Source organism: Stenella coeruleoalba (genome assembly GCF_951394435.1).
Source record: "Stenella coeruleoalba genome assembly, chromosome: 14".
NCBI lineage: Eukaryota > Metazoa > Chordata > Mammalia > Artiodactyla > Delphinidae > Stenella > Stenella coeruleoalba.
The window spans coordinates 13,837,184-14,125,541 of NC_137160.1; the positions used below are offsets into that span (position 1 = coordinate 13,837,184).

Genomic DNA, 288,358 nt, shown 5'->3' on the forward strand with positions numbered 1-288,358 from the left:
CCCCATTAAATTGTTTGGCTCCTTTCCTTCTCACAATGTGTAGATTACTTTTGTGTTTCCAAAAATCCTTATGAAAACACCCTCAGTCCTGGATAACAAAAAGGTCAACACAACTGGTCATTTTGGCAGATTCTATAGGCCTGCTTTTAACGTTCAAATACTCCTGACGAAAAGAGCATCCTTCAGTTGAGTAAATACACAAATTATTACTTTAAGAACCTAGGCATCACATCAAGAGCAATCTATTCATTTTTACATCAGCAGTTCTCAACTTTAGCAGACATCAACGTCACCTGGAGGCCTTGCCAAAACCCAGTCTCCACTAGGTCCCACGCACAGCGTTTCTGATTCAGTCCGTTTGGGGTGGGGGCAGGGAATTTGCATTGGTAGCAAGTTCCCAGGTGTTGCTTCTGCTGGTGTGGCTGGTATGGGGACCACACTTTGAAAATCACTGTTTCAGATTTTGCTGGCTATCAGCCACTTTGTGGTTTAGATGTCCTTTTAAAAAATGACCTCTTTTATTTCATCTCCTTGGAATTTAAATGCTGGTTTTAGGGTTAAGAACTGGTAGATCCTGCTGTTTGCAACCCACGTTCTGTCCTGTGAAAAGATATAATACTGTCCATATGGAATCCATCCATCACTTGCCTCCTTCTCCCTGGACCTTGAGAGTTGAGCTCATAGGATTTTGATGTCAGGTTGTTGAGATACAGAGTTACCAACAAAAGCCTCAAAGATTGCCACTGTATCTTTTTTAGCATCAAAGATTGCCACTGTATCTTTTTAGCATCAAAGATTGCTACTGTATCTTTTGAAGCAAAGATTGCTACTGTACCTTTTTTAGTGTAGAAGATTGCTACTTTATCTGTTTTCTGATCTGCAGTAGAGAATTTGGGCTTCTCCTTTGGACATGTGCCAAAGGTAATTTTAAAATTAAATATAGAAATTATTATGCACACGCATGCATACACACACACACAAACACTGACAATGGAAAAGAAAAACACTGCTCAGGGCTGGAATAGGGGTCCAGGGCATTAAATTGTAATTAACTGATTCTCTTGTCTGGTTTTATTTCTGACTTATTTAGGACTTTGCTCCATCAAATGGATGTTCTTATTCTAAGGTTTGCCTTATTTTAAAGTCAGTTTTTTCCTTTTCCTTTTTTTAGAATGGTGAATTAGAGTCATCATGTCAGTGGCAGGAGTAGCCACTGAACAATTCCTTTAATGGGGAAACACAAAAGAAAAGAGATACCAATATTTTCTTCAATTAGTTATTATTGAAATCTTTTTCTGATGTTTAACTCTCCTTCTAAAAGACTATATTAGGATTCAAATGGAATTAACCTGATATTCTTTTATGAAAATATCTAGACTAACAATACTTAGAGAAACCTGGAAGGAAGAAAATCCTGATATCTGCCTAAAACACTGGACTTTTGGATAAGTTCTCCTGAGGGCAGCAGAAGAAAAAGCATAAGTGACCTTTCAACCAGCCTTCTAAATCTCTTTGAGGAAATTTCTGTAGAGCCCTCTGGACAAAGATGGACCACTTACCAAAACTCCCTCTTCTCAATCTGTTTCCTGTGCTTCCAGCTCCACAAAGGAGTGCCTGCTAAGTGTTCTTCTATCCATCCCTTCTATCTTTGTTCTTCTTTCCCAAACTCTTCTCCTTTCTTATTTTCTTACCCACAGCCCTCTCTTCTGTTCTTAGCCCTCCAGAAAGCCCCTGGAGATAAGCTAACAATAATGCGTGTCTTCCCAAAGGAGAGATATACAGTAAGGAAAGGAGAAAGTTTGGGTATGTGGGGAGGTGGGTGGGGAGTGGGGGATAGAACTTAAGAAGGGAAGGAGCATAATAACCCCAAAGTGGAAATAACCCAAATGTCCACCACCAGATGGATGGATAAACAAATACTGGAATACATCAACACACAGTGGACTGTTACTCAGCCATAAAAAGAATGAAGTCCTGATACATACCTCCACATGGATGAACTCAAAAACCTTTGCTAAGTGAAAGAAGCCAGACACAAAAGTCACATATTTTATTATGCCGCTTACATGAAAAATCCGGAATAAATACATCCATCGAGACAGAATAAAGCTTGGTGGTTGCCAGAGACTGGAGGGAGAGGAGATAGGAGAGTGACAGTTTCCTGGGTGTGGGGATTTACTTTGAAGGGTTGGAAATGTTTTGGAACTAGATAGAGGTTATGGCTGTACAGCATTGAAAATGTTCTAAACGTCACTGTATTGTTAACTTTAAAATGGTAAATTTTGTTACATGAATTTCACCTCCATAAATTAAATTTTTTTAAAAGAGCATTATTCATCAACATTTCAAACTCTACTTCTCTTAGATTTTACATCTGCCTTCATTAGCCTTCATTAGCCTTCATTAGCCTTACATCTGCCTACATTAGCCTTCACATCTGCCTTTCTCCTTAACTGTATTCCAAAGAAAGTTCTACCTTTAATTTAGATACTAAAGCAAGGAGAGGTCCTGGATTGACCTCTAAATCTAAGTATTATGTCAATCTTCAATAAAATAGCCCTAATAACAATGGGAATAATAAAGTCACCCTGTGAGTCAGTGATAGAACTGGGAATGGATCCCAAGGAGCATTACCTTTTAGTCTCTTCTGAATTCTGTTGGTATCTCTCCATGTCCCTGAAACTCCTGACATAATTGAAGATGACTTGTCAATGATGTCATTCCCCCAACCAGAAGAGACAGCGCAAAGGAGCCTTGAACGTAGGCTGCACATCGCCATGTCCTCTGGAGGCTGCTGCTTTCAGATTCAATTTTGCCCTTGGCAAAATTGTGAAGCAACATAAAGTTTGTCTGGCCTGCTCTTAACTCACACCTTTCTATATGCTATGAGCCTCTCTGGGGCCCTCCTCTTTATCCTTTAGACATCTAGAGAGAACTTTCTACTCATTCACCCCTCCATTTCTTATTCTTCCATCTGCACCAGTATTTAGAAAAGGGGTTGACATCATTTCTTCCCTGTGAGTAAATTTTATATCTAAAGTTGCTGGAGATATCACTGGACATTTTTGCAGGGTTGCTGGTGTCCCCACGATCTTTTGTCAGTTGTTAGGTCCAACTGCATGGTGTGCTTCAGGAAGAAGAACACAGGGGTAATTCACTACTGCAGATCACTGTCAAGTGTGTTTGAAGTCTAGGTACCACAGAGGAGAAGTAGTGAAATATAGTCAGGGCAGCCTAGCAAGTAAACTGACTTTCAAAAGACTGTAGACAATTCTAAGTATGTAAAAGTGATTAGGATTCTAACTTGAGCTTTGCCCAGAGGCAAACTGCTGGGTTCCTACAGCTAAAAAAATCAAAGAGAACAGTTGACTCAGTGGTCCAGTTTGGACTAGATCCGTTTTAACTCAAAAATAGTTTACCCTCAGAGAGTTTATGAGTCATTTCTATATTCTCCTCCCCACACCACAGGGTATCCACCTGTAATAACATGAACCCACATTATCCCTGTTTATCCAGATCACAAAGATGGAGCACCAGTTGATGGGCAGCTAAACTATAATCAGAAAAATAATACATCTGTGCTTGCAAATAATTTGTTGTTAGCCCCTCACTTTGTTAGCACAACCTCTTTTTGCAGCTTCATTCATTTTTATCTAGTTTCAAGAAAGCATACCTCATTTTTTGATTGTTCGTTATCACCATGTTTCTAAGGGAGCCCCAACTTTCTAGGAACACAAGGTGCTGTTAGTGTTAGATGATCCAGTTAGTGAGTGTTGTGGACTGCTGGTCAACCAAGATGTCCGTGGGGGCTTGTCAGCTGTCGGGTATCTCTTGGGGACTTCAGCTTGCTCTGAGCACTGCCCATTGCTGTCTGTCAGGTCACAACCAGGCGCCAAAGAACTGGAAGTTTGAGCAAAACTATTTAGACCTACATGTTACTCCTAATTTTCATGAGTTTTAAATGAAGACTAATAAAATCTGCAAAAATCTTTTACAAAGTAGTGCAAAAAAAACCTTTTCAGAATCTTTATTCTTTCAACAAGACTTATAACATTCTTCTATACCTTTTCGTAACATTTTGGTTTTCTGGGCTTTCATAAAATATTTGGCATTAATTTTTTAAAATCCTCTTTGGGGGTGGGGACTACATTCCCCCCCGCCCCTGCTTATATTCAATATTTATTTTTCCATTTGGAGTTCAGTTCTTTTGGGGGAAGTTCCTTGATCTGTGTTTGGGAAAATTACTTTTGGGGCTGATGCCAAAACTCTGGGTGACTTTGAAATCCAGACAACACCAAACTAAACACAGTCATAGCCTTTCTGCTGCTGTTTGCGCAAGTGTCAGCTACATTCAGTGCCTCTGGACAGGCCCAGGGAATCTTTGGAAATTAGATTGATCCCAGTGAGTAAATTAACTCAATACTGTACAGATAAAATCAACATGCTTTTGATTATACTAGCATGGACATTTGTAAATACTCTTTAAAATTTTCAAAATAGCATGGGCTAAAGAGATGAAGTAAGTTATTATTTTAAAATCTTTTATCAGCACCATTTCAGGAGATGTTAGGGGTCACGCTGAGTGATAACAGTTTTGGATAGATAACTTCTGTAAATTTTTTTTGTTAGGCTGATTGCCTGATACAGCCAAGGGGTGCTGTGGGGATGGGGCTCAAAATGACTTACTTTGGAAAAGTTCAGCTCCTCTTCCAGTTCCTAAGATGTTATTTAGAGAACTGGTTGAGAAGATTTACCCATGACATTGGTAAATGGAAAAAAGATTGAATGGACCACCCTTTCTTCACCTGCTAAACCAGACCCTCTATTTACCTAATATTTGTCCCTACTTGCCTGCACTCTGTAATGTAGATGGTGCTGTTATTCTCCCCTAACACTCAAATCTTTAGCATAGTTAAATCCTGAGAAGGTAAAATAACTCCTGGATTCGGTGGGAGGCAATGACACAGTCAGGTTTTCAGGGCGTGTCTGTGTGTCTACAGTTTTCTCCACATTTCTGAGCTGTGGTCACCAGTGATTTTGTATTTAGTTATATGCCTGGTATATTAGTTATCTATTGCTGCATATCGAATGGTCCCCTACATTTAGCAGCTTAAAATAATAGCACACATTTATTATTTCACACAGTTTTTGTGGATTAGAAGCAGCTTAGCTGGTGGTTTTGGCTCAGGATCTCTCATGAAGTTGCAGTCAAGATATTGACCAGGGCTGCCGTTATCTGAAGGCTTGACTGAGATGAAGAATCAGAACATGGCAGAGTCAGAAAAGTTAACAATTACCTGATCCAGTTCCCTCCTTTTGTAACAAGGAGCTATTGTTCTTCACAAGACCAATCTAAGATAGTTCTTAGGCAAGTTCCCTATGTTAACCCATGACTCAAAGTGAGATCATGGGATCAAAGTAAGGGCCTTTGGAAATGTCTTTTAGTGACTTGGTTACTAAGATCCAGAAGGTCGAGAGTATAAGAGTCATCTTTACACTGCTTCCCTCCTTATTTTAGGGCTTTGCTATCTGCAGTATTACACATCCCCCTGTACACCTAGGCCCCTGTGGTTGTATGAATGAATGAACAGAATATCTGTTTTGAATAAGGAGATGGGAAAATTGCTTAGAGTCTTTGATGCCAGGAGTGCAGAGATGGTGAATGACTAGAGGGAGGTTGGGGACACTATTTCTCAGGTCAGCCCAGTGTATGTTCCTTCCTCTAATTTGGTGGGGTGTGGGTCATGTCAGGCATTGGAGGGGTAAATGGACCAAACCTCTCCTACTCAAATCCACCCTTCCTCAGGCCCTCGCTGTCAGATTTCCAAACCAGCTGTCTTCTCTCAAAAGGACCCACGGAATGCCCTGTTCCTTACTCCCATGGCTGATGCTGTGAGCATAACTTCCAGCAAGGTCAACCAAATGGAAACAGAAGTCATTGCTTTAGGCTTGAATCATTAGTGAGTGGAAAACTAAAAGATAAACAATTACATTTCTTGAGAAGATGGAGCAAGAGCAAAGAATCCAAACTAAAAGTTCCTTTGAGGCTTTCTTTTTTAGAAAGGTATTTATTTTAAAACTGCCTTTCCCCTCAGTCTCCATTCTGTAATTATACATATTAACACAGCACCAAACGCCAACATAGCTCACCTCATAGAAAAACAGCAGCTCTTCTCATCACAGTTCTAATCTACTGAATAATGAAGAACGTAGATAACTCACGTTCTAAGTTAATCCCAGAGAAGTTTAAGGCAGTGTTGTTCTAGGCAAGGAGAGATAAAATTGCTAGTATGGATGATGTATACCTGAAATTAATTAACCTGGTCTCCCCTTCAATATCTAAGCTCTACAGATATTTTCTACCATATTTTGTTGGTGTTTTCCCATCCATTTGGACATGAGCCAGAGGTAACCCCTCTCATAAAGAACATTGAAAATATGACTTGAAATAATGCAGACTTGCATCATTTATAGCTGTTTGGCAAAGTGGTTTGAAAAATGTGAGCACTTGAATATTTCAAACTGTTGGCAATAATAGGATCTTCTGTTTCCAGGAACACTGTCTGGTTTCCTATCTTGTTCTGCTTAAATTATACCAGATACTAGCAATATTTCTAAGAGTGTTTTCTAAAGTGGGGTCTGAGATGGTCATGTGTGCGTGTGAGAGAAAGAGAGAGACAGAGAGACAGCAAGAGAGACAGAGAGTGAACGTTGATTGCAGCCCCTGAGGGAACTCTTAGAGGCAATTGGCACTACTGCCAGAGCACCAAAGACTGGAGTGGCAGAATTAGGTGAGTGTTGGCTGAAAAGTCAGAAAATCTCTTAGGAACACAAAGCAGCCGTTGAACAGAGGTGAAGGAATATTGTCTAACAATAAAGGGAAGGAAACATTCTTACTAAAAACAATAGGGGTCCCAGACAATCTGCTTGGTGGTCAAGAGTTCATGCAGAAAGAAGTTGGAGAATGTCACTTCTCAGAAGACAGGCCATTGGCTCAGTGTGGAAGGTGACCCGGCAGGTGCTTCCCAAGGCTGTGGCCCTGCGCTGTGACACCCCCATCCTACACCCCCGCCCCAGCCAATTTCAGGAGAATGTCTAAGGAGTCCTTCATAGCAACGGGTGCAAACACCTTGTAGGTTTCCTCTAATCCAGCTGGACCAAAAGGAAGCCCTGAGAAACATAGATAAGCTGATTAAGTGCGGTCGCATTCCTGATAGGAATTTGCACTGAGGAATAAAAGCACAAAAGCTAAACGAAGTGAAAAGATCCAGGCGTGTGTTTCGGAACCAAGAGAGGGAGTGTATCAATGTAAGTTGTTGCTCGCCACCAACATACTAGTAAAAGATGAAGATGACAGTACTTACCTCATCCAGAAAAAGAAAAAAAAAAGACTCTGTACAAGATGATATTCCCTTTTGTATTATTATGGAACTGATTTGTGAATATCATTTTTATCTTTCCATGGGGTTTTTAAGGACTTTATAAAAGTAAACATGTCACAAAAAGATGTGTTTCCAAATATTTGATTTATAAGCCATCTATTGTACCAGAGGCCCTGATCCCCGTGACTTTTCTCACCATGGACAATGAGACTTGAAGAATATGAACAGTTATCTCTGTGCCAAAGTGCCAGTTCTTCGTGGACCGAATGCATCACACAAGAGAGGATGGTGCCAAAACCAAAGGTGGACTCCAACAGGCATTGTGAGCTGCCCTGTAGCTGAGGAGCCGATTCCCGATGACAGCTAAGCAGGTTTATAGTCTGCAGACGGACCTTGAGGGGTGAGAAAGGAAGCCTCAAAGCTCCTGAGAAGCTGGAAGGCGAAGAGAAACTGCCTCCTGAGCCTCCCAGGGGAGACGTGGAATGGGGAGGGGACCTCAGAGCAGCCCTCACAGGCCTCCCGGGGCAACACGAGGCACTGGGCCAAGACTCAGGTGAGCTGTGGGTGGAGTTCACCTGCATGCCCATGTGGATATGTGCAAGCTCACCATTTACAATATGTCAACAACAGAGAGTGAATATTTCTAGGCGGTGTGAGTGAAGATACAGTCGTCTCTCCGTATCTTAGGGGTTAGGTTCCAGGACCCCGCAGGAACCAAAATCCAAGGATGATCAAGTCCCTTGTATAACATGATGTAATATGTGCATATAAACTACACACATCCTCCCATATACTTTAAATCATCCCTAGGTTACTTATGATGCCTAATACAGTGTAAATCCATGTAAATAGTTACTGGGCGTGGAAAATTAAAATGTTTTGCTTTTTGGAATTTTCTGGAATTAAAAACAACTGCATTTCTGCTCCACAGTTGGTTTAATCTGCAGATTAGGAGCCTGTGGATACAAAGGCCAACTGTAATTACAGCCAGTCAGGCCATTCAACATGTAGGCAGGTTATTTCCACCCAATACCTCTCCCCTGGTACCAGCTGCCCCAAACTCTGACTGCTTTTCATTCCTCTAAACACTTTGAGTCTCTAAAAGCTCGAACACGTATTTATCTTTCTGTTCCATAATGGTTCTCGTGATGGTAGCAGTGGGCCAGAGCTGTCAACTTGCAAGAATAACAATTTTTTGGATCCAGGGCTGGTATCGTTTTGGAAGAGGACAGTGGGGATGCATTCTACATTTCTAACAATTGCTTTAAAATGAAGTTTTCAAAAGTGGAGAATTGTTTGTATTTAAGAGATAGCCTCGGGGCAGTAGAAGGAGCCTGGTTTTGCTGAGACTGGCAAGAAGGTGCAGCAGGGATGATTCATGGGGCCAGGGATGAAAATCCTGGCGACCTCCTGTGTCTGGTGAGCTCATGGTGACAAGGCTTCTAGCTCAGGAGTGAGATTTGCTTAAGCTCTTAGGAAAAGGTGAGGGAAAATCCCACGAGGCTGGGCTAGGTGGAGATGCAAATTGAGTTCTCTTACAGTGAACTGACTTAACCCCGGGTTATAAGCAGCCCACACTTTGATTTTTTTGTTTTGTTTTGTTTTGTTTTGTTTTTTTGCGGTATGTGGGCCTCTCACTGTTGCGGCCTCTCCCGTTGCGGAGCACAGGCTCCGGATGCACAGGCTCAGCGGCCATGGCTTACTGGCCCAGCCGCTCCGCGGCATGTGGGACCTTCCCGGACCGGGGCACGAACCCGTGTCCCCTGCATTGGCAGGTGGACTCTCAACCACTGCGCCACCAGGGAAGCCCCACACTTTGATTTTAATAAGCTTGAGGGTTGGTACATCTTAGTAGTGAGCAGAATTTAAAGAAAATGAAACCAACTCATAAGTTTTAGTTCATTTGTTGTATAGCAGAAAGCACCCCGATTAGTGATGGGAATAGCAGTAGGTAATGTCTTGGAACCAACTGACAAGTTAAAAAAAGGAATTGGGAATCAGACTAGTTCTCCAGCCTACATTTTAGCTGATAGCATTTTGGTCTCTCTCTTCACAGAGCAATGAGCGGGCTCTTCTCTGATCAAGAAAGAAGGTGACTGGACTTTCAAGGCAGTGCCACCCCCAAGCGGTGGAGTGCAGCCCTCCTTTATGAGATGGGCTAGCTCATCTTCAGAGCCGTTGAGGATATTATAATTAACACACCTGCAAAGACTTTCGGACCTTCACTATGAGAGAATGTCTTGGGGGAACTCGGCAGCCATTTTTTAGTAAAAATAAGTATTCATGTGTGTCCAAGAAATGCCCCCATGTCTACCATATTTAACCATACACAGCAGAAATGATAAATGTCCTGAGTCCTCACAGTTCCTTGCGTAACAGGTAAATGCGCAAAGAATTGACTTGTGGCATTGAAGGAGAACCCAAAGCACAGAACCATCGAGGGCTTTGGTGAATGCAACGTAACCAACGTCTGTGGAATGCCAGTGACAGGGCCGATCACCATAGAACTATCTAGAATGGGCATTGCCGAACCATTCCAGAGTGTTTATCTTCAGGTACCTTGAGGCCCACACTGAGGAATCCTGAGCTTCTGGTAGGATCAGCGCCCCTTCAGGCATCCTTGGAGTCACAGTATGTAATATTCCTAATAGTGCTTGACAGGGTGGGTGACAGGGAAGTCATGAGTATGAAGCCACAGTACTTGGTAAAACTTAAGAAATAATAACATGAATGGGAAATTCAAGCCCTGGAAATGCTTTCTCAGACACGAATTTACTAAATGTCCTTGGCTTTTGTTTTTTTCACCTGTGAAATGAGAATATAATTCTGCTCTGACTTTCAAAGATGCCATATGGGCTGACAAACTAATGCAAATCATGTTTGTAAATATAAAAGGTTGATATAAATAAGAAATAATATGCTTTACCCTGCATAGCCTGTGAACAAAATTAACGTGAATGCAGAAAGCTATTTTATTTAAGTGGTTAAAAATGAGTAGCATTTCTTTTATGTTTCGGTTTTAATTTAAACTTGGGGCTTTAAAAGAGCAAACCCCTGACTGAGCATAGACAAGGTTGATGATTTGGAGAGAAAAATATGATTTTGAAACTCAGGCTCAGTGTCAGAAGCTTGAAGGCACACATCAGGTTTCAGAGAAGATTGTATGGTTTCCAAAGAGTGAAAATGCAGAGATTTCCTTTGTTACTGGTCCATGGTATGAGACAAAAATAAAACATAGGTGATTATTTCTCTCAGGTCTCAAAGATGTTGCAAGGGATCTTGCCAATAGAAAGACACCGATGGAAAAATTCCTCTGCTCCCATTTAAAAATGTCACCCCACTATAGTGAAAATCTATAATGGTGCTTATCCTTCAATGTAGTTTTGCTTCTAAGCTTGGCAAAGAACATCTTCAAATTTACCTCTCTTCTGTTTAAGTATCCCAATCCCAATGCCTAATGGGCTCATAGCATCCCCGCACTGTGTGTTTGCATAGACTGAACTTCAATAACTGAAAATGCAAATCAAATTGTAGAACATGAGTCAGTGCCCTGGCTGGGTGGGCTTGATGGGGAGAAGCCGTTTTCTATCAGCACACCGGGGGCCAAGCTGGGGGAGCTGAGGTCTGGTTCTGGTCATGATTTGGCTCAAGGGGTTTGCACTCCTGTTCTGCTTCAGGTCCCAACGTGCTCATTGACTCATGAACTGGGCACCAGTAAGCACATGGGTATTAAGATTAACAAAAGAAATTGAATTGAATAAAACAGACAACAAAGTGGGTGGGGACGCTCCAGGGGACGCTGCAGAGTCAGAGATGTGAGTGGTCTGCAGGTCAGATTGCACCAGGCTGGTGCATTTGTTTCTAAATAAGAATGGTGAGAGGGACGGAGTTTGCGGGGAGATGCCAGACCAGGTCCATCATCTTGAGGGCAATCACACTGCAGTGTTTTGGTCACAAGGGGGAACAAATACTGTGCAGGTGGGTGAGCATACTGAGAATTGTGCACCCCGGCTGCATCCCAGCATTTCTATATAGGGGAAAATACGGGTGGTTGTTCATTAAAGAACAGCAGGACAACCACCCTACTGTGAGGGGCAACAAGAAACATTGGGTCATATTGGGCCTATTCAGTGAGAGGAGGAAAGGGGTCTGACAATTGCTCTCAGTGGTAGAGAGTGGTCTTAGCCCCAGCTTTAGAGCTCAAGTGTGTAGGTACAGGGTTTTTCCAAACTTTAAAAAAATTGAGGCATAATTTATATACAGTGTCTTAGTCCATTTGGGCTGCCACAACAAATACCACAGACTTGGTGGCTTATAAACGACAGAAATTTATGGTTTACAGTTCTGGATGCTGGGAAGTCCAAAATCAAGGTGCCATCATGGTCACGTTCTGGCGAAACCCTCTTCCTGGTTCATAGCCATCACCTTCTCCCTGTGTCCTTACGGTGTGGAAGGGGTGAGGCAACTCTGTGGGGTCTCTTTTATAAGGGCACCAATCCCATTCATGAGGGCTCCACCCTAAGGACCCAACCACCTCCCAAATGCCCCACCTCCTAATACCATCACCTTTGTGGGTTAGGATTTTAGCATAAGAATTTGAGGGGGACACAAATGTTCAGCCCATAGCAAACAGCAGAGTTACATGCAGTAAAATTGTTGCATTTTTGTATATGCACATCCCCCTGTAAACAAGCGCCATTTCTTTTACCCCAGGACCCCTGGCCAATAAGGCCACTGAGAGGCAGCCTCTTCCTGATTTCTATCATCATAGATTAATTTTGCCCGTTCTTGAGCTACATATAAATGGAATCTTAACAGTATAGACTCACTGTGTCTGCCTTTTTCACTCAACGTTAGTTATTTCAGATTCATCTTCATTGGAGGCATTGGTAGGTAGCAATTTGAAGAACATGCTTTTCCCTTCCTTCTGTACTTATTTCACTTCTACTGGGATTGCTGTTAAGTGAGAAGAGGGCAGGTGTCATAATATGTAAATTCTTTAAACTAAGAAAGAAGTTCTGTATAAAATATCTTGTACCCAGCATGGTACAAGGGACACCGCAATCCCATGCCATGGCGCAGCAGCTAAGCAAACGCTCTTGACTTCGCCTAGTTTTTATTGTGTGTGCTTCTCTGCTTCCCACTGCGGTATAAGCATTTCCTCCAGCCTTGCGAAGGTGGCCTTTTTTTCCCAAAGAGCCACAGAACTGCTATTGCCTAAATCACAAGGTGGTTAAGGCTGTGATTGAAATTTCGGAGACAGTGTTCAATGTCACCTTTGATGATCTAAAATTGCACGCAGGTAGACTGGAGATCCTCCATAATAGCGCACAGAGGCTCATTTGGGGATTATGGGCTCGCAGGGTCTTGCTGCAGTCGGCTGATGTTATTAAACTTTAAGGACCCCTCTGAGAAGGATGTTTGGCTCCGAATAACAGTGTTCTCAGGGAGATTGTGACCTGGTGACCTCACACAATTGAATCTTTCATTTTATAGAGAATCTGAAGCTCCTTGCCATTAAGCTGACCAAGAATAGCAGTGCAGTTTTTTCTTTTCTGCTTTAGCACATTCCTGGGGATTGGGGGCTGTGCTTTCTGAGCATAACTGGGACAAGAGCTTATGGAGATGTAGTGAGATGAGGGATGCACAGAGCGACGTTCACAGATGCTGCAGTGAGAAATGCTGGGTCCCTTAGCAAGTTGCACTAAGGGTCCCCTGACATTTGGTAACAGTAAAATAAACAGATCTCCTTTTGTGTAGTCCTTCCCCTGCAGACCAAAGAGCTAATTAACCCTCAGCTGAGGTGAGCTGTGTGCTGCCTTTGGAGTGACCACTCAAGCCTGTGGCTTCAGTGTCTCTGGGAGGTGAGAAGGAGGTAGGGGTCAAAGCAGCCCTTTCTTCTGATCAACATTTCGAGGCCTCATGAAAAAAATGCCCCAAATGAGAGAGAAACCGTCATCTATGGGGGCACCTGATTATGAAAATGTGGGGATTTTCCTCAAGTTTGGATAAACCAACAAACAAAAACATTTAGAAAGAAGAAATGAGAAAAAGTTAACTTGCAAAAAGGTAAAGGGAATCAGACATCAAAAAGACTGACCCTCCAAATAAAGACCCCAATAAAGGGGGAAAACCACAGGTTATAAATTGGTCAAACATATTCTTGTGTTCATGGTGGAAAGCAGTAACTTTCTCACACGATCATCATATCCACTGATCAATACATTGGTATTATGAAAGTCAGGCACTAAGCTATATTTTGCTTGGGGAGTTCAGGTTTGTAGGAGTGCCCCTATCATTTCTGGTTTGTGTCAAGGTGCAAATCCTCTTTTCTTCTTGTTTCCTGATTGTGGTATGTTGTATCCTTAATCATAATGGAAGCAGAGCAAACTATCAGTTTTGCTTCAGGAGTCCATGCTTTGTTCAACTTCCTGCCCCTAAGGTATGGATTAGACCGCATAAGATGCTCAGTGATTTTCTGTTTCCCTGTCATTAATATGATGTTTTATTTTAGTGGATGAGTTTTGTTTTCTTTTTTTTGGCTGTGCCTTGCGGCTTGTAGGATCTTAGTTTCCCAACGAGGGATTGAACCTGGGCCACGGCAGTGAGAGCACGGAGTCCTAACCGCTGGACCGCCAGGTAATTCCTAGGGATGTCTTATTTTCATAGGCGTAACTAATGTTTAATACACAAAGACCCTCTTGTTGTACATGCAAAAGAACAAGAGCAACATGATATTAAGGCTTAAGAGTTACTTCTATCTGGAGGCCTTGTAAAGCCCCTAGGGGTATAAATTTTATGTCTCAGAAGTATTTTAATTTCCTTGTCAGTTTGTCCACTGAGATCAGGACCCAAGAAGCCTCAAATTCATTTCTACTGGGCTTTATCTGCAGTATCTTTAAGTTTTGGATGTAAGGATAAGCCAGGGCTCTCCAGAGAAACAGAACCAATAGGAGATTGATAGATAGACATACAAATGATAAATAGATTGATGATAGATAAGATGATTGATAGATAGGTAAGATGATTGATAGATGATGCACACAGATTTATTATGAGGAATCAGCTCATGTCATTATGGAGGCTGGGAAGCCCCACAGTCTGCTGTCTGCAGTCTGAGGACCCAGGAAAGCTGATGGTGTCTGAGTCTGAAGGTCTGCGAACCAGGAGCACTGATGGTGTAACCCCCAGTCTGAGGGCAGGAGAAGACTGATCCCAACTCAAACAGTCAGGCAGAGAGGGAGAAGTTTCCCTTTCTCCATGGTTTTGCTTCATTCAGGCCCTCGACGGACTGGATGAGGCCCACCCACACTGGGGAGAGAGATCTGTTTTACTCAATCTAATCTCATCTGGAAACAGACACACCCAGAAATGATGTTTACCAACATCTGGGCATCCTGTGACTCAGACACACTGACATATAAAATTAGCCATCACTGTGTGTCAAGGTCTCCTCTTTCCCTGACATCCCCTTGTTTGTCAGTGTTTCACAGGACAGCTTGCAGACCAGGTTCGTGGGAGGACAGTGGCAGCCTTGTTCTGTATTGAAGGCGTAGTTCTTGGGTTTATGCTACTTAATTAGATGAGAATTCTGACATGATCATAGTATAGAATTTTCTTTTCCCCAGAAGATATTTATTTATTTATTCTCAGATAAATATATTTAGAATATTGAGAGCTCAGATTGGCGTGATTGACGCAAGTAGATAATACCCAAAACAAACCTGGGCTAAGGAAAATGGTTATCATAAGCAGTTTCGTGGTCCAGTTTTTTCCCTCTGTGAAACAGGTAAGAGAATGCACAAGATATCACACATGGTTATTTACATACAGTATCATCTTAGATCATAATATAGACTGGATTTGATTTATCCAATTGTACCCTGGTTGGAAAAAGAACACATTCTTAGTGAACCTGGGCAAATAATAACCACTGATACAGGGAGTAAAGAAACTTAGTAAAGGTACTTTGAAAAATATTTAACCATTGTTGCCATTGTTTTATCTTTTTTAAAAAAAGAATCATTCTTGTTTTCCCTCATGATTTATTAATTTGTTACCTATATTAAGACCTTTCATAAGATTCCCCTCACTCCCAATCCTCAGGGTCCAGTTGGAACAAGATTTCATTTAAAGAGGGTTTCATAACTAGTTTGAACAAGTGTAACCTGTCAAACTGAGGGTCAGGGCTGGATTAAGAAGAAAAGAGTTTCCCCCACAAGAGCATTTAAAATAGAACACTGGCCACAGTTAAGTCAGTTCATCCCATTCATTAAGTTCTAAGGAGTTAATTTGTGTTTTGTTGATCTCAAAGTAAACAGTTTATCTCCATGAAGTCATTTGCTTTTGGAGGGGAAAGTTCTGGGTGTCCTGATAACAGACTCTTGACAGTCTCACAGAGTGTGGTGAAGATATGTCTTTTAATGGAGCTGTGAGTCTAGTCCTTGTAGTTTCAACTGTCCTGAGTATCTGGCTCAGTCCTTTGCTGAAGCTCTTTTGATATAGTATTTTTTTCAGAAGATTCAATTTCTGATCTGTTCTTGTAGCAGAGACTTTTAGGCGAGTGTAAGGGAAAAGCAGAAAATGCTTGTGGATAATAAGACTCAAAAGTTCTGTTTAATTCATTATAATAAGCAACAATATCAGGATGCAGAAAAGTAGAATCCTCTATTGAGGTACAATAAGCAATCGGTTTATAAGGATTTAGTTAATACTTATCATGAGGGTAAGAACACATTATAAACAGTGAGGGCATTGTCAAATCTCCAGAGTATTTAATTTATCTCACTAAGTGTATTCTGATTATCATCAATTGACAAGAGTATTTATTTAGAAAATCAGAGGTCTTTTGAAAAATTAATCTATTTTTTGAAAATCATAGTGCCCATCTTTGTGCATGAACGTAAGTATGTTTCTGATGTAAAATTTCATAATTGCCAGAACATTTATGTCATTAAAATTTTATTTATATGTAAAGCTAAACAGAGAAGTTTAGCTTTTTGTCTTGCTGATTTTTCATATGGTGGACATAATAGTGTTGAGTACAGTAAAATCAGATTATTTCTATGATCTCTTATTTTAAAAGCTGAGAGATCAAATTTTTGTGATACCCAGTGGACATCTGGGAAACTCCAAAGGTGACGTAGGTATAATAGATATCTTTACAGCTTTGGAGTTCTGATTTTGGGTCCTGAATTTGGGAAAGGCAGTACCAAAAAGAGTTATCAGAGGAGCCATGGTAAGAGCCTCAGTCACGATGAGTGAAGACAAGAAACAGTTTCAGGTAATATTTAAAGGAAACACGGCAACACATAAAAATGATTATTAGGAATTCTATTTCAAAACTAAAGACATTTTGTTAATATTGATACAAAAGAGACAAAAACAAGTTACACAGCATTTTAGTAAGAAGAGAACCACTGATGTCTGGGCACAGAACATCTTTTAACTCTTCTCTTTTGTCTGTGTTTTTGTTAGTAGCTTTCTATGTAGACAAGGATCAATTTACCATTTTAACAGAAGGAGACCCAAATTCTATTTTACTTTTTTTGATTACCGTTTATGTAGCAGTTTGCAGTAAATGATACACAAGCCTCTTTCCACCTTATGAATAGATCGATTATCACTGAGTCAAATTTGCAAACATTTTAAATATATTTCTTTGCTCATTTCAAATTCACTACATGCAGTTATCATAAGCCCAGGCTCTTGATCTTACTTTTTCCTCTGTTCTATATTCATGGTGTATCCTGAAATTGTCTTCTATTTCCTTCTTCATATTTTGGCACAACCAGAAAATTTTAATTAAAGCAAAACAAAATACATCCATCATCTTACACATGCACCTCTCTACAGTCAAATACATCTTTAAGAAATTCTGAAAATAGTAAATTTTTACGTCCATTGTAACCAGCTAACTTATAGCAAGAGTATAGTAAAACTAGAGTTTTCAGGTGTATGAGATATGTACTAATAGCTTGATTTACTATTAGTTCAAAGTCTTAAAGTTAATTGGTAGGAATGTAAAATGATGTAACCATGTGGAAAACAATTTGATTGTTCCTGATAAAAAGTTAAACATAGAATTACCATAGGACCCAGCAATTCTGTTTCTGGGTATATACTCAAAAGAACTGAAAACAGGTATCAAATAAACACTTGTACATGAATGTTTATAGCAGCACTATTCACAATAGTCAAAAGGTGGAAACAACCCAAATATCCATCATGAATGAATGGATAAACAAAATGTGGTGTATATAAACACAATGAAGTATTATTCAGCTGTTAAAACGAATGAAGTACTGATGTATGCTCCAGCGTGGATGAACCACGAAAACATTATGCTAAGTGAAAGAAGTCAGACACAAAAGGTCACATACTGTATGATTCCATTTGTTTGAAATAGCTGGAACAAGTAAATCCATAGGTACAGAAAGCAGCTTGGTAGTTGCCAAGGGCTGGGGACAGGGAGGAATAGGGAGTAACTACTTAGTGGTTTGAGGTCTTCTTTTGGGGTGATGAAAACCCCCTCTGGTTTTGGAACTAGGTAGAGGCTATGGTTGTACAACATTGTCAGTGTACTAAATGCCACTGACTTAGACACTGCAAAATGGTTAATTTTATGTTAGATGAATTTTGCTTCAATTTAAACATGAGGGATTTCATATATTTATATGATTTCATATATATATGATATATAGAATTATAAACACTTAACAAGAGTAAACCCTTTTAAAGGACATTAATTATTATACTTTAGTTGGACAAATAGTTTTACTTTTTTATAATAATAAAAACTTCCTTGACTCATGAAACTTTAAAGCATTCAGATTAATTAGGCTTCCCATGATAAAATAAACCCAAGTTTTGTATAAACTAGAATATTATTTTCTGTATTGTGTTAAAATCAAAAAGAAATATAATTAATTGCTTTGAATTAGAATTTTCACCTTGAACAAGAATCTTAAGCTTTTCAAAAGCTTTATACTTTATGAATATCTGTAGTTATAAACCTAATATTGAAAATTCTTTAAATTGTGTTTGAAGTACCTTATCATTCTTTTACTTTTTGTCTTATTAACCTATAATCAAGGCTATTAATTTATCTGAGAGTTAAACTTTTTTATTCCTCTGAGGTATATATGCAGCAAGCTTCTGAAGTTTTTTCTTAAAGAGCCATCACTTTGAAAACATTAAAATTTGATTTTCCTCCCTTCTGGAATGTATTTATTCCAGATTTTCCTCCTTTTCAATTTATTTTAACCTTCAAAGTTATTATTTTGAATTTATATGAGTGCTTCTGTATGCCAGTGAAGAAAAGTACTCCCATAAGTACAAGTAACTTTGTAATGTTATGTGTTAATTTTTCCCTCCTTTGTCTGACTAGTTATCCATCAAGTGCACAATCATTTCAATAGATGAAAGATATTTATAACCAATTAATCTCTAAAAATTTGGGGGGGAGGGCAGAAAAAGGAAATGAAAAGTAGGAGAAGAGAAGAAGGGAGTGACCACAAATACAGAAGGTGATAAACAAAATATTTCATTACCTTCGTTTTATAAGGAAAGAAAAAGAAAAAAAAGGTATTTTTCACACACAAAAAGAGCTAGCAGCTTCAGTTTTACAACCTCAGCTAGAGATAAAAAATAAACAGAACACAAAAGCTCACTCATGGGTCCAGCCACTGTAGATCTCAAAGGTTGTTTGCCTTTCCAGAAGGTACAGAAAATTTTCTTGAGTGATGTGATCTCATTGATGGGGAGGTAATTCTGGCTGATGACTAGCCATAAACCCAGTTCACCCAGAGAATCTGGGAGGCAGAGGTGAATAGGTTTGGGTTCTCTTTGGGCCTCAGTTAGTCTTCAATTGGGGCCCAAGGAAAGTGGCACATTGCAAGTTAGGGACATCCTCTTCCAGGGCCTGATGGCACTGCTTTCGACATCCAATCACGTCGCCAGCCTAGGATGTTTCTAAAACACGTCTCTCCTCATGTTATAGAATGTTTGTATTAACATTTCAACAAAGATATCAGAATCCCCACGTCAAACAAATAAACAAAGATGACACATAAACCAGAGTCTCTGTTATTTACCGCCCGACAGAAATCGCCAGAAACCTAGATTCTCAACTTTTCAGTCATTAACAGGGAATAAATTATTGCCCGAGCTCAAACCACACCTGGAACCAGACTTGATCCAGAAACACAAATAGAAACAGCCAGAAAAGCACAGAGTTAGGAAGAAGAAGAAGAAGAAAAAAAAAGCAGTGATAGTATAGCTCTCTTGCTGCAGGAGATTTATTCTGTAAATGAAACAAGGCACGTATCTGTTCACACTGCACGTGAGATAAGTGTGTTCTGAGGTGAAGCCGTTCAGTCAGCTCCGGCAGGTGAAGGCCCTTCCTCACGTAAATCTCCTCCATGGAGCCTCCAGAACTGCAAAAAAGAATTAGGCACAACAGCACATGGAAAATAAAAACATTTTTTCTTCACTCTCAAAGTGCTAGATGTCAGACTTCAAAAGGACTGATGTGCCCAGTAAAAACCACAACAGGTGGGGACTTCACTGGTGGTGCAGTGGTTGAGACTCTGCGCTCCCGATGCTGGGGGCACGGGTTCAATCCCTAGTCAGGGAAAGAGATACCGCATGCCGCAACTAAGGAGCCTGCATACTGCCGCTGAGACCCAGCGCAACCAAATAAATAAATAAAATAAATATTTAAAAACAAAAAACAAAAATAACCCACAACAGGTGTTTAGTGGGAAAATACCACAAAGCTTAACAAAATGATCAAATTAGATGATTGGTTTATGTTAATATGATATTTGTATTTATAATATTTATTTATATTAGTTGTTACTTGTCTGTTCATGGGAGAAAAGAATAATTTTTTACATGATCATCACAGTCACAAAGTTTATGTTATATCTGTAAACACCACTATTATAAAAGTCAAAGATAAAGCATCCCTCCTCCTTTTTTTAAGGTCTGTGGGATGTGTTCAAATTTTTATTATCTTGGGGGCCATAACTAGGCAGAGTGACTTTGTTATTCTTGGTTTATTTCAAAGGGCAAAGATTTTCTTTTTCTCTATGTTCCGTCATGTGCTTAACTGCAACGGGAGCAGGAAAAAGTGGCAGTTTTGTGGACATGACAGTATACAGTGTTTCCTGGAGACTTTGGGGTCTCCTATCACACCTGTTATGGGGTGACATGTGTCTCCCCACAAATTCATAAGTTGAAACTCTAACCCCTGGCAGCTTAGAATGTGACTGTGTTTAGAGATAGGACCTTTAAAGAGGTGATTCATTTAAAATGAGGGGTTAGGTTGGGCCCTAATCCAATCTGGTGGAAATTTGGAAACACAGAGATGCCAGGGAGGCACACACAGAGGAAGGACCGCGTCAGGACACAGTGAGAAGGCGGCCATCTGCAAGCCAAGGAGAGAGAGGCCACAGGAGAAACCAACCCTGCCAGCGCCTTGATCTCGGACCTCCAGCCTCCACAACTGTGAGAAAATACATTTCTGTTGTTTGAATCCCCCAGCCTGTTGCACTTTGTTATGGCAGCTCGAGCAAATTAATATAACACTGCAAGTTCCCCCAAACTAGCAAGTCCTGAAAATGAGGCAGTGTGGCAGCCGGCTGTTGTGACGTACAGGTAGACCTTTTGGGCAGTGCTTCTCATTCCTGGCTGTACGTTAGAAATACCAGGGAGTTTTAAAAATAACAGTTCTCAGACCTCACCTCCAGAGAATCTGATTTAGTTCATCTGGGACAGGTCTGGATCCTGGTGTGTGTTTTTTTAAGCTCCCCAGGCGATTTCAATAAGCAGCTACGGCTAAGAACCCACATCTACAGCCCCAAGTTTTGCAGAGGCTGCTTTCATCTACCTAAAGCTAGTCTACCCAAGCTTCTGAGTTATGATGTATGCTTTTTAAGCTGCATCAACATATTTTCCAAATTCTGCTGGAGAAACAGGAAACCAAGCTTGTATTCCAATTTGTAAATTTAAAGTAGGTGCCCCTAAGGGCAGTACACAGAGTCTAGTCCTAGAAACTGGGAAAAATATCAATAGTTTGTCTACACATATTTGAACTAGGAAGAAAATATTAAAAAATCCACCATCCATCATTTCTTGATCTTTGAAATGGATTTATACCCTCCTGTAGGACCTTGATATTTGACCACTGAGATCAACATATATTGATTACCCACTCTGTACCGTGCTGGTATTCAGCCTGACGTCTCCCTCCTGGAAGAGGATATGGAGAGAATGGGCCTCAGGAAAGCTCGAGAACAGTTTCTTAGGATGTGTACAATGAGAAAAATGTCCCTTGAAAAAAGAAATCTGCATGTAGCTAACTCTGGGAAATATTGCGTACTGTATCCTCTCCTAGTGATTCATAATGCACACTAACATTTTAGGAATCTAAAAAAAAAGTTCTACATTAATTCAATCAGCAGTTTCTAGACTTCAGTGATCAGGAATTCCCCTCCCTTTTCTTCTTTTCCCGCTTTGGGTAACAGCCATTATCATCCTGCAAAACTAGTGGTTCTTGGAATACACTTCAGGCAACGTTGTATTACTGGATTTTTATCTCCAATTTTTGTGAGGGTGCAGGGAATATGTTCCTGAATTTTGGGGAAATAAATGCTTCATGCTAAAGCATTTTTGAAGTTTCTAAACTTGATTTAGAGAGTTTGGCCTGGGCTCAGGAAGGAGGTGCTTCCCCTGGCACTTGTCATGGAGCATGTTCCATGGTGCTGTGATGCTTATGCATCTTTGCCACTACATGAGATGTTAAGAGTGTGATGTGTGCCTGGCCATGTGGTAGCTAATGTTTGTTGAATGAATGAATAAATAAGTCATGTTTCTGTTGTGATTAGGTACTTGTAGCAGTGCCACACCTCACTCCACCCTCCTGAATTTCTATGTCCTAAAAATTAATATATCTCATTTGTTCTAACAGATTATTACATAGCAAGAGGTCTGGTTGAGGAGGTCTCTTTGTCCTCTTTGAGCCCCATTTAGTCTTCAACTGGGGCCCAAGAAAACTGGTTCATTACAAGTTAGGTACATCCTTGCCCAGGGCCTGACGGCACTGCTTTCGATGTCCAATCTTGTCGCCAGCCTAGGATATTTCTAAAACACGTCTCTCCTCATTTTATACAATGTTTGTACAAACATTTCAACAGCAGAACATTTTCAATGTATTACTGAAATTACTTTTATTTCCACATTGTTTCAGTGACAAATGGTTTGCAAGATTATAAATTTCATGCAACAGTAATGTCAAGATGACAGCAATCTTATGCAAAATTCATAAGCATTTTCTGGAAGAAGTTAGCCAGTAGAGACAAGGACTTAGAGTGTTGTCATTATTGCAGGTGATTATTATTAAACCATCATCTCTATACATTTGACAGTGGCCCCAATAATTAATTGCTGTGTGTTAACTAGTCATTTATTCAGAGTCAGGCCCTACACTAGAGGATAAAATAATAGACAAAACAATTTGTGTCCTTGAAGAGTTTCCAATCTAGTTAATCATGACTAATTATGAATAGAAGTAATAAATGTGTGCAGAAGCAACTTGCTACTAAGTGATTGAGGCTAAATGATACATTTGTGCTTAAAGTCTGTAGACCAAAGAACTGGGGAGTAGATGGTTTTTAAAGGATGAATGGAGGAACTGTGGTATTTACAGTTAAGAGAAATAAACCTCTCAGAGGAATAGGGATCAAATTTATAAAGATACAATAGATTTATTAAGTGAATTATTTATAATAGCACTTATACATCAAATAAGGAAAATATATTACTTTTCAAATACTTTCAAAGATTTTCTCATGTGTTTAATTTTGAAGTGGGAACGTAAGTGATAGGTGATGAGGTCTTATGAGTGTGACATCTGGTGTTGTCATATCTGATGTCTGACGAGGAATGACAATTGTCTTGCTGGAAGGATTAAACTCATTTAAGATCATGGTTTCTGTCCTATTGGCTGAGAGGAGGGGGAAAATTACTGACTTTTTTTTTTAAATTTTTTGCGGTATGTGGGCCTCTCACTGTTGTGGCCTCTCCCATTGCGGAGCACAGGCTCCGGACGCGCAGGCTCAGCGGCCATGGCTCACGGGCTCAGCCGCTCCGCAGCACGTGGGATCTTCCCGGACCGGGGCACGAAGCCGTGTCCCCTGCATCGGCAGGCGGACTCCCAACCACTGCGCCACCAGGGAAGCCCTACTGACTCTTATTTAAACAGTGATGTGCGGCCCAAACCTACATTTCTTACTAACACTTACATCAGAGGCAATTTCTTTTTCCAGGCCCAGGATTTAATGCACCAGAACTAGGAAACAGTTTAAAGCTTATAATGAGGAAGTTGAATCCGAGAACCCCCTAACCTTTTCAAGACGTTGATCACTTTCTAAATTCAATCTGTATATGGTGAAATTCTCATAGGAGAAAGCAGCACTCCTCTGCCCGGTGGCGGTTTGAGTTGTTTATAGTTGATAACGTTCAGGTGGAAATTTGATGTTTGAGTGAAGAAAAATAGTGGCAAACCATGAAGTGGACCTAGCATGGGGAAAGGGGAAGAAGAATTGGAAGAGAAGAATAAAAAGTTTTCCTAGTTGCATTTTTATGTCCTTGCAATTCTGTTCCATGCAGAAACCCAAAGGGCAAATTCAGGAAGAGTTGTGAGCTTTGAATATATTGGCTTTCCAAAATAGTTTTATATATTGTGAGATGCTAAAACAAATTCTATGCAATCCCCAGGAAAGAATGTTGGATTCAGAAAAAGAAAAGAATTATAGGGTACTTTTGATAGTTGTTGTAGGCAGGAGATTGGAGAGAGCAGGTTACTGATATTCAGAGGGTCTTTTTCTTTGAGGATGATCTCAAGAGTCACAGATGACAGGACATAATGGTATCTAAAGACTTATATTAGTGTCCAGACTACTAAATCCTTTGTCGAGGTCAAGGTTAATTCAAACCTTGGGACTACCCTAATCCCTTTCCCTGAGCTCTCTCTTTGAACATCCTCAGTGCTGGCAAATCTTTATCCTTTGAAGGACTATACTGAGGATTAAAAAGGATACTATTCCTAAAGCCCTTAGTGCAATTTCTAGCCCTGAATAAGTGGGAGACATGGCGACTTTTTATTTTGACAATTATTAATATTAGATTTGATTTTTGCAAGCAGTCAAAAGTAATTTAGAAGGGGAGTCTGATGTATAAGGAAAGGGGTCAAGCCAAGACCTGGCAACTGGAGTCCAAAATGCAGGCAAAAATGGTGAGGTTGTTTCATGTGGTTCATAAGCTGAAAGTGAAAGGCTGTATTTCATGAAAAATTACTGGAAAAGAGAAAGCTTCGAAAATATCCTGAGAGTAGATCTGTACATGCCCAAGGTGACAGTGTATATGCACATTCTGGTGTGCTCTCTGCAGGGCACTGTGGGCTGTTGAAAGAGGAATTAAAAAATAAAGCCAGAGGAGAGTTGGGAGTGAGGGGTGGGGTACAACCCAGAGAAAGCAAGAAATAGCATCCCAGCAGGAGGCCCCAGTGCTGAGGCTACTGTTGCCACAGGTGCAGTCCCCCTGCTGCTGGCTGCTGCCTTGGGGACTAAGCAGGAACCCAACCCTTTCCTTTATGGATGAGCCAGAGGAACAGCCTCTAGCGGTAGCTTGTCTTTTGACTTTGGAGCGCAAGGAGTTTGGGTGGCCGGACATACCTGGGTTTGGATTCTGGCTCCATCATGTATTAGCAATAGGGCAAGTTATTTAGTCATTCTTAATCCACTTATCTTTTTTTTAAAAATTGGGGCATTTGACATGTTCTTCAAAGAACTTTCTTCGAAGGGTTTTGATTTTTTATTGTGAAAACTTCCAAAGATTTCACAATTAAACAGAATACTGTACATGATAACCCGCCGTGTATTCATAACCCTAATTCAACACCTATTACTTTAAGTCAATCTTGGGTTTTTTTCTACTTTTACCCAACACCCCCCATTCTAGATTGTTGTAAAGTAAATCACAGGCATCCTGTCTTTTAATCCATAAATATTTCAGTATGAATCCATAAAAGATAAAGCCTCCTTTTAAAACTATAGCAATTCTATAATGACACCTAAAAATATGATCATTAATTTCATAATAGCAAATATCAGCTACCTAGTCAGTGTTCAAATTTCTCCATTAGTCTCACAATGTTTTTAAGAGTTGGTTCACATTCAGAGTAAAATATGGTTCATACTTTGCAATTAGTTGATTTGTTTCTTAAGACTCTTTTAAGCAAAGATTCTCTCTCCCTCTTATTTTATCCCCTTGCTATTTCTATTTTTTTAATTGAGGTAAATTCCCTTGCAATTTGTTTGTCATTTGTCTTGTAGAGTTTTCACACAGTCAAGGTGTTTTAAAATGTAGGTTTTATGGGAATTCCCTGGCGTGGTTAGGATCAGCACTTTCACTGCCGTGGGCCTGGGTTCAATCCCTGGTCGGGGAACTAAGATCCTGCAAGCCGTGCATTGTGACCAAAAAAAAAAAGTAAAAATTAAAAAAAAATAAAATGTAAGTTTATTATTGTTCAGGTATGGTGAGGCCAACAGATCAGGAGACAATTGCCACTGAAAAGAGAGTTTGTTACTCACAGTTCCCAACAGGAAGGGGCACACTGGGCCATGCCAGGCCATGCAAGGCCACATGAGGAAGCATTGAAGTCATCAGGGGACAGTAGTGGGAGGGAAGTGTGGGCAAGAGCTTTTATTGTGGTTTCCATGGAAAGGAAGGTACCAGTTGTCTGGATTGGTTACTTTGTATATGAAAGATGTGCTCGAAGGTGAATTCTTTGCTATTACTAGTAATTGGTTAGCCCTGGGAGGGCAGTCTCCCATGGTTTGTAACACCTCAGTTGTCAAAACATTAGAATAAAAAGACATGCTTATTATATAAGATTTGTCTATTGCATCCCCATGATGTCACTTTATATCTTTCTCTGTCCCCTATATTTGCTATAAACTGGTAATGAAATCGGGAGGCTTGATTGGATTCAAGTTTAATTTTTTTATGACTTCCATCACAAAGAACATAATATCCACTTATCTCTCTTTTTGTTATGCCAGAAACCATTCAAGGGCAATCGCTAAATTAATTATTTAATTAGGAATTACAAAAGAAGGATATCCTAATCTCTGAAATATACAAACAGCTCATGCAGCTCAATAACAAAAACAAACAAACAAACAACCCAATCAAAAAACGGACAGAAGATGTAAATAGACAGTTCTCCAAAGAAGGCATACAGATGGCCAAGAGGCACATGAAAAGATACTCAACATCTCTAAGTATTAGAGAAATGTAAATCAAAACTACAATGAGATATCACCTCACACTGATCAGAACGTCCATCATCAAAAAATCTACAAACAATAAATGCTGGAGAAGGTGTGGAGAAAAGGGAACACTTCTACACTGTTGGTGAGAATGTAAATTGGTACAGCCACCATGGAGAACAGTACGGAGGTTCCTTAAAAAACTAAAAATAGAGCTACCATATGATCTAGCAATCCCATTCCTGGACGTATACCCAGAGAAAACCGTAATTTGAAAAGATACATGCACCTCAAAGTTCATTGCAGTACTATTTACAATAGACAGGACATGGAAGCAACCTAAATGTTCAACGACAGAGGAATGGATAAAGAAGATGTGGGACAAATATACAATGGAATATTATTCAGCCATTAAAAAGAATGAAATAGGGCTTCCCTGGTGGCGCAGTGGTTGAGAGTCCACCTGCCAATGCAGAGGACACAGGTTCGTGTCCCGGTCCGGGGGGAAACCACGTGCCGCGGAGCGGCTGCGCCCGTGAGCCATGGCCGCTGGGCCTGCGCGTCCGGAGCCTGTTGCTCTGCAACAGGAGAGGCCACAACAGTGAGAGGCCCGCGTACCGCAAAAAAAAAAAAAAAAAAAGAATGAAATAATGCCACTTGCAGCAACACAGATGAACCTAGAGATGGTCATACTGAGTGAAGTAAGTCAGGCAAAGACAAATATCATGTAATATCGCTTATATGTGGAATCTAAAAAAAATGGTACGAATAAACTTAATTACAAAACAGAACTAGAGTCACAGATGTACAAAACAATCTTATGATTACCGGGGGGAAAAGTGGGGAGGGATAAATTGGGAGACTAGGATTGACATATACACACTACTGTATATAAAATAGATACCTAATAAGGACCTACTGTATAGCACAGGGAACTCTACTCAGTACTCTGTAATGACCTATATGGAAAAAGAATCTAAAAAAGAGTAGATACATGTAGATGTATAAACTGATTCACTTTGCTCTACAGCAGAAACTAACACAACATTGTAAATCACCTATACCCCAATAAACATTTTAAAAATAAATAATTAAATAAATAAAATGTCAGTGTTCCAAAGTGAAAAAGAAAAAAAAAAAAAAGAGGGGTATTCTAATTCTACCATTCCTTCTTTATTTATTAGTGTGATAATTTTTTGTAAAGAGAAATTTCTCCTCATCAACTATTTGGTAACCCAGAGATAGATTGTATCGGAAAGGTAGATTAAATGCTTGATTCTTTCCCTTTATTGACCTGTTTTCAAAAATAATGTGTTGGTATCAGCATCCTCTGAAAGTGACCAGTGAGTTTGTTTCATAGATTTAGACGTATTTAATTGGTTTCAATCCATTGTATTCTTATTGATGCTGAAGTTGTCGCATTCTGGGCCACTGGGAACTTCTTAGAGTTGGCCCCTCACTCATTCTGACCACCAGTGGTTTACCTGTCTTTTGGGATGAGAAGTGTTTCAGGCTTATATTGTTCATTTCCTGTCCCAGACATGGAATCAACCATATCTCCCAGAAGCCCTGTTCCTTTTAATAGGAGGCTGTATTTAGAGACGATAATCTCATTGCTTTTTGGTACTCATTGCTTCTGAGCTGGTCATTGTTTCTAGGTCTTATCAATGAATAGGGCAAGGGAATATGTGTATAAATAATTGATTGACATGTTTATTAATTCTCTTTTAAGTATTGGTTTTCCCTCTCATTTGTTTCTTCTTTGCTTAGGTATGCTCTCTTTTCAGTTTGGTTGTTGAGTCCGTACTGAGAGTTCCAACTCAAATTTACGTACTTAGGTTTGTTTGTTTGTTTTGCTAACTTTTTCAGTAATACATCTGCATCACTTTTTCTGTTGCTGGAATCCTGGTTCCCAACTGAAACCAGCATATTATTTATTCAGTTGCTTTATCTCAAAATATGTAGACAATAACAATCGCCAACACTACCACCAACAATGTGATAACTGAAAGCAGATTAATTTTTCAATAGTTCTTTTTGTCCTTAGGTTATATTTCACTAAAGGATGTTCATTTAAATTCTGTGTCTTGGAGTCATTGAAATAATCCCTCTCAGTGTGGTTATGCTGCCAGCTCAATTCTGCACTAGCCCATTCATTTGCTTCATTTTGCTTTAGACTTTTAAGGATTACACATTTTTAACTTTAAATTTTCTTTGTAGTCAAAGTATATTCAGAGAGGCCTAGCTTTTATCCCTGTATTCCCCACCTTGTTCCCCTTGCTTCCATTGCTTTATTTTTTGGTTTACATTTTCTTCTTCTTTTTTTTTTTTCTTATAAACAAGTTTTTAAAATATAAGCAAGTATCCATTCCCCCCGCCCCCCAAATAAAGGTAGCATACCATTCATGCTTTTTTCCACCTTGCTTTTTTCACCTAATACATGCTACACATCACTAAATAGGACTATATTAAATATTAAATAAAATACATTCTACAGACTCTTATCCACAATTCCGAAATTCTCAAAGCTCTGAAAACCCAGAATTTTATTATAAGTTTGCAGCAAACTCATTTGGAAAAAATCAGATCTGAACCCACATAAAGTTATTTATTGTCTTTATATTTTATACCTATGTGCATTTATACTTGATACATTTCTGATGCTGGAATATTTAATATTATGGGTTCAGCTTCATATAGCTTGATGAAGGTGATATATGCACTGTATTAGCTCCCTGAAACCTGAAAATTTTGAATTCTGAAACATTTAGGCTCCAAGGATCTCAGATAATGCATTCTGAAACTTTAATATATAAATCACTGAGTTACTTTTAGTCCCTTTTCTTCTCCCAACAGCTGTTTTTGAATGTTTTAAAAAAGAATGTGACTATAGGGCTCAGCCTCCCATTTCAGCATAACCAGGTAAATAATAATGATCCTCTTAGTACAAATTGAATGGGAACCAGAAACCCATGGGTTTTCCTTGCATACGCCAAGCCTGGGGTTCTAAGACTTCCTTCTAGGTAAAGTAACTTCAGGGGCAAAGATTTCTAGTGAGAGGCTTAGAAGACTTAGATTAGTATTTTGAAAAATTAAGTATAATTAAGAAGCAGATACATTTTAAAGAAAATCCTGGCTAGAGTGTTTTCATAGAATTCCCCTACTTTGTTGACCCCTTCTGTGTTAGAGTATCATAGAATTTTGGGTTGGAAAGAATACAGTAGTCCCCCTTATTCTCAGGAGATACTTCCCAAGACCCCCAGAGGATGCCTGAAACTGTGGATAGTATGAAACTCTATATATACTATGTTTTTTCCTATACATACATACCTATTATAAAGTTTAATTTGTAAATTAGGCACAATAAGAGATTAACAACAATAACAAATAAAATAAAGCAATTATAAAAATATATTGCAATAAAAATTATTACAATAATTTGAATGTGAATGTAGTCTCTCCCTCTCTCCCTCAAAATATTTTATTGTACAGATTTAATGCCTTTTCCACCTTAACTAAGCACTTACCATGCACTGTGGCCATAACTTTTGCAGTCTTAGATGTGACAGCAAAACTAGCGCACGTTTCTTTTTCCTTCTTCACAATTTTACAGATAGAGGATTCCTTCTTACTGTAGATGTTAGCCACCTCAGCACATAATTTTTTTTCTTTCTTATGAAGTGGAGAACTTTTACCTTTTCACTTAAAGGAAGCACTTTTTGGCTTCTCTTTAGCATATCCGAATTGCCAGCATCACTACTCTTGTGCTTTGGGGACATTATTAAGTAAAATGAGGGTTACTTGAACACAAGCCCTGCAATACTGAGACAGTCAATCTGCTACTCAGGGCGGCTACTAATGACTAACGGGTAGAATACACTGGACAAAGAGATGATTCCCGTCCTGGGTGGGATGGAGTGGGACAACCAGAACTCTCATCAGCTACTCAGAATGGCATGCAATTTAAAAGTTACAAATTGTTTATTTCTGGAATTTTCCATGTAACGTTTTTGGACCGTGGTTGACTGCAGGTAACTGAAACCAGGAAAAGTAAAACTGTGGATAAGTGGGGCCTACTGTATTGGTTGTTGCTGGGAAGAGTCTTCCAGAAAACCTGGACCAAGCACAACTCAACAAGACGTCTTTCCTAACTTTGCCCATTGCTTTTATGAGGAACCACTGCGTTTAGGGTGCTTGAGGTGGGCAGGTATGAACAATAATTATAATACTGCCCTGCTTTATTGTCAAATGGTATTCAGAACTACTACATCATAAACTTTATCTGTGAGGTAACTTAGGCTCAACTTTTTCACAAGTAAGAAAGCTGAGGCCTCTCACTGTGGTAGACTGTATAATGTTCACAGTACTTGCTGCCTCTCCTTGTGAGAGGATTATATGTCCCTGTCCCACTGATAGAGTCACTGGACTTGCTCTGGCCAGCGGACTGTGAATGGAAATGACGTGGGCCACTTCTGGGAGAAAGCTTTAGAAGCCAGCATGTTCTTTTCTGTGTGCTCTTTTCCCTCTATCACAAAGCCATGACCACCCTATGATGGATATGTGGTGTGAGTGGGAAATAAACCTGAGTTGTTATAAACCATTGAGGTTTGGGGCTTGTTTGTTACCACAGCATAACCTAACTTATACTGACTGATACTCTTGCCTTTGGTCATGCAGCCAATGATGAAATGTGATGGGGACCCCAGCGTCTGGATGAAATTCTCAAGTTTTTACTAGAGACAACAGTTATCCTTTTGATTTTCTAAAGCTTGATTTCCGTACGTATTCTAATTTCTGAAATAGATTGACATACCTAATTAATTAATGAAATTCTTTGAGCTCCTAGATATATGGCAAATATTAAGTGCTAAAGTACCAGCATCTATAGATATAAAAACTATTAAGTATTATACATATGCTTACCATCAGACAGGGAACAAAAACAAGGTGACTGAGAAATTAGTAATCTAGAAAGTAAAAGAAGGATGAAAAGGGAACAAGAGGCCTATCATGATGGATGAATTTGTCTGGTATTTTAATTTTCCTTGCTCTGAACAGACAGAGAGGACTTTTGAAAGAAAGGTGCTTTCATCAATCTTTCTCATTTTTTTTTTCACCAGAATAAGGAGATAGGAAGGTTTCATTTTATGAAAAAAAAAAAAAAACAACCTCTCCTAGGATGGAATTTTTCAAGTTTAATTTTGACATTGCATCCTTTTGGTCTTATATGCTTATATGAATATGCTGAGTTTGGGGGTTGGGAGACCCCCTCTCTCTCTCTTTTCTCCCCATCCCCCTCTTTTTTCTCCCTCTTCTTTTTCTTTCATTTTATTAAAAGAAAACCCCTAGGGTCAATCTATCATACTAATACTCGGGTCCATAAAAAGGTGTGTATTATAAAGGCCCTGGTAGCTCAGGTAGTGACAAGACTTGGGTAGATTACTGAATTCTATGTCCTCATGGACTAAACAACCCTAAGGCTCCAGCATATTTATTCTTATATCTGTGGAGCTTTGAGAAAATCAATTAAGAGTGGGAGATGACATGATAATAAGGAAGCTGAGAGAATGTGTCTCTTCCAGGAATTCTGTATAGTGCTCTCTCTTATCACAGAGACCTGAGTCAGTGTGTCACGTGCCAGGAACATCTTGCTTCTACTGCCTGTTGAAAGAAGATTTTGTCTCAGTTAAAAAAAAAAATGCCATGTATATATACCAGGATCCCATAAACATTTATTGAGTACCTACTGTGTGCCAGACTTTCTAATACTCATTCTCAAAGTAAGCAATTTGGAATAACTTCAGGATGGGCACACAATTCTGAGTTGCTTGGACCCAACTCATAGTTATAGAACAGTGGAAGAGATTAGAATAAACCCTTGAAATGCACCAATTTGGCTTGGCTTATAAAATCTCAATTTAAAGTATGAACTGAGAAGGCAAGAAGGACACAAAGGTAAGCAGATGGAAGAGACTCAAACTGGGCACTGGGATGGTGGTGTCTGGACTTTTGGGCAGCTGAGTGGCCAGGATCAGTTGTGCAAATCCACCAGCTGAGATACTCATGAACTCACTGACTCACCTTGGGACTTCTGATTACCAAGTAAAACATGCATTTCTTTTGAAGGATGATTACAGTACAGTGACTGTGATGAGCCACACTCTAATAGACTTGGAAGTTACAAATAATGCACACAGTTTTTTAAGAACATGGAGCACATATATTTATATCCACAACCAGCATTCTATTTCACTCTCTAGTTCTGACATAAGTGAAGGAAAAAATATCACTTATCCTGTCCTGGGGTCAATATGAACTCAATTCTTTTTTTTGTTTTTTGCAGTACGCGGGCCTCTCACTGTTGTGGCCTCTCCCGTTGCGGAGCACAGGCTCCAGACGCGCAGGCTCAGCGGCCATGGCTCACGGGCCTAGCCACTCCGCGGCATGTGGGATCTTCCCGGACCGGGGCACGAACCCGTGTCCCCTGCATCGGCAGGCAGATTCTCAACCACTGCGCCACCAGGGAAGCCCCTGAACTCAAATTCTTTAGTCACCTCTAATTTGAGGACAGCAAAGTGTTCTTTCCTTTTCATCAGCTTTTTGTCTCTCATAGAAGTTTGAATAGGTATGAGAAAAATAAGTTCTGGCAAGCAATAACTTGCAACTGCAGCTGTTTGGGGAAAAAAGAAAACAAGGTAAGTTCAATCCACCACAAAAAGAAGCCTGTTGGCAATTGTCAGAGAAGCAGGATCAAAGACAAAAGTCGAGTTCTTCACCCAGCCTTAACTTACTGTTTTATTACTTCCCCACAGCAGTCTGGAAGGCATAGAGAACCCTTGCCTTACGTAGAAATAATTCTCTGGGCTTCCCTGGTGGCGCAGTCGTTGAGAATCTGCCTGCCAATGCAGGGGACACAGGTTTGAGCCCTGGTCTGGGAGGATCCCACGTGCCGCGGAGCAACTAGGCCCGTGAGCCACAACTACTGAGCCTGCGCGTCTGGAGCCTGTGCTCCACAAAAAGAAAGGCCGCGATAGTGAGAGGCCCGCGCACTGGGATGGAGAGTGGCCCCCACTTGCCGCAACTAGAGAAAGCCCTCGCGCAGAAACGAAGACCCAACACAGCCAAAAATAAAATTAATTAATTAAAAAAAAAAAGAAAAGAAATACTTCTCTGATGAAACACTAATTGGCCAGAGTCAATGGGGCTCGCTGGGCTGTTTCTGACTGTTTTGCTCACAAGGCACCAAGTCAGGAAGGCATTTTTATGGGCAAGAGCCAAATCAGGTGGGTTTCACACATTGCTATTGTAAGATTTGGGAAAGAGACTAGGAAAGGAAAGATAAAAAGATAATTAATGACGCATATCAAAGTAAAGCCTCAGACTTACCGGCGCAGTGGTTGAGAATCCACCTACCAAGGCAGGGATGCGGGTTCGAGCCCTGGTCCGGGAAGATCCCACATGCCGTGGAGCAACTAAGCCCATGCACCGCAACTACTGAGCCTGCGCTCTAGAGCCTGTGAGCCACAACTACTGAGCCCACGTACCTAGAGCCCGTGCTCCGCAACAAGAGAAGCCCCCGCTCACCACAACTAGAGAAAGCCCGTGTGCAGCAACAAAGACCCAACGCAGCCAAAAAATAAATAAATAAATTTATTTAAAAAGAAAAAGAAAGAATCCGCCTGCCAGTGCAGGGCACACAGATTTGAGCCCTGGTCCGGGGAGATCCCACATGCTGCGGAGCAACTAAGCCCGTGCGCCACAACTACTGAGCCTGAGCTCTAGAGCCCACGAGCCACAACTGCTGAAGCCCGTGCTCTGCAACAAGAGAAGCCACCGCAATGAGAAGCCCACGCACCACAATGAAGAGTAGCCCCGGCTCACCGCAACTATAGAGAAAGCCCACGGGCAGCAATGAAGACCCAACGCAGCCAAAAAAAAAAAAGAAAAAAAATTAACCAGTTACAAAAATGGTTTAAACATTTCTTGATTGTAAAGGGAGAAAGTTATGTTGGTCTAGAGCAGGAATTAGCAAAATATGGCCCATATACCAAATCTGCTTCTGACTCATTTTGTAAATAAAGTTTTATTGAAATACAACTACACTTGCTTATTTACATAATCTCTGTAGCTTTTTTCATGCTACAACCTTAAAGTTGGTATGACAGAGATCATAGGGTCTGCATAGCTTAAAATATTATTATCTGGCCCTTTATAGAAAGTGTCTGCCAGCCTCTAGTCTAGAGGTAAACATTGGGCTGGACAAAATTACCCTCGGTGGAAGTTTGTAACATGGATATGTATAGGGGGAAAATTCTTTTTCTATTAAAAATTCACAATAAAAGCGATCTTAATTTTGTAACAGAAGAACTTTTAAAATTAAAAAATGTATATATTTTTGGCAGTGAAAGTTGTGAAGCTTCTCTATATTTGGGTCAGGTTATTAGTGATGCCTGCAGAAGAGAGGAAAGATCAGGTTTAAAAATAAGGCTCTAATGTTAATGGCATCAGATATTAGCCTCTACTAGCCTCTTTATTTAAACTGCAGTTAAGATAGAAAAAGCTTACTCGTATCCCACAGGGCTGGGGCTGTTTAAAATGCAGGACTGGTTATGTCTGAGGGTTCCTTCCCAGCCACCCTTCTAAGCTGCTCCTTCCCAAACGACATGTTCTGTGTGCCTTTTTAGTGAACACCTGAGCTCAGCTCCTCCCATCTACCTCTCCAGAGTTGTCAGCCAACACTGCCCTACGACCCCGTGTGCGTGCACATCTGTGCACATATACCTGGATGTGGGTGAACACGCATGCGTACACACCCACACGCACACACACAGAGTGCTCTGGCTGTATTAAGCTCATTGCTCTCTACATACTTCGTGAATTTCCGTGCCTCCTGTGTCTTTGCTTTAGTGATTTCCATGCCTCTTGTGCCTGTTGAAACCACTCATTTGCCTGAAAAATCCAGCTGTGAAGAACATGCTTGGGAAATGTGATCTTCTGTTTCAGTCTCCTGCTTCTGAGCTTTCATTACCAAGCCTTTTGGTGAATGAGAAGAAATTCACAGGGTCCAGTTAGTGGTCACTGCCCTTGGTCTTTTGAGCTACACTTTTATTCCTTAGAGGAAAAAATCCTAAATTCACTACAGGGCTAGAGTCCAGAAACCACAGGGAAGTTTTCGACTCCTTTTCAGGCAAGAACTAAAGTCTTTTTAACTTCAACCACAACTTCCCTCTAAGTTCTGTCAGGGCAAAGCTAGTGTTCTATTCTTTGAGTGGCCACGAAGGCCCTCAAGGGAATGGCAGTACGTTTATTGTAAGAAAGAATGAACGAACGCGGCCGAGTGGTTATGAAGGAATGCTTGGTAGGAAGGTGAACTAGTGTAGTCAGATCGCTATCCGATGTTATAGTGGCATATTAGCCTCTGCCATGTCTGGCAATTTCTCTTAGATGATTTGTTTGCAGTGGCTGCATTCCCATTGTCCAGAGCAGGGCTGCCATGTTGCGTAACTCCGGTGCATTCAGTGCACAGGCTGACCTGCCATTTGCAGCCGGTCCAAGGTAGTGCTAAGAGCATGGATTTCAAGGTACACATTTCCAGGTCCAGATTTGATTCCCAACTTTCAGCATTTACTAGTTTATTGACACTGCTCAGATTCCTGAAAGTTCTTCAAACCTCTGTTTCTTCATCTTTAAAATAGGGCAAATTATATATCATAGTGTTACCATGAGGATTAAATGAGGTAAAGTATGACACTTAAGAAAATAATAAATGCTTAATAAACATGCTTTTCGTGATGTGTGGCTGAGGTTGGTTGTGAATCTTCACTGGGGATTTATGTCACTGTAAACCATTTTAGTATAGAGTGGGCTTTGATGTTGTTTTACATAGTGTGATTGTATTAGTTTCCCAGCGCTATTGTAAGAAATTATCACAAACTGAGCAGCTCTAACAACAGAAATTTATTATCTCACAGTTTTGGAAGCTAGAAATCCAAGATCAAGGTGTCGGCAGTGCTGTGCTCCCCCTGAAGGCTCTAGGGGGAGATCCTTCCTTGCCTCTTTCGGCTTCTGATAGTTTCTCATAATCCTTGGTGTGTGTTCTTTGGCTGCATCACTCCAATCTGCCTCTGTTGTCACCCTTTCCCTTCTCTGTGTGCTGTGCCTAAATTTCCCTCCTCTTATGATACCAGTCCTTGGACTAAGGCCCACCCTAATCCAGTGAGACCTTATCTTAACTTGATTGCGTCTGCAAAAACCTTATTTCCAGATAAGGTCACATTCACAGATCCCAGGGATTAGGACCTGAACATACCTTTTGGGGGGACACAATCTAACCCTCAAGAGTGAGCATGAACATAATCTTGGATGGTGGCAAGAAGAGGAAGGGTCTCTCCAGGAACCTCCTGTATGACCTTGGACGAGTCACTTAACATCTTTTGTCCTGTTTTCTCATTTGTACCGTCTGTGAATTGAGGAGATTGGATAACATACTCAGATCCCTCACCTTTAGCTTTTTATGGTTTCATGAAGTATCTCAAATTCCAGATTTGCTGAACCTGAATTCATGAGATTTTTCTGTAGTGAGGCCCTGAGACAACTAAAGGAAGGACGGCGTCAGCCCTCACAGGTGAGCTTCTGCGGCATCAGCCAGGGTGGGTTCGCCCACTGTGCTCACCTCCTCTGTGTCCTGGGAGCATCCTTCCCACAGAAATTTGTTATTTATTCCCTTCTTTCATTGCTAAACCACTGTTATTAAATTTTATTTCTATTTTTATAAAACCTGCCCTCCATTTTAGCAGGGTCTGCTGTAGCGTCCAACTTCATTGCAATCACAACTGTTGGCAATTTTTGAACGCTGTTAAAAGCCAGTGTAAGACTCACAGAATTGGAGGTGGCGGGGGGGGGGGGGGGGCGGGTGGATAGGAGAGCCCACATAGGGGACTTAAAATGTGTTTATATTCATCTCAAGTCTTTAGAGGCCCGACTCTTCCAGTGGGACCATTGAGGTCCATGTGGTTCCTTGGCTAAAAATAGACATAGAGATTCACATCTCACATGAACCTGAAGTGAGGAAAAAAGAATCCTTTAGTCTAACAAATACTCCATAAAGAAGACTATTTGTTTTGTTCTTATGAAGCAACTGAACACATTTTATAGCCTGAAAGAACACTTGGGGTGCCCCTAGAAATTTATTGTTAAATAACTTTTAAACTCCAATACTATTGGAGTCTTAGAAGTTGCAGCTTTTATTATGAATGATAGCATTACCTAGGAAATAACCACCCGAACCACATTCTTTGTATGTATTATGTTGACTACACCAGAAAATTATAGATTTTTCTGTATACATGCATTAAGCAACAGAAACTTGCTAAATTGATTATGCAGATTTTGGAAAATAAGCAAATATTTGCTGCATAAATATTTCTAATATCTACACTCTATATTAGATACCCTAGAAACTATATTTTGCCTTTCTATGAAGTTTGGCAAGTGTGGCTTAAGAATAATAATAATGATGATAATAGTCAAAATAGCAATGCAGAATTTTAATTGAGAATATTAAAGTGCTCTGGAACCCAATAATGAATATAAACCTCATACAACAATACGGTTAATCTCTTGATTTATTAGGAAAGTGTCTACAAAGGTAAAATTCAGCTCGGTTCCTATTAATATAACACTGTTTGTGAATTAGCGGCATCTGAATTAATGAGGTTTTATTGTGAGTGAAACTTTACTTTTTAAAAATTTTGTTTTGATTACATAAAATTTTTTTGTAGTTGCATCTGTAATGTCTCCGATAACTGAAAGTGCCACTCAGAGGAACCAAAGCCATCACTGCGAGGGTCTCACTATCGGGGACATCATTTTTAAGACATGTGTTATATTATATATATTATATTATATTGTATTGGACTGTTACATTATTTGGGATCATTGCTGGCTATTTTAGTCCTGAGCCTGTGATCTGTTCCACAGCAGTCTGCTCTCTCATGATGGCTGGGAGGCAGAGTGGTGAAGAACCTGAACCCTGGAGTCAGACAGACCTGAGTTCAAATGACATTTCCACAACTTTCTAGCATGCAACCTTGGCCTTCTTAACTTGTCGAAGCCTCAGGTTCCTCATCTGCAGAATGGGTCCTTCTTTGTAGGCGAGTTAACAGGATTGAATGCGGTAGAGCAGGGACAGTGCTGTTCAATGTTAGCCCGTGGTAGGAATTGGCTCCCGGTAGTGGTCTCTACCCCTGCAGCACCTAACATTCATAGCCGGCTTATAGGCATTGTTCATGAACAAAACTGAAATCACCACTGAATGCACTGCAGGGTTCATGGAGCTAAGACGGGAATGAGCCTCACTTTCTTACTGTAGGAGAGCTGGTTTGGATTAGAGGATCTCAAAGAGCCTTTTTAAGCTTAATGCTACAGAGCCTGTGTGGTATGATAAGAAATAAATATGTGGTTTTTGTCCCAGATTCCTGGCACAGAGCTCCTAAAACTCTTAGAATTTCCTGAGTTTAGGAGTGATAGGAGCATCTTTTTTTATTCATAATGGATTCCTTTCAACCATTCAGCCTGAGTTTTTGCAAATGAGGTGACTTTGGGCAAGGCCCTAGATAGCTTCTGGATGTGGGGGGCTGGCCAGAAAGAGAGAGTCTTGGTTAAAAGGTTGGAACTTTCATCCCCACCCCTTGACCTCTGAGAAGGGGAGAGGGGCTTGAGTTTGTGTCCAATCACCAATGGCCAGTGATTTAATCAATCATGCCTGTGTAATGAGACCTTCAAAAGAACTTAAAATGAGGGAGTTCTGGGATCTTCCAAGTTGGTGAACACGCCAGTGTGCCAGGAGGGTGGCGCACCCCAGCTCCATGGGGACAGAGGCTCCTGTGCTCAGCATTCTTCCAGACCTCGTCCTGTGTCCCTCTTCATCTGGCTGTTCATTTGTATCCTTTATAATAAACTGTAACAGTAGCATTTTCCTGAGTTCTGTGAGTCATTCTAGCAAATGATCAAAACTGAAAGCGGGGGCATGGGAACCCAGAATTTGTAGCCAAGCAGAAGGAGCGTGAGCAGCCTGGGCATCGCCTGCTTTTGAAGTGAAGGGGGTCTTCTGGGACTGAACCCTCACACCTGTGGGATCTGAGCTAACTCTGGGTAGTGTCAGAATGGAATTGAATTGTTGGACACCCAGTTGGTGCCAGAGAATCAGAGAATCTGAGAGTCTATAAGGACCATTTCTGATAAGTTTTGCAACCTGATCCCCCTGCCCCCAACCAGCACTGTGTCTCTGGTTTCTGAACCATTAACTAGAAGTGCGGACAGAGTTTCTCATGCTTCTAGGCTGTGACAGGGAGAGGTGTGTGTGCAGTGACACTGATAAGGAGAGCCATCTCTCTCCTCTGGACTGATCTTTTCAGATGGGCATCTCGGGGTGAGAAATCAATTGGCGTAAATGCGCAACTACAGGACCGAGAGTCAAGAAAATAAGGAAGTTAGTTACCATGGCCAAGGTCATCCTTGAACCTCAAAAGGGGAAGCTGCGTGTAACATCTCTCATAGGTACCATACCTAGTATGACAGTCTTGCAGATACATTCAAAATACTGCCCGATCCAGACTGAAAATATGTCCCCTACTGCCCAGAATTTTCTCATTCACTACAAATCCCTTCTGGAAGTGGGCAGGGTACAGCAAACATAAATAAACACATAGATAAATATATCTCATCTTCATTATTTTGTAATATATCACTAGGATGAATCTCATTCCAAGAAGCTTCCATGCCCTCAGGAATCATGTCTGCTCCTGTGGTTCACGTTATCAATTTTGAAATGCTTTCCCACAAACCATTTTCTTTCAGGTTCTGGGCCTATGAAGCTAACTTAATTCACTCTCCTCTTTTCTGTGGTGTCAGCTCAGAGGTTAAGTTGGATGCTAGAGGACATGTGTTATCACGCTCCATGAGAACTAAAAAATGTTTTCCAGCTTGTAAATTGCTTTTTGTTTATTTAATTTTGTCTTTCACGGACTATATATTCAGCATATGCCTCTGGGGTCTTTTATACATTAATAATTCAGAAACCACTGACCTATAATCATATTAAAACTCTCATTTTATCTCCAGTTTACCCATAATAGAATCCTGTTACATGAGTTGGGCAGAAGCCTTGTGAATAGATAATCTCGTCTCTAAAATGCTATGGCTTTAAGGAGTAAGTAGGGATTGTAAATTCAAATTGTGAGCCATTTTATTACTGTACATTCTGTCATTATGGTACGATTACAAAGCATTTCAGATTTTATTAGTTAATTTATTTAGCCATCTCCTGATCAGTTTAGTTCTTTTTTTTTGGTCAGGGTTGCTGACCCTTCCAACAGGTGAAAATGAAAGCAGTTCATAGTGAAAGAAACCCCTTCCAGTTTCTTCGCAGGTGTTGAATGAGACCTGGGCGTCTCACGTCTCAGTGATTCAAAATCAAAAGCCCATTTCCACAATCACCTGGGGGCTGGAATATACCACTTAAACCTCTTGTCCATGTAAAAAGGTAGTTTAAACCCGGGACATTTGAAGGCTTGGCTGAAATTTGTTTCTCCAGCTAAGTTTTGCCTTATTAATCATGGAGGTTAGTCCCTTGGCCTGTTTCTGAGTGGAAAACCAAAGTGTTTTAAAACAATTATGCTGAATGTCTGCCAGGTTTTGATTATCCAGATAAGTCGTAATGTCAAGTTAATGACAGTTTGATCTAAATTTCATTATTTAGTTTTATTGAGAGCTATATTATGAGAAAAAAGGGAAACAAGTCAAAAGCTGCATCTATACACAGCCTTTCAGTCAACGTTCTGTGTGCACAGTTGTCTGGAATACCGTGTGGTTAAGCCAACTGGATCATTACAACAGCAAACAGAATCGACCGTGTAGCAGCATAGTTATTTTGGCCACGTTAGGACAAGTGAGGTGATGTTTTAGGGCAATGTAACCAGTTTACTGAATGGGATGATCTTAGTGGATGCAAATAGGACATGGCATTAGTTATTTTTCCCCTCACAGCTTTGTCAGCTCTGTTTCCTGATCTATGACAGCACCACGGACAAGTCTCATGGCTTTTGGGTGGCTTTCAGTGATAAGAATCATCTCACTTGGGTAGCTGTGACTCATTTTTCAAGAGTTAAAATGTCTGCTCTAGTCTAAATCAAAACTTCATTCTCCCATTCAATCCAAAGCTTCTTCCTTCCCCACCTCTGGCCTCACCTCTGCTCAAGAGACACAGTCAGGAAGGGCTGGTCCTTTCCCTTCTTTGCCCTTTCCTTGCCTTCCCACCATCTTCTTGAAGACCCCCCTCCCCAGCCTCTGTGAGGGGTCTCTCAATGGCCACCCACTTCCAGCCTGGAGTGGGAGGAAGCTCTCCCTCTGCCACTTAGTAACTTTCTCCAATTATTCTTTCCTATTTCTAGTCTTTCTTACTTAAGCTGCAGATGGACGACAGGGATTTTGCTCTGATTTTTCTCAGCATTGGGCTGTCCTCACAATATATTTCAACACGGAAAGTCCCATTAAACATCTGTTCACAGATACACAGACCATAGCACAGGTATATTCCAGGGCAGAAACTTCACTGCATGTGATCAGAGAGTTCTTCAAAGCCTAATATAAATCTTGGGAGTTCTTTAGTTTACTAGGAGAGAAAGAAATGACTATAGGAGTAAGTGCTGAGAAGAATAGCCAGTGTTGAGCTTTGATGCTGTTACTTTGCACGTATGGCCCAGAGGATCTGAGGAATTCTTAGACGATCTCCCTTGTGCACAGAAGGTGATGTTGGTGTCCACATTGGCTTGACTGGTTCCCATTTCTCAGAGACAGAATCAGGGCCAGCTGTCTCCTCTAGGTTCCACCTCTTGTGTAGTGGGTGGTCCGAATAATGTGAAGGGGAGTCCCGAACTTTGTGCTGTCTTCAATTTGTTTCTATCTTCATTTGACTACTCTGTTGGGAACATTAAATCAATGTGCATGATTTTTGAAGAATGTGATCTAGAAAATTCAATTATTGAGTGTCTGGAAGGGTTTCAGAGATTAAAGTACTGTGTAAAGATGTGTAAGCAGTTATTATTAAAATTAAATAAATGTTTGCTCCATACAATTAAATTACATTGTCACATGGTTTGTATAACTCCTCAGCACACATTTTGTTTTGACTTTTTCTAATTCCCCCAGGTGGGATTAGAAACTGCTTTCCTCTGTTGCTCCCATAGCTTTTTCTTCATACTTCTATTTTAGCTAGATTCAATTCAATTTGATTTGCTTTAGTTTCAGGTAACATTTATTAAGTGTAAACTATGTGCTAGTTGCTGTTTTAGGCCCCGAGGAAAAAAAAATTGAGCTGTACCTTCCAGCAAACATCTAGAGCGTGTGTAAGTGTGTTGTGTGTGCATTTGTGTGTGTTAACATAAATGCAGTTAGGTCCATGGGAAGAACAAAATTCAAAGGAGGCAGAGGGAAGGGAATACCTATCCATGGTCCAGGTGCTGAAAAGTTCAAAGATGAATGATTTTGGCTGCATTGAATTAACTATGAATGCTTTCAGCAAATCTGTGCCCCTTGCCTTTTGGAAGGATTCAAATCTTTCTGGATGGGTGGTTGGCGAAAATACTCCTCTTACAGCCCCCATGGAAGAGGCACAACAGAGAACTATGGTAGCAAAATTTTCCTCTCACTAGTTTTGCCCTTGAAATTGGTGAGCACAGTTCTGCAAATTAGAAATTATTTCTGAGGTTTCCACATTGTTCAGTTTTCCAGCAAGTGCGCCAACCATGATGGCAACCTTCTTCCTGGAGTCAAGCAGTTTTCTTCACTTGCTCATAACTCTGACGTGTTTATTGAGGGTTGATGTAGAATATTAAGCAGTTGGTATTCAGGAAAAAAATTGGTAAGGAACAACATTCATGGTTATAAAGTCATTGCAAGTGGAAGAATTGGAAAGTCAACATTTTGGCCTTCCCTTTTGAGTATCAGCAGAGATTTTAAAAAGGAAAGACATTAAATAAACTAAACAAAGCCAAACAAATTACATATTAAAGTTAAAATAAAAAAAGACATCATAATATTCACAAACCATTTGTCTTTCTTAAAAAGCAGGGTAGGTGTCACCCACATTGTAGATATTTATTATTGAAAGTTTGGATTCTGGAAAGGATGAGAAAAGCATCTTCCTGTTTACTTCTTATCTATAAACATGTTTCACGGCCTATTAAAAGCTCCTCAGAAGCAAAAACATTTTTTAAACCATTTTTGTGAGGCAGTGTTTGATAGAATACGAGGTTAACTGAGTGTAAAAGACCAATAAAATAAATAAATGGTGAAAGATGGGGTAAAAAAAAGCAAAGGGAAGGATTACAAAACAAGTGGAGTAATTTCCATTTTTTACATGCTTTGGAACAAATCATGGAGGATGTGAATTTTCATTCCTTGAGAATTTGAAAGAATCTATTAGTAAGATGATTTGGTTCTGGAACTTTTGGGGGGAAGTAGTTCTTTAATAGTTTTTTCAGTTTATATTATTGTTATTGCTCTAGTACATTATATTATCTCTGGTTTCAGTTTTGGAAATTTACATTTTTTCAGCAAATGGCCAGATTTTGAAATTTCTTAGCATAGAGTTGAACATGGTATGAGAATTTCATATGCATGTCTATGCTAATCTATTTAAATTTCCTTCCATGTTAGTTGTTGCTTACTTTATCATTTCTAAATATTTCTATTTGTTTCTTCATTCAATTTGTAAAACATGGCCTATTATGCTTATTTTTCCTCAAATATAAAGGTCTTGAATTTGCTGACCAGTCCCTAATGTTATTATTTTGGGATTTCTACCTCTTTTATTTTCTTCCTTTGCTTCATTTTAGTTATCATATGATCTTTCTCTAGCTTCCAAATTCAAATGGTTATATTTTCTCTTTTCAACCTTTCCTGAATAACAGTGAGAGTTTTTTAAACTTTTTAATTTGTTTTTGGGTACAATTTTGGCTAAATACCTTAAGTTTTAATATGTATGGTTCTAATTTCTGTTTTTTCTAAACAGTTTGTATTTTTATGGTAACATAATAGGAAGTGTATTTGTTGTCAAATAATGAAGGGTTTTTTGTTTAAACTTTTATTACTTTTTTCAATTGTCGTTGTAGGAGATTAGGACCTACACAATTTTTGCTATCTGGAATTTATTGAAATTATCTTCTTTCTTACCACATATTTAACTGTGTGTGCATGTATACATACATACACGTACATGTATACATATGTGTGCATGTGTGCGTGTGTGTGTCCCATGAATGCTTGTGAACTTACATTTTTAAACAAATTCAGTTTTTAGGTCAACCTTAAGTAAATATATGGGTCAAATAAATTGACTTCTTTTTTAACTCTACAGTATCTTCTTCCTTCTCAGTGTACAAACACATTTAGGTCTCTCCCAGCCTTGGAGACTTCTCTCGATGACGCTATTCCTTCGAAGTGGTCCTGGCTCGCTCCTTACCGGCACTGGTAAGTATTTGGAAGTGGCAGCTACACTTACTAACTTCAGTACTTCACTGCTCAGCCTCTCTTTACTTTATTAAAATTCAAACCTGTATAAACAAAAAGGATTTACTGTATAGCACAGGGAAGTATATTCAATATCTTGTAATAAACTATAATGGAAAAGAATCGAAAAAACAAAGACTATATATATATATATGTGTAACTGAATCACTTTGCTATACACCTGAAACTAACACAATATTGTAAATTAACTAATTTTTAAAAAAAGAGAAAGAAAAACATCAAAATTTTAAACATTCATGGAGGATCCACTGTGAGGTAGGTGTAGAGGTGTGATCCGTGAGATCCATGACCTCAAAGAGCTTGAGTTGGGTCTGAGTTCCAGAATTTGCATCAGGGTTCTTTGATTTGGCTTGGTAGAAGCTAGTTTCATCCCGTGACTAGTTAGGAAGGGTGTAAAACAAAGACAGAGGAATGGCTTCTCTGAGTAGAGGCTTTATTACATCCTTCCCTTCTTTCACATTTGCCAGGAGAATAAGAGTGAGGAGGAGAAGGCTGGCAGCTTTGAGCGTCTCTGGCCTCGAGAGTAGAAGAGTGTAGAGCAGGACCAGTCTCCACGAAGGTGGGAGAGAAAGCCATCTATGAAGCTGCCGAAAACTTTTGTGTCTTCAGTTGGGTGTAGTTGGGACCCAGGGAAGAGAGCCAGAAGTCTGGCTGATAATATGTCAGGTCTTCCACCCAGGGTGGGGTTCCTGTTTCTTCTCCATCTACTTACGGGGACACACCACCCTTTTTGATGCACTCAGGATCTCCTGCCTTATCTGTGTTAGAGATAATATTTTGAGGGCACCATCTTGGCCCATCTCAGCCCCAACTGACACCTTGCAACCACATGAGGGATCCTGGGCCAGAACCACCTAACTTAGCTGCTCCTGGATTCCTGATCCCCAGAAACTAGGAGCAATAATAGATAGTTTTTTAAGCTGCTAAATTTGGGTATAATTTGTTACAGCAGTCCGTACTATAACAGTGCATTAGAGCTTCGCAAAGAGGTACAATGAAGGCTAAAGAAAGGAGCGGTCACACCCCCGTGGGAGAACAGTGAAAGCCTCCGATGGAGGTGTGTGGCATTTGAGATGGGTCTTGCAGAGAACTGGGCATGTATATGCATATGGAGAAGAGAAATAACATTTCAGGAGAAAGAACAAGGAGATGGAAAAGTGAAAGTCATGTTCAGGAAAGAGGGCAGTGTCAGTGATCTGCCTCTGTGATGCACGTCAGAAACTGGTGGGAGATGAATCAGGAAAGGTGGGCTAGCACTACAAAGAAAGCACCTGTGTGCTTCCTCTTTCTCACCCAAACCCCTAAAGACAGCCATTCTTCACGGTTTGGTCCTTGGACCTCTTCTCTTTCTTTATGGAGTTCCTTGGTGATCTCATTCACACCAATTTCTACCTGGATTGCTTTAAAATCTAATCCAGACCAACCCTTAGTGATTGTCTCACATCTCCAATTGCCTGCTGATCTTTTCCACCTGGATACATTACCGGCCTCTCAAATGTTTTTGACTCCTAAATCCATCTTCCTCTCCAGCCATCCTCCTTTACTGACTGCCTTAAATCTAAGGGATGACACTGCTACTGTTGACACCATCCAGGTGGTTTTCCCTGGACCACTCATCTGGGCAGAATTGTGAGAATCCAAGATGGAAACTTTCTAGTGGGATGTCTCTAGGGACACAATTTAGTGCCACTGATTGGAAGCCTGTGGGACAATTCAGAGGAAGCATCATCCACATTGCTACCCCTCTCGCCATATACACGTGTCATATGCTTCCTTGTTACCCTCTGTAGATGACTGTTTTAGATCACATCCAAAGCAGCCATTTTCCTTTAATTCTCACCCTGAATGCAGCTGTTCTAGGTGTAGTGTATCCATCCTGGGCAGTGTAGATGAGGTTACTGAGAAGTTTAGTCCTTAGGCTAAAAACCTTGTCATCCCATTGGTATCTTTCTGCAATTAGTCATCAAGTCTCATCCATTTTATCTCCCCTTGTCTCTCATTTTCAGCCAGACCCCCCTACCCTAAGTGGTCCTGATAGTGCTGAGAGATTCTCAACCTGGCTGCAAATTAGAATCCCTGGAGAGCTTTCAAAAACTCCCTTGGGCCTCACTCAAGGCCAATTATATCAGAATATCTGGGGTGGAGCCTAGACAGCTTATTGTTTAAAAGTTTATCCCGAGATTCTACTGTGTAGTCAGGTGGAACTCCACCGGTGGACAAGGAAAAGCGTTGCCTTGAGGGATAATGCTAACCTGGTCTTTAATTATGCTGACCTGGGGAAATCATTCACACCTTCTGAGAATCAATTTGCAATTCTATAAAATGTGATAAAAGGTTCCTAGCAAGATTATTGGAGAAGCAAATGAAACAGTGGGGTGAAAAGGCATGATAGCTGTAAAGAAGTAGGTACCGTTGTTATGATGATCACACTCTCACTGCTCCCAGTCCAATTCAGGTCCTAATCACCTTCGGGGGGCCCTGGGTAAGGGCTCTCTAGCTGAGCTTCTTGCCTCCATTATCTCTGCCCTTCAATTCATCATCCTCTACATTGGAGCCAGATCAGCGTTACCGTGTCACAGTCTTTCTCAAAAACCATCCTGCTTTTCATTTCCTACCAAACCAAGTCTCCTACTCTATACATCCTCAAATCAAAACCCAAAGTGCTTTCCTAACCTCCTCTTCTGTTTCCTAAATGCAGCCTATCTGCATCCGACCATCAGCCAGCCAGCCAGCCAGCAAACGCTGGAGATCCTATTGTATGACGGCATCCATCTGTGGGGAAATGCAAATATGAACCAGAGATCGGTGAACCGAGAAGCTAACCGAGAATAATTTCATAGAATAATTAGTTTTAGTTAAATATAATCTCCAAAGACATCTTTGATTTTCCCACCTCTCTGCCTCTGCATTCTCCAACGCAACAGCGTACACAATGCAAATTGGGTCTTAAGTGGTTCTTGAACAAACTTTAAGAGATAAGCGAACATAATGTCATTACTAAATGGTAGAATAAATGGTGTCTATTTCCCATGTTTTTTGAGAATTACGGTAGTTGGCTGGGCTGGCTTCAGGGACGTGTGACCTGCACAGTCACACGGGGCCCCACACTCTGAAGGGTCCTATGCTTGGCTTAATGCTCTGCTGTCACCATCTTGAAATTTTTAATAACTTTGGGGCAGGGGACCCACATTTTCATTTTTTTTTTAATTGGAGCATAGTTGGTTTACAATGTGTGTTAGTCTCTGCTGTACAGCAAAGTGAATTAGCTATACGTATACATATATCTACAAATTATATAGCATGTACTGATAGTGAGTGACAGTGTTTGATTATTCATTTATGTTATTTTTGTTTTAAAAAGAATTTAAGGCAGCATAAATGATGACTAAAATGGAGGAAGATAAGTAGTTTTTTACTGAGGCAAAGGAAAAATAAAATTAGGAAGTTAAGACGGAGCTGGACTGAGTTTATTACATTAAAGTCAAGATGGACTTCTAGCAGTCCAATTTGCCTGCTAGAAGTTGCACATGAGTGGGGTTTGAAGACTTTCTAGCAGCCACTGTGAGGAGGGGAGGATGATAGGTTGTATTCATGGTCAGTGGCTCAGGAAGAAACACAAATATCCCTGATAGGAGACCACAGGGAAATCTGTCTCACGGGTCTTCCTAACTGGGACACGGTACAAAAGTCTTTACACTACTGGCAACATCCATACCAAGAACCCAGCAACACCTATCACAGGGCCAGTTCTTTTAATGTACCTCACACAGTATCAGCACACAATTCAAGGTATATCAAGTGAGAGGAGCTCAGTACTGCATAAGGCTGAGTGGGTGAATGGATGAATAATAGGGGACAATATGAATCAAATAGGTGTCTAGCTCTGCTGGTCTGACTTAATTCAGGGATAGATTTTGGGGTATTTTGAAGAACAGATAGGCTCTCCATATTATTTAGAGAAATTGCCAAAAGAAATGCTATTTCTCTCTTGTGTATCAAAGGGCACTATCAGTGGAGTGGAAGGGCATCCCACAGAATGGGAGAAAATATTTGCAAATCACATATTTAATAAGGGATTAAAATCTAGAATATATAAAAATGCCTAAAACTCAAACAAAAACCAAACAACCTAATTTAAAAATGGGCAAAAGACTTGAATAGACATTTCTCCGAAGAAGATCTACAAATGATCAATAAGCACATGATAAGATGCTTAACATCACTGATTATTAGAGAAATGCAAATCAAAATTACAATGAGACATCACTTCACACCCATTAGACTGGCAGTAAAAACAAACAACCAGAAACAAATGTTGGCAACGATACGGAGAAATTGAAGCCCTTGCGTACTGTTGGTTCAAATGGAAAATAGTGCAACTGCTGTGGAAAACTGTATGGCAGTTCCTAAAACAAAACAAAAGAACTACCATATGATCCAGCGATCAGCAATGCCATTTCTGGGTATGTACTCAGCAGAATTGAAAGCAAGGACTCAGATATTTGTGCACTTATGTTCATAACAGCATTATTCACAATAGCCAAAAGGTACAAGCAACTCAAATGTCTATTTGATGAATGGATAAATTAAATGTGGTCTATACATGCAATGGTATATTATTTGGCCTTAAAAAGGAAGCAAATTCTGATATAGGCTACAACATGGATGAACCTTAAGGACATTATGTGAAGTGAAATAAGCCAGTTACAAAGGGATCATACTGTATGATTCCATTTACATGAGGTACCCGAAGGCAAATTCATAGAAACAGAACGTAGGATGGTGGTTGCCGGGTGCTGGGAGGTGGAAGAATGGGAAATTATTGTTTAACGAGTGCAGAGTCTCAGTGTGGGATGATGAAAAATTTCTGGAGGTGGGTGGTCATGAGTGCACAACAAGGTGAAAGCACTTAATGCCACAGAACTGTACACTTGAAAATGGTTAAAATGGGAAATTTTATGTTATGTATAGCTTACCTCAATAAGAAAAGAATGCCATTTCTCTCTGTTGGGCCTTTGAAACTCCATGGCAGTCAATGTAAAGTTATTAGTTCTAATAATACGATATAAGAACTGTGGAAAATCAAAGCATATGTGTAGAAGTGGCATATTGGTATGATTTGGGCTATCAGTAGCAGAAAACAACACAAAACGGGTTGAGCGGTAAGTGGATTTATGACCTCAGAAAATGAGAACTATGAAGTGAAGTCATCACCTGGCCCTTTACCCTCCTTCTACCTCTAGGGTATTCTCCTCAGGGGACCTCCCCTCATTGTTACAAGATGGTTGCCCCCATCCTGACATCATATACAGATCAGTAACATCCAGCAGGAGAGAATGAACTGCTTCTTCTTGGTGCAACTTCTCCATAGTAAGAACCCTTTTCTACAAGCCTTCCAGCCGACTTCCTCTGTGTCTCACTGTCCAGAATTTCATCACACGCTCATCCTCAAACCACCAGAGAGAGAAATGGCACCACCATGAGTGACCACAGGACTAGGCAGGATGGTCAAAGCCCCGTGCGCTGGGGTGGACACTGGAACAAAAGAAGGGGCATGTGCCCCGTGGAAGAAGAGCACAATGGACCTCCAACAGGTCACAGCCGAGCCTTGAGAAGCAGGATCCTGGGCAACTTACCTAAACATCTCTGAGCCTCAATTTCCACCACTGTGAACTGAGGATAATAACGTCTGCCTCAACTGGGGTGCTGGGAGGATTAACTAGGATAGTGTTTGCAAAGCACCTAGTATAGTGATTATACACACTATTGTATTGATCATGATCTCATTACTGATACACGCGTTAAATGCTTCAGAAATGGTAGCTGTCTATTCTTCTCCCGGGAGTGTGAATGCACAATTGCTGGGTTATCTTCTTTTTTTTTTTTTTTAGCTGCACTGCAAGGAGGCTTGCAGGATCTTAGTTCCCTGACCAGGGAATGAACCTGGGCCTCCGGCAGTGGAAGCATGGAGTCCTAACCACCGGACCGGACCGCCAGGGAATTCCCTGGGCTGTCTTCTTGGGAATTCCCTGGGCTATCTTCTTTAGCTTACCTAATGCAGGTAAATACTCAGGAAATAAATGACACTTGGATATTCCACCATGGGCTGTGGAGTCCTAGGGTGCATTAGTTTATTAGGGCTGCCAAAACAAAGTGCCACCAACTGCGGGACTTAAACAACAGAAATGTATTGTCTCACAGTTCTGGAGGCTAGAAGTCTGAGATCAAGGTGTGTCCCTGTGTCTTCACATCATCTTCTGTACATGTCTGTGTCTAAATTTCCCCTTTTTTTTTTTTTTTTTTTTGCGGTATGCGGGCCTCTCACTGTTGTGGCCTCTCCCGTTGCGGAGCACAGGCTCCGGACACGCAGGCTCAGCGGCCATGGCTCACGGGCCCAGCCGCTCTGCGGCATGTGGGATCTTCCCAGACCGGGGTACGAGCCCGTGTCCCCTGCATCGGCAGGCGGACTCTCAACCACTGCATCACCAGGGAAGCCCTAGGGACCACTTTAATAAAGTGTAATTTCCACTCATTTTAACTTGATTACCTCTGCAAAGACCCTACTCCAAACACTGTCACATCCTGAGGTACTGGAAGTTAAGACTTCAACGTACAAATTCTGAGGGGACACATTTCAGCCCATAATATACAGTAAGAGTTGCTATGGAGATCTATTTTCCTGAAAAGCCCAGGGTGAGAATTCTCAGGTCAGGTCGGAACTCTTCACCCCACCTGTAAGGTCGGATCTTAACAAACGGCGCCGCGAAACAGGAAAGTTTGAAGTGAGCTTTATTAGGGAGCGCTCCCGGGCGAGGTTCACTGGTCCGAGATAAAGGGGCCAGAGAAGTCGCACCCGGCCGAGGGTTGGGCAAGATTTTATAGGGGAAGAAGGGAAAGGGGTGTGGTGAATCTGGGAGGGCGCAGGGTATTCCTTATTTGGTGGTCGTCTCGGGTATCCTGGGGGACCGTTAGTCCCGCCCCTCGAAAGGCGGGAAGGCTGGGCTGGGTTCAAAGTCCCCAGGTCAGTTCCTGGAACTGGGTGGTCCGGAATGTCTCCAGGGCAGTTTATGGACCTGGGTGGTCCGGAGAATTTCTGTCTGATGCAATCTGTGAATCTGATTGTGTTCCCCTGCCTCGGGCCAGTTGGCCTTACACCACCCACACCCATCCCCCTCCCAAACTCTTTATTTTAAATGGATTTGGAAATAACCCTAAATCCCACTCTGGCTAAGCTGGAGTAATGGGGTTGTAACTGATTTGTTAAGTAAAAACGTAGAGAAAATCCCCTGACAGGGGTTGTAGGGAGCAGGAATCTGGAATGGACAAAAGAAACTCCTGTTTGGTCGTTTTGAACATTTATTAAGCCCTGACTGTGTGCAGGGCATGGGCTCTCTATTCTGCATGGTGCTGTGGGGCGCGCTGTATGAATAACCAATGGGTCCTAAGAGTGCATGTTGCTGAATGCAAGTTCATGTGCTGGATGCGGAGTGAGGCCAAATAAACCGAAACATCTGAGTCTGGAGCAGAGAAAGGTTTACTGCAGGGCCAGGCAAGGAGAACGGGTGGCTTGTGTCAAAAACCCTGAACTCCCCGATGGTACTGGGGGGAGAAGTTTTTATAGGCAAAATTTGGGGTGAGGGCTGCAGGGTGTGTGACTTTGCTCTGACTGGTTGGTGGGGGGGGAAGAGGGTGGTGTTTCAGGAATCCTGTGCTCAGCCTGGAAATTACCATCCTCCACCTGGGTGGAGGGCCTAGTTCCTGCCGAAGAGATCAGAGATATTGTTATGTATATTCCTTGAGGAGGCACCAGGACCCTGCCCCATCCATGCACTATTGTTTCTTGATTGTTCCTCCTTTGTTTCTGCATTCCTTCCCCTCTCTGATTAGCAACTGTTTGAATCTGCTCTTTGGAACTCTGGAAGGTGTAGGAGGGTGAATGAAGCCTATTTACTACTAACAGGAAATGGGGGACAAAGAAAGGATTTGTACCTTGAGGGCTTCACAGGGTTTCATGCACAGATGGTAAAAATGAATCTGGTTGGAGAAATTTGAGTGAGCTTTGAAGGGACAGAGGGTCAGGGTGAGAGGCAGTGATGTAAACACCCTTGGAAACCTTGAAAGCACTAAATCTTTGGGGATTACAATGATAAACATAGGTCATGTAACTGCACAAAGAAATGGTGTGGGTAAGGATAAGAAAGAGCGGATCTGCTTGAAATCTTGGGGGACACTTGGGGCCCTGCAGGATTGTGAGCCACAGTGAGGCTTAGAAGCCACTTGCTAACCCTGAGCTACAACAGGGGAAGCTTGGAAGAGACAGATGCCTTTAAACCAAATCAAAGGGATTGTCTTGATGCTGGTTGATGGGAGGAGTCTTGGTGCAGAGATTCACGGGAGGTGCTTTGGGTTCTACAGACCTGGGTCAAGTTTACATTCACCATTTACTGGTCATGTTAAGTTGGGCAAAGTGCTTAAATTGTCTAGGCCTCAGTGTCCTCATCTGTAAAGTGGAGACATTCACACTGCTGCTAACGTTCTTTTAAGGATGAGTGGAAAATGGTCAGCGACACCAGCTGCACACAGGCTCAATAACCGTGCACTGACAAAAAAGGGATTATAGGTATTTACTGATTTTGGACTCGATTGATATCCTGTAGTTCCCCCGCCCTGTGGCAGAATAATCTGTGCTCTTTAAAACAGACGAATATGTGACCTTGTCAAACTGCTGTGGACACTGTGAAACGGAGGAGGTGTCAGAAGAGAGTGAAGGAGAAGGTTTAGGATCTGGTAGGGGGTCCTTTACTCCAGGAACCCCGCCAGCACACTCCACCCACTGGGAAGAGAGGGAAGTAACAGCAGAGGAAATACATTAAAGCCGGAAGAGGTAGGAAGTATGTGAAGAACGTCCTATTTGGCATCATCCTTCACTGACCTCTGAAGGTCTGACCTCTGGGGGGTGTCAAGGGTGCCACTTCTCCTGACCACTAGGGGGTGCTCTGACTTGGTCCTCTGGATCCAGAAGCACAGAAACAGATGTTTGGTTCCTCTGAGTTTGAATGATTAGGGCAGGAGGTGGCTGAGAACAGAGACAGTGGGAAGAAGAGGGTGGGTGAAGCCAGGTCTGGACCTGGAGCAGGTATGGGGTGCCAGGTCAACTTGGGCAAGATGAAGGCTAGGGACGGAGTACAGAAGAATGGATCCTGGAGAGTCTGGAGCCAGTTTCGGGGACCCATAGGACAAGGCCTCGGATCCAGACCTGGGTCTCGACAAATGGTGATAGAACATCCTCATTCTTTTTCCCTTTTTTCTCAAAGCTGCACTTTTGCCCTAACTGGCCGCCGGAGCAGCAGGTGTAGTGGCCAAGCGAGGGGAGGAGCCCAATGGATGCCAGGAACCTGACAGCTGATGGAAAGGAAAGGCAGGGGAGGCAGCAGGAATGGCACGGGTGATAGAAGGTGGACGTGCTGTGGAGGGAGAGAGGATAGGACAGAAGACGGAGGTGACACACAAGGGTGTAAGAAAGGAGCTACGCTTTCCAATCCTCTCCTGGCTGATCAGCTGTGGCCACTCCAACCCATTAGTCAGTGAGAACAGTGTCTCATATTGATTGTACAAGGAAGAGAATTCAGTTTATAATGATTTCCTTCCGCCAAGCTTACAGCAAAGACACTAGCAACTTACTGGTGGGAGCGAGGGTCTCAGTCAACCCCAAACCGTACAAATGTGATGAGAAAGCAGCAGATACCTGCTGCTGAGGAGGGTGTCCAGAGGACCATGGCATCACACTGTAAGCTGACACTCAGCCAGGACGCACCAAAATGGCCACCTTGTTTATGGTCATCATCCAAATTGATTGGCGGATGCCTGTGCCTATAGCTGTTGACTGTCATCCCTGCTTGTGGCCACACAATTCTAACCAACAGTTTTGGAATGTGTATTGTACATATTAAAGATGAGGTTAAGAAAAAAGATGGCTTTGTTCAACCCATCGCCACTTTTAGAAAAGCAATCTGGGTATGGTTCTTATGAAATCCTTTGGAGTTTACAGAATCCTTCAGTTATTTTGTTCCGGATGAGGCTGCATTGTCCATAGATAGTACCTGGCTCTAAATAGGTAAGAGATTAGACACTGTTTCAAATATAGTAGCTCTCTCACTTAGAGAACACCTTACTGGAATAATTAGTCTGTTGAGATTGGTTTACGTAGGGCCCCCAAATAAAAACCAGTCTTGAAATGTGCACTATCTTTAGCAATCGCTAACAGTAAACTATCTTAGACTATATGTACTTGAAGACCGTTTTTTACACTTTTAAAAAGACTATGTGTACTTTAAGGTGGCAAAAAAATCACATAAGGGAAAAAGTAAATTTGCAAATTGAGAAAGAAAAATTCACTCTTTCTCCTGGTTGTTTCTCCTTTACTTTCACATATAATACTTCACTTCTGACACTTCCGGTCACCAAATGTGTGGGGTTTTTCCCCAAGGTAAGTAATTCTCTGTGACACCATAAGGCAGCTGGGTGGCTTTATGATTTAACTCAGATCTGACACTGGAGAACTGGAGTTACCTGGAGATAACGTCAGATCCCAAAGGTGAGGGATTCAGTCCTAGAAGACTGCACAGCCCCCAACTTCAGACGCCAATCAGAAGTCCAGATTGTCCCCTGTGCTTCTGACCAGTCAGCTCTAAATCAGAGATTCCCGCCGTAGGTTTGATTAATTTGCTAGAGCAGCTCACAGAACTCAGGGACACCGTTTACTTACTGTTTACCAGTTTATTATAAAAGGGTACAATAAAGGATACAGCTGAACATCCAGATGGAAGACATGCATAGGGCGAGGTATGTGGGAAGGGGCGAGGAGCGTCCATGCCCTCTGCAGGCCATCCCTCTCCAGCACCCCAACGTGCTCACCAACTGGAAGCTCTCTGAACCCTGTACTTTTGGGATTTTTATGGAGGATTCATCACAGAGACATGATCGATCCGTAATTGCACTTCTAGCCTCTCTCCCCTCTTTGGGGGAATATGGAGTGGGGCTGAAAATTCCAAGCTTCTGATCTTGGTCTTTCTGGTGACCAGCCCCCATCCAGGAGCCTACCCAGGGTGACCTCATTAGAACAAAAGACATTTCTATCACCTTGATGTCAGGAACCAGCATCAAAGACCAAATATTAGAATAAAAGATGCTTCTAGTGTACTTATCACTGAGAAAATGACAAGGGTTTTAGGAGCTCTGGGCCAGGAACTGGGGGCGTGGACCAATATATATTTTTTCCTACTATTTCATACAAATCTATTTGGTTTAAACACCTATTAGGAAGGATGATAATGTGTTTGGTTAAATCTGCCTCTGGGTTATTCACAGCACATGAAAGCTGTCTAAATGCAGCTCCTACTTCAATGCTTTTAAACAGCTTTATTTAGGTATAATTTATGTACCATAAAATCCACTTGTTTTAAGTGTACGACTATCACCATAGTTCAGTTTCAAGATGCAGTTTTAATATGTAAAACTCAAACATGTTAAACAGAAAACTCATGCTCATTATTGGGCTGGATTAAGGTCTTTAGGGGTCTTAAGCACCTGGCAGGGTTTGTGTGTTTCCCTATCCTCATTCTCCTCTGACTCTGCCTCTCTCCTGTATTTCCTCCTTCTCTCCCTCCCTCTTAGCATCTTAGGTGCTCAGGGAACAAGTTGAAATATAATCTCTGCCCTCGAAGATCAAGAACACAGTCACGAAAAGTGATAACAAAAGATTATCACATTGTTTTGTGGAAGTGACATCCCGATAGAAGGGCAGTCCTGGGAATCATGGGGTCACATTTATCTCAGCCCCACCCCGTGTTCTAGGAGATTTAAGGGTTCAGCTCGATAAACATTTATGGGATACCTATGCTTGATGCTGTGGGTACAAAGATGAATAAGAACTCATCCCTGCCTGGATTTAAGCAGCTTTCATTCAACCTCAAGTGACTATGCATCAATAAATGTTACTGGTCTGACTAACCTTGTAACCCAGTCCCAGTACCTTGACTCAGCCCAGGGGAGTGGAGTGGGGATATTAGAGCCCTCCCCCTCACACACATCCTGTCTGATGGCAGGAAGTCTCTCCCTCTTCAGCTCTCCCCTCAAAAGGCACCTTCTCAGGGGGCCCTCCCTGGCCACCAAACTAAAATCTCAGCTTCCATCCAATACAAAGTCTTCACAACACCCCTCCCTGCTTGATTTTCCCCTCTTTCCTTCCCTTTCCCTCCCCAGCACACAGTTTCTTTCTCTTATTTATTATCTTGTGTATTCCCGGCTTCCTCCATTAGGATGTAAAGTTCTGTGAGGGTAGGGATGTGGGTCTGTTTCCTTCTCTGTTCTAACTCTAGGGCCACGGTCCAGGTACAGAGTCCACACTCAAGGAATATTTGTTGAAGGAACTAAGGACTATCTGATCCTATCTTACTCCCCAGTGCCGGGGGCCCCATCCTGATAAGCCTGGTTCTTCAAGACCTGGGGTGCTGCCTTGATCTCGTCTCCCTCCCTCCCACACATGGGCACAGTGCCTCAGTCTGGAGCGTTATGCCTTCCTGAAGCTTTGACCATGCTGCCTGCCAGCGTGCGCTTCTCAACACTGCCTGCTCCTAACTGCCTTGATCCTGGAAGTGTCTCACTGAAGAGTCCTTTTCGACATGTAGTTGCCTGTGCCTCTCCTGACTCAAACCGTGGCTGCCTGCCCCGGCGCTGGCCCCCAACTCATCTTAAGAGCTGCGTATCCCGGTCTGCCCCACTAAATTAACCTTCTCTGTGTGACAGCTTTACAAGACTGGACAGAAGGCAGAACACCCGTGATGTGGTTGTGAATTAAAATACCAGTCAGGGGGAATGAATGACTAAGGGTGTTAGAGTTTACCCAACACCATGCTGAATGCTTGAATCCTCCCAAAGAATTGTTTGGAAAGCAGCTGAAAAAGATTTTAAACATTTTGTAATAATTAGCGATCCCTGAAAGTAGCTTCCTCAATGTAGTCTTTAAAATCACTCTTGTATAATAATATTTCTAGGCTAAACTTTTCTAGTAAAATCTTGGTGTGTTGTAACTCATCATCCTATTCAAAGCTCCTGGTCAATATCAGAGTTTTCAATACTCTTATTAGCTTCTCATTAAAAGAACAACAACAACAAGGAAAAGAATTTTTTTTGGTTCCTGAAGTTGAGCCTGAAAATAAGACTCCTGAAGTTTTCTACTCCAAGAATATATGTCTGCTTTTAAAGCAGACATACCGCTTTCCTTCCTGCCAGGTGTACAATAGAGGATATAACTTCAGGGAGCAAAAGGACATGGGTCAGCCAGGTGAACATTTTATTTGGGATCCTAGAAAAGCCTGATACCCATCAAGCTTTATGTTTCTTGGTGACTGATTTCTGTATGTGCTGAGTGACCGCACATTTGGGAACACTATTAACAGGTTTTTATCTGAGGGACAAGAAGGGTCCCTTGAGTACACTTTGAATTTTAGTAGGTCACATAGCGTGGTTCATGGGGCTTCCATCTCGTAATCTTGGCAGAAGCATTTACATGAGCTATTGGGAGAGGTTAGAATGGGAGTTCTTTTCTTGTGGACAAGACTGTAGGGACATAAAGACAGCTCCATTCTGGCAGCCCAGAAAGGCTGCCCGCTCTGCTGGATGACTAGGGACCACTCAGTTGAACCCTGGTGCTGGAGATCCAGGAAAGTTGGCAGGCTTCACTTTACTAGAGTCATAGAACAGACTTTTGGGTTTCCGTTCTGCAAAGAAATCCTTTAAAAAGGCAACAGAGAGCATGGACACCACCCTCTACCAGCGACCTCCCTCCTCCATTCTGCTATTCTGCAGTTAACACAAGAGCCACGCCTAGATTTTCTCGGAGGAACTAGACATTCTAAGCATGTCCCTAAGGTAGGAGTTCGGTTTCAGGGTGGAGAATAGGGTGGGCCCCGAGGTCCCGGGGATTCGCACTGACATGTAACCCTCAGGACTGGCCCCTCCCTGTTCCTGCTCCCTGCACCCCATCCTAGGGAACCAGGTGGTGGAGTGTCATTCAGGCTTCTTCGGACGCATCCTCCCCTCCACCAAAGCAGGACCCCGCCCTGCCTGGACCACATGAACTCTTAGGGGCAGCCAGAAAGTACCAGCGGTGACGCGGACCCAGGGCAGTTTCTGGAAACGTGACGATCTCGACTCCCCCCTCGCTCGGTCCCCAGGTCCCGAGCTGCAGACTGGTCCCCGCCGGCCTCTGCCCCTACCTCAGACCCGCCCTCCTGCCGGCCGAGCTCGGCCTCCTTTCACACCTGATTCCAGCTCGGGTCCCACTCGCGCGCCGTGGAGGGGACAACGTCGAGGTCCCGGCCGAGGTCGGGCACTTGGAGGCAAGGCCGAGGGAGCGCGCGGGGGAGGGTGGGCGGCTCCTCAGCCCGTGAGTGGTTTGCGATTTGGGACTGACAGACTGAAGTCCTGGACCAGCGGGGAGGTGGGAGGGAAGGGGCGTGGGAGGTGGAGCCGCCGGGGAGGGGCGGTGCCGCGGGGAGCGGAGCCCGGCCTCTCGCCCCCACCCCTTTTGGTGCCCGAGTCTGGGCGGTGACACAAAAAGCTCCCGCTCCTAGCCGAGCGCCTGGCGGCGGTGTTCGACTGCGAGCGCGGAGGGCGGCCGGGCAGGTGGGGCGCCTCCTGAGGGTCCGAGCAGGGAGCTGGGGCTGCAGGCGCCGCCGCCGCCGCGCTCCCCGCGCCCGCCCCGCAGCCCTCGGCGCGCGTCTGGCCGAGCGGGTGACGGGCGCGCCGGGACCCCCGGGCGGCGATGCTGCTGCTGCCGCTGCCGCCGCCGCCGTCGCCGCTTCTGTAGGGAGCGCCGGAGCCCGCTGCGGAGAGAGGTCGGTGAGTTTCGGTTTCTCGGCTCTGTTCCTCCTGGGTCGCAGGCGGCGAGAGGAGCGCGAAGGGATGTCTGCGCCCCCGCGGCGGCCGCGCCCGGAACTAGGGAAGCTGGAAAGGGGAGGTGCCGCCTGGCGGGTAGAGGGGGCACCTTTTGGACTGTGGAGAGCGGGGTGGCGGGGCCGCAGGGGTCGCGGGGAACGGGGCCCGGGGCGCGGCGAGGCAGCCCGGGAGCGCGCGGGAGGGGGCCCCTGGAGTTGCGTCTCTCCCGAACGCCGGCAGAGCTGCGCCCGCGGCTGGGTCTCGGGAGCGGCGCTATCGGCGGCTCCGCCGAGTCCTCGGATGCCCTCTGGAGCTCCTGTCCGAGGGAGCCGGTCTCGTGCCCGCGCCGCGCGCGCCCCCCCGGGATGGGCCCCTGGCAGGGCCTCTGTCGAGCGCTTCCGCCCCCCCGGAAGTTGTCTCTGCGGTCCCCGGGCCCCTCCGGGGAGGAGAGGGCTTAGTGGAGGGATAGATGTTGGGGGTCTTTTGTGCGCACCCACGCGTCCGGGGCGCTCGCTCCTGGGAGGGCAGCGGCAGCACAAAGCAGGCTGGACTCGTGGGACGCTGCTCCGGAGGCGGCGGTCCCCAATCCCGCCTAGGCTGGGGGCGGCGCCGCAAGGTTTTGGAGAGAGTAGAGAAATCGGCAAAACAGAGTGACCGGGACTTGATGAGGTGGCGGACAGGGGCGACGGAAAGAAGGATGCTCGCGAACGCAGCGCTGGTGTGTCTCTTTGGGCGCGTGACTGGGCGCCCCGCGTTCCCACATAACCGGGTTTACCTAGTATATTTTGCTTGTGTTCCACGGTGCTATGCTATGCCTTCTCGTTTTTCTTTCTTTCTGAGGGATTACCGTTGCCAGTGGAGGCTCTACAACCAGAGGATAACTTAGGGGCGTGGGAGACTGCAGAGGAGTCCGGGGAGGTCGTTGTTTGTCCCGCGGAGACGATTAGGAAGCGTTACGCCCCTCGGCGGCCCGCCAGCCCGCCACACCTCCGCCGCCTTCCTCCACCTCCCCCCAGTGCACCCACGCCACCACCGCTGCTCTGCCCGGGAGGTCATTTGGGTTTCTCTGCTGCGCCTATCTAACCCTTACTGCATGTATTTCACTGCAGGCTGAACAAAGCTCAGGCTCAGTTGTGCTTCCTGCTTGTCAGCCTCTTGCCTCCCAAACGCGTACCATTTCCACTTGATGTCATCACGCAGAAGGGGGTGAAAGGGACTCGGTGACAGATTCAGGTAACCACCGCTAACCTGGGTAGCCTCCTGGGTGTCTCTGGGTCATTCAGGTCAACGGGCGTTTGCAGGGGGGTATTTGGGTGGTTTCTGCCTCACACCATCCATTCCTATCTGTTTGGAGCAGAAGGGGCTGCTGAAACTCCTGATTCAAAGAAAGAAATTGCAAAAGACTTGAAACCTTCCTTTTGAAGAAGTCATTGAGGGCAGGCTGCGTTTGGGGTTGTATAAATTCCACCTGGTTCCCTTTGAGGGGAATTTGATATAATCCACACATAGGCAGTTGTATCTGAACGTGGGGTTTGGATTTGTGTCTGCTTTCTTATCTGTAGTAATACATTTTGGCTTCAGTCTGTAGATGGGATATCATTTGTTGAAAAGGTATTGGTCAAATGTCCTAATTGTTCACCTTCTTATGAAACACTGTCTCTCTTCCCCCCCCCCCCCCCCGCTTTATTGTAATAGTGTTTGAAATATCAAGAAGGACGTGCAGAAGTAAGTTACTGGGAGGTGGGAGGGAGGACAGTTGGGGGAGCAGAAAATGGAGCTTCAGTTAAGCTTCCATTTATATAGCCATGAACCATTAGGCCCTCAGTCTGCATTTTATCTTTAGGTGTTGGTTCTTTTCCAAAAACTCTGGCCTATTATTCTTTTCATTCCAAGGATAGTTCTGTTTTGATGGCAGCCTAACCAGGTCTGGGGTTATCTTGATAAAGCTCAGTGAAAGCCTACCCTTCAGATGGATCAGGACACCTGGTGTTGGTGTTGTCTCCTAGAGCGCAGAGTCATGGTGTCCTACACGAGAAGCAGGGAAGAAGGATGTGTATGGACATAGACTCAAGTTTTATTTTGCAGGAAGAAGGGACGGCTGAGGACCAGAGGCCAGTGTGCTGTCTCTTGCACTATAGCAACAGCATGGTATCTGGGGCAGATTCTCCCTTCACCATTTTTTCCCCCAAATCCCTTAAAAAATAAAATTTTAAAACTTGAAAGATTTGTCATTCCCTTCTAGGGTAGTTTTGTTTGGAAACGTGACTTTTAACAAAACATCAGTGATGCTGGCATTTATTCTTCGACTCAGAGCATTCATGTATCACCAGGAAAAGTAGATGAGTTATCAACCTGTCCCAGCTGAAACAAAGACCAGTGCTTTGGAAAGATCAGCCTTGTAGTGGGGCTAAGGTAGAGGTATTTTGACAAGTGGTTTTTATGTCAGCAGTAATGCAGGGTGTGTGCTGTGCAAGAGGGGAAGCTCCGTGATGGGATAATAGGGAGTGTAATAATGCAATAGAAACAAAGGGTGTGTGTGTGTGTGTTTTAAATAGAAAAAATAAATACCTCACCCACAAAATTCCACATGGGAAAACAGCTGCCTGAACATGTAAATGCATGTCCAAGAACAAAGATAGCCGTAGCACAGAGTTAGCTTTCAATGTGGTTTTCAATTGTGCCTAGTAATAAATCCTAATCAAGTGTTGTACTGATGTTTAATTTGTTCTTTTAGGTGGATGCTCCCCACTCCCAGATGTCGGCAGTAGTGTGTTTTAGTTTTAGGTTGGAGGAGCCCTAGAGGTGATGAGACTGACTTTTTCCGCCAGAGCCGAGTCCTTTCTACAGTGTTCATTTAATTCATTTGGCAGATGTTTATGGAGCTCCTGATAGGCACTGGGCTCTCTGATCACTGCCAAGGGGCAGGCTGGGGCGGAGTGTGGAGACACAAAGGCGAAGCGCCTTCCAGAGCTTCTGGGGGGATGGAGAAATGAAGACCTGACTAATTAGGTGCAGTGGGCGCTAGAGAGAGGGGAGCAAAGAGGGGGTACTGGACTTCTGAGGAGGCAGCCTATGATCATCCCGCCTCCACTTGAACGCCTCTTTCATTAGGGTGCTCACTGCTTCGCCAATGTCTGCACCTGTTGTCAGAAGGCGACCTTCTCTTCATAGTCTTTAAACTCCGCAGCTGAATTCCACATGAATGGGTAGATTTCACCATTGTGGAGAGGTTATTCTGTTTTCATTCCTTATTCTCTCAGAGTTGTTTAGATCTGTCTATCCTGTTGGCACCCTCTACATTTCAAGGCATTATTCAGGCCCTGCTGCACTTGAATTTTGAAATAAATTCTGCTTTTCTGAATTAGAAAACAGATGGGAGGGGGACGTTTGCAGATCTCTCTCTTTTTTAAGCAGTGATGTATCAGCAAGATAGGTTAGGTTATTCTGCCATAACAAATAACCTCCGGGTCTCAGTGGCCCGGTTTCTTTCTTTCCCACACTGTGTGTCCAACACAGTCAGCAAGTGGGCCCTGCTCATCGTAGTCATGCAACGACCCAAATTGGTGGGGGTGTGATCTTGACGTGTGATCAAGGTCACAAGATCACTGCAGATCAAGGTCACAGGATCACTGCAGCATGGGAGAGGAAGCTCCAGGGGATCTTGCTCCAAAATGACATGATCTGACCCTGAAGTGACTTATGTTGCTTCACCAGACTAGTCCTATGACCCCGTTTAACGACAATCTGCTATTTCTTGTACTGAAAAAGGGAAAACCGGATATAGGTGAGTAGCACTAATGACCTTCCACAAGTGGTGTGGTCTAGTGTGTTCCTACGGGGTCTAGCTTATTAGCACATTGAGTGTTATACGAGTATGGATTGAATGAACAAATGATACGTCGCTTAAAGAATCTGGTCGTACTCCAACCTGTTCTTTATTAGTATGTTCCTATTATATTTGCTAATATGACCTCACACCGGTCATCAAATAAAAAATGATAATTATTTTCTCTTTTTGCCTGTTTTGAGTAGTTCTTTGTTCTGACGTGATAGGCCAGGAATGTTTCCAAGGCTGGTTCTAGGAGGTTCTGTGCTTAGCATTATATAATAGAGAGGGATTGCTTACACACTTCCTCTCCCTCGCTGTCTGCCTCTTGTCTAAGACTTCCTGAGTTTGTTTGAGCAGCCAAGGGTAGAAAAAGCAACGGTGGGCCTAGCGTCACCCAGGATGTGGCCTCCTTCAGCCAATACGGCAGATAAGACCAAGAGGGGGCAGGGGGTGTGTGGGGTAGTCTAGATCTTCCTCTTACTGCTTTGATATTAGAAAAAGGAATTTGGACAAGAGGTATTTTCTGGTCATAGGGCTAATAGAACACCTGAGAGTTCTGGGGCATTCAAACTTTCATCAGCAACCATGGTGGCTATGAGGGTGGTAAGTTTTAAAGCCTCCCTTTCTGCACCCTCCCTAAAAATAGTTGGGTTCTGTGGCATAGTCATTGTGAGGGGCTGTGGATTAAGCGGCTGGTGGCTTGTTGAGAGATTTTGCTGTGCAGAGTGCTGGTCACGCAAATAATCTTTGTTATAAATGCGTGCATGGATTAGAACGTCTAGGATTTGATATATACCTTTAGCATAAGTATGGAATTGAACAAGAGTATGGCTTCTGGGTCAGTAATCACCTTGTTGAAGTCGTTTTTACAGACAGCTCTCCGTAGGCAGGTGATATGGTAAGCTGACTGCTAGCTCCTGAGTCAGTGACCAGAGGACCTCAGTGTTGGCCTAAGAGTCCAGAGGCTGCCCCCTAGTCCAGCTTTCCTTGAGTGACAAAGTATTGCACCCGTAGGAGTTCTGAGGTGGAGATGAGCAGCTGAGAAACCGGCAGAGAGATCAGATGCAGCCCATCCAAGACCTCCAGGTACTAATTCAGGGCGAGGCGCAGACTGAGAGGGAGAAAATGAAGCCCGGAGGGACTGGTCTTGAAATATCTTTGGGAAGCTCCAAAATACATGCCTAGATTTTGTTGGGCCTCTGAGTTCCTACCGTTTTACTTTCATAGTGAAGTTGGCCATCTAGGTAGAAGACCCCTGTGGAGGGAACGTGGTTCCTGGCACTGCCAGTCGCAATGACGTGGTTGCAATGTCGTGGAAGCCGGAAGCAAGGAACGTGTTGGTTTTCCTGATCCTTCCCTCAGGGCTTTGGGAGCTACACTGTATGTTCCAGGATAAAACAAGTACTTGTTTTATGGTTAAGGATTTTCTATTTCCAGTTGACTTACTGTCATTGTGAGAGTTCAGGAGGGAGGCCTCAAGTCGTGTATACGTGATTTGCATTTCCTTTGGGTAGCTCTCGAGGCCTGGGATTTCCTGCCGGAGACCTGATGTGGCTGCACAGGCCTTGGAGCACATTCCTTGTGGAGTTGTGTGTGTGTGTGTGTGTGTGTGTGTGTGTGTGTGTGTGTGTCGGGGGGCGGGGAGGGGGCGGGTGGGTGTGGTACCTGTGAGCTGCTGGGAGTCAAGGGGCTGAGTAGGAAAGGATGCCTTATTCACCACTTGATTTATTAATTCCTGCATGGATGAAACTCATTGCAACATCCTGCATGGTAAAGGTTATTATTGTAACATCATATAGGCTTCCTGGGGGAGCAGACTTCCCCAGGGAAGGGATTGATCAAATGCAGATGTGCTGCTGGTGGAGAAGAAGTCGTGAGGAAATGGAGTCTCCGAACGCAGTATTCTGTGCTTGTGTTTTCTCTTTCTGCTCCCCCATCCCCATCTTACTCCTACCTGTCAAGGAAGTGTAACTTTTCTGCCTCACTTTCCATTAATAAGTCCAGATAATCACATGTAATGTGCTCCTCACTGAGAGGAGAGAGATACTGTGGAAATAGATACTGTGGAAATAGGGGCCATTATTATTCACGTTGGTGTTCCGCTTATTAACAGATTAACTGATCATCTTTATTTTTTAAATTTTTTATTTCTTTTAACATCTTTATTGGAGTATAATTGCTTTACAATGGTGCGTTAGTTTCTGCTGTATAACAAAGTGAATCAGCTATATGTATACATATATCCCCATGTCCCCTCCCTCCCACCCTCCCTATCCCACCCCTCTAGGTGGTCACAAAGCACCCAGCTGATCTCCCTGTGCTATGCGGCTGCTTCCCACTAGCTATCTGTTTTACGTTTGGTAGTGTATATATGTCCATGCCACTCTCTCACTTCATCCCAGCTTACCCTTCCCCCTCCCCGTGTCCTCAAGTCCATCCTCTACGTCTGCGTCTTTATTCCTGTCCTGCCCGTAGGTTCTTCAGAACCATTTTTTTTTTAAGATTCCATATATGTGTGTTAGTATGCGGTATTTGTTTTTCTGACTTACTTCACTCTGTATGATAGACTCTAGGTCCATCCACCTCACTACAAATAACTCAGTTTCGTTCCTTTTCATGGCTGAATAATACTCCATTGTATATATGTGCCACATCTTCTTTATCCGTTCATCTGTCGATGGACACTTCGGCTGTTTCCGTGTCCTGGCTGTTGTAAATAGTGAACTCAGCATCTTTAGTGACAGTTCCCACATCTTCCTTGATTTCCATCCCCACTGCCACATCTTAGCTGAGAACCTTATTTCTCTCATTCCTGGCTTTCCCAGCCCCAGCTTCCTGTCCAGCTTTGACTTTTGCTCTGCATGACTTTAAAACACAACATTAGCTGGGATGGTTAGCCCATTAGTCCCCCAAAATTCTTTGCATGGCCCTATTTCTTAATCCTGGAATATTCTGTGGCCTACAGTCTCCTGTGCCTCATGATACCCCATCATTAAAGGTGTGACTCAGCTCTTAACTCTCCTAAAAAACTTAACTCCATCATTTTAGCTCATAGCAATCCTCGACGCCTCCACAGTTCTCTGTCAAAATTACCTCTCTCATTTCACTCAACATTCATTCTACAAAGGGCACTTATCATTAGATTGTCCTGTATTATCACGTAAGATTGAAGTGTCTTTTTCTGTTTAATTGCAAAGAATAGAAACCCACTAAAGCTAGTTCATGTAACAGGAGGTGTGTTGACAAGATGTCCCAGGGTGTCTTTTGTCATCAAACCACATATCACAAGTCATTGCTCAGCTGGGGGAGAGGGTAAGGCGTACAGTTCTTTGCAAGGGGCCTGCAGGCTGGTAGATGTAGAGATGAAAATAGCAGGATCTCGGTTCTCTTGCAAGTTCCTTAAAGATGAAGGCTGGATGAGGTTTGACCTTATTTTATATTCCCTACCACGTTTGTACAAATTAAGGGCTCCGTACATACTCGATCATTGATAACACAGAAATGATTTTGACTTACTGTGGTAAGGGAATTATACATGCTTTGGGCCTGTGGAATTGAAGTTAAGAAGAGAGAAAATTATTTTTAAGAGCTTCCCCTACTTGCATTAATAATGAGTAAATGTTGAATCAGATTAGGGTTGCCAGGCTGCAGTGTGCATACCAGTGGTTGGGAGGTGAACATTCTCATAGAGGGTCATCATTCTAACAAAATGAATTGTCACTGGTGGCCTGTTTTTCAACTTGAATTGGGCTGATTCTTCCAAAACAATAACAAAGCAAACAAAAAACCCCTCTTCCTGGGGACATACAGTAAGCAGCATCAGAACTCTACACTCCACCAAGCCAGCCAACAAACTCAGGGAGCAGATGGTGCTGTTTGGGTTTGACATGAGTGGGTGACAGTTCCCCACAAATGGCTACCACCCCTCCCTTCCTAATTAACTTCTGGCCATAAATGCCTTTGGGAGGGACATCTGGTTTACCTCACTTCTTTTGATCTTGGAATAATTCACAGGATAGAAAGTCTTCTTTAGCCCTCGGAATGCTCGATCATTATGGATAGTGTTATTATGAAAGAGGAAATGTGTTCAGCTGCTTGGAGAAAATGACCAGGAATATATTAACATTAAAATAATGTTCTCAGTTTGACAGGTAATGAATGGAGCTGAGAGATAAATGTCTCAGAAACAAAGTATTTGGTGTGATGTTCTTTTGCAGTTGTGTCGCTCTGTAGGTTTGCAGATTGCTTCCTTTCAGGTTAAATGAAACTGAAAGTGGTTGGAGAGCAGGAGGGTAGATCTCTACCATGCAGGTAGAGTGCCAGCCATCCTTAACTGGGGTAAGTACCTGTCCATGTATTCCTGCCCCATCACACTAACCCTTCAGGAGCTTCAGGTAGGAGTTCATCTATTCACCTATGGTGGTGGCTAAAATAGCCTTTGAAACACTGAGCATCAATAACTTAAAACTCATATTAGGTATGCAATTGTATTCATTACATTTATTCAAATATTGAGTGCCTACTGTTTGCCAGGCACAGTTCTGCCCAATTCTAACTAAAATCCCTACCTTGCCTTAGCTTAATGTACGAGCTTAACTCATAATTGATTTGGCTTCTTCTGCCTTTTTTTTTTTTTTCTTGCAATGGCGACACTGAAAGTGGAGAGAATAAAAGAAATGTATCTGATACTCTCCTCTCTCAGTTCTTGATGCCTCACTATATATGCTCACCTTACTTGAACCTAATTCAGTTGAATGGTTGAAAACATGGAACTTTTGAAGCAAGATGGGTTGGGTTCAAACATGAGCTTTGTCATAATGACCTTGAGTAAATAAGGTCTGACTGAGCCTTGGTTTCTTCCTCTGGAAAATGGAGGTCAATCAACCTCACTGAGTTATTGTGAGTGTGAGATCATTTATATAAGGTGCTTCGTGTGTTGTCCTACACATCACAAGCCCTGCGTAATGGCAACTATTATTATCGTCCATTTTATGTAGTATTTACCATCCACCAGTCTTGGTGCTGGATTCTGGAAATCTTGGGGTCAATAGTTATGGTCTAAACTGAAGGAGCTCTTAAACTAGCCAAGGAAATACCCACATCCAAATAACTCCAGCCTGCGGCATTTATGTGAAGATTTCTTCTGTATGTCGTGTCATTGGAGTCTTGTCATTGGAAAGTCTTTGTAAAGCTTAAATGGTGTGGCATTTTAAAAGGATAGGCCTTCTCAGGAGGAAGCTGGAGGAAGCTGTGAGGTTCTAGGACAGCCCACGGGCAACCCAGGCCTTCCTTAAAGGGCACCAGGCGCCTTTCTCCTAGGGCCTCATTTCCCTCAGGCAAGTGAAGTAATGTACCTCCCTTTGCTGAGGTCTGGTTTCTTGGGGGTAGGGTGACCCACTGACTCAGCTTGTCCAGGCCTAAGAGGGTACCTGAGTTGAGGGACTTGCCATTTTAAAACCAGAATAGTCCCAGGAAACCTGGGACCGGTTGGTCACCCTACTTAGGGGTCCTGTCCTTGTTCTATGATTGTTGTTCGCATCCTGAAGCAGGCTTTGTAGACATTTCACATCGTTAGAGGCACAGCCATCGTAAGACAGGAGGCAGGAGAGAATGGGGCAGGATAAGACTGGAGAAGGCAGTGTGGCTGTCAATCTATATTTGAATCTGCTTTTTGGATGGAATCTTTATTAGTATTAGTATTATTTTAAAGAAGAGAGCTCTTTAATAAAGGCACAAAAACTAGACTGTACAATGCAAAATATAAAGTTAATGGAGTCTTTAAAAAGTTTCCCCTAGACAGTGGTATTTGCTATGCCTGGTAGGGCTGTTGAATGGAACTTGGTACATAGTAGACATTCAGTAAATATTTGTTGAAGGAAGGCTAGAATCAATTTAATCTTCAGAAATAGCTTTGAGAGCTGGGTTCCAGTTCAGGCTGGATTTGAGCCTGGGCCTTTGATACCTAATTTGAAAGTGTGTAAACCCAGATCTGCTCTTGTTGCAAGCAGATTCCTTGTGCTGATATCCGAAGTGTATTCATGTAGGAGCTTAGGCCCTTCTCGACTTGTGTTTTTTTCTTCTCGGTGAAACCACACGACACCAGCAGATGGGTTGCCTTGTCTTTTGGTTGCAGCTAGGATGTTTCTGGAACGTGCCCGTGTTGTAAACGTGACGGTAGTGTGGGCTGTGATGGGGGCGCTTGTGTACACAGTGCTCAGTGCTTTCCTCCCAAAGGTGTGGGAGGGATTTCCTGCTGAGTCTGTTAATTCCAAATGGGGGCTGGGAAGGGGACCAGGCCTGGCTCCATTCTGCTGGGTGGAGATGTCCAGAGCCGGGCTCCCAGTTGCCAGCGTTCCCTCCTCCTGAACCTTCGTTATGAACACAGATGGCAACCTATAAGGCTCTTAGATAAGCCACAGATTTTTCTAGTCTTTAGCTGAGGCTTCAAATGGTAATCTTTTGTCTTCTGTTTCTTCCTGAGAAGTGTTAACTGTTTATCCAGGGATGGTAGGACCTGCAGCAAGTTGCCAGAAACAGTAATTAGTTTGCTGGTTGCCAGTTCTCTAAATCTCATGCACAGAGCACCTGAGGGCAACTGCCAGACATTTACATCACCCTTCGCATCAGATTCCCATGTCATCATTATGTACGCTGAGAAATCATATTCTTTTATGTTCCTGACAAGCCAGATTTCTTCATGGGTTCTTACTTCACCTAAGAAGAAGGTAAATAGCTTATCTACGGAAGGGGAATCTTTCGGGTAAACAGAATTGATTTACTAAATTGCCTTTATTTCTATACACAAAATACTAAATATTAGTTCAAAGAGAGTGTTTCTTTGCAGAGTCCATAGTTTACTTTTTTTTTTTTCCAACAGTGGAGTCAGAGCTATCAAAAATTTATTGTTCATACGCCTTGAGTTTATATCAAAATAATAAATAAAGTTTTTGAGAATTGCATCTCAGGGCGGTCGTACTTCCCTACAAGGAGTTCATTGACGTACAAGGAAAAATGTCTTTACTGAGAAGTTGAAAAGAACACGACAGACTTCACTCCAGACTTATTATACCTTACTTGTTGAAATCTGTCCATGAAGATGCCGAACCCTCTCTTTAATGTGCTCCTTAAAATAGCATTCTCTTGGGATCAAGTCCAGTCTGCAATGGAAATTGAAGGAGACCCTGTCCAGACAATTTAGAATTCCTTGTAAATTAGGAGGGCAGCGATAATCAATTTTGAAGCCTAAGCGTGATTCAGCCTAGTTCTTCTGGTTGGCTTGACTTTTGTTTTATTCCTTGTTCTTGACTTACTGCAAAAGGCATTGCCATGCAATTTTGTTTCCACTTTTCGTAAAGGTGGATGGGACTTGACTTAGCCTAAGACCCTAGATGTCTCCCCCTCACCATAGGAGGAAGCAGTTCGGAACAGACTGACTCTTCTCCGGGTTCTGGAGGCTGCTTCCCTCGTTTTAACTTCTCCTTCGAGATTCCGACTTGTAAAGAAACAAATTTCTTCCTTTTATGAGGCTTTTTAGTGCTAGGTGATTAGTGTCGTTCGATATAATCTATAGTACTTAACAACTAGATACACTGTTTTCCCAAAGCAGATCACAGTGAAAATAAGAGTTAGAGAGAGAGAGAGGCATCAATTTGAGGGAGGAAGCGTGAGTAAAGAGAATGATGGGGGTAATAATTGTGTCGGAGTATGGTATTTTAAAAATTTTAATTTTAGCTTCAAAATTAAGAACCACCGTTGTTTACATGGTGATGTTGGTTTGTAATTAATAGCATCTGGCCCAAGCAAACTGAAGTCGCTATTAGTAATATTCTACAAAACAACATGAAAGTTCATCAGATATTTCCCTTCCCAACTGTGTCAGATTCCACAATGAATTTTATGACAACCAAAAGACAATTTTGGGGGGCAGAGGAGATGGCTGTGGTACAAAGATAGAGACAGTGTTTATTATATGCTTCAGGTTCAGTGCTAAGAGCTTTAAGCACATTATCTGGGAGGCAGGAGATCCTGGAAACTTAGGTAACTTCTTCAAGGTCACACAGTGAATTTATGCCAGAGCCAGGATCTGAACCCGGGCAGTCTGTGCTCTTAACCACAGCCTGGGAGCTACATTCACAACTGGAAGAAGATCGGAAGAAGCAAAAGCTTTTCTTTTTTAACCCAACAGGTTCAGTGTGACATAATTTAGGAAGAGATCTGACTTCTGCACGGTCCTGTCTTTGGGGAACAAAGATGGATGCATTTGGGCAACCATCTGCCTGAATCAGTTTCATGTTGGCTCTGAGGTAGCATGGTTTGAAAGACTCTGTGACAGGTCCTGTTGGGAAATTTGCAGTGAGATTTCCAGCTATTACCCGGGCTTTGCCCTGTGCTAACAAATTTCTATGAAGCCTGGTGGTGTGAATTGTTTCTCAAAGGGCCACTTGACTGAAAGCCAGTGTGTGTGGCTGGGAGCTTAAGACTTTCACGAGCACACTGCTAAAAAATGTTTGAACCAAATAGCGTTTTTTACTACCCCTCCTCCCCTAGTTCCTATTTCTTCCCCTAAACAAAAAGGGAATAAATCATATCCTTTCATATTGTTATTCCTTTGTTTGTACAGTTTCCTTTTCCTGGAACCACCTTTTTCTTCTCCACCGCCCTGCAAAAAAACCCCCACAACATTTCGATGGAAAGCCATGAGTATATGCTTCCTTCGAGACGTCTTTCCTATTCCACTTTCCCTATGGCTTCTCCTCCAACTCTCTCAGCCTGAATTCATTGCCCTTCCATTTGTTCTTTTAAATCCCACTTACCCCCATGTCTGATAATCTACATATACTTGCCTCCCCTGCTCCACTGTGAAGTCTTTGACTTGTAAGACCTTGTCTTGTTTAGGAGCCTGGAGCTTGGATGAATGAATGGAGGAACGAACAAGCAAATGAACGAACAGACTATCGATACGTGGATTTGCTGGGATTGATTAGAGTGTATGGTAGTGGGAAATGGTGGTGGATCTGAGCATTGACGTATGTGCGACTGTGGAGACTGGCTAGATGCTTACCAAAGTCTCGGCAATATTGCCATTTGGGGCTGGTTAATTTTTTCTTGTGGGGAGACTGTCCTGTGCACTGGGGGACGTTTAGGAGCTTCCCTGGACTCTACCCACTAGATGCCAGTTACCCAGCTATAACAATCAGAGATGTCTCCAGACATTGCCACCTGCCTCTTGAGAGTCAAAATTGCCCGCAGTTGACAACCACTGTATTGGACTACTTTCTGTATCTAGCTGGAGCCATGAGATTGGTTCTCATGAAAGGTTGTGTGTGGAAATGAGAGGCAGTTAAGAGTGGGGGTCCTTTTGCATATCTACTCTCTTTCTGGTCTGCTGGCCAGCTGCAGGGGTGTGCCGGGGAGAACTATGAAGCCCTGGGGTATGATGGAGTCACGGGGTGGAAGGACCCCTGGTCCTGAATGACCTTGTGGAGCAGAGCCTTCCTTACCAAGTTGCATTGAGATGCAATGTGAAGAAATTAAACCACATGCGTTAGGCCAGTGAGATTTGGGGGTATGTATTTTGGCAGTCAGTCTACCTTCCCTAACCTTCCCTGACGCTTGGAAAGAAGGGACTTTGCTGAAGCAGCCATGCCCAGTATTCCAGGCAGTGAGTAAAATCAGACATTCTAACCACGGCAAAAGAGAGAGTTTGTTTATTTGTTTGTTCTTGTGTAGGTAGCATCAGTCTTATTGCTATAATTCTTTTAATTTCTCAAATTTATCAGGAAATAAGAGGATGATAAATGTGAATTTGCTGTTCCACCACTTTAATAATTCTGAGCTGTGAATAACAGGCAGCTCTGAGCTATAAATGCTTTTAGTAAAAAGTTAATAAAACATCGAATGTCCCAGCGGTTCTCGCTTCACTGTGTATGAATATGAGTCTGCAACGCAAGTTCAGGTTGAGATATCTGTGGTAATTTATGTTTAATGCGTTTTCATATTTTGGGGGGAAAATGACAGATGTTGATACCCTACAGTCACAGCTCTTCCCCACACCATTAACAAATAAATTGCTGTATATGATGTGATGGGCTTTAAACCGGACTCCTATATGCTTAGTCCAGCTGAATGATGTGGGTTAGTGTCCCTTAAAAAGCTGAACCCCAAAGCTTGCTTCTCAGACCAAATTCAATGCCTAGTGCAAGATTTCCTTTGCAGCAGTTAATTGGATTTGTGGTTGTGTCTACGCAGGGCCACTGTCCGCAACTCGTAAGTCAAACGGTTTCATTTGGCACTCATCTGGATGACAACAGAGGGGTTGTTTGTGGGAGACAATGGCTGATTGTGGGTGAGCCCTTCGTTGGCTGAAAGCTTTGTGTTTGAGTCAGTGGTCTCGGTGCCTGCCCCATTTGCACAGCGTTCAGTCCATTGTACAAAGAGCCACCCCCGGTGAATTTTACCTTACCTGTCAGACTCCCTGTCAGCAAATAGAACAAATCTGGCCTCAGGATTTTAAGATGGTAAAGTCTCTCTTTCTAGAAAAAATCCTGCTGGCATTTAACTACCAAATATCTGATCCTTCTGTGTTTTTTTTTTCCCCCAGATAAAACATTTGCATAAGAATAAGAGTAGCTAATATGGATGACACTAGTTACGTGCCAGGCTCTAAGTGTTTTGCATACAGATTGTGCGTCATTATCACAATAGTCTTAAGGGGAAGGTACTACTAATATCTCTATTTTGATTTCTCCATTTACAAGAACTTGAGGCACAGAGAGGCTAAATGATTTGCCCAAGATCACAAAATAAGTAATGCCAGAGCTGGGATTAGAACCCAGCCATGACTGGCTCCAGAGGTTATGATATAAGCCACTGCAGTATGCTGCCTCAGATTTTTCATTCTGTTAAGGAGACTCACTTTGTCTGAGATATCCTGTATTTTTATGACTTCAACTAACATTTGTATATGATGATTAAAAAGAGTTCGTGATATTATTGCTTTATTTTTGCATGGATTGAGCATAATTCCCTACTAAGCTGTCAGCTGATGGCCTTGTGTCTTCCATAACTCTTGACACAACGCTTCCTTGTAAGAAAGTGCTAATTTAGCACGTTGGTTTGATTATTTTTATATAGAGATGCTCCTTTAGGAGGTTACCTCTGTAGGAATAAGGACACATGGACACAAGGAACTCAAGTGCCAGGTGGTGTTGGATGAAGTGGCCTTGGAGTTCAGAGGGGGAAAGATGACTTCCTGCTAGAGGGTTTAGAATGGCTTCATGGAAGAAGTAGCATTTGCCAGTGCCCTGGAAGGGTAGGTAGTCATCTGGACATCTGGAGTGGCATTTCTGCAGCAGCAAGGTGGTAAGGGAGGGTGGATCTTGTCTTCTGGACAACAAAAAATGCTTTCTGCCTGAAGCCTGGAGCATTTGAGCAGGACTTGTAGGAAAAGGATTAGAATGGTGGGTGGGAGGGGGACTTTGGCATTTATTCTGCAGGAAGCCATTGATGGTGTAGGGGCAGGAAAGGATGTGGATGTGAAACCGTGCTTTCAGAAGCTTAACCTGGCAGCAGTCGGTATGGATCGGGGCAGGAAAGGACAAAGGTGGGGAGGCCAGTCGGGGTCCAGAGAAGATGTGGGGAAGACTTGGACTCCAGGGGGGAGGCCACAGGAATGGAAAGGGTGAATGAAAGCAAGAAGCGTTTCTGAGACAAAGTTAGAATTTTGGAGACGGATTGAATGAGAGGTGAGAAGTAAACAGGTTTTCACGTCTGAGCTACTGGGTGAATAGTGGTAACAAATATAAAATTGTGGAGGTAGGACCAGATTTGGGAGAAATCAAGAGTTCACTTTGGAAATGCAGTTAGTAGCGAGGTCAGAGCTGTTTTTTCGAGAGTAATGCACATCCAGGTGGTCATTATGAGTCTGAGTTTTGAACTGTGTTACCCAGAGAGAACCTCTCGAGGGCTGGCTGTGAAAGGACATAGGTAAAAAGAATGGTAGGAACAAAGAAAAAAATTATCTGGAGCAGAGGAGACTTCACGTATCGAACACTAAAAGTGGTATGTGACTTCACGTTATCGTGTAGCTCGATTTCTATTTGTTGCTCCTAAATTGGTTATGATTTCTTCTAGATTTGAAATGCTTTACGGACCATGCATGAGAAGTGCTCCCTATGGGACCCTGCCTGGAATATTGGGAACCTGGTTGGAAGACCCTCTCCTCATCTAAGCCGGTTCACTCACCAGCCCCTAGATGTGCTCGGGACCGGCCAGCCTGCTCCCTCTTCCTCTGCCCTTCTATTCAAATCATAACTCTTTCTTTAATTCCCTGCTCAGATCCCATCACTGAATCCCCAATAATCACAGCTGAAAGTGGCCTTTGCTGCCTCCTATGTGTCGCAGACCTTAATGTAGGTCCTGGGGACAGCCAGCTGCTGGCCAAGGGCAGATCAGGGCTGAGCCCACCTATTCATCTTTGCATTGCAGGGACCTAGCTTATTACTTTTTTCACCAGTAAATGTTAGCGTGAACTGTTACATCTCTCACTAGTTTTTAATCTCCTTGAGGACTGCAGAGATCTAATGCTTTTTTTGTATTTCCCACACTGTTTTTCAGATATGGTATCTTGGTGGTCCTGGTTGATGAAGGGCTGTAGTGTCAGAAAGTTTCCTTTCCTCGTTGGGGCCACTGCATCTTGACAGCTAAATCTTGTATCTGTAATCAGAAGTGTCATGTTAGTTACCACCTTTGACTGTGTTTATATTTGTCTACTATTCAAAAGACATATTGACTACCTTGATTGATTCTTTTCTTACTGTGGTGTTGAGCGGTGGCTGCAAGGAGATAGTGTCGGGGCACATTGCCATGTAGTTTTGCCTTTGGTTTTAAGGTAAGATGTTGGGTTAGGTTTTCAGGAACCAAAATATACTCAGAGTCCAAATGGGTAAAAACAGAAGTAGAAACCTGAAATTAGTTTTTAATGTTTCTAAAATTAACTTAATCAGACAAAATTCATTTAGTAATGTATGAAAAATGGTTGTGAGTAAACAGAATGAAACTATGCTTATTAAGATAGATTAGGAAAATACTTTGGGGAGTAAAGCAGCTTTAATTTTCCTTTCTTGATGTTTGTTTACCAATACAATCTCAGCTAGAATCTGCTGTCCTGGGCTCTGGCCTGTTGCATTTTCTCAGAAAACAAGTCCACTTCCTCTGGGTTATGGAGAAAGAGCTTTCAGAGAATTTTAGGTGGGCTGACGTTCATAACTAACTTTTGAGTAATGGGAGTTTAGTACGTTGGCAGAAGAAAAGCAAGTGGTGGTGTTAGCCGCAGTGCTGTAAGAGGTAAGGCCTGCCAGTTTTTAAGTATGGAGATTGCAAAATTTGGGGTAAAATTTTAAGTATTAAATATCTTTACATTGGTCTCACAATTTTATAAGTGAAAAAAAATTGCTGATATGTCCTTGGCAGTCACTAAATCCAAAGCATCTTGTAAAACTCGACATAGTCATCCAATGTAATTCTTACAATAATTTAGAAGTAGGTTTTTGTCCCCATTTTTTGGATGACCAAACTGAGGCACGGAGAGGTCTAGCAGCTTGCTCTAGATTATGCTGTCAAGTGGCAGAACCAGGATGGAAACTCAGTAGTAGCATTGGTACATCAGTTCATTATAATACAGTGATCTTTCAAAACTTTGCAGTATTGGAAAGTACCGATAAAAAGTAATTGCTATCAGAAACAAAATATACTGACAATAAGCGTCTTCAATGAACATAATATTAAAAATGAAATGCTAAAAGTTTTAGAGTTTTAATCTCAGTCACTCTGTGCTCTGGTCACAATAGAGTTGTAATTTATCTTATTGTGGCTATTTTGTTTCTATACCAGAAATTCATCCAGAGATTATAGTGCAAAGAGTAGCTGCTGAAATTATGTGGAAGTAGAGAATAGTGAGGTTATTTTGAGGGAAGTCCACTTTAGTAGAATAGCCAATGCTTTTCGAATGTAGGACAAGCCAGAGAGGAAGGGGGCCTAATTATGGATCCTGTTTTGGAGATCAGAAACCAGACTGCCCAGAGTTCATTCAGAGTTTTTAACCAGATAGTATCAAGGTCATTAGCAATATTTTTTGGCTCTGGTATTAAGTTTTTTAAATAAACATTGTTCATCTCTAGCCTGTTCCATGAACTCCCCATTCTGAATGTTGGGAGTAACCAACATCAGGTTTGCTGCCCTCCTGACTGCAGGATCCTTTTCTGGAACCTCTCTCATGACAAGTTTTACCTTTTACCATGAACACGTCCCGGTGTCAGAAGCTTACCACCTCCCGAGTAAATTTGTTCCCATTTTATAGTCGGGAAAACCTGAGACTAAATGAGGTGAAATGATAGACCGAGGTCTCTGCAGTTCAGAGGTAGGCCTTGAATCAGCCCTGATAGAACATAACATCCTGTTCAACCCCAGTCGTGCTCCAGGAATCACTCGATGCGCACCCCAGCCGTCCAGCCTTTCCTTCTGATGGGGCGCCATCAGCATACCACAGGACCCGCTAATGCACTTTCACTCTGCTGGCCTGCAGTGTCCTTGGCTTTACCATTAGAGATTCATTCCTTGTGGTATGGAGAAGACAGCATGAACTGGTTACTCAGTGGGCTGAGGGCTGTATTCCTCCTCTGCTACTTATGTATTAGCCTTGTGATCCTGAGCAAATCACTCCGTGTCCTCATTGAAGATGAGGCCAGCAGTACCTGTCTCGAAGGGTCACTGCTGTGAAGGTTAATACTGATAACTGATGTGCACGGAGCCCTTGCAAGGGTGCCGGGTGCTGTTTTCAGTGTTATGTATATGTCACCTCACTAATTCTCAGAACGGTAGTCTGAGGTAGGAATCAGAGGCAGGCCCAGAGAAGTTAAATGATGTATCTGAGAGCTGGAGCTGGTACATAGACAATCAGTATAAATTCGTTCTTTTTGCTGTTCCTTTTGGGTTTTATATCCATGAGTCCTTTGCTAAAATGTGAGTGCCCTTGGGTAGGATAACCCATTCACCTCTGTAAGGGTATAGTAGCTAATCCTGTGAATCAGGTTTCGTTTAGCCCCTCTGAGAAGCAGGTGCAGGTCCGATGGAGGGAAGGTGAAAAAGACGACCACAAGCTGTAACGTGATCTGGGCAGGTAGGCTAAGACTTGAGGGTGGTGTGGTGGGAGGGACCCTGGGAGTGGTGGGAGGAGTAAGGTGAGCATCACAGTGAGGCGGGAGGCACCGATAAGGAAAGGCAGTGGGCGCTCAATTTAAACTGGACCTTTTTGCCTCGGATGGAGGTGGTCCCTCACTTTGGCTTCACTTTTTTCTCTTTCTCGGATCTGAAGAAGTGAGGTCTACAGACATGCTGATAGGGAGATAGGACTTTGACCCTTTTTCTTTCTTGGTGAACCTTAAAAGAACTCTTCTTTCCACATCCTTAAAAGAAGGTAGAGAAAGAAGAGTGACGTCCTGAAGCAGAACCTTCAGGGAGTGGGGTTTGGGGTCTGCTTGGTCAAGACACAAATAAGGGACGGGACTTTGGGGCGATGGAGCCAGCAGGGATGTGAAGTCTTTTCCCGGGGGACCACGCCAGCTGTGAAGAACCAGGGGTGAAGGGTCAGCCGGGGTTGGGGAGGGACCCTTTCTTCCTTGGGTAGAAGAAACCAGAGCAGATGAGAGCACTTAGTCGACACAAGCTTTGTGGGAGACAAGGAGATGCATGACATGAGGATTTTAAAAAATACCATTGCTTGTGCATATTTGCAATAATAAATCCCATCCGCGGACACTGTGATAAGTAAAGCTTGTTTGGAGGTCACAGGCCACATCATGGCTGCAGTGAAATTCGGCCACTGAAGGCTTCCTGCTGTGCTTTCTACACCTACCCACCCCCGAAGTCCAGCCTCCTTATAATCCTAAAAGCAGGGGATTAGCGTTACATACAGGTCCAGTAAAATAATATTTCTATATTTTCGATTATTTCTTTCCAAGAGAGGGGGAGGTTTGGGAGAAATGGAAGGATGTGATAGGGCAACATATACGGCGATGCCTAACTTGAGTTGGTAGACTTGCCCATCTTTTCCCTCATGGGTTGAATTCAGAATGAATGAGCTCAGCGTGGAAGTCTGTATCAGAAAATACAAATGCTTATCGTGAATCCTAATTACACGGCTACTGTCGTGGCTTCCTGTCCAAAGGTACCTCTGCTTTCTTATTTTGTCTTTATATCATTGTTCCTTGTACTGTTAGCCGTTCAGATTTGAGGATAGACATTTCCCATTTCTATGGATTTCAGTCATTAGAATTTTGTGGTGATTGAAATGGTTAAGACTGGAGTTACTTTAGCTAGTCCTACTTACAAAGAAGTGGAGAACTTAGGATATTCCCAGAACACATGAGATTACCAAGATGTTAGAATGTTCTAAAACTCTTTTCTAAGAACCTCAAATGCTTATGAAAGATCTACATTCTTATGAGCAATGAATGCTTCTTAGTTTTTGTATTTAATCATTAAAGTGGGAACCCTAAGGAACTCAAGAATAGGCAATTCTTTATCAATTTGCTTTTAAGTCACTTGTGAAGAATCCTGTGTGGCCTTGACCTTTTCATGAAGCTGCCTTTGCAATGCCTGGTCCTGACTTTCCCCCACACTTTCCTGTTCTGCATCTTTTCTCCACAGAACTACACAGCAAAATATTGATGTATGCTTCTCATTCATGTAGTGGACGACTTTGAAGTTGCTTCTAAAGCCCATACTTATCCTTGTGACCTGAGGCGGCCTTTCTGGATGCCCAGGGCAGTGAGTGCCCTGCAGAGTCAGCTAAGGGTGACTAGGCTGGACTTCCCTCCGCCCTGTGGTCTCCAAGCTGACACTGAGCAGGTGTGGCTGCTCTTGAGACATTGAATAAACTGGGAAGAAAAGAGAAACATTGGAAAATATGTAAAAAATGCTTTTCCTTGGGAGAAGCACCCCTGAACATGGCGCAGATAGGTGTCATCAGCTGATAGCAACACTTGAAGGCCTGTGCTGGCTGCAAGGGAAATGGAGAGAAAGGAAAGCCCAGCTTCATGCCTTACCACGAATGGGGGTTTGTGAAGGAGGCACGGGGCATCCAGATTGTCCCCCAGGGGCTCATTAAGTTCTAAGAAGGTGAGTAAAATTGGTTTAATGTGTTGTTTGTCTTAGCTAGCATATCAGTTGAAGTCGTATCTTTATGTGCATTTTGTGTGTTTTCACAGTACGGTGGGGTTCCTCGGAGAAATTGCGTGCCCTGGACATTGGTAACCATTCTAAGGGATTTAGGAACGTTATTTTATATTTTAAGTGATTACCGCGAGTTACAGTTGTTATTTTTGCTTTTCATGCTGCATTGTCAATGGCGTCTGGGTTTATTTGATGCCAAGTTCATGGTCAGGAATAGAGGCCTGAATGGTTCAGACTGGTGCTACAGGGAGTCCAGCCTGGTTTACATTGGTTCACCCTGTGGTAGGGTCCACAGAAGAGATGTAGGGAATAGGTACCCTCCCTTCTTAAAATTAAAAACAACAGCAACAACAAAATCCCCTTCTTCCAAATATCTCTTTGCTCTCCCTCCTGCTGCCAGGAAAAAACAATAAAAACCAGTTGGAGTTGTGGGTTCAGTTTGTCATCTCGTCGCTTTTGTGACTCGTGTGACTCTTGAGTTCCCACTCTGAAGATTATCTCTTGCCGATTTAAAATCTGAAACAGGCTTGCTTCATAAACCCTTGAGCTAGCGAGCAGATAGCTAGGTGTGTTTGCCATCACGAGGTTGCCATGTTTGAATGCTTGGTGGAAAAAAAGGCCCCGACAGGCAGAGCTTTTAAAAAGGGCACATAAACCCTTCCCATGTCCTCCTCCCTACTCTTAAGGGTCCTGAGTCAATCTGGGGCAAGCCCCTAAGTCTGCTGTTTGGTTTTGCTTTTGCTTTGAAGACATTTGTCATAGCACATTCATTAGTTCCAAAGCTTTGGGGACCGGCTCACCGCAGCCCTGCTGTGAGCACGCAGGGGCTGGTTGTGGAAGAGCCAGAGCCGTCGCCTTGGAGAAGGTCGCAGACTCGGGGGAGACACACGTGTGTCCCCAGTGTCAATAGGAAGTAGTGAATGGTTGACGAAGGGGATGAATGTGGCACTGCGGGGGCATAAAGGGGGGTTGTGGGAGCCCTCCCGGGAGGAGCGGCGGAGGGAACAGCACGTGCATAGTTTGGAAAAGCCAGAGTTGGGAGAAGATGGAGAAGAGGGTGTGGATCGGATGAGACTGGAAATGTAACCAAATCACCAAAGGATCTTTAGACCTTAGTGGGCATGTGGGCCCCACTCCCTTGGTCATAAGGAGTAAGTAGAATATTCGAAGTTGTGGGAGGCCTGCTCAGATGGTTCAAAGCATGGGAAATTGGGCAGAAAGTGTGGGTGTGAATCCTGGCTCTGCCGTGTTCTTGCTGTGTAACCTGGGCAAGTGTGTTGAGTGTCTTTGCTGCCGTCTCTTGCCCGGCAGTGTTGGGACCATGAGGGCACCTTCCCCGAATTGTCCCAAGGGTTAAGCCATCATCCTATTAAAGCCCTGACATGGGGTAGTGCTCTTGAGGGCTTCCAGGGACCTGATTGCCACTTAGGACCAGTACACAGGGCGGTGGGAGTGAGGGGGAGATTGGAGATGGGGATGGACCTGGTTTGCAGGGTTTTCGTGGTGGTCTGGACAGCGGTTCCCAGTGAGGTGTGCCCTGTGGGACCTTGGTCCTCTGAGCGCCTTTGGAAGTTGGGGCCACATGGTCGGGAATATGCCTGCTTCTCCACCCTGGTCTAAGGTGTGGACCCAGGCAGTGGTTGTAGGAACAGACCTGAGAGAAATTTTAGGAGGCAGCATAACCTGGGCTTGATGAAACTTTGGGAACATTATATTATCTTGTCTTTTGGACCACAGGGTTTACTCTAGTTCCCAATCATTCCAACAGGGAGATATGTAATTGAATCTCAGCTGGCTAGCCCTCCTTGCAAACTAAAAGAAAATCGCCATTTTTAGAGTTTTATGCAGGTTTCTTTTGGGGGGATGTGGACAGATATCACGGAGATATTTGCCTTTAATTTAAAATGAGTTGCCCTGGAAATCCATTGCACTGTACGTTGAGAAAACTATTTTCTGAGGTACAGAAGTATTAGTCCATTCTGAACCTCTCTGAGGCAATAGAGACAGTAAGTACTAAATGCCACAGTGAAATGGAGGCTGCTAGCAAGGGATTATCTAGGACTTGGGTTTAGACAATTTGCAAAAACAATTCAGCAAAGTCTATAAAGGCAACAGGGGAAAATAGTATTTCTTTTTTGTGCTGCCAACCAGGTTGTCACATGGATTAGTAATTTAGATAGGAACAGCCGTGAATCACTGCTTAGAGTTTCGCATTTAATTTTATCCTGGAAGCAATTTCCCTTTCAAATTCTCGAGCTGTAGTTATCATTAATGAATCAAACATGAAACTCAGAGAACTACTAATTCATTTTGAAATAAGTAGACATTTAAATCTCAAAAAAAAACCCTTAAATTTCTTTCCGTGGTGTTTAATATCTTCAAGCTGACAAAAACGTGGAACGGCATTTCACAGAGGGAATTTCCCAGAGTGGTGAGCGGCAGGTCCTGGGGTCTGTGTGCCTGACATCTTGGCTGCCGCTTTGCGGGTATGAAAGTCAAGACTTCTCAGTGACCAGTGAGTGACCGGGTGTTTTCCAGGGGGCGAAAGATGAAAATATATGGAAAAGGCAGCTGATGGCAGTCAGAGCTCACCACCCAAGCTCTCATCCCCGGTGTTTTGCGGCTTAACCCTTTCAGTCTTATCCTTTCCTGGGACGCCTGCCACCCCGCTCTGTCCCTGCCTTCCTTCCCCTTATCCAGTGTTGCTTTGGGAAAAGGTCCATTCAGTCATCAGAGGTTGTTGGATGTGAGTCTGTGGGGTTCCAGCCTCTCAAACACTGTCTGAGGTCCAGCTTGTGCGGGGTGATGGCTATGAAAGGTCCCTGTGGCTTCACACACAGGAGTGCGTGAAGATTTGGAAGCACCGAATGAGACAGAACACCAAAGGCCAGAATACTTACATTTTCAAGCCTGGAAAATGTGTTTGGGGTTTTCCCTCAAAGACACTTTAAATTAACGGTCAGAGAGGGCTGCCCTGGTGGCGCAGTGGTTGAGAGTCCGCCTGCCGATGCAGGGGACACGGGTTCGTGCCCCGGTCCGGGAAGATCCCACATGCCGCAGAGTGGCTGGGCCCGTGCGCCATGACCGCTGAGCCTGCGCGTCCGGAGCCTGTGCTCTGCAACGGGAGAGGCCACAACAGTGAGAGGCCCGCGTACCCCCCCCAAAAAAGGTCAGAGAATCAGTGGATTGTGTCCAAAGCAATATTACCTGAACAACTACTGAAAAAGGTAAAGGGACTGCTTTTCACGGCCAACAGATTTGATTTGTTTTGGACGTGGTAGGCTTCTAGAACTTCTGTTGAACTCATCTTTTTTTTTTTTAAGACAAGATTTAAGGACTGTTTTTTACTCCCCACCTCCTACTTCCACTCCACCTTTTTTGAAAAGGCCTTTGGTCAGCTGAGGTTCTTTTCAGGATGGTCATCTCATCTGTGATCTCGTGTGAGCCTCAGTTTCCTTGTGTGTAAAATGGGGGTGATAATACTTTCCCTCCTTCCCTGTAGCAAAAATGGCTGTGAAGGTGACATGAGATCATGGCTATGAAGACACCTATTAGTACCTTTCTGTAAGCACGTGAGGCAGAGAGGGACTCCGAGGCTCAGGATGCAGGAGGGAGTATTTTGTATGTAAACAGGGAGGAAAAAAAGCTTCGATTTCTACTGTTCCCGCCCCCACCCCGTTCCTTCCCCTACTTAGGACCTGAATTAGATGGTCTAGTTTCTTAGGGGAAGGAAGGTTCCTTCTGGGGACTCCAGGCCTTGTCTGTCTTCCTCCAGTTCAACCAGGCAGGCAGCCACGCTGTGAAAGATGTTCCTGATCACAAATACGTACAGATCTTCCTTGGCTTACGATGGGGTTATGTCCCAATCAACCCATCGTAAGTTGAAAAGGTCTTAAGTCAGAAATGCATTTAATACACCCAACCTACCGAACACCGTAGGTTCGCCTCGCCTACCTTAAACGAGCTCAGAACACTTCCATTAGCCCACAGCGGGACAAAACCATTGCACACAAAGCCTATTGTATTGACTATCTCATGTAACTTATTGATTACTGTACTGGAAGTGAAAAACAATGATCGTCTGGGTACAGAATGGTTGTGAGTGTGTGGTGGTTTACTCTAGGGATCACGTGCTGATGGGGAGCTGTGCTCACGGCCACTGCCCAGCATCACAAGAGAGGATCGTACTGAAAATTGCTAGCCCCCCAAAAGATCAAAATTCGAAATACAGTTTCTACTGAATGCATATTACTTTCACACCACTGTAAAGTCGAAAAATTGTAAATCGAACCATCCTAAGCTGGGGACCGTCTGTATTTTCTCTTTCCTATTTGATGCTCTTCTCAATCAGGAGGTTTTGGTGGTTCCTCAGTTGTTCATTTCCCCCTTGTGTTAATTTCCTAGGGCTACTGTGACAGAGTCGCGCAAACTGGGCGGCTTAAAACGAGAATCTTGTTCTCTCACGTTTCTGGAGGCTGGAAGTCCACGTTGGAGGCGTCGGCAGGGCCACGCTCGATCTGAAACCTGTACGAGACGATCCTTCTTTGCCTCTTCCAGCTTCTGGTGTTGCCGGCAACCCGTGGCTCGTAGATGCATCATTAATCTCTGCCTCTGTCATCACACGGCCTTCTCTCCTCACGTGTCTCTTCTCTTCTTAAACACACCAGTCGTGTTGGACTAAGGGTCCCTCTAATCCAGTGTGAACTCACCTTAACTGATGAATATGCAGCAACCCTATTTCCCAATAAGGCCACGTTCTGAGGTACCGGGCGTTAGGACTTGAACACACCATTTTTGGAGACACAATTCAACCCGTAACATCCCTGTCTCCCCCCCATCAGATAGTTTGATGCTCATTCACGCCACAGCTTCAAGCCCGTTTCCAGAGAGCAGCATGTGCCCCCCTGGAGAGGGATGCAGCTCCTGCCTCCTTCCAGAACTGCTTGCTGTGACACTGCGTCTCTAATGACTATGTCATGGAGCCCCTGGGAACATGGTCTGCGAGAGTTACGCAGCACTTTGGAAGCAACTTAGAGTTTGGATTAGCACCAAAACAGCCCTCTCGTGCTCTGTTGCTGATTTCACTTAAGTCAACTAAGCCTGAAACCAAGAAGCTTAGATGGTACTGGTGGGAAGTACAAAAGTCCTTCCAGTTTCATTTGAAACAATTGATTTTATCAGAAGTACTGAAGTGGGAATTTGAGCAAGTGCATACTCTGTCCCATTCTGCGAGGTGGAATGAGTTCATGGTGGCTTCTGAATGGTGCGTGCAGGTGACTGGGATGCCAGGGAGCCCTAGCCCTCACCAGTAATACAGGGTTGTGGCCAAGGGGCATCAGATCGCCCCACGTGGGTTAAAAAATGCCTCCTCCGCCTCCCTGCACCTGGTAATTGACATAACCTGGTGCCTGAGAAACATAAGGCTTCCCCAATTAGGACTCATACAGTAAGAAGGAAGCCAGGTCAGCCTGCATTTAGTCCTGGTTTTGCCCCAGTCTTGCCAACTGAATTTAAGCACATTTCTTATTAAAATGGGATCTCAGGTTTCTCACCTCTGTGTGAAAATAGTGAAATTTGCTGCATCATGAAGTCTGCAAGGCAATTAATAGGTGGCTATGTGCAAGCCACTGGCAGATCTCAGGTAACTAGTGAAGGGTGATGATGAGGACAGCCTCTCTCGAGCTCTGTCTCCACGAATAAATAGATGTTAGGCTCGGACAGAGCCATTTAAGTAAGAGCAAAGTCTGAAATGCAGAGGGTTGATTGAGGAGCTGCCGGTCTTGTTCTTGGCGTCTGGCCAGGTCCGGGAGGAGTGCTGTAGACTTGTCTGGTGGGGGCCATGGGTGGAGTCCACTTCCAGATAAAACGGAGGAGCTGCAGGAGGGCTGGGGAAGGGAGGGGGTCCCCTCAGGGTGATGGGTTGCAATAGGAGGTTGAAGGAGACAGAACTGAAGACTATTTCCAGAAGTGGCAGTATCTCAGGACAGGCTCCCAGTCCTGGGGTACATGGTTGTAGGGACAGCAGGTCCGGGTGGCTTGAGGGATGGAAGGGCGGCCAGGAGTCCAGGGAGCTTCAGACCCGGAGGGCTAGGAATCAAGAAAGGACTCTTAAGTGTAGGTAGAGTAGCCTGGGCAGGAAGTCATGGCCGAGCCAGCAGTCGAGGGACTTGGGTGGGGTCCCAGAGGGTTGTACCAAAATTACTCAGACATCTCCACTAAGGTTAGGGCTGGCCCTAGAAACTGGGGTGGATGGGTGGATGGAGGGGATTCCAGCTATGAGAAGAGAGGGTTGGGACAGACCATGTCTGGGACAGAGCATCCCCCTACCCAGCCCTGCTCTGGGTCTCAGCCCCGCTTCATTTATTTCAGTGGATTTAGTAACAGTGAGGATCCCAGAAATGAAGCTAAGCTCATACCCACCACCTCAGCACAGACTAGAGCCGTTTTTGCTGCTGCCGTGTTGTCTTAGTTATTCGGTCATTTATAATCACGGGGCAAATGCATTATTTTGGCAGACACTATTGAATGTAGATGTTTAAACGCTTCCGTGACAAATTTACTTTAAATGACTATTGATTAACAGGACTGAGGCTGAGAGGTGTTTTGCGATACGGTATCATCCAAAAATAGAATGAACAAAGACCCACAGTCACATTTCTGATTGCTGGCTGGGGCCTGGAAGTGGACTGTGGGATTATTTGCTACTTTTGTGCCCTTGTGTGATCAGAATACGGCCATGAACCATAGGCCTGGTCATTTAAAAGAAGTAACAGTGGGTTAGGAGGCGAACTAGGTAATAACGTCAGACTGCGAGGGGCGTGTTCTTACCTGCAGCCGCTCATAAAGAAAACTCCGTTTATGTGGCAGTTGGAAATTTGCTTCATTTTGCCGAGATTCAAACTAGAGTATTCTGAGGGCCTGAAAGTTCAAAAGCAAGGCCCAGGCAAAATATATGACAGTGTTTGATATAAAAATTATGTTGGTTTTGCCATGCAGATGAAATCACTGGGACACAGTGTGTGGTGTCCTGGAGGAGACTTTGAAATAAGAAATTTGGTGATTTGGGTTTTTATTGTGACTCAACTTTGGGCTTACCATTTAATATCCTTAAGTCTCAGTTTTCTCATCAGCAAAATAGAAGAATTTCTACCCTCTCTTCCTCTTACAGTGTTGGGGGTTATCCAACGAGTAATGCACAAAACAGTGTTTGAAAACTGACTTAATTATACAACTGGTAAGTAGGAGTTACCAGCGTAAAGGTAAAAAGTCAGATTCTCTCTTTTACGCCTGTTTCCCTGCATCGATTTTAATTATATTCACTCCAGAGTTTTGATTGAAAAATGCTGGTTTTTCCTTGTTTTACTGCTTAAATAATTTCAAATGCTGTCCTGAGTAATAGCACTATATCTAGATGAGGGCTGTTCAAAGAGGGGGAATTGTGCTGCAGGATGTTCGTAAATAATGTTTAGGTGACACTATTGTGATAATTATGGCTGTTTAAAGATGAGTTTTATAGTGAGTCCTCAATTTTCCTGTCACTTTTTTTTTCCTGGGCTTTCCCACTTAAGCATATTTGTTCCGTAGAGAGAGCTGTTGAGGGAACTAAATCCTGAGAGAGCTCAACAGCTCTTTGAATCTACTTTTCATTTTCTGTGGCTAATTTTGCGCGCCCTCAAGAGGACAGAGTTTGCCCCCCTTCCCCTGCTAGTAAGGGCAGGAGGGGGGAGGTGTAGCAAATCCCCAGACGCTCAGTTTCCGGCGGCAATGAATCCCTGGATCAGAGTGACCTTGAAAGCTATGTTCAGTGGCCAGAAGATCCCGAGCCATGCTATTTGTGTGGGATCTGAGTCCCAAGGGTAACACCCCACCTCACCCATCCCTTCTGAGCCGGTATTTGAGAGGCTGCTGAACAGGAGGCAGCATGAATGAAGAGGACCCTCCTGCAGATAAGTAAAGCACCTTCAGAGGGTTTTGCAATAAACTCTTGGGACCCCCAGGCTTTGTAGCTTTCCCAGGCGAGGAACCCGATGTGTATCTCACCATGTTGCTCACCAGCTTCCATGTGCTTTCCAGCTTTTAGTTGTTAGCAGTCTCAAACATCAGCTTCGTTATCTTCCTTTTACTCACCAGCTCAATCGGAATCTAATGTCAGATGAGTCAGTAAATTTTGTTAATGGGTCTTTGCAAGCTTTTAGAGTTGCAATTGGAGGAGCCCTTGGAAGTCATCATGACCAGCCCTCTCACCTTACAGATGAGAACCCTGAGACCCAGAGAAATTGAGTGACGGGTCCAGGTTATACAGCAAGTTAGTGGCGGAGTCAGGACAAGGACCCAGGGCTCTTTAACTATCTGGAAGCATTGCGTGGTCCTAGAAAGTATGGAGTAAGGCGTCCTTAGCAGGTGTACCCTCTTTTAATTTAGCCAGGTTATCTGGAGGCTATGATATCGCCAAAATAATGTATCACGTGGATTAGAACATCCTAATTTTATTAACATGTTTATTGTTAACTCCTGGTAAACCAGAATTCCCTTAAGATGCTACCCTTTTTGAAAAACTTAACAAAGTTTGTTGGTTCATTTTTCCGAAATAGGAAAATAGTCATTTTCCAAACTGACTCTTAGATGTCTGGGAATCTTGCTGTCCTTAGAATCATTCCAAATATTGGTTGTAAGTGTGTAGGGTTATAGCTTCAGAGCATGGATTTGGCATGAACACAAGCCACAAAAGGTATTCCAGCACCGCCCCCCCCTTCTCCCCACCACGTTAGCTTATTTAAAATATAATATTCCGGTTGCTTGAATTCTTCCGCATGACTTTACAAGCCCTATTCACTGTTACTTTATAGTTTTGGGGACTGAGACAATGACTTATCTTAGCCCAGGAAAACCATGTAACTTGCTGATACTATACCAGTTGCATTCTGATGCGGCACTGATTTTTTTTTTTTTTCTTCACTACCATTTTCACTTCAGGTTGCACACAGACACAGGCAGGGTATAAGCTTGGCAGTGCTACCTGCTTGGCTTGTTTATTTTCTCCCATTGTTAAAGTGCCTATGACTCAACACTGGGTTCTTTTCTTCTCCACGACGTTCAAGTGAGAGGAGGTGATGGCACATCCCAGGCATCAAGGGAAGTGTGACCATCGTATTAGAATGTCCTTCGTGTAGGAAGCCTCGCCCACTCCTTTCTGATTACCCAGCTGCGACACACCACACGCCAGGGGACCACAGACTAAGGCTCTAAATAGCACCCTGTCAGCCCTCTCTAGTTCCCTCACTTGAGAGCAAGAGAGAAAGGAACCATGGAAAATCACTGAGAGGACGGTTTCCTATGTATTCTAAATAGATTGTTTCAAACATGGAGAATGGGGATGTCACCTATTATAAATTTTTCTTGAGACAGTTACTGGTATGTGTAGGTCTTAGCAAGTTAAGATTGTTTTGCTCTTTTAAAACTGAGAGCTGGGCTTCCCTGGTGGCGCAGTGGTTGAGAGTCCACCTGCCGATGCAGGGGACACGGGTTTGTGGCCCGGTCCAGGAAGATCCCACATGCCGCGGAGCGGCTGGGCCCGTGAGCCCTGGCCGCTGAGCCTGCGCGTCCGGAGCCTGTGCTCCGCAACGGGAGAGGCCACAACAGTGAGAGGCCCGTGTACCGCAAAAAAAAACCCCAAAAAAACTGAGAGCTGTCATTTCCATACCCCCTCGCCCATATACTTTCTTGTGACACTAATCTCTCAGGTAGTTGTGACATCATAGTCTGTAAAATGAATTGCTGTCTCAGTGCCTTGCTGCTTCTACTGGACCATAGGGAAGGGGGCTGACGTGAGACAGGGTTACCAGCAGGGGTAATAGAACCGGAAGTTTCCACTTGGCATCTGTTGGCTGAGGAACAGAGATAATGATTGGGGCAGAGTTGAAATACTTCTTGTTAATAGTATGGTGAGAGCCTGGAAAAGAAAATAATATTGCAGGCATTGCCATATCTGGGGAGGCAACAGGAGCAGCCGAAAGGAGTGGGGCTTGGAGTTATGAGATCGGGTTTAAATTCAGCCCTGTCCCACACGTGGAACCTGATGTAAGTCATGCAGCCTTGAGCCTCAGTTTCAATTGAAAAGTGACGGTGGTGGGCAGAGGGAATGGGCCTAGTGGTGATGCTGGTCACTTTTGCCTTACTCTGTGACAGGCTGAATATTGGTCCCCAAAGATGTCCTTGTTCTAATCCCTGGAACTGTTGAATGTTACCTTATGTGGCAAAAGGGACTCTGAAGAGGTGATTAAGGATCTGGAAATGGAAAGATTATCCTGGATTATCCGAGTGGGTCCAGTGTAATCACAAGGGTTCTTCCTTATAAGAAGGAGACAGAAGATATGAGGAAAAGGGGCCCTGAACCTAGGAATGCAGGTGGTCTCTAGAAGCTGAAAAAGGCAAGGACACAGATTCTCCCCTGAGAGCCTCCAGAAGGAGCCAGCCATGCCCTTAACCCTACTTCAGCCAAGGGAGACTGGTTTTGGATATCTGGCCTCAAGAACTATAAAAATAACTCATATTGTATAAGCCACTAAACTTAGGATAATTTGTAACGCACAGCAGCAACAGGAAACGGATACACTTACGTTACGTACCTCATAGTTCTTGTAATGGTTATTTCTATATTTGCAAATCTCAAAGTGCTACATAGACGTTAGTACTTTTTAAATGAATTTTTATATTCATCTGGATTTCCAGGTTAAGTTGGTTAAGGTAGGTCAGGAAGACCCAGAGAACAAGAATCAAGACTTCTCAGTTATGCAGTGAACAAACTGTGTCTGAAAAATTAAATCCGTGTTATCAGATAATTCTTAATTGTGAAATTGTTCATGGTCATTAACACCCGTGAGTCGCTTTTCAGGTGAGCTTCTGGGTATGCGCCTCACTTTCTGCACCTGTGCGTCTCAACCTTGAATGTTTATTAGAGTCACTGGGAAAGCTTTGAAAAGTCCAATGTCTAGGCCACACCCCAGGACGATTAAATTGGAACCTCTGCAGGTAGAACCCGAACGTGGGTGATTTTTAAGGCTCCGCAGGTGATTGCAGCAGGCAGCCCAGGCTGAGATCCACTGCAGAGGTGCTGTGTTTGCTAAGCAAGATTTTAAATCGGTTCTCTTTGAAGCCTGACGTAGCTAGATGTTCTTTTGAGTTTGGTGGAATGTGCTGTGCCGAAGACTCGCTGTTGTATCTTTCAATGATATTAACATATCAGTTTATGAGCTGTGGTGTGTTTCCAGTAGGAAATACAAAAGTATTAGCCAACACTCCTGAGAGGTTCAGCAAACAGATTGGTGTGCACTGATGGCAAACACAATATCAGCAAGTACTTTTCTCCTCATCTCGCCCAAGCGTTTTTAAAAGCAACGGTTGGGGGGAGAAAAGGAAGACGTTGAGGCTTTCTCCTCAAATGGTCGAGCCCTTGAAAACTGATAAATACTGTTTTACTTGGACTGTATGTCCTATGCCTCCCGTCTGAAGGAGGAAATAATCATTTTGAAATTTCTTCCTTTGGAGCCATGGAGTCAGAAGCTGTGAAAGAGTTGAAAGTTGCCATTGCTGTCTCCCTGTGTTCCTGGCTGCCGTGAGCTGTCGTGTGCTTCCAGGCGTCTCTGGGCCCTCTGTCACTGAGGGCACCCTGGCCTTGTCGGCTGGTGACATTATCTGCCTTATGTATGTCACAGGGAGGGTATTACAGATAAAATTATTTTTACAGATCACAAGGTGCTATACCTTGTTGCTATTGTATTTTGAGTGTGCAGTCGGCCATGAATTTATAAAGATGATAGAAAGCCTGTAGCATAAGTTCATTCTATTCATGATAAGAACGGATGGGGTCCTTATTTTCTAGGGTCCTGAGTGACCAAGTAGAAGCACTGGCTCTAGTACCTGTGAAAGTCATGTGGTTTCTTACTGGTCATTTAACCAGTTGGGTTTAATTTTCTCATCTAAATGGAAACACTAATGCTTGACTGCTTAATGCTGCCCTGGGTGAATTTGGGTGTCCAGACAGTAGGGTGGTACTTCAGTGTACCTCTGTATTACATTGTCTCAGTTTAGATCCTGGCTCTGAAACTTACTGTCTGGGGGATACTCAGGAAGCGATTTAACCTCTCTGTACCTCAGTTTTGGCATCTGTAAAATGGGCAAATAAGATACCTGAGAAGGCTGCCGTAAGGATTGGCTAAGGCATGGAGAAAACCTGGCACCCATCCTTGGTGTGTCACCATGGCCTACATCCTTACCCTTGTATTTGGGGCAGCTCAGGAGCATGGGTTAGTGTTTTCTCCTCTTTTCCTTCCTCCTGTCCCTTCAATAAATGTTTATTGGACACCTAATACTTTTAGGAACTATACCATGGATACAATGTTTATGCAAAGTAGACACTCTTGTCCAGAGCTTTAATGGTTTGAAAGTTTGATTTAAAATGTTGGTACAGGGCTTCCCTGGTGGCGCAGTGGTTGAGAGTCCGCCTGCCGATGCAGGGGACGCGGGTTCGTGCCCCGGTCCGGGAGGATCCCACATGCTGCGGAGCGGCTGGGCCCGTGAGCCATGGCCGCTGAGCCTGCGCGTCCGGAGCCTGTGCCCCACAACGGGAGAGGCCACAACAGGGAGAGGCCCGCGTACCACAAAAAAAAAAAAAAATGTTGGTACAAAGTGGTGATAGGGTAGGATTGGGTGAGTAAAACCTGTTTGTTCCTGATAGATCTGAAATGTAAGACTTCAGATGGTTTATCTGCACCAAGCAGAGTAAGTTCCTAAGATGTTTCTTGTAATTACGGGAATCAGTTGATGGACCTAGGGACCAGGGCAGAGGAAGGTCGTTGGAATGATGCTCCAAGTGGTCCCCTGGGGAGAAGACATGGTTCTCTGATCCGATTGGCCGTATGGTCAATCGTGTGTCAGAGCAAACATGGTGATGGGGCATTTCCGTTTGCCCGGTGCCGTGCCAGCTCTTGAGGGTCCATGGTCCCTGTCCAGATGGAGCTCCCTGAGCACCAGGAGATTTCACAGTTGGGGGGGGGTACTTACAGTGTAGATGCCAGGTAGGAGCTTTAGGAAGCTTTCACCAGATCCCTGAGCTCAAAGAAGCATTTGGGTATTTTATGGTTCATGAAATGGTTTATTTTTTAACTTAGTTTTGGGGTACCATTCAGAAACAGGTTTCCCTTACTGTCGTGAATTTATACCTTTTTCATAGAAAATTTTCCAAAATGAACTCCTCTTTTCCCAAGATTTCTCTTAGGATGAATGTCTTGTGCTCTAATCAAGTCTATGTAGCTCGACCCTGCTTTTCAGCCACTTAGGTTTCGTTAGTGATTAGAGCTATTAATCAAGTTTGGTGGTGATCATAATAACCATTTGTGTTATTTTCAGCTCTACTTTAACAGACAAAAAAAGAGAATTATTTTAAGGACATAGAAAAATTCTAGAGAGTGCTCAAAGAAGTTTTGTGCTTTCACCAATCCCACTTAGAATTGCCTATGAAAAGTGGTAATGAGAATGATAATGATGGTAATGTTTGCGATGATTGCATTTTGCTTTCGGGTGGTTATTCTATGCCAGACTATGTCGTGAGGGCTTTGCACGCATACTCTCATTTTATCACCCAGCAGTTGTATGAGGTCGTCCTTTCTTGGCTTTCACTTTTTACAGAGGAGGGGCACTGAGGCACCACCGGGTTGGATACATTGTCCAAGTTCAAATGTCCCATCAGTGAAAGGTCTACCATTTTATTTCCAAATGAGTCTGACTCAGACGTGCTTTCCACACTACTTTATTATCTCCTTGGGCAAAATCCAGTTGGGAGGTTGGGTGAGAAGAACCTCTGAAGGAGACAGGAAGGATATATTAGCTAATTCACCCCAATAGGTCCCTGACAGGTTTGGATGAGGAAGCACCATATTTATCTTGGAGTTAGGGACACTGAGCTGCTGAGAAACTGCGGATTGCCTAAGGTCATAAAGTAAATCATTGATAGAACTTAATCCAGAAGCTGGGTCCTCTCCACCTCATTCGATGGAGAGTCAGTTTACACAATTGCATAACCTACAGCAATTCAGTTGCATGGATGACAGAGAGATCCATTATGTTTTGGATCATCTGAAATCAGAGGTTTAAGAATTTTCAATTTGGATTCAATTCTAAAACTTCTTTTCTTTTCCTATTTTAGAACACTGCACAGGCTTTGGAGTCTACTCAGAGGTCGCTTTGGGCAGCTACTTCTTAAACCCAGCAACGAATCCTTCCTTTGTGTGTGGCTGTTGGGAGGAGTGAGTGCTCATGGTACCTGGAACTTTGTGGGTATTTGCTATAATTGCTCAGTGATTGGTCACTTAGTCTGCATTTGAAATAACTTTGGAAGAGAGAGCAGGGCTCTCAAAACTGTAATCATGGGACTAGGGGAATTCTTCAGGGTCAACTTCACGGTCGCAGCAATGGAAACTCTGCTATACCACGTAGCAGTTGCATCTCAGTTTTTGTGTGTTGGGCACTAGAGACCACCAACTTTGGACAAGGGACTTAGTACTTAGGTTATGAGCTATTGACCCTCCCTGAGCAGGACTCCCCTCCAAAGACTTGGCTTCCAAGTCCTAGTAGATCAGCAGCTCACAGTGAGGGGAGGTAAGGAAAGCTCATGGCCACCTCCAGGCTCCCCTTGCAGGCTCTTCCATGGACTGGACTCTAGGATCTCCATCGGCTAACAAGGGTGTGCTGGACATTCTCCATTCATCCCTCCAGATCATTCTCCCATCTTCCCAGACCTTCTTGGGCTCCATCACCCTGGCTTCCTTGCCCTCTGGCTTCAGGTTGGGTTGTGCCACTGGCAGGAGATGGAAGGACAAGAGAAGTCAAAACACATCCCTGTTCCCTCCTTCCCTGGGCCCCATTTCCCTACTTCTCTCTCAGCTCCTCCTGGTAGACTACATGACTACTTTTACCGATTCTGGTGACAGCACCCTTCTTTTGCCCTTCAGCCCTGGAGGTGGTGGGGTCTTCCACTGTTGCGAATCCCTGGTAGTCTCGATAGGACTCTCAACCCTGGACAGCCCCGCAGACAGTCCCTTCCTTAACTCTCTTCAAATACTCCTTAGGAAAATGCAGCTGACATTTGAGCACAGGCTTGAAGGAGGCGAGGAGGAAAGACATCCATATCTGAGAGAAGAGATTCCAGGGAGAGGGAAGATCCGGCCTGGAGCAGAGGCAGCAGGGGTGGGCAGGGGGAGGGGGCCCTGGTATGCAATGAGGTTGGATGGTGCGGGGCTCTGTAGGCCATTGCAAGAACTTTGGGGTGTTTTTTTTTTTTTTCTGGTACGCGGGCCCCTCACTGCTGTGGCCTCTCCCGTGGCAGAGCACAGGCTCCGGACGAGCAGGCTCAGCGGCCATGGCTCACGGGCCCAGCCGCTCCGCGGCATGTGGGATCTTCCCGGACCGGGGCACGAACCCGTGTCCCCTGCATCGGCAGGCGGACTCCCAACCACTGTGCCACCAGGGAAGCCCAGCACTTTGGTTTTACTTCTTGTGACACAAGTGGCTCTTGTAGGGCTTACAGAAGGTGGTTATCGTAGCCTGCTCTGGCTTGTGTTGTCACTCCATCACTCTGGGTGCAGTACCGAGAGTCGACGGTAGGGGCATAAGAAGGGGACAGGGAACCAGACCGAGATAGTGCCAGGGTGCCTGGCACTAAATTTTTTTAAAAGGTGAAGCTGATGGGGTAGATGGAATATGAGGTGTGACAGAGAGAGGTGACCCAGAGGCTGCTGAGGGTTTTGGCTTGAGCTGCTGGAAGGATGCAGTTGCCAGTAGCTGAGATGGGGAGGACTTTGGGGACGGCAGGTTTGGGGGTGGTTGGGGGAGGGGACCAAGAATTCCATTCTGGACCTGTTAACTGCGAGAAGTCTATGAGTGATCTCAGACGTGTGACTGTTGTCAATGTTTGAATGGTAGTTTGTACTTTCAAATTATATCACCCTTGGTGGCTGGCTTTCTCTGAGGTGAGTTTTAGGAAAAAGAAATATTTACAACCGTGGCTGTAGTGATTTTCAGAGTAAGCCTCAAGGCAGAATATGCAATGCCTATATTTTCCATTGATGCAAAACCGCCTTTGCATACTTAACAGATTGAGGACACTTGTGGGGATTTATTCTGAGCCAAGAGACTTTGGGCACTGTTTTACCAGCCTGGCTATAACAACACCAAACCTTTTTAGAGCAGGGCTGCGTGTTACGGCATCAGGCAGTGAGGGTTTCAAGCCAGCCACAGAAGCAGACCTCATGCAGATTGAAAGCGCACATTTACCAAAGCCCCAGTTTGCTGGTGTGTTAAAGCTTTGCTGCCTTTTAGGTATGTTTTTGCTTTTCAGTGTCATTCTGGTATCTTTTCCTTGTGCTTTTCTCGCCACGTCTTTATTTCCGAAAGTTCTGTTTTCTTGTTGGCAGTGTCACTGTTGCTCCCAAATTGAAGTTAGACTATGAGTCGGGAAAGAATACCAGTGTTTCTTGAGCACCTATTATATGCTGGCCATTGGATACCTTCCTAACCCATTTAATCTTCAAAACAGTATTTGGAGATAGGTATGGCTGTTCCTCCTTAACAGATGAGGAAGCTGAAATCAGTGAGGGTAAATGACGTGCAGAAGGCCTGAAGCTAATTGGTCACAAGAGTTGAGTTTCCAGTTCCAATTAGTGAATTTCCAAGGACCCGGGGCTTCAACTCTGTCCGAGCAGAGTTCTCTCTTCTGGCAGTTTAGTGCTTCTGGACATCAGTTCATTCACTGTTTTGTCTGGCTTCCTACTGATGAAGAAGAAGTGAGCAGTAGTAATATTTCTGTGCCTCATGCTTCTTTCATAAATGTTTCTACAAGTTTACCGGGACGTATGGTGCATACCTGCTGTGTGCTCGGTGTTGGCGGGAGGTGGCAAGACCTCAGGGGGCTTCCACTCCAGCCAACGTTACGTAAGGAATTACATGGGAGAAGTGTGGGGGGCAAAGGAAGGAGCCGTGCCCTGTGTGTGTGCATCTGTGTTTTGGGACCACCTTTCACCCCACCTCAAACGCTAAGCCTAAGAGTTGTCCAGCCAAGGAGATAGAAAAAAGGCTCTTTGCAGCAGAAACAGCAGCAACCAAGGCTTGAGGTCAGGCTGAGATTGGATTAGATGAGATTGCACACATGCAGTGGGTAGAGGGGGGAGAAGGGGGCCTGCAATAGAGAGAAGTGGTCCACTCTTTGGGACTAACTGACTCTTGTACTTTTGTCTTTTTTTTTAACATCTTTATTGGAGTGTAATTGCTTTACAGTGTTGTCTTAGTTTCTGCTGTACAACAAAGTGAATCAGCTATATGCATACATATATTTCCATGTCCTGTCCCTCTTGCGTCTCCCTCCCACTCTCCCTATCCCACCCCTCTAGGTGGTCACAAAGCACCAAGCTGATCTCCCTGTGCTATGCGGCTGCTTCCCACTAGCTAGCTATTTTACATTTGGTAGTGTACATATGTCCATGCCACTCTCTCACTTCGTCGCAGCTTACCCTTCCCCCTCCCTGTGTCCTCAAGTCCATTCTCTACATCTGTGTCTTTATTCCTGTCCTACCCTTAGGTTCATCAGAACCTTTTTGTTTTTTAGATTCCATATATATGTGTTAGCATATGATACTTGTTTTTCTCTTTCTGACTTACTTCACTCTGTATGACAGACTCTAGGTCCATCCACCTCACTACAGATAACTCAATTTCATTTCTTTTTATAGCTGAGTAATATTCCATTGTATATATGTGCCACATCTTCTTTATCCATTCATCTGTCGATGGACACTTAGGTTGCTTCCATGTCCTGGCTGTTGTAAATAGAGCTGCAATGAACATTGTGGTACATGACTCTTTTTGAATTATGGTTTTCTCAGGGTATATGCCCAGTAGTGGGATTGCCGGGTCGTATGGTACTTCTATTTTTAGTTTTTTAAGGAACCTCCATACTGTTCTCCATAATGGCTGTATCAATTTACAGTCCCACTAGCAGTGCAAGAGGGTTCCCTTTTCTCCACACCCTCTCCAGCATTGTTTGTAGATTTTTTGGTGATAACCCTTCTAACTGTTGTGAGGTGATACCTCATTGTAGTTTTGATTTGCATTTCTCTAATGATTAGTGATGTGGAGCATCCTTTCATGTGCTTGTTGGCAATCTGTATACCTTCTTTGGAGAAATGTCTATTTAGGTCTTCTGCCCATTTTTGGATTGGGTTGTTTGTTTTTTTCATATTGAGCTGCATGAGCTACTTGTATGTTTTGGAGATTAATCCTTTGTCAGTTGCTTCATTTGCAATTATTTTCTCCCATCCTGAGGGTTGTCTTTTCGTCTTCTTTATGCTTTCCTTTGCTGTGCAAAAGCTTTTAAGTTTCATTAGGTCCCATTTGTTTATTTTTGTTTTTATTTCCATTTCTCTAGGAAGTGGGTCAAAAACGATCTTGCTATGATTTATGTCACAGAGTGTTCTGCCTATGTTTTCCTCTAAGAGTTTGATAGTGTCTGGCCTTACACTTAGGTCTTTAATCCATTTTGAGTTTATTTTTGTGTATGGTGTTAGGAAGTGTTCTAATTTCATTCTTTTACATGTACCTGTCCAGTTTTCCCAGCACTACTTATTGTCTTGTCTCCATTGTATACTCTTGCCTCCTTTATCAAAGATAAGGTGACCATATGTGCGGGGGTTTATCTCTGGGCTTTCTATCCTGTTCCATTGATCTATATTTCTGTTTTGTGCCAGTACCATACTGTCTTGATTACCGTAGCTTTGTAGTATAGTCTGAAGTCCGGGAGCCTGATTCCTCCAGCTCCATTTTTTCTCAGAATTGCTTTGGCTATTCGGGGTCTTTTGTGTTTCCATACAAATTGTGCAATTTTTTGTTCTAGTTCTGTGAAAAATGCCACTGGTAGTTTGATAGGGATTGCATTGAATCTGTAGATTGCTTTGGGTAGTATAGTGATTTTCACAATATTGCTTCTTCCAATCCAAGAACATAGTATATCCCTCTATCTGTTTGTATCATCTTTAATTTCTTTTATCAGTGTCTTAGAGTTTTCTGCATGTAGGTCTTTTGTCTCCTTAGGTAGGTTTATTCCTAGGTAGTTTACTCTTTTTGTTGCAGTGGTAAATGGGAGTGTTTCCTTAAATTCATTTTCAGATTTTTCATCATTAGCGTATAGGAATGCAAGAGATTTCTGTGCATTAACTTTGTATCCTGCTACTCTGCCAAATTCATTGATTAGCTATAGTAGTTTTCTGGTAGCATCTTTAGGATTCTCTATGTATGCTATCATGTCATCTGCAAACAGTGACAGTCTTCTTTTCTGATTTGGATTTCTTTTATTTCTTTTTCTTCTCTGATTGCTGTGCCTGAAACTTCCAAAACTATGTTGAATAATAGTGGTGAGAGTTGGCAACCTTGTCTTGTTCCTGATCTTAGAGGAAATGGTTTCAGTTTTCCACCATTGAGAACGATCTTGGCTGTGGGTTTCTCATATGGCCTTTATTATGTTGAGGTAGGTTTCCTCTCTGCCTACTTTCTGGAGAGTTTTTATCGTAAATGGGTGTTGAATTTTGTCAAAAGGTTTTCCTGCATCTATTGAAATGATCATATGGTTTTCCTCCTTCAATTTGTTAATATGGTGAATCACATTGATTGATTTATGTATATTGAAGAATCCTTGCACTCCTGGGATAAACCCCACTTGATCATGTTGTATGATCCTTTTAATGTGCTGTTGGATTCTGTTTGCTAGTATTTTGTTGAGGATTTTTACATCCATGTTCATCAGAGATATTGGCCTATAGTTTTCTTTTTTTGTGACATCTTTGTCTGGTTTTGGTATCAGGGTGATGGTGGCCTCGGAGAATGAGTTTGGGAGTGCTCCTCCCTCTAGTATATTTTGGAAGAGTTTGAGAAGAATAGGTGTTAGCTCTTCTCTAAATGTTAGAATTTGCCTGTGAAGCCATTTGGTCCTGGGCTTTTTTGTTGGAAGATTTTTAATCACAGTTTCAATTTCAGTGCTTGTGATTGGTGTGATTATGTTTTCTATTTCTTCCTGGTTCAGTTTTGGAAGGTTGTGCTTTTCTAAGCATTTGTCCATTTCTTCCAGGTTGTCCATTTTATTGGCATATAGTTGCTTGTAGTAATCTCTCATGATCCTTTGTATTCCTGCAGAGTCAGTTGTTACTTCTCCTTTGCATTTCTAAATCTGTTGATTTGAATCTTCTCCCTTTTTTTCTTGATGAGTCTGGCTAATGGTTTATCAATTTTGTTTATCTTCTCAAAGAACCAACTTTTAGTTTTATTGATCTTTGCTATTGTTTCCTTCATTTCTTTTTCATTTATTTCTGATCTGATCTTTATGATTTCTTTCCTTCTGATAACTTTGGGTTTTTTTTTGTTTTTCTGTCTCTAATTGCTTTAGGTGTAAGGTTAGGTTGTTTACTTGAGATGTTTCTTGTTTCTTGAGGTAGGATTGTATTGCTGTAAACTTCCCTCTTAGGACTGCTTTTGCTGCATCCCATAGGTTTTGGGTTGTTGTGTTTTCATTGTCATTAGTTTCTAGGTATGTTTTGATTTCCTCTTTGATTTCTTCAGTGATCTCTTGGTTATTTAGTAGCGTATTTTTTAGCCTCCATGTGTTTGTATTTTTTACATTTTTTTTCTGTAATTGATATCTAGTCTCATAGCATTGTGGTCGGAAAAGATACTCGATACAAGTTCAATTTTCTAAAATTTACCATGGCTTGATTTGTGACCCAAGATATGATCTATACTGGAGAATATTCCATGAGCACTTGAGAAGAAAGTGTATTCTGTTGTTTTTGGATGGAATGTCCTATAAATATCAATTAAGTCCATCTTGTTTAATGTATCATTTAAAACTTGTGTTTCCGTATTTATTTTCATTTTGGATGATCTGTCCATTGGTGAAAGTGGGGTGTTAAAGTCCCCTTCTATGATTGTGTTACTGTCGATTTCCCCTTTTATGGCTGTCAGCATTTGCCTTATGTATTGAGGTGCTCCTATGTTGGGTGCATAAATGTTTACAATTGTTATATCTTCTTGGCTTCATCCCTTGATCATTGTGTAATGTCCTTCTTTGTTTCTTGTAATACTCTTTATTTTAAAGTCTATTTTGTCTGATATGAGAATTGCTACTCCAGCTATCTTTTGATTTCTATTTACATGGAATATCTTTTTCCATTCCCTCACTTTCAGCCTGTATGTGTCCCTAGGTCTGAAGTGGGTCTCTTGTAGACAGCATATATACGGGTTTTGTTTTGTATCCATTCAGCCAGTCTATGTCTTTTCGTTAGAGCATTTAATCCATTTACATTTAAGGTAATTATCGATATGTCTGTTCCTATTACCATTTTCTTAATTGTTTTGGGTTTGTTTTACAAGTCTTTTCCTTCTCTATTGTTTCCTGCCTAGAGAAGTTCGTTTAGCATTTGTTGTAAAGCTGGTTTGGTGGTGCTGAATTCTCTTAACTTTTGCTTGTCTGTAAAGGTTTTAATTTGTTGAAATCCTTGCTGGGTAGAGTAATCTTGGTTGTAGGTTTTTCCCCTTCATCACTTTAAATATGTCCTGCCACTCCCTTCTGGCATGCAGAGTTTCTGCTTGAAGATCAGCTGTTAACCTTCTGGGGATTCCCTTGTACGTTATTTGTTGTTTTTCCCTTGCTGCTTTTAATATTTTTTCTTTGTATTTAATTTTTGATAGTTTGATTAATATGTGTCTCAGCATGTTTCTCTTTGGGTTAATCCTATGTGGTACTCTCTGTGCTTCCTGGACTTGATTGACTATTTCCTTTCCCATGTTAGGGAAGTTTTTGACTATAACCTCTCAAATATTTTCTCAGACCCTTTCTTTTTCTTTTCTTCTTCTGGGACCCCTGTAATTCGAATGTTGGTGTGTTTAATGTTACCCCAGTGGTCTTGGAGACTGTCCTCAATTCTTTTCATTCTTTTTTCTTTATTTTGCTCTCTGACAGTTATTTTCACCATTTTATATTCCAGCTCACTTATCCATTCTTCTGCCTCAGTTATTCTGCTATTGATTCCTTCTAGAGTATTTTTAATTTCATTTATTGTATTGTTCATCACTGTTTGTTTGCTCTTTAGTTCTTCTAGATCTTTGTTAAATGTTTCTTGTACTTTCTCCATTCTGTTTCTGAGATTTTGCATCATCTTTGCTATCATTACTCTGTATTATTTTTCAGGTAGGTTGCCTATTTCTTCTTCATTTATTTGGTCTTGTAGGTTTTTACCTTGCTCCTTTGTCTGTAATATTTTTTTTTATCATTTCTTTCCTTTTTTTTTTGATGGGTGGGTCTGTATTCCTGTCTTACTGGTTGTTTGGCCTGAGGTGTTCAGCACTGGAGTTTGCAGGCAGTTGGATAGAGCTGGGTCTTGGTGCTGAGATGAGGACCTCCGGGAGACCTCACTCTGATTAATATTCCCTGGGGTGTGAGGTGCTCGGGGCCGACCTCCAGCCTGGGAATCAATATCCCGCAAGCTGCGTAATGCCGCAAAAAGAGAAAGAAAGAGAGAGAGAGAGAGAGAGAAGGAAAGGAGGAAGGAAAGAAAGAAAGGAAGGAAGCAGTACAATATCAAAGAATAAAAAAAAAGTAAAATTAGAAAGATAAAAAATGTATTAGGAAAAATAAAAGTATAATTGAAACAACTGGTCGCTGTGGGTTCCTCCCATCCCCTTAGGTGTCTGTGTTCCCCCACTGGTGCCTGGTAGGTGCCCTAGTTGTGTGGAGACCTGAATTCCGTGTCCTCCTAGTCCGCCATCTTGACTCTACCCTCCTTTTGACTTTTTCATTTCATGATATTGTAGCCACTTTCCAAAATAATCTTTGAAGATTTTTTTTTAAAGGTTAGGAAGAAGCCAAAGACAAGAGCCAGCATGGCTGGACTGAGACTCATGAAATTGTGTGTTGGCTAAATTTTTGAGCGGGCTTACAGTCAGGTCCACCACATGCAGATGATTATTAGGAGATGGTTTTAATTGGGAGGAGTGTCAGCCGAGCTACCTCTGTTATGGGAAGACAGTTTCTCGAAGAGTGGAGAGTGCGTTAGAGGGTAGTCACCTAATCTGGGCAACGTCTGAAAGTACGAATGAATGTATCTACCAATGTGAGATGAGATGATAGAAAAACTCCCAAGATCTGTTGTAAGGGAAGAAACTTTTGTGACTGTAAACGTCCAATTTCAGCACCTAATTGGAGGAAAGGTGGATGTTTTCTAGCACAAAAGCTTCTGCATGGCCCAGTCAGTTTGAGTGGCGGCCTGAATGGCATGCACTGTATGCCTAACTGATGTGGGGCTGGTGTGCGAACTTGGCAACAGATCTGGCACTCTGAGCCATTGTCATTGTTTAACCGAGTTTTATCTTACCTCTCTAGCCTTTCCCTTCTTCTAGAGCACAGCCAAAGCTGTCACGTCTATAAATGAATAAGAAAATCGTCTTAACCCAGCTTCTCTCCTAGCATAAATATCCTATAGTGTTACCGACATTTTTCTACCCTCAGATCCACTTACGGTCCCTGGCAGGAACAGAGGGAATAAAATGAATGAAATAGGCACTTTCTTACTTGCCCTACATAAATTGTTTGTCACTAGGGTGAGTAGGTGAATAAATGCCTTTTTGCAAGGCCATTGTGAATATCTAAAGTTCATCAGAGCCTTTAAGGACTAGGATAAAATGCATTTTGCATGTTCCCTTGAGAAATCAAGTTTCACTGCATCTTATTGCCCTCGTTGGAGGTACAAGTTTTAAGCACATATGGCCTACAGACCCGTGCTTTCATTACTCTTCTTCTCTCATAACCCTCAGAGTTACTGGATAGATGTAAGATGAATAATTTGTTGGATCATTCGTGCTAGTGCTTAGAAAAAGAAGCTTACCTTCTAGGTAAAACGTGCTATGCATGAATATACTACAGACCCGAATATACTTCTCACACACGAACAACGAAACAAGTTCACGGAACCCACCAGAGCGAGCGTGGCTTACTGCACCAGATCGAGGTGGTGGATGCCCTTTGCCATGTGAAGGATGGCAGTAGGTTATCAGTTTTATGATTTCCAGTGTTCTGTTACTGATAACTAAATTCCGATTAGCTGGGATTTTATAAAAGAAGTTTGCTCATGAAGTTGACTTTGACTCTCATACAAAATGATAACATTTGTGCTCTGTAGAGTTTCACTGTGCTTTTTAGACACCTAGAGTACCATATAGGGTTTTATACCATAGCTGCAATCCTGAAGAAAGTTGACATCTAGTTTGGTGAGGCTTGACTGAGAAACCAGTGGAAATGGCTAGAAATACACCGTGGACTTAAATCATTTCTGGCTGGAGCTGGTTTTTCTGTGAGTATCTGCATGAGTTGTAAAGAAAATAGTTTTCCCAATCACTCAGAAGTGGTTATCCACATTCCCCTGGTACAAGCCCACATGGGCCATTCTAACATCCTTCCCACAGAGCAGGTCGGCAGGCACGTGGCCAGGCCTGGGCTTTAAAATGCAGGAGGGAGGAAAACCGATCTATACCACATCCATTCTGGGCAGTCAGGTGGCTGTGGTTGATGGGTACTGCCAGACCGAGTCAGGAAACGGAAAGTGACTGGGTGACGCTTGCTGACCCAGGAAGGCACTCGGTAGGCAAGCATTTGACCTTTTACCATGAAGGAAGGATGGGCCAGAGAAGAACCTCCTGTGGGTCCTAATTTTTGTGAAAATAAGTCTCTAGGGAAACAAAGCCCTTGTGACTCTTGGCCTGAGTCTGACAGCTGCTAGGCTTGTTAAAGAAGTGAAAGCGGCCTCCAGAAGAGACATAGGCGGCTTGGAACACGAAAGATTGGGTTCTGCTTTTGCATCGTGTGTGTGATCAGCTGTCAATTAATAAAACTTTGCTGAGAGTCAGAAAACTAGGCTGCAAAAGCTCTTTCAGGAAATGTTTAGAACGTGGAATTATTCTGATCTTCATTGTGTCGGTTGAAAAATGGAACAATGGCTTGTTCATAACAAATTGTTCAGTAGGAAAAAACGCAGTAATGGGAATTGCTGGGTAAGTGAATAACAGAGTGAATATGACAAAATTTGTGGTAAAAATAAATGGGAGCCCTTAAAAATATCAGAAGTGAGCTGAGTGTTGTGATTTGCTATTATTATAGTTCTTGTGCTGACTTTGAAGTGATACCTTCCAGAGTAGTCCTTGGGCCAAATCCAGCCTGCCTCCTGTCTCTGTAAATAAAGTTTTATTAGAACACAGGCACATCCATCCACTTGCGTATTGTAAATGGCTGCTTCCTGTTCCGATGGCAGAGTTGAGTAGTGGTAACAGATACAGTAAGACCCACAATACCTGAAGTGTTTACCATCTCTTCCGGTACAGAAAAAGTGTGTTAACTTCTGTTCTAGAACTTTGCCACGCAAAGCAGCATTGGTGATTCATTGGCACATTAAAGTTTGAGAAGTAATGGCCTAGGGCGTTCTTCATCTGGGGTTTTGGTGATCAAAGTCCATGAAGTTATAGGCACAGTTCTGTTCGTGTGCTTATGTGTATTTTTCTGCATCTCTACCCTCTCAGAGGTGGAGGGGTCTGCACCCATTATCACTTTCTCAGAATCTGCTTTTCTGTTTTTCTCAGAATTGCTGAGAATCATTAGGCTAGAAAAGGATGGCCTTGACTCAGAATTCATGGATTCATGTTTCAAGTGATGGTTACGAAGATCTCACTACTTTACACCAATAAAAGTCAGACCCAGCTCGTGCTCATTTATTTATTTATGCTTAAATAAAGAATATAAGGGGGCTTCCCTGGTGGCGCAGTGGTTGAGAGTCCGCCTGCCGATGCAGGGGACGCGGGTTCGTGCCCCGGTCCGGGAAGATCCCACATGCCGCGGAGTGGCTGGGCCCGTGAGCCGTGGCCGCTGAGCCTGTGCGTCCGGAGCCTGTGCTCTGCAACGGGAGAGGCCACAACAGTGAGAGGCCCGCGTACCGCAAAAAAAAAAAAACAAAAACAAACAAAAAAAAGAATATAAGATTTGCAGCATAGCCTAGCTATAGGATATGACATTTTGTAACTATTATTAATGGACAAGGGACTATTTCATGGATATTGGTTCTTTGCGCCTTAATAGCTATTGTCATATCCCATTGTGGTTATGGAGATATTTATTACATGCCTCTCCCACCTTGGAAAAATGAAAGCCCAAAGGTCCAAAATTATAGGACTTTGTAATGACTTTTTATGGGTACCCACTAGAAATCACTGCTAGTTAGCCCGACAATGTTATTGAATATCCATCATGTATAGAACCCTGTAGGAGTTTCTAAAAGGCAGAAGACAGCATCTAAAATGGACTGAGGCTGACTTCTGATCGCCTTTCCTATGAATGGCTGTTTCATGTATTCTGTGGGTATTTTACCCTGTATCAGGCTCCTACAGTAGGTATTAGGACCAGACGATTTATATGTCATGTCAAGTTTACCTAGATGGACACGTGCTTCTGGGGATGGAAGTTGTGCAGATCAGTAGAGGGAGGAATAACAATGGTGCTTTTAGAAAACTGTGGTGTCAGAGGTAGAGAAAGAAAAGCTTAGAAATGCAGGACTGTCTGACCTTGGGACAGATATTTTGACCTTGGGACAAACATAATCATCCTCACAAACCCAAAAAGGTACGGATCACTTTGCTTCACAATCTGGAACTATTTTTTAATCCATTAGAGATAAATGCAGGCTAAGATGGACTACAATTAGGGATTTAAATACTTTTTGGTGCTGATTTTCAGTGGGGGTGTTCTACACTGGAACAAACAGGTCCCTGGGGTTCTGGGAGCTGGAATGGAGTTGTGCTCAGGGTAAGCCTGGCTCTTGGGCTGCCTGGGACCCAGGGACTCTGAAAGTTCACCTATGAAGCCAAGAAGTTAGAGGCAAACGGTATATGGCGAGGAGAGAGACCAAGGATGACTCATCAGATGGAACTAGGAGCTTCCAGACCAGAGGGCGAAGCTTTGGAAGAGGAGGGAGAGCTGTGAGAGACAGGACCCCACTTCGTAGGCTTAGCTCCTTGGGGTTGTGGCTTACGAAGAAAATACAGACCAGTTCAGGTTGTAGGATTCTAGGAGATTTTACTGAAGTTGAGGCTTTTCTACTTCATAGGAGCAAAACTTTGGACATTCCAGGGGAGCTCAGAGGTTACATATATTTCCTAGCTGTGTCCACTTACAGGGCCTGGGAGTAGCGATATCCAATGGCCATGAGCACATCTGTAAGCCAGATCTTGGTTTCTAAATACCATTCTGCAACTAAAAGGAATGGGCTCCTTGGAGAAATCTGATTCTGGACCTGGGGAAGGGGAACTATAAGATGAGCCTAAAACACCTTTTTGTGCCACAAAGTAAGGAAGTTCTCAAAGGATGGTGGGGGCATGTCAAAAGGACATAGCAGCCAGGTTGATGAAGCTCCCAACAGCCAAACCTGGGTTGTTTTCAGCATCAAAATAAATATAGCGGTAATGGATCATAATTCATTAAGTAATATAAAATCAATGAACCCATACTAATATGAATAAAATAAATAAGGAAAAGAGGACGTTCTGTCTTCAGTAGAATGTCCACTAATAAATGTAGAATAAAAGGTAGAATTAAATATCATCACTGGCAATCATCATGTAATGGTTAATTCAGGCAAGAAATGTTAAAGTGTGCCAAAATTAGTGGGTGAAAGCTTGATAAGGAGATTGACATAGCCTCAGGCTGTCTCCATAAAATATTTGGTTGGCCAAAAAGTTCGTTCGGCTTTTTGTTCGCTGTTACAGAAAAACCCGAACGAACTTTTTGGCCAACCCAGTATTTGTTAAATACAAAAGAGAGAGGGATTAAAGAGTAACTTTACCTTGGAGAAACCTGGGAGGCACAAGGGATCAAGTTACTGTAACACAATCACTTGCTAAGATAGAAGGAGGAAATTACAACATTGTTTCTGTAATATCTCCCCTCTCCCCTGCCAAAAAAAAAAAAAAGGAAACGAATCTCTTCGTGAGAAAACATCAGACAAACTCAAATTTAGGGATATTTTACAAAATAATTTATGGTAATCTTCAAACTGTCAAGTTATAAAAGTCAGGGAAGACTGAGGAACGGTTCCAGATTGAGGAAGAATGAAGAAACATGACAAGTAAATACAGCATGTAACTCTGGGTTCTATCCCTTTGCATTATTAGGATATTTGGTGAAATTTGAATGAAGTCTGTGGTAGCGTACCAGTGTTGAGTTCCTGATTTTAATGGTCGTACTGCAGTTAAATAGGAAATACTTTGAGTATACAGGAGTAATGGAACCTCAGGTCTGCAACTTACTTTCAGGTGGTTTGGGGAGGGGGGAAGTTATTTGTTTTTTGCAACAATGTGAGGTCCTATGGGTAATCATGTTTATTGAAGTTGTGTAAGATGGTGCAAAGTTCAGCTCGGATTGCAGACGAGGAGGTTGAAGGTGGATTGGGACATTGTGTTGTCTTTATCAGAAAAGCAGGTTCCAGTAGGGACAAGGACAAAGGAGCAAACGGGAAATTGTCAGTTTAGGATAAAGAAGCATCAGCCTATAAAAGGCTATGTAACGCCAAGGGTTCCCCAGGAGGGGAGTAAATGGGAGGCAAGGAGTTGAGTCCTGAGAAAAGGGTGGGTCTAAGACTTTGATAGATCTGGATGTGGAGGTGAAAGCAGGGACCTCGAGAGGGGCTTTGAACAGCAGACGTGCATCAGTCTGTGTGCTGTCCTTTGCTGGACCCTCCAGTGCCATCCTGGTAAATGGTGGTTCTTCCATCTCTTCCTCGCCATGAATGTCAGTGCCATCTGGGGATGCTCCGTGGCTATCCATAGATGCTTTGGGGCCAAGTTGGGCAGGAGAGGTGGTTTGCTGGGGACTTCAGAAGGGTTACAGCAGTTTATTCTAGAAAGAGAGGTTGTTTTAAGCTCACATTGAGTTACGTTTCACTTAATCTCAGTTCTCTGAGATTCATTTCTGTTAACGCTAATGAAAACCTGGCTGGCTCCAAGTACAGGCTGATGGGAGGATTTAAGTATTACTCCTCTGCCTTTGGTGACAGGGCTGATCTCCAGAGTCCTTTCTGTGATGATGCTCTGGTCCCTTGAACATGCCAAATAAGTGAAAAGCCAAAAGAGTCTGAAGTTGTCTGTATAGGATTGTTTGTATTTCATGGTAACTTAATTCACAGAAGATACGAATGCCTAGCATGTGCTTAAATGCTGCGCTTTACAAAGATAAAGAACACGTATTTCCTGCTCTAGAGGAACCAGAGTCTTGGGGTGAGAATTGTGAGTGAACAAGTAGTTTTAATGCATCGTGGGAAGGAGCTTAATAGGGGCTGATGAAGGGCTGAGGAACTGGGGAGGAGGGAACCGTCAACTTTGTAAGGGTTGTGGAGAGACACCTTCAAGTCAGGAGGAACAGTGTGTGTGTTTCTTCAAAGAAAGGCACAGAAGTGAGAAACCAGGAATGGGAGGGTGTCCTGGAGCCTGGGGAGGGGGTGGGGGTGGGAGATGGGGCCTGTGTGATTAATGGGGGCCAGATCGAAGGACCTTGTGTGCCACCTCTGAGCAGTCCTGGAGAGAAGAGTGCATCTGGGCAATGTGAGCCAGGAACTGTGCCTGGCAGAAGAGGAAATTAACCAAGAAAAGCACCAAGTCAGTGTATGAGTTTGCTCAGGCTGCCATAATCAGAAGCACCGACTGGGTGGTTTGACCAACAGAAGTTGATTTTCTCACGATTCTGGAGGCTAAGCTGAAGATCAAGGCGTCCACAGGGTTGGCTTCTTTGGAGGATTCTCTCCTTGGCTTGTAGCTGGCCGTCTTTCCCCTGTGTCTTCACCTGGTCTTCAAAATATCTGTCTGTGCCCCAATTTTCCCTTCTTCTGAGGACATAGTCACATTAGATTCAGGCCACCCTAATGGTCTCATTTCACCTGAATCACCTCTTTAAAGGCCCTATCTCCAAATACAGTCACAGTCTGAGGTACTGAGGGTTAGGACTTGGACGTTGGAATCTTGGGGGGTGGGGTAGGGAGGTGGGGAGACACCGTTCAGCCCATAACAGTCAAGCGGTTTTATTTTTGTAGGTCCTCATGCAAGTTTTTAAAGGGCAATTGACAGCTTTTCTAGAAGTGTGAGAGACTTACTTTAACTGTAGTGAGGCTTTCTCTCACCTATAATATTAGAAATAGAAGGACTAACTAAACAGGTGGAATGGAGATGAGTTTTAACGTTTCATCACGTTTGCAGCATCATGACCCTTCACCTTGGAATACTTCCAGCATGTATCTCCGGAGAACAAGGACATTCTCCTGCAAAGTCACATCATCACACTTAAGAAATTCACCATTAAGTCAGTAATGTCATCTAATATACGGTCCATGCTCAAAAATGTCCTTTATGACGGTAGAGTTTTTCCCCACCTCAATCCTGGATCACAACAAAGATCATGCATCGGGCTTCCCTGGTGGCACAGTGGTTTAGAGTCCGCCTGCCGATGCAGGGGACCACGGGTTCGTGCCCCGGTCCGGGAGGATCCCACATGCCGCGGAGTGGCTGGGCCCGTGAGCCGTGGCCGCTGAGCCTGCGTGTCTGGAGCCTGTGCTCTGCAACAGGAGAGGCCACAACAGTGAGAGGCCCGCGTACCGCAAAAAAAAAAAAAAGGATCATGCATCGGATTTAGCTACCATGTCTCCTTAGCCTCTTATAATCTGGAGCAGCCTCCTTGCCTTTGTTTGCCTTTCCACTCAATTGACAGTTTTGAGGAGCCCGTACCAGCCCTACATGTCTTGTTCCCTCATGGTGAAGTTCAAGATGAACATTTTGGCACAGCGATGTTTAGCAGTATTTCACTGCGTCACTGCAGGAGGACGATGACACATCAGTCTGTTCCATAATGGGTGTGCTAAATTAGACTTCTGGTTAAGGTGGTATCTGCCTGGTCTGCACATTGTAAGGATGACTTTCCTCTACCGTTTAGTAAGCAATCTGTGAGCCGATACTTTGAGGCACGTAAATATCCTGCCTTTCAATAAGCTTTCATCCAATGATTTTAGTGTCTATTGATGATCTTTGCCTAAATCATTCCTACACTGGAGATGGCAAAACAGTGTTTTTTAAGTTTAATCGATCGTTTTTTTCATCTATAAACCAGCATTCGTCAATTTAAAAAGTACTTCCCCTCCCCAATTCCTCTCTTAATTTCCCCTTTCTCTTCCTGTATGATTTTCCCTTTGAGTATCACTGTGGGGTCACAGATCCTTTTTATAATTCAAAGTCTTATAAAAATACTACCTTTGGGGCTTCCCTGGTGGTGCAGTGGTTGAGAGTCCGCCTGCCGATGCAGGGGACATGGGTTCGTGCCTCGGTCTGGGAAGATCCCACATGCCGCGGAGCGGCTGGGCCCGGCTGGGCCCGTGAGCCATGGCCACTGAGCCTGCGCGTCCGGAGCCTGTGCTCCGCAACGGGAGAGGCCACAACAGTGAGAGGCCCGCGTATCGCAAAAAAAAAAAAAAAATACTACCTTTGTCTTAGTCATCTTGGGCTGCCATAACAAAATACCATAGACTGGGTGGTGTAAACAAGAAACAATTATTTCTCACAGTTCTGGAGGCAGGGAAGTTCAAGGTCAAGGGTTGGGCAGGTTTCCTTACTGGTGAGAGATCTCTTCCTGGTTTGCTGGTGTCTGCTTTCTCACTCTGTCCTCACTTGGTGGAGAAAGGGCTCTGGCCTCTTCCTCTTAAAAGGGACTGATCCCATCATAAGGGCTCCACCATTATGACCTCTTCTAAACCTAATTACCTCCCAAAGGCCACCCTTCAAACACCATCATATTGGGGGTTAGAGCTTCAATCTCAGGGAGACACAAACATTCAGACGATCATTCTTTTCCGTGTTCAAATGTTGCCAAGTTTGGTCAGTGCAGTTTGAGCACCTTCAAGCTGACTTCTGTGGCCTCTGACATGTCCCCATCATTCTCACCTGATGGCACTATAGGACGATCCAGGCTCACTTTGTATTTTCCCTGCCCCGACCTGGAATCAGCCACTTCCCAAGGATTTCAGATTCTTTTTAGTGAGGAATAGTATTTAGAAACCAAGATCTAGGAATGAAGAATGCTCATTGTTACCGGACTATCATTGTTTCTAAACGTTTTCAGTGGACAAAACTTAGAAATACATATCTATTATTTTAAATCATGATTGTATTTTGATGGTTCCAATTTAAATTCAGCACAACTAATTCCCTCTTACCTTCCCTGATTTCAGTATTTTTTTACCTCCCTTTTCCCACAGTGGGAAAATCCTGTTTCCTAACAACATCAATATAATTGCTTCTTCTAGCATGTAGTATATATTACAAAATAGTTTCAGAATTACTATGGCACTGCCATGAATACCAACCATAAACCAACTAAGTAAAGTTCAAGATTGCTTGTCAGGGACTTCCCTGGTGCAGTGGGTAAGACTTCACGCTCCCAGTGCAGGGGGCCCGGGTTCGATCCCTGGTTGGGGAACTAGATCCTGCATGCCACAGTGAAGATCCCAAGCGCCACAACTAAGACCCTGGGGCAGCCAAAATAAATAAATAGTAAATAAATATTTTTTTAAAAAGATTGCTTGGCAGATACCATTATTATTAAAAAATGTATCCCACTAAGTGTGTACAGTCTTTATGCCCAGTAGTTATATGAATGCAGTTATATTGTCCATCTGAGTTCAGTTCACTTGTTTCTGTTTATATTTAATTTTAGGGTTGATTTTTTTTTCTACTTCTCTGATTTAATTATTTTGGGGGATATGTAAAATGTTCACAGGACTCAAAAGTCACAACTGTATAAAAGATACACTGAGAGAGGCCGCACCTGCACATCCTTCCTCTCCGTTGCCACCCCTCCACTTACTGATGACCGTTTACATTAATTGGTTTATTCTTTTGAATTTATTTTTGTAGAAATAAGCAAATATATATTCTTACTCCCCTTCTTAATCTTTCACCTTGCTTTCTTTTCACCTGACAGTATAACCTGGCTGTCATTCTAAAACAGTTCATAGCTGTCTTTCTCATTCTTTTGTACGACCACATGCTACTCATTGGGGGAATAGAAATCAATTTGTTTCCATGAATGGGAATTCAGATGATTTGTTTTCCAGCATATTGCTATTGCAAATAATGGTGAAATGAATGAATTACCTGTGAACATGTTATTTTGTATTTATGGAGGTGTATTTTCAGAGTGAATACTTAGAAGTGGAAACACTGGGTAGAAGGAAAAATCATAAGTAGCTTTATTAGATAATGACGCATCCCCCTCCTACTGATTTATTCTCTCAAGAGCAGTGTTCGAGAGTGCCTGTTTGGGGGTAGATTATTAGAGCCCTTTTTAGTTAGAATAAGGAATTATCAGTGGCTCTCAACCCTCAGTTGACATCACAATCACCCAGGGAGCTTTTTGCAGATATTTACCTTGGAACCAAACCCCCCAGGCACTGATTTGCTCAGCCTCCAGTGGACTTTATGAGGCATAGATTCAAATTATTTTGTCGAAGTACTAGTTTAACATCTAAGTTTAGTTACCAACATAGTAACTCTTTCCTTTAATGAACTTACTGTTCTGGGAAGAGGTAAATGAAAGCATACTGTTAAGTGCATGAATCTACTCATGCTCATGATTTCTGAATTGCCTACGAATACTGGTGACCATATATCCTTAATTTTTCAAAAATGGCCTGGTTTCTATCAGTTTTCATTCATTCTACAAGCATTTATTGAGCACTTACTGAATGCTAGTCATTGCTTAGGTACTAAGGAAAGGAGACAGCAGGGAAAGAGGAGGCCACTGAACCCCTTGGTTGGCCAAATATGGGGTGTGTGTAGGTTTTTGCCCTTAAGGAACTCACTTTCCAATGGGGGAGACACAAGTAAATAGAATATGATCATTATAGAAAGGGGTCCTTAGAGAACATACTAGTGGCATCTAACCCAGCTAGAGGGATGAGGGGAGCCTTCTTGGAGTTGGTGATGGACATTTGGACGGAATTTTTCCATACTAAAAATGGGAAGGACAGCATCCCAAGCTAAGAGAATGATGTGTGTGCAAAGGCTTAGCGGTGAGAGAGGCACATTGCTTTTAGAGAAGTGTAAGTGCCTCAAAGTGGCTAGAGTGTGGGCTTCGAGCCAGGGCATGACAAAAAAAAGATTGGATAAGTAACCACAGGCCACATCATCTGCCCCAGTGCCTGGTGCATAGTGGGTGTTAAATAAACCGTTGGTTGGTTGATCGCACAAATGATGACTTGCTGATTTGTGGAATAGAGCAGTTTTGCATTAGTGTTTTGCTAAGTACATTCGAGATAAAAGGAGTTGGTGTTCCCAGTGTATTTGATATTTTATCTTGTGGATAAAGCTGATTTTTTTTTAATGCAAAAGGCAATCAGATTATGAAAGTAGCCATATAATTGGGAAGGGTCACCTGGATGATGTATTGCCCCATTCTGGTTTGATGGACAGAAAGAAAAATCTCTTCACATTGTTTTCACAATGTCCCTGTCTCTTTATCTGCTTATTATAATCCAGCTTCAGGGATAGATGGCATTTTAAAAATGCATAGTCCTTTTGGCCCTGAGAGCCCTCGGAATGTTTCCCATCAGCTAAAGCAAAACAAACGGACTAGACTAACAGACAGCACTTGTGTTCAGTGATGTTAGCTGTAGAATGACTTCCTCAGGAAATTGTGTTGTGTGTGAGTCTGGTTCTGTGGTTTCATTGATATTCCAAATTAGACTGGGAAACGGAGGAATTGCGACAATTCAAGCAATCATTTGAAGGACAGGAGTTCTGGTGGAAGCTGGAATTGAATTTGCAGCTGTACCAGTGGCTCACTGTACATCACCTTAGATTTGAATTTCTTTAAGGCTTTGCTACTTCTTCCCTCCTTTAATGTAGGTTAAATTCGACCTTGTTTCATTTTAAGTTACTCAATATCTTGAGAGCGTTAGAGAATTATTTTCCAAAATAGACCGGCTATCTCAACAAACCAATGTAATCTGATTCCTGTGACCTACATTGGCTAATGGCTGATGAGACATCCATTTTCATTTAAATCTGTATTTGTTGTTTTATTTCTACTATTATTATGTCTCTGTGAAAAGTGTCATAGTACGCATAAAGCAAGGAAACAGCTATTTTCTCTGTTGGTAAGAGTCATTGAGTTTAGTAGAACCATAGAACCAGGAACAAGGAAGCTCGCTGTCATAGTATAACTGGCATAGAGATTTGAAATATGCTTTACCATTTCTTCTGCTAAAATATCTTGAATTAAGCAGATATAGATTAACCGTGTTATTAAAGATACTCATAAGATAAGAACAGACTGACAAAAGCTCAGTAATGTGAGATATAGAAAACTACCATTTGGTGATTGAAAACACATGCTTGCTAACAGGCATGACCTAATACAGGTGGGCCATATAGAGGTGGCTTCTAAAATCCTCTCAGTTTTATTTGCTGGCCTGCCTCTATTTTAATTTGTTTTCTATCAATACTTAAAAAAATGAATGCTTGTTAAATCAGACTGTTTTAAACTCAAAGGTAGAGTTTGGGTAATTTAGAAAATATTAACTTCCTGTTTTTAGATACATTTTATGACTATTCTAAGAAAGATGAGTTATTGAGAATTTTTTTCACAAATGAAATGAAAGCGGAAACTCAGTAAGTTATTGGTAGATTAAATAGACTTAAGTTAACAGGATAGTACATGGCTATTTGGGAAAGGTATTTGCCTTACTGAATTGGGATAGCAATTTTCACCAAATAAGACTTATCAATTACTTTATTTAACTGAACTGCTAGCTTTGGAAAATAAGTATTCTGTACTATAAAGATACATATTTTTATGTTTTAAGTAGTTTTAGTTAGGTAATATGTCTATACATGTGTACTTAAAAAAAAATTAAATATCCACATATTGTGAATAACAATACCAACTTATTCAAATCCAGAGTACTTGAGGATGACTTTATTCCAACCAAAAAGGATATTGCGAAAGGCGTTGGTAGAGATTATTCTTAAGTGTTGGTCATTACTGATTAATTCAGATATTCTGACTATCAATTGTTTAAAAATATGACTTAAATATTTTACTTCGGGATTCCCTGGTGGCGCAGTGGTTAAGAATCCGCATGCCAGTGCAGGGGACACGGGTTCGAGCCCTGGTCCGGGAAGATCCCACATGCTGCAGAGCAGCTAAGTCCGTGCGCCACAGCTACTGAGCGCGTGAGCCACAACTACTGAAGCCCGTGCACCTAGAGCCCATGCTCCGCAACAAGAGAAGCCACCACAATGAGAAGCCTGCGCACCGCAACAAAGAGTAGCCCCCGCTCGCTGCAACTAGAGAAAGCCTGGGCACAGCAACAAAGACCCAGCGCAGCCAAAAATAAATAAAAATAAAAATAAAAAAATGTATTAAAAAACTAAATATTTTACTTCCCCTAAAATTGAATGTATTTGATGTGATGGAGATAAAATTGCAATAATTCTATAACAAAACCAGTTTAAGATGTAAGAATTGTCCGTCTCTGTTATTTTCAAAAAAAAAATGAATTGGATCTTATGTGGCCTATATATAAAAATATACTAACAGATCATGACACATATATATCCCCACACGCACATGCTATATTTAGAATATGTATTAATATTCTGAAAAGGTTACATAATTTAAAAAATGGTTTTGGAAGTAAATTGTTCCTTATTTGATGATGGGACCTTTAAGCTTTCATATTAAACAAGAAAGCTTTTTTTATTTAACAGAAGTCATTTACATGTAATGTTTTTAAATAAAATGAATCTTTTTTTTTCTGACATAGAGCTTGTATTTTTACAGTGTTTTTTGCTCTGAGGGTACTTGGTGAGAGTAGGGGGAACATTGTATCCTAAATTGCTTAATTGTTTTCCTTGCAGCCAGCTTACATGCTTCGTGCACCGTCTTGGATATAAGGATTTGGATAATCCATAATAACCTCACATTTCAATTTGGGGCTCCTTGGAAAGTTGAATTCTTTTAGTTGAGATAAAAAGAGAGTAAGTGTACACTTTTAATAAAGGAGTGCCTGCCATGAACCATCTAAAGATGTGTCTGTTTATACAGAGGAGGAAGGTGCTCCGATGAATAAGTAACCAAGGGAGAGGTGGTGAATCTAGCATCTCCCTGCGTTGATTCTGTCACAGCCCGGTGTTGATTGAGAAAGGAATTTACGAGGCAAGAAATGGCTGGGGGCCCAGAGACAGTCCTTATTTGACAATGTGATGATCTAATAATAATCACTCTGGCCCCGCACAACCCCTTACAAGTATTTTACTGTAGCTTTTCAGAGGTGCTAAGAATGGGAGGTTTAAACTGCTAAGGTTTAATCTCTAGAAACTTAAACATTTGTGATTGCGATTTGTGATTAATCCTTACTGATTAATTCAGACTTAAACATTTGTGACTCATAGTTCTCTTCCCCCACCTTCATTTTTTCTAGAGGGCCTATTAATGAAAATACCAATTTTTTTGTTGTCTAATAATTGGCTAGGTGAAATATAACTTCATATAAATAAAAGTATGCAGTAAAGCTAGTTTCCCAATAGTTGTCTAAGTTTCACATGGAAGTCAGGACTTCAGTAGTTAGAAAATTTCAAGACGCAGAGAGTATTGGGTCATCTCTGTAACCTCCAGACCCCTCGCTGCTTTTCATCCAGCCCCTCTCCTCAAAAATGCTACCTCCACTAGTGGTCTGAATTGGAGACTGGGGGTCTTTCCCTCATTCCTCCCTTGGTCTCCCCTCTCTCTCTACTTCCATCCTATCTGCAAGTCCTCTTCATTTTCTCTTCCCTTTTCCTCCATCCTCATGGCCTTCATTCCAGCCTTGCCCACCCTTCCCTTTCAGCTGAACCCCTGCCAATTCATCCCCACTCTGCTGCCAGGGGAGCTGTTAAAAATAATGCACAGTGGAATATTACTCAGCCATAAAAAGGGATAAATTCTGATACCTGCTTTAACATGGACAGACCTTGGTACACATGCATAGTGAAATAGGCCAGACCCAAAAGGACAAGTGTTAATATGATTCCACTTACACGAGGTACCTAGATAGGTAGTTCCTTGGGACAAAATGCAGAATAGAGGCCACCAGGGGCTCGGGGGAGGGGATGGTGGGGAGTTACTGTTTAATGGCTATAGAGTTTCTGTTTGGGACGATGAACAAGTTCTGGAAATAGACAGTGGTGATGGGTCCACTACATTATGTATGTACTTAATGCCACTGAATTATATTCTTTAAAATGGTTCAAAATAAGAATGATAATGCAGTTGTGATTGGGATGCCTCTCTCCTGTGAAGTCTTCATGAGCCCTGTCACCTCCCAGATAAAATCCAGGCTCTGTGTAACAGGAAGGGAGGGGCCACTGTTCCATTCCTTGGAATCTCATCTCTTCCTACAAAATAAGAACTCCCACTTCTACCTTCAACAGGGGGCCTCGGCCTTCCTCTAAGCCCATTGCTGAGAGTGGGAAGGAGGAGAAGATGGGGCCCTGCTTGGCCTGTGTTCTCCCCACCCCACCCTTCCCCCTTCCTCCGCCTCTCCCCCCTCTCCCATCTCTCAGACCTGTTCACCCTCCTTGGGGTCTTGTGTTGCTCGCTGCACCTGCTGCCACCTAGTGACCTGGCCTTTTCCAGCCTGCGGGGACAGCTGCTCTGATCATTAGGACCAGAAGGGGAAGGAGGAAGAAGTGCCTTTGGGCTTCGGGGCCTGGCTCTTTCCTCCAGTCTTGCTTTAGAGCCATGCGGCGGAGCTCATGTTTTAACTCCCCGCCTGCTTCGGCATCTGCTTCTCCATTGAGCTCAGAGCCTGGGGGGAGGACTGTGCTTAATCGGTTGACTAGTTAGCACTGCTGCAACCCCACCACCCTGCCTGGGACCCAGCCTTCTCCTTCCTGCCTCCTGAGATGGCGATTGTACCTGGAAGAGGCATGCCAGGCACTGTTCTAAGTGCTCTCCGTGTTTTAATGTATTTCAGTCCGAACAACCTATGAGGTAGGTGCTGTTATTATCACCTTTTACAGAGATACTGGAGTCACTTGCTGGCGGCTCCAGGCTCTGGTCCCTCTTCCTAACCACCCCTCATTCTGTCACATCTAGAACTCTGTGCTTTTGCATATGCTGTGTCCTTACCTTGGAGTTAAAATGCCGTCTTTTTCTGAAAAAAATCTTTCCTGGCTTCCCCAGACAGATAGAGGTGCTCCTTTTTCCATTTCTACCGGGTCCCCTGCCCACCCCCTGCATTAAGCCCAAATCACACTTGTGCTCTAGTTGTGTGAGCATGGTTGTCTTTGCAGTGATGGGCCTCATCTTTTTCTCTTTCAATCCTTCAAACCTAGAACAGTGTCTCTTAATATATATTTGAATGAATGCATTTGTAGTAGTATTTGCTACTCGAGGGTTTTCTCTGTGAAGTTGAATAAACACCTTATACACAAAAGTCATGGTCCTGGGACATCTGAAAGGAGCCTTGGAGTATTGCTATTTTCCCCTAAGTCAAAGCCCACGGGTAGGGTTGTGTTTTTTTTTTGCGGTACGCAGGTTTCCCACTGCTGTGGCCTCTCCCGTTGCGGAGCACAGGCTCCGGACGCGCAGGCTCAGTGGCCATGGCTCACGGGCCCAGCCGCTCTGCGGCATGTGGGATCTTCCCGGACCGGGGCACGAACCCGTGTCCCCTGCATCGGCAGACGGACTCTCAACCACTGCGCCTCCAGGGAAGCCCCCACGGGTAGGGTTTTAAATACACAAACGAATTCAAAGAGAGCAGAGCAGTGGCTGGGAGGGATGGGGGTCTGGGGTGGAGGTAGGAAGGATGGGCTGGATGAGGCGCAAAAGGGACCTTTGGTGGTGGAAATAGGTTGATTGGCACAGCGGTTACACAGCTGCACACATTTGTCAAAACTCATTGAACTGTACCCTTAAAATATGTGTATTTTATTATTGAAAAACCTTACCTCAAAGTTGACTTAAAAATATAAGAAAGCAAGAGGAAAAATCTTTTGGATTTATTGTTTGGTTAGGTAAGATGAGTTAATGATTGATGGCCTTTGGTTGCAGCACTGTTCAATATCTAATTTGGGAGGTTGTAGGTTTTTTCTTTTCTTCTTACCTTGCCTAAATGGAAAATCAACCCTCATTGAGTTACTGCAGCCAGAAGAAAAAGCAGAAGTAATGAGCAGATTGACAGCTGACTCCCCATGGGGCTTAATTTTAGTACCAATGCCTTTAGGAATTCTTTGCAGCTTCAGTCTGAGGCTTAACTCGTGCAATGAATCATCGATATTGAGGGTAGGTAGGGAGGTTGAAGCGATGAACACTCTCTGCTCAAAGAAAATAATCTCATGAATGCCTTTTGAATAGGCTTATTTGAAGTGATAGCTATAAAACCCACCAGGTTTTTAATGTGCCATCCTTTTTTCAAATGTTTAATATAGAATATTCTCCAGGTAACCTGAGAACTCTTAAGAAATAAGGAAATCCAAGAGGGGATATATGTATACATATAGCTGATTCACTTTGCTGTACAGCAGGAGCTAACACAACATTGTAAAGGAACTATACTCCAAAAAAATTAATAAAAAAAGAAATATATATATATATATAAATGTTTTTTTATGTGTGAAAGTAGGTGAGTCTTAACAATTAGGTGGTTTTTAAAAAATTGAGCCAAGACTTTCCTGCCCTTCCAGCCTTAAGATGCCTCAAATTAACGAAGCTCTCATTGTAAATCGTCCACGTTCTTTGGCACTTTGAAGGAATGCTCCACATGTTTGGGAAATGTACCCAATGTCCCTTCTTGGCAAAGGTGAACCATCAGCAGATGCTCCTGTATAGGGCTGAGATTCACCTGGCCGAACCTAAATTTGTTGAGCTACTGAATGACTATGCAGATGAACACAAGAATTGTATCCAAAATTCAGACCCTCAGGAGGCATTATCATGCTGTCTTTGTGACATTCCATCAGATGAAGGCTTGTCTTCAGTCTGGTGCTGTCACAATGACTTCTAGAATCATTGCTTATTTGGTTGAAGCAGTGGATCCGTATGTTTAAGTGTGAAGAAAGTTTGGAACCCTATCTGTGTGTTCTCACTAATGGTACTTGCTGCTGGTGAGACAAGCAAATGTTTGTCATTGTTAATGTTCTTTGCTCAACTCTCTTTCCTCCTGTTGACTGGGAATAGTCATTCAAAACGACAATGCATCTTGTAAGACATTATATTCCCTTAATGTCTTCCCAAATAACTATGAATATTTTGCATTCTGTAGCTTGACAGAAAACTCAGTTAAGATAACTCATGTTAGAGCAATAAGATGATTTGAGGATGGGTATCTCTGGAGTAATATACTGAATTTCTGGGATTAAGGACAGAGATGATGAGAAATGATGTAGATCTGAGGTCAGTAAATGATGTCCTATTGGCCAGATCCCATCTGTGGCCTGTTTCTGTAAAGACAGTTTTATTGGAACATAGCCTCTGCTGCTCCTTGACATATGACCTGACTGCTTTCACACTTTGGTGGCAGAGTTGAGTATTTGCGGAAGAGCCTGCATGACCCAAAAAGCCTAAAAGATTTATCATCTGCCCCTTTACAGAGGAAGGCTGTGGGTCCCTGAAGTAGATGAAATATAATAGGAAAACATTAAAAAACAAATTGCCTTAAGGTTTCAGTGGTTGGAATTTGTGGAATTTGTGGTTGGGTAAGAAATAGGAGTGGGGATGCACATGTGCGGTTCATATTATGAAAATGCAAATATTTACATAGGAAGTTTGTCAGGGACCTTCAGAGGTTCTCTGTCTCCTGCACATGAAGAGCAGGGGCAAAGGGGACCCTCCACAGAGAGAGACCTCTGCTCCCCAGGGCACTTGCCTACTCGGACAGGCCCTCAGTCCTTAACTCACAATCTTGGCCCTCAAACATCCTCCCCAGTGATGATTTAATGTGCTTCCCTGGCATTGGGCTGTCTTTAGATATCAAAAGGTATCGCTGCCTTGCGACACCATCTTCAACTCCTGCATCTCTTGAGACTTGTGAGCTCAGAGCCACCTTTGCTGTCTGGGATGATGCTGACGTGGGTCAGGTGGAATGCTTAATCAATAAAGGAAATTTCAGTGTCCTTCCCTCTGACTCTCCTTGCTCTCCAGTGTCTCTGAAGTGGAAAGAACAGTGGGCCAGCTTAGGCTCCTTGGGTTCCAATATCCTTTCTGGCTCTAACAGGCAATTATAGTTTTTTGCTTAGTGGTTCTGTCTAAGCCCTATGCATGATCGATTGAATTCATATGATCACTTGAAGAAGAGTCTCCCTTTCAGTGCTTTGTCTACACTTCCCCTCGCCTTTGCTTCTCTTTTCACAGATCAGGTTGCAAAGTCAGGGTCCTTGAGGGCAGAGACTCTTGTTGCCATGGTGACCCCAGTGCCTTGAGTAATGCTTGGCACTTGGTGGATTCCCAGTAGATATTTGTCTACCTCCTACTACATATTTTATCTTAGTAGATGTCCAGCCGTTGGGAAGACTTAGGATTTTTGTTTGTTTTCCATTCCTTTACTTTACTTATGTGCCTGGCTTGTCAGTTCCTTCAGCTCTACTCAGAATTCTAGGAGTTGGGGTAATTGATCTTTTCCCCTTTGCTGTGTCCGTCTGTCTGATGGCATCTTTTATCATCTCCTCTCTCCAGGGAATCTGGGGATCCCCTGACAGTCCTTTATATCTCTTCTCTACCTTTGTGACCATCTGCAACTTTTCTCTTTGCCGTCATTGGGTGATCAGAGCAAGTGAAGGTGAAGCTGTGTGTCTGATTGATTCCAGCATTAACCTTGGCCTCTCTATGAGCCAGACAGTTATGCAGGCTTCGGCTCAAGGGACAGTTGGAACCACCTTCACGTAGCAGCAAGTTTGGATAATGGGAATATCTTGCTTGAGCTGAGAGGGTTATTGATTAAACATAAAAACTTATTCCTTTGATAGTTGCTGCAAATCGAGGTTGTGGGCTGTTTCTTTTAGGGTGTTAGCTCTCTTTAGACTCATTCATTAAACCTAAGGCCTAAAAAAAAAAAAAAAAAAAAGTAAGGCCTAAAGGAAGAAACTTCTAATATGTAAGATGCTTCCCATTTATTTTACATGCCCACTGTCTCATGTAAACCTGCATGAGATCATGGACAGTTAATATGTATAAATGATCTGTCAGATGTAATGACTATAGAACAAACAGCCTGACAGCTCTGTCATGTTGTTGAAAACCCAGGAGTGTGGTTAGCAGTTACTTAGGTCATAGAACTATTGTTACTAGAAGGGACTCTAGGGGATCATCTAGTCCAGTGTTCTTGGAGGTGAGGACACTGCAACTCATGGAGAGGTGATTTGCCTAAGGTAACCCAACTACTTATAGGCAGAATTAGAGCTAAAATCCTTGCCTCCTGATTCCTGATAGTAATGATTATCTGATAGATATTAAAACGAGCAAACCAACAAAAACCAGTGGTTATTATCAGTCATGGCAGTAATGAAATTTGGCTTTAATTCCTAAAAATGTCTTGGTTCCAATATACTTTGATTTTAAATATTCATCACCAAGCTGTGATTAGGTCAAATGCATTCATCTTTTCCCTACCTTGACTTAATTGAAATGCTCCTATGTAAGTACATCTCTGGAAACTGTGGTTCGGTTTCAGCTGCTTGGTTAGTTGCATTTTTGCAGCGAAAATATTGGCACGTGCAGAGGTATGGCCCCTCCTCTGTGGGCAGGTCCGTCGGGCTCGTGGTTGTCCCATTGGGCAGTGCTGGCAAGGCTAGCCCTTTGTGTGGCAAGTCCCCAGGCTGACCATGGTGTTCTGGTCTGCTCCTCTTTGCCCATTTAACCAATGACCTCTCTCTCTACCCTGCCTGCGTCTGCTACCGGGGCCAGTCGGCCTCCAACACCGTCACCGTCCTTTGCCCCGTCCCCCTTGGTCACCCAAGACTTTTAAGTAACCATTCTCACTTTCCAGAATTTTTGCATCTTCAAATACACAAACCATGATGCTCATAGGAGAAAACAGGGCAACTATTAAAGCTTGGCCCATAGAATTCTCACTTGAGATTTGTCAGAGTCCTGGAATCCACTGCCTTCTCCATGAAAACAGAGTGTAGTTATACCAATTGGACTTTACACGTAGTAGGCAACTGTGTCCTGAAAGGGTTGCTCTCTGCTACCAGAGGACCAAAAGTCAGCCACACATCTTGTCACTGCCAGCCCTTCCTATTCTTGCCATTAATCGGAGAATTTGTCAAGATCCAATATAACTAAATGGTCTTGCCAGCTGAAATGCCAGATTAAATGGAATTGTAATTAATTTCTTCAATCTCAATTCAAATATTTACATTTTCTTGAAAAATTAAGTAAATGACCTGCGTCAGAAAGACATGCTATTTTAAGAGAATAAGAAGAGCAGTATAGTGACTAGTTTAGTCTTTGACTTAGAGATTTTTCTCAACACAACCATTGAATTTAAGATCCTTGTGTAGACCATCAAATGGAATAATTCAAGGTCAGCCACATGTAATTAATATTAACTCATGTCACAAGTGGGGAGAGGCTTCATAGTTGATGTCACAGACGTGGATCTAAATCAGAACGTATGAAGAGTCTATAGTATAAACAGAGTAAAACTACCTGCATTATAGTCGGCGGGTTTCATATTCGAGAATTTCATATCCAAGGATACAGAGGGCCAGCTGTCCTAGGCCTTTTTTTTTTTTTTTTTTTTTTTTGCGGTACGCGGGCCTCCCACTGCTGTGGCCTCTCCCGTTGCGGAGCACAGGCTCCGGACGCGCAGGCTCAGCGGCCATGGCTCACGGGCCCAGCCGCTCTGCGGCATGTGGGATCTTCCCGGACCGGGGCACGAACCCGTGTATCCCCTGCATCGGCAGGCGGACTCTCAACCACTGCGCCACCAGGGAAACCCCTCCTAGGCCATTTTAAATAAGGGGCTTGAGCATCCTTCGATTTTGGTATTCGAGAGGGGAACCTGGAACCAATCCCCCGCAGATACCAAGGGACGACTGGATATATTTCATCAGCTTTTCTGTCCTCCTGTGCCCAGACTTCTAAAAGCAACTGGAACTATAAAAATTCAGCGTTGGAGACCTTTGCTTTTTTACCACTCACTAAATTCATGGGAGCACTTTATCACACCCACACCTTTAATAAAAGTGCTTAAAAGTATACAGTTTTTAAAAAGGAAGAAATTTTATTTTATGAAAATATATCGATGTTGTAAAGCAACAAATGTCCATTGCCCCTAAACAACAATTACAATATACACACTCCTCTGGTTTTGGCATTTTCCCTCCAAGTCACACCTTCCTCCATTTATACAAATCTTAGTTTTTTAAACTATTTTAAAACCAGGGCATGCATTAGTATTGAGTTCAGTGATGATTCAAGGCCTTTAATTTGTATATTGTACAACTGACATTGTTTATGAAACTACTGTTCTTTTATTTTAAAGTAATTTTTAATTAAGGTAATATATATTGTCTTTTTTTTTTTTTTTTTTTTTTTTGGCTGTGCTGTGCAGCACGCGGGGATCTTAGCTCCCCTACCAGGGATTGAACCCGTGCCCCCTGCAGTGGAAGCTTGGAGCCCTAACCTCTGAACCACCAGGGAATTCCTGAAACTACTGTTTTATGAAGATACGTTTGAACATAAATTCTAGATCATAAGCCACAGTTAGTTTGAGAATGTCCTCCCTTAGCTGCTATTCCTCTTTTTGTAGTCTGTTTTTTTTTTCTTAATTTTTACTTTAGGTTCTTTCAAACTAAACTGTTAAAAATCGTTCCAATATATTTCAGTTTACACCTGTTCTTATGCGTTCTACCAAAATACTCTTTTCTTTTGAATTTGAGTACTTACTTTGAGCATCATGTCTTGCTCCTGTAAGGAAACTAACTCCAAAGACAGGTCTCTAAAGCAGTTGCCAGTGTGTGCTTGTGTATCCTGTGTATGACTAGGAACTCCGAGTTTCTTTTTTAGCTTACGTGGACCTTGTTTCTTCTGTAGTTGACTCATATCTTTTGAGTTCATGATGAAAGGGAGAAAGAAGATTCATCATTACCTTTTGTCCAGAGCCTCATAAATTTTCTTCTTTTTTTCTTTTTTTTTTTTGCGGTACGCAGGCCTCTCACTGTTGCGGCCTCTCCCGTTGCGGAGCACAGGCTCCGGACGCGCAGTCTCAGCGGCCATGGCTCACGGGGCCAGCCGCTCTGCGGCATGTGGGATCTTCCCGGACCGGGGCACGAACCCGCGTCCCCTGCATCGGCAGGCGGACTCTCAACCACTGCGCCACCAGGGAAGCCCAAATTTTCTTCTCATTACCTAAATAGTCATCATCATTACTAATTATGCTACAGGAAATAAACTGGAATTCAGTATGGGCAGAATCAGTGTATAAATCAGAGAGCTGCCCTGCTGTCAAAATGACTTGAGTGGCTGAGCACAGAAGATAGGAACTGTTTTTCCCTTCTGCCTTTGTGTTCAGCCTGTGTTGTAAGGCCTACACTTACTTGGATAGAGTTGAAAATTGAGTTGTACAATCTAATTTTAAGGGAACTCAACACCAATTAAGTGAACATTACTTGGAACATAAATTCATGAATAAAATTGCATGTTGGTTTTGTTGAAAAATGATGGTGTGGCAGGTCTCGGGGCAGCGCCAAGAGGAGTGCTCGCCTTTCTCCGCCCAAGCTGTTGCACAGGGCTGTACTTTGAGAGCCAGGAAGTGCCTCTGGGTAGACCACACCCGGCACGGCACCGTGTGGAGTCCAAGTCAGAAGGAAGGAGGGATTAGCACCAGGGCTCCCTGAGCCCTTCACTACCTGGCAGTGCCTGAACACACTTGACCTTCAGCCACAAACTCCATCACCCCTCGTTAGCCAGTGAGGAAGCAGGCTCTAGAAGCTTTGGACTTGTTCCAGTGGCACCGCTGGTGGTGACAAAACAGAGATTGGACCCAAGATTCTTTGAAGCCAAAGCCCCTATTCTTCCCACTCTGCTGAGCTGTTTTCCACAATTTTCTATGGAAGCAAGGTAACTAATGTGGAAGTAGAGAAGGGTAAGAAAGGAACTGGTGGTCACTGTTTCTATATTGGTGTCACAAAGTATTTTTTTGTTCCCAGCTCTCTTTACATAGAAGGTGGTTGCCCTGAGTGCCATTGTTAAGGACAGCTTTCTCCAAATTCATAAAATGGCAGGAATCTGTGCTTTTTTTTTTTGTACCCCTCCCCAATGTTTTTTTAATTGAAGTATAGTTGATTTACAATGTTGTGTTAGTTTCAGGTGTACATCAAAGTGATTCAGATATATATACATATATATATATTTTTTTTTCTTTTGCAGATTCTTTTCCATTATACTTTATTACAAGGTTTTGAGTCTAGTTCCCTGTGCTATATAGTAGTTCCTTGTTTATTTTAGTAGTAGTACTGTATAGTAGTTTGTGTCTGCTAATCCCAAACTCCTAATTTATCCCTCCCCATCTCTTTCCCCTTTGGTAACTATAAGTTTGTTTTCTATATCTGTGAGTCTGTTTCGGTTTTGTAAATAAGTTCATTTGTATCATTTTTTTAGATTCCACATGTAAGTGATATCATATTTTATTTGTCTTAATCTGTATGAGTTACTTCGCTTAGTATGATAATCTCTAGGTCCATCCATGTTGCTGCAAATAGCATTATTTCATTCTTTTTTATGGCTGAGTAATATCGCACTGTATATATATACCACGTCTTTTTTTTTTTTTTTAATTTTATTTATTTATTTATTTTTGGCTGTGTTGGGTTTTCATTGCTGCATGCGGGCTTTCTCCATTTGCTGCGAGCTGGGGCTACTCTTCGTGGTGGTGTGCAGGCTTCTCAATGCGGTGGCTTCTCTTGTTGCGGAGCACAGGTTCTAGGTGCGTGGGCTTCAGTAGTTGTGGCTCGTGGGCTCTAGAGCGCAGGCTCAGTAGTCGTGGTGCACGGGCTCAGTTGCTCCGTGGCATGTGGGATCTTCCTGGACCAGGGCTCGAACCTGTGTCCCCTGCATTGGCAGGCGGATTCTTAACCACTGGGCCACCAGGGAAGTCCCATATACCACGTCTTCTTTATCCATTCACCTGTCAACGGGCATTTAGGTTGCTTTCATGTCTTGGCTATTGTATACCCCTCCCCAATTTTGTCATTTCTGCCACTGTAGTTCATTATGATCAATCTCTGCCCCCCACCCTCCATTTAACATTCACATCTTCCTATGATTTATAATATTACGGCCTGCTGTCTGTCAGTGGGCTTTAACAGTGAGGATAGATAAGAGCATTGGTCAAGATTCACCAGCAAACCCTGTGTTCGGTTTTTATTTTCTAAGAAAAAATAAATTCAGTACCTTGGGTATAGAATTAGAAGAATTCCACCCTCATTGCTGACACTTCGGGGATTTCTGTTTCCGTTCCACATTCCCCACCTCAGTGTCTGTACACTTTTTCCTTTCTGAGCTTCAAACACTACCTTCTGCTGGGACCTGTGGCTAGCAGACACCGTATTGAACAGCACAGACCAGACCATCTGGCTGTGAGCGCCCTAACTTGCTTGCTCTGCCCCTCTTTTCTCAAATTTCTCTACTCTGAAAAGAAAAAGAACTGTTGCTTGATGCTCTTCCCTCTAAGCTATGATCCTATCGCCTGACATCACTCCGCATCGCAGGGAACTCCAGCATCCCGCCAGTCTCCATCATACCCCTGGTCCCCTGCTGAAGTCACACCCCCAAAATGCTAGTGACCTCCTGGTCGCCCCACCTCAAGGTCTGTTCTCAGTGCCCACCGCTCATAGCCCTTTGCTGCCTGGAACTCTTTCATCTGGGGTATGTGCTGGGAGGGGTTCCTGGGTTTCTGCTTATGTCTGCCCCTATTCTTCCTTTTAGCCAGGCTTAAGGATAAGTGCTCCCTAAGGGTCTCTCTCTGCTCTGCCTGCTCTGCAATATCAGATCCATATATTCAGATTTCTTTTGACTCTTTTTTTTTTTTTTTTTTTTTTTTTTGCGGTACGCGGGCCTCTCATTGTTGCGGCCTCTCCCGTTGCGGAGCACAGGCTCCGGACGCGCAGGCTCAGCGGCCATGGCTCATGGGCCCAGCCGCTCCGCAGCATGTGGGATCTTCCCGGACCGGGGCACGAACCCGCGTCCCCTGCATCGGCAGGCGGACTCTCAACCACTGCGCCACCAGGGAAGCCCCTCTTTTGACTCTTTAACATCTTCCTGGATAACTGATTTCTTTTATCTTCCTAACCCCTCAAATGGAATACGGCCCGAACAGAACTCATCATCTTTTTCTTTGCCATCCCTATTTCTCTTAATAATACCAGCCTCCCCTCAAGACTTGACCTTGGACTTCTTCCCCCTTACAGCCTCATCGTCACATGTGGCCAGATCCCACTTGACCCCTGTAGGACCTGTCAGCACTTTTCAGCTCTTCATTCTCATCACCACTATTGACTTCAGCTACTCATTATCTCTCGTCTACTATTATAATAGCTTCCCAGCAGGTCTTTCCAGTCTATCCTGAATATAGCTACCTAATGAATCATTCTCATATTCTTAACCTTTCTGATGTTTTCCCATTGCTCACTAGAAAGCCCCACATCCTTGGCACTCGAGGCTGTCCACAGTCTGTGGTCTGTGGCCCGTGCCTGGGTCTGATCACCTCCCCTTCCTGTGGGCCCTGCTCTCCCTGGCTGGGCCTGTGGGAGGGTGCTTGCCAGTTCTGTGAGAATTGTGTTTCTTTAAAAGGCATCTGTATCAAAGACCTAAACTTACAAGCTAAAACTGTAAAACTCTTAGAGATGGCATCTATAAGTTACTCTTGTATTAGAAAAAATCTTCTAGCCAGTGTCACAGCTAGAGTATAAAAATAATTCTGTATTTGCTCACCCCTTTTACTTTGCTCATGCTGATTTCTGAACTTGAAAATAACCTGTCCCTGATTTTACATGTCTGAATCCTCTCCCTGATCCAGATTCTTCACTGAGCCATCCTTTATTCCTCCAGCTCCAGTAAGGCATGCATCACTGTATTTCTATTATAACTATTTACTCACATAACTATTTAAGTACCTCCAGTCTGGGAGTTTCTTATGAGTGGTGACAAGGTCTTTGTTACAAGGGAAAAAAATAAATATCATAATGCTTGACACATGGTAAATATTCAATGAGAATTTGAATGAATAAATGAATAGAAGAGAAAATATATTCACTAGTTCATTCTTGCCTAACTTTAAATTGCTTAAGAGTAGTATTTGGGTCTGATTCATCTTAATATCCTACCATGGCTAGCTTTCTGCATAACAGATACTCAGTAGATATTTCTTTTTTATTTTTATTTCCTTTTTCAGCTTTATTGAGGTATAATTGGCATATTAAATTGTAAGACATTTAAAGTTGACATCGCAGTAATCTGAAATATGTCTACATTGTGAAAGCGTTTCCAACTTCTCACATATTTATCTTTTTTTTTTTTGGTGAGAACATTTAAGTTCTATGGTTAGCAAATTTCAGTTATTCCATAACTATTTCTTGAATTAATGGATAGATGAGTAGTTGATTATATTAATAATATGAGCTTTCTGAATGCTATGTTACTATATTTTTACTTTCAGTAACTTAAGTGCTCTTACTACAGCTAAAATATTTTAAAATGTTTCTCTTTTGATTGTCAACATTAATTTTTATCAGTGATTATTTTTGACTTTAAACTTTTTCTGCATGTTTAATTTTTATTTTTACAAATCGTAATCATTGGGGAGGGGGTGCATTCTTAATTTCACAAAGGAAATTGGAAAGAAAAAGAAGGTTCACTTTTTAAGAAAAATGTGAACGAGGTTTTCTGTGTTATTAGCTCCTGCTTCTGGGTGTAGGTGGGGTTCTAGGACTGACAATTATTTCTACAATAGTGGTTGAATAGTTCTTTCCAGAGTCATCATGGCCCCACCCAGAGACACATAATTTGGATGCTTTCAATAGGAAGCAGAGTTGGGCAGCCTTTATTAGAACACTTGGCGGGGAAGGGGGGGGATGGGGCGGGGGGAGGTCCTTAAACGCCAGTTAAGTTGAACTAAGTTATTCTGCCTCCTGTCAATATCAGAAGGCTAACATTCCTCCTTCTTCTCCTTCTCCTTCTCCTTTTTTTTTTTTTTGGTGAGGCTGCCTTACCAGTCTTCTCTGACCATAATGCTCGATTATGATCAGTGAATTAACAGTATTTGCTTTTGGTCATGTTAATTGATGCAAGCCCAAATAATAATGAAATTAAAAGAACTGACTGAAATGTAGTAGTGATCCTGTGTATTTTTGTGACCCCTACTGCATAAAGGTTCACTGTTGTTGTTATTTGGGGGTTATTTTGTTTTTGTCTCTTTTTAAAACCAACAGACGAGAATTACCTTGGTTCAGGTGATTTGGTGGAAAAGATAACAGATGCCTGCATGTGCTTCTTTGGTGGCATCATTTTAATTACCTGTGAGAGAGGAACGGTCCTAACCCATATCAAGTGAGCGAGCTAGTTACATGAAATACCTGGATTTGTAAAGTTGCCAGTATCTGGCAATGAATAGTTACAGGAAGATAAGTAGAGTCAGAAAAAGAAGGTCAGAGGATCTAAGGAAAGAAATTTACTTTTAGGAAATGCTACAAACTTATTGGAAACGAGAGAATTTCTGCAGTGTATTTAGAAGAACAGTCCAGAAGAACAATAAAGCAGAAAGAGCAGACTCCCTCTGTATACCCCATAGAGATGTTTATTTCTTCAGAAATAAGCAAGGTATTCGCGGAGACAACTTATTACTGTCCACTGGACATTACGGGAATCCTACAGCCTCACAAGTGGGAAACTTTACCCTTTTGACCTGGTGTCAAGACTTTTGAGCAGCCGTATAAATCCATCTCAACTTGTTTGAAGTAATTAAGTTGGTTGGCATTTTTTGTCTCCTTCAGAAATGAACACGCCCGAGTATGCTAGATGCCTGTGAACTCCCCGATCCCCCGGCGGCTTTGGAGAGACTGCAAGAAAGAAGGTGGCGGAGTGGTGGACTCTGAGAACAAGCTCCTCCCCCTCGGCCTTGGCCTTCCTGCCCACAGTCCACCATGGAGACGCTCTCCCAAGAGTCTTTGCTGGAATGTCAGATCTGCTTCAATTACTACAGCCCCCGGCGAAGGCCCAAGTTGCTGGACTGCAAACACACGTGCTGCTCGGTGTGCCTTCAGCAGATGAGGACGAGCCAGAAGGACGTGAGGTGCCCCTGGTGCCGGGGCATCACCAAGCTGCCCCCGGGCTTCTCCGTGTCCCAGCTCCCGGACGACCCCGAGGTCCTTGCCGTCATCGCCATCCCGCACGCCTCCGAGCACACCCCAGTCTTCATCAAACTTCCGAGCAATGGGTGCTACATGCTGCCCCTGCCCATCTCCAAGGAGCGAGCGCTGCTGCCCGGAGACATGGGCTGCCGTCTGCTGCCCGGGAGCCAGCAGAAGTCCGTCACCGTGGTGACCATCCCGGCAGAGCAGCAGCCTCTGCAGGGCGGGGCTCCGCCCGAGGCGGTGGAGGAGGAGCCAGACAGGCGGGGCGTGGTGAAAAGCTCCACCTGGTCTGGGGTGTGCACTGTGATCTTGGTGGCCTGCGTCCTGGTCTTCCTTCTCGGCATCGTGCTCCACAACATGTCCTGCATTTCTAAGCGCTTCACTGTGATATCCTGTGGCTGAAGAGGGCTGCGGGGAAGTCTCTTGTGGGTGCCAACTAGCGGTTGAGCAGGTGTTGGTGATGGATCGCGGTGAGGAGATGGGGGGCCACGCTGATCATTGGGTGCCGAGTGCTGGCCTCTGGGCTGCCACTTGATTAACCCAAGACAGACACGAAGGGCAGAATGTGAGGTGTCAGCAAGATACCAGGCAGAGCGCTCTGATTATTGGTGGCAACAGCTTCCAAGACGATCGCATGCATCCTCATAATCATGTATTAAATGGACTGTAATTTATGATTTCTCAAAATCATGTTGCCAGGTAGACCTATTCTACTTAGATGTTAAACTGTGGAAGTGCATACAATGTGATCTTCTCTAAATGTGGTAGATTAAAACAAAGATGCTATGTATACAAGTAGAATTAAATCTGAAAATCCATGTAAAAATTCAGTGATGACATGCAGTGCTGGTTTCTTTCCTTTTTTAAAAAGTGAAACCCAGTCTTCATTTAGTTGCTAAGGCGTTTTATACTTTTTGAATGGCACCCAAATTAAAATAAGTTAAGTGGACAGTTGTTTTTTCAGGAAGATATTTGAACAAGTGTTTCCAGTGTGTTGTGTTTTGTCACGTACCTCCATTTTTCTTCCCTTGTAATTAGAGCTCGCTATGTGTTTATTAAACTGAAAGCCCAACAGGGGAGCAATAAACTGAGTAATAATGAGAAATGCCTAATCCCACAGGAAACCTACATGCCAATTTTTCTCAAGCCATCTCACAAAATAAGAATTTTAAATGTAAATATTGTGTATTTGTGTGTGGGGGGGGGTGTGGGTGTGGGTGTAATTTGATTTACCTCAGGTTTTGAATCTTTTCAGAAGAATCCCGGGAGTAAGACTTTGTGGGCATGAATGAGTCTGGGGTCTGAAATGATGGCCACCTCAAGGGCACCGGTACCCACCCAGCGAGGTGTCACAGACACGTCACTTCCAAACTTGCTCCTCTTCTATGTATTCAAGTCCTGTATTCTGTAAGGCACTAAGGGAGAGTAACAGAAGATTCTGTCTTTGCTCCCAGTTTTGATGTATTGTAACAGCCATGAGTGTTGGTAAACAATAACAAACTTGGACTGGCATTTTAAGACAGTCCATGATTATTTTTTGAAAGAGATTGTTCCATGAGAGTTAAATCATTTTGAATTCCAGTTTCCTCTTGTTGGTATAAGTGAGACTATCTCTTGTATTTCAAAATGTGTTTTCATTGAGAAGAATGGCAAGGTGAACTAGCAACTCACATTCCTAGTTTAAGTGGACCAATTCTTCATAAATTCTCAGACGTTCTTAAATGTGTAATGGCCTACAGATGCTCATGAAGAAAGATCTGCTGGTCTTAAATGATAAATTTCTGTCCCTGAATGTGTGCGTTCAGACATAGCTGTGAGCTTTACAGTTCTCTTCTAGTTTCTCTTACGGAATTCATGAAGCAAGTGGTATGTGCCAAGGTCCCCACTCATAAATATGTCTGTTTATGTTCCATTGAATCCCTGAAAATAGGGGACAGAAAAATAAGCAGTGACTGGCTCCAAAAAGTAAGGCTAGAAAAAGCCCTTAAGACTGAGATAATTTAATTTACTTATATGCTAACTGTTACCTTCAAGCAGCACAAAATATGCACATTAAAGTGATGGAATTAATGAGATAAAACGACAATATAATGAACAGAATCCCAAGCTAACCCTGTTCATTGACATGAGAATTTGATATAAAAATGTGAACATGGGTTTTTCAAATCTTTCCAATTTGTCATTAGACCTTTAGGAAATGTATTTGAAAGCTCAAACTAGAAATTAGGTTAAAATGCCAGTTTATTGTGTAAGCTATTGGGCATTATACAACAAATAATCTAGGATTTATTTGGTATTAATAATTTAGGTATCACATTAGCTGAATGCTATCCTCTATTATGTAACCTAATATACTGTTGGGTTAGTTTCAATTTCTCAAACTCTCCCAGGCTGCCTTGATGCATGTCTGACCTAATTTCTATTCCTCTTGGGAAAAAAACCCCACAGAAATGTTACATTAAGAATTCCACATTTCAAATGGACGTTACCCTTGCAATATTAAGTCATGCCATTTTCAAATTAATTTTGTGAATGAGGTCTACGTATGTTTATGTCCGGTATGAAATGACCAGCCCTGGAGTGTAGTGTGTGATAGAATTCTCCATGGTCTGTAGGTTATATATAGACACTAACATATGTGATGATACAGTGCCCTGTGTTTCTTAGTGCAAAGCTGTAGATTACAAATGTCCATGTACCTTTTACTTAAAAACAACCCTGTGCTAGAGCTGCAATTAAGCAGTGCAAAATTAATCGGCTCTGATAGATTCTTGACGTTACAATTTAAGGTACAATAACAACCCAAATCAGAATTTTTCGTGTGAGTCTTACTGATGTAAGAACAATTGTTTATGTGGATTCTGCCTGCAGTTATTTATTTGTGTACCTGCTTATCAGGGTGTGCAATCCTGTGCGAGCACATGTCTACGTGATGTCTCAGCCTGCCAGATAGGATTTTTATAGGCTTAATGATGTTTAATGTTATTTGGCATCCCATTGCTCTGGCCTCTTTGGCATTTACCCACGACACTAACAACTCATCTACCCCATGTGACTCAAGTCCAGTGACACAGTCAGCCAGGATTCACAGTTGCACGTCAATGAAAAAACTCACAAATGAAAGCACAGAAAGCTGAAAGCAACCTCTGGTGGCTTCATTTTGTAGATGAGTCTGCTGGGGTCCCCAGAGGTGCGAGCCCGTTTGTCATTCTGCAGCAAAAGGGGACCAGAACTTTGTACTGCCGTTTCCTCTTGCTGCTTCCTAGACCTGTCGACCTCTCTGTTGGTCTATGATCTTTTTCAGGGAGGATCAATACCCTTTACTAACTCAACTATTAAGTTTTTTGTCTTTGTAGATTTATATATTCACTTTAGTTAGCATCTACCTCTCCGGGAAATGAAAGGAGTGTTGATTTAGGGATGAGTATAGACAGTTAAAGAGAACCATGTGATTTGAATTTTTTTAATTGCAAAACATTGGTTCCCCCTTCCCACTTGAGCTATAAAGGACAGTGAGTGTTGTGTAAATAGTAAACTATAAGAAGCATGAATTTTCATCTTTATTAATGCTCTTGACATAAGCAAGAGAATGCTGAATATGCTAAGTAGAGCCAAGTATGCTATCAAAAAGCATTGTCTTTGGAACATTTTTGTATAATGACCTGGGGCATAAGTTGTGAAAAGGCAAATGGGTTCTCATTTCCAGTCATACTTTATGATCAGAAAGCTATAAGGCATTTCCTTTAGGAATATAATTCAGTTTAATCTTGCACATGACTTGAGTGGGTCCCTTGAAGGTTAAAACCATGTGCTGGTGCAACCTTGGGATCTTCTAGATTGACGCTGTTCTATAGAACTTTCTGTGATGATGGAAATGTTATATAACTTATGCTGTCCAATACAGTAGCCACATTGGGTGTTGGGCAACTGAAATGGGATTAGTCTGAGTGAGGAACTGGATTTTGTATTTTATTTAATTTAAAGTTATTTAAATAGATGCCACTCACATGTGGCTGGTGGCCATTATATTGGACAGTGCACTTCTGGAGGGTTGTGCAATGGAATCTAGCATCAAAATATTAATGGAGTAAGCAGAGTAAGGCGAAGAAGACAGTTTTTGGTTTAGTAACATGCAGTTGGCTTAAAAAATATATGATCTCAAGTATGACAGTAAAAATGCATCAATTGCTCTTCAGGGTTATTACTTAGATACTCTGGGCCAAGGAATAATCAGTGAAGCTTAAAGAGTGCTCGATAAAGCCCCCTTTTCTGGGATCATTAGCTGCATGTGAATCTATTGTCCAAAAATAGTAGTTAGACAGTAGCTCTAAAACGTTTGACTTGCATGACCTGTACTGTGAAATTGTGTTTAGGGTCTTGTGACCAAAAAGTAAATGTTACAGAAAAAAAAAAAAAAAAGCCTAATGAAATCCCTCTTTCAGGGTCTTACCCAAACGCCATCATTACATTAGTAAGGTATGAAATAAAAGAGCAAGCGTGTTTTGCAGTGTTCACGGGGAGTGTTTTTGTTTGCCCTTGAAGTCTGCCAGCTCGTCATCGTATTTGAGATGGGCATAGGTGGGCATCATTTTTCAGATGCCAGACAAAAACATAGGTACAATTTTTAGAGTGAGATTTGACATTGTTTTCGTCCTGTTTGGTTTTTTTAGTTATCACTGAAAGAATCGAAGATTTGAAGCCTTGCACAAAGACACTTTGTTTTACATTAAAAAAAAATTGCCCATGGAATTTAAAGCCTTGAAGGTTATTAAAGTTACTAAAATTGCTTTTTAAGTGAATAAAGGGAAGTAGAAAATTCAAATTGAGATATATTTTCATAGAAAGATCAGACTCTTCCTGATAGTACAGTATTTATTCCAGTCTAGATTTGGTTTTATAGAGTTCTCATAGTTTTATTTGAAAAGCTATGCTGTGTCTAAATTGGTTAGTCTGCTTTTCATTGTCCAAAAATACTGTAAACCAAATGCATTTGCTTCAATTTAACAGAATTGGGTTGATTTTTTTTTTTTTTTTATAGAGAACTCATCAATGGGCAGGACTCTTTAGTTGATCCTTGAAAATGATTAAAAATGTTTTTGCCCAATGATAGTTTTTCTTTAGACTTATGAGGAAATTAGAGGTCCAAAGGTTATTGAGATGAGAGGAGTGATATGCCAATGGTTTGAATTACTATCTTCTCTTAGAAAAATGATGCTGCCAACTGGTCAGCATTTTCACACAAGTGTCATCAGTCAGTCAATCTGTCATCCTTGCCCTAGAAGGAGAAGCTGTTCCTTACCATTTCCACCATTCTCAGTAAAACATTGCCCACAAAGTAATCCTTACTGAAAGAGAAACTCCAAAGAATGAGTGAAGATAATTCAGCAACTGTTTTGAAAGTGGTAGTCTATTTCAAAAGTGATGACAAGTTGCTGAAGTTTGTTAAACATGAAAGTCTTCTAAAAAAATAAGTGGAAATTCAAGCCATTGATTTTCCTGACACAATTGATTCACTGTATATAGATATAAATATATATGTAGACACACGATTTAGCTATAACTGAAGCTACGAAGATCAAGTAAAATGTTTTCCAATGTGGGTTATATAATGGTGAATTTAGATGTTAATTTCTCAACAAGTGTTATAGGCTGCACCCGTTTTGTCAAACCCAGCTATCTTTGGGAGTGTCTATATAACTAAGCTCTTGAGACTTTTCAAATATATGAAGAGGTGGGTTCTACCATATACATTTTGTTGGAAAGTCATTGATCATTAAAGAATATTAGTGGGTGGGGCGTTTAATCTCTGTCTTCCAAATGACTTATGTTTGGGCTCTGCTCAAGTTGGCGAGGGCAGAGCACCACTATTGAACTCTTGCAATATGGCTCTGAGTTTTCTGCACAAGTTTCCTTGCACAGTCGGGCCAATTATTTTTTTTCAGGGTTCACTGCCTGGGGTACCCCACTATGTACAATCTCACTTATGATGTAGTGGTGCTTGAAAACACTCATCTCATTAGCTGGACTTTATTATTGTAGTCTCCGGTTTTTGATACTATTCATATTAGGATCTTTTTAGAGACACTCAGTAATATTTGGGGCAAAGAACTGAGGGGTCTTTTGAAGTCTGCAACAGCATGGATTTTCTTTGTTTTAATGGGGGATGTTCTCTTATGGCTGCCCCATTCTTCTAGAACACTGCTCTAAATTCATCTCCATGGGATGTAGGGCTAGTAGCCCGTGTGAAAGTCTTCTGTGGTCTCCCTGCGGTACGTTAATTGGATTATTCTAACAACAGTTTTCCAAAGGGAAGCTCAGTTTTTAATTTGACATTTGCTTTTTGAGAATCCAGAGGTAGACGGTTGGATGTGATGGTTGTGAAGGAGCATGGGCTGTAAGAAGGAGGAAATAGATGAGGCAGATGCCCCTCAAAGGGGAACAAGTTGAGATATTTAGGTCATCCCTGTTTAAAAAGTGGGAGGACACAATTGTTGGTGTCTTACCCTGTGCTTCAGAAAATTCCTGTTTGGATTTTCCTGGCTGAGAGAAAACCCAGCTCTTAGGTAGACACTGTATGGTAGAGGTGGAGATGTAGCATTTGGTATATAGCAACAGATAGGAAGATATCCCCAGAGAGTGAGAAAACACTTGCATAAAGGGAGGGAAATCTGTAATGAGATGATAACTCCTGAACAAAGTAGACAGAAGATGAAGAGATGAAGGTCAATCGTGGCAGAAACCAGCTGAAGAAAGAAACCCAGGACAACTGGGACTAACTTAGCCAAGCACGATTTGTCATTCCAGTATGGCCCACGAAATTCAATTCAGGATGTTTAAACTGAAGACAAACAGGGAATATGATCAGCTGATGAGAGGGTCCAAGGAGGCCCTACTGGGCGTCAGCACACAAGACAATTTCAGAACCTGCTCTGCAGTGGGTTGCTGAGTCATTGCAGACAAACTCTAATGACATCCTCCCAACCGTGGAATGCAATGCCCGTGCCTGTAGATGTATTCTGACTTGAGTAGGTTAAGACTATTGGGAAGACTCATTCAGAATATTTCAGTTTCTATCCAGGTTGTGGTCATTTATTATATTTTTTATTCCACCACGTGTTCCTGTTTCGCTCCCTTGGCAGATGCAGGTGTGGAGGCTGGTTTCAGCTTGGGGTGGTTACAGACTCCCAACATACGCCCTGCAGCTGCTGCACAGGGTCCCTGCCATTCGGATGGCTCCACTGGTGGGTTCCCTGGCCCTCTTGATAACTAGTACTCCGGTCAAATGGCTAGATTAATGCTGCTCAGAGGCTGTTAACTTAAGTCCTTGACATGTTTCATTTACAATTATGTGGATTATTTATTTTAGAATCTTTTCTTTTAAAGGGCCAAATAGCCCTACAGATAAATGAGCTGCTGGACTGTGTAGAAAATAGTGTCCAAATGTTGCCAAATATCGACTTCGTTAGGGGGATATCAAGCTGCTGTTTATAAATCGGAATGTCTTAAAAAGCATTCTTGCTTGCTCTTTCTGTTGTAGGTGGTGTCTTAGCAAGTCCTGAGTTTTTCCAATGAACCCGATTTTAATATATGGTATTTTTGTATGCCAATCTGGTGTCTTGTCCTTTGTATATGTGGTAATGTTGATTTTATGACTACTGTTAAAACACATTTGCTATGATTAAAATTCATAAAACGATTTCAAATAGACTTGTGTTGGTTTTCCCCCCCCCCCCCACCTCATGAAGAGAAAAAAATTGGCTGGGATTTTCATCATCAGAGACTCTAAGAATTTTAATAGACTTGGGTCATAAAGCTGCTTCTGAGCCAAGGGTTTAAGTGGAGTCGACCTTCAAGTGGCTCCTCTGAGAAGCCAAAGAACGCATTTGTAATGGGTAAGTCCAAGTGTGCTTTTGCAATTTGGGTTTTTGTGGCTTCTGGTGGCCCCAACTTTAACCTCTACCATTTAGAAATGATGCTGTGTGGACCATCTCTAAGTACCTTAGAGGAAATTAGAGGTCCAAAGGTTATTGGGATGAGAGGAGTGATATGCCAATGGTTTGAATTACTATCTTCTCTTAGAAAAATGATGCTGCCAACTAGTCAGCATTTTCACACAAGTGTCATCAGTTTCTCAGGTCCCTGTGTAGTGATTAGTACCATGACCCCGGCCTCTTGGCTCTGCGTCTGGAAAAGAATCTTTTAACAAATGTTTTTATCAGCGGAACAGAGGGCGTTGGGGCAGCCTTTTTGGATAAAAGCATTCTGCCTTTCAATAACTTGGGATCACATCAGCGAATTGTATTTCAGTGGAACAGGTGCCCTAATCCTAATTAAGGGGTTAGCAATGATTGGATATGCATGAACACTAGTATTAGTGTGCTGGGGCTCTCGCTGGGAAGTTATAAAAATGATCCCTATAGTTTTAAACATGAGAGGTTACTGTGCTTCAATACTCATTTCTTGTACCAAAAAAGCAGGCCTTTTTTAGGGAGTCCAGATTTTTGAAAGTGTGACATTTATTTAGTATATTTTAGGATTTCTGGTGTGGATTTCCCTGATCTCAAACAGAGGGGGTGTGTGTGTGTGTGTGTGTGTGTGTGTGCATGCTGGGGGGCCAGGGAGGGATTCCTCACTGTTAGAGCAGAGCTTTTCTGTCAGCTAGAGGAAGAGTTGACTGGAAGAAGGCATTTAAGGCATTTAAAAGGTCTTAGCTCTTCCAGGAGCTTAGCCGGGACTGGATCCCATGTATAGTCTGATCTCGAGGCTTCTCTGTAGACTTAATGGGGGCCAGGGCGAAGGAGAAGGAAATCACGGGAGAGCCCTACACGCCAGTCTTGCCTGGGGATAACCCACGTTGGCAACCTCTTCAGATGACACTGGATGGCACAGGTGGTCTGCTTGTGGTGCAGGGCTGGAAGGAGAGGATGAGCCTGGGTCAGCTCCAAGCTCTTTGCCGTTCTGACCCCTCCCTGCGAAGGGGGCGCTGAGTGTGAGTAGTTGAAAGTCCCATGGGGATGGTGCAGGATGCACACATAGTGAGTGGAGCCAGGCCCGGTGTCCACTGCACCCCACCCTCACCCTCAATGCTTACATACTACCCCTCCAAATACCAGCCAGATTTCCTGAGATGAAAGCCTGTCTATCTGCCAGTGCGTTGTCTTTCTTAATGCTTGTTTCCAGTGATAATTCTGGGAAGAGAAACCCATGTCCAGTGTCCACCATGTAGCTAGCACCAGGCTGGGGTAAATGGTGGCCCGGGAGGGGGTGGGGGGAAGGAACTGATCCAAGAATTAGACTGAGTCTCTGCTTTTCTTTATATAAGTTTGAAAACTTTTGCACAATTTTACTTGACCCAGAAAGTGATACAGCTGTGATTGGGTTCGGTCTCTCTCATTCCCCAAACCTACTGCTCCCTGCATTTCCATCTCTCTTCACACTATTAGACTTGATAAATGATTGTTTTTATTTTTAAAATTTATTTATTTATTTATTTTTGGCCGTGTTGGGTCTTTGTTGCTGCGCACGGGCTTTCTCTAGCTGTGGCGAGCGGGGGCTACACTTCGTTGCAGTGCACAGGCTTCTCATTGCGGTGGCTTCTCTTGTTGTGGAGCACGGGCTCTAGGCATGCGGGCTCAGTAGTTGTGGCTCGGGGCTGTACAGCACAGGTTCGGTAGTTGTGGCGCACGGGCTTAGTTGCTCCGTGGCATGTGGGATCTTCCCGGACCAGGGCTCGAACCCGTGTCCCCTGCATTGGCGGGCGGATTCTTAACCACTGTGCCACCAGGGAAGTCCCAATGTTTGTTTGTTTGTTTGTTTGTTTTGCGGTACGCGGGCCTCTCACTGTTGCGGCCTCTCCCGTTGCGGAGCACAGGCTCCGGACGCACAGGCTCAGCGGCCATGGCTCACGGGCCTAGCCGCTCCGCGGCATGTGGGATCTTCCCGGACCGGGGCACGAACCCGTGTCCCCTGCATCGGCAGGCAGACTCTCAACCACTGCGCCACCAGGGAAGCCCCCCAATGTTTGTTTTTATTATCATTATTATTCACAGGAGTAAATGGACGTATAGATGTACGTGTGTGCACGCATGCCTGTGTGTGTGTACACGCATGCCTGTGTGTGTGTACACACATATATATGAATATTTCGTAGACTCTTGGTATAGTTTTTTTTTAAGGTTGAAAGAGTGAAGATCTTTCGAGAAAGATCAGAGTAGAGAAAAGTACTCAGATTTGGCTACAAAGAAAGGCTAGTCTGGGTAGAATCATGAGAGAAATTAGGGAGAAGGAAGCTCCCCTGCATCCATCGTTCCTCTGCTCAGAGTTCCCACTGGCTGATCGCCACGCACTGGGGCTGCTGAGACGAACAAGATGGAAACGGGCCCTGCCCTCGTGAGCCTCACAGCCTTGTAGCAAAGACAGGCATTAATAAATAACGTTCATGTCCAGTGCAAATGTACATGCTGTAACAGGGAAGCAGGTGGGCTGACCTGGTAGGTTCATGGTAGGGGATGTAGTCAGAAAAGCCTTTCTGGAGGAATTGTCTTCTAAGATAAGATCTGAAGGATAAATTGGGGTCAGTGAGGACCATTTGTGGAAACACTTTCAAGAAGGGACAAAGGAGGTATGAGGGTTTTTATGGAGACAGAGTTGGCTTTTCCTGTTAGGCCCCCTGCCATTCATGCATTGCCTTGTGTCGTGTTACCCTGTGATTGATGATATTTCAGTATGACTCCCCAGTCCCCGAGAACGTCCACAAAGGAACATTTGACAAAAGCACAGCTATGGGGTCCATTTCACTGGTAGATATTTTCATCTGTCATCACCGTGTGGAACGGGCTCCACAGTGGACATTTCACCTCCTTGTGCCCACATAACACGCAGTTATTTTCTTCTGCCTTCGCCATGTGCAGAAGAAGAGGACACGGAATCTTATGTCCCAATACTTATTCGTTTCAGAATCAAACAGATTCAGAGCCCGATATTGCTGACAACCTGTCTAAAGTAAGTGTTGAGAAAAGCATTTCCCAAGTTATATTTTGAGAGATTAGTAGGTGTTATATGAAAAATGTTTTATGATTTGAATAAGCTGGGAAAATACTGGGTTAAGCAGGGGTTGGTTTTTGTTGGTTTTTTGTTTTTGTTTTTGTTTTGCGGTGCGCGGGCCTCTCACTGTTGTGGCTTCTCCCGTTGCGGAGCACAGGCTCTGGACGCGCAGGCCCAGCGGCCATGGCTTACGGGCCCAGCCGCTCCGCGGCATGTGGGATCTTCCCGGACTGGGGCACGAACCCGCGTCCCCTGCATCGGCAGGCGGACTCTCAACCACTGTGCCCCCAGGGAAGCCCCAGCAGGGTTTTTTTTAACTGTAGAAATTTTCAGAGACTTTAACATGTGTATTAGTTCTCTAGGGAAACAGAACCAGTAGAGTGTGTGTGTGTGTATGTGTGTGTGAGTGTGTGTGTATTCTCTCTCTATATATAGACCCTTGAACAACACAGGGGTTAGGGGCACTGACTCCCCACTCGGTTAAAAATCTGCCTATAACTTTACAGTTGGCCCTCCATATCTGCAGTTTTCCCATCTGTGGGTTTAACCAGCCCTGGATCACCAGATCACGTAGTACCGTAGTACACATTTATTGAAAAAAATCTGTGTTTAAGTCGAAACACTTGCAGTTCAAACATATAAGTGTGTATGCATCTACATGAGATCTCTCTCTCTCTCTGTATACATATACACACACATAGAGTGTATACATACATATATCTGTGCATATAGATTATATATACAGATATATCATACATAGTATATACACATATCTGCAAGTATGTATGTACCATCTAGAGAGAGATTTATTTTAAGGAATTGTAGAGGCTATGGCAAGTCCCTAATCTTCAGAGCAGGCTGCAGACCCAGGGAAGAGTTGATGGCGGCAGCTTGAGTCCAAAGGCTGCCTTCTGGCAGAGTTCCCTCTTCCTCAGGGGTGGTCAGTCTTTTTTCTCTTAAGATCATCAACTGATTGAATGGGCCCACCCACGTTACAGAGAACAGTCTGCTTTACTCAAAGTTTACTGATTTAAATGTTAATGTCATATAAAAAATACTTTCGCAGCAGCATCCAGACCAATGTTTGATCAAATACTTGGCTGTTGTGACCTACCCTAGTTGGCACATAAAATTAACTATCATAATATGCTCAAGAGCCTTGCAAATCTGTCAGAGGGGAACATAATGCACATCACTTTTCCCCAACTTATCTGAGTAAAAAACTCATTGTTTTCAGGATACCTATGAACATCTGGTAGAACACAGTTTGGGGAATATTGACGTTGAAAATGATTCACAATTAGGACTCACCCCACATCATCCAAATCTGGCCTCCAAAATGCATTAAGTGCTTATTATTATGTAATAAAATTAAACCATTAGCTCACGTTTGTTTTTTTATTTTAAATCAATGTCACGCAAATGTAAAAATAACCCAGTACCTGTATTAGAGTTACCTTGATGGTATATTGTGAGCAGTTCACATGCTAAAATTCCATGTACTGCCCACGTTACCAATGAAATGTTCTCACATTAGCAAATCATGGGGGGTGGGAGGGGAGTATGTATACATCTGCTGTAGTAATAAGGGTACGGATGATTCATACTTGAACACAATGCATAGAGACCAGAGAGGTTTGGGAAAATTATAGCCTAAAAATTCATAAATATTCATTACTACATACTGTGGGGTTAAAAACAACCCACAACAAACTAAATTGATAATGATGAGCAAAACCAACAATAATTTGCTATTAAGAAGCAAGAAGAGCAGCAATTAAAGAACATGACCGTTCAAGGCAGTGCTGACAATGAATACGGATCCTTCCCCCAAACTGTAGGAATTCAGCTATTTGCATATGCACATGTGCAGTAGGAGCCTTGCAATGTTAATAAAACACTGAATTAGCAAAATACTAAATTGGAGGCAGACATAAACTCTCTCCGCTCTCAAAGGCACTAATTTTAGTTTAAAAATACTGAACTTAGCAAAACATATGTAGTCAGTTATTAATGAATTGATCTCATTCAGGCAGGTAAGAAAAAGTTTTGGGATTAGAGAGTATGCCCACAGTGGGCAGAGGGCCATACCCTGAGAACTACTGCATAGAGAATTAGGCAAACAAAAGAATTTACAAGCATATACAAAACACATAAATTAAAAAGAAAACCTTTTTCCATTTCACAGAACATCATTTTAATAGAAATATAAATTTCGTGGAATGAAATCAATAGTTGTAATAGAGCAGTCCCTGATGATCTGCAAGGAATACATTCCAAGACCCCCAGTGGATGCCTGAAACCATGAATAATACTGAACCCTGTATATACCATGTGTTTTCCTGTACATACATATGATAAAGTTGTGTTTATAAATTAGGCACAGTAAGAGGTTAACAGCAGCAACTAATAATAAAAAAGAACAATTACATTATACTGTAATAAAAGTTATGTGAATGTGGTCTTTCCCTCTCTCTCTCAAAATATCTTATTGTACAAAGTTAATGCCTTTTCCATCTTAACTAAGAATTTATCAAGCACTGTGGCCGTAACTTTTGCAGTTTGAGGTACGACAACAGAACTAGCATGAATTTCTTTTTCCTTCTTCACAATTTCACGGACAGAAGATTTATTCTTACTGTAAATCTTAGCAACCTCAGCATATGCTTTTTTCTTTCCTTATGAAATTGCAAATTTAAAGGAAGCACTTTATGGCTTGTCTTTGACATATCTGAATTGCCAGCATCACTACTCTTGGCCTTTGGAGCCATTATTAACTAACATAAGGGTTACCTGAACACAAGTAATATGATACCATGACAGTTGATCCCATAATGGAGATGGCTCCTAAGTGACCAACGGGTGAGATACAAAGGGATGATGATTCAGGTCCTGGTACCACTGACAGAGGAGACCCTGTAGAGCCTGCCTGGGATCTATCCCTGGTAGGCTGGGATCTCTCTGTGCTTTGCACTCGCCATTGCATCCAGTGCCTAGTGGAGTGATCGATGGTCTGTAAGGATTCGCTGAATGAATGAGTGTGTCATCCTGTCTGCTGAGGTAACTCAGTAACACTAGGCTCTGGTGCACTGACACTTTTGGGATATGCGGTGTGGTTGGAGCTCTCTTCTTTGCAGATCTCCTCACTTCCTGGACTTAGATTCTTGCTATTGCTGTGGGGAATAGTTTGCTTCCTCCATCCTGTCCATCAAACCCACTCTAACGAGTTGTTCCTGTTCAGCTGTCTTCCTGCAATAAAGTCATTTCCTCTTCCTCAAAATGTTCCTGCTCAAGGCTGACTGGCTTGGCAACTTCGCTTGTTAATCAGAATTCACTAATGTGAAGTCTGCACCAACCCTCTCACTTTGACCACTTATAGATCTTGTACATTCCTCATAGTCCATTTGCTTGAATACATGAACACGCTCTATTTTGTTGTATTGAATTGCAGTACATGGTGTGTGCTTAAGAAGGAGGGGACAAGACCTGGATTAGGGTGATGCAAATGAGACCTCCTGGGCAGACTGTTTAAGGAGACACTCTTGAGAGCCTCCCTCTTCTCACCCTTGTCCCAGCTCTGGGAGGAGGAAGGGAGGGTGTGTGTGGGTGTGTGTGTGTGTGTGTGTGTGAGTCTTGACTGTGACTGGATTGAGTGTAAGGTCCAAATACATCTCACTTGTTTCCCCCACAGCTGCCAAGGTAGTCTTCCAAACAAAGTACGTGCTCAGTTAATACTGCATATGCCGACTTAGAAAATAATGCAAATTACAAGGTCATACTTTATCTTCCCAGTTGAAAGATCTAAAAAAGAAAAATGCAATTTAGGCCAACTTGAATATATAAACTTTTATAAGCATAGATGTCAAATGTTTACTTTAAATGTAATTTACCTTAATTGTACAATACATTCGAAATCCTAGGTGATTTTTCTCTTTTGCCTCTTAAAAGAACAGTTCTATCAGGTGACCTCCGTAAGAATCTAAAACTAGCAGTCTCCTCATCTGATAATAGTAGTCCATGATTTATAGGGTTGTTGTGAGGATTAAAACAGTTAATGAAAATATTGGACATAGAACAGTGCCTGGTATATTGTGGGGTCTCAACAAAGGATGGTTAGGGGCTTCCCTGGTGGTGCAGTGGTTAAGAATCCGCCTGCCAATGCAGGGGACACAGGTTTGAGCCCTGTCTGGGAAGATCCCACATGCTGTGGAGCAACTAAGCCCGTGCACCACAACTACTGAGCCTGTGCTCTAGAGTCTGTGAGCCACAACTACTGAGCCCGTGAGCCACAACTACTGAAGCCCACGCGCCTAGAGCCCATGCTCCGCAACAAAAGAAGCCACCGCAATGAGAAGCCCGTGCACTGCAACGAAGAGTAAACCCCGCTTGCTGCAAGTAGAGAAAGCCCGCGTGCAGCAACGAAGACCCAACGCAGCCAAAAATAAATAAATAAATAACAAATAAATTAATTTAAAAAGAAAGAAGGGTCTTCTCATTCCAAGTGCAAATATTCAACCTAGATTAAAAAAAACCACAAAACAAAGGATGGTTATATACGTGTGTGTGTTTCTAGCTCATGTGTCTAACCCAAGTAGAAACTTTTTATTCAAAATATATTAGGAAAGACAATAAGGATGTGAAAATTTGGGCTACTTTCTCCTTTCTGAGGGGTAACTTTTTCAGGTGTAACAACCTTATTTTCTCTTTGGGCACATACAGTGATTGTCAAGTGACTGTCACTGTTCCTTTTTTTGCGATACGTGGGCTTCTCACTGCTGTGGCCTCTCCCGTTGCAGAGCACAGGCTCCGGACGCACAGGCTCAGCGGCCATGGCTCACAGGCCCAGCCGCTCCGCGGCATGTGGGATCTTCCCGGACCGGGGTACGAACCCGCGTCCCCTGCATCGGCAGGCGGACTCTCAACCACTGCGCCACCAGGGAAGCCCCACTGTCACTTTTAAAAAGACCCACATTCAAATCTCAGTGGAGGGCTCTAGAAATATAAGGTGAGTTGAAGCTATGGAAAAAGGCAGTTGGGAGACAAAGCCTCAAAAATAATAATAACTCTCTGTACAAATATGACTCCCTTTATTTCTTGAAATTTTTCATGCCTTTTGAGTGAGGTTTTTCTGCTCTTCTTACTTTTTCTGAAACAAAAAGCCTGTCTCTCATTTCATTACAGTCTCCGCTTTGCTCTTCAAGACTGAGTGACTTTAGGTGTGTCTAATTCAACTGGATTTATTTGAGAAGCTCAAGCACTAATTTATTTATTCCATTTATTTTTACAGCATGCCCATTACCCAGGAATTCTGAGCACGTATAAATGATCTGCTTGGGATTGGCAAACAAAAACTGGTGATGGATGGAGAGTGAGCAAACAGTCTAAAAGCATTCGTCACAAGGACCCTTCCCTTCCAGAAATGCTTGGTTAAGCAGGTTAGTCTTGCAGTTTTCTTGGATCCTGACATTTTAGGTTCACACTGCTTGCCTTTTTATTTGACATACACAACAAGAGAAGTTCCTGGGTGAAGGTGGAGCAGTCAGAGAGGGGCCCTGTGCAGGGCAAAGTTGGGGACCTGGAAGTGAAGGGCGCCCCCAACCCTTCTACAAAGGCCTGGGCTCTGTCCCTGGAGGTCTATTTATTTTATGATTCACAAATGGAAAGGCTCTGGGGTGGATGAACCTGTATGCCTTTGAAGGGTCTCTAGTAGTTTCAATCTGCGTTCAAGGAGGGAAAAAAGAAAGATGCTGGTCCCCACTACGGGGCACCAGGAAGGAACAAACCAGAGAGAACCCAGATTCAAGCTCTACTGAAGGTTCCCATTCAGGAGAAAACCACTGACATCAAAACCATCAAAGAGGAACCAAGATGCTGTCCCTGTTCCTCCTTTTCAGTCCCTCCTTGGCTAAGGAGGCCGTTAGGACAGCATGCTGTCCCTGTCACTTGCTGTCAGCCTTTGAGCAGGTCATGTCATCTCTCTGGACCTCCATTTTCTTATCTGTAAAATGAAGAAGTTGACCTGCGGTACAGGTTTTCAAAAATGTTCCCTGGGACCCTTGGGAGCCACCAGGGGAGGACCAAGGATGGCCACAGTAACCAGCAGGCGTTTGTTTTGTCAGGTAAAAGGAGTTCTGCTGGAGAAATAAACTTGGAAATCACTCTTCTGGGTGATTTCTAAGGTGCTTTCCAGTCCTTGGCTACTTTTTTTCCAGCCAGGCTTTTCCCACTAATTCAGTTGACTCTGATTTGGGTCTGAACTCAAAGTTTTGGCAGTCTTTCCCATGGGGGTTCAGGATATAAATCGCCAAAATAACCTTGTTTAAGGCTGTTTCCTCTGCCAGCTGACTGTGGGGGGGGGGGGGGGGCGCCTGGAGGCTATTTGTCATTTTCACAAAGTTTGATGGGATAAAGCGGGTGGTTTTAGAAAAGCAGCATCAGAACAACGTGCCTTCGAATGGGGCTCTCAGCCCAAAGTGCTCTCTAAATGGAAAATATTATTACAGCAGGACTAATCCCTTTTTACAGCAATAAAACACAGACCCATTCATATAAATACACTGGTGCAATCAGCCAGATTTGACTCCGAATGGAAAATATTTTTTGACAGGTAGGTCTGGGAGCCACAAATAAATGACGACCTGAGCAGCAGGTGGAAGATGTGACTCTGTCTTTTTGAAGGGACTCATGTTTGGGATGCAGGTGAATGGAGACACCAGACACAATCAGTGTGTACAAATGGGCTGAACAACAGCTCACCTCCCAGCTCTGCAGATGGTAGAGGAGACTGAAAGCAAATTAAGCCTAAATGGGTCACCAAATGCTTTTTGGTTTTCCTTAGTGATCAAGACAGATCTTCATGGCCTGATCAGTCTTTTCATCTAACGCAGAGATTTTACAGATGTTTACCCCTACCACAGGGAGGAGGTGACGGCATCTTGTCAGGCACACCATAAATTTTCTTTATTAACTGTGCCAGAGGTGTGTGTGGGTAAGTAGATTCCCTGCTTATTTAAAAAGCAAACCAGAAAGAGCTCTGCATTCCTTCCTGTTTGCTGGGCCATTTGTGTCTAGATCAATGACTTAGAGAATTCTACAGACTGCTAAAGCTTTCATCTTCTTTGAAGTTTTCCATTCCCCTGAAGGATAGCCCGTTGCCAAGTGGACTTTCATTTCCTGGGGATGCACAAATAATAAAATTGTTTTGGACTATGATGTCATGGGATGGGGCTGGAGGGTACACCTGGGCCAGAGTGAGAAGATTCGGGTCTACCCTGGGGCTTTGCAGCTTGCTATCTGTGTAGCCTTGGGAAAAATGAGTTCACTTCTTTGAACCTCAGTTTCTTCATCTGTCAGATGGGGATGATAAAATATTTACTACCTCACATACTTACCCTGAGGATCAAACAAGATAATGAAGTTTGTGAAAATGATTAAGCTTAAAAACAGGTCACTATTCATAAATAGTATTAATGAAATACTTCGGTTACTAATGAATGCTCAATAAACACCTGTTAAGTGAATGACTATAAAGACCAGAAAGAATGATAAAAGAAGCACCACGTTTGTTTATTTTTCTTCTACATCCTTGCCACCAATGCCCCAGTTTAGATGCTTTTCAGGAGATTCCAATTGCCACTAGCCAAGGCTAAAGTCCCTGTCTTCTGCTCTGTCTCTGTCACTAGCTTTGTATCCTCTTCACTAAAGCTAGTGTGTTCTCTGCGCACGCCCCTCTCCTGAATAAGCCCTGCACTGGCTCCATCTTAGCATTAAGACCAAGGTCTCGGTACCCGAGCATCACACACAGGGCTCCTCATTCCTCTCCCTCCCTACTTCTCTAGTCTGTTTTTAAGGTCCAGCAGTGTTAAAGGATTTTCAATGTTCCCTGAATGCAATTGTCCACACACTGTCTCTCCCTCCCAGCCATTCTCGTCTGACTAGGAAACTCCCACTCAGTTTTTCAGTGTAGATGTTATAGATGCAAGGAAGGTTTCCTGACCGTATGAGAGAGGGTTCATCAGTTCCTCCTCTGTGATACCAGTATCTTACGTACTTCTCTTCTTGTGCTCATCACTCTTGTAGAACTCACTGGCTTACACACCTCTCTTTCCTAGGGATTGTGATCAGCCTGTATAAGGGGTCTGTAGAGAGGGTTCTTACTTGTATCTATTGTCTCACCTGGACTCCTTGTACAGTGCTTGGCTAGTGAAACAGTTGATGCTCTCAGGGGCTAATATGAAGGATGTCATGGTTACTGCCCCCATTCAATGGATTGGCTTCCTCCTTTTTTTCCCTTCCTCCCTCTGTTCATTTTCCCCTCCTTTTCTTCATTCCTTCCAAGTATTACTTTTGACTTTCTTACTGAGAGTTGTCACTGTGGTCTTGTTGTGTACTGTATCCTCTGCTTCCAACCTTCCGTCTATCTCAGAGGGAGATGTGCCTGGGCTCTTCCTCTACTTCTAGTAGCCCTGGTTCACCTGTCAGTCCCTGGTTAGTAAATAGTATTTACTAGCAAGGACTTATTTAAAGAAATTATTTAGATTATTTTAAAATTATTTAGAATATACATATGATGTATATACATAACCAGTCCTAGTTATGTTTCAAGAAAATTAAATTACTAAAAGTTTTCTGAATAAATGGGTGCTACTGTGTTCATGTATACTCATGTTATATGTAACATTAGATATTAGTGTATGTACGAATTATTACTATCCTGGTTTTTCAGATGAGGATTCTAAGGAACAGGAAGGTCAAATAACATTCCTGGAGCCCCATGAGTAGTTAATGGTAGTGCCAGGGTTCAAATCCAGGCAGTCTGAAAGCCATAGATTTGGATAAATCAGGATCCTTTCTCTTTAAGAGAATTAAAATGTTGAATGTTTTATCCTTGGTGGTTTTTATGCTAAAGCATTATCCTTTTTGTAAATATTTACCACTAAAATATGAAAAGGGGTGAAGGAAGCATGAGGAAAGGAACAAAGTAAAAAGTAGATGGGCTATTTGCTACAGCACAGATGGATCTGAAACCCTTTTGCTTAGTGTAATAGGCCAGACACAGAAGAACGGATATTGTCTGATTCCACTCACATAAGGGGCCCAGAGCAGTCAAGTTCATAGAGACAGGAAGTTGAATAGAGATTACCAGGGAGTAGGGGGAGGGAGGAATGGGAAGTTGAATAGAGATTACCAGGGCGTAGGGGGAGGGAGGAATGGGAGTTACTGTTTAATGGGTACTTGGTTTCTATTTGGGATGATGAGAAGGTTCCGGAAGTGGACGCTGGTGACGGTTGCACCACACTGCGAATGTGCTAAATGCCACTGAACGGTGCACCTTAAAATGGTTAAAGTGGTAAATAGTGTGTATATTTTACCACAATAAAAAAATAAAATAAGAAGTAAATGGGGGGCTACCCTGGTGGCGCAGTGGTTAAGAATCTGCCTGCCAATGCCTGGGACACGGGTTCGAGCCCTGGTCCGGGAAGATCCCACATGCTGCGGAGCAACTAAGCCCGTGCACCACAACTACTGAGCCTGCGCTCTAGAGCCTGCGCGCCACAACTACTGAGCCCGCGAGCCACAGCTACTGAAGCCTGTGCACCTAGAGCCCAGGCTCTGCAACAAGAGAAGCCACCGCAATGAGAAGCCTGTGCACCGCAACGCAGAGTAGCCCCTGCTCGCCACAACTAGAGGAAGCCCGCGCTCAGCAATGAAGACCCAACACAGCCAAAAATAAATAAATAAAATTAATTAATTTTTAAAAAAGTAAATGGGGAGGAATGCCATAACAGTTTTATAATCCTGGGCAAAAGCTTCCTCTGGAGGCAGCTGAAGAGGCACTAACCGTGATTGAGGGCGCTGCCATTTGCTCTCAGCAAACAGAGTTTAATTAATCACAGCCAACCCCTCTTCCACAGCTCTGACCGGTGGGTGTGGTGGCTCAGGACGATTACTGTTGACAGAGCAAAATCATGGCGGGGCGGGGAATGCGTATCTTAAATGTCCTCTTCAAAATTAAGGAATTATGCAAAGTCAGCGCACTACATCTAGTATCAATTTAATCAGGGCTAAATATATTCTGCAGAGAGTAAAATGAGTCACTTGAAATGCAGAGGCTCGGGGGACAGGAGAAGAAAGAACTTTCCCAAGCTGCCCGCCTCGCTGACTGGGTCAGAGCGCACAGCAGTCATCCAGGTCAGCCAGAAACTGTTCTTATCGTGTGGCATGTGGGATCATAATTCCCCGACCAGGGATTGAACCCATGCCCCCTGCAGTGGAATCGCCGAGTCCTGTGCACCGGACCGCCAGGGAAGTCCTCAGAAACCGTTTTATTTGACCTGCAGCCCCGTTTATCTTAGTTGTCAATATTTTAAAAATCTGGTATTTCTTACAAATATCTGGGTTTCTACCTTTTCTTGAATAATCTGAAGGTCCAGTAACCCGGGCCCCGCACTCCCACGCAGCAGGTGGACATGTGGAAGTAATATTTCTCTCCTGTGCTAGTGTCACTCAGCTCACATTCTCTGCTTGGCCCTATGGACATCTGGGTTCCTATCTCAGAGGCAAGTCTTAGTTTTCCTTTCTCTCTCCTCCTCGATAAAATTTTGCCCAGTCCCTCCTCTGGCAGCTTTTCATTTCTGTGCCCCTTACTGTGTCCACACTACTCTTGGATTATCATGTGTTACCTTTTATAATGTAATACTGACATGACAGAAAGTTCCAGACTTTCTGAAACAGAAAATTATTTTGCACAATTCTCTCTTTATTTCTGCTTCAGAAGACACAGTCGCTTGGACCCCAACTAGACTGTAAGACCCTCAAGTACATAGACTACACCTTAAAACATTTGATTTTTCTAACACCAAGGATGGGTTGGATTGGTGTCAATTATGAATCAATAGGTTTGGGAATGTCTTTAAGGATGACTCATGAGTTCAGCTGGTTAAAGCATCATGCTCTTGTAGCAAAGGACATGGACTTCATCGTTTGGCAAGTCAATCCATTTGCCATAACCTGTGGTCATGGATCATGTCTCATCTTCTGGCCAATTATCTGTTCTTGCGCAAAGGGCAGAAAGTATCATGGACTCATGCAAATCCATCCCTCAGTCCTGGTGAAGAAGTCTAGGTGCTGGGATTCAGCAATAATCAAAACACACAGAAGAGGCTCTGTCCTCTTGAAAGTGCATTTTTGTGGGGAAGATAGACAATAAAATTAACAAATCACAAAAACAATAGGTATATACTATAACTTCAGGTGATAATTAGTGTCATGGGGAAATTAAGGCCCACTGAAAAGATAGTGTGGCTGGCGTGTGGGGTAGGGTGCCTAGGGAAGGCCCCAAGAACCAAAATTTTGAATAAAAATGTTTTGAGTTCTAGTACATGGCAGATGCTGTGGGAAGTGGGACAGGGTGGGATTATGATATCGATTGTACTCCCCCAAAATTTTACAATGGAGGAAAGAGATGGAGAATATATGGACAATAAACAAGGTTAAATGTGATTTTTATAAAATAGGAGTTAATATTTGCTATCAGCCACGTGCCAGGCTTTGTGCTAAGCACTCTCCATGATTTAACTTATTCAACTTTCACAATCACGGGCTACCTCAGTTTTCAAAAAGACAAACATAGGTGGTGTGACTCAGAGAAGGTAAGCGATTTGTCCAAGGTAACACAGCTAGGAAGCAGCAGAGCTGGGGCTCAAGCCCAGTTCTCTGCCTCCAAGGTTATGCTCTTAACCACTGTGCCCTGTTGACTTCTCTAAATGTTATAATATCACAACAGAGTTGTAACTAAAAGGTGAGCCTACTACTTAGGAGAAGGGAAATCAAGGAAAGCTTCTTGGAGGGAGTGGCATTTGACCAAGGCCTAGATGACTTACAGTCAACCTTTGAAAAACATGGGGGTGAATCTGCATATAATTTATAGTCAGCCTTGCATATCTGAGGTTCCTCCACATCCGTGGATTCAACCAGCTGTGAACTGTGTAGTGTTGTAGCATTTACTTGAAAAAAAATCCAGATATAAGTGGACCCATGCAGTTGAAACCCATGTTATTCAAGGGTCAACTGCACTAGGATTCAAGGAGAGGCATTTGAGGAAGTTCTACTATAAACAGGTGTGGAGTCAAAGAGGCATAGGCCACGTCTGGGGAGGACAAGACATTTGTATTTGGCTAGAATTGCTGAATAGAAACAAACTTGGAAAGAGAATTTGAGGTCAGATCACAGAAGTTTTTAAATGCCAGGCAAAAGAGTTTGAATTTGTTGAAAAAAGCAATAGTAGCTATTGAAACTTTTGAGCAAAGTAGAAAGAGGAAAGGCTGTGTCTTAAACAAAATAAACCAGCCAGCTATGTGAAGATTAGATGAGATTGGGACAGTCTGGTCAGGAAGATGGGTTAGGAGCCTTGACAATGGCAGTGTCAGTGGAATGGAAAAGCATGAAAGGAGCTGTCATTTTAGGAGCAGAATGGATAGCATTTGCAATGAATATGGGAGGGACGGGGAGGGGATCGGGAGGGAAGGATAAAAGATAACTCAACCTGGTGAAAAGTCTAGATAATTCTTTATTTTCTTAAAATTTATACTTTGTTTCTTCTTTTAACACTTATCTTTGATCGCCAGACAGGAGTCAAAAAAGGAATTTTACTGCAGACTCTTTTTGTGAAATTCAGCAAATGCCAGTGGAACAAAGCTACTTAAATTATGAGCTGCAAATCTTCAAATCTCTTCTCCCAATGAAAATCTCATTAGCCTGCCATTTGAAAAGTAGTGCATTTAAATCTGACTTTGTTTGGCTTGTACGGTTTGATCCCTTTAAAGTGATAGTTTTTTAGGAGTGAGGCAGGAAACCTGAAATTTCAATTAGATAAGCCAGAGGTTTACCTGTTGGAGGAGAGAAGTATTACCTTCTTGTTGCTAGGTGATGGGTCTCTAAAGCAATAGCTCAGTCTTAAAGGATCAGAGCTCTTTTTAAATTCCTTTTCTTTTGAAGACAAACATCAATTTAAAACTAACCCCAGGACTTCCCTGGTGGCACAGTGGTTAAGAATCCGCCTGCCAGTGCAGGGGACACGGGTTCGAGCCCTGGTCCAGGAAGATCCCACATGCCATGGAGCAACTAAGCCCGTGTGCCACAACGACTGAGCTTGTGCTCTAGAGCCCACAAGCCACAACTACTGAGCCCGCGTGCCACAACTACTGAAGCCCGCGCACCTAGAGCCCGTGCTCTGCAACAAGAGAAGCCACCGCAATGAGAAGCCCGTGCACCACAACGAAGAGTAGCCCCCACTCGCCGCAACCAGAGAAAGCCCGCACACAGCAACAAAGACCCAACGTAGCCAAAAATAAATAAATACATAAATAAATTTATTAAAAACAACAACAACAACAGCAAAAGATAAACACAGAAAACTAACCTCAAAGGCCCTGCTCTGGTTCTGTAAGGAATAAAACAACCTGTCATAAATCCACCAAACCTTGTGCTCACCCGTTCCTCAAACTAGAGAGCCCTGACTTACATGAATGACCAGCCTTTACTGTATCCATAGGATATGGGCAAGGACAGTGACGACCAAGGTTAATGCTAGGAGTCGTTCTCCCTGCTTCGTATGCTTCTTTGCATCACAATTCTATGGTGTATGTACTATTTTTCTTCCTTTTGATGGGTGATGTGATAGTTAATTTTATGTGTCAACTTGGCTAAGCCATAGTGCCCGGTTGTTTGGTCAAACGCTAGTCTAGCTATTGCTCTTTTTTAGACATTTACTTTTTTAGACATTTAAACCAGTAGACTGTGAGTAAAGTGGGGTTTTCTCCATAATTTGAGTGAGCCTCATCCAATCAATTGAAAGCCTTAAGAGCAGAAACTGAGGTCACCCTCGAAGAAGAAATTATACTCAAGAGTGCAACATAGAAAGCTTGCTTGAGTTTCCAGCCTGCTGCCCTGGGGAGCTCTGACTCAAGACTGCAACATTGACTCATCAGAATCCTGCCTGCCAGCCTGTCCTACAGATTTCAGACTTGCCAGCTCCCACAGTGGTGTGAGCCAATTCCTCAAAATCTCTCTCTCTTTCTCTAAAATATCTGTATCTATACCTATATTCATATCTAATACAGCTGGAGAAACTGAGGCTTACATGGACTAACTTGTTCAAGGTTACACAGGTGATAAGTAGTAATTGGTAGAAGCAGGACTCCAGGGAAGTCTGCCCTTCTAATGAGTAGGCTATTCTCCTCCTGCCCAAGGACAGAGAGTTACTCATGAAAATTATATTCAAACTCAATAGCAAAGCCCAGATGAAACAAAATTTTAAATGACTTTTCCAAATTAAGAGATGTAGATGCTAAAAGAGATTCTTTGGTTTTCCACCTTGTTACACTTGCTCTCATCTCTGAGGGAAGAGCTCTAATCTGAGTTGGCCCGGGAGGTATATTGTTCTCTTTTTCCTGAACCTCTTTTTTGACCTGGCCCCATGAGTCCCAGGCCTGCAATCCCCTACAACTGGTTCTAACAATGATTCACTCATACTTTTGGCTTAAGGAAGAGGAAGATAGTGTGGGTTTGAGTCCTGGGAGAGAGAGATTCACAACAGTATCACAAACATCTTTCTCTTCTCTTAAAGATGCAGGGGTTTGGTCCCCATGGAGATTAGGGTTATATATGAAATTTATGAGGCCACTTTAAGATAGGAAAGCATAGCCCCCAGAGGTAGAATGTACGTAGGACAGCCTAGAGGATGAAAGAAGTGTGCATCTCCAGGTCCCAGAACTGCATGATGGGTAGTGATGCAGCAAGATGCCATCTTCCCTGGACTGCATTCACTGGGAACAGTCAGATCTGAGTGTATGTGGAGCTCAGGACCAATGAGGAACTTCTCTTATAAAAGAGCAATTTCTGGGGGATTCTCACCTAAAAACCTGTACCCTAGTAATGGGATATTGGGGTAGTTGTTTGCACAAATAATTTCCTTCTCTTCCCTTGAGTCATTCCCTCTCGCACTGACTCTGGGCTTGGACATGTGAGTTGTTTTGATCAATGGGACACAATCACAGACTCGAAAAGTTGTTGAACACTGGCACTTGTTCCCTATGTTTTGTGGAACCCTGAGACCTTCATGTGAAGATGTCCATGCTAGCCTATTGGAGGATGAGAAGCCGCATGGAGAAGAGATGCACCATCCCAGCTGCAGGGCCCTAGACAAACCAGATTGCCAACCACCAGTCTTGTGAGTGAGGTCCTCTCCCCAGCTGACCCCAGCACATGTGAATGTCCAACAAAGATCAGCTGAGCCAACCAAGAAGAAACTTCCAGCTGGCTCACAGAATTGTGAGCTAAATAAAATGGTGGTTGTTTCAAGCTACTTCATTTCAGGGAAGTTTGTTATGCAGCATAAGCTAACTGGTAGATACTAGTCCCCTTCAATAAATAAAGATACTATTTCCTCCTAACAAGATTCAAAAACATGTCTATCAGCTTAAATAGACCCAACACATGCATGAGCTGTTAACCTTATGGAAGGAACTTGAATTTATTTCTTTTCTATACTTTATATGATTTGTGATTTATACTTCAGCAATCCAATTATTACAACATACCAATATCAAAGCATAGTAGCTTTTTCTAAAGTCAAAATTCAACAAGCGTATTTCATAATTTAGAGTTTCCTTTGTATCTTGATGTTAGTGTGATTAAAGGCCATAGTGATGTCAATATTAATAATGTTTAGAATTTACATATTTCACATTTCCAAAAGTATCCAACAGCTGGATAATTAGACATTTTCAACAATACTTTTGCAAGTGGAAGAGTATATATTCTAATATGCCATCAGCAATTCTATTCCTGTTTGGTTCATTATTTATCCACAGCACCTAGAACCTGGAACTTAGTAGGTGCTCAATAAATTTTTTTTTAATGAATGGATGAATGAATGAATATGGACCCAAAAGACTTGATTAAGTGCATAACTGCCTTTTGGATAGTGTAAAACATTTTTTTCATATTTTTTATTCTCTATCAAATGGATTGTTGCCTTCACTCTACTTAATTATCTTTCCAGTAAGACTACTAATGTTAAAATATTTAAATAACTTCTTTTTAGAAGTAATATGTTAATTTTCCTTCAGTTCTTCAAATCATCAACCATTTTCAAAGAGTTCTAGATTGTCCACTGTGTTATCTCTATTGTATTATCTCTTTATATTTCTTTTAATCTAACAAGGAAGAGAGTCCTCCAAGACCTGTAATAACTGATAAGGCCATTTGTTATGCAATCTGAAAGCATAAACCACAGTGGTGAGTGGAGTCATTTTCATCTGCGTGAATGCCAAGCACATTCTCAAGCTTGGGCTGTTACATTAAGGAAAGGTATTGAGAAAACCCAGAAGTGTTTGGGTTGTGGTTTAATCAGAAATTAGTTTTTAAAAGGCTGTTGAATTCCAGCTGTGTAGGCAATGATAGCACTACAACTGAATCCTTAGCCCTGCCCGCACATCTGCATCACTCCAGGCATTGAAAAACATTCTATATGGTTTATGGGTATGGGTATATGGGGACTCTGGACTCTGCTCAGTTTTTCTGTAAACCTAAAATTACTCTTAAAAAAATAAAGTCTGGGGCTTCCCTGGTGGCGCAGTGGTTGAGAGTCCGCCTGCCGATGCAGGGGACACGGGTTCGTGCCCCGGTCCGGGAAGATCCCACATGCCGTGGAGCGGCTGGGCCCGTGAGCCATGGTGGCCGCTGAGCCTGCGCGTCCGGAGCCTGTGCTCTGCAACGGGAGAGGCCACAACAGTGAGAGGCCCGCGTATCGCAAAATAAATAAATAAATAAAATAAAGTCTATTGATTGAAAGAAAGAAAGAAACAACACACACACACACACACAAATACTGATGTACTTATGTGTGGTCCCCAGACCAAATGATTCAGAATTTCTGAGGCTGGGGCCTGGGTACCTGGAGTTTTTAAAAGTTCCCTAGAGGTTTCTAACATGCGACCAGTTTTGTAAGGAATTGCCTTAAAAGTACTGCAGTTTTCTGGCTAATGCAAAGAGTCCCTTGATCGCAAATGGATAAAGAAACTTGATTTTGCTTTAAAATGTCTATGAGATGTTGAGTGGAAATGCTGTAGAGAGATGTTACAGGTCCAGAATTGAGCTCATGTCTGGAAATGGGGAAGCACTATTAAGTGATGCATTTATCACTGTTGTGCTTACATGCCAATCGTCTAAGGAAAGCACGGTTGAAATCAGTGATCTCCTTTTTTTATAATATTAGAGTCTCAGCTGCCTGTTGGTACAAGATAATGGGCTTGAATTTAGCAACTATGAGCACAATGGGTTCAAGGAGACAGTCCCCCTCCCCTGACATGTGTACAGTGAGATAGTGGTGGCTGAGGATCCTAATTACGTTAATAACCAAGCATCCTTCACAATAAACTGCAGGCAGGATCCTAATTAATGAGCTCAGTTCATCGGAAGCAGAGTCCACCTTCTGCAAGAGGGACACGTATCAATCAAGCCGAGCGAAACGCAGGGCCTGTAGAATGTGTTCTGTTAATACCGTTTAACGTCTTTTATCAGGGGCTTTCAGAGCACTTTATAAACATTAACTCTCCCTGCACTCTTGGGAAAGTTACTGATAACACGCGGGTTATCGAGCCAGCAAGCGGCGGGGCGGGGCTGGGGATGGAAGTGGGGTGGTGGGTGAAGAGAGGCTGGGGGGAGGCCAGGGGGTTGGCGGGGGAAGAGAAAGTGTAGAAATTGGTGTTTCTGGTCCAAGTTCTGACTTGCATCGGGAACCTAAAGCAAATCTCAGATTTCAGTGTCTCCACTGAAAAAGATGATGCCTCTTCTTCCCGGTTTCAAAGGACTGTTCCAGGTGGGTGCTCTGTCTTTTTTAGGGGCTCTGCTTGCTCCTTTGAGCCTTGAACCGTGGTTTCCCCCCAGGCAATACAGTATAGAGTATAAAGAGGCAGCTAGACCTGAGTTCAATTTCTAGCTGTGTGACCTCAGGCTAATTACTCAGCTTCCCTGGGCTGGAGTGTCCCCACGCTCCCAAATGAGGTTTATAGTACAACACATCACAAAGGACTGTGATCAAGATTAACATGATAGAGGATTAAGATCCTCATTAGGATTCTGCCTGCACTTGCACACACTATGTGAACTCTTCAGACATTGTCAAGGACACAGTTCTCAATAAATGCAGCAATTCTGTCAGGGTTTCCCTGATGCACTGGTGTAAGAATAGAGCAGGGAGACTGGTCAGGAGGCCATTCTGGAATCCAGCCAAGGGGGCATGATGGCCTAGTTCACAGAAGTGGGTGGACCTGAGAGCTATTTAACATACTGTGTATTGGTTCTGCTGCCATTTACACCCGTGGTGGAGGTCTTGGAGGCCTCCCTTTTGGCGCCTGTGTCTGTCCCATCCAGGGATTCCCCAGCGTTTTCATTTCCTAAGCCTGCTGCTACAAAGTACCACAAACTGGGGGTTTAAAACAACAGAACTTTATTCTCTCACAGCTCTGGAGGTTAGAACTCTGAAATCAAGACTCCCTCTGAGGTTTTAGGGAACAATCTGTTTCCTGTTTCCCTTCTAGCTTCTGATGGCTGACAGCAATCCCTGGCGTTCCCTGTAGACACATCACTCCAATCTCTGCGTCCGTCTTCACATGACCTTCTTCCCTGTGACTCTCTGTGTCCAAATTTCTCTCTTCTTATCAGGACACCAGTCCTTGGATTAGGACCTAATGCAATGGCCTCATCTTAATTTGATGACATCTTTGAAGACCTATTTCCAAATCAGGTTACGTTCACAGGCATGGATCCTAGAAACACATCTTTTGGGGGGAAACAATTCAATCTCCAACACCCTTTAAGAGGTTTCAGTCACAGCACAGATTACTCAGTAGTCGACAGTGTTGTTTCACTTTCATGAGTTCTATTGCCATCACCCCCTAGATGCCTTCTTCGCTCCAAGCAGTGTAGGAAGGAGGGTCGTAACAGGTAGGATGATGCAACTTCCCACAGGAAGTGAGTGAGCCAAGTGTTTGAACTTCGAAGGAGCTCTGAAAATCTCCAGCAGGCTTCAGAGGGGGAGCCAAGGACTCCTCAACCAGCCCTTCCTGGCAAACGTCAGCTGACTGCCTCCTTCCTACATGTCAGGATCTTGGGGCTTTAGAACTGATGCCTTATAATCTAGCAAGAGATTGTTGTTCCCAGGGCTTCTAAAAGTAACTTATCATGCTTGCCGATACTGAATACACACTTTTTACAACAAATACAATTCAAATGCTTCAAAAGCAGACTGTAGAGAGCATCCTCGGCACGGGGATTACTACATCCTTGTGAAATACCTATTACCGATGATTGTCAATTCATTTGAAGATTCAAATCCTTTCTCCAAATACACAGATCAGACCACCATTAAAAGATGTCTTTCTGGCACACTATTAAACTTATCAATGACCTCCCAGATGGGCAGAGCATTATAAAGTTTCTTCTCAGGGGCACTGGCCTACCTGGGGATTTTCTAATTTCCCTGGATAGGTGAAATGGACCTGATTATAACTGTTGAGAAATGGACATGAGAGAGCGAGAGAAGTGAAAGATGATGTGAACTTTCTGGTTGGGTTATTTAATGGTAATTCTGCCATTTCAACCAATGGCATATTGGAGGAGGAATTTGTATGTGTGTGGTGGAGAGGGGCCAAAATGAGTTCAAATTTAAAAACATTGAGTTTGAAATGTATATGGGACATCCAAGTGGAGAGGTCCAGACGGCCAGGAATTATGGGTGTAAAGTTCTGGAGTGAAATCTCTACTGCAGACGTGGACTTAGGCATCATCAGCATATGATGAGAAAGGCCAGCATGGATGCAATCACTCAGAAAGTGTACAAAGTGAGAATAAAAAAGTACCCAGGATGGAACTGGGGTTTGGGGGTCCGGCTCTTATGCATACAGGAAGAATGGCTACAAAGGAGCTTGAAGAGGCGGGAGGGGAGTGAGACCTTGAGGTAGCAGATGAGTCTGGTGTGACACAAGAGGGATGGAAACAATTTAAAGGAAGAGGAGGAGATTGGTAGGATAAATGGCTGCTCAGTGGTCCAGCCAGGTAAGAACTAAAAAGCATGCATTGCATTTTAGGAGAAGGGATGATTGTTGACTGAGTGGAGAGGATGCAAGTCTGAAGATAGTGGTTGGGGAATGAAAAAATAGCTTCTACAAAGTGCACAAATAATACACTTATTTGAATAATATTGAATAATACTGGTTGGAAAGTGGTGAGAGACAGAGAGACAGAGAGAGAGAAGGAAAAAAAAAAGCCCTTGAAAGTCCCAGAGAGAAAGAGACAGGATGATGAATGGAGTTAAAGTCCTGAGAAGACTGGAGATGTTAGGATTCAGAGCCTTGGACTAAGGTCACATCATCTTTTTTTTCCCCCTTTAAAAATAATTGTAGTGACGGGCTTCCCTGGAGGCGCAGTGGTTGAGAGTCTGCCTGCCGGTGCAGGGGACATGGGGTCGTGGTCCGGCCCGGGAAGATCCCACATGCCGTGGAGCGGCTGGGCCCATGAGCCATGGCTGCTGGGCCTGCGCGTCCGGAGCCTGTGCTCCACAATGGGAGAGGCCACAACAGTGAGAGGCCCACGTACCACAAAAAAGAAAAATAAAAAATAAATAAAATAAAATAATAATAATAATTGTAGTGAAATACACTTAATATAAAAATTACCATTTTAACAATTTTTAAATATACAGCTCAGTGGCAGTAAGTACATTCACATTGTTGTGCAACCATCACCACCATCCATGTCCAGAACTCTTTTCATCTTGCAAAACTGAAACTCTTCTTATTAAACCATAACACCCTCCTTCCCCCTCCCTCTAGCTCCTGCAACCACACCATTCTACTTTCTCCCATTAAAAATATTACCAATAATTGTATTCCCTAGGAGACAGATAGCCTGCTATAAAATAACAAATTCAGTGCTCTTTATTAGTGGGATGAGACAATTTTATATCACACTAGTTAATAATATGCACTCTTTCTTTAAATGCTTTATTTCCAACCAATCCCCTCTCCTCCACCAAATTATCACAAAATCTTGGTTATCCCATGGAAAATTGTCAAGATCCTGCTGCTATTGACACTGCCTCTCAAATTATAGCACACAGGCCACTTGTTCTAATCCCATTACTCATAAACTTGATGTTACAAATTATATGTAGACCATAATTCATTTCTAGAAATTGTTGTCGTAAAGTAATTATCATAAAGCAAGTTATCTTTTCCCTCGGGAACCACGTTATAATTAGGGGTTCCATCTCTGATCCAGAATGCAATATCAAATAAATAATGGATATGCAAAATATGTGCCATAAAATCAAATATACAAAACTATTAACCTCTTCAATTAATTAAAATAGTAATGCCTATGAATTGGTCATAAATGCCCGGTGCACATTATACAACAGGCTCTCAATGGGCTATAAAGTAAGCAAATAGCACATAAAAATTATGAGTGGCCAAATCAGAGATGTGAGCTAAAATAGAAGCTGAAATTCACTCTAAAGCATAAATTAACAATATTTCTATGTGTCTTATTAGGTTATGGCAAGAAGTTTCTCTGGGGGATGTTTGTATTCCAAAGCCCTTATAGCTTCAGAGACAAGTCCTGGGTTGTATGAATATTCGCAGTGGGGTGTGGAGGAAAGAGATTGGGACTGGGGTTCAGGTCACTTGAATCAAACCAAGTTGCTTCCTATGAGCAAGGCAATGTACAAGGTGTAGATTTAGTCCCAGCTGAGGTATTGGGACCTCAACTTCCTTAGCTATTGAATGAGATGTTGAAGCAACAACCTCCAACTCTAAACCTCCATGATTCCATAACCTAAAGGGGCTTTATGAGGATGATTTAGTCAGCCAGGCTTCTTGAAAAGCTGTCTAAAGATGTTTAGACTAGTGGGGCTGGGAAGCAGGGGAAAAAAAGGTGTTTAGATTAGTATTTTTTATATTTTCGTAGATAGATTCATCTCTCACAAAGCAATGAAATTCAAAGTCATTCCATCTACATTAGGATGTCTGAAAATATCTTAATAGTTCCTCTGTGTGGGGATGGATGGGGGGCGAGGCTGAGGAATAGGGTGGATGTCTTATTAAAAGTTTACTCAAGATGACAAGAAAGCACAATTGAACTCTCTTTCACCTTTTGCATCTTCTTGATTTAGAGCTACACATGCAGCTGCTTGAGATCAAACCATATAAAGGTCACGAGAAAACAATAAGGTTGCTATGGACTAAATGTTTATGTCCCCCAAAGTCCATCCATTGAAGCCCTAATCCCCAATGTGATGGTATTAGGAGGTGGGGCCTTTGGGAGATTATTAGGTCATGAGGATGGAGCCCTCATGAATGGGATTAGTGTTCTTATTGAAGAGACATAGGAGAGGTTATCTTTCTCTGCTTTCTGCCATGTGAGGGAGGACACAGCAAGAAGTGGCCATCTGCAAACCAGGAAGCAGGCCCTCACCAGACACAGAATCTGCTGTTGCCTTGATCTTGGACTTCCCAGCCTTCTGAATCGTGAGAAATAAATTTCTGTTGTTTAAGCTACCAAGCCTATGGTATTCTGCTATAGCAGCCTGAAGTTACTAAGCCAAAGTCTTACAAATTATTTTATGAGATACATGGGTGAACATTGTCAAATTAATTCCACTTCTTTGGAAACCTGTAAAAATTAAAGGAACTTTCCCATTTCTGGCGGTGTACTGGACTTGGTTCCATAATGACTCTGCCTCTGAAACTATTAAAAAAATATTTTCAAATGCATCAATGAGCTAGCAAGAAGAAGGAATACTCAAAATCTAAGTAGAAGCTTTAACCTATAGAAGTAGGTGGAGCACTGATTCAACATTTCCTGTTGAGTGAACTTGAACTTGGTTTTCAAAGCCTTGTGGGGACATTTGACAAAAGCTGGGTTCCACCCATTGGGTGTTTGATTAGAGGTCCATACATAAAGCTGAGACTCAAAGGGCTATGTCCTGAGTGTAATGATGAATTGGAAATAAATTTACACCTCGATTAAAGGTGTACCCAGCTGACACTGCAAACAGACAGACGACAAATCTGCCTGCTGTCCTGAAAGGCTGCTCTCCACAGATAAGGCTGTTAATCAATGCAGGCGTCCCCCTTACTTTCAGACCAGGCCAATTAACATGACTCATTTAGGAGAAAACCTCTTCTTAGAATTTAATCTTTCAATAGGGAGCTGGAATAAAAACAATTTAGCAGAGGTGATTTAGGGCATAAGCATCCGGCAAGAAGCAGAGATTTCTGATGTGGTGTGTTTACTATAAATTTTGCAAACGATTTTCCGTTTGGGCAGGGCTTACTCTGTATGGAATGTTGTCAGTAGTTTGCATTTTCCACTTTCCTCTCCCTCTGTGGCCCATTTTACTTCCAATAACCGCCTCTTCTAAACTTGTTTTCAGCGGAGGAGGGGAGGTGTGACATTTCCCAAAATCGTGACCTTAACACACTTAGGTTTTGAAATGAGACTTGTGAAATATTCAGTGTCAAATAAATCTTCCAAGGAGCTAGTCGCCTACATTATCTGGGTGGTAAAAACCTCAGGTGCTATGGTTCCCGGGCCCTCATTTCTACTGTCTCCTAAAATCTCCTTCAAAATAAAACAGCCACTTCATTCCCTAGATCCGAGGTGGCAGTTTGGTGGCATCCTTAGTGTTTCAGTCTGTGAGTCTCATTCTCCAAGATCTGCTGACTTCCCAGAAGCCATTTAAAACTCGGTTCCCTCACTATCATTCCCCGCCGTCTCCCCCGTCCGCCCCCACCCCCGCCAACAAAAAGCATTGCTTCACTTTATTCATTGCTTCACAACATATAATTGGACTTCCTGGATGAGAAGTTGCACCTCAGATGTTTAACCATAGTTTTCACAGTCAATAAATGAATAAATGAAGAGCTCCCTGCCAGCTGTGGTTTCTGAGAATAAGAATCATTTTGCCTCAGTCAGCTGACTCTTTTCACACTCTTCCCTTTAAGGCTGAGGTCAACTTGGTGGGTGGATACAGTTTCCTTTTTTTCCTATTAGAATTTGCACATTAATATTTATAGTTAATCAAGCAAAAATAATTTCATCATAGCAGCAATTACCATACTCAGAGAAATTAGAGAGTTAGAACCCAATGGAGCTGTGAGGGTTTCTCAGGCCCAGCTCATTTTTTTTATTGTGATAAAATATACATAAAATTTACCATTTCAACCATTTTAAGTGTAAATTCTGTGACATTAGGTATATTTACAATGTTTTGCAGCCATCACCAGTAACTAGTTCTAGAACCTTTTCATCATACCATATATTAACTCTGTATCCATTAAGCAATAACTCTCCATTTCCAGGCCCTCTCAGTCCCTGGTAACTACCATTCTACTTTCTGTCTCTACGATCTTGACTATTCCAGGTACACCATATTAAGTGTAATCATAGGAAATTTAATCCTTCTGTGCCTAACTTATTTTACTTAGCATGTTTTCAAGGTTTATCCATCTTGTAGCATGCATCAGAACTTCATTCCGTTTTATGGATAAATAATATTCCATGGTGCATATCCACCACATTTTGTTTATCTGTTGAGGGACACATTATTTACAAGAGAAAAAAGATCCATTTTTTGGCTCTTGTAAATGTTGTTACGAATGTTGGTGCACAGATATCTGAGTCCCTGCTTTCCATTCTTTCAGGTATATACTTAGGATTAGAATTGCTGGATCATACAGTGATTCTATGTTTAAACTTTTGAGGAACCAGCCTCTTATTTTTAAAGGTAAGGAAGCTAAGGATCGAAAAGGACCACTTGTTTTTCAAGATCATACTTACTAGGAATGTTTGATTACTATATATTTTAAAAATATACTTTTTCCTATCTTAAAAAGTTTCTTATGGCCTCCTAGAGGGCAGGAAGCTTAATTCATGTTTGGATTTCCAGTGATTAGCAGTGCCTGGTGCACGATCAACTTTCGGAAAATATATTAGGTTTTACACATCAACATTTTGAAATGGGACTCTTTCAAAGACTCAGAGCAAAATGAGATAAGTACCCTCATGCTCCTAAGTGGGGTGCGAGACCACTTCACGCTGGACTTGCAAATGAGGTTCCTATAAGCCTATCTTGTGACATTAAGCATAGAAAAGGATTGAGGTTGAAGATGTCGAGAGAATTTCCTTGATGTGGTCGTTGACATGCTTTGGCATTTTTCCCTTCACCAACGTGGCACTCCTGGGAGAAGACTGAGCTGCTGGTGGCAAGGCAGGGGTACACTGTAGCCTAAGTATAGGTCACAGAGAAATGGCATCCTGCCAGGTGCACTTTTGGACGCAGAAGCTGATCGGAATGTCGTAAGAAGACAGCTGGAGGAGAGACTTCACATTTTCAGTCAAGAGAGCTGCAAATGGATGTTTCTAGTAGGTGCCCCATGAGAGGGTCAACAAAGGAATTGCCCACGGAACACGTTAGTAGACCTTGACAGTAGCCGCCAAGTAAGCTCTTTCCAGTCTCCCCCCACCACGCCCCCCCATGCCCCCCCACGCCCCTTCAGCACCACGCCCCCCCAGCATCTGGGCCCTGCATCCCACCTTCAAGCTACAATCCTGAAGGATTCAGCAATCTAGGCTGCCCAACTAGGGGAGAAGGAGGGAAAGGCAGAGAAACCAGTAAGTAGTCAACCCTGCCACCCCTTCCCCCTGCAGACTCCCAGGCAGAAACGAAGCTCATCTGCAGAGGCGGGAACTTTTAATGAAGTTTGTAGTTTTATTTGTTAAACTGAAGAGAGGGTTTTAGTTACTGAATGGAGGCTGTCCTTGGTTCTAAAAGTGGCTGGAGAACTTTTTCTTATCAAAGGGTGCCTGACAAAGACATGGGATCTAGCCAAGACTTCATCCAAGAGAATGCGGGCAGAAAGAGCTCAGACAGACAGTGAGGAAGAATAGAGCTGTTTTCTGCTTCCATCTTATTGAGTTTCTCCTTCTCAAAGCTAAATTTAAAGTGTGTTAAAATAGATTTTTGTTTTGAGAAAATTATCCATCATAATCTTATCCAGGCTAACAAAAATGTTAAATTTATTTGCTTCTGATTATAACTTAATTGATTGGATGTGGTAACACTGCATATTTTATTGAAGTAAGAATACTTTTGACTCTCGAATTCAGCACATATTTTAGTAATAGTACTTCACGTGCCTTGTGGGAAATTATTTCTCCTCCATCTAATATAGTTTGGTGACACTGTTACTAAAGTTGTCCAGTTTTCCCCTAGCCAAGGGATGGGATAGTGGCCCAAGCCACCCTGGAATTTAAATTTTGATCAGAATGAAAAAAAGACATTGTTCACAGAGGTAGCACTGTGATAATACTGTAAATAGTGATCTAAACTCTCTGACCCACCATCCCCACCAGACCCAAATTTCTAGACTTGGTTCTCTAGTATCTGAGCCACCAGATATCCTGCCAATACATGGCCAGAGTCATAATTTCTATTACTTATAACCAAAGGAACCTAATTTGTACTTATTAGAGGTTGGTATACATTTACTTATGTCAGTGATTAATACATACAAAAAACAAAATAAGTTTTCATTTAATATTTGCAGTTTGCCTTTCAAAATGGAACATGAATGGGGGTGAGTACTATAGATGGTAAGTGGGATTGGGGCAGGCACTGGAGAAACAGTGATTAATAAGACAGATATGTCCCTGGTCACATGAGCCTTGTAGTGTATTGGAGCATGCATGGTCATAAATAGCCCTTGTTTCATTGCATGTTAATTGACTACGATGGGGAAAGAAACACGCTATAAGAACACATAGGAAGGAAGGGAGGGATTTCTGGAGCTGAGGGGACCTGTAAGATAAGAAGTAGGAGTCATTTAGCAAGTGAAAAGGGAGGGATGACAGGAGTTAGGATGGGCAGGACATAGTTTTCCTGGTAGAGAGAAAGAAGTTCAAAGTCTGGTAGACCACAAAGTGCCTGGTACCTTCAAAGACCTGAAGGAAGATCTCTATGGCTTGGTTGTGGAAACTCAAAGCCAAGAGACTGACTGTTGACATTGACTGAGAGGATGGTAGATGGAAAATGCCTTAACCTCAGAGAATGAGTCTCTCTTTTGTGCAGGGGAATTTAGAATCCCAGGCTAGCTGGAGAGAATAAGGAAATATTCCTTTGTGAGGTGGGTTGGAGGGAACACTTCAAAGAGCTGTAGTCATTGCCTTTTTAACCTACGCTTAAAAATTGTTCTGCCAGGCAGAGTACAACCAGAAGCAGAAACTGCAATTATCACTGAATAATAGATCCAGCCATTTTGTTTTAATTCAATAAGTTTGGTTAAGAGCAGGATAGTAATCTAGGTTGGAGGAGATGATGATGCATGCACTCAGTTCTACAGAAAGAAAATGGCAGATCTGGGATCCCACGATACCATCTGGTGATTCTACTCACTGACTTGCCCAATGGGGGAGAAAAGAACGCATAAAAGGAATGAACAAATGACATCATGATTCCCAAATTTCTTGCTTCCATAGATCCCTTCAGAAACCCAAGAGCTGAAAAACTCACGGTGGGAACCACTGAAGAATGTGTGTCTTATAAATATTGATTTATTTGGGGGATGCCATGTAGAGTTAGTAAAATGGAACATCTTAATGTTTTGAGACAAACTGACCAGTTTCCACAAATACTTACTGAACACTGCTACGTGACCAGCACTGGGTCTGACACTCTGGGGGATCTGAAGATAAGTAAGACATTTACCATGCCCTTCAGAAGCTTATGTCATAGAAGGGCAGTTGAGACCATTGTAGATCTCATTACTTCTTTTGGACAAATTACTTACTGTATAATGGTCTACACTGTCTGTGAGTAAGAATACATATTGTCAGCCTGTATTATAATGAATGGAATATGCTAAATTTTGATGATATGGCATAAACCTGATATACCATTATAACAGGAATTCAAGAGGAAGAAAAACAAATGTTTATGGGTCAGGGGCTCGATGAGCCTCATTTCATTTAATTCTCCCTGCAGCCTTGCAAAGTATACATTAATGGCCCCATTTTACAGAGATAGACGCTGAGGCAAAATTAAGGAACTTGCCTATAGTCACAACACCAGTAACAACTGGGCTGGATTAGGAACCTTTGTCTCTGGCTTCCAGGGTCCATGCATTTCCCACTGTACCACGCTGGTCTTCCTGCTTCTGACAGAAGGATTCTCCCATGATCTCATCCGATCCTTGCTGTACTTCCCCACTGCTTCTAACAGACCATTGAGATTATTTAAATAAGTGATGAGCATATAGATTAGAGAAGCTTCTCATGAATATTTCTATGAGACTGGCCAGATTTTGATCTGAATTATTGCAGGCTGAGATGGGGCTGTTGTGTGCTCATGAGTCTTTGATGAATCACCACTCTGTGACCCTAAAAAGTCATAGCTGACAATGAGAAAGGAAAAAACGAATACTCACTGAGTGGCTCTGTATGGGTATTTAGATGATATATACTCTACCACAATGATCCTTATTTTTTAACACTTCTGGGCCACCCTTCTTCCCACTCATCCCAAGTGTGTAACAGAATCTGACAGCTGTCAGCCCTGTAGCAGTAGGAAGTTGCTAGAATACAGCACATAGTCAATAGTTTTTTTTTTTTTCTTTTTGATTGAGTGCCTGAATGCCACAATATGATAGTGACTGCAATGGACACTTAACCTTTACAAAATCCCCAGGTAGTTTTTATTATCCCAATTGTCAGGTGAGGAAATGACACTCAAGCAGATGTAGAAACTTCTCCACATTCTCACAGTTAGCAAATGGCAGATCTGGGATTCCATGCCACCCTGCAGGGATTCACTCACTGCTCTGCCTAAGAGGAGGGAAAAGAAACATTGAGGTCTAGAAGGCCCGGGGGAATTGGTTATCAATGGGCAAGTCCTGAAAAGGATGGTTGCTGTGGACTGAACGTGTCTCCCCCAAATTTATATGTTGAAATCCTAACCCCCAATGTGATGGATTTTAGGGGGTGAGGCCTTCAGGAGGTGATTAGGTCATGAGGGTGAAATCCTCATGAATGGCATTAGTGCCCTAATGAAAGAGACCTCGGAGGGCTTTCTCGATTTCTGTCATGTGAGGACACAGTGAGAAATGGCTGTGTATGAACCAGGAAGTGTGCCCTCACCAGACGCCCAACGTGCTGGCTCTTTGATCTTGGATTTCCCAGCCTCCAGGACTGTGACAAATAAATATTTAAGCCGCCCAGGCTGAACGTACTAACACAATGTTGGAGTTAGTGATAAATGTTAGTTTAATGTAAATATCTTTTTCTGTAATTTATTGCCCCATCCTGAGCAGAACGCTGAGCTCCTTTTCCAGAGGGGCTGGTCACCTTTGACATGATTATGTGTCCCCACTGTTGCTTCCCTAGGCCCCTCCTAGAGTCCTCTCTTCAGAGGACTTTCAGAAGGCCCTTTGCATCCTCAGAAGAGGTGCTCCCATGGAGATTTCCAGGGTCTTCCTTACCGTGGCCCTTCTGGCAGTTACTTAAATGTTCCTTTCATTCTCCCTGCACCTGCTATATGTTAGGTCCTCAAGAAACTCAAGGTCAAGGGGAATGACAGGCATCTAGACGATTCACTGTAATGTGCCTCACAAAGGTAGAGGCAGTCACAGATTTAGTACACTATTAAGAACCACTGAACATTGGTAGAATCTCTAGTGATTATAGGACACAACCCTGAACTGTTATTTTTAGCATCCTCAATTGCATCCTGGGTGGTCAGGAAAACTCTTTTTCTGAAATTCTGCTATCACAGTTTATTTCCTGCTTTCTCTTTCCAACAATGAATCATCTTGATATGGCATCTCGTGTTCCTGAATAGCCTCTGGTGGCAATAGGACTGAATTATCCTTTCCTGGTGCTGTGAGGGGCCTCGGGGTACTGTCATTTTTGGTGTTTTAGAATAATGTCACATGTAAATAGGCTTTGCCTAATTTTTATTTATTTATTTTTTTTGCGGTACGTGGGCCTCTCACTGCTGTGGCCTCTCCCGCCGCGGAGCACAGGCTCCGGACGCGCAGGCTCAGCGGCCATGGCTCACGGGCCCAGCAGCTCCGCGGAACGTGGGATCCTCCCGGACCGGGGCACGAACCCGCGTCCCCCGCATGGGCAGGCGGACTCTCAACCACTGCGCCACCAGGGAAGCCCCTTGCCTAATATTTAAATGTAATCCCCAGTGCATCAAGCAATATAAAAAGTATCTTTGGATTCCTGGACATTTTTTTCACTGATAGATTTGGGAAATTCATCTGGCATGTAATGTATTTGTGTCAGATAATGAAACTGAGCGTGGGGTGTGGTGGGAGGAAATCAGCCACAAGCACATCTTTCTCTTTCCTCTTTAGTGTTCTAAGCTGTGGGGTCTTTCTTTCATTAGAAGCACAGCGCTTCTAATGAACGGCTGTTAAGAGAATTCAGTGACTATTGGTCAAGTGATCTCTATGCCCTATTCTATCTAAATATTGACGCCGTGTTTTAGAAAAGCCAGAATCTGCAACTGTATTTGCTGAGCAAATTTCACAGCTAGGCTATGCACACCAGGAATCAGTAGAGAACATCAATTTATTTTCTCCTTTCCAGAGAGGGAAGAAGAAACAAGAATATGGTCTGCTAGCAGGAGTGCGGTTGGGTTACATATCTGCAACAGGTTTTTGCCATTCTTTATTGCTGATTTCTGGAAACAGCCAACCTCTGAGTACCAGAAAGCCCAAGGCCCAGGGCAGCTGATCAGGGAAGCAGGTTTTGCCTCAGTTTCTATGGCTGTCACACAGCTGCTGTAGATGGCAGGCTTTTTTTCGTGCACTCTTTATCAGAAGGATTCATGATTTTTTTTTTTTGGTCCGTTTAAAAAAATTTTTTTTTAATTTTTAAATAATCTTAGACTCCTAAGAATTTGAAAAAGTAGTACAGAGAGTTCCTGCATACCTTTTACCCAGCCTCCCAGAATTCATGATTAATGATGTGATTGCTGGAAAGTTCTTAAAGCTTCTCAGGAGAAGGATCACATTTAAATGAATTACAACAAATGGTCCAGATCCTTCCAATGTCTGTGTAGCTTCTCCCTGATATGGGCTCTTTTAAGAGCTATATAAACTCTTACGTAGTGTGAAGGTACTGTCAAGATATTTCAATAAATCATGGAATGCATTCATTTATTCAGTCGTCAGTGAATATTTCTTGAACACCCATTATATGCCAGACACTGTGTTGGCCATAGGGGTTATTAAGAGCTCTAAAGTGTTTCCTGGGATCAAAGTTGTCCTTGTGTTTGAGTGTTCTGACATGAAATGTTGCATTTATCCTTAAAACAATGTGGGAAAGTAAATATCATTACTAGCTCTATTTTACTGATGAGGAAACTGAGGCTCAGGGAGTCCAAATGCTGTGCCCAAGGACCTCTACATAAAACCTACCCCCTTCAAACTTCGTTCTACTTCCAATACGTCATGTTGTATTCTCACTCTGTATGAACTTTAATTACTAGATTTTAATCAAACGAGACCAACCAAAGTCAATATAAAGACTAGACCTTTGGCACTGGAGGATTTAACTTTCTTGGCTTTGACTATTTGCTAGACTATTCTTGGGCACCGTTAGCAAATAACATGGAAGAGCCATGATTTAGGGATTTAAATTGCTGACACATGATCTGAACCTCCTCCCTAGGACGCCAGGGTATGGGGCCAGTTTCTCATGCTCAGAGTGTCTTACCAAGTATCTGCATCTCAATGTGGCTCTGTATTTTTATGTTTTCATTTATGTATTTTATAAGGAAAATGCTACAGTGGCCTGCCCATTATCAATGGTATTTATGAATATCGGAACTCAAGAAGAAATCTCTGGTGTTGTCCATCACAAATGTCAATATAATAAAATTTATTAACATGGAAATGTAAATAGCACAGCAATGAACATTGGGGTGCATGTGTCTTTTTGAATTATGGTTTTCTCTGGGTATATGCCCAGTAGAGGGATTGTTGGGTTGTATGGTAATTTTATTTTTAGTTTTTTAAGGAACCTCCATATGGTTCTCCATAGTGGCTGTATCGATTTACATTCCAACCAACAGTGCAAGAGGGCTCCCTTTTCTCCACACCCTCTCCAGCATTTGTTGTTTGTAGATTTTCTGATGATGCCCATTCTAACTGGTGTGAGGTGATACCTCATTGTAGTTTTGATTCGCATTTCTCTAATAATTAGTGATGTTGAGCAGCTTTTCATGTGCCTCTTGGCCATCTGTATATCTTCTTTGGAGAAGTGTCTATTTAGGTCTTCTGCCCATTTTTTGATTGGGTTATTTGTTTTTTTTAATATTGAGCTGCATGAGCTGTTTATATATTTTGGAGATTAATCCTTTGTCCGTTGATTCATTTGCAAATATTTTCTCCCATTCTGAGGGTTGTCTTTTCATCTTGTTTGTAGTTTCCTTTGCTTTGCAAAAGCTTTTAAGTTTCATTAGGTCCCATTTGTTTATTTTTGCTTTTATTTGCATTACTCGGTTGTGGAAGCAACCTAAATGCCCATCGATAGACGAATGGATAAAGAAGATGTGGTACATATATGCAATGGAATATTACTCAGCCATAAAAAGGAATGAAATTGGGTCATTTGTAGAGACGTGGATGAATCTAGAGACTGTCATACAGAGTGAAGTAAGTCAGAAAAAGAAAAACAAATATCATATATTAACGCATATATGTGGAACCTAGAAAAATGGTACAGATGAACTGGTTTGCAGGGCAGAAATAGAGACACAGATATAGAGAACAAACGTATGGACACCAAGGGGGGAAAGCAGCGGGGGGTGAGGGGGTGGGGGTTGAATTGGGAGATTGGGATTGACATGTATACACTGATGTGTATAAAATGGATGACTAATAAGAACCTGCTGTATAAAAAATATTTTAAAATTTAAAAATTAAAACAAAATAAACAACTTCCATTTGGGGATTTGGAGTTGGAATTTGATCTCCCAGTGGTTCATGTCTTCTCAGCCATTTGACTCACCAGATCCTGTTTTACTGCCCTCTTCCCTCTCTTTAGGAATGGAGCACAGGGCTCTGGCTTGGGTCGCTTTTTATGGAAACTTGAGCAGTTGTGCTCTTTGTGCAAACCCTTCAAAGAGATTCCTCTGGACCCTGCAGGCTTCCACAGCTCCCAGTGGTTACTTCTTCCTTACTCAGAATGGTTAGCTGGGGTAGTGTCCATTCAATTCTGGAACCTGGAAGTCCAAGATCAAGGTGCCAGCATGGTTGGGTTCTGGTGACAGGGTTCTGGTGACAACCCTCTTCCTGGTTCATAGCTGGCAACTTCTCCCTGTGTCCAGGGGCTAGAAATCTCCCTGGAGCCTCTTTTATAAGGGCACTAATTCCATTCCTGAGGGCTCTGCCCTTCTTCATGACCTCCCAAAGGCCTACTCCCTAACTCCATTATCTTTGGGTGTTAGGTGTCAACATATGAGTTTTGAAGGACACAAATATTCAGACCATAACAGGTGGATACCTCAGGAAATAGACAGTTTTATGCAGCCTTGCAGATTTGCAACTATTTTCTGTACTTATCTGTCTACCATGAAATTAGTAGAATGAGCAGGTCTTTCTCAGCTAGATCTGCTACATTCGCATCTACTGTGCGCTCTGTACTGCTGATAGGAGTCCAATGAGAGTACAATCTCTGACCCTAGAGTCTTCATTAAACATTTTATTTCCATAAAATGCCCCATTTGGGAGAATTTTGACGGGAATGAAATGCTCTAAATAATGGATTTCAAAATCCTCTTTTCATTTGGAATAGTTATTAGTAAAATGAAACTCTCTGTATCAGTTAAAGGCTATTTTAGAAGAGTAGAAAGAAAGGAAAATGAGATTTACAGCAACCCAACCCTAGAATCACAAAGCAGAGTACAGAATAGTGGATGTGGAGCAGAGAAGCAACAGCTTAAACACCAACACAATCGGGCTTCCCTGGTGGCGCAGTGGTTGAGAATCTGTCTGTCAAGGCAGAGGACATGGGTTCAAGCCCTGGTCCGGGAAGATCCCACATGCCATGGAGCAACTAAGCCTGTGCGCCACAGCTACTGAGCCTGCACTCCAGAGCCCGCGAGCCACAAGTACTGAGCCCACGTGCCACAACTACTGAAGCCCATGTGCCTAGAGCCCATGCTCTGCAACAAGAGAAGCTACTGCAAAGAGAAGCCTGCGCACCGCAACAAAGAGTGGCTCCTGGTCACCACAACTAGAGAAAGTCTGCGCGCAGCAACGAAAACCCAACGCAGCCAAAAATAAACAAACAAACAAATAAATAAATGTATCACAGAAAAAGAACAAAACAAAAACCCAACACAGTCACTATTTCAATGAGTGGAACCCATGGTCCTTGTGATACAAAGGCACCATATGCTGTGCCACAAGGAGTTGTTTTAAAAAAAAACAACAACTCATTTTTTACCATTAGTCACCTATGACTTTAAACAAGTCAATTCTGTGGAAATATCCTTACTGACCACATGCAAGTTTTCTTATAACCACAGAGTTTTATTTAACCAAATGCAAACATGTGACACTTCTTAGTTGCAAATAAAGGTGGCACTTTGATTTATTTATCTTAAACCTGTTCTGCTGTTCATTCCTACTACATATAAGAATTTGGAAATGTGCTTCAGAGGTCAAGAGCAAATCTGTGTCATATCCTGGAAACAAATTGTGGGCTGACTAACTTCTGTTCAGCTCCTTCTTTATCCAAGAGAAGAAAGAGCAGAGCTGATCTAGCCAAGATGAAATTAAGGAGAAACAAACCAAAACACACCTTAGTTTTGTAAGGCACCGGTTTCATCCTCAGCTCATTACAGAGTTGCAATGCTGGGCCTGAGCGCTATCAAATACTCTATAAGAGCAAAGAAAAATGCTGCTCCTGCTAATGTGAATGTCTAAATTCTAATCAAAGCTTTGCTGTAATCCTGCAGAAATGCATAGTGAGACTTCCCAGCAGTCAATCCTTGTGATTGTGACAACTGTAGTAAGATTCTGCCTTAATGTGTACTTCTCAATAACTTGGGCCCCGGGGCAGGTGTTGTCCTCTGGAAAAGACAACTTTCAGACTGTCAACCAATTTCTTCCCATCTGGAAAGGAGGAGGGGGCCCTCCTGGGTCCAGCATGAGTAGGGCCACATAGGAATTGCAGCAGATAAAGTATTGAATGTTTCTCTTCTCTACCTTTATTCATTGTTCAAAGGGATGACAATTCCCCACTGCAACTGGTCTTAAAGAGGGACAATTCAGTACAAGATTGTCTAATCAGGAAAGGCAAAGTGTTTGAACTAGGGAGTTTTCCTCTAATTCCAACAGAAAGATCTCCAGTAATAGAAATTAGTTAAGTGTCTGTTCTCAGTAACAGAACATATTTACTGCCACCTCTTTTGAGATAATGAAATGCCATTGACATTACCCTCTCTCCCTGGTAAATCTGAGCAGAAAGCAAACTCTCGAAGTTTCCTATCATTCTGCAGAGCCGGAAAGCATATCTAGTAATCACTTCTAATCTCACTAGGGAAGAACAGCAGGTAGGAAGCTATTTGGGATTTATAGTGCCACTTACTTCTCTAGGCAAAACCAGAGTTATTAAAAAGCAAGAAGAAAGACTTCTTGAGCTCTCTGGGGTATGTAAGGGAATAGACTTTAAAATCCTGATTTCTATTACTCTAGACAAAAGAAGACACCTTAGGGCTTCCCTGGTGGCACAGTGGTTGAGAGTCCGCCTGCCGATGCAGGGGACACGGGTTCATGCCCCGGTCCCGGAGGATCCCACATGGCGCGGAGCGGCTAGGCCCGTGAGCCATGGCCGCTGAGCCTGCGCGTCTGGAGCCTGTGCTCCGCAACGGGAGAGGCCACAACAGTGAGAGGCCCGTGTACCGCAAAAAAAAAAAAAAAGACACCTTAGCCCATTGCTGGAAGACTGCACTTCAGTCTTTTTCTGCCTGCTTATCTCGGCGGAGCTCAGACAGGTGTGGTGCTCTCTCTCCCTGACTCAGTTTCCCCATCTCTGAAGTGGAGCTAGCAATGTCCGCCAGGTTCTAGCAGTGTGTACAGGAGACTCAGGAATAAGAGGCGCCACATTGGGGCTCTAAAGCTCTGTAACGATGACCAAGACTCATACTGATGGCAGACAAATCAAACTTGACATTTTGGCAAGATTTTCATACCAGAATTGGTCAAGGTTACGTCCTTTGTCTGTTTCCACACCATTGATCTCCCTCTGTGCTCACGGAACACTTCATTTGGGGTATCAGAGGTTGGTGGTAAAAGGGAGAAAAGAAAGAACACTGAATCAGTGATAGCTGAGATTTTCTAGGCAAACTTGGCCATGACCCAGCAAGGAAGCCAAAGAGAAACCTCCCTGCTTTATACCTGTTAGAGAAGAGGCCAGTCTGAGGCAGTGGAAAGATTCAAGTGTGAGGCTATTTGCAAACCATTCTAAATGGAGAAAGACCTCTGTTCCTTGGTCTCCCATCCTCCCCCCATCCCCACAACTCATAGAAAGAAGAGCCCTCCTCTTGGTCTTGAAGTTTCCTCTTCCTCTTGCTATGGACTCCTTTCCCTCCCTGACAAATATGCATGGCTGTCCCTTACCATAAAAGCACAATCACTTCATAAAACCTTCTACCCTTTCAAGATAACTGTGCTGCTGTCCTTTCCCTCACACAGCACAGAAGGGAAGGCATGGCAGGAAAAGCACAGGCTGGAGTCAGGTTTAAGTCTTGCCTTTCTCTTTCTATGTGTGTATTTGAGAAGGTGATTTACCCTCACTCCCCTCAGCTAAAACAGCAACGCGAGACAGTGATAATGATGCCGGCAGGAGCTATGAGGCTGAGGTGAGATCTCGCGTTTAGGTGCCCACCGAAATAGCTGCGACACGGAGGTGACCCAGGTTTCCTCCTCTCACGGCCAGATGTGTGGAAACGTGGTTGGAACCCACCGACTCCCCTCCCTCACGCCCACCTTGCTGCTCAGGCTCTGGAGGGACTTCCGTTTCTGTTGACCTTCTGCCCATGTAACAAGGATGAACACCGCCTCTGCCTAGGAATCTTGCCTGTGCCGGTTTCCGTGACGCAGCAGTCTCGTGCAGTTTACATAGCAGCTCACAGAATTCCTTCTCCAATTTAGAGTCAAAACAGATGACCAGTGCCCTGCTTCCAGTGCAGGAATCTGTGCTTCCTCATAGCCCCTGCAGCCTCGGGTTTGATCCCTAGAACTCTGAAAACCCTTATTTGGGGGTGGGAGTGTCACTCCGAGCTGTTTGTATTTGAATGCTTGGGGGACACGCCGTATTAATACAAGCAAGCCCTGGCCCCATCCTCACAGCCCCGAGGAGCCACAGATCTGGTGGAGTGGCTCTGGCTACGTTGGGGTGAGTGGGAAACACGAGCTCGGCAGAGGGTGTATCTAACGTCCCCTGCTCACCCTTGTTGTCTTGCTTGGAGCCTGTTACCCCCGTTGGGTCCTGCACCTTCATCACCCACAGGAGAAAGCGAGGCCTGGGGATGCGGCAGTCACACCAGGGCAGCTCAGCCCAACCTGGTGCAAACACGGGCCTCCTGTCTCAGCCTGGATCCTGTGGACTGTTTGTCTGTAGACAAGATGCCAAACCCTGTGTGTCCTGTGTAAACAAAGGTGTTGGTGGGGAGAAAAGTGGAAAATAGAGTGGTTAGGCCAACTGGCAGCTAAACAATGGATGGAAAGAAAGACCGGAAACCTGGTGTGTAGGTGAGACAAGAGAAAGGGCGAGAAATAAATCAAGGGAGCAGGGAGACAGGCTGCTCAGGCCAGGAGCCTGTGGGAAGGCGTGGATGTGCGAGCTGGTAGGTGGCCGCCGGGCCAGGAGGGAGCTGAGGGAATTTGGGTGCACACGGGGACCACTTATTCTGTTGTTACACCAGGAATTGAGGGTCAGACCTGGAATATTGGACAAAAAAAAATCTTTGCCAGCTCTAAGACTCCCAGCACACTGACAGGGAGGGAGGGCAGGCAGGCATGTGGGTATCAGCCCATCCCCCTCCAGACCCTCCATCTCCAATCAGAGAAGGAAGCAGCAGAGGAAATAACAGAGGAGAAAGTTGGTGATCATTTCATAATATATAAAAATATTGAGTCACTATGTTGTTCACCTGAAACTAATATAATATTGGATGTCAATTATAACTCAATTAAAAAAAAAAAAGAAAACAGATTCAGAGACCTTTAGTCCCAGAAAAGTTACCTGATTTAATTCCTTCCTTTACTAGTGAAAGCTGCAGCCCAGGGAGGTTAAATAACCTCGAAGCAGGTCACCGGGTCTGTGCACAGAAATCACTCTGGATCCCTTTTTTAATTATCCAGGTGTTGATTACACTACAAATACCCTATTTCCAAACAAGGTCACATTTGCAGATACCAAAGGTTAGGACTTGAACGTTTCTTCTACACAAAAAGCAGAGTCTTCCTTCCCACACGGGGAAGAAGGCCATGTGAAGATGGAAGCAGAGACTGAAGTGATGCGTCTACAAGCCACGAAATGCCATGGTTGATGAGTAGCCCCCAGAAGCTGGAAAAGCGGCGTAAAATAGACCCTCCCTCAGGGCCCTCCAGAAGGAACCAGCCCTGCTGCCACCTTGATTTCAGACGTCTGGCCTCCAGAACTGTGACACAATGAATTTCTGTTGCTGAAGCCACCCAGTTTGTGACACTTTGTTGTGGCAGCCCTAGGAAACCACTCCACCAGCCTAAGGAAACCACACACGTGTGAAGTGCAGAACTTCCTTAGACATACAGCCGAGCACACGGCAACATTGGATGGCTTTGCATAGAGTCTGGATCCAGCTTCTACAAGCTCTAGGTTAACCCTAAAGCCTGAGCAAGTGTGCAGAGGTGATGGGGGACATGGGGAATGGGGGACGGGGCAGAGACAGCCAGGACCAGGTGTTGCAATTGTCCCCCTTTATAGGTTCTGTACCTGCGTTAAGGGGCTTCTTGACCCGTGCTCCTCCTGATTCTTGGGGGATGGGCTGCATGGGGGGCAACGCTCCTAATCATGTTATAGGGGCTTCTGCCCTGTGACCCTACCTGATCTCCTAGCCTGATGAACTGCAGGGGATCAAGGTGATGTCCACGGATCTCCTTCCCCTTCTTCCCTCCATCTCTGAGGCAGCCCTGTCACTCTCAGATCCCACCCAGCCCCTGCCTGGCTCCTTGCTAACCCCCGACCTTCCCACCCCCACCCCAAGTCTAGCCCCATGGACCCATCTGAAGGGAGTTCAGCAGGGACCCTCTTGTAAAGGCAATCCCATCACTTCACCCGTGGAACCCACAGTGCACATTCCTTTGAGGCTTCCGTTCTGTCCTTGACGCCGACAAGGCCCCTTCGTTAAGGAGGTTAGAATGGGAGGGTAGAGGGTGATGTTCTTTGGTGCCATAATAAGAAAATATGAAACCAAATAACTAGCTCAAGGAAGGAATTCCCGGGACTTCAAGAGGAAGGCCCTAAGCCCCTAAGGGACCAGCAACTCCCTATGGGGAAGGGGTGGGATTACCTGAGCCCCAAACAGAGGTGATTTCTTGTCTCTATCAGGCTTCCCCAATCTCGGGCCCCATCCCCTCATTTCCCACCGCTGTTAGCAGGTCATTCCATTACTGTTATTCTGGTTCCTGTTGGAATGGAGGCATTTAGAGCAGTGGTTCTCCAAGTCCAGTGGCCTTTTTACTCAGATTCCTGAGACCTATTCCCAGGGGTCCGCTTCTGGAGGTCCGGGACTTTGCATGTTTGAAGCAGCACTCCAGGTGTTTTCGCTTGGGTGGTCCTCAGACCTTAGGCATCATTAGGCATCATTGTCCTGTGGACAATCTGGAGCCTTCCAGCATGGAGGATCTTGGGGACAGTGGCAGCCGGTGGAAGGGACTAGCTTTTTTTTTTTTAACATCTTTATCGGAGTATAATTGCTTTACAATGGTGTGTTAGTTTCTGCTGTATAACAAGGTGAATCAGCTCTACGTATACCTATACCCCCATATCCCCTCCCTCGCGTCTCCCTCCCACGCTGCCTCTCCCGTCCCTCTAGGTGGTCATAGAGCACCGAGCTGATCTTGGAAGGGACTCTCTTGACAGCTCAGTGGTCCTGTCCTTCTCTTCAGTGGGGACCTCATCTGACAAATCTGGGCGTTGCCCCCGGAGCCTGTGGGCCCCTCGAAGACCTCCCAGAGATATGCAGGCAGAGGCACCAGGGACTGTGGCTGTAAAACCCTGTAACTGGGACAGAGGTTGTAACCATGACAGGATGTGACCTGGCAGAAAGTTCTCTGCAGGAGAGAGACGGAAAGAGGCAGGAAGAGGGAACTGGCAGAAGAGGTGTGGGGTTGCACCCTTGCTGGCCTGTCAACGACGCCATCCACAGCTCACTGGCCTCTGTTAGGTATGAGCAGCTGCCTTCCCATCTGCTTTCTATGCAGAAAGCTCACACCTACTTCAAAGGGAGGAGAAAGTCCATTTGGGCTACTAAAATAAAAATGCCGTAGACAGCGGCTTAAACCTTTATTTCTCACAGTTTCGGAGGCTGGGACACCAGCCAAAGTGCAGATTTGGTGTCCGGTGAGGGCACGCTTCCTGGTTCGCAGATGGCAGTCTTCTCACTGTGTCCTCACACGGTGGAAGGGGCAAGGGAGCTCTGTGTGGCCTCTTTTATAAGATCACTAATTCCATATATAAGCAATAAGGCTCACCTCCAAAAGGCCCCATCTCCTCATACCAACACACTGGGGTTAAGTTTCAACATATGAATTTGGAAAGGACACAAACATTCAGCAACGAGGATGGAATGAAAAGCTCCAATTCTTGCCTACCTTCTCCAGGATCTGCCTCTGGTCACACAAACCCACTTCCCTGCTCAAGAAGGAAAGAGGGGACATCATTCCATGTCTCAAGGGTAGTGGAATGGGGATGCACTAGAATTGCCCTGGGCACACTTCAGTCAGTCCCTCTGTGCGTCTAGCCACCCATCACCTCTTCACACCACAGCCGGACTCCCAGTGAGTGTGGAGGCTGGAGGGTGAGGCTTCGTTTCTGGAACAAGTCTCGACAGGACGGCACCGGATGCTGCTAAGGACCCTCTACGCTTCACGTGGGCACTGTCCCCTTGACAAGGGAGGATGAGAAAACATCCATGTTTATTCAACTATGTACCCTCAGGAGTGTATCCTGTATTCTTTTAAAGGAGGAAATCCAATATAATGTAAAGCAGAAGCCAAATTCAAGTTACTTTTTTTTTTTTTTTTTTTTTTTTTTGCGGTATGCGGGCCTCTCACTGTTGTGGCCTCTCCCATTGCGGAGCACAGGCTCCGGACGCGCAGGCCCAGTGGCCATGGCTCACGGGCCCAGCCGCTCCGCGGCATGTGGGATCTTCCCGGACAAGGGCACGAACCCGCGTCCCCCGCATCAGCAGGCGGACTCTCAACCACTGCGCCACCAGGGAGGCCCTCAAGTTACTTTTGACAGTTGCTCAACTCTGGCCATTTCCACTAAAACCGGAGCCATTGCCCAGCTGTGTTTAGAACTGTTAAAAGGTAAACTGAGGCATATTAAAACGTTTAAGAGTTTTTTGTTTGTTTTTGGGGGTTTTTTTTAGTAAAATTGATTCAAATTGGGCAGGACCAAACTGGAAGTTGTTAGGAGTGTTCCACCAACAGGAGCTGGGGAGAGGCTTATGCAGAGAAGGCCTGGAAGCAAAGCAAGAAAGATGTTGATCGGCTACAGCTCAAAACCTAGTTGGCTGTTTGTGGTCAATAAGCTGGTCGTCCTTACGTTTCAATTTCTTAACCTTGAGGCATTTACAGGCTTAGGTTTGGGTTTGCTTACATAGACTGCCATGGCATTAAGGCCACTTCAGTCCAATGGCTTCCCTTGTTTAATTAATGTCACAGAACCTTGCAAAAAGAATTGTATGCTGAGTTGAAAAGATCCACTTTGTTTTAATTAGATATATGTCTCACATGTCATGTGGTGCTGACCGCAGTCACTCTAGGTTTTCTTGGCCGTGACAAGAGAAAATGAATAAGGCAGAAGCTGCCTTTTCTCATTCAATTTGGCCTGTTGAGTGAACTTTGCATTTCTTTATGGCGGAATTGCTTGGTCAGTTACGCAGAGGGGCAAAGCAGTGCAGTTATGAAGAGCATGGACCCTGCAGCCAGCCTGGCTCTGAATCCTGGCTCTGCTGCTCACTGGTCTTATGATTTTGGCTGCTGGTGGACCCTCCCCATGCCTCAGTTTCCTCATCTATAACGGCTACTAACGGTACTTGTCTCATAGGGTTTTTGTGAACGTAAATGAGTTGAAAATATAAAGCACTTAAAATGGTGCAGCACATCGTAGGCACTTTGGGTGAGTTAGGTTTATTTCAGTTCATGCTTTCCAAGTATTTGCCGTCTTCTCCTGCTTTTAAAGCAGCTCTCGGCAAGTCACAGGAGAAGCCATCATTGTCAGAGTAACAAACTTCTGCAGCGCCCACTTTCTCTCTCGCAAAACACCGCTTAAGGAAACTCTTTTCGTGAAAGTCTGCAAAATCTTCTTCCTCCAAAGTACTTCCAGCTCTACTAAAACCTTTCTGAGGATGCAGGGACTGATAATTGCTTTTACAGTCAGTTTGGTAAAGGTACCTCTTTTAAATTTTTCCAAAAAGCAACTGGAACTCTGTATGTGCAGTCCTCACTCCTGGGTGTCCTTGAACTTGTGCCTGGGTTTGGGGGTGTTGTGCTGAGGACCCAGTGACATCCTGCTCATCGAGTGCCAGCCCAGCATGTTCCGGACGCTTCATAAAGACTTGCTCCCATTCTCTGCTCTTCCAACCTGGTTACCATCCTGAACTATTACTACAGCGGTGGCAAGACTCCCCCCGACCCCGCCCCACGGTGATGATGCCCACATAAGGACAATTGTTTTACACGTGCAATCTAATGAGCAAGGAGAAAGGAAACACACATGATAGGATTTCACAGGTAAAGGTGGCCCCTAGATCACCAAGCAAAGATGTGTTGAATTGGTAGCACCTTGCCCTCGAGCAATGTATTTTCTCTCTGCCAATTTCTCTTTGATTGGGGAAGTTGCTGTACTGGGTGGCAGGGGTCGCACTTCATAATGGTGCCTGATACCCTGGCTCATACCATGAGGGTTCTTTCGTACCCCAGGGTCACAGCAGGTGGGATCAGCTTATTATTACTTTTGCCTATAGTCACATGTCTACTCCAGAACCAACCCTGGCTGCATCTGGAAAGCACACAGACAAAGCTCATCAAAGAAAATGAAAAAAAGTCCACGCTGGTTTCTAAGGACTCCAGGGCCTACTGGAAGGAGACGCTTCCTCGTTACACTGCGAGGACCCTAACTGTCAGGAAAAACGATGGGTTTTCAGGGAACTGTCACCTAAAAACAATACTGCTCGTGTGTGCCAAGCTATGCCATCCTCTGTAGCAGCTTTTCTGTACTGGCTAATTGCCAATGCGCAAAACCAATTATTTGTAGACACCTGCCCCTGAAGATCTAGCTTCTCCAAAGCTTTTATTCCAAACCTGTCCTTTCTGCCCCTTGCTTTCACACAGAAATTCATTCTCTTCTTCCCCTACTGGGAAAACAGTTGCCCCTTTAAACATAGAACTTTGCCACGGGCTGAGAACCACCCACTAAGAGAGCACGACAATCAGAGAAATCTATATAAACACTGCGGTTCCCCATCGCAAGACAATGACCAGATTTCCTACATCCTAACCCTCCACATATCCGGGCACTGGGGCTGAGCATTCTGCATGCTCACCTGTTTCCTCCCATTACAAGCTCCAACTTATTACCTGCCTCTTCTTGTTCTCATTCTCTAGGGAATGCCTTTGCGTTAGGCCTCCCATAGGACAGTCACAGTGGCCCCAGAAATTCAAGCCAAGGCCCCCAGAGGGGCCAGATAGCTCTCTCTCTCTGGTGCCAAAACTGTGGCAATTCTCTGAATGTAAGACTTCCACATGGGAGCTAGAAAAGAATTACCAAGTAAAGAAAATTTTCTTCTATTCAGAAAAAAATGCCTGGTATTGTTGGGGTCTGTGCCTTTGCGCTGGTTGTTATGTGGCTCTAAATAAAAACCATGAGATAATGCCCAGAAGGCCAAAGAAGTGTTCTGACTTCTAGGGGGAGCCCAGCATATTCTTCAGTGAGGACACATATGGGTGCACACGCTTTCTTGGGTAGAAGCTACAAGGCCACGAAGTCCGCATATTTCCTGCAGCTGGTCTAAGCTTCCTAGAAGGTTTTGCTATTCTGTTTGGAAATTCTGCTAAGCTCTGCTGCAGATGAAGAGGTGTGAAATGTCTGAAAGGCACCCTAAACGTCTATTCGGACACGTTGACTATTTGTGCGAGTGTGTTTGAGTTTGTAGGTTAAAATATTTTATACAGGAAGAGACACAGGTACTTTGAGGAAATTGTTTCTGACTAGGCTCTGTGTTAATGGTTCCCAGCTGCCAAGAGAATGGTTGTATTCAGTTTCAGTCTGTACGAGAACTTCCTCAGGAAACTGAAAGGTCTGCTTCCCAAGCTTGTATAGACACAGGGCACCTTCTGACGGAGGAAAAGGTGGTAAGTGCGCCTTAGCACCTACTGGAGACATTTCAGCATCAATAACTATGTCCCATTGTGGCTGGGGGACAACCAAGCAGCTGCTCTAAAGGGTGGAAGTAGAAACATCCAGAGTCATGTGACCGTATGAAAACCTGAAGAATTAGATTTCTCTTACCAGGGGAATCACCTCCAAGCATAGCGCATTCTGCGAGGGAGGGAGGCCCAGGAGAAACGTGGCCAGTGGGAAGCCCCTGATATTTGATGGGATGGCCAAAAAGCTTGGAAAACGGGGTGACTCACGTTCGGTTTTATGGATACAGGCAATTTTGAGGCAGTGCTACTTCAAGGCGGGTCTCTGCACTGTATTAAACCTTTAGCGAAGTCAGCTTCAATACAAAGCTACTGGATGAGTGTATTTGGAAGAAAATCACAGAAAAGAGCTGTGTCCCGGGTCTTGGGGCAAGAGGATTAGCTGTGTGAGCGGACAGAGAGAGACGGTGGAAACACAGAGCCCAAAAAGCCTTGAGGAGTCGCTGGAACTTGCCTGAGAACTTGCCAGAATCTTGATCTTCCCACAGAATTTAAGACCAAGGCATTAAGCCAATTTTGTTTCAATCCCAAATGACACAGGGACCTCAGCAGCTGCAGGAATCAAAGCAGAAAACACACGTGAATCACAGGACACAGATCATGACACTTAGTAGGTCCTCAACGATTGGAAACCAAGAGTCATGTGGTGTTACTGAATACTATGTAAAAAATTGCCAAGCTTGTCTATTTTGATAAGGAATTCTATTTTTTATAAAACAAAACTCCCACTCCCTCTTGGTTAATTGGGATCTTAGATGTTTGCTTGTTGGATCAGGACATCGTCATAACCTTGGTAGGGGCACCACCAGGGACCAGCTTGTCTGGATGTCAGGACACCTCCCGAGGAGACCGTCATCCTACTTGTGCTGGACTTGTCAAAGGCCGAGGTAATGTCGCAAAGGCGTTGGCCAACTGCAGGCCAAATCTGGCCCATGGCCCTGATTAGATTTAAAGGATTAAAAAACAGAACCCTCCCAAACCAAGGAATATGGGACAGAGATCGTTTGAGACCGACAAAGCCCTAAGATGTTGACTACTTGACCTTCTACAGGAAGTTTGTGGCACAGGGGGTTACGGTCGTGGTGGCCGTCAGACCCCACCAGCCCGGAGGAGGGAGCAGGTCCCCAGGAGAGGGTGTCACAAGCACTCTGAGCAGCTCCAAATCCAGCGACGCGGCTTGTGCTCCAAATCTGCCAGAGTCTGGTCCCAGCAAAGGGCTCGGGGTCAAGCCCTCCTCCCACGGCCCCACAGAGAGGGTCCAGGGAGGATGCGGAACCTGGGTCTCAGGGCTGAGGCTGGGAGATGTGGGCGCAGCAGGTACAGAGCCCCCTCTGTCCCCAGAACCCCGGGAGGGCGGCTCTGGCAGGGGCCATCGGCTCCGCCATGGGAGGAGCAGGGGTGGGGCCCATGGGGATGGTCAAGTCTGGAAGGGAGGCGGGAGATGGGACGCAGGCCTGGGATGGGAGGGGACGTGGAGGGGAGCCCCATGTGAGAGCTGAGGCCTCGGCCAGCCCAGCAAGCTGATTCCCCACATGGGCGGGGCAGAGAGGCCACTTCCTGCAGAAACCTAAGCTCTGCCTCGGCAGGATCCTACAACAGGCCACACACGCTCTACGCTCTACGTAAGTGGCCTGCTCCTGCCCCACCTGCGGTCTGAGCTCTTAGTTTCCAGCCTCTCCTCACTTTGCCCGGCCACCCTGCTGGGGAGAGAGAGGATACCCAGCCTCCAGGCTTCCCCGGGCCCACCTTTGTCCACACACCACCTGGGGGATGTTTCCAGTCTCCACATTCAGCACATCTGGGATCTGGAGTAAGAAAGACAATGTAATCTGACAACTAGACTTCACGTCAGAATGCTCTGTTTTCAATACTTTTTGTTTGGTTGATTGTTTTGGTTTTTGGCACTGCAGGCATTCCTGCAGAGTGGAGTTTGAATAAAGGGGCAAAAAGCCCACTGCCTTGCCCAAGGCTGAGGTCTTAGGCCAAAGCACACAGCAGTCTGGGTGCTAGTGCTGGAATCGGCAGGTGCTGCCTGGCTGGGGCCACCTTAGAAAGTCAGAGGATGTGCCCTGGACAAGCTCTTGGTGACCAGACAAGTGACTGTCCTGGGCCCCATGGGGGTGGGAACCTAGCAGTGATGACGGGGGCTGAGGGGCTGGGTGCTCAGGTGGGCCTGAGCACGGGCTCAAGATGCTGGAACCACGCAAGTGTAGAGCCTGCCTCTGGGGATGCCCGCGTCCCGAGCTGCTGTGACTGGTGGTTGGTATTTCCTTGGCATTTTTCAGGGACCAGAGAGGTCAAATTAGGAGACAGTTGTTTTAAGCTCTCTGACAAAAGGGACCTTGTTTGCTTTATTCCCTGCTGAATCCTCCTGCTTGTAACAGTGTGTGCCTCATGGAAGACACACAAATATTCCTTGATGTTGGGCATGTTAGAAGCTCTATTTTTAAAGGGAAACCGGCTCATTTTGTAGAGAAGGCATGAATCACTACCCAGGCAGGATTTGGTGCAGCAAAACCTATTCCAGAAATTCTTTCCCTCTAAACCCAGTCACTGACTTCTCTGAGCTCCTACTGTGTGTTTAACTCTGTGGTAGAAACAGAGAAATGGGATTGACTCAGGTGCTTACAATCTAGATGAGAAAAATCATCCGGCTGACTTATCTCGTCAACTTGATTGTGCCACATTGCCTGGAGCTTCAGTTTCAAGCCCAGTCAACCGCTTGCATATGTTTCCTGAAGAGAGAATAAGGTCATGTCTTAGGAGACAGAAAATCCTGGGTTCCAATCCCAGCTCCGCCACATCCCAGCTGTATGACCTTAGGCAAGTGACTTAAATATGCTAAGCCTCAGTTTTTCTTCTGTACAATGGAGATAATAATAGTATCCATCTCTGAGTGTTAGCATGAGGAGTAAATGAAACAATGGAGGTGATGTATCTAGAAGAGCGCCAAGAACAGAGCAGGAGTTTAGCTATTATTATTGGAATTTTTTTTTTTTTTTTTAGCTTATCTGCCTAGAAGGCACAGCCTAACCCTCCACTCTTTAAGGCTCAGCCATTATGACACTCCTCTGGAAGGAAGCTTCCTTGGACATTTTCCCCCACATGAGTGCCTCCTTTGCGCTTCCATTGTAACCTGTGCACACCTCTGTCTTTGGATTCACTGCCTTGTATTCTTTTTGTCAGTTCCAGTGTCTGCCTCTTGGCCAGACTGAGAGCTCCCTGAAGTCAGGGCACTGTTTTACTTAACCCCTCCCATCCTGGCTTGCATGGCTTTTGGTGGTGTTAGGGGTTCAAGTGTTTGCTAGATAAATGAACAGAAAGGTAATATTGCATCATTTAAGAGATAAAGGATTGTTACAGATAATCAGGGCTTACTTGAGGTAAGAGGAAGAAGAGAAAGACACTAATACTTGTGGGCTATGTTCAAAAGAAAAGGAAGGACAATTTGAGAAAGAGAAGTGAAAGTCACCGTGTGGCATTGGTATATTATCTATGATAATATAATAGATGATATAATATCTAGATATTATCTATCTAAAAGAACTCTGTTTAAACAGTGCGATGATAGTGTGTATTTGAGTTTATTTAATTGCTACCCTAGGCATAGTTATTTAACATCTGAAGTTTCCTAGTACTCTTGGATTATTTAAGAGTAGTTCTAACATATTCCAGAGCTTGACGCTAACACTTCAGTTATATGTATTTCCAGTGGACATCAGAAGGTGTGTTCATTAGCATACTGGGCATTAGATTTTGTTTTTTTGTTGTTGGAATAAGTCGTATTTGTTGGATTGGTAGACAAGTTGTACAGGCATCCTTGCCTTCGCATGAGCAGAGTACAAGCAGCTCGTGTCCTTTGGAATGGCCTCTGGACCTTAGAATTCCACTAGATTCTGTGTCTATCTGCTTAAAGAGAATTCTGTCATCTGACCAATTAACTGAATCTCGCTGCTAGCTTCTTGTCACATCTGCTTTTTCGAGTGAAAGGGTGGAGAGCTGGGACTTCGCAGAGCTTACAAACCAGGCAGTCTGGTGTTTGTTCCTGCTGGCTGATAAGCGTCTCTATGTGTCAGAATTCGGCTCTAGACTTGCTTTTATTGTGACAGGCCACCTGGTCGAGAGGCAGAGGGTGGGGAGATTATGACCCTCGTTTCCTCCAGCCACTGAATGCTGACAGAGGCTAAAACCCTAATACTGTAACAGTGAACAACCATTGGTTCAGGTCAACTTGAACGAGTAGGTTAGGAAGGCAGTGGTAGCAATGAAAATGGAAAAGCAAGAATGTATGGGAGGGACCCAAAGAGAGCAGAATCGGCAGGACTTGGTGACTCATCACATATGGTGGCAACTGAGAGGTTATGTCAAATACAAGATCATATGTACATGGAGATATAAAATGTGCATATCATATAGCTCATTTTGATTCCTACAGTAGCCCCATGGGGTGGACTAGGCAGTTACTAGAAACTGAGGCATGAGCTACAGAAAAGTGTCATTGACTTGTCCAAAGTCACATGGCCCAAAATTCATGGTGCTGGGATCTGGATTCAGGTTGTCAGACCCCAAGTCAATTTCTCTTTTCATTATGCCTCATCAACTCAAAGGTTTTGAGGCTGGATGACTGAGAGAAATGGGAGGTTAGGGGAGAGAGTAAAGGGGTTGATGTAAAAGGAAAGAGGAACCAGGAGGAGGGAGCTGACTGTGAAAGATGGTGGGGTAGCTGCCCTCAGATGAGACGGACTGGCCCCTCACAGGGGGGGCCTTTCACCCATGTGATCGGTGCTGCTACACTCTGAATGTTTGTGTCCCTCCAAATTCGGATGTTGAAATCCTAAACTCCAAAGGTAATGACATTAGGAGGTGGGGCCTTGGGGAGGTAGTTAGGTCATGAGGGTGGAGCCTCCATGAATGGGATTAGTGCCCTTATAAAAGAGACCCCAAAGAGTTATTTCTCCCCTTCTACATGTGGGATACAAGAAGCCTGTGACCTAGAAGAGGGCCCTCACCCAACCACGCTGGCACACTGATCTCAGACTTGCAGCCTCTAGAGCTGTGAGAAGCACATTCCTGCTGCTCACAAGCCACCTAGTCTGTGAGATTCTGTTACGGCAGCACCAACAGACTAAGACAGGTGCTCACACTGATCTGCACATGCGCGAGGTGTGGCTTCTCTGTCTCAGAAGGAGCCCCTCCCCTAAATCTGTGTAGGACCATTCTGTGTAGAATTCCAAGGTGTCCCCATAGCTTACTCTCCAGGTCGCAGACTTCCTTGGAGGCTCCCTTCTATTTTCAGCCTTCTGTTTTACCCCCAAACCTACACTCCCACATTCAGAAACAAAATATATCTTCTGCCCTATAACTTGGCTTGGGTAAAAGGGTTTTCCATGCATCAGGGCAAAGTAGAGGGAAACCAAAGCCGTAGAACATATTTTTGTTGGCCTTGACAGTTGGTGACTCTTACACTGTGAAACAACAGGTCCTTTGTGATCATTTGGAACTGCCATGTTGAGCAGAGTCTCCTGTCTCAGCATCTTCCTGCTGTTTTAAGAAATAAGTCAATAAATAAGATGAATATCACATTCTTTATTGTTGATATGCACACCAACATTGAACAAAAGCGAACACAAAACCACCCTATTTTGGCTTTATATTTGTTGTCACTTTAATTTAGACCATCAGCCCCCCTGAGGAGGTTTGTAAAAATACAGATTCCTGGGCCCAGCCCCTGCTGGTTCTGGTTTTGCAGATATAAAAGAGAGACTGTCTTTCCCTCCAGAGAGTCAGCTGTGTTTATGTTTAAGGAACCTTTGCTCCTTTGTTCTAGGACAGGCTACAGGCTTGAGTGAAGATAGAACTTTCCATGTGCTCTTTGCCAGCGTCCTGTTTGGTTGCAGCCACTCATTGGATTAGTAATAAATTGCCTTGAGGCCCAGGCCAGCTCTGTTCTCCACGAGTGCTCTCCCAACTTTTCTATTTGGCTTCAGCCTTCTGTTTCTAAATTGGCCTTGGCAGATTTAGAAGGTGCCTTGGAGACATTTCTGTGCCCAATGAACAACTTAACTTGGTGCAGGGCTCTGGCCAAGAGGGCTGATGGGCGAGAGCATGGTCTGGGCTTCTGAAAGTAGCGCCTGACAGAGAAACTGACCAGGGAAAGAGACTGTGGAAAGGACATTTCTAAGGTTATCTGAGACATGCAGGCAGAATCTGATTTTGAGGCATAAAAACACAGCCTGGGGGGAATAGTTGGAGAGGCTGCAAACTCTGTTCCCATTTCTGTATTTTAACTCTTCTTGCTCAAAGCTTAGCTTCCAGTTAAATGTAAATATTTGCAGGTGGGCTGTATAAATCTTCTTAGACCCTTATACCTCTGTGTGAACGAATGTATTAGATCCCTTTCTGAAATGAGGAAAGAAAAGGGACTGATGACTGGATAAGAAAAGCAGAAAGAGGGTTTCCCTGGTGGCGCAGTGGTTGAGAGTCCGCCTGCCGGTGCGGGGGACACGGGTTCGTGCCCCGGTCTGGGAAGATCCCACATGCCGCGGAGCGGCTGGGCCTGTGAGCCATGGCCGCTGAGCCTGCGCGTCCGGAGCCTGTGCTCCGCAACGGGAGAGGCCACAACAGCGAGAGGCCCGCGTACCGCAAAAAAAAAAAAAAAAAAAAAAGGGAAAAAAAAGAAAAGCAGAAAGGGCAGGGGCGACTAAGGGTCAAGAAGACAAACTCTGGCTCTTTGGCAGCCCTGCCTGGACATAGGGAGGGTGCAGGGCACAGGGGCAGATGCACACACGGCAGGCTGAGGACACAGGGACCTCGGATGGCATGTTCTTTGGGAAGTGTTTCACACAAACGCCTTGAGCTTGAATGGATACAGGAGCATCTCCGACACCTTGAAGTCTTTATCTTTTGGGTGTCCCTCAGCAATGTTTTTGTTTGTTTTTCTTTTCCATTATAGTTTATTACAATATATTGAATGTAGTTCCCTGTGCCATATAGTAGGGCCTTGTTGTTTAAACATTTTATAAAAATAGTAGTTTGCATCTGCTAATCCGAAACTCCTAATTTATCCCTCCCCCTGCCTTAGCAATCTTTTTTAAAAACATGGAGAAAACTTAGCAGTAGACTATATGTCTATGTATATGAATTACACAGGAAATTACATTGTCATTGCATGACTCTCGAATTTATTTTTATTATGGTAAAATACATCTAACATAAAATTTACCTTTTTAAGTGCACAGTTCAAGGGCACTAAATACATTCACATAGTTGTGCAACCATCACCACCATCCATCTCCAGAAAGTTTTCATCATTCTGGACTGAAACTTTGTGTCCATTAAACACTAACTCCCCACCTCCCCTCCCTCCAGCCCCTGGTAACCAATGCTCTGCTTTCTGTCTCTATGAATGACTCTAGAATTTTATAATATGGATCCTCCAAGATACAACTCACTTGCTCATACCCTATAAGGATCTCTCCCTCCTTGGATAAAATGAGTTGCCTTCTCTTGTGTGTTTTCCTATGTTTTAGCCATTTGTGTCTCCAAGAGTCTTTTGCCACAGGGTCGTCTCCTTCATTTTTCCCTGCCAAAAAGCCAAACTGCTATGTATCTAGTGCAATCCATGAATTTTCAAGCAAGAGGTGGGAGAAACTGGCTCCTCCAGAAGTCCCAGGAATCCTGGAAATCCTGAATGAGTGCTTGAGCGATGGCCATGGTCACTGGGCCAATTGTGAGCTGTTACCCCTAGATGTTCCTCCCACTGCACCTCTTCCCCAGAGAACCTCGAGACCAACAAACAGCAGTGACAGGTGAAACAGCCTTGGCAATGTCTATGCCCTAAACCCTCCCCTATAACAGAGCTTCCCCCCTTCCTGTGCTTTGAAGAAAACCCTTTTGGCTTTTGCCTTTGTCCTTTGCCTGATATGTCCCACTTTCATCTGATGTGTGCAGGAGAGAAGGGCCTGGGGCGCATCACTTATTTGTAGGAGAGTTAGATCAGGTTCCTCTGATTAGGACCTGAGCATTTTGGCAGGTTGCTGGTGGGTCTACTAATCTGATGAGTCTTGAGACATCTCTGGGCCTGGTTGTTCAGTCATGCACAGGACGCTCAGGACCCATCTGAGCACAACAGACAGCAAGGCAGGTCACTCCAGCTCACTTGGAAATTGGCTCTCTCGCCACCCCTCCAGCTCTCAGGGAGGCAGGTTCAAGGTAGCTAATAAGTAACTTGGTTCTAATTTTTATTTAGCTACGTGAACTTCACAGGCAGCTTAATTGCGGTTGCATAAGTGAACCACGTAATCACAGATTGGGCCCTTTTCATCCGTCACCTGCCACCAAGAGAACTGCTTTGAGTGGGAATCCTTATTTTGGGTTAATACTGAATCAAAAGGGTTTTTAAAGCAAGAGAGGAGAGCAAAGCACTATTTTTTATTTTATTTTATTTTTTTTTGCTCAGAAACATTTAAGATCCAATCGTGTCTGAACCAAACAGCCATTCTCAGCTTCCTTTCTGGATTCTTCTGTAGCTTGTCAGTGGGATTCTAAATCCCAGCTACTGAGTATTGATCGGCTTCCTGGTGTAATTACGTAACTGAAAGAATTCTCAACCAATCAATTTTGCTCCTGAGATGCCAGTGCCCTGCTTCTGGGGAAGGAAGGGGTCAATTAATCCTTGTTTGCTTTTTAATTCCTGTTCCGAACATAGTACATTCACACACAGGTTAATTTTTAAATCCACTCTCCTCTTACTTCACTGCTTTCTTTAATTCTCCCTGGAAACCTCAGTGACACTAAAACCCTATCAACCTCTTCTTATTGCTTGTGCAGCCTCATTAAATAGCTCAGCAAATACTGACCTGGTCATTTCCCAGACTTCTGCTGGTAGAAATCGTCCAAAGTCCCCTTAATTTTTCTGTTCCTGTCTGAAGTCCCTCAGGGCAGAGGTTTTCAGGAATTGCTGACACCTCTCCATCTTAACCTGGTGTAGAAGGGAGACGGGGGCTTCTTTCCATGTACCACCTGAGAGTCTGTTCCCAGGTCCTCTTTCTCAGCAGATCTGGCAAATTTGTGAGCCCATTGAATTTTAAGGGATTTATGAAGCGAGAACATGTATAAGGTATAAGAGCTTATGGACCCAGAGGTGAGCCAAAGGGTCAGGCCATTTCATCTCCTTTGGTAATGACCTTTCCAGGCATGTAAACAAAATCTCAGCCTTTTTGTTTAATGCTGATTTTTATTTAAATTGTGGCTTCGAGTGTTTAGATAGTATCAGGAATGGCAGTATGACAGTCAGCAGAGGGGAAATGAGTCCCTGTACTTCTCACCTCCCATCCCGAGCCTCTGACCAAGCTGGGAGGTCCAGGAATCCATGGGCTGGATGTAGATGCTTTGAGCCCAGCCCTGAGCTTCGTCTCTCAGCCGAGGGGACAGATCTGTCAAAGGTCTGCCCTGGTTTGATTCTGGTGAGTTGCCAGCCTCGTTGCAATACATCAGCTTCCAGTGTGGTTTGCTTGGGCATAATCTTGAAGTTGAAGATCAGTCAGAAAAGCTTTAAGGAGCTCTACTGGGAAGCTTTTACAGCATCTGAGCAGTCTGCTTGGATTTGGCTAATGTGTGTTTCCTTTCGCCTGACAGAATACTCACCGCCTCCAAACCCAGGAGACGCTCCCACAGGGACGGCGTCCTCCGCGCTTTCCCAGAATATTAATGCCCTGGGATTAGGCGGCTTGCAGCTTCTAAGCAGTTTTGAAACTCCAGCTAGGAAGCAGGCATTCGACCTTTGGGGGTTTTGATCTTGTATTTTTCTGCTGGAATATTTAATATGATAGTTAAAAATAAACAGGCAAATGGATACTTTTTCATAAGGCTGCTCGTAAGTATCGGAAAACTAGGAACAAAAAATTCCAGTCCTTTCTGGTATCACAGAGAGAGGCTAAGCAGAGACTCAAAACAAGCCTTCTGGTTTCCCTTCCTGATCAGGTACAGCTGCCCCTCAGGTCCCACAAGCCATGACTAACACAGATCTAACCCATACAAATTGTTCTAATATGATAGCATATTAGAGACGTGGAAGAGGTTGCATTATGCATGAAAAGACACGCTAAGCTAATGTCACGGAGCAAGGCTCAGGGGAGGTGGCAGGTCCCAGGAGAAAGGCTTTTTGTTTTCAGGTTTATGGTGCTCCTGTGGGGTCTCTAACGGTGCCAAATCATGTTATTTCCGGGGTGTCTGTGTCTTTACCCTCATCTCCTTCCAATCTTACCCCAAAAGCCACCACGAGAGAACAAGAGTGGAGGGCCATTTGTAAATCTAAGATGACTGACTTAAAGTAAGAAATAAAATGCTAAACCTAAAGCTAAAGAAGGGGCCAGCATCCTTCTTCCATTGAACGTGAAAATATTTTGGTGACTTCAACAGTAGAAACTATTTGAAAGTATATGATACACATACAGTTTGTGTTACAGGTTCTGTACCTTTAAAATTCAGGATGTCAATTTAGGAGTCATGATCACTTTTGCAAAATCTGAGTTGTGCAAACCTGTCTGGGCATGGGGGTGGGATGCGGGCAATTGCGTAAGCTACGATGTTACAATGTTCAATTACCAGGTGGTTGGCTGGGGTTGAATGCATCAGCGTATCAGTGACCAAACCCAAAATCGGAAGGGTCGAAAAAGGATTCCTATATACATATAAATACATGCACACACGTGTGTTTGTTTGTTTGCTCCCTTGTTTAGTTATTTAACATCCTCTGTCTTAGCTTGAATATCCTGAAAGGGGAGCCTAAAAAGGGCTTGCCTGCCAGTCATCTACTTGGGAGTGTACCCGATCCCAGGGAGCAGGCTTGAGAGACAGAGCAAGGGAACAGAGCAGGGAAGCCAAAACAAAGATGCATTATCCAGCCGGTCATGCTACAAGCATCTGGTGCTCTGTCCTGCTGGAACCTTCCGAGAAGCATCCTGTGACACCCTCAGAACTGGCTGCCCGGAGGCCAAAGGGGGACGTACTTCTCCAAGAGTCCTGCCACCATTGGGCATAAGGATCCCACTCCTCCCCAGTCCACTCTAGGTGGCCTGTGTGAATGTAGAGCAGCACCCACATCAGGGAAGCTCCAGGGCTGGAAGCAGGAGCTGAGGGGAGAAGGCTCGGGACCAGGCATTCTTGAGCTGTGTCTATGGGAAGCTGGGCAAAGCTGAGTGGACCTGGTCTCCATAGCAATGGCTGGAGTACAGGGTGAGGCCAAGAGAAATGATGAAGAGTAGAAAGTTCTAGGAAAACAGGATAAGACAAGAGGGTATGAGCTAAGAGTAGTAAACAGGGATGGGAGTGGAGGTGGTTAGCAAGGTCTGTTCTTCCCTTTTCCTCAGTCTTCAGAGATAAGGACGCTCTTTTTCTCTGGGTATGGGGAGGGCACCTCTCTCGTGAGGGTCGTATGAGCTACTTCAGGAGAGACTGGGGAGGTTAGAGTGTCCTTGCACTGCTAAACATTGGACCTTGCCTTATACTTCCAGCAGAAATTCTTTTCTATGGGGTCAGTGTTTTAATAAAACAATGGATACCACAAGGCTTCCTTTCTCTGGGAACTTTCTCCTTCTTATCTCTCCCCAAAGACTGAAGATGTCAGACAAGCTTGTCCCTAGAAGTTAGAGAGAGCAGTGTAACGTCCAGAGGTTGAACTGGGAGCAATCAGGAACAATTTCCACGTGAGTGGCTTTGTTGCATTTTTACTATTTGGGGCTCACCATGAAATATGGACGTCGAGATGTTCATTTGCAGCAGGAAAGAAACAGCTGGATCTTCCAAATACATGTTTCTGCCTAAAATTGCAGTAGCTACAGAAAGCAAGTAACATAGGAAAGAAAATAATTGGAATCAATAAAATGCAAGAAAATCAAGAGATGGGGCTGAAAACAGAGAGCAGCTTCTTTTGAGGTTGAATTCCGGAGCTGCGTATTAGTTTCCTTCCCTCCCCCGCAGGCTGGCTGCTGCTCTGCAGACGTCAACAGACACGGTGTACTGGTTCGCATTTCCAGGGATTCTGAACGAGAAAATTCCTATTTGTCAAAATGTAATGGCTTTCTCATGCCACAGACTGGGAGAAAACAATTGCAAAATAAATGTCTCATAAAGGACTTGTATTCAGAATATATAAAGCACTTTTAAAACTCCGTTATAAGAAGATAAACAACTTGATTAAAGAATGGGCATAAAATCTAAATAGAAATTTCACCCTGGAAGATGTGCAGATGGCAAACGAATACATGAAGAGATGCTCAATATCATTAATTGTCAAGGAAATGCAAATTAAAACTACAGTGGGCTCACACTACATGCCCCACTAGAAAAGCTAAAATTAGAAAGAGTGACAATGCCAAGTGTTGGTGAGGGTGTGGAGCTACTGGAACTCTCATGTACTGTTTGTGGGAATGGAAAAGGGTAGCCACGTTGGAGAAGTTTGAAAGTTTCTTTTAAAGTTAAACATATACTTACTATATGACCCAGTAATCCCACTTATTATTATTATTTATAACAACCCCAAACTGAAAACAATCCAAATTTCCATCAACTGGTGAATGGATACATACATCGTGGTAAATCCATGCAATGGAATATCACTCAGCAATAACAAGGCATGAACTATTCATACACAAAACAACGTAGATAAATCTCACAAGTGCTATGCTAAGTGAAAGAAGCCAGACGTAAAAGACTAAATGTTGCTTACAGGCAACTGGAGATCATCATACTAAGTGAAGTAAGTCAGAAAGAGAAAGACAAATACTATATGATATCACTTATATGTGGAATCTAAAATAAGACACAAATGAACTATGATATGGAAACAGCATCAGCGACATAGAGAACAGACTGGTGGTTGCCAAGTGGGAGGGGGTTGGGGGAGGGATAGAGTGGGAGGCTGGGGTTAGCAGATGTAAGCTTTTACATATAGAATGGATAAACAACAAGGTCCTACTGTATAGCACAGGGAACTATATTCAATACCTTGTGATAAACCATAATGGAAAAGAATATTTTTAAAAAAGGAATGTATATATATGTATAACGGAATCACTTTGCTGTACAGCAGTAATTAACACAACACTGTAAATCAACTATACATCAATTTAAAAAAATAAAGGAAAAAAAGGCTAAATGGCGTATGATCCTATTTATATGAAATTCTAGAAAAGACAAACCCAATGGTGAGAGAGCAGGTCAGTGACTGCCAAGGGCTGCAGGTGGGGAGGGGGGATTGATTGTCAAGGGGCACAAGTGCCTGGAATATAGGGAGGTGGTACTGAAATAATCAACTGTAAGTTGCATGAACAATGAGGGTGGGGCGGGGGGGGCAGAATTCTCTGTTTTGTTCAGTCTGCTACTACGGTGCCTGCCTGATTTTTATATGTATTGAGGTTTAAATCTCTGTAGAATGAAAGCCAATGAACGTCATTACTATTGCAATCTTATACAGTCTATTTACATAGTGAATTTTACGTAATCACCAGGTCTAGTAGCTTGAACTTTAAACTCCTGTCTAAACACAGCCTTCTGTAGAAACTTCTGTTTTTCTTATAGTCTTTAGAACCATGGTCTTTTGACACTTCTCCATACTTACTTCGTTTATTCTGCTCATGTATTCAATAAAGATCTATTCAGCACCCCTCTGTGTCAAGGGCTAGGCTAGACAGTAGTGGACAGATAGACAAACAAAATATGATTCCTGCGCTCAAGTTGCTTATAATCTAGTGGGAGAAGAAAGTCAGGACAAATAGTGATTACAATGTAGGGCGAATATTCCATAATACGGGTGAGAACAGGGTGCCTGGTAGCTCACAAGAAAGGCCACTACTGATGAAATAAGTCAGACACAGAAAGACAACTACTATATGATCTCACTTATATGTGAAATCTAAAAGCGCCGAGTTTATAGAAACAGAGATTAGAATGGTGGTGTGGGGGTGAGGAGGTGGATAGGATGCTCTGACCGCAGCGCTCAGGTGTTTGATTGTGAAGACAAGAAAGAGAGAGGATAAGAACTAGAAGAGGGGGTTTGATCCCTGGTTGGGGAACTAAGATCCCACATGCTGCGGGGCAAGAGCCCGCATGCCGCAACTAAGACCCGATGCAGCCAAAAAAAAAAGAACTAGAAGAGGATGTGGGGACCAAGGGAGGCTTGCTACTATTGGAAAAGATCCGAGGATGTATGGCAGTAGAGGGGAAAGGGCCATACCAAGAGCCTCAATAGATAGGTGAGGGAAAACAGTGAATACTCTGACCAAGGCAATGTTTCAAACCTGGACGTGCACTTACTGTCTGACAAAGAACAATATGGAATTCTCTTTATTGCAGGGATCAAGGGCGATGGTGAACTCTGAAAGCAAACCTGATGGATCTGGAGGTAAGGAGAATCTTGAAGGCATGTTTTCCTTCTGTCTTTCAGGCCAGTGTTAAGTGTTGGAGCACAGGGCTGAGCGACATAGGACCCTTATTCTGAAAGGCGCCTTTTCACTCACACCATTTAAGAACCAGCTCTTGGTCAATTCAAGGTTTGTCTTGGAGTGTAAGGCACCCCCAGCCCCGGCTCTGACACATGATGCAGTCCTTCCTCTGTTCCCAGCTTCATCTTCAGTACAATGAGTGCTTTTATCTCTCCTGTTTGGGAGTCCTGAGAACAAGCTGAGGTACCACAGGCAAGCAGGTACCAAGAGGGATTATTCAAATTTGACTTTGCCTTTGGTGTAACAAAATCCTTGGATGTTGAGCATGTTTTGGAAACACATCTAGCTTATTATGGAAATCAGAGCTGGGTTTGAGTTTCAGCATGAAAAATTATTGATAATTACTGGCATTCTGGTTTTGTTTCCATAGCAATCGGAAACATTTTAAATTGTCAGTTGTGGACTTCCCTGGCTGTCCAGTGGTTAGCACTCTGCACTTCCACTGCAGGGGGCATAGGTTTGATCCCTGGTCGGGGAACTAACACCCTGCATGCCGCGCTGTGTGGCTGGAAAAGAAAATTGTCGATTGTTGCCAAGCATCTGGCCAATACTTCTATATTGTTGATGCTCACTGTCTAAAATTGCAATTTACCCATGTTTCTGGTGACATTTAAGGTGTGTGGACCAGTAATGTGGGTGATAATGTGACCTTCACCGCACATTCTTGAGCACATCTGCTCAGTTTGTCAATTTGCTACTGCTTTTCCCCTGTTGTTTACCTGGAGCTTAGGAAGTTGTATATAAGCTGGACCCTGGGTTTAGAAAGGGGTGAGAAATCACATTTACTTGGGTTTCCAAGGAATTTTGCTCGTTTGGTAACTTGGAGCTCCTATTGTGGCTGCCAGACCAAGACTGTTGTGAAAGCCCAGTGATCCAACCTAAGGAGGTTCTGCTCCCTCAGGTCAAGTTCCCACAGGCTAGAGATGCTCCCCAGTCAGGCTGGCCTCACGCTCAGGGAATCCAGGAAACTTATTAAAGTGGTGCAATAAATCAGAATGTAAACGATGACTATTGATTTAACCAGAAACTGTGATATAACTCTTGTTGGGAGAGTGAGAAGAGGGAGAGTGGCTTTGGTATGTTTTTGTGTTTATATGGGTGAAGTGGCGGTGGTGATAAGGTCATTAGATGCTTATCTTCAACTGAAGAAAATGAACAGATAATAAGTAAAATTAAGTAAGAAGTATTAGTATAAGCATATCATTTAGAAATATGGCTGTAAATATCAGAAGCAGCTGGTAAAAGACAGAAACCAGGTGTGGAAAGGAAAGGGAAAGGGGAGTGTTGGTTTTTTTAATCACAAGCTTATTAGTACTACTTGGCTTTTTAAACTGGGTACATGTATCATTACATATATTGTTTTGGGTAAGTATTAAACATTTAATGTAAAAATATCCTGCTCCTACCTTCTCCCTTTACTCAAGGTAAATCTCATACAACAAATCATGGCATCAGAAACCTCTAAAACACAACCTGGAGATGACAATGGACCTTAACTTCTCAGAGAGATGTTGCCTCCATTTTCAACCTGCCTCCGTGCACTATGCTTCCAGCTTTCCATCACGCCTCACGGTTGTAGAACAGAAAGAACGGATTCGGTGCTGGGGACACTCTGCTGGGAGTAATGGCTGCCTTGGAAAGATGAAGAACAGGTGAGCTGAAATGGGGTCTAGGGAAACAGTGTCAGGGACCCCTCCGTGAATCTCTGGTGTAAGTGACCTCTTCAGGGAATTATTAATAAACGAACACGAGGTGAAACTCTGTAGAAGTCTCTCGAATCCATTCCCGTGGAAGCCTTCAGATGATGGAAGATTGGGGTGGCTGCAGAAGAGTGAGAAATGACCTCTCCAAATCCGGGAAGGAAACATCAGTGTGGATTTTTTAAGGGTAGGGAGCTGGGGAGAGGCAACAGCTTCCGACCACCAGTCCTGGTGGAAGCACGTCTTGGGTTACCTAAGTGACGTCTTCGCACACATCCAAGATAATATTTCCACAGCTTGGCTCATCCTGGCCTGTCACTGTTATCAGCCACTTCATTTTCACTTGGTGCCTCTACCTTCAAACCATTATACAACTCTCCTATTTAAAAAAAAAGAAAAAAACGAAACCACAAAACACATTCATTTGATCCTGTTTTCTCCTTTGTCCTCATTCTTATTGACAGTCTTCACTTTTACATCTTTCCTCTCTGTCACCTCCGTAACCTGTGGCAATTGATTTCTCTCTCCCACTCCAAATCACCCGCCCCCTTGAAGCTTGTCAGGTGCCCTATTTCATTGAAAAGCCTCCAAGCTTTCTTTTTTCCTTTTTTTTTTTTTACTCTCCCCTTTCCTTTTTTATTTTGAAATTTCCAACCCATAGAGAAGTTGAAAGAATAATACGATGAATATCCATATAGCCTTCACCTCACTTCACCAAATTAGTAACATTTTGCCACATTTGCTCTTCTGGGGTGTGTGTGTGTGTGTGTGTGTGTGGTGTGTGTGTGTGTGTGTGTGTGTGTGTGTGTTGACAGAGTAATTGAGAGAAGATTGTGCTTATCATGACATTTCACCTGAATATTTCAGCCTGACTACTTAAGCAATCGTTGCCTAATTTTTTAAAGGCATTCACTACAATACACTATTGTTTGCGAGGAATTTAACACTGATTCAATAAGATCATTTAATAGACAGTTTATAGTCAAAACCCTAAGTTGTCCCCCAAAATGCCTTTTGAAATTTTGTTGTTGTTGTTGTTTTTAAATCCAGGACCCCGATAAATTTCATGTATTATCTTTATTTTGTTTCTCCGAGCTCCCTTAATCTAGAATTCAGAATTCTAGATTCTAGAATGTTCCATCCTCTTTTATGAAATTTGATGATAGTTGACATTTTTGAACAGTTCAGGCCAATTGTCTTGCATAATGTCCCTCATTCTAGGCTTATCTGATTGTTTCCTCATGTTTAGATCCAGACTAAACATTGTTTTGTTTTGTCAAGAATACCACCTAAATGACGTTGTGTACTTCCAGTTGCATCACATCAGGAGGTACATGTTGATGTTGTCCCATTTCTCGTTTGGTAACTATGTTTTTTTCTGCCAAATTTCTCCATTGTAAAAGTATCTTTTTCCCATTTTTAATTAAAAGCATTCTTTTGAGACCATGTGAATATCCTGTTTCCAACAGCTTTTCGCTGTGATTTTAGCATTCATGGATTATCCTCGCCTCAACCAGTTAGTGCACTGATGGCTGCAAAATGGCACTTTGCTAGGTCCTTATTGGCCGGTGTTCTCAGGTTAAAAAGAGCCTCCGCTGATCCTTTTTTGTTCAGTACCAGTACAGACTCAAGATTTCCTTTCTTTTCTTCTGTTTCATAACCCATAGCCGTCATTATTCTTTTTGAAGCTCAAATCAACACGAATGTGGCCAGGGGGAGCCCCTTTAAGCCAGTGCCTGTGTGTGTCCTTTGACATAGGCCCGCTTAGTCTCTCAGCACTTTCTTGCCTTCTGGTCCAAGATATTTCACGCTGGTCTTGTACTTTCCGAGACCTGGGATTAGTCATGTCTCCAAGAAGCCCATGTTCATTTTATTCCTTGTGGTCTCCTAGCTTTCCCTGGAACGCTAGATTCTGTTTACCATAGCCTCCTCCCTGAAACTCTGCTTTCATAAATAGTGCATTAGCTTCAACCTCTTGCTACCTTCATAACTGCCCTTTCTGATTCCTGTGTTAGAGTCATTCACTTTTTCGAAAGTGAAATGTTTGTTATGTGCCAGGCACTGCGTATTCGAGGTACAAAGGCAAAGGGACCACAGGCCTTACCCGCAAGAAGCTCACGTTCTCAGGCTTCTAGCTAGGCAACATGGGAATTGATCATCCAGATAGGACACTTTGAAAATGAAAAAGGGATACGATACATAATTATACTGGGACAAGAGACATAAATATGTACCGTCCAAGGCAAACCAAGAATTACATCATTGACTCCTAGCTGATGCTCTGCCTCTAGTTTTCCACTACCAAATTCACTTTCTTAAACAGCTTCCAGCATGTAACCTCCATGCCCCCACAATCCTGCAGCTCTGTTTTTTTTTTAGGAAGTCAAGTCACGCCTCTTTTCAGGCTTCTGAGGTCCTTTTAAATCTGACCGTAGGGCTTCCCTGGTGGCGCAGTGGTTGAGAGTCCGCCTGTCGAGGCAGGGGACACGGGTTCGTGCCCCAGTCCGGGAAGATCCCACATGCCGCGGAGCGGCTGGGCCCGTGAGCCATGGCCGCTGAGCCTGCGCGTCCGGAGCCTGTGCTCCGCAACGGGAGAGGCCACAACGGTGAGAGGCCCGCGTACTGCGAAACAAAACAAAACAAAACATAAATCTGACCCTGAGTTATCAAATCCCACTTCCCACTCTGCCCAACATGCTCACCCCAGTCTGGCTGCAAGGCCTGTGAGAACAGGAGTGCGTATGTATTGTACATCACTGCCTCAAGCATCCTGCACAGCCCACAGCAGGTGTTTGAATATTAGAATGTTCAAGAAGGGCTCTTAGCTTTCCTCTGCATGTGACATGCTCACTCCCATGGGTTCTCTGGCTTCGCTGGCCCAGGATGCCTTCCCATCTCTCTTAGACCTATTTGATTCCCACTGACTTCCAATCGGATGTCAGAGTGAGTGTATACACTCTCCCATCTTCCCCTCCAACTGCCCAGGATGAAATATTGTTTTAAAATTTAAAAAATTTAACTGATTCACTTTGTTATAAAGCAGAAACTAACACACCATTGTAAAGCAATTATACCCCAATAAAGATGTTAAAAAAAATTTTTTTTTAATTTACAACCCCCCTCCAAAACAAGCAGAAATCCTCTAGGAACCTGAATGTAGAGGAAACTCACGGTGGTGAGAGGGGACAGTGAAGTCATAGGGCCCACAGGACTCATGACCAGATAAGGGCCGTAGGCACAGGACTTCTGGGGCTGCGTGGGAAAGTCTGCAGGGCCTGTCCTACTCCTGGTGGGAAACTGGAATTCTTGCATGAAGCCAGAGAATTGGGCATGAAATAAGTGCACTGGAGAGCCAAGAGGCAGGAGCCAGCTGGAAGTGAGCAGACCCAAGAGCACACAGAGGCAGCCATGCAAGATGGGAGCCAGGCTGGCAGCATACACAGAGCGCTTCCTGCTTAGGTGGGGGCCTGTGATGGTCGATGTTATGTGTCAACCTGGCTAGCCCCTGGTACCCAGATATTGGTTAAACATGATTCCATACGTTTCTGTGAAGATATATTTTAGATGAGATTAACATTTAAATCAGCAGACTTTGAATAAAGCAAATTACCCTCCATAATGTGGGTGAACCTCATCCAATCAGCTGAAGTCCTTGATAGAAAAAGACTGAGGTCCCTGGAAGAGGAGGGAATTCTGCTTGAAGTCTGTCTTTGGACTCGAATGGCAGCTCTTTCCTGGTTCTCCAGCCTGCCAGACTATCCCACTGATTTTGGACTTACCATGCCTCCAAATTGCATGAGCCAATTCCTTAAAATCAATCTCTGTCATCTATCTATCTATCATCTATCTACCTATCTATCTATCATCTATCTATCATCTATGTATCTATCTATCTATCATCTATCTATCATCTATCTATCTATCTATCATCTATCTATCATCTATCTATCAATCTATCTATCTATCTATCATCTATGTATCTATCTATCCATCTATCTATCTACCACACAAATATATAAAAACTCTATTTGTATGATCTGTATTTATATCTATATCCACATCCATACCTATTGGTTCGGTTTCTCTGCAGAAGCCACTAAACCACCTACCGTAGGAAATAGTCAGTGTTTCGAGATCAAGGGTGTTAAGGTCGAAAGAGCCGGGTGGGATAAATTCAACAACCACCACAACCCCCCCACACGTAGGTATAACCATTCATTTACCAGCAGCTATTTATTGAGCCATTTACTGCGAGGCACTGTTCTAGGGGACTCAGTGGAGGAACGCATGTATAATGTCCATGTATAGTACAATACATGCAAGTTATATATGGATAATACAAATTCATGTGTAGATATGTGCTATGGAGGAAAAATAAGTCAGAGCAAAGGACTTTCAGAGGAGCTATTTTAGATAAGGGTTGAGGAAGGTCTTTCTGAAGAGATGGCATTTAAGTGGAGACCTGAATGGAGGGACAAGCCAAGGGGAGATATAATGAAACTGGCAAACGTAGAGAACAAAGAGAAAAACCTTACTAGCAAGCAGCAAGAAGAGTCCCACTAGCCACAGAAGAACAGCAGCCTTTTCAGCACTGAGAGTAAATGCTAGACGGAGTCTTTCCCCAGGTAAAGGATCGTCCAGGAGTGAGGGTAAAATAGACATTGGCAGACACACAAGGGCTAAGCGTGTTGCCTCTCAGAGACTCTTGCTGAAAGGACCACTGAACAATAGCTACGTTCAGAAAGAAGACAATGAAATCGCAAGGTGTGGGATGGAGAGGCGATGGTGAACAAATGGTTAATATGTTGGATCGATTGTCAAAAATAATAGTAAGCTAATTTTTTTCTGTACACAATATGTTAGATGAAATTTGGAAGATGGGAAGTGGGGAAAGTTTGGGGGGATGTTCAAGTGTTGAAGGTCCTTATCTTGAGGAAGAAGTGGTTAGAGATTCTGACTGAATTTAGAATGGCTTCGAAAAATAGCTCTCCCACTTCTTTATGACCTGGATTGGATTGAACCTTCCCCATGAGTCTCCTCTAATCACCCCGGCACCCTTTTATCTTCTGAACTTCTCTAGCACTTACAGCTTGTCCGTGCACCTGAGCCCTTAGCTGCACAGCGTCACTTTCTGCAAAGTGCTGAGTGCGCAGGGGCCCAGACCCCCACTGATGAAAGGGCCAGGGGGCCATCGGGGAAAGAGTGCCGGGCCCAGGCCCTGTTCTGCCGGCCGCTAACTGGCTTTGTGAGCCTGGACGTGTTACTCACCTCTCCAGGCTTCAGTTTTCTCTTAGTTTGTCAAATGAGGTGATGGGGTGAGATGACCCCTAAGATCCATTCCAGCACTACGAATTATGACTGGTTCTTCCATGCCTTGCTTCTGGAACTTGAAGAAGAACTGTCCAGAAAGATCATCATCTGAATGAATGATAGGGCAGAGCCAGTGGGCAAAATACCACTGTCCCCTCACCTCTTCTCCACTTAGAATCTCTCATTCCTCTTTTGCATCAGATTCTCAGCCAGCCTTTCTAGAAGACTACTCCCAAATATGGTCTGAAGTAGATACCCTTGACTAGGCTGACTCCAAGGAGTGCTTTTAGTCACTAATGCCTTTCCTTCTGCTGATGCTCTGGGCTTATTATTCAGTCTTTCCAATCAGTTCATTCCTTTGTTGCATACTTTCTTTGTCTTCTTGTCCCCCACTCAATGACTTCCTCCCTGGATTCTAAATCAATAACTTAATTCAACCTTTGAAACCTGCTGACCCACTGAGCCCAGCCCGGCTCCTGCACTTCAGCCCTGATGTCCTGCTTTCAGATGCTCACCTCTGCCTAGCTGATACCTCCCTGGGTCTGGGTTACTTACTCCTGTGCTTCTCCCTCATCCTGTGTCAGCCTTTTCTTAGCTCTTGGATCCCAAGTGCTCGCTCATCGTACATAATACAACATGACAGCAAAAATCATATAGTTCTTAAAATTAATGACTTCAGAAACTGAGATGTTGCAGATTGTTTCAAAAGTGTATAAGGTACATCTCTGTACTTGTCTGCTCTCTTCTGGTGGTTTTCTCTACACAATCAAGGTCAGGTGTTGATATTAACAAGGTCAGAAGGGGTGTGCTGTGGTTGAGAGCAGTCAACACTCTTCTTATCATACACATCAAAGAATTGATTTGGTCCCATGCCTCCACCTAGGCTCCCTCCGTTTGCTGCATTTTCCCCCCAGGCTTTTAACCAGAAACGATGGTAATCGTTTCTCATTTAGTGACAACTCCTAATGGGCCAGATTTATATTTCAAAATATGAGTTACCTACCATGAGAGGCAGTATGTACATTGTCTATTGCTGTGTAATACCACAAACTTAGCAACATGCAACAACACATACCTATTATCTCACAGCTTCCGTGGGTCAGGAGTCCTGGATAAGCTGGGTCCTCTGCTTCAGGAACTCTCACACAGTGTGTGGACTAGGGCTTCTGTCTCATCTGAAAACTTGCCTGGGGAAGGATCCACTTCCAAGCTCATGTGTTGTTGGCAGCATTCAGTTCCTGAAGTGTTGTTGGACTGAGGGCCTCAGTTCCTTGCTGGTCATTGACCAGAGGCTATTCTTAGTTCCTGGTGTGATGCAATCATGGAAGCAGCATCCTGACACCTTTGTCATACTCTATTGGTTAAAGCAAGTCATAGGTCCAGTTGACATTTAAGGGAAGGGGTTTATACAAGGACATGAATACCAGATGGCAAGGGTCATGGGGGCTCATCTCAGAACCCGTCCGTCACAGGCAGTGAAATAGAGTGGTCAAGACATGGACTTTGGAGCTGCCAGCCTGCTTTCAAATTCCTAAATTTCTAATTACTAAATGCTCCACCATTTAGTATCTATGCTTCTCTGTGCCTCAGTTTCTTCATTTGTATAATAAGGATAATAATAGTACCTACCTTACAGAGTTGTTGTGAGGACTAAGTGAGTTATTATATTTAAAGTGTTCAGAACTGCCTGGCTTATAATACTGCTGTGTAACTGTTAGCTATTATTACTCTTTCTCTTTGCTGATGTTATTTCTAGAGAGGTAGGGATGGCACAAGGGCAACGTTTGCCTTCTCTCTGAGATGGCAGTGGTGCTTCTCAGTCATTTCCACACACGTAGCACATACACACAGTGGTTTTAAGATAATTACAAATAAGCAGCATGTTATACATTTGACAAATTGCTTCCTATTGATGTATGTTGGGTTGGCCAAGGGGAAAGTGGGATGCCACAAATGACAAGTAAAGTGGCTAGAGCCAACTGTTCAGACAGAAGAGTCTTTAGGGACAATTTGATACTGTATAGAGTGGTTTCATCTTCAGGAACAGTTAAGATTGGACCATCAGATATTTATGGGCCTTTAACAGGGGCTGCTGTCTTTCAACTAGCTGTGGAGTCCATTATAAGAGTTCTGAATGAAAACTATCACCTTTGGAAAAGGTTGTATGTAGAAGATGGTCTTGAAAGATATTTTAGCTTTGTGACTGAAAGAGTAGATGGAATTGGCCCCATGGCAGTCTCCAGGAGGAAATTGTAGGAACTTTGCTTCCAAAAGTGATGTGGAATATTAAGAAGAAAAGGAGGTTTCAAATAAAACCACAAAAATCTCACTAAGTAAAGAAATGACAAAAATAAAGATTTCAGAATTTAAAGAGCAAACTAATTTGGGATAATCATTGCAATTCTCTATTTCCAAGAACTTCAGCAAAAGACAGGTTTTGTCTAAGACCACAGTAGTTCTGCAGGCCCAGGGGGTGTCAGCCAAGACAGATGTGAACACCTGTCACTAGGATAAATGGCAGAAGGACAGAGCTGAGCCAGCATACCTTGAATGCTCTAAGTGTATCCATTAGCACTGCATTTAGCTGCAAGTAACAGAACATAAAGCTGACTGGACTTCAACAAGTAAGGAGTTTCTCTACCACATTTGTCACATGTAACAAAAGGTCTAGGGATAGATGAACCTGGACAAGTAAAGCAATTCCAGATGTCATCAAGGGCCCAGTTCTGTTTATCTTCCTCCTCTCTATCTTTAGTAAGTGGCTTTCATTTTCACAGTCTCCAGAGGGCTGCTGCACCCCCAGCTTTCATACCTGTTTTAGGAAAGAAAAGGAGGGAGGAAGAGGGGCTGAAGGACAGAGGCTAAGGAGCTGTGCTGAGTCTGTTCTTTTAAAAAAACTTTCCTGAAAGCTCTGTCCAGTAACTTTTTCTTTTATTAATTGGCTAGAACTCTGTTACATAGCCACTTTTAGCCACAAGCAAGCCTAGGAAAGAAAACGTTTAATTGTTCCAGCCTCTATAGTAGAGGAAGGCAATGGAAAAAGAGTTGTGAAAGGTTTTTGGATTTCCAATCCACAGAGCCTGCCATGGTAATTTCTGGAATTGCATGTGACCCTTGTCAGTCTTGTTTGCATATCTCTGGCTGAATTTTTAAACTATTTCCTTTGTCTATGTGCAGGAAGCCAGTTGGAAATGTTTTTATAGGGTATCAGGGAATTGGGTAATTTGATGCTAATCATCAACTGAAACATATGTAATAAAGAGAAACTTCATATCTGGTCATATCCATCTCAATGACCACAAAAAGAATTCCTACCTCTAAACCTGAGTGTAGTCGTTTGAACAATATGACTTTTAGTAATTTGTGCCTTACTGCCTAGTGGTCAAAAGGAATGAACGTAAATATTGTCTTGCCCACAAGAGCCTGTCCTCATAGAATGGAAGCCATGACTTGGTTTTATTCTTCTAGAAAACCCAGCAGCACCCAGCTGGCACAGGGCAGTGCTCAATCAACACATGACTGAGCAACTGCACAGTCCTCTCCTCTCTGACTTGCTTCTCTCCCGGGGTCACAGGCAAAGGCTAATAAAGCAATCTACTTGCATATAACATTAAAATTCTGCAAGCTGCAATGCTATTGCTTGGTTTCCATTGGAAGGAGTGTATTTCTTGTCAATAAATCCAGTGTAAATGCCTCACTTCATATCCTGGTAAAGCGCCTGCTTGTTTGTGCATATCACCGAATTGTCTGTCTTAACATGGGGAGCATTTGCTAACTCTCTTTGACCATAGCTGTTCTCATTTTGCACAATCAAGGTAAATTGCAGGGATCTCTTCTTGATAATAAGATGGAAGGACAGAGAAAAGAGGCAGGAATGTGATTTTCCTTTGGGAGGGGCACATGACAAAAGGCGTGGTGCACCCAAGCATGTCAGAGTCACTTGGTGGTGATGGAAAGGAAAAGGGATTGCATGGGAGGGAGAGCTCAGTCTGTAAAGATTAAATAAATGCCATGACCTGATTCCCATTTAGAAAGACACCAAGTCTTTGAGCAAAATACCTAGCTTGATCATTAAGCAAGCTTGCAGAGTGTGTGTAATAAGACTGAAACCGAGTATTCACTCAACATTTGGTCAAATCACTTTGACACTTCATTGGTAAGAAAAATAAAATACTTAACTGGACCCATCTTATAAATGGAAGGAGAGATTTTTGAAAAAATTTTTTTCAAAAACCCTGTTTTGTCAAAATTGTATTACTTCTCTTGTCCCCTTATCCTCTGAGAACTCTAATCCTTTGAAGGCTGTTGATTTCCTTTTGGTTGATGTAGCAAGGGCATGTTTTATTACGATTCAATTAGAACACATTTTTCCAGTGGGCAATGATCTTGATCACATTAACATTCATGAGATGAGCCTGTGTCCCACTTGTTTTTTAATAAAAGAAATAGAATCAGGTATATTATTCAGTGGTAGTGGCTTGTCATCCTGGGACAACATTACTATTGCAATTCCATTAAAAGCACTAGCGATTGCAAAGGAAGTAGCAATAATAAAAAACTGTTGCTTTTAGGCAAAAACTAGAAAATGCTTGTTGTGAATATCCTCTCTTGACTGTTTAATCAAAAGTAGAAGCAGATGTGCTCCAGGCAGCTGGAAATGCTACAGAGGTCCACACGGAACGGCCATGATGACTGAGCCAAAATCTCACTCATAAAGGAGGGAGGTATCATGCAGTCTTCTAAACTGTCTTCCAGAGCTTGCTTCCACCCCTAGGAAGATCCAATCCCCAGTTACACACTAGCACTCCCACTCCCCTTCCTTTTAGGGACATCACATAAGCATTTTGCCAAGCATTGTGCCCAGATGTTTTCTACACATTATTTCATTAAATTCTCACTACAAGCCTAAGAGGAAGGTGTTATAACCCATTTCATAAATTGATGTCATTAAGCATCACACCCAAGGTTATATTGCTAGTAAATGGTGGAAAAGTAGGGTCCAAAACAGATCCTTGTAAGTCACAGAGTGATAAAGAAACACTCTCTCTTGAACAGTATTGTAGTAGCAAGAGCTAAAAAAAAAAAAAAGCAAGGGTGGTTAGAATTCCCCTGTAAGAGTGAAGAGGGACTCACGTGAAGGATGACAATGTGACTGCTGATTAGCTGGATCATGTAGAAACAAAGGACAGTGATCCCCGTCAGGAAATAAAGGTAGGCTTGTACTCCTCGTCCATCATCTCTTTGATTTTTACCCTATGGAAATTCTCACTGAGTCTTACTCCCTGGAGTGGAGTTTAAACATGAGAAGAATAAGCCCTATACAAAGGTTTGCTTCTTAGCCAGAATGTGTGTTCATCAACCCTGTTTTTCCAGATTATTTCCTTGGCTGTGCCCACAAACGCCCCCTATATCATGACCCCTTCTCAGAAATAACTCATTGCCTTAGTCACCTCTGGTTACCATAACAAAATGCTATAGACTGAGTGGCTTAAACTGCAGGAATTAATTTTCTTGCAGTTCTGAAGGTTAGAAAGTCCAAGATCAAGGTTCTGGCAGGTTTCAGTTTATGGTGAGAGCTCTCTTACTGGCTTGCAGAAGGCTGCCTTCTCACTTTGTTCTCCAGTGGCAGAGAGAAGGAGCAAGCTCTCTGATGTCTCTTCTTATAAGGGCACTAATCCCATCATGGGGCCTTCATCCTCATCACCCCATCTAACCCTAATCACCTCTCAGAGGCCCCATCTCCAAATACCATCACATGGGGGGAATACATTTCAACATGTGAATTTTGGAAGGACACAAACATTCAATTCATAACAATACTGCATCCTATCTTATGTCCTTCTCTGGACACCTGGTTTCTCCTGGTTCTCCACTAAGCTCCAAGGAGGGTTAACAACTGTCTCTATTGCTGAAAAAGCAACATTCCTCTTTCTCCATTTCCTGCTTGCATCCTGAGCTAGACTGAGCCCATCTCTGGCATGTGGCAGAATCGCTGAATGATAACTGCCTGGATTTCAATCCACGGAAGTCAGTTCATCCTGATAAGCCACACCCCCCACCCCCGACCCAAACTAACTGCTCAGCCTGCAGTATTGCTCCCTTTGGGTGCTTTACTCTTGTTCCTATTCCTTCTTCTGTGGTCCCTGGGTTTATTTTGTTATTCTTTGTCTTTCTCCCAGTCTCTTGACTGGTACTTCAACCATCATAAATGTACTTATACATATATAATTCACATGAAGAAAGCTTATGTTGAGTAGACACTCGGAAAGGGCAGGGAAAATGCATGGGTTTTCATGCATCCTGTGAATGGGTTTTTATTTAGAAGTCCTCTTTTTTTTTTTTTTTTTGGTAACCAAAGAACACTTAGTTACTGGCATAATGAATAATTAAAAAGCCTCTCCTCATGATCAGTGTCAGGAGTTTTCCTATGTTCAAGTTAATCCAGCTCCGCTGGCAAAGGAAAATCCTTATAAAGGATAATACAAATATAGCATTTTTATTAATACAAAATCTCAATTTTTATTATTGAGTTGTTCAAATATGATTATCCTTTCTCTTAACTGAGTAACTGAAAAATGTAGAGGGAGTTATAGTAATGACCTTGGTGTATTCTTGAGGGTAAGAGTGTTCCCAGTAACCACCGGTGTCTATAGACATTTTGGGGTAATCTGATACAGTCCCTCAGTATTGAGGGAAGAGGACTTGTGGAAACTTAGCCTGGAACATGGTGCTTTTGCTTAATGAAAATTACTGCTTTCTTACTTCTTTGAGAGTTCAAAGACCTAGGGTGATTTCCCTAAATGGTTTCTGCAAACCTGATACAGAAGGGAAGATGAGAATTAATGTCACACTCACTGGAAGGTTTAAAGTTCAATTAGCTCTCAGGCAGGCTGAGTTTTGTTAATTCATTGATGGGATTCTGGGAAGGCAGGCAGCCCAAGTAGGCAGTAAGAGCTAAGTTAGAATGAAGAGCACAGGGAAAAGCAACCAACTAAGGTGATTTGTTCCACATTTTGACCCAACTGGCACAAAAGCCATTACCAATTTGTTACCTTGTTAACAGGTGCCGTAAGAAACTTGGAATAGTGGCCCACTTATACTTCTGATTAATTTTCAGTAACAGGATACTGTAAGTAAATGGATTAAAGAACCATTTGATCTTCAAAAAGAGGTTTATGGTTGCTTTGATGATTAAGTACCGAGGGTCACAATAGATTATCATGGATAATGGATTAGGAAAAGTGGGATATTAAAACTGAACTCTCCTCCCTGGCCATATTTGGATGGTTCTGAGAGGTTAAATGGGGACTGGGTTAAGCCTGTCATTTACTTGAATGAACAGTAGAGGTAAGTAGAGTGAACTTAGTCAATCCAAGGGAACCTACTTTTCTCACTTCTGGGAGAAAAATTGAGAATCTTATTGGCGGTGCTTTGAAGTGCAACCTCCATTCTCTCAAGATAAATTCTTGGGAAAGTACCTTCACAAGTACCAGTTCAGAGCTGAAAAAGCACTCCGAGAAAAATGGCCTCTGTTTGTTTACCAGGGGCCTAGCTCTGCCCAGTGAGTCTGTCTCACAAAATATCAACCCATGGGGAAGAACTCTCATAGGGAAGACTCCTAGCGTTGGTTCCTTCATCTCCTCTCTAGTTTTTTCTCTTTTTTAAAAAATTTATTTACTTTTATTTTTGGCTGCTTTGGGTCTTTGTTGCTGCACGTGGGCTTTCTCTAGTTTCGGTGAGCAGGGGCTACTCTTCATTGCTGTGCGTGGGCTTCTCATTGCAGTGGCTTCTCTTGTTGTGGAGCATGGGCTCTAAGCGCCTGGGCTTCCATAGTTGCAGCACGCGAGCTCAGTAGTTTTGGTGCATGGGCTTAGTTGTTCCCTGGCATGTGGGATCTTCCTGGACCAGGGCTCGAACCCATGTCCCTTGCATTGGCAGGTGGATTCTTAACCACTGTGCCACCAGGGAAGTCCATCCTCTCTAGTCTTTTATTTGTTCTGAGACCACACTTAATCTGCTTTCCCTGTTGGGAGAAAGAGTTGATGACGATGAAGTGTCATGAGACAAGGAGATCTGGGAGTGAAGGGGAATAAATTTATAATGCGTAGCTTAGGAAATAAATAAGAGTAGGGATGATTAACATGCATTATATGCCCTATGAGTGACCTATGAAAGCTGAATTAATAAACCAAAAGTATTGTTGATGCCAGTAAGTATCACCACTCAGTTTAAGGCAGAACTGGAAACTCAGTAGCCTACCAGGGCCAGTACAGTAACAAATGAGGAAATTAGGCCAGACGTAAGTGCATATACATTCATTGGGCATGGTGGAGATTGTGGTTAACTAGAAAGCATACCTCCTGTAAGGGATGGACACGATACAGTTCCAGCTGATTCTTGCTGAGTAGGAATATGAGGCCCAGTGTTACCAGAGTTCCACGTTTCTCAAGAGAAGATAGAAATGTGGATTTTTAAAACAGAAAATCTCTCCCCATTAAAATTTTCTACAGGATGAATTTTCCCAGCGGGAGTCCATTTTATGATTTTTGCTTAAGGGGTAAAACTAAGTAAACCACAACTAAATTAATGATGATAAAGTTATATTAACAATAATTTATTATTAAAAAGCAAGAATAAATGAAATATTTAAGTGTACCTCTAACAAAATATGTGGAGGACTTGTATGGTAAAAACTACAAAACACCAATTAAAGAGACATACCTGTGTTTATGGGTTGGAAGATTCAATATAACAAAGATGTCAATTCTTCCCAAATTGCCATACAGTTTTAATACTTTTCTTGTCAAAAGTCCAGCAAGATTTTTTTACAGATATGTAGACAAGAATATTTTAAAATATAAATGGAAAGGCAAAGGAACTAGAATATGTAAAACAATTTTGAAAGAGAAGAATACAGTTGGAGGAATCACTTTACCCAATTTCAAGACTTATACAGCGACAGGCATCAAGATTATGTGGTATTGGTGAGGGAATAAACATTTAGATCAATGGAAAACAATAGATAACCCAGAAATACACACACACATATAATCAACAGATTTTTGACGAAGTAGCAAAAACAAGTCAATGGGAGAAGGATAACTTTTTAACAAATGGTGCTGGAAAAATAATCTATAAAGGGAAAATACCTTGCTGTGAATGTAAAATATTTTCAGTACAGCTATATATTCTCACAAGGATTTTAAATTTAGAAATATTCGTATGTCAAGTGTGGTATAGGTTTTTAAAAATTTCTTTTCTAATGAAAGTCTTTGAAATTGGACCTGGGCTTAAATCCCGGTTCTGTGTGTCTTTAGATATGTTAACCTAGCTGGTTTGTAAGAGAGAATAATAATACTGCATGTTTGATTGTTGTAAGTGTTAAGTGAGATCCTATATGAAATGCCTAAGGTATTGTTGAATGCACACTAAGTGTAATAGAAGTTAGTTTCCTTCCTCTTCTCTCTACACTATTATCTAAATGGTAGAGCCCCTTTATTGAAAAATATGATGTATTTCACAAGCGGGGAAATGGATGAAAGATTCAAAGGGATGGAAGAATTGTAGCTGGAAGAAAACTACCTGCAATAAATACTGAAAAACTGCAAGGGCAACATCTCGAGGCAAGAAAGAATCCTGAAAACTGGAGGTGACATAGCAGATACAACACTTCCAAATTGAGTGACCCCCAAACTGACAAGGTCAAAGATTTTTAAAATTACCTCTCCATGGATGATAAACCAGGACACCACTCCCAGTAAATTAATCTACCCAAGTTAAATAAACCACCAGGGCTGGAAATGGAAACACTATTTCAAGTCTGAGCACACTTTTTTTTCCCCCAGTTTGAAGCAGAAAAGAAAAGTTATTTTCTTCTACATCCCTTCAATGTTACTTTTATTTCTTTCCTTTGTTTCTCCCAATAGGACACCGTTGCTATTTTCGCACATTTTGATGTAAGCTTCACCAGGCAAACTAAAACCGAATGCATTACAAAAGAAAGTAAGGAAAACAATGGGCCACTTGAGATGGACATCTGCTAGGTTGGTATTATGCTTTACTTTTAAAAAGTTAATCCAGAGAGATGACTAAATAAAAAAGTAGAATCAATTTAGGACAGACCATACTGTCTTTTTCCAACTTTGTTAAGCTCATCCAGCTTGGTGGTCTTGAACACAGATGTAAGTAGGACATGTCTCTAGAGAGTTATGGGCAAAAACTCCACCCTGGAATGGGAACAGGAAAACATGCTTTTTAACCCAACTTTATAAAACTATCTCCTGACATTTTAATTATCTTAGAGTGGAGTTTTGAAAATTCATGTCAGATACCAGTTGATTTTTTGTAGAGCATCATATGCTCATCTTAGTAGTAGCTGTTTATCCTTCTCCCCCTACAGTGGTGAGCATGTTCCTTTACACTCAGTGGATGTTCAATAAATGTTTGATTGCACTAGTTACACACAAAAAAACATCATTTCCAACTGCCATTATTTACATATAGAATTTTAAAACATCGTTATGAAATATCTCCAACATTCATGCTAAGGGAGAACCTTGATTTCCCTGGCCATGTGGTTCATGGGGAGGGACTTCAGCTTCTCTCCTTGTCTTGTGGAAGAGTTGTCTTATGGACTGCTACTGTGAGACACTCCAGAGCTCTCTTCCTTTCTACGTGACAAAGTTGAAGAGTTCATGGCTCTTCCACGAGCCTGCATCCTGAGTGAGGAGACGTGAGATGTTAGCTGACTTGCAGTGAACGCCTATGTAAACCAGGAATAAACCTCCAGTGGTTAAGCCTATCTTTTCTTCACTGACATAGAGACACATGTATAATCCAGAGGATGGACAGAAGTCATAAGGATTGCTTATTTTCTCATTTGTAAAAAGTCTTATTTCATGTACTTCTAATTGACATAAGCAGCAATAGAATTTCTGTTTTGTTTTGTTTTTAAACTTCAGTCTTTGGTAATAGGGCTTTTGTTTCTTTTACTAAACACAAAACAAAATTGAATGGGTAGTATTTTGATTTTTCCTTTAAGAAAAAAACCTCTACTTACTTTGAAACCTGTTATTTATGTTTTTCTGCTCAAAGAAAACAAACGGAATCTAATATGTACTTGCTTTTAACAGAGGAAACCCTTTATGGTAAGGGGGTGGGAGGGATCTTGTTTCCTAATTGAAAAGGCAACTCCTAAAGGGTCCTGCTGTGAGCCTTCCAAGGGAGAGGCAAGGTGGTCAAGGCTCTTTCAATGGTATCCACATCTTGCAGACAACTCTTCCTCCAATGAGCAGGCTGTGCTTTTAATTTAATTTAAGGAAGCCAAAGTTAGGTGCTGACATTAATCAGTTGTGAAGGTCATATGATTTAAGCAAATGTTCTGTCGCTAATGAGAGGGTCCCAGTCTAAAGGAGAAAGAGAAGAGAAAGAAGGGAAGAGGAACTAGCTGAGGTCTTCTTTTTTTATGATGACGATGGTTCTAAAATGTTTGAGTACATCCATATAGATTAAAAAAACCCAGGGCTTCCCTGGTGGCGCAGTGGTTGGGAGTCTGCCTACCGATGCAGGGGACACGGGTTCGTGCCCCGGTCCGGGAAGATCCCACATGCCGCGGAGCGGCTGGGCCCGTGAGCCATGGCCGCTAAGCCTGCACGTCCGGAGCCTGTGCTCCGCAACGGGAGAGGCCACAAGTGTGAGAGGCCCGCGTACTGCAAAAAAAAAAAAAAAAAAAAAAAAAAACCAAACCGTGACGCTAAAAGACCTAAGGAAATGCATCAGGACATTGCTTTATTCTTGCCACCCTTATCCTCCCCAAACTCATCCTTTCCCCTGAGGCAACAAGTTCCAATTCATAAGAATAAATAGCATGTTTATAATCCATTTATTGAGATCAGCTGTACATATTATCTACATTTTATTAATTAAGGATTTTGTTTCTTGCACAGTTCTATTCATTTCCTCTCTCTTCCTTTTGATATAATTTTATATCAAAAATTTAGATAACATCAATAGGAAGAACTTATTATCAAACTACATAGACATTTTTTTTTACTGCTGGAAGTTATATACTATGAGTACTTTTCCTTTCTCGTATAACGTTTGGTTTTTCCTGGAGTTAGCTTTTGTTTTTTGTTTTTGTTTGCCAAGTTTTCTACGTGCACATTGCCATGTTTTTTCCAAATGCTCCAACAGATAGCATGCAACTATTGAAACATTTTCCAGTTTTAAGTGCAATCCCAACTAATATATGTATCCATGACTACCCACCCCTCCCACCTTCCTAAAACCTCGGTTTAAACCTCTCCAACTCCCTATTCTAATCTGGACCGATTATTCTTTAGACTATGCATGTTTGTTTTCTGACACTGCTTTTTGCCATTCTCTCCTGTTTCCTGAGTCCCGTGTTCCTCTTTCTTGATTTATTCCCTTATCCTGCTGGAACACATCTTCCAAAAAAACGGTGAATGGATGGCAAGTGTCTTTATTTTTACGTATTGTTACACGTATATGTGATTAGTACATCACACAGGGCTGGCTTCACAGGTATAAGCCCTGTGTAGTCATGCAGGACCTCCCACTAAGAAAAGCCCCACTCTTGATTTAATGCCCTGTTGCTGCCATTTTGAAATTCTTAATTTTTGAACAAGAGGCTTCACATTTTTATTTTTCACGGGGTCTCACAAATGTACTGAGGGTCCTGTTGGCTAGATATAGAAACCAAGATTAAAATAATTTTTCCTCATAATTTTGCTGCCATTTCTCCACTCTCTTCTTGTTTCCAATATTACTATTGAGAAGTAATATTCTGGTTCCCTTTCTATTACGTCTGATTCCTCACAAGCCTCTCTTTCTTTCCGGTGAACTGAAATTTTAAGCTGATCTGCTTGGATTGGATCTTTTTTTTTCATTTATTGCCTTGTACACCTGGTGGGCTCTTTTGATCTTCAGCCTTCTGTACTTGAATATAGAGAAAATTTTCTATATTATTGCTTTGATAATTTTCTTCTTTCTTTTTTCCATGGTTTTGCAGAACTCATTATTTGGATACTGGACTTTCTGGACTGATCCTTTAACTTTTAAAATCTTTTTTTCTTATTATCTATTGGCTTGTCTTCATTCTAGTTTCTGTGTCTTTTCTCTGACTTTATTTTCCAATGCTTCTATTAAATTTATTATTTCAGCTGTCATATTTTAAATGATCAAGAGTTCCTCCAGTCTCAGACTATTCCTTTTTCTGTGGCTTCCTGTTCCTTTATTATGAGTGTACCATTTTCTCTTCTCTTTCTGACTATATTAATAATGGATTTTTTGGAAGCCTTCTCTGTTGCCTGTATTTCATGCTTCCTCTGTGTTTATCTTTGTTCCTTTTGGTTTTTGTGTTTCCTGTTATAGACTTTCTCCAAATACCTCCTGATCCTTGACTCAGTTTGTATTGAAGAGAAATAATAAAAAGCTGACTGCAGTGTGTGTGTGTGTGTGTGTGTGTGTGTGTGTGTGTATGCGCACGCGTGTGCATGCATGTGTGTGTGTGCTGTCGTTGTTGTCGCTCTTGACTGGTGGACTATACATAAAGTGATTTGAGACAGACTTGGTCTTTTCTTTGAGGCAACCCCAAATGCCAGTAGCCATGAGTCCTTTTTCCTCTGGTACCTGATTTCTCCAGAGAACAAATCCTAAAATATCGCTAACTATAGGCATTGTGAGAGCAGACAGGGAAAGAGAGGAACGGTCTCTCACTATTCAGTAAGTAGACTTATACTGAATGTCCCTACTTTCAAAATCGTGCCTCACACCTTCTCTCCATTGTGCCTGGTGTTCCCCACTGCAGAGGTGACACTCTGATTCACTTTCTTCAGAGAGTAAATCTATAATCTCCTGTGGTGAGGGGGTAGGCTGGGGATACCCAAGTGTAGTCTTTTCACTAACCCCTGGGTCTTTAGCCTCAAGTCACTTCTCAGCTTTCTGTGATGCCCTGTGGACCCAAGCCCTGATCTTCCCTGAGTTTTGCAAAGCAAACTGTTTTGTTTCTCATCATTGCCTCCTCTGATGGCAGGCGGATTTATGCTTTCTTTGTTTGGCTAAATGAGTTTCTGTTCATTTTTTGTTTTGTTTTGTTTTTCTTTTTTTTTTTTGCGGTACGCGGGCCTCTCACTGTCGTGGCCTCTCCCGTTGCGGAGCAACAGGCTCCGGACGCGCAGGTTCAGCGGCCATGGCTCACGGGCCCAGCCGCTCCGCGGCATGTGGGATCCTCCCGGACCGGGGCACGAACCCGCGTCCCCTGCATCGGCAGGCGGACTCCCAACCACTGCGCCACCAGGGAAGCCCCCTGTTCATTTTTAATCCTCCCAAACTTGGTGCCGTGTATTGTTGGCTCTCATCCCTGCTCCTGCTCTTTTTGTCCTTCTGACTTTACCCTTTTTTTAAATACCTTTACTTATATATTGATGGTGTTTCAGGAGGAGACAGAGACACATTTTTTTCAGTCTACCACATTTAAATAGAATTCTTAACTAGCCTCCGGAAGTCTTTCTAACACTCTAATTCTGTGTCAAAATTGATGCTGGCAATGAAGTGGTATAGAGAGTATCCAAAAGTGGGGAAAACAATAAAGACAGAAACAGAATGCTATTGTTTGACCAGGAATGTTCTTAGATGTATAAATAGATCTTTAATAGCGGGGACAGATGGGGGACTTTTTTCTTCCTTTGGAAGTTTATTCAGCTTTCTAGATTTGGGAAGATAATAAGTAATCGTGTCAATGTGGGGGGAAACCTAACTCACTTGGATGAGAGGAAAAGAGGAGAAAATGTGTATTAACAAACACATACTCAGAACTGGGGCACCGGGATTGGTTTAGGCAGAACTTTCTACTTGTGGAATTCAGTGTAAATTCATTTTAAAAATTATTCATAGAGGGGGAAAAAACCTCTTCAATGAAAAGTGACCAAAACTTGACAGGGAAGAGAAAAAGAAGACTTAAACATGAGGATGTGGACTTACGTCTGCAGTTTATGTTGAAATATATCAAAAAATAAGAAGAATGCATAGAGGAATGTTTAGGTAGACAGATGTGATAAAGCCAGTGGAGTAAAATATTAATAGTATACTCTAGATGGTGAGTGTTCACTAAAATTCTTTCAGCTTTACGGTGAGGTTGAAATTCTTCATAGTACAGTGTTGGAAAAAATGAAGATTGTGGTGATCAAGACAGAGATAAAGAAAACGATATTTCTAGACATAAATTGACCAGCAAAACAAGCTCAGAGAAGACACTGTCACTCACATTTTCTTGGAGAAACATCTTTGTGTGAGCTTTTAGAATTTTACTGCTAAAGACTCTGAAGTTGATGCTACATCCTGAGAGCTATGGGTACACATGGTGTTGCCTCTTTCTGGTACTTGCCCTTCAAACCTAAAATTAAGACAAGGGCTAAATTCAGCTCAAAACTAGATGCTCCCAGGGACTTCCCTGGTGGCGCAGTGGTTAAGACTCTGCGCTCCCAATGCAGGGGGACCTGGTTCCATCCCTGGTCCCGGAACTAGATCCCACATACGTGCCACAACTAAGGAGTTTGCCTGCTGCAATTAAGGAGCCCACGAGCTGCAACTAAGACCCAATGCAACCAAATAAATAAATACATTTTTTAAAAAATGTACAAAAAAACTAGATGCTCCCAAACCATGGCCTGGGCATTCAATAAGGAGGAAGTGATATTGATTCTTATTGCCATAGTAGAAGGTCAAATTACTGATATGCTGATCGAGGAAGATGTGTTTTGTGTTTGTTTGTTTTGTTTTGTTTTAACTTTATTTATTTATTTATTTTTGGCTGCATTGGGTCTTCGTTGCTGCACGTGGACTTTCTCTAATTGCGGCGAGCGGCGGCTCCTTTTTGTTGCAGTGCGCGGGCTTCTCATTGCAGTGGCTTCTCATGTTGCAGAGCACGGGCTCTAGGCACACTGGCTTCAGTAGTTGTGGCACGTGGGCTCAGTAGTTGTGGCGCACAGGCTTAGTTGCTCTGCAGCATGTAGGATCTTCCCGGACCAGGGCTCAAACCCGTGTCCCCTGCATTGGCAGGCAGATTCTTAACCACTGTGCCTCCAGGGAAGTCCCTGAAGATGTGTTTTAAATTGTCCACTTTATCATCATATAATATCAAGCTTTGTAATTTCAGTTGGCAAGTTCTGATGACTGGAGCGCGGTGCTAATGAAATCCAAGGAGTGTTGGCCAAATGGTGCTGAGCATAAAGTGGTATAATTCTGACTTGATATCAGAATTATGGGTCCAATCATCACACAGATCAGTTGCATCATATGAACCATTATCCAATGGCCAAAAATACAACCCTGATCCTAGAGTTATCATTTGCAGCTGTGCCCTTTGTGACAAAGGGGAGCTGAGAACAAATCGATCTAAAACATGCTTTTCACCACTTTTGGAAAAAACAGTTCACTTATGGCCATAGGAGATGTTTGATAGGATTAACCTACCAGGTTTATATGAGCTCATCTGGGTGGTAAACATCATTCCTTTTAGAAGGAGAATATTTTAATAAAAATGTTTTAAAAGATGACAGTGTTTTTGAAAGAATTCAGAAATATTGCCAGAGGAAAGACTCTCTACAAATAGAAATGTTGAACCTATGTGTTCATGCGTTGTATATATTCATCTATTCTTATGTTGGACGATGCTGCTGCTACTATTGCGGATATTATATGTAATGTGACTTGGCAATCAGCCTCATTGCTTGCTATAATCACAGGGCTGCAAGAGACACTGGTTTGATGTTTTCACTGATATGAAACCTGTCCATTAGAGAATAACTTCACAAGGATCGTCTGAACATGCTGATATCTGCCATTCCACATGGATAACACTTTTATCCTTTTTGAATTTGTTTTCTCAGACTTCAGGAGCCCCAGTGAATTTTCAGAAATGGTTTAGCATTCAAATACAGCACATTTTGAAGGATCTTTGTGGCTGTTTTAACCATTTATCAGAAGGAAATATTGACACTTACATGTTGGAACTTGAAGAAAGCTTGATTGCTTTAGTGCAAACTCCTTATTTTATAAATGAAGAGATGGAGGTCCAAGGATGTATGTGACTTGTTTTGGATTGAGGGAATAAAGGGTACCAGCTCAGGTACTGTATATCAGCTCTCTGATCACAGATGGGCAGTTTTTCTCTTCACTATATCACCAATGCTGTTCAAGACAATTTCTGTCCTGATTTGGAAAATGTCTCTGCTGAGTTGTTAATCATTTGGCAGAGTTTTCTAAGCCCCCAAATTTAAAATAGTTTTGTTCATACTGGTTAGAAAAGAAACTTTCAAAAGTAATGTTTACAATACTAAGAAGACAAACAACCTGATTAAAAATAGGCAAAAGATTGAGACAGACATTTCACAAAATATATGAATAGTTAACAAGCTCATGAAAAAATGTTCATTAGTCACCAGGGAAATGCAAATAAACACCACAATGAGACATTACTACACACCCACTCAAATGGTTTACATTGAAAAAAAAACCTGACATTACAAGCACCAAGTTTTCATGAGGATGTGGAACAAGTAGAATTCTCATACCCTGCTGATGGGCAGTAAAATTAGTACAATCAATTTGGGAAAGTTCTTGACAGTTTTGTATAAAGTTAGATACACACTTGGGTAAAGCACATTTAACAAAAAGGAATGGAAGCTTATGTACATAAAGGCTTGTACACAAATGATCATAGCTGTTTTATTTGAAATAGTCAAAAACTGAAAAGAATCCGGTAAGTAGATATTAGATTGTGCTATATCCAGGCAATTCTGTCCAAGTTCTAAACCCTAGGACCTGTGAATGTGGCTGAGATAATAGAAAATATATATTGGTCTCTGCCCTGGCTCCTGGCACAAAGCTCCTAAAAACTTCGTAATTTCCTAACTGATAAGAGCACTGGGGATGGGGGTAGCAGGGGGAGGGATAAATTAGGAGTTTCGGATTAACAGATACATACTACTATATATAAAATAAGCAACAAGGACCTATTGTATTGCACAGGGAACTATATTCAATGTCTTGTAATAACCTATAATGGAAGAAATTGAAAAAAATATAACATATATATGCCTGAATCATTTTGCTGTACACAAAAAAGGAAAAGAAAAAAAATAAAGAATTTGGTCTAATATTTGGTCTTTGACCGTATTCTTGACACAAAGTTCTGAAATCCCTTGGAATTTCCTGGGTGACAGAAATATTTTTTGTTCTAATGAGGTGACCCTGAGTCGGCTCCTGGATGGGGGCTGGTCACCAGAAAAACCAAACCATGATCAGAAGCCCGGAATTTTTAGCCCCACCTCTCAACCTCCAGAGAGGGGAGAGGGGCTGGAAATGGAGTGAATGGTCAATCATAACCACACGATGAAGCCTCCATAAAAATCCTCAATGTATGAGGTTCACAGAGCTTCCAGGTTGGTAAACACGTGGAGGTGCTGGGAGGGTGGTGGCTTGGAGAGGGCATGAAAGCTCCATACCCCTTCCCATAAACTTTGCCCTATGCATCTCTTCCATCTGAATGTTCATCTGTATCCTTTACCATATCCTTTCATAATAAACTGACAAAGAGTAAGTAAACTGTCTTCCTGAGTTCTGTGAGCCACTCTAGCAACTTAATCAAAACAGAAGAGAGGGTCATAGGAGCCTTCTTTTCTTGTTTATTTATTTTTGGCTGTGTTGGGTCTTCGTTGCTGCACGCGGGCTTTCTCTAGTTGCGGTGAGCAGGTGCTTCTCCTCTCTTGTTGCAGAACATGGGCTCTAGGCACACGGGCTTCAGTAGTTGTGGCACTTGGACTCTAGAGCGCAGGCTCATTAGTTGTGGCGCATGGGCCTAGCTGCTCCGTGGCATGTGGGATCTTCCTGGACCAGGGATCAAACCCATGTCCCCTGCACTGGCAGGCTGACTCCTATCCACTGCGCCACCAGGGAAGCCCCATAGAAGCCTTTGATTTATAGCCCTTTGGTCAGAGCAGAGGTGGTAATCTGGACCTGTGATTGGCATCTGAAGTGGGCGGGGGAACGTGGTCTTGTAGGACTGACCCTTAACCTGTGGGATCCAGGTAGAAAGTGTCAGAATTGGACACCCAGCTGGTGTTGTGGAGGATTGCTTGTTGTGAGGAAAAGCCCCCATACATCTGGTGTCAGAAAGGAGAAACAGGAGGAGAACGGTTTTTCTCTCTTCAGTGACCTTATTTGGATGCAGGGTCTTTGCAGATGTAATTAAGTTAAGGATCTCAGGATGACATCACCCTGGATTTAGTGTGTCCTTATAACAGAAAAGACAGAGAGACAGAGATGCACAGGGAAGGAGGCCATGTGAAGACGGAGGCAGAAATTGGAGTGATGCCCCCACAAGCCAAGGAACTCTAGGAGCCTCCAGATGCTGGACACGGCAAGGGAAGATTTTCCCCTTGAACTTTCAGAGGGATTGAGGTCTCAGTGACACCTTGATTTTGGACTTCTGGTCTCCAGAACTGTGAGAGAAGAAGTTTCTGTTGTTTAAAGCCAACCAGTTTGTGGGAATTTGTTGCTGCAGACCTAGAAAACCAATAAGCTATATGATTCCATTTATATAAAGAAAATGCAAACTACTCTGTAGAGATAGAAAACAGATCAGTGATTGCCTGGGCCTAGGGATGGAGGGAGGGATGGACTGAAAAGGGGCCAAGGATGGGCTTCCCTGGTGGCGCAGTGGTTGAGAGTCCGCCTGCCGATGCAGGGGACACGGGTCCGTGCCCCGGTCCGGGAAGATCCCACATGCCGCGGAGCGGCTGGGCCCGTGAACCATGGCCGCTGAGCCTGCGCGTCCGGAGCCTGTGCTCCGCAACGGGAGAGGCCGCAACAGTGAGAGGCCCGCGTACCGCAAAAAAAAAAAAAAAAGGAGCCAAGGAAACTTTTGGGGATGATGGAGGTGTTCTGTATTCACTTTGCGGTAATGGTTTCACAGGTGAATACACTCATCAAATTGTACACTTTATTTTAATTAATTTTTATTGGACTATAGTTGCTTTACAATGTCGTGTTAGTTTCTACTATACAGCAAAGTGAATCAGTTATATATATACATATATCCCCTCTTTTTTGGATTTCCTTCCCATTTAGGTCACCACAGAGCACCGAGTAGAATTCCCTGTGCTATACAGTAGGTTCTCATTAGTTATCTATTTTATACATAGTATCAATACTGTATATATGTCAACCCCAATCTCCCAATTCATCCCACTCCCCCCTTTCCCCCTTGGTATCCATGCATCAAAATGTACATTTTAAAATGGGTGCATTTTATTGCACATAAATTATCTCTCTCTCTTTTTTTTTAAAGCAGTGGTTATTTCCTAAACCCAGATGATCTCTGGAAGTAGAGAAGATGGCTGTGAGACTACCCGTGGGTTCAAGTTTTCCTCGATCAACCCTCTCCCTAGAGAAACGTAATGGTGTCATTGCCAGTTTGAGAGTCAGACTGTAGTTGCATGGTAGCTGCCTGGGCTTCATATTCTGTAAGGATGTTAAGTGACAGGAAGGAAAGTGGTTTGAGGGAATTCCCTGGGTGTCCAGTGGTTAGGACTCCACACTTCCATTGCAGGGGCGTGGGTTCAATCCCTGGTGGGAGAACTAAGATCCACAAGCCCCATGTTGCAGCCAAAAAAGACAGGAAAGAAACAAAAGGAAAGTGGTTTTGTTAGATTATTCAGTTTTATGTTTTTCTTTTACTTTTCGAAGTTCAAAGTCAAGGTTGGAACATTTTTTTAAATAAAGAAAAAAGAGCTGTGAATTAATTCATATCAGTTCCGCTAGTTTCCCCAAATAGAACGACACTGTTTAGTGCAAGTGTCTTACTGTGTGTGTGTGTGTGTGTGTGTGTGTATGTGTGTGTGTGTGTGTGTACACATGTCTGAGAATTTGCAACACTTCACTGAGGAAGAGCATTTAGACTCTGCTGGGTAAGGTGACCTATCATTCGATACTTGGAAATTTCCCAAGAGGACCCTTCCTGCTACGTCCATACCCTCCACCCTGGGCTTCTTACAGTGGACAGTTTGCAGTTCCTCAAACCTACCAAAGGATGTGATTCAGAAGATCTGGAATCTGAATTTTTAACAAGTTTCCTGGTTCTGAGGTAGCAAGTTCACGCACTGTGCCTTGAAAAACAGTGACCTTGGGAGAATGAAATGAGCATTCCCTAGCTTTGTTCTTGGGATTCAGGAATTTCATCACGAGCTGTGTCATGTTTCCATTATCTGGAACTCAGTGAGTCCTTTCAATCTGCTGACTCAAGTCTTTCTTCAGACTGGAAGTTTTTTTCTCTACAACTTATTTAATTATTAACTCTCTTCTCTCTGTTCCTTCTTTTCAGTCTAGACCTCCTCTTCTTCACATGCAAGGTCTTCTGGATCTTCTTTTGTCCTATGATTTCTATCTTTCTGTATTTTATCTGTGTGACAACATATTTCTTCTAGGCCTCTGAAGTTATTCTCGATTGGGACCGTTCACTTTTACAAATTATCTATTAAATGACTGAGTATAAAATTAAGTGAAATTTTTTAGTTTTTAAATTAAAATTCATACTATATATTTTGGGTTTTACAAAGTCTCTTTCTTGCCTAATTAGATCTCTTTGAGGACTCTAGTTCCTGTTCAGCTGAAGTTCTCATCTGCCTCTTCCATCAGGTCTCTTTCGTTTGGTACTGCCTGTTACAGCTGGTCGCTTTTGTCTTCCTCCTCTGGTTACTAAACACTCTCATCTTCCTTTCCCTGCTCAGGGCTCCTCTAGTCTTAGAAATCAGGCCAAGCTCTTAGGGTTTCTCAAGCAGTGTGAACCGTACCACCCTTCCACCTCCTTGAAATTCTCCATTGAGAAGCTCTGACTAAGGATATGATTAGACCATGTGAAGCAGCAAAGGAAAAGAGCAGAAGTTTAGGCTCTTGCTTCATTGTGGAATGTCATCTTTTGGGTATCAGACTCTTTGGAATATCTATATATAACTTTCGAATATATACATACATGTATCTTCCTTATTTTTCGTAATTCTATGCCCCTTCTATATATACAACTCAACACAATATGTTATATCTCTGTCTCTATCCATTTCTTTTTCCTAATTCTATGCTGGGCCTGGGACTCCCTCTACCTGGGAGGAGATTTCTGCCCTAAAAATCCTCATGGAGGTGTCCAGGAAAAGGATATGTGAAGGATATTATCTAAGCAGAAAGAGCCTTCTTTCTCACCCATGGTCCCAAGCAGCTCATCAGATTGGGAGCCAGCTGTGGATTTATGGCCAAAACCTTGGCCAATAATAGCGTGCAACTGTTGGCATGTCTCTTCTGTTCATGCCCTTCAGGAACTTGGGCTGCAGCTGGGTAAGATTCAAAGACCCTGACGCGTCTTCTATTTGTGTTCCACTAGGCCGCTCTAGCCAATCCAAGCAGGGATTCCTCATCGTTTTCAAAAGAACTCCTCTCCAAATTTCTTTTAGTCTTTCACTAACCAAGCAACTCAAAGAAGTGTTTTGGGAAAGGGACATTTCCAGTACCCAGCTCCCAACTCTACAGCTCAGGTTCTCACTACAGCGGACAGCAGTAGAATAAATAGAAGAAAAATACTCAGAGCTGGGAACTAGCTCCCTGTAAGAGGGTAGAGTGAGTCTGATTAAGTCCAGGTAGGAGTCAGGTTTTACTCAGTCTCATTACACAGCTCAAGGCAGGCTTGGTGAAGCCCTTAATGAACGGCTCTAGCTATTAATTGTTGACCTGATTTTTGCATGAACCACAGATGTGTTTCCAACATCTGACCCATCTGATCAACGTGTAAACCTGGAGGCTGAGTCAGCAATTACATAAGGAAAACAGCAGGGTCCTCTTTTGAGCTATATTAAGGTTTTCAGGTCAGAGTAAGAGTTTTACCTTTTTAGTTAAACCAAATGCTTGCCTCCTGCTCAATTCCTCGCCAGCTTAGAGAGAGAACTTCTGCCCCAGGGCTTTCTGAGTGTTAACATCCTAAGGAGATGCCCTTTCTACAGCTACTTTTTCGTGGTTCAGCAGCTGCTTGGTTTGCCTAGATCCCTGAACTTCTGGAAGCTGGCAGGTCCTGGAAAGATGAATAGTAACTATGCTGACAGCAGGAGCCGCCTGACTCCACAGACTCACCAATGAGAGGAAGGGGAAAATTGTCTCTCTTTAATTAAGATAAGTCTTTCTCATGTTTACAGGGAACTTTTCAAGATCCTTATATATCAAGGTATCTTGTGAGCTTCACACTAGTCCTGTCAGGTAAGTAGGGAAAGTAATAGTCCCATTTCATAGATGAGAAAACTGAGGCTTACGGACTTGCCTGAACTCATGTTGCTTCTTAGAAGCAAAACTGGGAGTATAATCCAGTCCCTTGGTTCTTAGTTTCTACCTATTGGAGGTCTGGCAAGTTGCCTAAGTCTGTTGGGGGATCCCTTCCTAATTTTTCTCTCTCTCTGCTGGCTACGGAGGATTCTTAACCAGTGGTACCAATATGGGATGCTGTCAAATTTCCTTCCTTAAGGTGCCAGGAATAAAAGCCCTTTTGTCTGTGACCAGAAAGGCATAATGCTTTGAAAGCTGTGTGAAACAAGCTCGTAGGCCCGTCCTATTCCGGGTTTAGTAGCCTTACTTTCCTAGGAGCAATGTGATGGCAACCAAGTGTCTGACGTGTTTGCATTCTCAGAGTGCTGGCTGGGCTTCAGTGGGAGGCACACAACACTCTGAAACCCCCTCCAGACCATTAATGCTTGTTGCTCTGGAGACGGCCCCTTTTCTAGATATTAGCATCCCTGGCATCAGTTTCTGTGGTTCGCCTTCTCCAGGTAGCTCCTGGCTCGTTTTTAGAATTTCTTCATTGGCTCAACTCTAGCACGGGTTTTACATAGACGGAAACGCGGACTCAAACTCAGGTTTCTCTGCTGACCTTTTCTAAGTCAAATGGTGAATTTCACAAAATGTCATCCGTGCCTCTGAATCTCTTCGGTCCCTTTGGTGGAAGTATGACCATTAAGGAAAATACCTTTTGCTTCCCCAGCCGCCGACACGTAACTCCAAGCTGACCAGACAGCCTGATCTGTATCTGTCACTGAAAGGCAAAACAGCTGAGTGTGGACTCCTATGGACCGAGTTCATGTTTTAATCCTTTGACTCTGCCTGGCTGGAGGCTGCCACCCTGCCTGAGGCACTCCGTGGATGCAGTGGGCTTCACCCGATGGAGAGAGGGGCAGCGGATTCTCCCCAGAGGACAAAGATCTTGGGCTGCTGCTGGTACTTCACTGAGCCCATTCTCAAAGCAGAAAGAAACTTCATAGGTGGAATTTAGAGGTCTGGGTGAAGGTAGAGCAACTTCAGCCTGTGGCTGTGGACCGTTTCAGGTGGCGTGTGGAGCTTTTGCCACATGTATACATAACACTTCAGTCCTATACACAGTACAGACTTTGTAAAGAAGTTGGGATTTAATCAGTATAGCATGCTTACAGCTACTCAGAGTTGACTCTGCAGGTGTGTTCTTCCATTTTCTCTACCCCTAGCCCAAGACTTATAAGGTTGATGAGTGACGACTCATGGCTTTAAGCATGTGGTCTGTGCATGGACAGGAGTCTAAGCTCAAGATTCATCTCCATCACTGTCTTGGACAAGTCATTAGAATTTCTTGGTTCTCCATTTCCTTTTCTGTAAAATGGAAATGTCCCTTGGGGTGCTAATAGTCTCCATCTCTGCTATTCCCCAAAGGATGAAATGTGCTACTGTCTTACTCCAAGATATGACCTACAACTTTGTATCTTTTTTTAAAAAGATTTATTTATTTATTATTTATTTATTTAATTTATTTTTGGTTGCGTCAGGTCTTAGTTGTGGCAGGCATGGGGGATCTTTCGTTGTGGCATGTGGGCTTCTCTCTAGTTGTGGCATGCGGGTTTTCTCTTCTCTGGTTGGGGCGCGCAGGCTCCAGGGTGCGTGGGCTCTCTAGTTGTGGTGCACGGGTTCCAGAGCACGTGGGCTCTGTAATTTGCGGCATGCAGGCTCTCTAGTTGAGGTCTGCGAGCTCAGTAGTTGTGGTGCGCGGAGCTTAGTTGCCCCGCGGCATGTGGAATCTTAGTTCCCTGACCAGGGATCAAACCCTCATCCCCTGCATTGCAAGGTGCATTCTTTACCACTGGACCACCAGGGAAGTCCCTCCAACTTTGTATTTCAATAGGCAGTTTCTCGAGTGGATTGCATTAAAACTGTCAACCTTGTAGGACCAAAAACAGCTCTGCAAAAAAAAAAAGAAAAAATTCTTTTATAATTTTCTTCCTGACTTATATTTGAAAAAATATGCCAGGGCTGAGATGGTACTAAAAAAAATGGTCAGGGAAAATTCACTGAACTTTTCCCCTTTACCCTGTGCTTATTTTCATGTCTTAGTGAGTTTCAATGTACAACTAAGTTGTTAATGTTTTCTGTTTAATAAACAGAACATCTGTAACCTCTGCTCTTGATGTTCTCAACCAGCTTGGCTCTTAGCTAACAGGGAACTAGTTTGAACTGCAGAACTCAAGGTCACTTTCACCATTCTTTCATTTACATTCTCCCTATAATTCACTGTGTTAATGCTCTCTCTGAAAACACCCTCCCTTAAATATATCACTTCTTTCTCCTTGGGGGCCAGGACAAATAACAGAGCTCACACCATATGGAATCCTGTGCTGGATTAGCACAATGATTCATATTTGGGGAGCTGTGTTCCTGGGGCTCAAAGAGTGACATTCATTTAGACCTTCAAAAATAATCCTCCAAGCACTGATAAATTAGTCACTGTACACGGCTGGCTGCTGAATGACCTACTTTGGCTTCTAGACTGAGAACCGCAGGAGTCTTAGTGTAACTTGGGTCTTCCTCTGAGCTTCAGTAGGGCCTGGGCGGCACGGGGAATGTGCTGGTTCTGAAATCTACCTAACAGGGACATCTCAAGGAGCAAGAGAAAGCTGGCTATCAGTGAAGCTCCTGCTTTTCCCAGACAGCATACTTTGCACAGTTATCCCTGTTTAGTCAATAACACTTGAAGGAGGATACACAAGCGATTGTGAGTTCATAGCTGTCACTCTTCCCTTTCTATAGTTGGCACTTTCTGTCCCCAAACTTCCCACCTCCCCATCTTCACTGTCACTCGGTAGGGGTTGTCACCTTTTTACTCACTCTATAGTTTTCTTCTGAAGTGGTTTTATTAGATAATTTATTTTTATTTTTTTTTCTTTTACATTAATCTGTTTTCAGTTTTATCCTGTGAGTTAAAAACTTCGAGGAATTAGTAATAAGTGTTGAATCCCTTTTCTAAAGGTCTTCCTTCATGTGATTTTTCCAGAGTCTTCAGGTTTCCATACTGGTTTGCCTGAAGCAACTTATCAATATCAATACTCTCACTTCCTTTCCTTCCATGTAAGCAGACACATTATTGATTATTTTCCCTAAACAGAAAACTATGGTAGGAAATTTTAGAAAGATCTACAAGAAAGTAATATGCTGGTGACTTCAACTGTTACTTTAGATAGGAAATGTAAATGGACAAGAAATAGTTAAGCTGTAAAAGAATATAAACAAAAAAACCACAGCTCACTGGTTTCTGTGGATGGAAAGAAGTGGTGGAAAAGGGAGAGTAATGATGTGACAATGCAAGAAGTAAACATAGGCTAAAGGTCTTGGACTAAGCAGGAGAGAAACTTTAATGTGGCCTAGAACCTAAATGAACTCTTCCTAACCTTGGTTTCTTCTCTACTATCAATGAGTTTATGCAAAATTGCAGACAGCCAGTGAGAGTTTTTGGAGACTTTGATCCTTGATATGCGATCTAAAGATTGAAAGATTATCTTTTCTCTCTAATTAAATCTCTTCTAACCTTATATTGTGTGCTTGCAAGGTGAGTAGGTAAGATCTAACCTGCTGGGTGAAGTAGATTCCCAGGAAGAGCGGGAGAGGTCACGTCCTCCCAAGGGGAAACCTCTCTGGCTGTGATTTGCATAAGGAGTTACTGAAACAACAGCTACCTCTTTATATAGGTGAGGGGAGACAGATAGTGAAACACGTCGAGAGCATTTTTTCCTGAGATATTGATGTTAATGTGAGTAGCCCTAAGAACAATTTCAATCTACTAGGTTAACAGGAGGGTCCACAGTTAAAGGCATAATCTGTTGTCAGTATTACATCAGTACTGCAAAGTAGGCAATCGTAGGCATAAAATCATACTAGGACCGGAGCCCTAATGTAACACATGGGTCTAAGCATTTACATGAGATATTTTTCCTTGGGGAGGATGTGCACAAGGTTCCAAGGGTTCTTCACTTTCTCCTCTCTTTTCTTCCTTTTGGTCTCCAGAACATTATCTCTAAATAGTTCTATGACATTAGGGACCTTGAAGATACTCTGTGCAACCAGTTCACTTTGAGGAAATGGACGCCTCAGAGGGTTAAGTCACCCCCTCAAGGTCGTGCAGCTAATTAGTAGCACAGAAACACTTCTGCCTCTCTTATGCCGAGCAGGGCACTTTCTACCCCGAAGAGCAATCCTTCTTGGCTTTGATTTGCTTTCCTTTTGCACCTGCTGCAGTCTGTATGCTGCAAAGTGGAAGTGAAAAAGAACCATGCTCTTACATGAAATATTTCTTCCTTTGGGGGAAAGATGGAGAGAGCCTGGAGCAGTAGATGAAGCAGTCCCTCCCACGGTGGTGTGATTGGAGGGGCCCCAGAATTACCATGTGTATTTGTTTCCTATGGCTCCGTAACAAATTGCTACAACGCTGATGCCTTGAAATGACTGAGATTTATTCTCTCACAGTTCAGGAAGCTGGAAGTCTGAAATCAAAGTTCTAGGGAAGAATCCTTCCTTGCCTCTTCCTAGCTTCTGGTGGCTGCCAGCAGTCCTTGGAGTTCCCTGGTTTGTAGCTGCATCCTTCCAACCTCTGCTTCCATGGCACATGGCGTTCACCCTGTGTGTCTCTGTGTGTACTTTTCTGTCTCTTATAAGGACCCTTTCATTGAATTTAGGGCCCACTCAAATCCAGTATGATCTCATTTCAATCCCTACCTTGATTATATCTGCAAAGACCCTATTTCCAAATGAGATTACATTCTGAGGTTTTGGGTGGACATGAATTTTGGAGGGACACTATTCAACCCGCTACATCATTTATTCTGAAATAACAGCTAGTAGCTAGATACTAAATCAGAAGCATCATGTAAAAGTGAGGAGATAATTTTTTTCTGTTTATGAAACCTTGGGATGGTCCATTGCAAACCTGAAATTCTGAAGTTAAAACTCCCTAGCAAAAGGCTAGAAGATAATATTAGGCACTCAATAAAGTTTTAAGAGAATAATATATTTTTAGTGTGTTTTGCTGTGCCGGGCATTGCATTCAGTGATTTACTTGGACCACTTCATCGAATCCTTTCAAAATCCCCAGGAGGCTTGTACCATCCTGGTCCCCACTCTACAGGTTAGGAAACTGAGGTTCAGCAAGCCTGAGAGTGCTGGCCAGTCTTACACTGCTGAGCTCTTAGCCTCTATATTGGCTGCAGGACTCCTCACTTCTGTGCGTCTCCCTGTAACCTATAGAGAAGTGGACCTGTGACTACTAGATGTTAAAAATTATCAGCAGTAGGCTGATGACTTGGGATGGGGATATTGAGGTAAGAACTGATCTTTGGAAGCAGACTGCTTGAGTTCAAATCCCTGATCAACCACTTAATAGCTCTGTGTTAGTTTCTTCTTGCTACTGTAACAAATTACAGAAACTTAGTGGCTTAAACAACACTAGTTTATCTTACAGTTCTGGAGTTCTGGCAAACTGGGACCTGGGAAAACAAAGGGCTTTACAACTCTACTGAGAGCATTTCCTCTTGTGCCTAAAAGCATTCTGAAGAGTTTATGAAAAGGTGAGTGAAGCATCTAGGCCGAGAGACTCTTTCCTGGAGTAAAGGTTGGGAACAATTGAATGCAGGCAAAATCAAAGGACACGGCGAGGCCTCCAAGTCATATTCCAGATCGAAGTTTTACCTCTGAGAATATATTGGAAGCCTGAGAGCACTGAGTCTCTGACTTCTGTAACTGGAGCAGAAATAGGTTCTGGGTGCATGGGCTCCATTGATCCAAACAGCTCACAGTAGAACAGCACCCACCGGCGCATTTATTTAGATACAGAAACTGACTCGGAACTAAGAGGATCTGCCCACCCCAAAACCCTCTCCCGCTATTGCCATCACCCCGGGTGAGTTCCATTTATCTGTAAGTGACATGCATAGTGTGATTTATGCAGGAGAAACTTCCGTCCCAAAGTCTCACTGATTCTCCATCTCCTCACTATGTGCTCCTTTGGGTTAAGTCTTCCAGCCTCCACGGGAGCCATGCTAAACAGCAAATGACAGAGTAACACTATTGGGCTCTATGGGAAAATTTAAAGATCACTTCTTTTTTTTTTTTTACATCTTTATTGGAGTATAATTGCTTTACAATGGTGTGTTAGTTTCTGCTTTATAACAAAGTGAATCAGTTATACATATACATACGTTCCCATATCTCTTCCCTCTTGCGTCTCCCTCCCTCCCACCCTCCCTATCCCACCCCTCTAGGTGGTCACAAAGTAAAGATCATTTCTTCCAATATCATCATTTTACTGAGGAGGAAACTGAAGAACTTGAGGGTTACAAGACCACCCTGCACTTCTGACTCCAGCTGCAAATTCGGGGGGTTCCCAAACCACCCTCAGATTCGATAATTTGCTAGAGAGACTCACAGAACTCACTGAAAGCTATTATACTCACGGTTATGGCTTATTACAGAGAAAGGATACAGATAAGAAATAAGAGTTAATGGAAGAGACACTCAGGGCAGAGCCTAGGAGTGTTTCACAGGCAAAGTGTCTGTTGTTCTCTTTCCATGGAGTCAGGACACATCAGTCTCCTGGTATCAATGGGTGATGATACACATGGAGTATTGCCAACCAGGGAAGCTCACCCAAGTCTTGGGGCTCAGAGTTTTTGTTGGGGCTCCATTATATAGGTATGATTGATAGATAGCCCATGTGGTGGACCTCAGTTTTCAGTCTCCAGCCCCCTCTGGGCCTGTCCCAAAGCTCCCACCCTAAATCACATCATTGGTCTTTCTGGGATGGCCAGTCCTCACTTAAACAAAAACACTCCTATAGGGATTACCTCCTAGAAGCCAAGGCCAAAGTCCAGACCTCTTTGGGGGCAAGGTTGAATTCTATACTACATTATTCCAAGGAGTTAAATGACTCAATCAAAGTCACATGGCTTAGCCAAAATATTTAAATTATTAAAACTCAGTAAATCTTCATAGTCTTTAATGATCAGTACAGGAGCAATATAGCATAGTGGTTAAGAGTTTGGATTCTGGAATTAGACTCCTGGGTCAGGCTACAGCGCTGCATTTACTCCTGCGTGACCTTGGGCAAGTTCCCACCATCTTTGTCCCTCAGTTTCCTCATTTATAAAATGGGGATAACAATAAAACCTAACATAGAATCAATACATGCAAAACACTTAAAACGGTATGTAGCACATAGTAAGTCCTTGACTATTTTAGTCTTTAATGTTATTAAGCAGAAAAAATATGCAACTAAATCAGAAAGTAAGATTTCTCCATAATCATATTGCCCTCCCACCTAACTGATAGGTATCTATCTGGGTATCTGTATTTCCAAACCTTTTCTATTCATAAACAACAATAAACAAATTATATTACATAGTCTACAAGTTCATTTTTAACTAAGATTTTAATCAACAACTTATTACTTTTAAATCAATGAGAATTTTTGAAATGATGTAATTCTTGAATGAACGTGGAAAAGCTAAGCAACAAAATGACTACATTTTTTTGGTTGCACAAGCATTTAAATCGTGAGCAGTTGAAAACCACCTGGGTTAGAGAGGCAAAAAAATTCCTTTTGACTTGTGTGAAGTCATAACACCAACTGTTTGACCCCCACACAGTTCTGCTCCTGCTATCCAATTCTTCCATCACAGAGGAGAATAGTATTTGTCAGGAAATGTTGCTTTCTGAATGTCGAGGAAGAAAAATAACCTTGTGGAAATTTCTGCTCACCTCAGTGGCAAATTTCCAGTTTTCCGGTTGTGAAGCTGCAAAATATTGTTTTTAGCTGTTATGACTAGAACTGAAAAAAGGTATGTAAGAAAAGAGAGAGAGAGACAATGTTTAATCAAGGGGAAATGTGATCAAGTTTGTGCCATGTACTAGGCACTGGACTGGTCAATTGGAGGGAAACAAAGTCAAAGAAGGCATCTTGTTAGGTGGCGTGGGTCCCCCAGCCTAGCAGGACACAAATGCACAAGGCAGGACAAATGACATGCTAAGTAGGGGTTCAACCCCAGGATTCGGGGCTGTGATAGAAGCAGCATTTCATTCTGACTGGGCTACATAAAAGTGAAGACACTTGGGTTCTGCCTTTAAAGATTCCTGGGGGCGCCCTGGAGGGAGAGGGCACCCGCTAGATTAAGATGAAAGCATGATACCGCAGGTGTCTCCAAGATCAGTTATGCAAGAAAGCACTGCTGAATCGAGGCTGGCGAGACACGAGGTCGCCCTCTGTGGGAAGCGACCCAGTCATAGGAGTTTTCCTTCTCGCCCTTAAGAGAGAAATTAATGTGTACCTTTTGCGGGGAGGTGGGTGGAAGCATCCTGAAATATTACACTCTGACAAAAAGGACTCTTTCCTCTCCATCCATTTCAGATAGAGAGCTGATTGGTTAAACAAATGATATCAGGAGTTTACAGAAGTACTTCTTACCTTTCAACAGACTTTGGGGTCATCAGCATGATTTGTACTCAGAGCAACCTTGTGGGAAAATTACGGTGGGTGACATTAAGCCCAGTGAGGGCAGGGAGGCCCAGAGTCATGACTGTGTTTACAGCACCCTTAGTGTTCTTTATACTTCAGCTCGTAAGCACTCAGCTTTCTGGTTTTCTTTTTCTTTTTTTTTGCGGTACGCGGGTCTCTCACTGTTGTGGTCCCTCCCGTTGCGGAGCACAGGCTCCGGACGTGCAGGCCCAGCGGCCATGGCTCACGGGCCCAGCCGCTCTGCGGCATGTGGGATCTTCCCGGACCAGGGCACGAACCCTGCATCGGCAGGCGGACTCTCAACCACCGCACCACAAGGGAAGCCCTGGTTTTCTTTTTTCTTTCTTTTTTCTTTTTTTAATGGGCAGGAGTCCAAATCGCAAAGCACACTGGCACCATTTACATTCTAAGAGGCTTAAGTTTTTAATTTTCTTTTCCATTTCACTGGAACATTTTAGAAAGTTGCGCTGCTTTTTATTGCATTGAATTCTGAACATATCCTACCACTTTGATCCTAACCCCTGCAGAGCCTGGGCAGGGCTTGACTTTCAGAGAATGGGTAAAGGTAATGGAAGTACAGCAGGTCAAGAATGTTCCAGCAAGCAAAAGTGGGTAAAAGACTCCTGCCTCGTGGATAAGAATCTGCTTGCCAATGCAGGGGACACGGATTCGAGCCCTGGTCCGGGAAGATCCCACATGCCGTGGAGCAACTAAGCCCATGCGCCACAACGACTGAAGCCCACACGCCTAGAGCCTGTGCTCCAAAACCAGAGAAGCCACCAAAATGAGAAGCCTGTGCACCGCAATGAAGAGTAGCCCCCGCTCGCTGCAACTAGAGAAAGCCTGCATGCAGCAATGAAGACCCAACGCAGCCAAAAATAAATAAATAAATAAATAAATTAATTAATTAATTAAAAAAAAAGACTCCTGCCTCGTGACATCCCATTAGGAGACAGCAGACGATGGATCTGGATTACTGGATTCCAACAGCCCAAGTGCTCATAGTCTACCTAACATGCCCTCTGCAGATTAAGATACTTTCTCCCTTCTGTCCCCCAAAGCATCATCAAAGGGCAGCTTCCTCCCTCGCCGGACAGCTAAATTGTATTCGGCTGTGGTCGCTGCATTCCATGACTAACACTGATGGTTTCAATCTGCTGAATTGCCATCTGAGTGTCGTCCTCATTAGATTTCAGGAGGAACAGTTAGTGGCTCCATTCAACTTTCCTAACTTATTTTAGTCTCCCCCTTAAGCAACTGTTTAATTGGCTTACTTCCCCTGAGACCAAACATTTTCCTGTGGTGGGAGCAGAGAAAATTAATAGCTTCTGGAATATAGAACGATTGGGCCAGGATGTTGGAAGAGAATCTCCCTTTGCTAAGGTTCTTCTTGGAAGGGAATCTTTGTTTATCACCTTTAGTGGGCCTGAGTCCTGCATCCTAAACATGGCCTGAAGTTACCTCTGCTGATGTCCAAGTCTATCAATTAAAGAGGTGAAAAGCAAATGAGCAACAAAGCCAACCTTTAACGAAAGTGAGATCTAGGGTGCTAGGCGAGCCACATAAGTTCAAGCAAAAATAGCCTATTGTTCCTGAGAAAGCCCAGAAAACACACAAATCAACACCGTGTAGCTACTTCTCAGTAGCAATGTCTTTGTCCCTGTCATCAAATCACCTGCTCTTTTGAGTTTACAAACATGAGGAATGGGCACAAAAGGGGTTTTTCCCCCGTGAATTGTGATGGCATTTCTCCTTTTAAGTCTATGTTGTGAGTAGTATACCAAACAGTTAAAGTCTGCAGAATTTCTATTTTAAATAAAAATCCTTGGTTTTGGGTTTTCCTGCACCAGTTAGCAACTTGTTAAATATTGTCTCCTCTGCCAGGAAAATCATTATCTTGGTGGTTAAGGCTCAGAACTGCTCATCCCAGCCTCTTCTTTTCTCCTTTTCAAGTCAACCATGCACATTAATTTATTCAAATGTTCAACAGGTATTTAGCGACTCTCTCTATGTCATTTGAGAACCTGAGAAAGTCCAGGGTGACTGATAAGAGTAAGCAGGAGTCACACAGCCGTGCAAGGACTCGGGAGTACCGCTAATTGAAGAGTTAAAGCAGGGCAGTGCAGTGAGATAGGTCAGGTTGAAAAGGATCATTCTAGCTATTGAATGAGAATCGATTTGAGAAAAAGGTGTTTGCCACAAAAATGGAGTGACAGAGGGAGGAGAGCGAGAGATTCAAGTTCTGTCTTGATGGGAGAATTGACAGGACCTATCGATCGATTGAATGGGAACCGGGGAGAGGGAAGTAGAAAAATGAGTCTTTTCCCTCTGATTTATGCCCTGATTTCTTAGTTAATTTCACTTTAGGTGACCTTTCTCCTCTGACTGTGTAACTTGACTCATTCCCAGGCAGAAGTGAGCTGAGCTAGTTCTTATGCTCTGCTCTAGAACATTGGGAGAGGCAGGTCAACTCCACAGATTTCTCTGGCAGAATAATTATCTGGAGGGTTTTTTTTTTTTAATTCAAGATATTATAAAAACAATAAAATAATTTGGAAGTGACCGAAGCCACACTCTGTAACGTTGATTCTTTACAGGTTTTATATGATGAACTACTAGAAATATAAAATGAGTTCGGTTATAAATATCAATTCCTCTTCATGAAAGAATTGGCTTGAACTCTTTACTAGTTATCAACAAGGAAAGCGCACTGGTTTGGGATTTGTTTCTCCTCCAGGTCTGGAGATATCTTTATCTGTTTGGTTGGTGGCACGGTATTGGCTTGCCCCAGGACATCTGGGGAGGAGTATACATTTCTCGGGTTTTTGGCCTCTCAGGAGTGATTCTTTTCTCTCCGCTTGGGCAAAGAATGTCAAGTGCACTTTGAATAATGGGTGTTTGTCAATTGACTTTCACAGGAGGCTTTGTTTCTCTTCAAAATGCTTTTAAGATTTCATTGTATATTTTATTAGTAAATAATCATAATTAATAACAAATATAATAGGTACTATGTATCAAATACCAGGAAACTCTGCTTATGGGGGCATCATTGTGCTTCATCCAAAGTCGTGGGGTTGGTGAGTGGCGGGGACAGAATCTGAACCCGAGCGGAGCTGGTTTCAAAGCCCTAGCTCTTTTTTTTCTGTTTGTTTCTTTAATTACTTTTTATTGAGGTAGAGTTGAATTACAATGTTGTGTTAATTACTGCTGTATGACAAAGTGACTCACTTCTACATATATATACATTCTTTTTCATATTCTTTTCCATTATGGTTTCTCACAGGATAGTGACTACAGTTCCCTGTGCTATACGTAGAACCTTGTGTTTATCCATTCTATATATACCAGTTTGCATCTGCTAATCCCAAATTCCCACTCTTACCCTCTCCCACCTCCCTCCCCCTTGGCAATCACCAGTCTATTCTCTATGACCCTGATTTTCTTTCTGTTTCATAGATAGGTTCATTTGTGTCATATTTTAGATTCCACATACAAGTGATATCATACAGTATTTGTCTTTCTTTTTCTGACTTACTTCACTTAGTATGATAATCTCTAGTGGCATCCATGTTGCTGCAAATGGCATTATCTCGTTCTTTTTTTTATAAAACCCTAGCTCTTGGCCATTGCCTCAGTGGCTGAGGGAGGCTCCCGGTAACCTGAGTCCTCTAGGCTGAAGTTTTCTGTGGTGGCCATTCTCCACCGTGATCTGTGATCACCAAGAGCTTTGGCAAGTGGAGCGACATTTTAAACCACCTAAGGAGGAAACAGCAACTTCCTCCTTGGCACCTCAACTGAACTTAACCTCTTCTGGGTCTAACATCCTATATATTACCACACATCCTCTTTGATTTTATTTTTCTTTTTAGTCTTCCTCAGTTACATTAAAAAAGAAATCCTTTTTTCCCCACTTTGTCTTACTCATTCCTTCTCCAAGCCGAAAAAGAGAACTGAGGCATCATGGCTGATAAAAGAGTCAGTGATACAGTTTTATTAAAAAAAAAATGTCTGTTCTAGACTTCGTTCTGCCATATTGCTGATTGTTTTCTAGTTTCTAGTTTATGGATATTATCTTAGATAAACCATTAACTGCTTCTTCACGTCAAAGCACAGTGGCTGGTACAAAGTAGATACACGATCTACATTAATTGGTGTAGGTTGAATCTAAGTAAGGAGGGGTTAAGCATTCATTCACTCAGTAAACGTGTATTGAAGGCCCTCTTTGTGCCCTGCATCGTACCAGGGGCTGGGATGCAAAGATAATGCTGAGATTTAGAACATCCAGGGTCATCTGACTTGGATTCAAATCTTGCTCTGCTCCACTCTAATTGTGAAACTTGGAGAATTACTTTGTCTCCCCAGGCTTCAGATTTTTCATGCAACAATTAGGGCTAATCATAGGACTGTTAGGGGGATTGAATGAGGGTGCATATACAGCCCTTAGCACAGTCCTGGCACATTGTAGGCCCTCATATGTGTTTCCTGGTAGTATCATAGAATCGAAGATCAAGGGGAGATTAATTACACCACCAATGTAATTTATTTCAACAAGCACGTATTCACATGCACACATACACATCCATGCATGGGGTATAGTGATTTTGAACGTTGGGGAGAAGAAGGATGAATGTATCTAAAATTATGTTTAAAAAACTAAACAATACATCTTCCATATAACACAGACTATGGGAAGTAAAACTCAGCAATGTCTTTGCTTTTGCAAGTATGCAGAAGAGAGCAAGGATTTCCAGAGTGGAAGTGGGAGAGGGTAGTAGGCAGTATAAGACAATATTTGGAGATTAAAATTTCAGTTTTTCAGAAGGGAATAAGCGAACTTGAACCAAAGGCTCTGGATGTCCCTTGATGTTTCCATAATATATGAATTTATAAAACAAGGACAGATTTCAGTTTTGATATAAATTTAGACAGTGCTGCAGTCCAACGTTAACTGGATTTTCCTAGTGAAGACAGACATGGCCCAGTGATGCGTGGACAGAGCTGCAGTCTGGATGGGGCCAGGCTTGGGATCCGGCCACCATGGCAGCTTTGCTGCTTGGTGGTAGCCCCACAGCTGGTGTCGGGGTGAGGTTTGTGTGGAGTCCAGGGCAGAGTATCTGGAGGATACAAAGAGCGTGGGCCAGAGTCCTGAGCACTCAGCATGGGATGAGTAGGAGGGCCTGACCCCAGAGTTCAGGACGTTCCAACAGGCAGGCAGATCATGACATCAGGGAATCCAGTGGAGGTGGCACTCAAAGTCCAGCAAAATTGGCAGCTGACAGAGAAGGGCATCTGCACGGAGCAAGACCCTAATCTTAGGGCTCAGAGAAGGGGGACGGCCAGAGCAAGGTAGGTCTTGTTTATAGACCTTGAACTCCAGTCTCTCTGAAACTCAGGTCTATGTGGCCACAGCGCAAAACCTCTCAAGGCCACTTAGAAGGACCCAAACACCTCTATTTAAGAGCTTCCTAGACTGAAGGTGGGACAGGGCCTGTAGGTAAGGGTCACCTGTCACTTGCTGGGAGAAATAGAGCACTACAGAGGCTGGGAAACAGCAGAATTCCTTCTAGAATCTGCACAATTTCTATTCTTATGTTATCTTCCTATTTTCTAGTTAGTTTTCATTAGTACTAGTACACCATATTGCTTTACTTAGTAAAAAACAAAAAATCCAGTACATACTATTAAAACTACATCCTGCGTCTCCTAACCGTGTGATCCAAAATGTCCCAGGCAGACCCAAGCGTCAGTTGAAATTATTGCTTTCAGTACACAGAAGCCATAAAACCAACTCAACTTTTAAATAATTTTTATATGTCCTTTCCTATAAATTGACAAATTGAAGACAATCCTTTGCCCATTTTCCACTTTTTGGTTTGGAAAGCAGTCCCTGTTCTTAGGAGTCTTAAGAAAGAGCATTGTTGTTGGGATGGGAAAGTGGTCACATGAGTGACATTTTTTCTAATGAAAAATCCAAATGTTAAACAGCCACCCTGGAAGTTCCTTCCAGGCAAGATCTATTTGGAATACATCATAGCGTGATACACAGAACCTTCTGTAAAATGGTGTTCAATCAATGTCGCACGTGGTTAAAGCAAGGGAGGCTCTTCAAACAATGCCTCCCCCAAAACTGGAGCCACTGAGCCCGAGAGAGATACTTTATCCTTGAAACCAAAACAAAACAGGACCACCCTGCCCAAGGCAGGGCCACTGGCCTTAGACATTTGGCTTTTCATGCTTTTCTAGTTGAAGTACCCCTCTTCCTTTGAACAGAGTGCCCTGTCATGAGACTGGAGGTTCCCCTTCATATCTTGAAGTATTTGCCCAGCCATATCTCCACCAGAGGCAAGCGTCAGCTATTGAAATGTGACTGGGGACTTCCCTGGCGGTCAAGTGGTTCGACTCCTCGCTTCCACTGCAGGGAGTATGGTTTCGATCCCTGCTGGGGGAACTAAGATCCCTCATGGTCTGCAGCGCGGCCAAAAAAAGAAAAAAAAAAGAAATGTGACCAAGTCAATGTACCACCTCTCTCCTCCCCCAGCCCAGCCCCTCAGCACCTCCTCTCTGCCCATATTCCCTGCTCAGTGAATGTCATAACTGTCCCCCTAGGTGTCCAAGTCAGACATCCCAGAGTCATCCTGCTTCAAGGACAAATTTGTGCTTCTGTAGAAAACTTTGCATTGTCAAGGGGACACCCCTCTGAGTATTCTGATTCCTCAGGGACTATTGTACAACTCCGTAAATGGTGCATAACCACCAGAATGCAAAATAATTCTTAGCTCTAGATGGGCCCATGGTGTCCTATCTCGTGGAGGTTCAGAATCCCCTCCCCCACTGCGGAAGAAGCTAGCTCTGCCTCCGTGTGTACATTCATTTCAATATTCCTCCTCCATAGATGTGTCTGTTTTTCAATTTCTCCCTTGAACCAGTTATAACATCTGCCTGCTTCCTTCTTTACGAGTGGAATAAAATCTTTAGCATGTGTTCATTTTATATCCTATGAGTCATGATTTTACCTTTTTAAAAAAAAAAAAAAAACATCTTTTAGCACTGTCTTTTTCTCACTCGCCTCCTTTTCATCCTTCACTTTTTTCACTCCGTTGTCTTCTTTCTAAATGTCTCTAGAATGTGTCTCCTTCCCTGCAACCCCCCTGCTGCTACCCCAGTTCGGGGTTGCTGTCATTTTTCACAGTGATAACTGTAACAGCCTCCTAGTGGACACATGTCTCCGACCTTGGGCCCCTCCCAACCGCTCCCCACATTCTATTCTACACACTGTAGCTCCTTAAACTAAAATTCCAATCCATTTATCCATTTCCTGCTTAAAACTCCTCAAAGGCTAGGGGCTTCCCTGGTGGCGCAGTGGTTGAGAGTCCGCCTGCCGATGCAGGGGACACGGGTTCATGCCCCGGTCTGGGAAGATCCCACATGCCGCGGAGCAGCTGGGCCCGTGAGCCATGGCCGCTGAGCCTGCGTGTCCGGAGCCTGTGCTCTGCAACGGGAGAGACTGCAGCAGTAAGAGGCCCACGTACCGCAAAAAAATAAATAAATAAAAATAAAAATAAAAAACTCCTCAAAGGCTTTGCATCACCTTAGCCCACGGGTCATGTTAAGAAACTGGGCCTTTGGGACTTCCCTGGTGGCACAGTGGTTAGGAATCTGCCTGCCAGTGCAGGGGACACGGTTTTGAGCCCTGGTCTGGGAGGATCCCACATTCTGTGGAGCAACTAAGCCTGTGCCCCACAACTACTGAGCCTGCGCTCTAGAGCCCAAGAGCCACAACTACGGAGTCCTCGTGCCACAACTACTGAAGCCTGCACACCTAGAGCCTGTGCTCTGTAACAAGAAAAGTCACCACGATGAGAAGCCCATGCACTGCAACGAAGAGTAGACCCCACTCACTGCAACTAGAGAAAGCCCGCGCGCAGCAACAAAGACCCAACACAGCCAAAAATAAATACATAAATAAATAAAAAAAATAATAAAAAAAGAAACCAGGTCTTTGAGACACACTGTGAGCTGGCCCGATTCACATTTCTACCTCTCACACACTTTCCTTTTCAACCTGAAGGTCAATCACTATTACTTTTATTACCTTTTAATACCTGGCTGACTTCGGGTCTTCTCTCGTGCTCTTTCTTCTGCCAGCCTCTCTTCCCCATCGGCTTTCACCAGGCGAACTCCTAGGTACCCTTCATGTCTCAGCTTAGATGTGTAGTGGAAGAAAAAACATTTTTCCCTCTATCCTCCTAGGTTCAATGTCTAGGGCCTGGGAATGAAACTGAAATAAGACAGATTAGAGAAAAACAATTTTAATTACGTACGTTGCATGGAGTTTGATAGAGAAAATGGGGTTCAAGGGTCAGATGATTGGGGCTTATATACCACGTTAAGCTAAACAAAGGAAAGGGGGTTTGGGGCTTCTGGGTTGGGGGACAAGGTAGAGAGAGAGGAGAGGAGGAAATGCGGGGTAAAAAAGGATCTTCTTGTTATGCACATAAGAGGTGTCTCCGGAGTAGCTCTCCTCCCTGTACGGAGACGTCTTTACAAATGGAAATTTACATTATGAATGTGAATTTCCTTTTCTAAAGGGGAAATTTATACCTTATTTTTAGGCAGCTGCGGAGGTAAAGAGCTTTTCCTACATCTGCTGGCTCTCAGTTGCCTTTAGCTCAAAATAATCCATATGCCAAAGGGGCATATTTTTGGAGTGATGTATTCTGATGTCACTTTCTATGGAAGGACTTGTCCATTACGTGTCCTGTTCTTTCTCTACAGTAGAGTATATGACTTGGGGCCTGGGCACTGAGCGTGGCCCAGGAATGCAGTGGTAACTTTTTTTCTACGAGGATTTTGCAATGGTTTTAAACTGTAGAGTTTGCCAGCATCCAGAGATCATCCCCCCAATCTCTCTTTTTTTTTTTTTTTTTTTGCGGTACGCGGGCCTCTCACTGTTGTGGCCTTTCCCGTTGCGGAGCACAGGCTCCGAACGCGCAGGCCCAGCAGCCATGGCTCACGGGCCCAGCCACTCTGTGGCATGTGGGAACCTCCCGGACCGGGGCACGAACCCGTGTCCCCTGCATCGGCAGGCGGACTCTCAACCACTGCACCACCAGGGAAGCCCCTCCCAATCTCTTCTTTTAAACAGAGCGGTTAATCTACATCCTTGGAGCTCACAGTTGGTATTGCAGCTTGGCTCTGAAAGTGTAACCATCATGACCTGAGTTCTAGAGTCTTGCTACTCAAAGTGTGGTCTGTGGGACCAGCAACATTGGCATTCCCTGGAGCTCATTAGAAATGCAGAATTTCAGGCCCCACCTCGGACCTCCTGAGTCAGAATCTGCATTTTAATAAGATGCCCAGGTGATTCAGATTCATGTTAAAATTTAAGAAGCACTGTCTAAGGGTCCCACATTTACTGACTGAGGGACCTTGGACAAATTACTTAACCACACAGACACTTCAACTGCAAAATGTGTTTTCTACTTTATATGTACCTCATAGGACTGTTGTGAAGAGGAAGGGTCAATATACACGAAGAGCTTAGACTCATGGCATTTAATAAGACACTGACAAATATTAGCTTTCAATAATATGACACCAGACCAAAGAGTAAGACAAGTCATTGGGATGTCAGACACCCATGTGAAGGGCCGGCTTGCAAATTGGTGCACTCTTGTGAGCCAAAGCTTGACAATCCAGTTTGGAGATTTATTTCAAGGAGTTTATTAATGTTTGACTCTCTCACTTAGGAAAGATTCTTCTATTTGTGGTCATCTTCAAAGAGGGCTTGAAGACTAGAGCGGGAGCAGTTAAAAGACAGGGCCAGGGCTTCCCTGGTGGCGCAGTGGTTGAGAATCTGCCTGCCAATGCAGGGGACACGGGTTCGAGCCCTGGTCCGGGAGGATCCCACGTGTCACGGAGCAACTAAGCCCGTGAGCCACAACTACTGAGCCTGCGCGTATGGAGCCTGTGCTCCGCAACAAGAGAGGCTGCGACAGTGAGAGGCCCGCGCACTGTGATGAAGGGTGGCCCCCGCTCGCCACAACTAGAGAAAGCCCTCGCACAGAAACGAAGACCCAACACAGCCAAAAATAAATAAATAAATTTATTAAAAAAAAAAAAAAAAAGACAGGGCCAGGTCATGTTACCTTTTTGAGACTTGTTCTATATGTAAACACATAATCTTGTGCTTCTTTTCTTGATGGCTGTCTGTAAATTCCTCGTGGTGTCACCTGACTCTCTTTGCCTCTCTACCCTCTGCTTCCTCTCTCTTGCTTCTCTGTCTCCTCTATTGCTCCCTATTTGGCCTCCATCCACCTTACCAGATAGTCCTTTATCCCACTGGGTCTTTCCTTGTGAACTGACTTAAAAGCCTTCCAACTGGGACAGGCCGGTGGCCCCTGGCTGCAGCAACGGTGAGGAGAAGCCGGACCAGACTTGAGCAGTAGTTCCTGTGTCCTTACACTTTTGCTTTCACCAAACTATTTTGCAGGTTGGCTCTGAGGGTAGACTCAAGCTGACCCTGAATCCTGATAAAGCCACATTAACCTCTGTAGTTGCGTGGAGTAGGGAAGGGTGAAGCCCTATAGTCTTCAACAAACAGCTGTTGAACTTCCTGTGAGGTCTGCAACTGAACTAGATCTAGGGAATATAGAGGTGAATGTCCCGGATCATGACTTTGGAGAGCTTGCTCCATGATCTGTGATGCTATGTGATGACCAAAAGACCTAGAACAGGTTATTTTAGGGAGAGTTTTATGCCATGGAATAGGATGTGAAAGCTGATAGCCCCACCACTTCACCTGTTGGTATGTATCATCCTATTTTACTGAACTCATGTATGATTACTCTATCACCTACTTGCCTATTTGCCTAGCTTCAAACATTTTGTTACATAAATGGAATTATTACATATGTGTATCTTATTCTAGACCCTGATCCTCTCACTTAACAATGTATCACAGGCAGTTTTCAGGTTATTATTCATAGCAACACTCCACTCTTTTTAAGGGGTACATGGTGTTGTTGAATAGAGGTACCAAAATTTAATTGATCATTCTCCTTGTATATATAGTGGTATACATATGCAAGCATTAACGTAGAATAAGTTTCTAGACCGGATCTATTAGGTTACTAGGTATGCATATGTTAAAGTTTAGGAGGCAATGCAAAAATGCCTCCCCCATAAATTCTGTATCAATTTACCTGCCTACCAACAGTATATAAAAGTTCTAGTCCCCTCCCCCCGCCCTCACTTAAGCCTTTGTTTATCAGTATGAAAAAAGATGTTATATTTTAGATTTTTATTTCTTTGGTAGATTGAATATCTTCTCATGTATTCTTTTGCCATTTGTATTTTCTCTTTGAAGTCCCTGTACCTATCTCCTATCTTTCTTTCCTGTGTTTTTTTGGTCTTTTCTTAAGTTTGTACCAGGTCTTTGAACAGTATAGCTACTGACCTAATATGTTGTACATAATACAATATCTTTGCTCAGTCTACTTTTTACTTTGATTTTTTTGCCTCATTTTTGTTGTTGCCAGGCAGAAGCCTTTTTAAAAATTATCATTATATATTCACGTATGCACATTTTCCATCATGGCTTCTGAATTTCATGTCTTGTTTGTGAAGCCTCCCTCTCCACCCCAAGATGATAAAACCTAACACAGAACCTTAAACTTCATATATATATATATATATATATATAGAGAGAGAGAGAGAGAGAGAGAGAGAGAGAGAGATGACTTGGTTTGGTTCAGGAGTAATATTTTATTAAAAATAATACAACCACTGAATACCTTGAATTAACAGGCAATACATATTTGTAAAACTGTTAAATGATATCCTTTAAAAGGAGGTTTGTTCACCAAAACATTTACCCTAGATTGAGTTCTCCAGGCATGCAATAGCTCTGTGAGTATTCTCAGTCATATCATTTGATCTTTTTCAAGAAAGAAAACTACAAAAAAACTCTTTTAAAGTCTTATTGTACAAAGGGTATATAGATGGAGTCTTCCTGATTTCTTTTTTGGTGTGAGTTGATCTTCCTGGTACAGGATTCCGAGTCTGGTCATCTCCCCGTACCACATCTAGGGCAGGGTTTTTCTGGAGGGTCTTCTGAAATATGTTGCTGGAATTCCAGGTGCTGCATGTCTGGGGACGTGTAGAGGGGTTTAAGCGGGCTCTCAGGAAAGGTACCGTGAGAAAACAAGAGATGACACCGTTTAGGGAAGGACGAAATCACACTCTCAGCCCCTGCCTCTGCAGCCCTGGCCCTGCCCACAACTGCCGAAGCCAACTTCTTCCAGTGGCCTTAGCCTTTCCGTGCCGCGTCATCCAGCTTTGCTAACAAAAGTGCCTTTCTCAAGCAAACACCTTTTAAAATATGTCATGGTCTTCCTCCGTGGATATTCTGAAAGGCTCAAAGAAACCAAATTGAAGGGCAGTTTCAGAAGGCCTAACACAGCCTGGTGCATGATTTCTCCATGGGGCCTCATGTGAGTGGGCGTGAAGCAAACTGCTGGTTTCCTTGAAGGTGGTCACTGGGTGGCCCAAAGCACCTGTAAACCTGACCCAAAAATGGCTTGGGGATCTATCTGAGACTCACTCACTGATCTTAGCCATAGGTGGGCATCAAAGGCTTTGAGGATAAAGGGTTCAAGGCAGTTAGGGAATCACAGAGATTCCTCAGTATCTTCAGGCTGATCTTCCTCCAATCCAAGCCTGCCTTTCCACTTCTGTTTAGGGGCAGCACAAAGCCTCTTTGGCCTAAAAATACCCCTGCTTCCTCTTTCCTTCTCATCTCTGTCCAGCTGGGTTGCCCTTCCCTTCTACTTGAAATTCTGCTCTCAAAGTGACCCCATGGGAGCCGGCGGGAGTGATAGAGGGAGAAAGGCAAAAAATGAAGATGAATCTGGAGCAGACGAGGAACTTCTGCACATTATAGGAAGATGCAGGAGCCTCGCTGAAAAAGAGGCAAATAATATGGACAGGCAATTCACAGAGGGTATCAGTTTGCTACAGCTGTCATAACAAAATAACCCAAACTGGTGGCTTAGAATAATGGAAATTTATTGTCTCAAAGATGAGGAGGCTGGAAGTCTAAAATCAAGGTGTCAGCAGGGCCAGGATCTCTCGGATAGCCTAGTACGATCCTTTCTGGACTCTTCCAGCGTCTGGTAGCCCCAGACATTCCTTGGCTTGTGGCAGTACAACTCCAGTCCTCATATGGTGTCCTTCTTATATTTCTTCACATAGTCTACCCTGTGTGCACATCTGTTTCCGTGTGCAAATTTCCTCTTTCCAGAAATGACGCCAGTCATATTGGATTAGAGCCCATTCTAATGACCTTATTTTAACTGGATTACATCTGCAAAGACCCTATTTCCAAATAAGGTCACATCCTGAGGCATTGGGGGTTAGGACCTCATCATGCCTTTTCACGGGGGACACATTTAAGCCATTACACAGAAGAAGAATTTCGAAAAGCTAATCAGTCTATAAAGAGATGAGTAAAATCATTAGCAATTAGAGAAATGCAAATCAAAGCAACACTTTTCTCGTATTAGACTTGCAAAAATTAGAAAGCTTGTTATGCCAAACGTTGGCTGGAATGTGAGGACAGAGAAACACCTGTGCTCTGCTGGTGGAAAGGAGTGCAAACTGGAGCTCCATTTCTGGAACAACCTGGCAGTACTTGGTTAAATTAAAAATGTCCCAGAAATTTGGCTTCTAGGAATATATCCTGGAGAGATTCTCACACAGCGCCATCGTGGGACAGGCCAGAGATGTTTATTGTAATCTTATTTTTGGTGGCTGGGAATTTTTTTTACATGTCTTTTTGTGTGCATGATAACATGTACATAACTGAAATGTACCGTTTTAACCATTTTTTAAAAGTAAATTTATTTATTTATTTTTGGCTGCGTTGGGTCCTCGTTGCTGCATGCGGGCTTTCTCTAGTTGCGGCAAGTGGGAGGCTACTCTTAGTTGCGGTGCACGGGCTTCTCATTGTGGTGGCTTCTCTTGTTATGGAGCACGGGCTCTAGGCACATGAGCTTCAGTAGTTGTGGCTCGTGGGCTTTAGAGTGCAGGCTCAGTAGTAGTGGCGCACGGGCTTAGTTGCTCCATGGCATGTGGGATCTTCCCGGACCAGGGCTCGAACCCATGTCCCCTGCATTGGCAGATAGATTCTTAACCACTGCGCCACCAGGGAAGATCCATTTTAACCATTTTTAAGTGTACAATTCAGTGACATCAAGATCATTCACATTGTTGTACAACTATCACCACCATCCACCTCCAGAACTTTTTCATCATCTCAAACTGAAATTCTGTACCCATTAAATAATAACTCTTCCTTCCTCGCTCCCTCCATTGCCTGGTAACCACTATTCTACTTTCAATCTCTATGAGTTTGATTATTCTAGGTACCTCATATAAGTGGAATCACACATTATTTGTCCTTTTGTGTTTGGATTATTTCACTCAGAGTAATGTCTTCAAGGTTCATCTACATTGTAGTGTGGATCAAAATTTCATTCCTTTTTTGGGGAGGTTTAATATTTCACTGTGGGCATATAATACACTTTAAAAAATCCATATTCATCTGTTGATGGACCCTTAGGTTGTTTCCACCTTTTGGCTATTGCAAATAATGCTGCTATGAACATTCGTGTTTAAGAATCTGCATCCCTGCTTTCACTTCTTCTGGGTCTATACCTAAGAGTGGAGTTGTTTGATTATATGGCAATCCTATGTTTAACTTTTTGCTGAACCACCAAACTGTTTTCCTGTGCGGCTGCACCATTTTATGTCCCTACCGGCAATGCAGGGGGTTTCCAATTTCTCCACGTCCTTACCAACACTTGTTATTTTCTGTTTTTTGTTTGTTTTGTTGTTGTTGTTGTTTTGGCCATGTGTGGCTTGTGGGATCTTAGTTCCCCGATCAGGGATTGAACCCGTGCCCCTTGCAGTGGAGGCCTAACCCCTGGACCGCCAGGGAATTCCGTTTGTTTTTTAACAGTAGCCATCCTAATGACAGTGAAGTGGTATCACATTGTGATTTTGGTTTGCATTTCTCTATTGAGTAACGATGTTGAGCATCTTTTCATGTGCCTTTGTATTTTCTTTTTTAATGAATTTCTTGTGTGTCTTTATTTTTTTCAAAATAAAAATCTCATATATATCAATATAAATAGAGGTCTATCTATCTACCTCTTCATATATCCATACATACGACACAATAATACCATTTTGCTAGACACATTCAAATAAAAAGATACAGATTAAACAGTTTAGAATGGTTGCCTATGAGGGGAAATGAATGGGATTTGCAGATAAAGGGAATAAATAAACAAAGCAACACAGGGCCATTGAGAGGACAAAGATGATAGTGTGCTATGAACTGAGGAGAATAATTAACTCAAACCTTTGCACATTAAATCAAAAAAAAAAAAAAAAAAAAGGAAAGGCAGAGAAAACATGTTTTTAAGCCCACAGTCCTTTCTGGTCCTGCCCTATCCTCACCCTGCAGTGCTGGCTACCATCCCGAAGCTGGTCTACCTTCCTGAGCCCTCAGGCCTCCTCCCCTGCAACAAGGAAATCCAAACTGGGGAGCGGTGGAGGCGTGAGTCCTCTGGTGGATCAAAATTAGTCAGCAGGACCAAGCAGCCCCCTTGCTTTCTTCCCCTCCCCTCAGCCAGCTGCTCTAGGGCCTTGCACCTCCGCCTCTTCTTCAGGGCAGTGCGGGAATTCCTCTTCTCTGGCGCCCCTTCTGGCTGTCACATTCTCTGACACTGAAATTCACCATGCACGCTTTTATTTTTCTTAATTAATTTTTATTGGAGTATAGTCTCTTTACAATGTTGTGTTCATTTCTGCTGTAGAGCAAAGTGAATCAGTTATACGTATACGTATATCCATTCTCTTTTAGATTTCCTTCCCGTTTAGGTCACCACAGAGCACTGAGTAGAGCTCCCTGTGCTGTACGGTAGGTTCTCATTAGTTATCTATTTTATACATCATAGTGTACATATGTCCGTCCCCATCTCCCAGTTCCTCATTCCTGTCCCTGGGCCAGCAGAACCCCTGGCCCTGCTGCAGTTTGCGCCGTGAGCTGCTGGCAGGCACCACCCTCATTTGCAGGTAGAAAGAGGAGACAGGTTGTTCTTGAGCAGATGACCTCAGTTGGTCTAAAACCCAGGAAGGAAATTAAAGGAAGTGAATTTTTCTTAGTAAGCTGCCACTTAGAAAGCTTTGTGGTGTTCTCTGGCATTTCAACATTTCCAGTGCCAGTTGAGACCAGTTGGGGCAGAAAGAAAGGGACTAATTAAAGGGTGTCGTCAATTTTTCAAAATCTCAGAGAAGGTTGAACGGAAGGCTGTAGGTTGTGGAGAGCAGAAAGGCTGGTTTGTTTTAACTCCATTTAAATACTTGGCTTCTTTTGAATAAATACCACGAGTGGCACTTGCCAGAAATCAACTTTAATAGCACGTATGTGTGAGTCTCAGCCCAAAGTGCTGCGTTGGAAAGGCTGACAGTTCTAAGAGCAATTTCCCTCACCAGGCTGCGTGAGAGAAGACCAATCTCCATTATACTTTACGGCAGGAACACTTAACCATTCTGCTCCACTTAGGAAATAAGGGACTGGACGTTTTGTTTTTGTTTTTGTTTTTTTGGCCGTGCAGCGTGTGGGATCTTAGGTCCCGACTGGGGATTGAACCCATGTCCCTTGCAGTGGAAGCACAGAATTCTAACCACTGGACTGCCAGGGAATTCCCTGGACATCTTTTAATTAAACAACTTGGATTGTGTTTGGGGTGACTATTGCCCGTGGAGCCAGTGCTGAGCAGAGGGTGGGGCAGAGTACCTGCTCCCCTCCTGGGGGCCTTGCAGGGTGGTGGGCTCCACCTCATGGCTTGCAGAGTTTACCTCTTTGAACCTGCAGATGACTTGGCCCCAGACTCACCTCAGTGAAAGTCAATTTTCACTGGAGGAAATTCGGAGATTAGAGGCAGGACTTCTGGAAAATTACAGGTGATAAATGCCCCTCGGGAGCAGGAGGTCACCCCTTCTACCTTCTTTGCATCAGCACTCAGGTCCAGAATAACAAACAAGCCACATTAGCTGCAGGGGAAAATAAATAAATTCAGGAATTCAAACTCCATTTCCCAAGTTACTTCAGAGAGCCTGTTTTCAATATATAAATCAGCACTGGTTGGTTTTATTGCCATTTCAAAAATTACAGAAACAAAATGTAGGAAAAAAATGAAGAGATGTATCACTGGAAAGAAGAACTATGACATGTGTATTGCTTTAAACTAATCTCAGTTCAACAGTCTTTACCGCTACTAGAAAACCTAACACGTACATATATACTAGTACATATAAGTAAGAATATAACCATTTGTTTACAGTGAATCCTACCTATGCTGGCACAAGAAGGGATGTGACCCAAGAACTGTATTGGCTGGAATTTGCACCTACTGGACCTCATAATTTTTAGGAAGTGCAAGAAATCATGCAGGCACAGTGGCCTTTGGAGAGACTTTCAACAGCTCCTCCCAAGTCAGTAAAGATGGCGCTTGCAACCTGGGTTGAGGTGCAAAGAACTGAGTAGGGCAGACTTCCAATCCACGTGCACATGCGTGCACACACACACACACCCTGCACATTGCTTGGCATGGCTGGCCTGGTGCTGGGTCCACCTCAGTAAAATCTCCCAGCGTTCTGCATGATTTTTCCATGAAAATAGCACTGGGTATCACCAGGAAAAGGCCCAAAGCTGCTTAGTGGAATCAAAGACTCCAGGGTCATATGCTCTTCAAAACAGAGGTGCTGGAGGCTGTAATGGTAACTTCCTGAAGAGAAGGGAGGAAAGTCTGTGGTTTAATAGTTTGGGAGGGGCTGCATCCTTTGCGTCCCTCTTAAGAAATGTTCCTTAACATTGAAGGAGGGCAGAATATGCCACCCGCTAAATGTGCCATTTCGGCATGTGGATTATTTTGAGCCGAAGTCCGTCAAGACCCAGCAGGTTCAAGAAGAGCTGTTACCTCTCCCTTAACGACCTAAAAGAATGTAGATAAGGGGTCTGACCCAGAAATAACTTTTTATCTGAATGACCTATGAGTATGGAAGGGCAAACCTCTATTATCAAAATCTGGTCTTCTTATCCTCCAGGAAGTTAACTTTCTCCCCTTTGAAGCCCCAGCCCTTGTCCCATCCTGTAGCTCAGGATGGCATATAAGCCTCCATTGCCCGGCTGCCTTTGGGTGTCATAATTTTATGAGGATCCCATATGTACAAGATAAAAGTTGGTTTTTCTCCTGTTAATGTGTCTTATGTCAATTGAATTATTAGACCAGTCAAAGAACCTAGAAGAAGAGAAGGAAAATCCCCCCGCACCCCGACAGCACAGGAACAGGTTTAACTTTGAGATGGTTTGTAAGATAGTCTTTCAGGAAATAGCAGTTTGCAAAATGCTGTTGAGGGGTGGGAGGTGGGAGGATTTCCTTGGTCTGAGAAGGAGAAGGTAACCAATCCCTAGAATATGGCCAGGGGAGCTCCTGGAAAGAGCCCTGCTGACGCCTGCCCTTTAGGTGGGGAAGCTGAACAGGAGAAAGCACGCTGTGTGGGCTTCCTAAGGAGTCGGAATCAGGAGTGATGCCTTAGCAATGATCTTGAGAAATATGAATTGGCCACTTGAGACAAATAGGCACCTGGAGGAGCCCTGACCACCACGTTTTGTTCAGGCCTGATGGGGGGCTTCCCACAGGTTGGAGTCAGGAAGCTCTGTCAAGGCGATGAGAGGCCACGTTTGATCACTCATAGGGTGACCAGCTCCGTTTCGTCTGGGACTCTCCCAGTTTTAGCACTGAAGGAGGCCTCCCGGCCTACGACTCCCCTCTGTCCTGGGCAAACTTGCACTTTTAGTCACCTTTTTGTCTGGAAAAAGCAGAGCATTCAATTCAGTCTCGTTTTGAAAAGAAAATAACTAGAGTTCGGCTACAGGGGCTGTGAAAGACCGCCTTTATCTTGGTAATTCCCTCTCTGCTTATTTTTGTTACCTCTTATCTGTTTCCTGGTAGTAAATCTCTTAGAAAGAAAATGGACTGTGTGCTTGCTCTGGGCTGGGTTGAGTGTGGTAGCTGGGACACCGGGGCTCACTCTGCAGCTGGCTCAGAAAAGAGGAACTCTCTAAGGCTAGATTGGCTGATGGCAGCTTCGAGCGAGAAAGGAACGCAGGTTACATCCTGGGGCCAGTGAAAAGGCAGGACAGGGTGTTGTCGGAGCTAGTCTGAGCTCTAAGTGCCTGAAGGTGGGAGAGCCTTCCCAGGGGTGCTCAGCTCAGTCCTCTTAGGTGGGCTCCAGCATTAGTGGGTCTTCTATACTCCCCCACATCAGACCTTCTTCCTCACTATGCACTTGGGTGGATTAATACCACACTTTGCCTGATGTCAAGAAGTGAACAAGAACCTGGGCCAATACATTAAAATTTGTCCTGAGTCCTTTTCACGCCACACTTCTTTTCCTTCTTTCCTTCCTCCCTCCCTTCTTTCTTTCTTCCTCTTTTCTTTCCTCCCTCCTTCCTTGCCTTCCATTATTTTTATTTTCCTTTCTTTTCAGGGCTCAATTTAAAAAGCCCCATCACTTTAAAGCCCAAGTGCCACTACTGCCCCCATGTGTATCACGGATGGAAGAACTCAGTCCCAGGATAGCAGTCCACACACCTGGAGAGAACCAAAAGACCTTGGGACACACCAACAGAACTGTGGACAGAGCTGAAAGGCCATTGATTAAAGAGTGTCAGCCAAGGACATACGTGTCAACTGGAGTCACATTTCAGATGGGGTAGCCTGACTGGCATTTTGGAAGCCATACAACTCTGGCCAACTGAGGATTTCCCTAAGAGAGAACACCTTGATCGTGTTTATGTACAACGAGCTACTGCAGGTCTTTGTATTCAGCTCTGATACACACATAAGGGCAGGACTGCGTCTGCCTCATTCAACTTGTATTTTTAATGCTAAGAACAGCACCTGGCCCATAGTTACTGGAATATATATGGGAGTAAGAGTCATATCACCATTACATGCATATCATAATTGTATATGCACATATAACGGTATTTGCTACATTTTTACTACGTGCTAGGAATGCTTCTAAGTATGTGTATTATTTTATGTAGTCATCACAAGCACCTTATGAATTATTATCCCCATTTTACAAACGAGGAAATGAAAGCACAAGATAGGCAACTTGCCTAAGTCAAGTGGCAGGGTCAGGATTTGAATCCAGGTCCCAGAGCACTCTTATGGACCGTTATATTTTACGTCTCCCATTTATGTGCATCTATATCTCATTGTAGTATGAGAGCACCTGCTGGTAACACAATGCAATACACTTTTAATCTAAGAAAACAATACATGAAGGGGTTATTTTTTGAGTTCTCAAAACTATTCCAGGGTTCCTTAATGTCCTTAACTACTAAATGTCTCCCATAAAATAGTGTGTACATATGTGGAAAAGGGAAATGTTTTGAAAAGCAGTAATGTCTATTCCTCTTCTGCCTTTTTGAGACCCAGGCTTTGACCTAGTTCGCCCCAAGCATCCATTTGCCTTGGGTCCAGGGAGGGGGAGTGCACGGATTGAGACATCTGTCACATTACAGTGTGAATGCTGGGAAATATGAGATAGCATTCGGCCTCTGTTGCATAAAAGAGAATTAAGAGAAGATTTTCCCAATTCATTCCACCTCCCACTCCTTTTTTCCTTTTAACATCGTAAGGTCAATTCTGGATAACCCAGCCCATATAGTTCTCCTGCTGAAGAGGGTGGACGTGATATGATAGTGAAAGCTGAGATATATTGCCTGCCAGACGATGGAAGGTGGGGAAAGTCTGATTCTTCCAGCCCCAAGAGATTACAGCCTAAGAGGCCCAGAGAGGGGGGAAGGAGCCCTAGAGAATGTTGTGTGTGCCCAGATTTTTGCCTCATTTGGCTTTGGTTCAAGTAAGGAGAGAGAAAAGCCAAGAGCAGAAGAAGGGCTCTCTCAAACCAAGATGTTTATTAGGATCCTGAAAATATCTCTGGATCAATTCTCAGACCTGCTCAGCTCAACCTGGGAGGCGGCTGTGCCAAAGGCACTAGATAGAGAGGGCGCCCTGGGCTGACCCAACCCCAGTTGCCTGGGATCCCACATTGCAGGAGGCTGAGCTGAGAGCCATGGGACCACCCCCAGGCCCGCAGTGGTAGGGGAAAGAGACATCAGAGCTGAGGTTGGAATTGGTGAGGTCTGCCAGAGCAGAGGACCACCAGGACAGCAGGCTGCCTGGAGGAGAGGAAAGGCCAGAGGCTCAGGGGTCTATAGCAGTAAGGGTTGAATAAGTTTGGAGGGTGCTGGTGAACCAGCATGTACCACCAGAGCAGTGCTCAAACCAGGAACGACCAGATCATAACTTACACTAGCTGAAGAATTCAGCCAAGAACATTGGCAGAGCGGTCGCGTGTTCTTCCCCCAAATGTCCAGGGATTGTCTGCAGGCGAGAAGTTGGGGAAAGTTGAAGCTATCTGAGAGCTGAGCCCCTTTATCCAGGAGCTACTGGACACATCCAAAAGCATTGTTGATATTGTCAGATTGAATTTCATTTTAAACAGGTTTGGAGATTTAGTTAAAACTTTTTAAATCATAAAAATCATGGGAGGGAGACCAGATTATTTATGAAAAAAATAAAAACTTATATTTTCTCTGTGTGTAGGTTAAAGTTTGCAATCCTGATACAATATATACACCCAGGCAAATCTATGGTGGGGGAGGAAGAATTTTCCTCTACCTCTCAAAGCTTCTTTTGGCTGCTCTGATAACATGAAACAGATTAAAAGGAGAAAAACCAAATTTAATTTTGTATGTATCACACATAGGTAAGAGGTTCAAAGATAAAGAGAAGATAAGGTCTACATGCCATCCTGAGTTAAGGAATGGGATGGGGTCTGGAACTTCCAAGGACAGGACAGTAATTTATAGAATGATAAGAAGGCTTATCATGTGGGCTTCCCTGGTGGTGCAGTGGTTAAGAATCTGCCTGCCAATGCAGGGGACACAGATTCGAGCCCTGGTCCGGGAAGATCCCACATGCCATGGAGCAACTAAGCCCATGCACCACAACTACTGAGCCTGTATGCCACAACTACTGAAGCTCACACACCTAGAGCCCGTGATCCGCAACAAGAGAAGCCACCGCAATGAGAAGCCTGCCCGCCGCACGGAAGAGTAGCCCCCGCTCGCCGCAACTAGAGAAAGCCCGCACATAGCAACGAAGACCCAATGCAGCCAAAAATAAATAAATTAAAAAAAAAAAGAAGAGCAGATGTTGGGTAATTAGATGTTTGCTCTGCCATACAGATGGGCCACTCATTTACAATTATCTCTGGTAATAACTCTTATTATGGGAAAGACCCCTAATTTATAACCTTCTAGATAGTTGACGGAGGTGCAAATTTTTTCTTGAACTCACAGGGTTTCAACTGCCTTTAGCTCAAAATAATCCTCATGTCACCTAAAACTAACACAACATTGTAAATCAACTATACTTCAATAAAATAAAATAATAATAAAATTTTAGAAAATAATCCTAATGCAAAAGTGACACATTTTGGGGAGGCTTGTTCTGAACCCCTTTAACATCAAGCATCATATATTGGTTCTTCTGTTTTCACTCTGAGCTATGTCATTATTGTCTCAATTATATGCTTTGCTAGTGTCCACCACTCCTTGAAAGCAGTAGCTCTCTACACTAAAGAGAGAAGCTCTGGTAAGGGACCATTGGATTGACAGAAGAAACAGCCAATTGGGGGACTTCCCTGGTGGTCCAATGGTTAAAACTCTGCCCTTCCAATGCAGTGGACACGGGGTCGATCTCTGGTCGGGGAAATAAGATCCCACATGCCGTGCGGCGCAACCAAAAAAATTTAAAAAAAGAAAATTAAAAAAAAAAGAATCAGCCAATTAGTGACAGTACTGTTTGGCATAAAGATTATTTTGAGCTAAAGACAACTGAGAACTAGTAGAAAAAGCTCTTTATAGCCCCCTCTTAACTGGCTAAAAATAAACTTTTCTTTTATTTAGCCTAAGACGGTACATAGTAAGCCCCAATCATCTGGTTGCTTCCTTGAGTCTCATTTCTTTGTGAAGCTCCTGTGGATACATACATACTACATACTTAACTTTTTTTTTCTTTTGTTAATCCATCTTTTATTAATACTATTTGTGGCCCCAGCCAATGAAAAAGGTTTTTCCTCCCTACACCCCTATTTCCCAGCCCCCAGCAGCCACTAATCGACTTTCTGTCTCTATGGTTTGCCTTTTCTTGTCTTTTCATGTAAATGGAATCATACAATGTGTGGCCTTTTGCATCTGGTTTCTTTCACTTTGCGTAATGTTTTCAAGATTCATGCATGTTGTAGCATATATCAATGTTTCATTCCTTTTCATAGCTGTGTGATATTCCATTGTATGGATATACCATATTTTGTTTATCCATCTGTCAATCAGTGGACGTTTGTGTTGTTTTCCATTTATGGCTATTATGAATAATGCTGCTGTGAACATTCATGTACAAGTTTTCGCGTGGACATGTTTTTAATTCTGTTGAGTATATACTTAGAAGTGGAAAATGCTAGGTCATTTGGATACTCTGTTTAACTTTTTAGGAACCACCAAACTGTTTTCCGAGTGGCTATTCAATTTTACTTTTCCACTAGCAGTATTTGAGGTTTTCTGATTTCTCCACATCCTTGTCAATACTTCTTATTGTCCTCCTTTTGGATTATAGCCAACTAGTAGATATTGTGTCAAATATCTTAGTGAAGGTTTCTGATAACTAACCTTTTGGGTAGTTTGTATACATTGCTGTAAGTTTCTTCCATTCTTCTTAGCATTGCTTCATGATTCTTTTTTTTTTGCTTTTAGTTTTGTAGTTTACTACTATTATACCCTTCATGACTCTAAGATAAACACTTCTATTTAGACTTTTTAAGTAGGTGACTAATCATATGACTCTATATATGGAATAATTTTAATTGCTTTATATATGGAGCTATTTATCTTTAAAAGCCTGAAAATAAAGTTACTGCAGGGTCCTAGTGAATCCCTCTCTGGTAGCATGGGGTAACTTTTGTGTCCTGTCACACTCAATATGACAGATGTGTGACCAAACCTCACTCTGTTAATAACTTTGCTTTTTAATTGAACTTTTACCCGTCACGGACTGAGGGACAGGTTATATAGCTGGTTCTGAGTTAATTACAACTGCCATTAGTTTTTATTTGCAGTTCCTGAGCAAGCAGTAAAACAGCGAGTTAAGTCACATCTGCAGTGGGACCATGACTCAATTAGTGTTTTTGAATAATAGGCAATAGTAATTAAGGTCAAGGCAATCACCGCAGAAGCATCATGTGGCAGGCTGGCTTCAGCAAAGACTATTTTGCAACACGTCTCCAAGGAGGGGCGTGAAGGGAGACAGAATAAACCAGGAAGAGGTTCTCTACTTCATGTCTCTTGCAGACTGGGAATGGAAATTCTTGAGAATATCTTAAGCAATATTTCAACATCAGTTTATCAATTTTCATTTTGGAAACTCAAAATTCAACGTAAAACATGTAGATCCTGCAAGGTAGTATTTTCAGTCCCGTCTATGAAAAGCCAGGCCCCTGAGACTGAAAAACATATGCAAACATAAACATGTACCTGGATAACAGGGTGCGCAGGGGGAACTTGATAACTCTTTCAAATTGACTTTGCAAACCCAAGCCTATAAAATCCCTTTTAGGGCTTCCCTGGTGGCGCAGTGGTTGACAGTCCGCCTGCCGATGCAGGGGACACGGGTTCGTGCCCCGGTCCGGGAAGATCCCACATGCCGCGGAGCGGCTAGGCCCGTGAGCCATGGTCACTAAGCCAGCGTGTCCGGAGCCTGTGCTCCGCAACGGGAGAGGCCACAACAGTGAGAGGCCCTCATACCACACAAAAAAAAAAAATCCCTTTTATAGCATGGTCATGTGACTTGGGTGTGATCCCTCCAAGAGGGGTCCTGGGTGAGGTATCTGGTTCTCATTTTATTTATTTATTATTTAAAATTTATTTTTGGCTACGTTGGGTCTTCATTGCTGTGCGTGGACTTTCTCTAGTTGCGGTGAGCCGGGGGCTACTCTTTGTTGTGGTGTGAGGGCTTCTCATTGTGGTGGCTTCTCTTGTTGCAGGGCACGGGCTCTAGGTGCGCGGGCTTCAGTAGCTCTGTGGCATGTGGGATCTTCCCGGACCAGGGATCACACCTGGGTCTCCTGCATTGGCAGATGGATTCTTAACCACTGCACCACCAGGGAAGTCCCTGGTTCTCATTTTAGATTTTACTTGCTTATATCACCACCTTTCTAGAGCTGCAGGTTCTTAGATTATATAGGCCCTTGCCACCAGCCTGATAGTTTATACTGGTGATAGAAAATTTCTTTAAGAAATAAAGAAAAATTTAATCCAAAGAATGAGAAGTTATGAATGTTAGGAAGAAATGGGATGTAACAAAGGAGGCCCAGATTAATGCACTGAGTGCTGTTAAAATGTTCATCACACCATCCCTGAAAGTGAGGTTCCTGGAAGAGAGGGACTAGGTTTGGAGATGGACTGGTTGTTCCTGGGAGTCACCCCTTTCCCCTGTACCTCTACCTCCTCACAGTTCTCGTCACCCAGAAGCCCAGTCCTTACCCAAACTCAGGGCAATACAGTTGTTTGCCTAAGCATGCTTCTCTGTGCCATTTGTAGATACTTTTCCCTTAGTTTGCAATGATTCTATTTGGAATCATGAAGCCAGTGAAAAAAAGGCTTTGCGTCTTCTCAAAACGCATGTGTTAAAATTCTAACCTCCAAAGATGTTAGCACTAGGAGGTGGGGACTTTTGGGAGGTGCTTAAGACATGAGGGTGGAGCCCTCATGTATGGAATTAGTGCCCTTTTACAAGAGCCTCCAGAGAGATCCCTAGCCACATTCACCATGTGAGGACACAGAGAGAAGGCACTGGCTATGAACCAGGAAGACTGCTATTACCAGAACACGACCATGCTGGCACCTTTATCATGGACTTTCCAGCCAAGTCGGCATTTGTTACCATCTCTAACTATCTCACTTCAATATCCATACATCAAATCCCACTTCATCAGATCTTCTTTGACCTCTCTCTTAATTCCTATAGTATACATCTGTATTAAGCATTGGGCAGTCTTAGGACATTTGGGCTTCTAAAACAAAATACCGTAGACTGGGCAGCTTAAACAAAGGAAATTTATTATTTCACGGTTCTGAAGGCTACAAGTCTAAGATCAAGGTGTCATCAGGGTTGGTTTCTAGTGAGACTTTCTTCCTGTCTTGCAGATGGCCACCTTCTCACTGTGCTCACATGGCCTTTCCTCTGTGTTTGCACGTGGGGTGGAGGAAGAAGAGAGATCTCTGGTGTCTCTTCTTATAGGGACACCAGTCCTATAGGATTAGGGTCCCACCTCTACAACCTCCTATTAACTTAATTACCTCCCCAAAGTCCCTATCTCCAAATACAGTCACATTGGGGACTTGGGCTTTAATGTGTAAATTTAGGGGGAAACAATTCTGTCAATAACAACAAATAGCTCAATTCTTAGGGTCAGCCAGCTCTGATCATCTCAGAACCAACATTTGCTTGTTCTAATTTTTCTAATTCTTTCTAGTTGGTCTTAAGAAGGCCAGAGGTGGATCTTACTTTGGTTGTCCTTTGTGTTTTCTGGGAATACAAAATGGTGGGAGAATTTCTCTACCATCCCTGCTTTCAGGAAACACAGGGCTTAGAGTTCAACATCAGCACTAAAGAAAAGGCCTCTAAATTATTTTTATTTGTCATCCTTATCATAATTTTTTTGAGCACACACCTCTGACATTTATTTATTCATTCATTTATAAATTATATACACATACTGTAGTTCTGCTGTATTATATTGTAAAACATACATAAAATGTTTAAAAATACATTAAAAAATAAAATAATTTTAAGTTAAAAATAAAGAAAAATAACTTGAAGCAAATTTGAATAATTGCTTCCTACACTTTACTTTGGAGACCACTGTCCTGCGTCAGGATGTAATAGGGGAAAAAAGCAATGAATTTGGAACCACTAATTTTAGATCCTGGCTCTTCCGTTGCCATTCGTATCTTCTCTTCTGAGTCTCCGAGTTTCAGCAAAATAAAAGACCCAGGAACCCTCAGGTAGCTCTAATAGGCTAAGATTCCTGACAGAGCTTCCGGTGTATTTTGGTACCAAATACATTTTGATGACTATACAAAGAATACTGTGCTTTCCAATAGAGGGAGGACAGGCAGGGGAAAAAGAAGAGTTGGCGAATTACATACTATAGGAAATGGCCAGGGCTTTGATTTTTATCTTTAAAGAGCCTTACTTAGCATTCAAAGTAAAATCTTGCCCTTTAGTTATGAAAATTTCATAGTAGCTCCTTATTGTTGCTGACCTTAAGGGCTGTTAGAAAAGGAGAGTTAATTTTATTTACTTGCAAATGAATCCAGGCTCCAGTGGATTGAGGATGCAAAGCCAACTTGCGGTCCAGTCACTTAGAAGTGAATTAAAATACCATCCCTGGGGTAATAGGGTTTCACCTCAGGGGAACCCTGAGAAAGAAAGGAAAAAAAGCCTGGACCTCCAGGAGTGAAGAGTCTATTGTTTTGCTAATGTGCCCTGAGCCGGAGTGAGCAGTTGGTTCTCAGCTACAGCTTCCTTTCTAGCAAGTTTTGGATGCTTCCGGCTGGATCACAGGGAAGGACCCAAGTAGGTTCTTACCGTGGACTCTTAAAGAATCATTTTTTTAAAAAAAGGTAAAATCACAACTCTCATACTGATATATGAACACATGCTAAATACTTTATTTAACTCAAACTGGTGAGGTGTTAAAACCAGTTCAATGGAAAGTAGAAAAAGAACCATCCTACGAATATGGGAATGTTGAAATTAATACGCAAAAGCACTTCCAACCTAGCTTTTACTTTAGGAAAGTGAAGTCCATGAAACCACTGGGGATAGGACAAAATTTGCATGCCTATCGCCAAGAATTATTTTGCACTGCCGTCAGTCATGTACAATTCACAGAGCTGTAAAATAACCCTCATGACACCGTATAACCCAGAGAAGAGTCCTCTAAAATCTAGACATTGTGTAGTTTTCCACGGAAGCACAACTCTGTCCCCATTGCTTAACTCTGGGGGTCAATGTGAATGGTGCCCTACTGGAGTTGTGCATCACGGTGTGGGGGAGGGTAGGGGAGGGAGGGGGAGGGGGAGTACAGGGCCCATTTCATGCTCCCAGGCCCTGTTTTCCCCTCAAGTCCTATCCTTCTTGTTACCTACAACTCCTAAGCAGAGGGACTTCCCCCAAATTCCTGACCTGTGTAATATTTTACTTCTCTTAGTTCCCTCTACCTCTGTGATACCTGGAGAGAGACAAAAGAAAGATAGTGATGTCTATCATGCTTTTTCTGTTTCTGTGGATGACCTCTTCCTCTTTCTGAGCCCTGTGAGGAGAGTGTGGTGCGAGGTCCGGATTGGGCAGCCAGCTGTCATGTGCCTACAGAATTCCAGGGGTTGGCTAGAAACCACCCCCAAATCCTGTGCTTTTCTACTACCCTGTCCAGCTGAAATGGAGAGGTGGGGTAAAGAGGGTACCCAGTGGAGAGAACAGCAGAAGAAAAGTTCAAGGACCAAAATGAAGGGCATCTGGGGAAGTGTTCCTCCTCTAGGTAAAGCTGAGGATGTTTGAAGTTATGCCAGCCAAGCTACTATGTAAATTTGGGAAATACAATAGGCCACAAAATCAGTGCTCTCTAAACCCTTCCAGGCCTTCATAATCTGTACCCATGAAGTTTGATTTTCCCAGTCAAGTTAAATTTCAAAACAAAACAACAACAGAAAACAAAGAGAAAAAGCTCTTCCTTGGCAGAAGAAACATGGGTGGGAGGTGAGTCTGTCACCATATTGGTCAAATGGCCAGGCCCAGAATTGAGGTAGTGCTGTCAGGTCTTCTAGCCGAGACCCAAAAGAGATGTGTTCAGTAGGCTGTATCCAATAGCATTCAAATTCAGAGCCTCGTTGAAAGGATTAAATCTTACAGTGATCAGTTTAGGGAGTATTTTATTTAGGCTGTCTCAAGTAGGACCTGTTTTTCTAGTTGTTTCACTCGGTTTAGTCTTCATTAATTGAACTCCTGTTGTGTTATGATGGACTCGGCACAGTGCCATGGACTGGGGTTGGGCATCGCGGAAATACTCCACAAATATCAATAAAATTGCACACTTGCACTTTAGCAGCTTAAGAGTAATAGGAAAATCTTTTTTTTTTTTCTTTTAAATGTGGAGGCTCCAAGAGGGTCTCTTAAAGCCTAGACTCCAGAACTCATACACTATCAGCTCCATCACATTTAGATGATCAAGAAATAATTACAAATAGGGACTTCCCTGGCAGTACAATGGTTAAGACTCCGTGCTTCCACTGTAGGGTAGGGGGCACAGGTTTGATCCCTGGTCAGGGAACTAAGATCCCACAGGCCACGTGGGGCAGCCAAAAAACCCCAAAAAAACAAGAAAGAAAGAAAAAACACAAATAATTCTGCTGGATAGGAGGATGAGCAATGCTACATTGCAAAGTGTCGAGCATACTGGGCTGGCAGGAATTCATGGCCATTAAATAATTTATCACACATTAGCACCAGGCATAATGATTAGCATATGTGGGGGTGGATTTCTGTTGTGACAGGATTGGTTTTCGTAGTTGTCAACATTTTGACATCATGTCTCTGATAACCTGAAGTCCTTTGCCCAACCTAGCCCAGCCAACTGGTCAGCCTAATGCATTGTCTTTTGAGAAAATGCTCTAGCCTGAGTCTGGACTTGCTGGAGATTAGAGCTGGCTCCAGCTCTCCTGACATGGGTGGCACTTTCTATATCTCACACTGCTGATTTGAATTCAAACGCTCGATCTCCTTAGGGCTCATTAGGATTAGCTCTCTCAGATTTCCCTGGTGGCGCAGTGGTTAAGAATCCGCCTGCCAATGCAGGGGACACGGGTTCGAGCCCTGGTCTGGGAAGATCCCACATGCCACTGAGCAAGTAAGCCCGTGCGCCACAACTACTGAACCTGTGCTCTAAGAGAGCCCATGAGCCACAACTACTGAATCCCACGCGCCTAGGGCCCATGCTCCATAACAAGAGAAGCCACCACAGCGAGAAGCCCGCGCACCGCAACGAAGAGTAGCCTCCGCTCGCCGCAGCTAGAGAAAGCCCGCATGCAGCAAAGACCCAACACAGCCAAAAATAAATAAATAAATACATTTATTAAAAAAAAAAAAAAAGAATTGGTTGTCTCTGGGGGTTACCCATTCAGCGTTTTGTCTGTGTTCAAAATTTCAGCTTAAGAGGAACTCTCCAAATTGCACAGACTTGATGGGGTTTCTTCTTTCAACAGCCTTCTCTCACTGGTTTTGTGTTTTTCTAAGGAGAAGGAAGCTTGATTCCCCTCCTTTCATGTAATAAAGCATAGGATTTTTCCTATGGGTCTTAGAGCAACAGAAGCAAAATTGTTATGAGAACAAATATTTGAGGATTCATGTAAGAGTGTTTTGAGCTAAAACTATTCTGAGAAAAGAGATTCCAATCAACACAAATTGATTTTCTAGGGAAAAATTGTTTATATTTTTTTCTTCCTTTTTTGTGTTTTGACTATAGATTTAACTCACGCCACATAGGGCAGGACATGCTTTGATTCTGCCTAATGCAAGTCTTGTTGGGAACAGAAAATAAAGTTGGATACTAAAAAGGTGTCAATACCCTAATGGATGAGAAATGAATAAGTTCTTCTGGTGCAGGAACCATGTCTTATTCATCTTTATGCCTGCTGAGATGACAAGCCCAGTCACTTGTACATGGCAAATGATTGATAAAGGTTTACTGAGTTGAATTATTACAGACAGGTGGATCTTGGGATCTGATGTGTGCTCTTAATCTTTTGAGATGATTGTCAAGGACAAGCATGAGTCTTTTGGGGGAATGTGTATTCATTCTTATTTTTAGCTGTATTCCTGAAGGTTTGCACATGGTTATTTATTCAACATGGGATAAAATCCAAGGACATAGTTCATTTATCTTCTGCTTTATTTAAATTAGACTTAAGGAAAGCTTACTCAGCTTACTCCATTACTGCTAAATAACTAACATACTCAGAAAAGGGACTTAGGTACTGGGGCAGGAAAGGGCTAATTCAAACCAGGTAGACAGATTTCTTTTTGACTGTGCAGCATGTGGGATCTTAGTTCCCAACCAGGGATTGAACCTGCGCCCCTGCATTGGAAGCACACAGTCTTAACCACTGGACCACCAGGGAAGTCCCAAACCAGGTAGACTTCTAATACCTTAGTGGGTACCAAGTACTGCAAGCACTTTACATTAGCAATTATGGAGTAAGTTTTAAATATAGCTCTGTCTTGAAGGAGTGAGCTGGCCAGATCAGTGATTGGTTGTTTCTGTAACTCTTACAAGAATTAACTTTTCCCCATTAAACTTATGGCCAGCAAACAACACTGCTTCCTATAAAACTGGAAACAGTGCTAGTGAGGGTCATCCTTGAGTAAATATGTAGCAACGTGAAGTGGATGATGCAGACTGGAAGCTAGTGGTCACTTCTCCACTCAAGATTTATTTTCATGGTTTTTAGGTGAGAAAATAGATGTGAAGATTTCTCAGACAAATCCGGTTTCTTGGAAATACAAATAATTGCTCCCTTTGGTGTACTCGGAAGTGCAGCAGTAGTTGCTTGATAGATCATGAGCTGACATTACATTTCCAGGATGGAGTGCTGGCCTTTATGGGAGCCTCAGAGGAAAAGGAGGCTGAGATTGAATAAGGCTGCAAAAGAACTCACTGCTGAGACTCTCACCTTTGCATATAAATTTTAGGACCGTTAATAACATGAAATGGTCTGTGTACATTAAAATTTCACATGAGACATTTGCTAGCTGTTAGACAACCAGGTGAGTAAGGATAAAGAGATGAAAAACACAAGTTAATGTATTTCTTTACAGTTTATGAGTTGATGTGAGGCATAGACGATGCTGCAATTTGCTTTGAAGATCATTCTTTGTGACTCTATCCCCTGCTTTGACTTTATGCATACAAATGCATGTACAGTTTTCAAAAATGAATCCCATGTTTATAGCTCTGTCTATTTAGGTTTCTTTTTTCCAAGACCCCTTCCACTTAGAGGAAAATGGACAAGGCACAGAGAACCTTGCTGTGGAGGCACAGGTGGGAGAGTCAGGGTTCCTGTGGAAGGGAGCTGGGGGAGAGAGGAAAGATCCTGAAATAAAGAGGGCAAGGAGAAAGTGAGGGTGGGCTGCAAAGAGATGGGAAAGCGTGATCAGGTGTGAGGTCAAGTTCAAGGTATGAGGCCAGGCTACCTGGGTTTTCATATATCCCAATCACTCTTTTTTTTTTTTTTTGTGGTACACGGGCCTCTCACTGTTGTGGCCTCTCCCCTTGCGGAGCACAGGCTCCGGACACGCAGGCTCTGCGGCCATGGCTCACGGGCCCAGCCGCTTTGCGGCATGTGGGATCTTCCCGGACCGGGGCACGAAGCCGTGTCCCCTGCATCGGCAGGCGGACTCTCAACCACTGCACCACCAGGGAAGCCCTCCCAATCACTCTTGATCCTGGGTGCAGCGAGAGGACATTCTTTCTGAAGCTTTCCCTCTAGAATTTTTGGGCAAATGCAGATCTCCATCATATTTGTCTCTGCACCTGGAATCTGTCCTTTGAATCTACCTGTGGGCAAGGCAGGTTGCTTGGACAAGTCTGGAATAATCCATGATCAAGGTCAATCTATGTATTTCTGTCAGGGCAACAGATTTATTTCATTTGTTCTGGTAGATGAGAGAAGAAGGAAAAAAATCCCACTGTAATGCAGATGCATACGTAAAAAGTTGTACTTGAAGCAGGAAGTGATTCCCAAGAACAGCAAAGCCCAGTTAGACCTTTGTGCATTTCTTTTTTATTTTCTAACAATCCTGAGGGTTCTTTTAAAGAGGAGAAGGTAATTACTTAACTAATTCAGAATGATCAGAGAAAGTAATTCTAGGAATAATAATAATATCTAACATCTGATCAGTGCTAATATGGGCCAGGCACTGATCTAAGATGTTAAGTCTTGACTCCTCTCCACGGACCTATAAAACCGGGAGGTATAAATAGAGACCAAAAAGGCAGGTAACTGGGCAGTTCTGTTTTCTGCTTCCTTTTTTTTTTGTTTTAATTTTTTTTGGAGAATCTTTTCCAAAAATCTGAAAACATACAGTTCCCTGGGGAGAGGTCCTGGCAAGGTCTAAATGGCACTCCTTTTTATGGACCTTATAAAACACAGCACTTACTATATTAACTGATGTAGTGAACCTGCCAAATTTGCACTGATGTGCCAGAACATTTACCAGCAACCCCTTAATTACCAATAACAACGCCTCTGGGTTTGTAAGCATCCTGAAGGCCACTTGCTCTGCCTCTTTCTTGTCCTTGTTTTGTTTTCTTCATTCTCTACTAAGTGAGACAGAGATTTTCTTTTTTCTTGCATTTGGAAGGGATGAAGTTTGGGTGGGGTGGGACCCAAAAGAGACAAGAAAAAGAAGGAGAAGGAGAGGACTCCACCAGTGTGGGAGCACCAGAAATTGTGGACATTTAAGCTAAACAGGCAGAGTCAAGTGGTCATATATGAGAAAGACCTGAGCTGCATTTGGGGTGACTTTGGGGGCCTTTACATATGAGGCTGATTTGTATATTAGTTTCCTATTGCTGCTGTAAAAAATTACTATAATCTTAGTGGCTTAAAACAACACGGTCTTATTCTTTTTACAGTTCTGGAGAATGGAGGTCTGAAATGAGTCCTATGGGACTAAAATCAAGGTGCTGGCGGGGCTGGTTACTTCTAGAGACTCCAGGGAAGAATTCGTTCCTTGCCTCTTCTTTGACTTGCACATCTAATCATCTCTCCTCGTATACTCTATAGAAATGTGAGGGTTAAATTGTTCTACTGTTTAGAAGTGTGTACCCTCAGTTACATAGTTCTCACGTACAAACCTTAATCACAGAATTACTAATCTTAGGAAAATCTTCCCACTTTCTTTGGGAATACTACAGCTGTGAGTCACCAGAAAGATGGCCAGGAAAGAGGAGGTGGCTGGGTCCCTGGGCTCAACATTCACTGGCACATCGGTTATCTCTGTCCAGCAGATGAGCCAAGGCATCCTTCAGACAGGAAACAGGATGTTGGTGGGTGGCCCCGAGGAGTGCACAGACTCTGAAGCAGGAAAATGACAGAACAATGTGGAAGCAATCCAGGTAGGGGAGTTTCTGTGATCAGGGCCACAGCAGCACCAAGAGGTAAAGACTAGTTTCTTCATGCTGCCACCCTACCCCACTACTGTCACCAGCCACATTCTAACTTGCAGGCTATACTTACTGCCTCTTTTACTGCACTGTTTAGCTCTTGAAAGCTGGCTTCCATCACCACCACTTTACTGAGATGTTCACTCATCCGCTTTCACAAATGGTCCCAGCTTCCTTAAAAGCGTGGAATGCCAATCGTTTACTCCTTTGAGATTGTTACGGGCTGAATGTTGTCCCCCCAAATGATATGTGAAGTCCTAACCTCCAGTACCTATGAATGTGACCTTATATAGAAATAGGGTCTTTGCAGATGTAATCAAGTTAAGGTAAGATCATAAGTTTGGACCCTGATCCAATATGACTAATGTCCTTACAAGAAAAGAAACAGAGACACAGAGGGAGAAGATAGCTATGTGACGATGGAGGTAAGATAGGATGAATGCAGCTGCGAGCCGAGGAACACCAGAGATTGATGACAACCACCAGAAGCAACAAGAGGCAAGGAAGGAGTCTTTCCCACAGGTTTCACTGCTGTTCAGGGAGACACTGCTTTGGGAAAGGTCTCTGGAGCTCTCCTTACTTGCTCCAAGTATTAAATCCTTTCTTCTCTTGATCTCTGGCTTGGCTGTGTCTATTGGCTCCACACCTATCGAGAGGTGAACCCAGTTTTCAGGTGATAGAGGGAGACACCTTACAAATGGAGACTTCCTTTAAAAATGTAAATTTGTATGTTTTGTCTTCAGAGCTTCTCTTGTGTCTATTGATTATTAAATAATCAGCTCACAATAATCCTTATGCTAAAGAGGCATATTTTGGAGTGACATGTTCTGGTATCCTACGGTTCTCCTTGTGCATCTGAACATATTGATTGGCTCCACCAGATACAACTATAATATGTTCTTGATTGTTCAGATTAGAAGGGCATCAACAGACATTTAAACACAAAGGAAAATGACCATTTGAAGTGAGCTTGGTTAACATTTGGGGCAAATCTGTCACAATTTGCAGATTTCCCCCTCTTTTATGTAGGCTCAGGAGTGTCCACTCATAATATTTGGGGATATCCTGACCTTAATCCACCAGGGTGAAACTGAGCAGGACCCTGTGAGGTCCTCTCGGCTACAAATCCTGTCCATCTCCCATTTCCTGTTTGTAGGAAATAGGCTTCTTTCAGCCTCTTAGACTTTCCCTGAGTTCCAAAGGGCAGATTAAAACGGTTGCCAATCAGGGAAGGGAGGGATTTCAGAAACAATAGTGCAGCCTTGTGGCAGGGTCCCGGTTCCTCCTGAAGGAATATTCATAACAATACCTTTGAGCTCTTCTGCAGGAACTAAGGCCCTCACCCGGGTGGAGGCTGGTAACTTCAGGCTGACCACAGGATTCCTGAAACACCACCCTGTTCCCTCCCCACCAACCAATCAGAAGAAAGTCACACACCCCGCAGCCCTCACCCCAAATTTTGCCTATAGAAACGTTTCAGTTTGTTTGACCTCCCTGGGCATCGGGCACAGGAACTTGTCTTTGGCAACAAGGGTACTGAAGGGGAACAGGATTTGCCACCCCAAAATATGCCTCTTTGGCATAAAGATTATTTGGGGCTGTTACTTTTTAAAAAACAGCAGACTCAGGAAAAGCTCTGAAAATTGAGTAGAAATTACCTTTTTGTGGGAGACGTTTACATTTACAAGAAAATCTCCACATGTAGGGGCATCTCTCCATACCACGAGGAGGATGACTAAATCCCTAGCAACTCTTACCCACTGAGAAGGCAAAGACTTTGATTTGCATAACAGCCATGACCTTGTTACTTGTTACCATCCTATTCCTGGTTACCTCCCATTAACAGGACTTCCTCTACCCCTCAACATCTTTTTTTTGTCATTTGCTAAGGATGGTATTTAAGCTCCTGGCCTGGGCCATTTCAGGGACACACTCAGTTTTGTATACAGGCATACAGAAGGTATACTAAACTTATGTTTGTTTTTCTCCTGTTAATGTTTCTTTTATTGCAGGGGCATCTCCACCAAAAACCTAGAAGGGTAGAGGGGAAATTATTTTTCCTCCCCTGCAATACCTTCTGCCACTTCATTTTTTTTTGACTTTTGTAACTGAAATACACACTTTATTTTGCGGAAGCTAATTGCTTAATCTCCAGTCCCTCAGCCTTTAAAACATGTTTTTCTCCCTCAAGAATATGGCACCCAAATAGCTCCCTTTGACATTTGGACTATTTTGAGTTAAAGGCCATTAAGAAACAGTAGATGCAGGGAAAGCTCTAAAAACAGTCATTTACTTATCCTTTTGTAAAGCTTCCCCATCCTGCACCCGGGGGAGAAGGACTTTTAACATATCTTCAGTGGAGAAAGTACCTACTTAAGTCTGCATAACACATCCCACTAAGCAACCCTTGTTGACAGTACTTTTACTTGTCACCTACCCATAGCTTGCCTCTCCCACCTAGAAGTCCCAGACCCCCTTTCCTTTGTTTAGCCTAGGATGGTATATAAACCTCTGGCTGTACCATTTCTTTGTGAAATCCCATGCAAATGTATACACATAGTTAAATGTGTTGGTTTTTTTTCCTCTTGTTAATCTGTCTTTTATTTTACTATTATTATTATTTTTTTGGCCAAGCTGCAGGGCTTGCAGGTTCTTAATTCCCCGACCAGGGATTGAACCCACACCCTTGGCAGCGAAAGCACAGAGTGCTAACCACTGGACCGGCGGGGAATTTCCAATCTGTCTTTTATCAGTTTGGTCCCAGCCTATGAACCTAAGATGGGTAGAGAAAAAAAAATAAGCTTTTTTCCTTCCCCACAAAACCACCCAAAGCTGCTTCGTTCTTCACTCTCTCCACCTCTCTCCCCTCTGTCTTGCACACCAGACTGCCAGCAAGTGAGCCTGGAGGTGAAGCAGCTGGGATTCTCCAGTTAAAGGGTTGCTGAGCATGAGAAGGGGCTGTGAAGAGGCAGGGCACAGTGCCCACCAGGAGGCTGGGAGCTCTAGAACCCAGATGTCCTGGGAAATGAAGGAGAAATAATAGGCCGCTCACACTTGCAGCCAACCAGCCTGGGTGGTATTCTTTGAAGGAAAGCACTCAGAAATCCCTCCTGGGGCCAGACCAGTTTGACAAACTGGAGATTTGGGTGGCCTGTCTGCTCTTTGGGGGCAACCTTGGGAAGCTGAAGAAATCAAATCAAGGCCTCAGACCCTTTGAAGAGTTGCTTCTTCACAACTCTCATAATATACATGCAAATGCTGATTAAAAAATTCGATTATGTAACACTAAAAATGTCACAATGATCTTCCTTTGATAACAGCTTCAATTGAGGTGACATATCAACCTGTGATAGAGTCGATGGGAAGGATTTTGTCCCTGTTTTTGAAGTAAAAACGGGTATAATCTAAATGTACCACCTACTTTTTCTTAGTATAATGAATTTTATTTTAAACGTAAATTGGATGTGTTTATAATAAGAGCCACTTGTTTATGTATGTTTTCTGCTAAAGCAAATAAATGCAACATTGCCATTGTTTTCTTTTTTTTTTGTCAGAATATCTCAGGCTTAGATTTCTCACCCCAGGGGAACAGGGGTGTGTGTACAGGAACATTTGACAAAATTGTTTTGCAAAATTAGATGAGTGTGCTTCCGAACACGGGAAAGTTTCCCATGTTTTTTCTTGTTGTGAATTGGGAAGCCTATGTTTCTGAGCCTGGGCAAACCTCCACTTTGCCAAATGAAAACACAAACAGGCACACAGATAAACACAATTTTTTAAAAAGTTAAAAGAAAAACAACAGGAAGGCCAGAAGCAATCTAATTTCAGTAATATTTTCAGTAAATTAATGGCTTGTGTTTGTGGCAGCAGACGCTTGGAAAAGATTGAGCTGACAGATGGGCACAAACAAAGCCACAGGAGAACTGGGAAGGATGATAAATATTATCTGCAGGCCATTCTTATCCCCCTTGTTAATTAACCATCCTGCTCTTTTACAACAGCTACTCTTATTTTTCTCTTTACTCTGAAATTCTTTCATTTCATATTGCTTTCTTTCAAACGTTCTCATATTTCCCTCCTGTGTTTTTTCTATACCAAACCTACTTCGATTTTCAATCCTGTGTTCTTTCCACTTTTCCTACAGTGAGGTTTCTGCAGGGGAGAAAGCAAGGACATTTCCTTTACCTCTTGTCAGCTTCCTAATCTTACTGACTGGATGACCTTGGGTAAGTTCTTTAGTCCTTCTGAGCCAGTGTCTTCATTCCAGTAATGATTTCCACCATCTGAGTTTGCTGATGGGTCTCAGGGAGACATGGCACATATATCATCCAGCACCTCCTTTCACTTCTTTGATAGCAGAATGCTGGAAGGATATGGCAGTCAAGGGGGCTTTAGGTCAATTATGACTTTCTCTTCTGCAGAGTTAATATCTTCTTCTTTTCCTGCCACAAAAAAGGTAAAGTTTCTGAATCAAATGAGACCTTTCTGTTTTTTGAAAAGCTTTAACTGGGTTCAATTCCTTAAAAGGAATCTTCTCTGGCCATAGGAGACTGGATTTGTGGTCACATGGTTCAGCAGATATCTGGTATACCTCCCCTGGCATCCTTACTCTCCTCTTTTATTTCAGCTCTCCAGGGGCTCTCGGAAAGGCACGAGGGAGAACAGAAGATAATGCTGGGATTCTCCTTTCTGTGCAGCAGCTCAGGAGTGGTGGAAGGTCAAAGAGCTATAATGAAACTCACTGAGGAGTTGTCTAATTTGAATAATTCAGATTTCAGACAACTATCACTTCCTCAGAGACACCTTACCTGATCATATGATCAAAAGTAATTTCCTCAGTCACTCTCTAGTCATCATTCTGCTTTATCATCATCACAACACTCAGCACTATCTGAAATTACTTGCTAATTTATATGTTTACCCATCTGTCTATGTTTTTTGTTTATTTCCTCCACTGAAATGTTAACTCTATGACAGCTAGAAACCTACTTATCTTACTTTCTGTTATAGCCTGATTGCTTGGAGCAGTGTGTGACGAAACTAGGCACCCAATAAATATTTGTTACACAAATACAGTAGTTAGGCTACAGATATCACTAAAATGTTGGAAACCATCCTGGCAGCTATCAGTGAATGAATGTAGCAAAAGATCCTGTTTAGGCTGGGCTTAGCTAATCTTAAACTGGTTTGTTTATGTGTCTGCAGGTGGAGTGGGTGTGGCAAGGCAGTTCTTATTAGATGCTAACTGCACCCTAGCTCAGCACAGTGACATACCCAACTGTGACATGACTCTCCAGAAAGAACCAGGCAGCAGTTTAAAAAAGTTTTATTTATTTCATGGAGCAGTGATCGACACACTGATCATTCCTCCCTATTAAAACACCTTCTGGGACTTCCCTGGTGGCACAGTGATTAAGAATTCACCTGCCAATGCAGGGGACATGGGTTTGATCCCTGATCCGGGAAGATCCCACATGCCACGGAGCAAATAAGCCCATGAGCCACAACTACTGAGCCTGCGCTCTAGAGCCCGTGAGCCATAACTACTGAAGCCCATGCCCTCTAGGGCCCGTGCTCCGCAACAAGAGAAGCCACCGTAATGAGAAGCCTGCGCACCGCAACGAAGAGTAGCCCCCGCTCGCTGCAACTAGAGAAAGCCTGGGCACAACAACAAAGACCCAATGCAGCCAAAAAAAAAAAAAAAAAAACATGTTCTGAGCCCCTCTTCTAGAATACTGTTCTCTCTTTACTCTACATAACTTACCAGCACCCCATTTCGATATCCTCTGCTGGTTTTCTTCATCTCCCCCGACTTGAATCTCTTCTCTATCAACATTCATTTTCAGGTGATCCATCTAGTCATATAACCTCAAATACCTTCCTATTTCAACAACCCTCAATTTTATATCTTCAGCTCAGAGCTTTGAATTCCATACACGTATCTCCAAATACTCCTCTGATAGCTCCACTCGGAGCTGGAGGTTGACTGCATTAATATCCACACCCTTTGTCATGTGACTTTACATTTTCTCTCACTTAAGAGGCAAGGTCCATACACTAATATGTATAAAATGGATAACTAATAAGAACCTGATGTATAAAAAAATAAATAAAATAAAATTCAAAAAACCCAAAAAAAGAGTCAAGGTGAATTCTTCCTGCCACCCCTGCTGAACCTGGGCTTAGCCATGTCACTTGCTTTGCCAGACGAATGAGGCAGAATTCATGGTGTGTAAGTTCCAAGCCTACCCCTCAAGAGTACGTGTGTCTCTTGGGCTTCGCCACTGCCATGAGAAATACAAGGCCAGGTTAGCCCTCTGGTCCCAAGAGGAGGATGAAGGGCTTAGCGCATAGCTTCCCAGCTAAGAGGCCTCAACCAAGCCAGACAAGAGCAGATGCCCAGCTTACCTGTAGACAGGAAACTTGCAGACAGGTAGTGAGTGAACCCAGCTGACATTAGATGTGTGCAGCCTAAGCAGGTAATCCTCATTAACCACCAGTTCTATAATAAATGACTTTAATCCATTGAGGTTTTTAAAAAAAATAATTTTAGATATAATTTGTGTAGTAAAATTGCCTATTTTTTTTTGTTTTGTTTGAACAAGTAATTTATTCATGCTGGGCCTCAGTTTCCTCATCTGGTTTTTTAAAATTTATTTATTTATTTTATTTTTGGCTGTGTTGGGTCTTTGTTGCTGTGTGCGGGCTTTCTCTAGTTGTGGAGAATAGGGGCTACTCTTCATTGCAGTGCGTGGGCTTCTCATTGTGGTGGCTTCTCTTCTTGCAGAGGATGGGCTCTAGGTGCTAGGGCTTCAGTAGTTGTGTCACACAGGCTCAGTAGTTGTGGCGCACGGGCTTAGTTGCTCCGTGGCATGTGGGATCTTCCCGGACTAGTGCTCGAACCCATGTCCCCTGCATTGGCTGGTGGATTCTTAACCACTGTGCCACCAGGGAAGTCCCCAAATTACCTATATTTAAATGTATAAGTCAATGAGTCTGAGTATACATTGTATATATATTGTCTCACTATACATTGTATAATGAGACTATATATACATTGGTGATCGAAAATGTCCATTTCTTAAGGGCAAGGATGTTACTTTGTTACTGTTGGATCTTCAGGGCTTGAAAATGAGGTAAATCAAGATGGAGTATTAATAAGTATATAGCAAATTACTTAATTTTAGAATTTTAAAATCAATATTGTAATTTTTGATAAATAGAAAAATTCTGAATGTTCTCTACACTTGGAGAATAATATGTTTAAAATGTTAATTTTCTGGAACAGTTCAAATGTTCAGTAATAGAGGAGAACATCCGAATGTTGGGTTAGAAAGCAGCAATTACAACTGCTTTTTGAGCATGACATGATATACTGATATGTAAATGTGCTCTGGAATGCTTTTTTTGAAGTGGAATAAAAAATGGTACATGTAATATTAGTAATGGAAAATATAAAAGCAACAGAAAAAGGAGGGGAAAAAACATGCCACAATTTTAGAAAGCTTATTTCTTAGCAGTGGAATAATGAAATTATTTATCTTTCTTCATGCTCTGGAATTTTTCACATTTTCTATAAGTTTATTTTAAAATAAGCTAGTATATCTCCAGTTCTAGTGGTAACTACATCTTTGTTCTTCCATTTAAGAAAGAATGCTAAGTTTTTTCCAAACCATGTAAGGCCCCTAAGACCTAGATTGGCATGCTTCCCTCTGTTGAGAATGACTGTAATTAGCTCACTTGCTATTTACAACCACCCAAGGAGAGGAGCCGGATGGAGATTAAAGCCATCACTCGCTGATACTGAAGCTTGGGCTCAGAGGGAGGGACCTAAACCCCCTCAGTTGGACAGCAGCGACAGAAACACAGACCAGGGCAGAATCAAACACAGACTATGCTTTACCCTAAATCCATACCCCTTTTGAGAGACGTAGGAGGAGAAAGGTGCTAGGAGTGAACCTGCATTTTGAGTGATCTTTATTCTGTGGTGAGCATGAGCCCTGCAATTCCTGCCTTGTAGACGCGATAGAGATGAAATCCTTCCTAAATGACGGTGTGTCTCTTGCATCTCTTGAGTCTGTACATTAGCCACCATGGACTTTGATGAAACATCCTTTTCCCAGTTCCCTCTACTACCCCCTGGGGAGGCAGCCCTATGGGGTATGTACACTTGAGAGAATCAATGTAAAAATCCCAATAAAATCTTAATTCAGATACAAAGATAAAAATACATCAATCATGCCAAATTAAAAAAAAATGTCAAGAATCATGTAATTTAATTGCTGATGAGCAAAAGGAATATTGTAAACCTCTCTACAGTTTTATAACATGGTTGCCACTTTAGCTGGTAAACAGAAATGTCAACCTGGCTTTGCAGGAGTCTCTAAACCATGCTGTTGTTTACATGCAATGGGACTCCTGCAAGTGATTTTTTTTTTTTTACTATTATGCTATTATTTTAGCATTCGCTGTTATTATCGTGTAAACTATTTTTACGACCTATAACAGTGTCATTCAAGTATTCATAAAATAATGATGTTAAGTGCTCACGCTGAACAGTGCGTCCCCAGATCAATAACTTTTGAGGGGAAGCGATATGTGATAAGATGCCAAGAGGAAGAGCAAACAACTATGATGAAACATGGTGCAGTGGATATGGGAGACAACTCTGTGGAATATTAGATATAACGCTGGGGACAGGAAAAGCGGCTTTAAAGTACAAATACGTTACAACTTGTAAATGTGCTCTGAGAATACATCTGTCTTATTTTATGTTTATTCCCTTGAGAAAATCTTTCTTGAATTATGCAAGGTCTTGTAAGATGCATCCTTTGTATGAAATAAGACCTCCTCACACTTTTATAACCAGAAATAATCCAACTTTTAAAAAAAAGTGCTGCTGGCACTTAAATAAACAAGTTCCAGGTTGTCCTTTTAATAGGAAAACTGCAGTTTTAGATTATATAATCCATCAGTTTGAATCGCTTAAAAGTGCTTAGCAAAGCCCCATGTGCAAATAGGTGTAAAGGAAACGTTTTTTGGTGATAAGAATCGGGTAGTTAATATTTTCAAAGCATTTTGCTCAGACATGTGAAGAGCTAAATTAATTTCCTTGAAATGCCTAGAAGAATGCATAGTTATTAATCTAATTCAGCTTCCTATTAATGCAAAACTCACTGAAATGTTACAATGTAATGGTCAGCTGTCGAGATGATTTATGTCATTTATTATTTTTAAAAGGAGGGATGTTTTGCATTTTTTTTATTTCCATGTGATAACCTCAGCAGAATGAAATCCCATTTCTAGTTTCCACAGTGCAATAAAAACAGGTTTGGCTTTTCAAGTTCGGCTGTGTGATTTGTGTGTGTAGTTTCCATTTGTGATGTGTCAGCCAATGAACAGCTGATTTAATAACAGTTAAGAACCTCCACTACGCAGGAATGACTGAAGTGATGTTTCCTGAGATCAATAGTATTGCTGGTTTTACCAAGGAAATAAATCATTTTACCACAAGGTTGCCAAAAGGCAAGGGTTGTTTTTGATCAATGACACAAACCTATGCAGCCTTTGGAAAGACCATGAGATCTTAGACTGTCAACCAAATCAACTTTAATTAAATCTCATTTAATGGACTACTGCCTAATAGAAAGAACATTTAAAAGAACGTCATAGAGTTTCCCTGGTGGCGCAGTGGTTGAGAGACTGCCTGCCGATGCAGGGGACACGGGTTCGTGCCCCTGTCCGGGAAGCCGTGAGCCATGGCCGCTGAGCCTGCGCGTCCAGAGCCTGTGCTCTGCAACGGGAGAGGCCACAGCAGTGAGAGGCCCGCGTACCGCAAAAAAAAAAAAAAAAAAAAAAAAAAAAGATAGCAGTTGTCTGGGTCGTATTCTCATTTGAGGCTCCAGTGACTGCACACGAATATTTAGTAAATATTTGTCGAATGACTGAATATGAGTGAACAATAGGACACTGGGTTAGAAGAAATTTAGTTTAGGCACCTTAGGGGTAGAAGGCACGGAAAAGTAAATGCCTAGCAAACCAGTTTTTAAAATATTATGGTTAAGATTAATTTCCTCTCCTTTATTCTTGATCCTTTTTCTACTACCTTTATTTAGACAGAAAGTGAAATGAGAACAAATGTACCAAATCATTGTTTCGTATCTGATCATTAATTATCATTTATCCAAAACAGTAGCACTGTAATTTAGCTTCAGAATGACTATCATGATAGCAAATCAGGAAATGTATCTATAATAATAACTTTACTTTCCTTCCAAGTTCATTAATTTTAAAATAACTGATATACATTCATATGTTAACATTTTAAAAAAAAGATATCCAGGGAAAAGTTAACCTGGCTCTCACCCCTGTGTTCTAGTTCCCACGTTGCAATCCCTAGATGTAACCACAATTCCTAGTTTCCTATGCAGTCTCTTAGTTTATCCCTACACAAAAACATATGTAGTTATTGTTTTTTAAAAATACAAATAATATATAATTTTCATTGTTGCATATAATTGCATATAATTCTCATTGTTCTTCGTCTTACTCTTCTATTTAAGATACAATTTAGAGATTATTCCATTTTACTGCATACAGAGCTGCCCCATTTCTTTAACAGCTGGGAATTATTCTATTGTAACACCTATGATAGCTTGATCTTTTCTCTATTGATACATATTTAAGTGGTTTCCAATTATTGCAATTACAAATAATA

The 288,358-nt window shown here is 43.0% G+C and overlaps 1 protein-coding gene and 1 long non-coding RNA gene across 6 annotated transcripts; both read left to right on the forward strand.

Annotated features, from left to right (window-relative positions):
- The first annotated feature begins 13,671 nt into the window (after positions 1 to 13,671).
- Positions 13,672 to 50,888, forward strand: LOC307196928. The gene is made up of 3 exons (XR_013831290.1): positions 13,672 to 14,021; positions 45,153 to 45,247; positions 50,551 to 50,888. It is a non-coding gene; the product is annotated as an uncharacterized lncRNA (long non-coding RNA).
- A 9,038-nt stretch (positions 50,889 to 59,926) lies between these two features.
- RNF152 (ring finger protein 152) lies at positions 59,927 to 141,670 on the forward strand. 5 transcript variants are annotated; one of them, XM_079942507.1, is made up of 3 exons: positions 59,927 to 60,208; positions 61,354 to 61,477; positions 133,494 to 141,670. In XM_079942507.1, exon 3 carries the CDS (start codon positions 133,644 to 133,646, stop codon positions 134,253 to 134,255), a length of 612 nt encoding a protein of 203 aa, XP_079798633.1. In that variant the 5' UTR covers positions 59,927 to 60,208; positions 61,354 to 61,477; positions 133,494 to 133,643; the 3' UTR covers positions 134,256 to 141,670. The 5 variants fall into 5 exon arrangements, with proteins under 5 accessions (XP_079798633.1, XP_079798634.1, XP_079798636.1 ...); XM_079942508.1 differs by having other exon boundaries at positions 59,927 to 60,204; XM_079942510.1 differs by lacking the exon at positions 61,354 to 61,477.
- Positions 141,671 to 288,358: the final 146,688 nt, after the last annotated feature.

Excerpts from the sequence above, each read along its gene's own strand:
- RNF152 (XM_079942507.1), top strand. The coding sequence starts at position 133,644 with ATGGAGACGCTCTCCCAAGAGTCTTTGCTGGAATGTCAGATCTGCTTC.